This window comes from Ictalurus furcatus, chromosome 16 (genome assembly GCF_023375685.1).
Source record: "Ictalurus furcatus strain D&B chromosome 16, Billie_1.0, whole genome shotgun sequence".
Lineage (NCBI taxonomy): Eukaryota > Metazoa > Chordata > Actinopteri > Siluriformes > Ictaluridae > Ictalurus > Ictalurus furcatus.
This window is the reverse complement of record NC_071270.1, coordinates 3369778-3640000: the sequence shown is the minus strand read 5'-3', so window position 1 is coordinate 3640000 and position 270223 is coordinate 3369778. Positions and strand designations below refer to the sequence as shown.

The following is a 270223-nucleotide window of genomic DNA, read 5'->3' as shown; positions in this document are numbered from 1 at the left end:
GTATTGGCTATGCCCAATGTTTATGTAACTGCTCTGAAAAATTTCTTCCTTTTTTCTCAGTTTCAACAAAATGCCTTGCTTTTCTTCCATGGACAGCTCGCTGATCTTCATGTTGGCTTATCCTTTTTTTTTTTTTTTTTAGCAACAAACGCAGTCTTCACAGCGGAACCTTGGGCTCAAACCAAGAGTAGACATTCAGAGCTATTAATTCTTTAAACAAGCAATCTAACAGGTTTCCAGAAACCTGAAATTCTGATCTGTTGTCTCGTACTCATCTTTTGATCTGAAACCCAAATGTCTTCAATGTATAGTGTAAACAATAGACTTAGCCTTGCTGTTCCAATACTATATATATATATATATATATATATATATATATATATATATATATATATATAATACATTAAAACCACTGACAGGATATCTGGATTATCTTATGTAAAGGGATGGGATGTATTAGGCAAAGCCGAAAGCTATTTTATGGTGTATCGGGTGAATGGTCTATGAATTACCGCACATTTTATATGTGTCCAGATAAACAGAAAAACTTACATCATCATAAATTGTGTTAAACATTTTTTCAAAACTTGGTCGCAAATCCAAGTCTACAAACCCATAGACATCACTAGCCACTGGGTTTCTTCCCTGGTGATGCACTGCCAGGCCTTTAGTGCAGCTGTCTTCACTTCCTGCTTGTTCTTGAGCCATTTTGCCTTCAGTTTTGCCTTCAGCAAGGAAAATGCAGCTCCGTTGGATTCAACTCAGGTGATTGACATGGCCATTGCAAAACATTGAATTTTTTTTGTCTTATAAAAGTCTTGGGTTGCTTTCAAAGTTTGCTTTGGGTCACTGTCCATCTGCACTGTCAACCACCATCTAATGAATTGTGAAGCATTTGGCTGACTGAATGTGAGCACTGTGCAATTCATCCTGCTGCTTTTGTCGGCAGTAACATCATCAATAAATACAAGAGATCCAGGTCCGTTGGCAGCCATAAATGCCTACGCCATAATTTGAGGTGGTATAATTTGGATTCTTCCCTTGTTTCATACTCTTCACTTCCCATCATTCTGGAACAAGTTGATTTTTGAGTCATCTGTCCATTGGATGTTTTTTTTTTGTAGATATTCTTAGAAAATTCTACACTTTTGAACTTTGTTTTTGATTTCGCTGCTTACCAGTGGCTTACTTCTTATGGTAAACCCTCTGTATTTATTTTGGTGAAGTCTTCTCTTGGTTGTTGACTTTGACACAGATACAGTCCATCTGGAAAGTATTCACAGCGCTTCACTTTTTCCACATTTTGTTATGTTACAGCCTTATTCCAAAATGGATTCAATTCATTATTTTCCTCAAAATTCTACAAACAATACCCCATAATGACAACGTGAAAGAAGTTTGTTTGAAATCTTTCCAAGTTTATTAAAAATAAAAAAACAAAAAAGAACATTTACATAAGTATTCACAGCCTTTGCCATAACACTCAAAATTGATCTCAGGTGCATCCTGTGTCCACTGAACTCGATTGGAGTCCACCTGTGGTAAATTCAGTTGATTGGACATGATTTGGAAAGGCGCACACCTGTCTATATAAGGTCCCACAGTTAACAACGCATGTAAGAGCACAAACCAAGCCATGAAGTCCAAGGAATTGTCTGTAGTCCTCCGAGACAGGATTGTATCAAGGCACAGATCTGGGGAAGGGTACAGAAACATTTCTGCAGCATTGATGGTCCCAATGAGCACAGTGGCCTCCATCATCTGTAAATGGAAGAAGTTTGGAACCAGCAGGACTCTTCCTAGAACTGGCCGCCTGGCCAAACTGAGCGATCGAGGAGAAAGGCCTTAGTCAGGGAGGTGATCAAAAACCCGATGGTCACTCTGACAGAGCTCCAGCATGTCTCTGTGGTTGAGAGGAGAACCTTCCAGAAGAACAACCATCTCTGCAGCACTCCACCAATCAGGTCTGAATGGTAGAGTGGCCAGACGGAAGCCACTCCTCAGTAAAAGGCACATGACAGCCCACCTAGAGTTTGCCAAAAGGCACCTGAAGGACTCTCAGACCATGAGAAACAAAATTATCTGGTCTCATGAAACAAAGATTGAACTCTTTGGCCTGAATGGCAAGCGTCATGTCTGGAGGAAACCAGGCACCAGTCATCACCTGGCCAATACCATCCCTACAGTGAAGCATGGTGGTGGCAGCATCATGCTGTGGGGATGTTTTTCAGTGGCAGGAACTGGGAGACTAGTCGGGATCGAGGAAAAGATGAATGCAACAATGTACAGAGACATCCTTGATGAAAACCTGCTCCAGAGCGCTCTGGACCTCAGACTGGGGTGAAGGTTCAACTTCCAACAGGACAACGACCCTAAGCACACAGCCATGATAACAAAGGAGTGGCTACAGGACAACTCTGTGAATGGCCTTGAGTGGCCCAGCCAGAGCCCAGACTTGAACCCGATTGAACATCTCTGGAGAGATCTGAAAATGGCTGTGCACCGACGCTCCCCATCCAACCTGATGGAGCTTGAGAGGTCCTGCAAAGAAGAATGGGAAAAACTGCCCAAAAATAGGTGTGCCAAGCTTGTAGCATCATACTCAAAAAGACTTGAGGCTGTAATTGGCGCCAAAGGTGCTTCAACAAAGTATTGAGCAAAGGCTGTGAATACTTATGTACATGTGCTTTTTTTGTTTTTTATTTTTAATAAATTTGCAAAGATTTCAAACAAAGTTCTTTCACGTTGTCATTATGGGGTTTTGTTTGTAGAATTTTGAGGAAAATAATGAATTGAATCCATTTTGGAATAAGGCTGTAACATAACAAAATGTGGGAAAAGTGAAGCGCTGTGAATACTTTCCGGGTGCACTGAACATCTACCTCCTGGATGGTGTTCTTGATCTGGCCAACTGTTGTGAAGGGGTTTTTCTTCACCAGGGAATGAATTCTTGTCATCCCCCACCAGACATTTTGGTGTTCCTAAGCTCACCAGTGCATTCTTTCTTTTGAAGAATGTAGTTGATTTGGCCAGACCTAATGTTTTTGCTATTTCTCTGAAGGGTTTGTTTTGATTATTTTAGGCCAATGATGACTTGCTTCACTGGCAGTAAGAGCTCTTTAGACTTCATATTGTTGAGTTAACAGCAACAGATTCCAAATGCAAATGCCTCGATTGAAATCAGCTCTAGACCTTTTATCTGCTTAACACACAGCTGGCCATGGAACAGCTGGGCATCCAAATGTCTAAATACTTTTTTTCCCCTCAGAAAAAGGTCTGTAATTCTTACACCATTCATCCAAAATGGAAGTCAATGCCTTCAAATTAACGCTGAAAGTCTGCACTTTGAACGTGTATTAGTTATTTAATTTCGACTCCAGTAGACTGTGGTAGACAGCTGAAAATATAATCACTTTGTCAAAATATGAAATATAACCTAAAAGATAGAAACTATATTTGGACCAGTAACTACGCTTCATCATCTCAGTCCATCGTTGATTATTTTCCTATAACAGCACAACACTGAGTGTTTAGTTCCTCGTACAATTTCAGCCCCTTCAGAGACTGACACCCCTGTGGGCTCACAAAATACAAACACATTCAAAAACATAGAACAATTCATCCTTGACGGCGTTGCGTTGTCGGCGTCGCTGTTTTTTTTAAACAGAATTTGTTGCTGTGTTGTGTCTCGTTGTGATGATCGCATGCAAACTAGATGATTAGGCAATGAGCGGGCTTCCCCAAGATCATTTTCGTAATCAATACAACCCTGAATAGACCAAATTTGGAGGAAATTGCTTGCTGCGTCTCATTAAACTTGTCTGTCTTTTATGGGCGGACCTGGAGTGTAAATGAAGATTTAAGTGTTTGGGGCAAAAAATGGTCTCATAGCCAGTCTTTGTGGTGCACTGCACATGTGGGACCCTATTACTTCTGTCATTATTCTCTGCTCCATCCGTTTTCAGAGAGAGACCCGCGTTTGTTTTCAGGCGTTTAAATCAAAGATGGATGAAAATAGCAGGAAGCCTCTGATTAAGAGACTGACCACACAAAATGATTACTTGTCGTTCAGATTATGTCGGTCGTGATAGATCTTTGGAAATATATTTCAGATTTTGACGTGGACGGGTACGGGGGGTGCATGGTGGCTTAGTGGTTAGCATGTTTGCCTCACACCTCTGGGATTGGGGTTTCAATTCCCATCTTTGCCCTGCCTTGGGGGTTTCCTTCGGGTAGTCCGGTTTCCTCCCCAGTCCCAAAACATGCGTTGATTGGCATTTCCATATTGTCCATATTGTGTGAATGTGACTGTGTGTGACTGTGGCCTGCAATGGGTTGGCGCCCTGTCCAGGCCCCGAGACCCCTGGGATAGACTCCCGGCTCCCTGTGACCCTGTGTAGGACAAACAGTACAGAAAATGGATGGACAGACGGATTTTGTCATGAAGGGCAGAATAAATCAGGCTAAACATGTTGTCATGCACGGGCAGCATTAGCGTACACTGTAAGGATGTTTAGACCCTTACTAATTCAAAATGATTAATGACAAATGAGCAAACTGCACTGGCAGGGTTTCATGTTTACTCCACAGGAAGAGTAAGCAAGAAAGCACTTTGTGTGTGTGTGTGTGTGTGTGTGTGTGTGTCTTCAGTAAATTTGCTTGTTGACACAGTATTAAATCCATTCACACATTGCCTCCTACACAGAAATTATCCAAATCTACTGACTGTCAAAAGTTCCAATCTGCTCTTACAAATGAGCTGTTTTCAGGTGAAGAAAATAAACTAAAACTGCTTAGCATGAGAGGAAAAAAGTAGAAATGTGCTAATGTGTTCATACACTGAAAAAACAAAAAAGAAACCCCCTCCACATAATACATGTTTTCATAACTTATAGCTTGGACTATATCAGCACGTTGCTGGCTGGCTGCCAAGGTAACAAGATTTCAGCTTGTTCAGTAATCAACGTCCTTGCCGGGAAAAAATAGTGTCAGCAAATTATTTCAGGCTTATTCAAGCTACTTTGCTGGTTGTCTGGATCTGTTAACTTCCAGATGAACCATAGAGTTCAGTTTTGTGGTGTTTAAAGCTGTGGATGCTTCTAACCCTGGTCTATCTTGCTGATCTCTTGAAGCAGTATAACCATCTCTGAAGCTGGACTGCAGTTAGCTCAGACAGTTAAGATGTTTTTCTTCTTCTTCTTCTTCTTGGCTGTACGACACTTTCAGTTATATTGTAGCGCCACAGGTGATTTTTACACTTTACAAACACAATATGTTCAAGAGAAGAACGATGATGTCGTTTAGATACACACAGGACATTCCACCGATAATGTTTTTTTTTTTTTTTTTTTTTTTTTTTTTCCCAACCATAAATTTTCAAAGAATACGTGCACGGAATATAAGGAAAAACAACAGCTCTATAAACTGCGGTTGTTCTGTTGCAAAATTCAAATTGTGTTGTACCTTGTTGTCAATCATATTGCATGCGAAATATAATCATAAAATAATTGCGTTTCTTTTTATTTTTCATTGTAGAGTCAAATTATATGTTATACGTGTCATTTAAGGGACAAAACATTCATTTGCGTTATTAACTTGCGTTATTGAAGTAATGACAGTTATATATTTAAGCCATGTCTTGCAATGTATGTGCAACCCTGTTACTGAAACCCATTTACCCATTTTAAATCAAAAGTCACATGATAAACAGGAAGTTTCATCATCGAGACCCTTTTTAACAGCATGGCCGAGAGAAAAGTAAGTTGCCATATTTTTCAAATACTGATCGAAAACAACTCAACTCCGTTACTAATGTTATCGCTACGAGGAATATTCGTCGAAGGTATTTCTTCACAGTGGGGATTGAAAGTTTGTGAACCCTTTAGAATTTTCTACATTTCTGAATAAATACGACCTAAAACAACATCAGATTTTCACACAAGTCCTAAAAGTAGATAAAGACAACCCTGATTAAACAAATGAGACAAAAATATTGTATTTGGTCGTTTATTTATTGAGGAAAATGATTTAATATTGCATATCTCTGAGTGGTAAAAGTATGTGAAGGTTTCAGTTCAGTATCTGCTGTGACCTCCTTGTGCAGCAATAACTGTACCTTAACGTCTGGGGTAACTGTTGATCGGTCCTGCACATCGACTTTTATCCCGTTCCTCAGTACAGAACAGCTTCAACTCTGGGATGTTGGTGAGTTTCCTCACATGAACTGCTTGCTTCAGGTCCTTCCACAACATTTCTATTGGATTAAGGTCAGGACTTTGACTTGGCCATTCCAAAACATTAACTTTAATCTTCTTTATCCATTCTCCGGTAGAACGATTTGTGTGTTTAGGATCGTTGTCTTGCTACATGACCCACTTTCTCTTGAGATTCAGTTCATGGACAGATCTTCTGGTATTTTCCTTTAGAATTCACTGGTGTAATGCAGAATTTATTGGTCCATGAATGATGGTGAGTCGTCCTGACCCAGATGCAGCAAAACCGGCCCAAACCATGATACTACCACCACCATGTTTCAAAGATGGGATAAGGTTCTTATGCTTGAATGCAGTGATTTCCTTTCTTCGCTTCTCTACATGCTTCATAAACCTTCAAGCACCACTGTGTTTATTGTACAAAAAAAACCCTGTTTGTTTACTCTTTTAATAATGGTGAATATTAGCCTGGATCTTCAATCCTGTAAGTAGATTCTTATAAGATATATAATAACACTCTAATGGTGGAATGTCCTACCTTCATAATGGTAAATATTGGACTAAACTAAACTAAATTTCAACTAAACAACCCTATTTGAAAAACAGTTATTTGTGAGGGGAAAAATCCATCCTGTATAAATCACCAGTGGCTAGTACATTTTCTCAAACTGACCTCTAGTAAATTATCTATAAAACTCTAGCATATTGGACACACACTTATTCTTATTAATTATGTATCCCACTTTAAAGATCTCCACCAGCATTTTTGACAAATCTGAATCAGCACAATTTCATTCCCGCACTCTACAAGCAACTCCGGAAGACCATAAAGACAAGTTCTCAAAAGTTCACCAACTGCAGAAGAGATCCAGAGGCTGTGCGCTTGTCAAGCTTCTCCAACACTGAAACATCATTCACCTGTCAGTAGAAACAGCAGCCTTGTCCATGATTCATGTGTATGGATTATGATGTGGTGGTAATTGACGCACTGAAGAGCCGGAGACTCATCCTGCGCAGAAGACTGTTGGGTTTTTCCACATAAAAATGCGTAAAAATTATGCGGAATAATGAAAACGCCATCCCAAACCAATATCCATCCTCTCGTTCCCAATCATCAAGTCACGTCAGCGTGAATACGTCAGCATCTTCAGATGGTTAATGTATTCCTGCATCTCCAGGACTTGTCCACATGCTAACTGGCTGGAAGCGAAACAATGATTACCACCTTAAAAATGGAGCGGAATCCGAGAATGAAGCCGTGGAATCGATCATTTCTTCTCACACCAGGTCTCCAGCTGAGATGATTGAAGACTGAGCGCGAGGTCAGGCCGAGAGCTATGACATCCGTTGTGCGTCGAGTTTTTCTCCGAACGCCACCGAGCCACTGAAGTAGTTTCTCTCGTTTTTGCTCATTACAGACAGCTGGCATTATCGTCTCGAGTCCTACTTCGTCCGGTTGGTCAATAAATAATTCGGTGCAGGACATCTACCGATCTTTTATTTACGCTCCCGAAAGCGATGGTGCACTCGCAGGTTTAAGTGGCACACGAGAACGCCGAAAACAACTCAAATGGATGCTAAAGGGCGAGCATCGAACCAAGAGTGCCGAGCTAAATGGCCCTCTTTAAAACTTCAGAACTCTCCGAGCTCATTTCGATGTCTATAAAGAATGCTCACACCATATTTTAGGCACTTAGGCCTCATTAAAAATTTCCCAGAGTGTTCCTGAGTAGCTGAGAAGTGTGAGATGTGGTTGTCCTTTTTAGATCGTATGTTAGATCACACGTTTCCTCGTGTCTATAAAATCATTTGGTGTTTTTTTTTTTTTTTTTTTGTGTGTGTGTTTGGTTGTTTTTTTTTTTTTCTAAAATGAACGTGCACTTTTACTATAAAAAACAAAACAAAACAAAACTAGCTAACGTTTCCAGTTCAGCCCCTTAAGGATGACAGTGAAAAGGCGCTGTAGTTCTGTAAAGAGCTAAAAATGTTGCAGGAATGTGAAATTAGCAGCACGTCGAAGACTTCCACCCCTGCGCTATGGGTGACTACGTGCATCAGCTGGAAATTGAAGAATCACTCCAATGAGCAGCCGGTTCACTCACTCACCAGTGTGTCATGAGAAGTTACTCCAAGCAGAATTTATAGACCTGCTTTATGGATTTTTTCCAAGCTTGGTCCACCAAGAGAGACGAGCAGTTTTCATTACAGACAGAGATGCCATCATGGTCCCTTTCCTTTAATCCCAGTTTTGAATTCCAATCGTCCCCCCCCCCCCCACTCAGAAGTGTACATCAAGTAGCAACAAGGAAATAAATAAATAAACAACATCAGGTTACCGAGAAACCACAAAGCATAAACTCAACGGAAAAATTCCCCACGTTAACTCTGTGACCCAGCGCTGACACTGGAGACTCCTTCCATCAACGTTTTTGACTTCCAGAAAGTTTTGATTCAGTTGTCCCCGTGAACAAGCTGTCGCTATAGAAACAATACCGTATTAGAAAGAGCGCGTTAATGTTAACCAATTCATGTCAGATGTAGATGGAAAGTCAGCATAATCGTCTTAAAGAACAGAAAACAAAAACAAAAAAACAGACCGTTTTAGCCAGTTCTCTGCTATCACAATGCTGCCAGCTTCCTACACAACAATTCCACCGTGAGATTCACTCCCTCCCTCATGCCTCTAAGGGGGTCACCGAACAAACTTCACTCGAGTTAATAACGTATTAAAACAGCAGTTAAGATACCAACAGGGATTTGAGTGAGCGAGAAATGGTGAAGGAGGTGTTAAAAACCGTGCTGGAAGGCAGCCCGGGTCACTTAATGTTCATGGAGGGATAAAAAAATAAAAATAAAAAAAAACATTTCTTGCAATTTATTTCCAGTTTATTCCAAACGTTCCGGTCATCCTCCAGATAATCAAGACATGGCCGCATCGACTGTCTTCTGGAATATTTCCGTTTTCATGATGCTTTGCTCTATAGAGTTCTTAGGGCAGGAGTAATAGTCCCTTCCCAGCATGCACGTCTTGTTTGCTTCCCAGTTTAATGGGAAACAGTTGAGAATAAAGATTCGTGCAATCCCTTACAAATAGCCTTCGACGACAGGATAAATTCTCACTTGGCCACATAATTGGCTTCTCAGGTGCCTGCTACCGATGTCCATAGCACAACTTCGCCTCGTGCGAGGCGCAGTTTAAAATAGTACGCTCGCGACGTGACGCCGTCACGCTGCTGTTTGACAGGGTGAGGTTAATGAGCCGCCCGTGTCAAACAGACCCAACGGTTTGAGCTGCTAATGAATGCTAGTTCGGCTAATAAACGGCAGGATGCTAGCACAACATGACAGGGAGTGAAGTAATGAACATTTCTTCAGGGTTAAAAACAGACATCGGTGATTTTGTAGTGTTGCCATGCGTTTCTTAACGTCGCTTATTTTTAAATCTTGCTGATGGGTTCGATACTGACGATGCTTTTTTGTTTTGTTTTTTTTTAAAACATCCATTTGCAGAAACAGTCTCTCATTTCACATGACGTTCTGCTTCAAATCTGGACATCAGAACTCCTTTTGAGAGCAATTTATGCTCTGTGGCGTTTATGAATATTCATCAAATATTAATCCTTTTGTGTAAACATGGCCCAGAAATCGCTTCGCAAACAACAAATGATGGTTCTGGTTTTCAGATTTGAAGAATATAAGCCCGATAATGTCACGCAGCCAGTCCTCCAGACTTTAAGCAATATCCAGACGCCCACACAGAGGCAGACATGAAAGGTAAACACTCATTTTCTAACACTCATCGCTGTTAAATGGCTACCTGTCAACACCCACATGGCCAAAGAGCAAGACGAATAAAACACAGCCTGGCAACAAAACCACGGACAGGAAAGCCAAGCACTCTGCAGTCACAAGCGTGTTATTTCCAAAAAAAAATAAAACGTAAAATAGTATATAAAAATAAAACATTCACCATTCTTATTAGCTATTTCTTTTATTCCGCATGTATAAAATGAGACTGTGAAAAGTTGAAGTGCTACAGTACGTCGGTGTTTCGACTTACAACGGATATAAAAAGTCTACACGCCCCTAATAAAATGGCGTTTTTTTATGAAGTAAAAGAATGACACTAAGATAAATCATGTCAGATCTTTTTCTCATCGTTACTGTGCGATTGCAAAGTATACAAATAATGTGAACAAAACAATCAGGAACTTTTATAGGGGGAAAAAAGAACTAAATTGTTGAAACAGCTTTCGGTTTTTTATTACACCACTCGTATCAGTCTTTTTCTGGAAGAGTCTGTCCGAGTGGCACATCTTGACTTGGCGATATTTTATTTTCCCACTCTTTCTTGCAAAACCCCCCCCCCCAAAAAACGTTCCAGATCCATCAAGTTGTAATGGTATCGTCTGTGCACAGCCTGCTTCAGGTCACCCCACAGATTTTTCATTGGGTTCAGGTCTGGATTCTGGCTAGGTCTTTCAAAAACATCGATCTTCTTGTGATTAAGCCGTTCCTTTGATGATTTGGATGAACGCTTTGGGTAACTGTCGTGCTGAAACGTGAAAGTTCTATTCATCTCCAGCTATTCATCTACAAATACAGAATATATTGGTATTTGTAGCTATTCATGATTCCCTCCACCTTGATAAAAGCCCCAGTTCTGGGTAAAGAAAAGCAGTCCTAAAGCATGATGCTGCCACCACCATGCTTCACCGTGGGGATGGTGTTCTTGCGGTGATGTGCGTTATTTTAAACCTTTTGGGATTATGGAATTATTATACATTCTGGAAATGTTCTCATCAGGCCACAACACATTTTACCACATGGTTTGGGGTGATTTAGCTGAGTTTGAATGTTTTTTTGGCTTCCTTCTAGCCACCCTACCTGATAGCCCAGACATGTGAAGAGTATGAAAGATTGTTGTCACAGAGAGTAATCAGTACTTGTCAGATGTTCCTGCAGCTCCTATAATGTTGCCGCTGGTCTCTTGGCAGCCTCCCTGGTAAGTTTTTGTCTTGTCCTTTTGTAAATATTGGCCGGACCGTTCCTGTTCTTGGTGATGTTACCGTGGTGCTCCATTTCCTCCACTTGTTGATGTTGCCCTTCACGGTGCTCCATGGTACATCTAATGTTTTGGAAATTCTTTTATACCCCTGTCCTTATCAATACTTTTTCAACAAGTGAGATACCATCCATGCTGTGTCAGCTTTTTTGCAGACCATGGCTTGAGCAGTCGGATGAAACTCCAGAGGATGTGAAGAAAACCCTACAGAAACAGCTGGTCTGTATTTGGGGTTAATTAATTGGGAATAATTTAATAGATGACAGCTGTATGATAATTACTTTTGAACATTAGATCGAATGTGATTGGTTCATTCTGAACACAGCCACACAGGGGTGTGTAGACTTTTTAAATCTACTGTAATATCTCACTATTTTGACTTAATAACTTGTTGACTTCCTATCCATAAAGTTACATGTCATTATCTCATTATTTCAAGGTATATTTCATTAATTCAACTTAATAACTCATAATTTCAAGATAGCGTGTTATTTTAACTTATTAACTCATCGTTTCGAGTTATCTCTTTTTAAAAATTTTCATATCTTACTTTGACGTAGTGTTTTATCTCGTCATCTTGTTACTTGTGACTTAATATCTCATAATTCCAAGTTATTATCTCATTCTATTGACTGTCAATCTTCTTATATTGACTTATCTCATAACTTTGAGTTATCGTCTTGTTATTTCGACTTATTTTGAATTTATTAAGCATTGACTAACGACTGCAAAAAAAAAAAACGTTGGATTTATTCGACAGGTTGAATGAGCGGTAATTCACTCCAATGTGCTCGGGTATGGTCAGGGTTGTAACTCCTAACACTTAAATTGTCAAATTAAGTAAAAAATAACGAGGTAATATGTTGAAATAATGAGGTAATAACTCATGATGTTGGTATATTAAGTGTAAAAGTATCAATAACGATATAGTATCTTGAAATAATGAGATATTAAGTAGAAATAATGACTCCCGATGCTCTCGGAGCTATCCATGACAATCATAGCGACGCTAGCCAATCGTGGGACGTCTGTGAGCTCGTGTATGTGGAAGAGGGCGGACAGCGCTTTACGCTGAGTAAAGAAGTAAACAAACGGACGAAACAACCTGATACGTCAAAATATTGAGTATTAAGTTCAAATAATAACACATGAGTAATGACACCTTGAAGAAAGGAGGTACTAAGTTACAAATAGCGACAAAAGGTACAGGATATTTTCCTGAAATAACGACATAAGATACTGAAATAACGAGATATGTCGAAATGCTGACGCACTATACAGAACTCAGAGATATTAAAGTTAAGTTAATGACTAAATAGCTGGAAATAATGGAGATATTAAGTTCAAACGACGACCGAGTTCTCAAATAATGACCCAATGTTTTGAAATAGATATGAAAGACGAAATGAAAATTGATGACGTCGCTTCAAGATATTAAGTGTAAATAAATAACTTAGCTACAGTAATAAAGTAGCTGGTTAGCTTCGTCACTCCTCGTCTCTGGCGTTCGTATCCAAAGCCGTCCGTTTTAACGGCACTCCGTGACGCTAACCTGTATTAGCCACGCTCAGGCCTTTCCAAACACTACATTCGGAGGCATAACGTCGCAATTTCATGCGTCGACGTTATTAATCTCTGTCTTTTCTCTCCTCTCACCGGGGGTCGTGATTAAACTGAAGGGTCAGGAGCGTGTCCCTCATCATAATTTCTTATTTGTCTGTATTTCTGGATGTTTATCCGTAACTCCGTCTCTTCTCCGTCTCGTTTCATTCCCTCTTTCTCCACCCACGCACTCGCTCTTTTCTGCTCTTTGCTTCTCTCTAGCAGGTGGTGGTGTGTACGTGTGTGTGTGTGTGTGTGTGTGTGTGTGTGTCTTGACTTTGGTCAGCACTTTTGAAGAGTAATGACTGCAGTATGGGCTCGACTCCGACTGTGGCGAGTCACACACACTGCTGTTTATTGGAACACGCCCCGTTCAGCTCGCACACGCCACACCGTACTGTACATCGACTCCTGGAGAGGCAGAGCGTTAACTCTGCTAGAAAACTGAGTTAATTCATCAAGTGCAGAGAAATGGGGATTTGAAAGACCTCGGGTAACGTTTTCCTTTGAACCTTTGAGTGAGCATCCACCCATTTACAAGGAAAATATATTTACATAGCTGTAATGTAGGACAAGAAGACTGTTTGTGTGTGTGTGTGTGTGTGTGTGTGTGTGTGTGCTCCAGGCCAGATCTTGAAAATGGTCTCTCTCGCACTCTAGAATGTATTTTTTTTTTCCTTCCCTATGATATTGATTTTCTGATATCTTTGCAATATTTTTTCTTACTCGTCCCCCATCCCCCCTTCCTTCGACATATGTAATACACCCCCCCCTCCTTTTTTCTCTTCTTTTTAAATTTTTTTTTAATGAATTCTTTTTTTCTCCCCCTTTCTTAGAAGTGGCTTTAACAGTCCATGAAAATACATTGTAAAAAAAAAAGGATTTGTATACTGTATATCGCTACACAAGTCATAACTGTCCTGAAGAGAAAGCACGATGGCAGGTTTAAAATAAATAAATAAATAAATAAATAAATTGATAAAGAGATAATCAGTGATTAATGTGATCTATGATTTTTTTAAAAAATAAATAAATAAATAAATCTGGTGGTTTGGTGAGGGAATGGTAGTTTATAGCTGCTATATCATAAATGATAGCAAGAACACGTTTTGTACAAATTCAACAACATTAAATGTAGCTATAAACGGATAAAAAAAAAAGGGTCATGCTTTTTTTTTAAATATGTAGCAGGATTTCTGTGGTACAGGAAGGATAAACCCCTGGGGACGTGCTGTTCTAGGAAAAATAATCAACTTCAGAGCGGTAGCATTAACTCTGCTTCATCGCACCATTCCCTCGTTGTTTATTTGACTAGAACTGCATGACGCTGAGTGTTTTATTCCTTGCGTGACATGACATAATTATAAACGTTGTCCACAAGAAGAGATGATCGTATAATTCCGAAGTAGCTGAGCCGATCGACGGGGCCTCGAGGGTTCTTTTGGTAAAGTTTCTCTGTAGAATGAGTCCGAACTACGACGCCTTTTACGAAGATATGAAGATAAGAACGCAGCTCAAGGACTCTTTTGTAGTCAGCATTGCTCTCAAACCTGTACTTGTGGGAACTGGATAAATAAATAAATAAATAAATAAATCACAAAAAAAAAAATGATGAACATCCCTGAGTGTGCTGGAAGGCTGGAAGGCTAAAGTCAGCAGAACCTCGGTGGCTCAAACAAGAAAGGAATTCGATTCAGAACGATTTCATCAGTTTCACTTCAACTCGAAGACAATTGCCATTTGTGCCCACGCTCGTCTGCGTTAACGCACGGCGATGAAAGTTTCGTTCCGTCCGCCTCTGGTAAATCGATACGTTTTCGGGTTCTACGATCAGGCCGGCAGCGCGTTATTGTTTATTTGCTGCTCTGGTGAAGAACAGAAACGGGTATATTTGGCCGATTTATGCTCGCAGAATTAAAGGTGCCTTCACGATGAGTGATATGATTAGGTGTGATGATTGGCTTTGTGTCTGTGTGAGAGAGAGCGAGAGCGAGAGACAGAGAACCTTCAGAAGGAGTCGTGAATGTGATTTGCGGATGCTCGCTGATTCATACCAAATCTGATAATGTGATGAAGTGACTGTCGTGCCTGCAAGACATTCTGCAGTTTAAATCAATTAACGCCGAGCTGTAAATGTGCAGCTCGGAGCTCCTGCGGTCTAGAAGCGGCTGCTCGGTGCCTTTTTAATTAACTGGAGGTGAAGATTACGGCTGATTCCTGCAACGAGCGAGTCACGCTGAGCGTCTACGCCACTCTGAGCTGCAAGACAATGAGCCTCATTCATGGCATGTGTGCGCTGATGAAGAATAGGCTTGACCACAAGCGCGGGACTGCAGGCTAATCTATCCGCCGCCGCCACCACCGACGACTCGGCTTTCCCGTCCGTTTGTATCGACGCTTTGCATCGAGGCGCAATCTATGATTTCTGTGGCAGGCATTTATCATTTAATTACAGGCAACAGTTTCGAGACAGAGAAGTGCTCGGCGTCTCTCCCTCCCTTCTGGATGCCTCGCAGCATTTCTCCGAAGCTCGAGAGCTCCCCCAGAATGTGAGCCTGAAGCCGAATAACGAACAGATTGAGTGATTTAACAAAAGAATAAACATGTTGTCGTTGACACTGTGAAGATTTCTCTTTTATGTAACACATAGGGAAGGAGTCTCCATTGTCAGTTCTTTGTAACAGTCAGAGGTAAAGCTGGAAATGTAGGAGGTAAACAGGAGCTAACTAGTCTCATGAAGGTTCCACATGAGCTGTGAGGTGGCAATACTGCACCACTGGTCCACTCACTGTTATTTTATTTTTGTAAGTCAAACAGAACATTATAAGTGCCACATAATTATAAGCCTTGATTTGCCATCTTGCCTAATTGGTCCACAAGAATACTTACAAGCACTTATCAATGACTTGGTTAACCCGTTTGTACATTTTGTGCAGAAGCACGGTCTATCATTTCTGTGTTAGGCATTTATCATGTAATTGCAGTCAACAGTTTAGAGACAGAGAGAGAAGTGCTTAGCACCTTTGATGGGAAAGAAAAAAAAAAAAACCCCAAAAATCTACACCTCTCCGAAGCTCGAGAGCTCCCCCAGAACGTGAGGCATGGTAGTCCCGTAATCTCTGGGCTCCCTCAGCCATCTAAACTTATTGCAGGAGCAATTGTCTTTTATTGAGCCGATTTCTGAGCCGTAAATTGAACTTTTCATCACCGAAGGTTCGTGCAGAAATAATTCGGGCGGCAATTATCCCCAGGAGCGGAGCGAGCGAGGACACTTGGATGGACAGGCTCTCAGCAGGAGCTAGAGGTGGGGGCTCGTTTCAATCTCACGAGTCACTTCAGACGACGAGGGCAGAACAGGAGGCCTGCACCATCACCGTTTAATAGACACATCATTCAGCCGGAGAGTTTTATTGAAGATGCTGTTGTTGAGCGATGCTGCGTGGTGTTAAAGTGGCGCCCAGCGTGGCCCGGAGGTGTCCCAGCCTCTGATTTGTGTGCTTTCATTGCTTGAATTTTGTCGACGCTAGAGCCTCGATGCGTTGTTAATATACATGAGTTTATTCATCGTGGTGCGATTCGAAGCGATAGCGACTAAGCGACGTGAGCGAGATGTTAGCTGTATGTGACGGATGTAATTTCGCAGACACGGGTCTACGTTCTCCGAAATCTGTCCTCCTGCAATCGAAGACGCGTCCTGCCACTGGTTATTTCTTCTCGTCACTCCACCAGTCCCATACTGTTTAGATCTGGTGAAAGGAAGAAAACCCTATCGATGCATTTTTTGAAATTGTCTGAACCCCTTGCGTGGGCTGGTCTTCTGGAAGGCTGCTCAGAGGCAAGCGCGCCGGGGCTCTGGCCTTTCTTACGATAGCGCATTAGCAGCTCTGAGAGCAATTATGAGCTCCTCGCCCCCCAGCCCTAGTTCATTCATTATACATCCCACAACTGGCCTCTGCTCTCGGCACTCTTTTCACCCTCCCGCTGGGTTCACCAGCTATTATCAGAATTAACTCCTGCCAGGAGCGTCTCCCTGGGAGAACACACTAATTCCATTATCGCAGCTGGACTGATGTGGTGGGGTGCACTTCCTTCTCCTTTTCATCCTCCTCATCTTCATCTTCATCTTCATCCCTTCTTACCTTTGTACCTCTGCTCGGACTTGGTCACCCCACGTACACTGCGCACTCGGTCAGCCCATTTATCACAGCAGAACCCACTTTCTAGTGCTTTCTATAATGAAAATGTTTGCATGTGAAATATTCAACAATCCCTCGCTCCCACAGTTTTTTTTTTTTTTTTGCGCTTCTCTGAAGAATGCACTTTTCATGTTTTCATCTTTTATGCGTCTGTTTCTTTCTGTCCATATCACACACTCCCACTGATTCTGTGATCTGGCCTTCATTATTTATTTATTTATTTTTTAAAAACTAAACTATTTATCATGTTGAACCCACGATATTAAAGCAAAAGTGCGGCCAAAAAAACAAACAAAAAAAAACTACTCAATTTATACAAGTTCCCCTTATTTTTATTTATTTATTTATTTATTTATTTTTGCACTGGAGCAAGGAGCACTGGAGAAAAGATTATAGATCAGCCACGTCCCATGCACACATTACAACTTTGTGACCTTGATTTAGTATCTTGTGGCTTCATTAAGTTGCACACACAAGTAAACATCAGAGCATGATATACAGTCCCCTTCAAAACTATTGGAACGGCAAGACCAATTCATTTATTTGGGCTCTACACCGAAGACGTTTGGGTTTGAGATCAAAAGCTGCAGATGAGACGAGGGTTTAGGATTTCAGCTTTTATTTTCTGGTGTTTACATCTAGACGTGTTAAACAACATTAAATCATAGAGCTTTTTGTATCCGTAAATAACACCTAATAATTATTTGCATGTCTCTTGTTTGGAATAACTGCATCGATCCTGTGACTCACTGACACCAAACTGTCGCTTTCTTTCAGTTGTTGTTTGTTTCGGCAGGTTTCTCCCTTCAGTCTTCTCTTCTGGAGGTGAAATGCTGGTTACACTGGGTTAAAACTCCTGTGTTGAGGTGGAAGTGTGTTTTGGATCGTTGTCTTGCTGAATGATGAAGTTCCTCCTGATTCATTTGGATGCATTTCTCTGTAAATCTGCAGACAAAATGTTCCTGTAAACTTCTGAATTCATTCTGCTGCTACCATCATGAGTTCCATCCTCAATAAAGATTAGTGAGAATGTTCCAGAAGCAGCCATGCAAGCCCCAAGCCATGACACTACCTCCACCATGTTTCACAGATTGGCGTGTATGTTTTGGATCACGAGCAGATCCTTTCTTTCTCCACATTTTTCCATCACTTTAGTAGAGGTTCATCTTGGTTCCAGAACTTTTCAGGCTCATCTCTGTATTTCTTTGCAAATTCCACTCTGGCTTTCCGATTCTTACTGCTGATGAGTGGTTTACATAAACTGCTGAGCTTGTGGTGCGGCCTCTATATTTCTGCTCTCAGAGTCTTCTTTGAACAGCGGATTGAGATACCTTCACCCCTGCCCTGTGGAAGTTGTTTTTGATGTCACTGACATCCAGCAGCCCACTAGCATTTTTCAGACAGTGGTCTGCGTCTGGGCTGCTGGTTTATACTAAATTCTTGCTGGTGAATTTATGAATCGTTCCCCTACACTATCCAAAATAATGTTCTTCTGTGCAACGATGAATCAAAATCAAAACACACAACTATTAATAACCAATGCAAATGTATTAATCATAAACTCTTGGATGCTCCCCTCCGTCACCTCCCGTTATAGAAGGGTTCTTTCTTATAGCTCCTGAAATCTCCGGAGAAATCTCATCAGTTTTTGTTCATCAGTGAAAGATCAGGAACTTTGGATATTTCATTTTCATGTCTACGCGCAAAAACGGGCAATTAATTAATTATTTACTGACTAGACAGCAAAATATTATGGTAATGCGAGAAAGCGTTGGAACAGCATACGTCCGTGTTCCTCATCTCTGCAAATCTTTCTACACACTTTACACAATTTATGATCATGCTGGTTTAGGCAGGTAAATGGCTGGCATTTTTATCACGGATGGCTAAAATAACTCTAAGTGCGTATACTGAGAATGTGTCAAACTGTCTGTCAAAGATAATACATACACAGCAGCAACAGCGACGGCCTGCTTACACGCAAGGAAAATGGAATATACGAGTCAAACGCTGATTTGTCATCTTGCGCGTGATCAAGCAGAATGCCGAATGATTGACGTACGATCCCTCGTGTCAGAAGTTGCACTTGCATGATCATCTTGTCTCCGAGCTTATCGACGAGCCCAGTCCCCATAATTTAATAACGACCATCCTACTCTACATTCATGCGTAATGACATCTAATAAGCTTCATTTTACTGTTTATGATCACGCTTTGCTTAAATTTCCAGCAGGGCATTAATATTTGTTTAATATAAACGCCAACATTCGCATTAACCATAAAATAGGTGTCAACCAATTCAAAAACGAACTGATTCATGCGTTTTTCTGGGTTTAAAATGAAAAATTACCTCAGAAAACACAAGAACTGTGTTCTGACAAGCTGGAATAGCTAGTTAGAGATTTCGCTAGCCAGCTAGACATTATTATGTTTAAACAGCAACATGAAACACCCGTAGTAAAAACAAAGACCTAAAATGTACATAAACTCATTTCAATGAACTAATTACCGTCATTTTGTCATATTTCATTGAAAAATTACCTCAGAAAATTTCCTCTGAAATACCGTCTGTACTTATCCAAAGGCGAGAACCGCTTCAATCCAGAATGGCAGCTCATTAGCTATGCGAAGTCATTAGCTATGCGTTTTCAATTGAACTCGGGGGAAACCACTTGAAGCATTCATTGTGTCGAACTATTTCAGTTGCTTGTGTTTGATTTGTACATCGCAAACCGCTGAAAGTCTGTACATTTTGACAATAAACCTGATTTGCAATGGGGGTCGAATCATTTTTATTATATATAACTGTATATATATATATTTATATATTTCATTCTTAAATACATCGTATTAGATTCAACAGCAAAGAAATACATGCTGCTTTCTTCTTCAATCCACATTTTACAACCCTGCTTCTTTTTTTTTTTTTCAGGTTTAAAGGCAAAGTGTCTGTGAGCTAGACACTGCTGAAAAAAAAACAAACCCCACCGTCTCTGACAACGTCTCTGGGAACCACAGAGGTGTGAACTGCACGACTGAGATTTGCATACCCTCAGTGGGCCACTCAGAAAAACGACTAAAGCATGTGCGTAATCCATCTCTCTTTACGCATAACTTTGCCCGTGTAAATATTCATGCGACTTTTCGGGTTTGAAATCTCTGACTTTGAATACGACCCAGACTCGGGTGGTAGACTCGGGTAGGAGTATGAAGGCTGAGATGTAGATTGGAAGTGATTTAAATGAGGATGTAGTTTCAAGTTGATTTGTTTTATTTGCGATTTTATGCTAAACCAGAGGCGGTAAACTTCCCACGGCTGATCGGCTACGGCGCGTTCGTGTTAGCGGAAAATGGGCTACGTTTCAGTTGAGGTTTTTTTTTTTTCCCCCCCTAATATAGCACATGATTTTGCTGATAGTTCGATACAAACTCTCGCAGTTGAACTTTGATTTATTATCTTCTGAACGTGGAAGGGGTTTTTTTTTTTTTGCTCTCGCTTTTCCTGGTCCATTAGTTCCGGTAATGCTCTCATCAAGCTCTGAAGACGCTCTGAGCATTTCCTCATAGCTCTAATGTGATGTGCGCTGTACGGCCCCGCTGTTTGCAATTAAATTTTTACAGTGGAGGTTTATTACGGATTGTGAATAGGACTCTTATTGCGTTTTTATATAGCCCATTTCATAACGGCTAACGCTGACTAATGTGCAAAAGCGACGGATTGCTGTGCGGATTCCTCGTAGCGTACTCCATGCCACATGGTCCCGTTGATTCCGATCGAATATTACAAGGCAGAATCGACTGTTTTTCATGACAAAGGACTTGTTGAATGCTCAAATCTAGAGAAAGAATTTCACATTTTTGGAAGGAGTCTACAATATCGGTAGCAGTCAAATGAAAAGAAATTCTGTGCACTTTCTCAGATACGTGACGGGTCTGTAAGGGAACGACTGTTTTAGATCTCCTATAACGTGAGGGATAACTGGAACTAACCGCAAATGTTCTACAAAATAAGTGTAGTGTAACTACAAATGGATAAAAAAAAATACACTTCCATACATCCATACGTCTTATTTAGGGAAGATCTTAATTGGCTAATTAAATTATTAAATAATTTTGAATAAATAATAATCAAAGTAAATGATCTGCTTTGATTTTTAATCTTTTTTTATTTTATTTTTATTTTTTTAAACCTTTGGATATTTCGTAAATATTCTGGGCTCTAAAAGACACGCACTACAACCTTCATGTATGGTACCCGCCACTAATATTGGCACCCTTGGTAAATATGAGCAAAGAATGCTGTGAAAATTTGTCTTTATTGTTTAACCTCTTGAGCTTTTGTTCATAAACAATTCACGAAAATACTCTGCTCACCCAGGTGTAATAAAATGAAAATGAAAATATCAGTGGGAATATACTTCAAATATATTTTTCTCATATGGATTCATAGGGGTGCCAATAATTGTTGCACACCTATAGTTAACAAAGATTTTTTTTTAAAAAAAATTTTTTTTAGGATAAACCTGTGTTGTGTTTGTTTGATATCCATAAGAGCAGAGATTTTTAATGAATTTTTTAAACAAAAGATCAAAAGGTTCAACGATAATTTAAAGGTAATTTTCCACAGCCGTCTTTGCTCATATTTACCAAGGGTGCCAATATTAATGAAGGGTACCGTTTTGTTTTTTTGGCTTGAATACAAAACATACATACTTTACGTCTTTGTTTTTTTTTCTTAAATCATTTTATTTGTAAAGATTTGTACATACATTCAATGAATAGCGTTTTATTGCTCGGATTTCTATAGCGTAATTCAGTTAGCATTGTTTATTTATTTATTTATTTATTTATTTATTTATTTTATTGCAGTGCACGTTATGATGAATCTGTATATCGAGTATTCGAGTTCGATAGCTGGCAGAAACGAAAAGCCGAGTTTGTGCTGAATCAGAGGTCGCTCGATGTCACTCGAAGTTCTGAAGAAACTATCGGGGTATTGATAAGTGCACGAGTTTGATGAAAGATGAGTAGCGAGTGGTGAGATATTAATAGTTCCACTTTGCCGCCGAACACCTCCAGGGTCCTTGGTTCGAACCTGAGACTGTGTGTCCCTGTCAGGTTCCTGTAGGTTCTCCGGTTTCATCGAAAAACATGCCAGTAGAGTGGGGTGGGGGCGGGGTGGGGGCGGGGTGGGCGTGAATAATGAGTGTGAAAATATATCTTTTTAAATGTAGCACTCCCTTCGGGATTTCGCGATCGCAGAAACGAACGCAGAATCACCGAAACGCCGCAATATTCGAAGGAGCTCGGGCCGAGACGCGTCACGTGACGCTCAGCCGAAGCGTTCTTCGATTCACGTGCGTCGAACACGAACAGAGCTAAAATTTCTCGTTTACCGACAAACGTCGCTGCGAAAGACAATTTCGTGCCGTTGTGATTTTCGCCAGTTCGAGAAGTTTTCCGCCAAAAAAAAAAGGATGAAAATTGCGAAATTTGAGAAGAAAAAGAAAAGCCGTTTTAAATGACAAAGTTGGAGTTAAATTTTTGTTATATTTAAGTGTATTTGGCTTAAAGAAATTGATTTATCAACTTAAAAATTTTGAGGTAATTAGTTTCCTCAAATTTCGGAGTTAAACGAACTTATTCGGTTTTACAGTGTGGTGTCGAACGGACAAGTCATGCAGGCTCGGAGGCCGTGCTCGGAGGGTGAGAAACAAATATAATATTCAGTTCCTGTTCAGATCGCCAGCCCATGGTGTGTGAGAGTGTGTGAGAGTGTGTGATCGCTCCTCAAGCCGGCTGGCAGTTGAGAAGTCTCAGGAGGACGGAGATGGCAGCTAGCATGCTGCTTATTTAGTCATTAGATGCTCAGTGTAGGGAAGAAAGAAAGAAGAAGAAGAAAAAAATAAAAGTAGGTGAGGGAAGTTTCTCTTTATAGAGACAGACAGAGTGAAAGAGCGTGTTATGAGAAGACATCATCGTTTTTCCTACTGCTGTTTGTTCTCTCTCATTAATTCTGACATCTCGCAGTCATTCAATCAGAGCCAGTCAGAGGAATCAGCTTTGATGCGAGACTCTCTGCTGTGCTGTGAGTGTGTGTGTGTGTGTGTATTTGGGTGGAATAAGAGCGCCAGCAGTTCAGTTCTCAGCCGTGTGTTTGCGTACGTGCTGTTTTCCCCCCTGAGAGCAGACACTCGAACAGATGTCAGAGCGCATGGTCACATCTGGAGTGACGGGGCGAAAATGAGAAACAAGAGAAACAAACGATGGCGTTCCTTGTGATGATACAACGGCTGAACACACACACACTCATACACACACTCACACACACACAGCATCCAGAACCCTGTGGTTTGGGATGATGTGTGTATGTGTGTGTTTGATTTTGTAATGACTTCATCTGTTTGTTTCTACATCTATTTTTTTTTCCTCTCATTTATTTATTTATTTTGTAAAGGAATGCTGTAGTATCCTTCTGTGTGTGTGTGTGTGTGTGTGTGTGTGTGTGTGTCTGTGTGTGCATCTGTTTGTTTCTGTGTCTGTGTGATTTTTTAAATCTATGTGAGTATACTGTAATATCCAACGCCTCATGAGTAAGGAAATACCTGAGTGTGTGTGTGTGTGTGTGTGTGTGTGTGTGTGTTTATCTGCCAGCGTGAGATATCGTCTGATTGATGGTGGAGATTCTCAGGGAACAGGGCACTCGTGTGTGATGTGATGGAGGATTAATGCGTGCATGTTCACTCCGACAGATGAGCGACCGCAGGCTCTGATCCGAGTGATAACTCCTCTGTCATCTCCGGCACGCCGAGGTTTATTTTTCCAGCTCAAATCAGGCTTTGAGGACTGTAACTCGATGATGTTTGCTCGGGCGTACGAGCATTTACACGCTACCGATGCGTCCGGTGTGATGGATCAGAACTATTAACACGTGCGAAATTTAATCCGGTGTGAAATTTGTCACGTGCTGTAATTAAAACCCACCGAGGCAGTAAAATGACACTCGACGTCGGCTTTAGCAAAAATCAACCCGAAGACGTCTGACTTTTTTTTGCCTCGTGCTAAAAAAAAAAAAACCCAGTGTACCTGAATCTGCATCACTTCTACAACTCCGCCCTAAAACATTAAACCACGCCTCCTTCCTGAGACTTAATAACGCACTAAGATACTTGTATGCGGTTATGAGCTGTGAGTTAATGCTTATTATTCTACATTATAGCACTGTTGAATTCTCAATTCTGATTGGTCAGAAGGTGTTGATTAACGCTTGAAGCTGATTGACGAACAATAAAGCTGTAACGTTTACGTTTTCTGAGGACCGAGGAGTTGACACTTTTTATGATTTCTCTGTAACGTGATGTGTTCTTTTGTCTTGTTGATTTCGAGGGTGAAAAAGAAATAAAAAAAAATTCCTAAAGGATTATAGCTGCTATAACGTACGTGACTCGTTTCGCAGACGTTGCACGACATGAAATGTAACTATAAACGGATAAACAGTACGATGTCTCGTTCTTTCATAACTAAAAATTTGTAATCGCTGGCAAATACAATAAAATAAAATGAAATGAAATTTAAAAAAAAAAAAAACACTTCAGGACGTACGGTTAAATAGGAAGATGATCAACTTCTGGGTGCTGGCAGTAACTCCACTTCATCACACTAGCGCGTTGTTGATTATTTTCCCTCTAAAAGCATGCAACAGAGTGTTTGATTTGCTTACGTATCATGAAAATCGTGACTGAAATGACATTTTGGTCCAGATGTTGTTATTAAATGCCTACACACCTTGGGGTGACATCAGGCCAGGTGTAAATAGAAATGCTGCTCTATTAGGAGTTCAAATCAAAACATTTACACCAGGACGATTACGGCCTCCGATCCCGGCACTTTCACGGCAAATCAAAATGAAGTCGAATAAAGTAAACCGTGACTGCGCGCGCTCTTTATCCGGCTAACGGTTCGGTGCGAAAACATCATTCCGGCTCACTAATTCGCGCTCGACTGCCAGATGGCTCTAATGTGTTGCTTTTTGACTCGACCAAATTGCGGCGCACTTTGAGCCGAGCCACTCCATGTTCATAATTACACCGAGGGCCATCAGCAATCTGTCCGTCTCTGGCCGTGAGTCTGTTTTCACACCATCACGGCTTATAGCAAAGGCAAACAGATGTTCTGCACGTACCATTTCATTAATTCATAAATAAATCCTTGGGAAGGATCAACAGTGAGGAACAATAGGCAACAAGTGGGTCATGATTTCCGTGAAGAAGCGAAAGCCGTCGATGGAGGTCAAAATAAACCACAAAGTGCTGTCTGCTTGATTGATTAAGAGATAGATTACCTTGTGTACTACTGTTGCATCCAAACGCCAGATTTAAACGGATGTATTTTGAGTATTTCAAATCAAACAACTCGTTTCAGGCCCCAGCGCTGCCAAGCTGCCACTGTTAGGCCCTTGAGCAAGGCACTTAACCCTCTCTGCTCCAGGGGGAGCTGTATCATGGCTGACCCTGCGCTCTGACCCCAGCTTCCTGACATGCTGGGGTATGCGAAGAAAAGAATTTCACTGTGCTGTAATGTATATGTGATCAATAAAGACTCATTAGAACAGAGATTCACTCCTCTCTGATTCAGTGAGTCAGTTTTTGGATCAGTGAATCGTTTGTTCAGCAGGTCAGTCTTTGAATCAGTAAATCTTTTGGTCACAATTTGCTCCTCTCTCATTTAATGCTTCAGTCTTTGAATCGATTCAGGACCAAGATTCAATCCTCTCTCTTCGGCAATCTTTAAATAAGTGAATATTTTTGGTCAATACCAGAACTCACTCCTCTCTCATTCCGTGCTACAGAATTTGACTCTGTGACTCAGCATCTTTCCATCAAGTCAGAGATTCAGACCTCTCTCATTTGGCAAATCAGTTGTTGAATCAGTGGATCTTCCAGTCATGACCACGTCAGTTTTCGAATCAGCGACTCTTTCGGTCATCACTGCTGAATCCTTTTGGTTATTTCAGTTGCACAACAGTCTTTGAATCAGTGAATCGTTCACTTATGGCCGATATTCACTCCTCTGTCATTCAGCAGGTCTGTTTTGAATCAGTGAATCTTTCTCTCATTACTGATATTCATGCCTTTTTTATTCAGTGGAGTTTTTATTTAGTTAGGAGAATACAGTATAAAGATTTACTCCTATCTTATTCAGTGGGTCAGTTTTTGAATCAGTGATTCTTTCAGTCATAAAAGAGATTCTGTCCTTTCTCATTTAGCCAATCACTCCTCTCCTGTTTTGTGCTTCAGGCTTTGAATCAGGAAATCCTTCAGTAAGGACCAGGATTTGCTTCTCTCTGATTCAACAAATCTACGTTTGAGTCAGTGAATCTCTCAGCCAGGATTGTTGGGGAATAATGCTTGGGAAACAGTGATGAGCAGTGGGTGATCATTTGGAACAGTGGTAATCAATGGTTGGTCTTTGGAATACAGTGGTGATCAGTGGTTGGTTGTTGGAAATAATGCTGATCAGTGACTGGTTGCTGGGAATAATGATCAGTGACTGGTTGTTGGGAATAATGGTGATCAGTGGTTGGTTGTTGGAAATAATGGTGATCAGTGACTGGTTGTTGGGAATAATGATGATCAGTGACTGGTTGTTGGGAATAATGGTGATCAGTGATTGGTTGTTGGGAATAATGATGATCAGTGATTGGTTGTTGGGAATAATGATGATCAGTGATTGGTTGTTGGGAATAATGATTATCAGTGACTGGTTGTTGGGAGTAATGATGATCAGTGGTTCGTTGTTGGGAATAATGATGATCAGTGATTGGTTGTTGGGAATAATGGTGATCAGTGATTGGTCATTGGGAATAATGGTGATCAGTGGTTGGTCATTGGGAATAATGGTCATCAGTGATTGGTTGTTGGGAATAATGGTGATCAATGATTGGTCATTGGGAATAATGATGATCAGTGATTGGTCATTGGGAATAATGGTGATCAGTGGTTGGTCATTGGGAATAATGATGATCAGTGATTGGTCATTGGGAATAATGGTGATCAGTGGTTGGTCGTTGGGAATAATGGTGATCAGTGCTTGGTTGTTGGGAATAATGGTGATCAATGATTGGTCATTGGGAATAATGATGATCAGTGATTGGTTGTTGGGAATAATGGTGATCAGTGGTTGGTCATTGGGAATAATGATGATCAGTGATTGGTCATTGGGAATAATGGTGATCAGTGGTTGGTCATTAGGAATAATGGTGATCAGTGATTGGTTGTTGGGAATAATGGTGATCAATGATTGGTCATTGGGAATAATGATGATCAGTGATTGGTTGTTGGGAATAATGATGATCAGTGATTGGTTGTTGGGAATAATGGTGATCAGTGATTGGTTGTTGGGAATAATGATGATCAGTGATTGGTTGTTGGGAATAATGATGATCAGTGGTTGGTTGTTGGGAATAATGATTATCAGTGACTGGTTGTTGGGAGTAATGATGATCAGTGGTTCGTTGTTGGGAATAATGATGATCAGTGATTGGTTGTTGGGAATAATGGTGATCAGTGATTGGTCATTGGGAATAATGGTGATCAGTGGTTGGTCATTGGGAATAATGGTGATCAGTGATTGGTCGTTGGGAATAATGGTGATCAATGATTGGTCATTGGGAATAATGATGATCAGTGATTGGTCGTTGGGAATAATGATGATCAGTGATTGGTCGTTGGGAATAATGGTGATCAGTGATTGGTTGTTGGGAATAATGGTGATCAATGATTGGTCATTGGGAATAATGATGATCAGTGATTGGTCATTGGGAATAATGGTGATCAGTGGTTGGTCATTGGGAATAATGATGATCAGTGATTGGTCATTGGGAATAATGGTGATCAGTGGTTGGTCGTTGGGAATAATGGTGATCAGTGCTTGGTTGTTGGGAATAATGGTGATCAATGATTGGTCATTGGGAATAATGATGATCAGTGATTGGTCATTGGGAATAATGGTGATCAGTGGTTGGTCGTTGGGAATAATGGTGATCAGTGATTGGTCGTTGGGAATAATGGTGATCAATGATTGGTCATTGGGAATAATGATGATCAGTGATTGGTCGTTGGGAATAATGGTGATCAGTGATTGGTCATTGGGAATAATGGTGATCAGTGGTTGGTCATTGGGAATAATGGTGATCAGTGATTGGTCGTTGGGAATAATGGTGATCAATGATTGGTCATTGGGAATAATGATGATCAGTGATTGGTCGTTGGGAATAATGATGATCAGTGATTGGTCGTTGGGAATAATGGTGATCAGTGATTGGTTGTTGGGAATAATGGTGATCAATGATTGGTCATTGGGAATAATGATGATCAGTGATTGGTCATTGGGAATAATGGTGATCAGTGGTTGGTCATTGGGAATAATGATGATCAGTGATTGGTCATTGGGAATAATGGTGATCAGTGGTTGGTCGTTGGGAATAATGGTGATCAGTGCTTGGTTGTTGGGAATAATGGTGATCAATGATTGGTCATTGGGAATAATGATGATCAGTGATTGGTCATTGGGAATAATGGTGATCAGTGGTTGGTCGTTGGGAATAATGGTGATCAGTGATTGGTCGTTGGGAATAATGGTGATCAATGATTGGTCATTGGGAATAATGATGATCAGTGATTGGTCGTTGGGAATAATGATGATCAGTGATTGGTCGTTGGGAATAATGGTGATCAGTGATTGGTTGTTGGGAATAATGATTATCAGTGACTGGTTGTTGGGAATAATGGTGATCAGTGATTGGTTGTTGGGAATAATGGTGATCAGTGATTGGTTGTTGGGAATAATGGTGATCAATGATTGGTCATTGGGAATAATGATGATCAGTGATTGGTCATTGGGAATAATGGTGATCAGTGGTTGGTCATTGGGAATAATGATGATCAGTGATTGGTCATTGGGAATAATGGTGATCAGTGGTTGGTCGTTGGGAATAATGGTGATCAGTGGTTGGTCGTTGGGAATAATGGTGATCAGTGATTGGTTGTTGGGAATAATGGTGATCAGTGATTGGTCATTGGGAATAATGGTGATCAGTGGTTGGTCATTGGGAATAATGATGATCAGTGATTGGTCATTGGGAATAATGGTGATCAGTGCTTGGTCGTTGGGAATAATGGTGATCAGTGATTGGTTGTTGGGAATAATGGTGATCAGTGATTGGTTGTTGGGAATAATGATGATCAGTGATTGGTTGTTGGGAATAATGATGATCAGTGATTGGTTGTTGGGAATAATGGTGATCAGTGATTGGTCATTGGGAACAGTGGTGATCAGTGATTTAGTCTTTTTATTGAGATTAGTCCTTTGAGAAAGCCTTTTGAACATTCATCACATTTTTTCCTAATTAATGCCCAGTTCTGATTATTTCTGTGATTCTTCCTGTTGTACTCAAAACAAGTATACAACTTTATTAATAGCACTAAAGCTGTGAAGTGTTTATCTCGTGCAACATATACAATAGTCCTGCATTACAGCCTAAAATGATTGTATACTGTCTGAACTGATTACTCGCACGGCTGATTCGAGTGAAATCCAATCTCACCTGGCCTTCGTAGCGCTTTATCATCATTACGTGTCAAGCTGAATTAAATAAAGTGAAGCCTTTGGTGAAAACTTTAGTGCAGACATCAATGCCGAGAATTCTGGCCTTTTTTTTTTTTCTTTCACTCTCTCTCTCTTTCACTCATCCTCGCAATTCAAAGAATTTGATTTCTCTGTGGGGTTTTTAGAAAAGAGGACTTGTTGTTCCCAGCATGTGTTCTGCTCTCGTGAGGGATTTACAAGCTGTTGTACACGCCGAGAAAGTGGAAAGGGCGAGAGCACCAATTCACACAGAGCATGCAGCAGATATTATCAAATTAAATGGAGTGAAGTCAAACATCAGTGAAACAAACTGATTATTCGATGGAAAGGTTGCCGTTTATTTATTTATTTTTTTTGTCTTTGTTCAAAGCAGAGACATTTTTTCCCTGTTTTTTTTTTCTCCCTTTTTTAAACTCTACATTTATTCAGTTTGCAAATACTTTCACTCAAAGCGACGTACGAGTGAGAGAGAATCCAAACCATGCACAGACCTAAGCAATGACATTTCCCTGAACCTTGAAAGATTATTATACATCTCTTTACCATTACCCCATGACTATTAGTGACAGTAGAACTTTTGTGACTGACAACATACTGTCTGTAGCCACACCCCTGAATCACCTTGCGATTAGCATACGGCCCTATCCGGACGGGATTCGTTTAACTCTATGACATCGGTGAGAATATTTTTTCACACGTCTCTTCTGAGCTAAACCTCTCGCACTTGACTGGAATTGTAGAGTTCCTTTTCCTCACACATGGTCATGTGAAATATTAAAAACATATTTATTGGACCGTTACGGGTTATAATTATTTATTTGGGAGCGTCTAATGTTCAATGGTTTTAGAGCTGCTCATTCATTTTATTTCAAGTGAACTAAAGAAATGACGTGATTGTTGTCTAATATGTGGATTTAAAGTGGTTTCACACCTGTAGCTTATTTTCTAATGAACCGTTGAGATTTAGCAGGGATGATAAGAAATTAATTTCTCAACACAAGAAGCAGTGACTGCCTGGAAAATCAGTGACGGTTAAGAAATAGATAAATAAATTCTAAATAAAAAATGTTCTTAGAGGAGGAGCGTCGAGAAAACACTAACATCTGGATGGAAATAAAATCACAGCGCTCCTGCAAATGGTGGAATGAATCTAAATGCGCACGTACAGGAAATGAATCCGGTGTGAATAGCGCCTAAGCCATCATTTTTTTTTTTGTTTATTTGTTTTAAATGACTTTTCAGAGTGCTTCCTCGTTCCTCTAATTCGACGTCACGATTTTTCCGATCGTTCATAGAGCGTAACGTTAGGATCCACAATTCCACGCTCGCTGAAACTCGACCGCGTCCTGTTGAACGATTATGGAGGCGAAATCTCATAAATCTTTATTAATAAGCTGAATCGCGATTTTTCATGCATTTTCGAATCGCCGCCAAATCGGGAAAGCGACCGCAGAAAAGTTAACGCGCGTTTACAAACCCGGAACAGGATATTACAGAGTAACAGATTAATAAATTGGATTTTTTTGAACTTTATTTATTTAATTACCTTTCATGCTTGGTGACTCTACAGTCCTTAATCTGTAATTACCTTTCATTATTCAGTATCTACCTAAAAACACCAAAAAAAAAAAAAAAAACCATTGTACCACCCACAAAAAGAGGAAATTGAAAAGGGAGATTTACATATGAAAAGTAAACAGTACATCAATTACAGCCATGTTTACATTATAGATCAGGATGGGAAGAATGAAGAGGTTGTAGAAATGTTGTTTGCTGTACAGCGTCGAACATTGTGATCGCTCTAAATGAAAGGCGGAATGTCAGTTTTGAATTGTAATTGTGGCTGATTTATTTAACTGTGTGTGTGTGTGAATACTTTAATTCAGCTTGGGAATTTTAATTACTGCAAATGTGCAGCATGTTGAAGGTTACTGAAATATTACTCGGAGAAAAACAAGGCGAAAAAAAAAAGCCTCTTCCGATCCATTTCTTTTTTTTTTTCTTTTTGCGTTTATCGAAACATTGTTTGTCAAGGTTGTTATTGTGACTCTTTTGAAATAAATAAATAAATAAATAAATAAATAAATAAACGAGGAGGTCGAAATCCATTTCCGCGACGTGACAAAATCCGGCTTCCTTCCAAACCGCCGTCGAAGTGAGGAACGCGTCCGTATTCCAGCGCTAACCGAGATGCTCGGGAAAACTCGGAGGTGCGAACGCCCTAAAGTCCTGACATGCAGTATTGAGTGCTATGAGAAGAGGAGCGTTTAACGGTGCGAAAAGGAACATGGGGATGAGCAAATGTTTGTCACGGCAGGAGTGAGAACCGGCAGAGAGCTGGAAAGTCTGTCTTCAGAGTTTCGTCTCTCGCGTGCAAATCTTCTCGCGTGATGCGATGGATTCGAAACACTACGCTGATTTCGATAGATTCGTAAAAAAAAACAAAACAAAACAAAAAAACTTCATTTTACACCTTTAAAAGTTTGTGACGAATACTGTATACGCTGTACGGGCAAAAGTTTGTGGACGCCTGACCATCAAACCCATATACACCACCACTGCCGGTGAAAAGTGTGGAGAATCTCGACTGGAAAAAAAAACAAAAAACGACTCGGAGCGGAATATTCCGGAAAGCATCCGATAAGTGTCCAGCGTAGGTGGGAACTCCTTTGAAGTGCACCTCTTATAGTTTTTCAAATACTCCCTTTCGTGTAGTGTGTTATCGAGCTGTTTGTGAATGTAAAAAGACTGCAAAGTTTCAAAAATCAAAGCGCACGACAAACAGAGTTATCGACTCCCAAAAGAAGGAATCGATTCTGAACAGCTGAAACGACTCGTTAGTGATTCCAGACTCACTTCCTGTACTAACCTTCGTACGTTCGTAACAAAAAGCCCCGCCTCTGGTCTTCATCGGCTGCTCGCTGACAGGTAGTTACGGTAGTGGGTGTTTCCTTTTTTTCGACACACGCTGACAGCGGCAGACCGATCAAAACAGACTGGTACATCTGACCAATCAGAGCAGATTACGCTCTCTGAAAGGAGGAGTTTAGAACGAATCCTTTAGAACGGATCATTGAACGAGTCGTTCGTGACACTGGGGGGAAAACGGTAATGCTGCAGTTTAAATTATGAGCACGTTAAAGTGTTTTTTGAATTCAGATGCATGTAAATCTATCGTATGAGACCTTTAAATCAAACTTAGGCACGTTTGAAACCATAATAGGTCCTCGTTAATACTGTTTAAAAAGCATCTCAGGGAAATTCCTCAAGAAATCGGTTGAGAAAACGCCAAGAATACATTTCTGGAAATTCTAGGCGAAAAGCGTGTCTACGTTGAAGATGCTAAAACACTAAATTATTTTGATTTATTTGGGATTTTATAATTCCCATAGTTCCACTTGTGTTCCACCAGAGTTTTGATGACCACTTGTGTTTTGGGGATCATAGAAAAATACGAGTTCCCGCGTTTTAATCACGACATTTTAGTGGCGTTCAAGTGCACTCGCGCCGTAATTGCGGTTTTTCCGACAGGACCTGAAGGCAGCATTAGCCACTATACGTGAGTGGTTTGTTTGTGAAATTTCATCAAGGTGAATCAAGGTCCCAAAGCGTGGATTTCCTTTTTTTTTTTCTCCTGCGAGTCACGTATTTTATACCGAATGTCAGTATTGGTCGAGTGAGGACTATGATGTAATCCCGTCAGCGTTGTGTTGGTAAAAACACTCGACCGAGAACGTCAAATACTACAGTAGGTTTGTGCGCGAGACGGAAAGAATCTACCGTTTGTCAAGACACCTTCCCGCTGTTGGACGTGAAGTGAATCAGCGAGGACATTTTGTCGACGTTCGCCAAGGACGTATCGGGAACAAAGCCGAGGATTTAACGTCGGCTCGAGTGTTTGGCAGTTTGAATGATTTAGTACTTTTAAGGACGTGTATACAGTAATTCGAAAGTTTCCTTTCACTTTCAGCAGATTTACACGTGAGCTGTACATGCAGGCCACAATCAAGGTCATTTTCAATTCTCTAAAGAAAAAAAAAAAATGTCTAGACGGACATAGTGAAGGTTTTATATATATTGGCATCTTTTATCTGAATTCTGCTTTTAAATTGCTCAGGAACCGCCATGTCCTTCGAATTGAGCTTTTTTTCCTCGCTCTTAAGGATGACCGTCAAACGTTAAACACAATACTTTCGGCTTGGCTCGTCCGTGTATTACGGTCTTAACGATCGATGGACGGCGTTGTCCACGGGTGTATTAATCAAACCCAGGTCTGTTGCTACCCAATAGCCTACAGCGGCTAGTTGTGCAATATCTGATGTGTCAAATTTGTCAAATCAGGGTGCCGTCGTGAGCGCTGTCGCGATCGCGAGTTTGATTTAACGTTTTCATAACTATCCTCCGCGTCTTGCGAGCGGCTCTCGGATGGGAGGAGGCATCAAAAGCCGGTGGTAGCTTTGCTATTCTTCAAATGGATTTCTTTCCCTCTCATCATAAAAATAAAATAAAATAAAATAAAATCCCCCCCCCCTATGCGTTTCGTCTGAGTACATCATCCTTGTGACAGTGGGGGAGGAAAAAAAAATATTTAACTGACTTCATAGCTTATTCTTATTCATTTTTTTTTTCCTGGATCCAGAATGTGTGCCAATTAAAAAGGTTCCGTTTGAAATGGATTGGCTCAAAGTAACATTGACTCTCGACTTCAGGGCCTGTAGTTTCAGCATAATTGCCTTTGCGGAGGGATGCACTTGGAGCAAAAGGAGATTTGATAATGCGACTGAAGCCTAGAGGTTAAAAAAAAAAAAAAGGCACTGACTGAGGGAAATGTAAGACACAAGAAGGTGAAGAAAAAAAAAACCCCACACACACACACACACACACAGGGCTTGAACTGGCTAGACGATTGCTGTCTTTTCTCTCATGCCGGATCTTGGAAAAGCAGTGGCTAATAAGCGACACTGTCGTCATTCGTCCTTTATTAAATCACAGCTGTATCCTAATTGACTATCCAAGCATAAGAAACTTGGCTAGACGGTTTGGGGGTAATTATCGGAGCTTTAGTGGAAAAAATAGTGCTATGATGCTAAGCTTGGTAGTCACGCCATTTTTCCACGGCGCACGCCGCGCTTCTGAGACGTTCGAAAGATTAACTGCGAGAGGCTGTAAGTAGATAACAAGATGTAACATTGTTAAGGCGCAATTCAGCAGCATTACACAGTGTTGCTAGATGTATTCGGGCCTATATTTATTCATTTAGCAAGGGCCCTTCCCCAGAGCACTTTACACAACATGGCTCCAGTCAATCGCACAGTGATGAAGGTGCGCTCCGTTCCGTTCCTGTAAGGCTTCCTAATCATATCATCATATCCAAGCATGATCAGTGCTTTCTAAATAGAGAATACTAATGAAATCAGCAACAGAAGAAATATGAGAGCGGGTTGACCGAACGGAATAAGCATCAGTCATACAATAAGTGCGATTACAGTTTAAATATAGAGCAGGGCTTTTTGTTTATTTGTTATTATTTTCTATCTTTTTATATTACAGGTTTGGTAGTATGCGCTGAGCGGATAGTTGATCAGATCCACCTAATACTGTAGGTAGTCTTGTCTAGACAAATCAGTAGCCCAGGCATCAAGGACCAGCAGGATTCGTGTCTGGATTTGCCTAGCAGACCAGGCAGACCGGTAGGTTCAACAACCAGTAGAACTTTTGCTAAATAAATAAATAATTGGTGTGTATATTTAAACAAATTGCGCTTCATGGTCATGCAATGTTGTAACTATAGCATGCGCTACGTGTTATGAATCCAACCTACACAAATGAGCTTTTAGTAGTCAAGCTAAGTCGTGTACACGGATGAGATACGATCTTTTTAGAATCAGGAACACAATGCTATGTCAAAACACTGACAAATACAACAGCTCATAAACTACGCAACTCGGTCTTGAACAACTTAGGGCAGTGGTGGCTCAACAGTTAAGGCTCTGGGTCACTGATTGGAAGGTCGTGGGATTCAAGCCCCAGTACCGCCAAGCTACCACTGTTGGGCCTTTGAGCAAGGCCATTAACCCTATGTGCTCCAAGGGTGCCGTATCATGGCTGACCCTGCACTCTGTACTGGGATATGCGAAAACTTCTAGAATTTCCCCTACGGGAGATGAAGCAATAGTGAGACTTGAGTATAAATCACAAATTTATACGGTATCCATGTTGGATTCATTGTTTGGTTGAATATCTATCATCTATAGACTGTAGAGCAGTGGTTATCAACCCTCTTCCTTCAGCTCTTCCTTCATTCCAGGTTTGATCTCCAACCAAAATCCAACACACCACTTTTAGCTGATCAAGAACTTCCTATGGCAATGATTAGATGGTCAGATGGGCACCATTATGGTTGGAGCTCAAGTCTTCAGGAAGGTAGATCTCCAGGAACAGGGCTGGTGAACACTGCTGTATAGTCTCTATAGTCTATCGTCAGTATATGTTTATTTGAAAGAGCATATAGAGTAGATTAGAGACTATACTAGAGAATATAGTGTGGTGTAGAGTATAGAGTTGATCGCAGATATTAGTATTTAGTCGAGTAGAGCAGAGTAGAATAGAAGGTGCAGGGAATTAGATCAGAAGAATAAACATCGGAGCACCGCTCAATCCGAACCGAATAACTATATGCGTGAATAAATCCATTCTACAATCTTCGCTGAGAGTAAATGTACTTTGTTCGCGTCTACTCTTTATTATTAATAATAATAATGAGTCTTTATTGATCACATAGACATATACACAGTGAAATTCTTTTCTTTGCATACCCCAGCATGTTAGGAGGTTGGGGTCAGAGTGCAGGGTCAGCTATGATAGAGCGCCCTCGGAGCAGACAGGGTTAAGGGCCTTGCTCAACGGCCCAACAGTGGCAGCTTCAATGGCAGAAGTCACCCTGACAATTCTCACCTCCTATTCAAACTGCTGCTGTTTTCTGATTTGCAATTAGTTACACATTTGCACGCATGAAATGCGAACCTTTTCTGAGCCGTCCGCCACTTTTCAGACCTTCGGACTATTTTCGCCTTCGTTTATCACTCCGTCCCTGTCAAACGGTTCGTTTTCCTTTCAGCCTGCTGATAGACACAACACCAGCCCTCGGCATATCTCGGCGATCTTAACTCCCTTTAACCTGATTATATCTCAACTGCGCTCGTAGTCTTCCTGTGATAATTCCGCTATCCGCCGGCAAACAAAAGGGACGACTGGCTCCCCGTTTGGCATCTTGCTTCCTCTTGAGTTTCCTTCCTAATGATCTCAGGGAATTGTTCCTCACTGCTGTCACCATTAGCTCGCTCGTTAGTGGTCTAGACATGGATTGCTGTAAAGCTGCTTTATGGCAATAACTGTTTTTCTAAGCGCTGTATGAATAAATCGCAATTGACAAAGTAGGCTGTGGAGTAGAGAAAGTAGGCGAGAGCACGGAGTAGATTGCAGGAATGTAGAAGACAAAAATATCATATCGCCATTCTTGAAAGGCGTTTCTATGACACATCAAACGTATCATGATATACTTTATAGTTTGCTCACAAACTACCAGCAGTACAGTAGTGTTGCATTAAAAAAAAAGTTAGTTATGTTTTATAGTAGTGCGAAAGTAGATATTAGTCCTGAGTTACTGTGAGAGTAGCATACTGCATATAAATAAACAGTAGAGTAACGATTACGGTGTATTAGAGGATGTTAGCATGTAGTGTATTGAGGTATACCGAAGGGTTTCGAGGAAATAGTGGAGATAGTTGTTAAAGTATTGCAGAGACCCCTAGTAGGATTTCGACTTGGGATTAAAGTAGTGAATATATTTGAGAGTATAATAAGTCTGCTCAACAGAGCACGATTTTTATTCATGTCCACTTTAATCACATTCAAAGTTTAGTAGAATGTAGTTTGTGGATTTGATTAGCACCAGAGTCGGTTCCAGCTTAGACAACGAGAACGTAGAGTGTAATTGAAATTAGAGTACCCAAATAATAAATGAGAGGTGGCGCTGTGCCAGCACACACTTAGCACTAGAGTTTGGCTCCCATCCCAATATTTAATAACAGCAATAAACTCCAAATCTGGCTCCAAATCCACAGCTGAATCTGGATGCATTGGCGATGTAGGATGTACTCTACAGCAGTGGTGGCTTGACGGTTGAGGCTCTGGGTTACTGATCAGAAGGTCAGGGGTTCAAGCCCCAGCACTGCCAAACTGCCACAGTTGGGCCCTTGAGCAAGGCCCTTAACCCTCTGTGCTCCAGGGGGCGCTGTATCAAGGCTGACCCTGCACTCTGACCCCAACCTCCTAACATGCTGGGGTATGCGCTGTACTGTATGTGATCAATAAAGACTCATTAACATTATATATATATATATATACACATATACGATGTGGTTGGTTGCATTTGGGACATTTTTGGCTCGGATTTCAAACGTAAGGACACGGTATGTAAAAGACAGTGATTCGGTTCAGATTGCGTTGTTTTGACCCGCGAATTCGCAAGCTTTGGTCTTGAAACCAAGAACTGAGATGGTACTTCTTTTTTAAAAAAGCGCTCACACTAGACTTCCACCTCATTCCTTTCTTACTGTTACCGTGATGCACATCTGTAAAATAAATAAACAAATAAATAAATACATTAATTAGTGAATTAATTAGCTGTCTCGGTCCACCAACCAATGCTTAGATTTTTAGATTCTTCTCTCTGGCTGCTCGGATTTTGGTCTTCAGCGATGCTGGCTAAGTAATGTCGGTGAGTAATATATATTACATCATATATTATGCTGTGTATAATAAATAGATCAATAAAAGAAATTCTCCTTTGCTTTGGCATTCATGTATTAGACTATATTTTGCTCCGGGAAAACTCTGAACGGTTCAGTACTCCTGGTGGTTGTAGTACTTTAGTTATTCGTTTAAAGCACTAGATGTATAAGACTTACTGTTCCACAGAACAATGCAGCGGCTGGGGAACTGATCTGTTGCTACTGGCAACAGGGGAGGCGAAGGAATCCATGGCAACAAGCTCCAGCGCTCTCCGTTGCCTTCAGTCGTCCACATCCATTTCGAATCGACCCAAAACTCAGGATGTTCTACAGTAGGTGAGCCTGTGGTTTTAAAAAAAAATCCCAAAACAAATCACCTCTGGGATCTGGGAGATGGCTTATGAGATTAATAAAGTGGATAAGATAAATATTCTTGTGCTTTGAGTTGATTCGAAGACTCCATCTACTATTTTTAAGCGCAATTTTCACATAATACGCAATTACCCATGCGAAAGCAGCGTGTATTCCGAGCGGTGTCACGCTGTAAGTCATTAGTCGCCGAACAAAAAAGAGCCCCGCTTGGGCTTTTTTTTTATTACTTTAGCACCGCAGGACGGCCGTTGAATCACACTTAAAATTTACTAATGCGCTGAATAGCTCTGAATATCTCCTTTCACAGCTTTCGCAGCCCGGGAGGTGGCGGCTCGGCGTTTCCAGCTGAATGGAAGTTTCAGGGGAGAAATTTGAGCGCACGCAATCTCTTTTGAGCACACCGTCGCCCTGCCTGGCCTGTCGATGCGCCCCGATCGATGAAAGAAGGATTAAGCAGAAAGCAGGCAAGCGGAAGGAAACATCAATGATGTTTACCTGTTTACCGGTGATTGGCGAAGAGTTCAGAGTTTTATGGAGAAATCTGTTCAGGGAAGCAGTGAACACCGTTTCAAGGGCACACAAATCTATCCGAGCGACGCTTTAGAGCGACTTCTAATGTGGCTTGGAATGTATTTGAAATAAAGCCGGTTGGGATAATAATTCAGTTGCGTTAGCATAATAGACATAACGGAGAACTTTCCTGGGTTATTTTGGGTTGTTTGCATCTCTACAGGTCTTTCAGTTCACTAAGTAAGGAAGAATCCACTCTGTGGTGTGCTGTTTTAGGAAAATAATCGACGATGAGGTGACGTGACGAAGCAGAATAACTTTGGACACCTCAAAGTCTGTCACAAAGCGTTTATTCCTTTTGTACCGCGGTGACGTCATGCAATTTTATCCATTTATAGTTGCGTTTAAGGTTGTGGAAAGAACTTCGTTCTTGTCAGACTTTAAAGCTAGTGTTAAAGTCAACACACTAACTCTAAACGTGAGCGTATCTATGTTCCCTAGATATATATGGCACATAGTGAACACATGACCGAGCGTCCTATGTCCCTCAGCTCTATATAGTACATAATGGGAACCTGTAAAACATATCCCCAGCGCTATATTTGCTTAATATGACGTGTGATATCGTGGGAAGTCATCCAAAGGGGTTTTCTCTTCCCCAGCACTGCCGTATGGCTCTGAATATAACCGGCCTAGACTTGAGGGAACTAAACAAATAGTTGGAAACACGGAATGACAAAACGTCGGTGAAAACTAACCGAGTATGTTTTTGATCCGATTTTAATTCGGTTCGTTTTTTTTGCCTCCAAATCTGCTAGCGTATTTTAAAAGGTAAGAAAGTTAACATGGGTCCTGGGAAAACGAGTCCGGACTACATAAAACCTTTTTAATAACAGAATGTTGATCTGGGGAACGTAGGACCCTGGGGAGATAGGAATGACCCCACTGTAAACTAGCATTAAGAAGGCTAGCTTGAGAACTAGCCTTGCTAAAACACATTTAACATTAAACAAACTGTTGAGTGAGTCAGCAGTAAACAGGCTATAAATTAGCTTTGATTTATATATGAATCCTAACTAGCATTACAGTGAACAGGCTGACCTGTAAACCAGCACTGAGGTGAAAACGAGCTACGAACTAGCGTTATAGCACGTAAACATAAACGGATTTGATGACGCTAAGCTCGCAGGACAGCTACACGGCGCGCAGGTAGCAGCGACGACGGAATGTCAAGAAAACACGCTAACAGACAGGTGAAATGCCCTTATTACCTCAAGTGCTGCCTGTTTGCGTTCATGCTAGCCCGTTTTCCGCATGAAAACCCCCTCTACGGCTCTGATTAATCACGTAAGCTGCGCGTAATCGTTTTATATAATCCGTAATCACACGGGGAATTCAGAACGTTATACGATCCAGACGAGATTTTATTAGGATTCCGTACAATGATCGAAAAAAGACAAAAAGCGGAAATCTCACACATTTTCTGACATGCTACAATGCAAGAAAGCTAACAACAACAACAACAACAACAACACACCTGGAATTAATGCAGTTACTCATTTTAATATACTTAACTAAAACATCTAAAGTGATTAAAAGCAACGAGAGGAGGGAAAAACATCTGATTCATCGATCATCCTGGACGCTGATACATGAACACGGTCGATTTGTATCGAGTTAGCGCAAAACGAGCTGATTACACACTGAGCTAAATTAGCACCTGGGGTAGGGGAAAGTTTGGCAGGTGTGTGCGAGTCAAAATAAATAAATAAATAAATGAATAAATAAATAAATAAATAAATAAACCAACCGCCAGGCTCCCCGAGCATTCATATGAAATCCGACTTCGCACTCGCTCACGAATATTGCATGAGGTCCGTTTGCAGCATCAGATTTATGCTTAGTTTTATCCCCGTGTGCGTGTGTGTTTTTTTCTTTTTGGTTTGTTTGTTTTTTTTTTTTCCCCTCTTGTTTACGCTTAGGGTCATTTTCACAGCACATGTTCAATATCAGGAGATAGGAGAGCGTATAGACTCTCGGCCAAACCCTGGCCATACACATCTGCATAATGTTTTCTTATGAATAGTTAATAGCGCTAGGCTTTGGGGAGGAAAATACAAAAACTAAACAAAAAAACCCAACAAATTCCTGTAAAGTCCTGCAGGAACAAGTGGCTACAATTATCTGCCTCGCTCATTCCAGGAACATTCGCGGCTCTCTCGTGACTTTTTTTTTTATTATTATTATTATTCTTCTGCTTCTTCTTCTTCTTCTGTGCAGTTACAGGTTGTTATTGATGTGCTGAAATTTAATCAGGGAACGTTCAGTTCCGCGCATGTGTCAGCGTCTGAGGCATCACACATCCTCGTGAATTATTGTCACTTATTCGAGAGTCACATTCTTCTTCGTGACACTTATTTCTGAGGACCGCGACATCCATCATCTCACCGCTGCTGAAATCTCGGCCTGACATGCTTCACCGGGCTGAGACTTTTTTTATTATTGTTATTATTTTTATTTATTTTATTTTATTTTATTTTATTTTGCCAGCGTTAACCTGCCACCCCACTCAAGCTTTTATATAAAAAGCATCATTTATCTGGGAGAATAGTACAGCTAATAATAATAATAATAATACAGTTAGTTGGTTACATTTATATAGTGCTTTTTTAGACACTCGAAGCGTTTTACATTGTATGGGGGGATCTCTTCAACCCCCACTAGTGAGTAGCATCCACCTATCAGTGGAGAGAAGAGAGTGATGTAGCCAATTCAGAGATGGGGATTATTAGGGGGCCATGATAGAGAAGGGCCAATGGGGGGATTTCGCCAGGACACCAGGGTTACACCCCTGCTCTTTACGATAAGTGTCCTGGGATTTTTCACGACCACAGAGAGTCAGGACCTCGGTTTAACGTCTCATCCGAAAGACGGTGCTGTTTTTGTTTTGTTTTTTTTTGTTTTTTTACAGTATAACGTCCCTGTCAGTATACCGGGGCATTAGAACCCACACAGATTGAGCGCCCCCAGGAGGAATTCATGTGCGATTTCCAAATCGCTGCAGATTACGTGTAACAGAGGTGGGCGTGTCCAAAATATCGTCTCAGATCAAATCTACGGGGGCGTGGCATTCTGTGTAATCATGTGACACGTGACTCCCACTGATTGACTGCATGAATCTACAGTCTGGGCTTAGAAAGAAAAGTCCGGACTGTGGGCGGGGGTTACAAACCGTTGCGCTTAGTTATACAAAAACCTCAAATAATCCACCTTTAGGTTTCATTTAACAGCAAATTAATTGATCTCATGCTTTTTTTTTCTTTCTCTCTCAAAAGACAGACCCTGCTAACACACATCCCACCACAAGATGATAATACAATATGATTAAAACAGGTTGGGGGGGCATCGTGTGAATGGAGATTGATTTTCTATAAGTAGTTCTTATCAAAAGGAGAAAATGGTGTAATTTTGTGTTCATTTCCCACTTTAGTAGCTGAATCTGCGCAGTCTTGCTCTCCTGTGCTCCGGTTCCTGGCTAGACGTCTGGTTGCGTTCATGAAGAAAACAGTAAAAGGGGTGGTGGTGGTGAGGTGGGGTGCGGGGATCGATTGCTTTCATGAACACACAGTGAATTCTTCCAGTCAAAAGAGGGAAAGATGTCGATTAGAACAGGATTATTGTTGCTACTGTGAGTGCAGGAAGCACTTATGTGAGCGCATCTTGCTAACACGGCTAACCGCTTTCTCTCAAAATACTGCACTACCAAATATACAAAGTTAGCGCAAAAGCACACTTTAGAGAAGCATTCTGAAATCCCCTAAAGAAACAAAACAAACGTGCTGTAAACTCTCGAGATGAGAGTCTTACGTGAGTATCAGCATCAGTACGCATGTAAATTGATTCCTGCGCTTTTGTGGCTAATGAGAAACAGATGGCCGATTAGCGTACGATACGTAATACACTCCGTCCTGCATTACACACACGCCGCACGTCCGTGAGCCGGCGAACACGCGACTGATCTGACGGTTTGATTTCTGTCGTTATTGTGTGAGGTTTTTTTTTTGTTTGTTTGTTTTTGTTTGTTTGTTTGTTTCGGCAATTATCCGATTTGAGAATCCAACAGCCCTGTGCTTTTAATAACCAAACATCCGAGGTGTTAAATAGCTTTACTGCAAACAAATCCTAGCAAATCTTAAATTTCCAACTTTATGGTAAACAAACTAGAGCACAAGCTAGGAATTTAGCAAACAAAGTCTAACATATGAGCTAGCATTATCGTAAACAGGCTGTAATAAACTGGGAAAATGATAAATAAATAAATAAATAAAAAACACACACACACACTTTCCTGAACTTTCTTTTTTTGCCTGTATCTCAACCAGAAATAAAGTTCTGTAAGGAATAATACGCAATAATGATACAGGAAATAATCCATCCTGGAGAGGAAAAAAATAAAGAAAAAATAATCAAGTGGAATATTTTAATCAAATTCCGACCCCAACGAAGGGCTTAATAATTATACTTGCAATATGTCGCATGAATTAGCTTAGCTACGTAGCTAACTCCTGTGGTTTTTTTTGTATTTATTATGTTTATTATGTTATTTATTATGTTTGTGTTATTTATTATGACAATTATGTTATCGGTCTTTTAGACACAGCTCATTTGCATGCAGTGACGCCCACAAAACTCCATAAAAGGTCAAGTGCACAGGCAGCTGTGAGCATGAAACGAGTGCTCAAGGTAAAAAAAAAAACACAGAAGTGGAAGTTATTTTGACTCAGTACTATGCCAATAAAACGATTGAATAATATATAACATTAATAATAATAATTATAAGCGAGCGCTACGTCTTCTTTCAGATGGCGTAAACGTTTGTTCACGGCTCTGCTCGGACAGACCGACCCGTCCTCCTTTAATACGCATGCCATCTCTTTGATCATAATCAAAGCATCTGTTTCATTCGTCTTCATTTGTAGGTTTGTGTTGGCCGACTTTATTTTACTTGAAATTGTTTTCATATTCTTTAATTAATGCCAAAAATCTCGAACGACCGGTTTCCACTAAACGTTCTCGATGGCGCTCTTACCGTCCCTGACCTGGTGAGCTGGCGTGAGGATGTGTTTTTGACAGAGACTCCAAAGCACGTCTATGAGTCGCTTAAGTATAACTCTAACTACGAGCTTAAACCTAAACAATTTCCTCAAATTTCTGTCCATAATTCCTCACTTCCTGTCAGGCGTTAGATAACTGGGTTTTTTTTTGTGTGTGTGTGTGTGTGTGTGTGTACAATTCTGCAAGCAACAAATCACACAGCGATTGGAAAAGGACGCTCCGAAAACATTTAAAATGCAGACGTTTCAGGTTAAACGCCATGTTTGGTTTTATTTCTTTCTGCTCTTGGCTTCTTATCAGCAGAGTCAGCTATGATGAAAAGAATGTTATTAAGCGTTTTAAAAAAAAAAACAACATTTTTTCAACTAACGATGAGGCGTAGAACGCTGGAGCAGGAATGTAAAAAAAATATATATTACGAACCAAAATGAAAAATAACTGATTTGTACTTCCTGGTGTGCAATGCATGGATTTTTCTTTTCTACATTTAATCATTTTTAAACGTTTTTTTTTTCTGTCAATTAAAAAACATCGCAGCGCCGATGTCCTTTCCTTACACAACCTCAACTGATAGAACTGCTGCAGTTTTAAAGGCAAAGGGTCATCCCAGCACCAGACATTGATTAGGTTTTTACTCCTGGCAGATGTTTACTACTCCTTCTAGTTTGACATTCTTGTTTTTTTTTTTCCTTTCATTATTTTTACATTTGTAGACCATCCTCGCTCGCAGTAATTTCTTTACAAGCGCCTGTGTCTTTTGCACAGTGCTGTGCGTTACTGTTAAATAATAAATCATTTACTATGAGCAATAGGGTTTATATTAAACTACTAAGTGCATCTCTAGAGCTTTATTCTCATAAAGAATGCAAAGATGGATGAACACGCGGACAAAATATCAAACGCAGAAACGAGAAATCGGTGGAAAATTTGTTTGATCTGTTTGTTGTGTCTTATAAAACAGACTCAAAGATACAACACCATGCGACACACACACACACACACACGCACACACTCGGTACCTCGTACTGTAGTGCACAACTGTATGAACCTGTAAGCTAACAAACAAACCCAGACTTGTCATGATTTATTTTTTTTTTTCCTCTTTATCTTCTTACTCCAGTGGCCTTATTTGGATTCGAGAGCGGTTAAGGTCAAATCTGCCATCACCTCCAACATCTCACCTCCAACATCTCACTGAAGTGCTTAAAGAACACAGCAAAAGGTGTTAAACTGCTTTTTCATAAACCACTTTTGAACAAACTGAAGCACTTTGTGAAGCCCAAACCGCCCACTGATGAGCGGATAAAGCACTCTTATGCAATCGATGGTAAATAAGACTCGAGTCAGAGCGGCGAAACTTCCCAGACAGCGGCTATAAACTACACTTTTATAATTAATCTGCACACTCGGAGTGCACGGCCGCGCCAGCCCCTCGAGTAATACTGGTAATATGCATGATAATACATCCGTAAAGGAGCTTTTAGAGACTTGGAACGCAAACAAAAGTGTTTCATAAGACAAAAAGTAACGGATTAGCAGGCCGTGACGTACCCTGGGTAAAGTCATACCGAGACAGCGCTATGTCGCGACCTTTCGCTTGTTGGATAATCGGAACATTATAAAGGTGGTGTTACGCTCAGGATGTAAGGCGGGTCAGTTATCCGTCGGTCCTGTTGGGACGGAAAATGAACAACGCCGAAGGCAATTTCCTCGTGCTGACCCCGAGGTAATTGCGCCTGAGCGACTCGGTGACACGGGCCGTCCTGCCGTTCCCCCGTCAGGAGGAAATAAAACGTTGTTTGCTGACACCGCTGACAGCATGTCTGTTCCGCCATGGCCACGTCTCATTTCTCCACACGTCCTAGGCAGCTCGGCTCATTTGCCTTGCAAAGCAGCCTCGTGATAACGAATACGACTCGTCCTATTAGCTCGCCGAACGAGAATCAAACAAGAGCTGATCAAATATGAGATCCAGACGGCAGAATGAGAACCAAGTCGAACACGCCTGAACACTCTTCTTTTCGTTCCACGTTTTCTTATCAGCGTTCGAGCACGGAATAAAGCACTCCGCATGAGACTATTGTGGGGGGATGGTGGTGGTGGGGGGGGGTTCATCAGCTGGCCCTGGAAACTCCTTCCAAAAATGTCAAACAACGGCGCCCATAGCGAACAAGCCGTTGCTATAGAGACGCTAACGCATCAGAACAAGTCGATTAATATATAAACCTGTGCTTCGGAGCTGCACTACTGTCCACGCTGCTGTTACAGAAAATTAATCAACACCTTCTGACCGATCAAATTACGCCGTGATTGCTATAATATTGCACGCCTCACAGTCACTGTACTAATTACATCCTGATCTCTACCTACGGCGGTCGGTATTTAAAAGCAAACTCTTGTCAGAAGCAAGTCGTTCCACGCACTATAATTTCAGTAGCGGGTAATTATGCGAGGACTACCCTCTATAGTATGAGCTAGAATCATTTCTATTAACACACACACACACACACACACACACTTGAACAGAATAACTGTATCTCCCACACTCATTCACATTCATCTCCTAGCCTCCACGTCTACACTCCATGTCTCAGAGACGTAAGGTATTACTGACCCAGTCAAGAATATATTCTAATTTAAAACAGCAATGGAGAACTGCCTGAGTGGCAAAAGTTCAGAAAGTAACGAAACTCCAGGGAAGTCATGTCACCCATGCTGAAAAACTTTCCAGCAGACCACACGTCGTTTAAGGGAAAAGTCCGCCCTGAACGCCTCGTGTATTCATCGTTAGAATTAACGCCTGCTCTTCAACCACTATACAGTATCTTATAATGAAATTCTGACCTGACGTTGTTTCAGTTCCCTACATCACCCACGATGCCTTTCGACTACGCACCGAGAGTGGTGCGGTGGGATTAATCCCTCGCGTCATCTCTTGCTAAAGAGAGCGATGCAGCAGTGCTTTAATCATTTAGTCAGATTTCAGATTTCTTCACTTCACAACAACGGTGTCAACTAGCCATGTCGCTGCATTGCATGCTGGGATTTTGAGTCTAGCGTTTGGTCTCTACTGATTCTACACTGGATTTCTCATCTCCTAGAATGACAAATCGGTCATGATTTTGGAAAAAAAAAAAAACAAATCAATCAATATTTTTATTTAGGAAGTTCATCAGAGGAAGATCACTGTAATGCGGAATCGAATGGGGAATGTAGGACTTCGGATTTTTTGGGTACGTTTTCAAATGCCAGCTAAATGAATCGTATTAAGAAAAACTAAAAATAGGCAAAATTTCAGAAACCATCAACCTCAACAAAAAAATCTGTGAATTTCAGCATAAGTTCATGGGGGAGCACTTAATTTTGGGAAGTATATGGTGCTGCAGCAAAGACCTCGATATTAAATTGTGTCACATGTCGGATAGTGAGGGGAAAAAATGAGTTCTCATGAACCTTTCTAGGTAAACGTACATGAAACTCAGGATTGATTTTAAAAATAATCATAAAAAAGGTGGCTCCTCGGTGGTTCTTTGCTTCCTGAAGTGGCTTCACTTCTCTAGTAGTGAAGGTTCTCGCTACACAGAACCATTAACAGCTTGCTTAAGAGGGACAAACCAAGGAATCCTAAACCCAAGGAAACCATTTTCTACCCAGAGGTTCTTGGAGGAACCTTTAGATTGTGTGAAAATACAGCAAAAAGAAGTCATCTTGTGTGTGAATCGTTATGAAGCAGCCAGCTGTGCTATCTCTAAGACAGGATTCCTCTTTCCTCCGTCACTAAGCAACACCAACACCCCAGATCCAACAGAGTCACAGCGAGGTGTTCTAGCAGCAGAAAAGTATGCCTCGGGTGCGATTGCAGGTTTGATTTCGTCAAAGCGCTAATGATAACGTTCATGCTCCCAGATGTTTTCGATGACAGGATGCAACTTGTGAGGATTTGGGGTTTTTACGCCCTTTCTGGTTGGAAAAAAAAAAAAAAAAACAGTAAAGTGCTATGCTCTTCCTCACCATCCAGATCTTTTCTAATTTAATGGTTGTGAGGTGCAAAGTATTCAGTAGAAATGCAGAGAGAGAGCGAGAGAGATCTCAAAGCCACGATTTAAACCGCATACTACGTATTACGTGTATTCAGAGTTGAGTTACGCACATGGTGCGGATTTAAATCTCAAAATTGCGACCGTTTTGGACGCGTACGCTCCCGAGATGTAATCTGTGTGACCTCAAAATATTTTTGGGAGCATTTGTGCGAGTGCGAATAATTGTCCTTGTGCGACCTGCGATCATGTGATTAGTGCGGCTCCACCCGCGGAAAAGAAGGCTTGCGGTTTTCGAGAGAGAGTGGCGGAAAGACTTTGAGTGTTTTCAGTGGGTGCTCCTAAATATTCGCCGGTGCTTCTAACTTTTTGAAGTTGGGAGCACCAGTGCTACCAAGGAAATTTCGAGCCCTGCTCTACTGCATGAATTATCACATTTACATAAAAAAAAAAACAATGTTTTTATGGATTTTACTTGAATTAGTTGTTAAAGTTAAAGCCCCATTTTCCAGTTACATAGGAAAATACTACTTTTATATTATCGTGTATCAAAAAATTGGACGTAATTTAATTGTTGCCATATGGCAACGCCATGCTTTAAAGATTTAATACTGAAATCGCTGTTCAGACCTCGGACGTTACTACAGACTTACTCCTACAGTTACGTATGTATCAGTTACGCACAGTCCTGACTTTGCAACGCATGTTTCTTGCGTGATATCGGCTCGATCAAGGAACGGTATTAAGTCCAGTTCCACAGTTCCGCATGTAGCATTAACTAAACCACAAGTTTTGTTTAAGGCAAGAGCGTTACTCTGCTCTGATTACACAACGTGTTGACAAAACAGTATCGCTAGTCATAGTTAGCTAGCTAGCTAGCTAAAACACAGAATGATGACAAAATTCTCACTTTTAGTCGCGTCTAATGTGTGTATTAGTGTATCAGTTAAAGGAACTAGTTAAAGGAACGTTAGATGACCAGCTTGCTATGTGCAGCTCTGTATAAAGCTGACTATTACAGCAGTAAGTAAGCCTAACAGTTCTTCGGCTCGGTAACACGTCTACCCTTTTAAAAAGGCTATACTTGCAACCGAAAGTGACAAGGGACTTTTATTTTTCTTCAAAGAGTGAACTAGATATAAATACGACACTCTAATCGAAGGGGTTAAAGAATTCATAAGAACCGAGCAAAGTCATCTAGCAGGTTGCTCGAAACTTCAGATTGCCCATAGGAAAGAAAGACGATCCCTAGATCTCTGCAGTTTCTCAGAGACAAACTTTCAGCCTTTCAGATTTTCTCCTGAGCCGATCACCCCAGTGTCTCCTCTAGAGTTTCAGTAGGCGTGCCAAGAAAGCTGACAAAAAATTATTACTCTCGTATTTTTTTCTTCTTTTCAAAACTCAGACCTCGGTATGAACCCAGCACTTTCAGCTGGCGTGGACGTGTTCCTCAGCTTCACGATGTGAGTCTCTATCAGAATTGCTCATAACATTTACTCTGTTATACCACAGCATTGTCTGATCTGATTGGTCAGAAGGTGTTGATTCATTTTCTATGAGAGCAGCTCTGACAGCAGTGCAGCTGCAAATCAGGATTATATTCATTATAACTTGTTTGTATAGTAACAGCTCATTCACAGGGACTTGGACCCCGGTGTGGGAGAGTGTAGAGGAAGACTCGAGAGACGAGCGGAATCTTAACTGAGCTCTTGACTCACGTTTATTCAAACTGCGTTTCTTTTTTTCTTTTTTTCAAAGCACAACAGAAACAACAAATCTTGCGGCTTTTGCACCATCAGGTTCAAGTTCATGCTTCTTGGCACGTGTACGTGTGTGTGGGGGCGTGTGTGTCTCGCCCGCTCTGCCATGCGGTCTTGCACTCTGTCTCTCTCTTGCTCACGGGTTACAGCAAAGCACAAACGTGCACAAATAAGTAAACCAGTAATATGACACAGGTGAGAATCATCACGTTACCTGCCGGTTAGGCCCGCCTCCTCTCGGCCAACGGCTGATTCTCGAACACGCCCCTGCCGTCACATACCCTCAGGCCGTAGATTACCTCTCCCCCTGATAGGAGAGGTAATCTGGCACTGCGGCCTGCTCCCCCGGTCTGTAGACCGCCTCAAATATTAATAATCGAAGTCTCCGATGCCAACGAGTGATCCGTGCGTTGGCATCCGTCATGCGGTAGAGCCATTGGAACGGGGTGTGATCGGAACACAGGGTGAAAGGGCGCCCCAGCAAGTACTATCCACTTGATGGCCTGACACTCCTTCTGTACTTGGTCTGCCTCACTGAGATTTTCTGACTGACGTACAACAAGCGGCGCTCCTCTCCCTTCACATCTGGTTTAGAGACGATACCCATATCCACAACCTTCCTTTCTAACCTCATAGACTCTTCTAGACACTTTTTTTTTTAAAATAGACTCAATGTTTAGATGCATACAGAGAGTCTGTTATCTGTAAACCATTTAGAAACCCCTTCAATCTCTCTGCTTCGCTCGGCTTCAACAATTTCTTTCTCATCATGAAAAACAATTACTGCTGCATCGCCTGCATGTAATAAAAGTTCACTGGAACAGGCCATTTTTAAGTTATTAATATACAATAAAAAAGTAATATCCTAAAATACTCCCTTGAGGACCTCTGCGTGAAAAAGGTAAACGCCCAGAGAACACACCGTTTAAGTCATACGTTTAATCGACTTCTATTTACAAGGTAAGACTGGATCCACTCACAAACCCCATTGCTTTAACTTTCGAAAGCGAAAGATCGTGATCAGCTGTGTCGGATGCCTTCTGCAGATCCAGCATCGCCATCCCACAGAAATATTTCTTTATCTATTTCTTTTCTTATACGGTCCGTTAAGTAAATTACAGTTGTCTCAGTGGAGTGGAATCGCCTAAAACCAGACCGTAGCTCATACAGGATGTTCTAATTAGAGACATAGTCTTCAACCTGATCATATATAATCCTTTCTAACACTTTTGATAAAACCCCCAGGATTGAAACTGGCCTATAATTATCACAATCCAACTTACTACCTTTCTTATGAACAGGAATAACTCTTGCAAAAAAAATTTTTTTTAAGTCCTCGGGAACCTTAATTAACCTTAAAGTCCTCGGGAAAGTAATTCATAGATTTATAATATGTGTCACTACGGGAATAATAATTTTAGCTAAGTTCTTAAAATACTTTGCGGGAATATTATGTAATCCTGCTGCTTTATTACTGTTGAGTTCGCTTAACTTCTTCAAGACGCTACTGTCATTCACGTTAGTAAAAGATAAACCACCAGGTCGAGTACCACATTTGGTATAATACACCTTAACTAGTCCTTCGTTAAAAATGGCAACTTGTGCTGGGAGCTCATTTACCAATTTTTCAGCAATAGTAGTAAAAAAAAAAAAAAAAAAAAACTATTAAAATAATCTTCTGATCTGTCATCATTCTTCCTTCAACATTAAGACTTATTCTCGAACGTTTACCCTTTATCTTTTTTCTATGACCTAAATTACCTTTAAAATACTATCAGTCATCCAAGGTGCAGTCCTTTGCTTAATTCGTATTTCTTTATAGGGAGACACGTTATCTAATACTTCTAAAAAAAAAAAAAAAAAACAACAACAAAAAAAAACATTACATTGAACATATCCCAGGCCATGTCCACATTATCCCACTGCATCACCACTGCCCAATCAACCTTACTCAATTCCTCCGTTATTTCCAGTTACTTCTGGGCAATATTTCTTAAGAGATCTAAGTTTTTACCGTATTATGGCGCCTAATAGTATGGTACACTAATACCAGACTCCAAAACACCACTTTTGCATATCATGGTGTAATCCAATACCTGTATAATGTCAATAATAGTTCGGGTTTTAGGAGTAATTCTTGTCGGATCCAGAATAATCTGTTTCCAAGCTTATGAAAAGAACTACAATGTTTATAAATTGTAGAAGCCTTTTTATACATATCCGCATTTAAATCCCTGAGAAGAATCTAGGAGATGACATTCATGGTAGGCTGATCGGCATGTCCAAAGTGTCCGTAGTGTGTAGGTGATTGTGCCCTGCGATGGATAAGCACCCTGTCCAGGGTGTACACTGCCTTGTGGTCCATGCCCCGTGTGATAGTCTGCAGGTTCCCCGCAACCCTGTAGGATAAGCGGTATAGAAAATGCATGACTGGTCCGCTATAGCACTCCACGCCGCAGTGATTTCCAAATGCCAACCATGCTCAAAAGCCGGAACAAAAGTTTCCTACAGCTTTTTGGAACCAACACCTAGGTCATCTCTTCTTTAGTTTGAGTGTCCTGCATCACTTGATATTACCTATTCTAAATAATTGAAAAATATGGGTAGGAGAGCTGGCATATCACAGCAAAGCAGTGACTACATTTCCCATCCTGCACTGCGGCCTACAAACATGGCCGCCATGAACTGCAATTCCCATAATCACTCACATTCGTTCTAATCACGCACACCTGCATCACTCACATCCACATTCATATCACTCACATCCGCAGTATAAAGAGGCTGTTTGAGAACAGTGACTTTGCGAAGTATTGAGTGTTATCACCATACCAAGCGTTTGTACCATGTTCCTCATTTTTTTCATGTTCTTTGATCTTGTTTTTTGTTTCTTGTTCTCGATTCTCGCCTTGCCTAGTTAATGCCTGTTTGCTGATCGCCTGACCCATTGCCTGTTTCTGACCACGCTATTGTCTAATGATTTGGATTTGTATGCCTGCCTCTGTTTATTATAAGCTCTTATCTACACTTGCATCCGTCCTAACGTCCATTACGTTAATAAGGTGATAATAAGGTTAATAAGAGCGCAAAATTAAGCTGAGTTGTCTGGCCATCGATTACTCTCACTTGGCATGTTTCAGGGTTTCATCACTGTGGGCGGCTGTGGATCAGGTGGTAGAGCGGGTTGTTCACTCATCGTAGGGTTGGCGGTTCGGTTCCCAGCCCACATGACTCCACATACCGAAGTATCCTTGGGCAAGACACTGGACCCCAAGTTGCTCCTGATGGCAAGTTAGCGCCTTGCATGGCAGCTCTGCTACCATTGGTGTGTGAGTGTGTGTGTGTGAATGGGTGAATGAGAACCAGTGTAAAGTGCTTTGGATAAAAGCGTTATATAAATGAAGACCATTTACCATTCATCGCACGACTACTCCAAGGGTAAATCCCCAAGGGAAATCTCTACCAACAGTGGAGGGGCATAGCCCTCCCCACCCTCTATGTTCCCCTGACGTGGAGCTGATTTCAATGGTCTCGGCACCGCCTCCCCAGCCAATACTGCGTACATGCCACACCGTGCCTCGCAACTGCAGGACCTATCCACAAACATTTCCTGCACTAATGCCTGAAACCCTGGCCAATTTGTCCCAAGAATTAGTAGACGGGTGTGGTGAGGACTAACCGCCGCCTCCACTTTATGTTTTTGCCCCTGGTATTTAATGATGATGGATCAAGCTTTGATGGACGGTGGTCTAGTTGCACCCTGAGTCCACCAAGGCCTGATGTGTACTCCCTTTGTATACTGACTGACACATGGTATGTTCCTGCTCGATCTAGGCATTTTAGGGATCTGGATCAGTATTCCCGCTTATATAAAGGAACGCTGATCCTGGAAATGCCGCACCTGCAGACCTGCCCAGGCGTTGCTCTGGTCCTGGTGGGAGGGAAGGTTCTACCTGTTCGGAGAGATAGGGATATACAGTATCAGGGATGGGGGAGCAGGGGAGGAACAACAGGGAGGAAAGCGGGTTTGGGGAGCTGGTTTTGAGGCCTCCACAACTTAGTTGAACTCGATGACACTCGACCCTGCCCCCACCACAACACTCTCTTTCTTTCTTTTTTCTTTCTTTCTTTGGAAAGTGAGTGCCTTCTTTCTTTCTTTCTTTCTTTCTTTCTTTCTTTCTTTATTTATTTATTTACTGTCCGGTGTCCTTTCCCCTTCAGTGAATCGGCTTTTCCGCTGTTTGTCATCATCTTTAGGACAGACAACTTCATGATTAGTGGTGTAACATTTTGCGATTTGCTGCTAACAGGGACCTAACTTGTTTGGCGGATATTACACAAGATTACTAATAAAAAGTAGGACTTCTTGTGCTTTAAAAAAAAAGGGGGGAAAGATTGTAATCGTTGGTCAATTGCTGTCGTATAAGAGAAATAAAATCATTCGGGATGTGCTATATGTGTGAAAATATTAACTGGGTTCTGAAATCAGTCAAAGCTCAGTGAATGCCTGGAAGGTCGTGAATTCAAATGGTCCCTTCAGCAAAATGCTTCCAATAAAACTGCCTGTTAGATGAAACAAATCATAGAAATATATTAACGAATAACGAGTCACATGATTATCCTTTTCATTTTCTCAAAATAAAGACACTGCTAAAAAAAAAAAACTACGTTAAAAAAAAAAAAAAATCCCCTCAGATCTCCAAAGAGGTTTTTTTTTTTCTTTTTTTTTTTTTTTAAATAAACTTCAGAAGGGTCTCATTAGATTCTGCAAGCACGAACTCTGCCCTCGCCAACTGTTCGGGAGCAGGAAGAGTCCACGCTCGACATATTTAAGGTACAAAGGTGCACGAGACGACAAGGCTGAGATTCTTAATTGTGTGCAAAAACCCGAACGCTGGGGGAAAAAAAAAAAAAAAAAACCTCTATCTTAAAGTGTAACAGTTACAAAACTCTTCATTTCCCACAATTTCAAGTGCTGGCTACAATCCAGCTACCCCCCCCCCCATTTCTTCATGTTGCCTCTGCAGTGCAATGGCTCAGAGGCATATAAATGGCGCCATGTGTGAGGATGTGCATTTACATCTTAATCAGTGATGCTAAGCTTCATTCGTTTTTTTTTTTTTTTTTCCTCCCCTCCAAGAGTTAAGGCTTCCATTGATGTGTTAATATCTTCGCCACAAGACCTTCATCAATTTCACATTATGGGAGTTGCAATTAAGCGGTGCTGCGTACGCCATGGCGGCTGACTGCAAATCGATATATATATATTTATGCTGTTCGGAGGGTTTTGTTGTTTTTTTTTTTGTATACGGTTGGTATTATGAAACTCATGCACAGATTGCAACAGGTCAACAAGAAGCAGAGATGAACGCGCATGCCAAAAAAAAAAACAAAAAAACAATTTTTAAATCTGTAAAGCCAAGAAAGAATTGGAATATTTACTCAGGTTGTTCTTAATTGCCCGTGTTTAGACTGAGGCGGGTTAGCCGGGGTTGGAAATGTTTACTAGTCGTGTGATTGTCTGGGAACTCGGTACCACCTCCATGTTTAATGAGCAATTATGGTGCCAAATGCCCACAAGGGCTCTAATCTGTCAACAACCTAGCAACCTTTCTAATGCGAGCAGTGTAAACTTTATAATTGCTTTCAGCACAGAATAATGAATCAATTAGTGTGCTGATTTTTCATACGCAAAGCAAATTAATGCAGTGCCATGTACTAGTTTAATTGACTCCTTCCTTTAACGCAGAACTTTGCCAGACATCTCCAAATGAAAAATATGATGAAAATATGATGAGCAGTTAGGCCTGCAGCCTTTTTTTTGTCTCATCGGTGATAAAAATATTGCTTTTAAATCGTACAGTGCAAAGGGACGTCTGTGCAATTCTCAAGCGGCTAACAGGAAGCAGTCATGCGGCTGAGGGGGGGAGGGGGAAGCGGCAGGCCTCCGAGCTGCTTTGCCTGTAAGGTGAGTGTTCCCGCTATAAATGTATTTATAGTTTGCCGTGTTCTTCGTATTTCAGGGCTCCGTTCGTGGAGGACGTTCCTCACGGCATCCAGCACTCTGCTGCTCTCTCGCCTGCTGCTGGGGGACGAGGACGTTCTCAGAGGACACGGACATGGAAATGCAATTAAAACACTTTCCCCCTGAATGAAGAGCAGGAGCTTCTGAGGGAGACGGGGCTGAGGAGCAGCTCCACCCGCTTCAGTCTGAGGCATGTAAAGATCTAGAAAGGAAACAGAACCCTGAAGGCCATGTTCCACACGCGCTGATTTCTCCACTTTCATATCGCTCCACTTTCACTTCTGTTCACGTTCATCTGATTGCTTCTGTCACATGGACTTTTGCATGTAGATCATAGAGCACAACAGGCAGGTGCTTTCTTTCCTTCTTTCTTTCTTTCTTTCTTTCTTTCTTTCGAGAGGGACTGCCTTCTTTCTTTTTTAATTTATTTTGAGAGGGAGTGCTTTCTTTCCTTCTTTCTTTCTTTCTTTCTTTCTTTCTTTCGAGAGGGACTGCCTTCTTTCTTTTTTAATTTATTTTGAGAGGGAGTGCCTTCTTTCTTTCTTTCTTTCTTTCTTTCGAGAGGGACTGCCTTCTTTCTTTCTTAATTTATTTTGAGAGGGAGTGCCTTCTTTCTTTCTTTCTTTCTTTCTTTCGAGAGGGACTGCCTTCTTTCTTTCTTAATTTATTTTGAGAGTGAGGGCCTTCTTTCTTTCCTTCTTTCTTTCTTTCTTTCTTTCTTTCTTTCGAGAGGGACTGCCTTCTTTCTTTTTTAATTTATTTTGAGAGGGAGTGCTTTCTTTCCTTCTTTCTTTCTTTCTTTCTTTCTTTCTTTCGAGAGGGACTGCCTTCTTTCTTTTTTAATTTATTTTGAGAGGGAGTGCCTTCTTTCTTTCTTTCTTTCTTTCTTTCGAGAGGGACTGCCTTCTTTCTTTCTTAATTTATTTTGAGAGGGAGTGCCTTCTTTCTTTCTTTCTTTCTTTCTTTCGAGAGGGACTGCCTTCTTTCTTTCTTAATTTATTTTGAGAGTGAGGGCCTTCTTTCTTTCTTTCTTTCTTTCTTTCTTTCTTTCGAGAGGGACTGCCTTCTTTCTTTCTTAATTTATTTTGAGAGGGAGTGCCTTCTTTCTTTCTTTCTTTCTTTCTTTCTTTCGAGAGGGACTGCCTTCTTTCTTTCTTAATTTATTTTGAGAGTGAGGGCCTTCTTTCTTTCTTTCTTTCTTTCTTTCTTTCGAGAGGGACTGCCTTCTTTCTTTCTTAATTTATTTTGAGAGGGAGTGCCTTCTTTCTTTCTTTCTTTCTTTCTTTCTTTCTTTCGAGAGGGACTGCCTTCTTTCTTTCTTAATTTATTTTGAGAGGGAGTGCCTTCTTTCTTTCTTTATTTCTTTCTTTCTTTCGAGAGGGACTGCCTTCTTTCTTTCTTAATTTATTTTGAGAGGGAGTGCCTTCTTTCTTTCTTTCTTTCTTTCTTTCTTTCGAGAGGGACTGCCTTCTTTCTTTCTTAATTTATTTTGAGAGTGAGGGCCTTCTTTCTTTCTTTCTTTCTTTCTTTCTTTCTTTCGAGAGGGACTGCCTTCTTTCTTTCTTAATTTATTTTGAGAGGGAGTGCCTTCTTTCTTTCTTTCTTTCTTTCTTTCTTTCTTTCTTTCGAGAGGGACTGCCTTCTTTCTTTCTTAATTTATTTTGAGAGTGAGGGCCTTCTTTCTTTCTTTCTTTCTTTCTTTCTTTCTTTCGAGAGGGACTGCCTTCTTTCTTTCTTAATTTATTTTGAGAGGGAGTGCCTTCTTTCTTTCTTTCTTTCTTTCTTTCTTTCTTTCGAGAGGGACTGCCTTCTTTCTTTCTTAATTTATTTTGAGAGGGAGTGCCTCCTTTCTTTCTTTCTTTCTTTTGAGAGGGACTGCCTTCTTTCTTTCTTAATTTATTTTGAGAGGGAGTGCTTTCTTTCTTTCAAGAGAGGGAATACCTTTTTTCTCTCTTTCTTTCTTTCTTTCTTTCAAGAGGGCATACCTTCTTTTTCATTTTTCTGTCTTTCTTTATTTCAAGGGAGTACCATATTTCTTTCATTCTTTCTTTCGAGAGGGAGTGCCTTCTTTCTTTCTTTCGTTATTCATTTTGAAAGCAAGTGCATTCTTTCTTTCAAGAGAGGGAATACCTTCTTTCTTTCGTTTTTCTTTCTTTCTTTATGTCGAGGGAGTGCCTTCTTTCTTTCTTTCTTTCTTTCTTTTGAGAGGGAGTGCCTTCTTTCTTTCTTTTGAGAGAGAGTGCCTTCTTTCTTTCTTTTGAGAGGGAGTGCCTTCTTTCTTTCTTTTGAGAGGGAGTGCCTTCTTTCTTCATTCCCTTCTTTTTCTTTCTCCCGTTTTCTTTCCTTCTTTCTTTCTTTTGAGAGGGAGTGCCTTCTTTCTTTCTTTTGAGAGGGAGTGCCTTCTTTCTTCATTCCCTTCTTTTTCTTTCTCCCTTTTTCTTTCCTTCTTTCTTTCTTTTGAGAGAGAGTGCCTTCTTTCTTTCTTTGGAGAGAGAGTGCCTTCTTTCTTTCTTTTGAGAGGGAAGTGCCTTCTTCCTTTCTTTCAAGAGAGGGAATACCTTCTTTCTTTTTTTCTTTCTTTCAAGGGGGAGTACATTCTTTCTTTCATTTTTCTTTCTTTCTTTATTTTGAGGGAAGGTCTTCTTTCTCCATTCCCTTCTTTTTCTTTCTTTCTTTCTTTCTTTCTTTCTTTCTTCCTTCCCTGTGTCCTTTCCCCTTCAGTGAATGGGCTTTCCCCACTGTTTTCCCCACTGTGATCAGACAAAACTCCCCAAAGTTTTGTCTGATCACTGTTTTGTCTGTCTTTAATGTCATGATGGCAAGAGGTCAAACACAATGACCAAACCACTCATTATAGTCCTGAGACTGTTTTATTATTATTATTATTATTATTATTATTATTATTATTATTATTTAATCATGATCAGACATAGTGTTTTATTTGTCTAGAAGCAAATTTTAAGATCAAAACATATTTAAGATGTACAGATGTATATTTTGCTCCATATTAAGCTATATTAACATGACCCTGTTTACTTCCATTATTGAGACAGATTAGATTGACCTGATCCGATCTGATCTGATCTAGATCTATCTGAAACCTAGTTTGAAACTGAAGCAGCACCATTTTAAAACGGTGATCTGTAGTGGGGTCATGACCTCTAATATGAGAAGCCCTGTGCTGATGACATGCTGCCTGACGCTCTGAGCTCATTACCGCAAGTCAGTGTGGATGTTTTGTGTCACCTTCCTTTAATGTGCTGCGCTTCACACCGCCGGTTAAAGAAACAGCTCACACCAGGCCGCTACACAAGTGTAGTGTTGTTTTTGTTTTTTATGTGGGGTTTTTTTTAGTCGTCCCTGTTGTCTGTGAAATGCAGATGCTCGCTTCCTGACAAAGACATGACAGCTGACAGAAAAAAACACAAATAAATTCAGTGTATATTAGCCTGTAGGGAGCGTCGCGGGGAAAAAGAAGGCAAGCGTACGTGTGTGAGACAGAAGTCTTCACTAACGCCGTCAGGAATCCTTACCACTTTTTCAACACGTTCACTTCCTTCGTCAAACAACACCCTGCATGTTAACTCATACACACACACACACACATAGCCAAAGCAGGTGGCATGTCAGCTCTTTACACACTCCTTCACTGGTAGCACCGCATCCGCTCTTAGCTTTAAATGCATGTGGCTTCTGCAGGAAAAAGAGAAGAAGAAAAAAAAAAAAAACAGGTCACCCTTAGGGTCAATCCCTCTATTCTGTCCATAAATCCAACCTTCGAGCTCTGCACTCATGACTCGACCCCTGGCTCTCCATCACTCTGTTCCACATCCTCTCAATCCTCTCTCTCTGCTCTCTCAACCTCGCAGCACGCCATAAAAGCACCTCTCTATGGTCTGTTCCTGCAACGCCTGAGTCTTCCTACTTGCATTCTCACACATTTTTGCTCAGGAGCGATGTTCTTAAGGCGGTGTGTCACCTGCGTAAAGGTAGACCCTAAAAAACTCTTTTGCCCGAGTGAACTTCACGACAGCTTGTTCAACAGTCTCGCTGTTTTGTTTTCTCCTCGTTATTAAGTGTACTTGACTTCTGTTGTTCCACCGAACGCTCGGGGTCGCTCCTGGTGTCGAGGAACCGGCATGGGTAGACGAGATGGGCGTTCATTTTTCATGCCGAACACCTACACAAGTGCGGCGTGTCAGCATAGCGAGGGGGAAAAAAAAACAAAACCCCGACTCTTTTTCATGTAAATGTGGTTTTAATGAATGCGACTCCTAGTAACTTTTCAAAGTAGCGGCGGTCAAAACCCGTCCTCGTTAATATTCATTCGTGAATAAAACAGACGAGGAGAACGAGGCGACCCGTAGTTTGCTAACCTCTGCAATGGACAGTACACATAATCTGTCAAATCAACCGCAAACAACATATATTTCCAATTTCAGTCAATGTATCTTGTTTTGGTAACTATAAATGGATAAAAAGTATACATCTTTATTGAATGAAAGAATTTTTAAAAAAGAAAAAGAAAAAAAAAAGTGTTGTTAGGAGAATAAAACACTTCAGGATGTGCTGGCGTAAGAAAATAATCAACGATGAGGTGGTGCGATGCAGAGGAGTCACTGTTACCACGGCAACGTTGATTTTTTTTTTCCTTTAACAGCATGTCCCGGGGTGTTTTGTCCGTCTTATACCGCAGCGATTTGGCACCGATTACAGTTGGTGTTTAAAGTAAAGAACGATGATGTTTTTTTTTTTTTATCCATTTAGAAGTACATTTAACGTGAACATCCATGATACAAGTTAGCTTCTGTTCTCGCTCAGAAATAAAAGTCCCGTTTGCTTTTCTCTCTGTTGAAGTTAATAAGACAAAAAATAAAGAAAAAGAAAACGCAGCTTGTCGTGTTACTGCGAAAGCGCAAACCCGGTCCTGAAGACGTACAGCTTTCCCGCTGACACTGGAGACTCCTTCCGTAAACCCGAAGCATCTCCTTCACCGTATCACTGAGAGTTCTGGATTGCTAACTGAACTAAAACATACCGTATGTAGGACAAGAATATTCTAATGAATATTCTGTTTCAAGTGGGGGAAAAAAGTTTGGATTTCTTTCCTTCTTTTTCTTTTTTCTCTGCCGAGGTAGTGTCTCCATTTATTCTTTAAGAGATTGCTTTCTGTCTTTTTTCCCTTCTTTTCTTTCTTTTGAGAGGGAGTGCCAACTTTCTTTCTTTCTTTCTTGGAGCAGGCCTTGTCTTGATTCTTTCTTTCTTTCCTTATTTCTTTCTTTCTGTTTTCTTTTTTTCTTTCTTTCAAGAGACTGCCTAATTTCTTTCTTCCTTTCTTTATTTTCAGAGGGACTACCTTCTTTCTTTCTTTCTTTCTTTTTCTTTTTTCTCTGCCGTGGTAGTGTAATAATTTCTTCTATAAGCGAGTGCTTTCTTTCTTCTTTCCTGCCATTCTTTCTTTTTTCTTCCTTTCAAGAGAGTGCCTATTTATTTCTTCCTTTCTTTGTTTTGAGAGGGAATACCTGCTTTCTTTCTTTCTTTCTTTCTTTCTTGGAGCAGGCATTGTCTTGATTCTTTCTTTCCTTCCTTCTTTCTTTCTTTGTTTTCTTTTTTTTCTTTCTTTCTTTTTTCTTTCTTTCAAGAGACCGCCTATTTTCTTTCTTCCTTTCTTTATTTTTAGAGGGAATTCCTTCTTTCTTTCTTTTTTTTGTTTCTTTCTTTCTTTTGAGAGGGAGTGCCAACTTTCTTTCTTTCTTTCTTTCTTTCTTGGAGCAGGCATTGCCTTGATTCATTCTTTCTTTCTTTCTTTCTTTCTTTGAGAGGGCATGCCTTCTTTCTTTTATTTCTTTCCTTTATTTCTCAGAGCAGGCATTGTCTTGATTCTTTCCTTCTTTTTCTTTCGTTCCAGAGAGTGCCAATTTTCTTTCTTCCTTTCTTTCTTTGGACCTTTTGCACCTTTTTTTCATTCTTTCTGTCTTTTCATTTTCCTTTTCTTTCTTTCTTTCGAGAGGGAGTGCCTGTTTTCTTTCTTTCTTTCTTTCTTTCTTTTGAGAGGGAGTCCCTGTTTTCTTTCTTTCTGTCTTTCCTTTTCCTTTTCTTTCTTTCTTTTGAGAGGGAGTGCCTGTTTTCTTTCTTTCTTTCTTTCTTTCTTTCTTTCTTTCTTTCGAGAGGGAGTCCCTGTTTTCTTTCTTTCTTTCTTTCTTTCTTTCTTTCTTTCTTTCGAGAGGGAGTCCCTGTTTTCTTTCTTTCTGTCTTTCCTTTTCCTTTTCTTTCTTTCTTTTGAGAGGGAGTGCCTGTTTTCTTTCTTTCTGTCTTTCCTTTTCCTTTTCTTTCTTTCTTTTGAGAGGGAGTGCCTGTTTTCTTTCTTTCTTTCTTTCTTTCTTTCTTTCTTTCTTTCGAGAGGGAGTCCCTGTTTTCTTTCTTTCTGTCTTTCCTTTTCCTTTTCTTTCTTTCTTTTGAGAGGGAGTGCCTGTTTTCTTTCTTTCTTTCTTTCTTTCGAGAGGGAGTGCCTGTTTTCTTTCTTTCTGTCTTTCCTTTTCCTTTTCTTTCTTTCTTTCGAGAGGGAGTGCCTGTTTTCTTTCTTTCTGTCTTTCCTTTTCCTTTTCTTTCTTTCTTTCGAGAGGGACTGCCTGTTTTCTTTCTTTCTGTCTTTCCTTTTCCTTTTCTTTCTTTCTTTCGAGAGGGAGTGCCTGTTTTCTTTCTTTCTGTCTTTCCTTTTCCTTTTCTTTCTTTCTTTCGAGAGGGAGTGCCTGTTTTCTTTCTTTCTGTCTTTCTTTTTTTTTGAGAGGGAGTGCCGTCTTTCTTTTTTTCTTTCTTTCTTTCCATCTTTCTTTCTTTCATTCTTCAGAATCTTATGAAAATTCTCAGAGAGTCTGTTTCAAGCGGGAAAACTGCGGCTTTCCTGAAATTCGTAGTAAAATCTTTGAGCCGAGCCGTATAATTAGAATCGGCCATGTAAGACGCGTTGGCCGTTTCGAGCGTCTGATCTCAGCGGTATTTGAATTCTAATACACCAGTCCGCTTGCTTTGCTAATCTGAATGTTAACTCGCAGCATGGCCTCGCAGAGTATTATGGTTTCTCATCATCGCACTTGTACAATTTTGATATCAGATCGCTGTTATTAGGATTTCTACCATTAAAAACCTCTTCGCTTAGCCACCGACTTGCGCTATGGGGAACCATAACCAGGAGCAACAAGATTTCTCTTCGAAATGACTACGACCCCTTCTGTCTCCTGGAAAATTACACCAACCTCTGTGCCGTGTTCTCATTACATCTCATTACTGCAATTCTCACAGGACTGCCTGTGCTAGAACCAAACACAGACGCCAGAATGCGGAGTCTTTTTAGTTCAGGTTCTACACTTTACATCTGTTTATGATCTTGCTCTCTAGAATTCTTGATTCTGATTGGTCAGGATCATTCTAATACGTTATCACTTCTGTCGTTGGAGAATACTCAACACCTGGGCTGGTGTGATCACGTGGCGTTATTGTTACCATGTGGAAGTTGATTATTTTCCTATCACAGCACAACCCGGAGTGTTTTATTCCTGAGATAGTTGTATTTTGTATCTTATTGTTTGTCGAGTTCTATCTAATTCTCTAGGTTTTTATCTCAGAAACCCTTTACTCGCCAGAGACGTTTGTTTTGTAAATAGTCAGGATGGAATGGACATGGAAGATGTCCATGTTTGATTTGCTCTCGGAAACGAACCGTCAAAAAAGACCGAGCGTCGCACTCACTAAGAAAGCTCTGGAAGAGAGCGACACGGTGTTTTTCATGCACTCCTCCCACTCGCTGCTTCTTTTTTAATTCGCGAGTCTTTATATGCGAGTCACCTGTCAGATCCGTCTGAGCGCCGCCGAAGCCCGATCCGGCATATCCAACACCTTCTCGCCACACACTGCTTCTCTAATGCTTCAGAACTTTTTTTTTCTTTTTTTTACTGTTTATCCTTCATTTCTCTTGTCTTGTCTTGTCTTGTTTTAATCCCTTCTTCCTCCACTCCTACCTAAAGTGCTCCGACACTCCAGAAGTAACTTGGCTCTGAAATGGCTGCTGCCTTCTTTGGTGTAATTGCTCAAAATGCTAATTGGACTGTGAAAGCAATCCGCTGGAATGCATTTGGGATTTCCCACAGTCTCGAGTCGAAAATAACAAGCAAAGAAGAAAAAAAAATGGCTGGGAAAAAGAAAAAAAAAAAAAAAAGCTTTTAAATTCCAATTGCCACTAGACATTTGAATGGCCTTGGCCCGAATGCATTTTCATAATTAATACAAAAAAAAAAGTCGAGAGGAAGGTGCCTTTCCGTGATTGAAAGGTTCTTCAGCATTTCCTCGGCTAAATATATGAGGAGTAAACTTGGCATGCAAGGAAGATGACATTTGGGGAAAGGAAAGCATGCAATATTCATTTACATTCAAAGTGTGCCCCTAACCATTTTTCCACAAAACCTCTAGCTGAATGCGAAGGACCGAATGCCCTTTGGAGAGCTCGGGGTTTTCTACCACTTCGGAGTTTTCTCGTTTGTGGAATGCTACAGCCAGCGTGGTGAAAGTGTAGCGTATTGAGGTCGTCACTCGGCACCCCAAACACCCCGAAAGCGCGGCGAATAATTCTCACTAGAACCAAGCCGGTTCTGTGAACGTCGGCCAAGCGGCGTTTAGAAACCTTCCTCACTCGAAAATTCTCACGGGTGAGATCGATGTTGTTGGATTTCATCCAAATGATGTTATCGGAACAGCTACGAGCGCTAAGCCTCGTCTGGACTTTAACCTCTTTTAACATTTTACACGAATTGATTTTTGCGTATTCTTATGTATTTCCAAATAGCTTCACACTTTTTGGCATTCACGCTCATTCGAAATACAAAACAACAAAAATCCGAACACACAGCTGAGCAGGCGAGGGTTAAGGGTCTTGCGCGAGTGGTTTTCTGGCAGACCTGGAATTTGAACTCCATCAGCACCTTAACCTCTGAACTTCCACTAATCCAGCCCGAGCAAAAAGCTTCTCCGAAGCCAACACTCTGAATCTGTTGATCTGTTCATTAGCTACTTAACACACACAATTTGGTGATCACGCCCACACCATTTAGTTGCATCGCTTTTATTTATGGCAGTGTCATGGGGAAAAAAAATGCTGCTATCCCACGAAAGAGGGACAGCTTCTCTTGAAAGTTCTGGCTGGAACCTTCAGTGTGGTGTTCGGTTGGTGTTGACAGGCCATGTAGGAACATCTAGAGATCTACAGTAATTGTTTGTTTGTTTTCATTCTCAAAGTGTCCCGGGTTTCAGGAAAGGTTGAAATCTGAAATTTTGAACGTTCTCAAAGGCACGACCCTTTCGAAAAAAAACAAACAAAAAAAAAACATTACGGCAAAGTTTCATACCGCAGTTCTGTTGGATTCTCAATTCTGATTGGTCAGAAGTTGTTGATTCATTTTCTAGAACTGCAGCTCTGATAAATCGCAGGTTTATATGAATAGCGCTGCGTTTGATGACGGGACGTGTACAGCGGGTGTTCCATCATCGTTCGATCGTGGTCTACGAGAGGAGTCTGCGCTTAGTCATCTGCCACTTTAGTCAAATCGATTCTTTCTGTAATTCTTGGTCACATTTATTGGCAAAAAATGTACCAGACTAGAGTCTGGCTTGCGAAACTAAAGTGGACGGTGGCCTGCTAAACTACTTCTTTGTTCTCAGCTATCTGAGATTGATCCCATGCTGATACAGGCCTTTGGCAGACATCCTTCTTGGCCCAAGAAACAATGTCTGAGTCCACAGTTCCCACTGAGCTGCCTCCACACCCGGGCTGATTAAAGCGTGTATGGGGGAATGAGATCAGACCAGGCGAGACTCACTCCCTCAGCGGGGTGCATGAACTGTAATGAGAGCTAGCAAGGGCAGCTTGCTAGGTCACGATTCTAGTCGGAAATTGCCGGCTTTTTGGTCACGTGGGACACTGACTCTTTCTGCAAGTCGGTCCCAGTTGTTCCAGTGCTGGTTTAAACACGCCCTCGTCGACTTACCTTTGGCATTTACTTCTTGCTTAAATTCTTGTCACTAACTTTAAAGCGCGTTCTATTGCTTTAAGAACTGAAGCGGAATTTGGTCGAAGGGATCGCTGTAGAATTCTGGAGTGGATTTTCGCAGAATTACAGAGATGGCTTTACGAATTTAATGTCATTTATATTGCTATTTATAAGACTAATCGGAAAGAACTCCCTTCGAGTTCTCTTTATATCATTTGTGGGCCTGGTTTTGTCTTCATAGTACAAGCGCAAAATTAAGATACAACCTCCTGATTAGAGGAGCTGCTGCTCACAAACCCATTAAGTTTCATTTCCTTTAAATCTTTAAAAACAAAGTGTCCGCTTTTGGCTCGGTGGAGTTATACCTGAAATGTTTCGAAGCAAAACATCACTAATACATGCTGTTCTGGTTTTGATCCTGCTTGTTTACTTCATCGAGTTTCTACTCTGTTCGCTGGGCTTCGTTTATCAATCATTTAATCAAGTTGTGTGTGAATGTTTTCATCGGCCAAACCCAACCGAAAAAATCCACACCAAACGTTTCACAGATTTTCAGAGACTCGTGCGTGTGTGTGTTTATAACTGTCAGTCAGCCGTAAATTTACATTTAGCCATGCCAACAAAACTCCGTAAAAGAGTCTTTAGCGGGACTTTTTAGCGGGTCAGCTACCACAGACACACACTAACTCTTCCAAATTGAATAGGGCGCCATTACTTTTGTCTCAGCTTACGGATTTGCCTCGGATCGCTTTCTTTCCGATCATCACGATAAACCCACTCAAACATTTTTACGCTCGTATGGACGATTTGAAAGAAAGCGTTCCGAGGCAAATCCATCAATTGAGACGAAAGTAATGGCGCCCTATAAAAATCTGCGTGCAATTGAAATAAATACGATCTAAACTTGGTCCGTATATAAAATCGCAGTAACCGGGGGAAAAAACGAAAAAGTAGCGTACACGATCCGAAGCCGCTCGATCGACGGACACGTTAGCGGGTCTCTTTATATGTAAACTCGCGCAAACGCAGCAGTGAGACGTTTTCTCACGAAGATCACACATCTTGTTTAAACGATCCTACGGACGTTTTACAGATTTGTTCACATCCAGCGCCTGGATCAAATCACGCCCGTTAAATGATCGCTTGAACCTGAGCCTGTTTATGAATTCCTGTCTGCACTTTCGATCTGTCGGCGTTGCCTCTGCATCCAAAATGCCGTCCGTCCCACCGTTTGTTCTGCTTTTAACAAACCAGCTAGCTAAAACGACTCAAAGCTCAAAGAAAATCACGCGTTAAAGCGCAGTCCTAGAGAAGTGTCATCTCCGTGGATGAATGATACACATGATGTACGCTTCTGAGTCATGCAAATGTTGCGAAACCCTAAAGGAACGGACGGTCAGTTCTTTTTGCATAGCTGCTGATTCGACACAAACGTTCCTCAAAGGTTCACTCCCCCTTGACCGGCTCTTAGAAAGAGAATGTCTTTCATTTGCATGCCTATGTTTACCTTCAGGGCGAATACATGTTCTACAATCGTGTATTTGATCCGTAAAGGTTTCATAAATCCGATTCAATCACACAAAGTGTCATTTATAATGTGCTGCCTCATGACCAAGGGCATTGTTGATACATTATTCAGACGAGATCTTCGTGCTGCTTAATGGACGTGCATGCAAATGATTTCCTTTGCCGGGACTCGTTATGGCTTCGCTGCAGAGCGTCTTCTGCTCTTCTTTCACAGAGCGTCACCTCAGCCATACGCGTCCATTAAGCTGTAAATAAAGCAAGTAACGTTAAGTTACGTTCATTCCTTTAAGAAATGAAGAGCACTCGCGATCACTGTAGAGGCTTGTTAACAATTACTGGCTTAAGAACAGCACTCAGCGTCGGGTTTCTCTCTTAGTCATCAGGGACGGAGATAAAAATACCGACACCAATCTATTCGAGCAGAAAGAAATATCAGGTTAAATTTAGTTTCCTGTTGTCTCTCGCAGCCGGCGTGTCGACCCACCGACTCCCAAACGAACGCTCTCTGGTGCGTATAATTTTGGAACATGAATATTTGCCCACCTTATATTTCTTTTTCTTTTTTTTTCCCCCATCCAGATTTTCAGTTCCAATCTGACTCGCCAGAGATTTTCTCTGTACTCGTAACTGAGAATTTTAAAACCTTTCCACCGGTCTGCTTTCTTTTCCAAGAATTTCCATTTCGGCAGAAAACGCCGAGCGTTCAGAGAAACGGTCGTAATGGGTCGATTTCCAAGACATGATTCCACACATAAAAAACAGGAGCGCGGTTTTATGAAACATTAACGTCATCGTAATTTCCTTGGCGGAAAGCTTCGAGTGATAATAACGCGCGTGTTTCTGCGATGCAATGCCGGACCGGCGACATCAAGGCTGCAGGCCATAATTATCCTGTTTGTTCTGGAAGCTGATGCTTTTTTTATTATTTAAATCTCTTTGGGGCAGGGAGAGGAGCGGGGAGATGCGGGGGGGAGGGCGTTGTGTGTGTGTGCGGCTCGGCGCTATTTTCTTGTCATGCCGTGTCCGTCAGCGTTAATGCGCCCTCTCTGTAATTTGTTGCTGTTTTGTCTGCTCTTTTCTCATCCTGAATTAGACGAGGAAAAGCTTTCCCCGCTGCGTGAGACACGTGGGCCTGCGTCGTGATAAAATGGAGCGAAGCGCAACATCTAAGAGCAATCAGGCCTTGAAAACCTGACAATCTCTGTTCTGCAGAGCGGCTTTTTTTCAGGCCTCGAGCGGCAGGGATTTGTAGGAAACCCAGCAGAACGAGGGTTTTTTAAATAAATAAATATGAAAAAAATTCTTTTCCAGTGCATCCCGTCGTATACGGTGTATCTATTCTAAAAACCTCATCTCGGATCGCTTTGTCCGTTTCAGAACTCGGCACCACGGCGACGCTCGCATCCTTTGTCTTTGCATCGACGTCTTCTGATCATTAGGCGTCATGTAGGTCCATTGATCCCTCTCTCGGATATGGCCGACTCGGTTTTAAATTGCCGTCTTTACCTCTGTTTTGGACTTTACTGGTCGCTGAATTTATGGATCGCTCTTTGCATGAGGTGCGCACGAATTCCTGTTGGAGTGGCTCGTGGCTGAGAGACTCTGTTGTATTTGGATTTAGAGAACCAAAGGGAAAGGTGGGGGTTGGGGGGGTGGAGAACAATCCATTCAAATATTTACAGCTATCATGGTTCTGCGATTGTTGCTAGGGAACGATAGTATATAAGATGTATTTGCTAGAAATATGTCAAAGCCATAAATAAATGAAAGTAATATGTTGCTGTTCTTTGTTCCGCACATGCCTGCAGCTTCGCTCACACACTCACACACACACACACACACACACAAATAAAATGTTAGGAGTGTGTAATGAACAGCAGTACGTGTTTAAAACCCCAACAACAACACTGCTGAGAGTGAACCACTGGCTGAATAATGTCTCAGAAGTGCTCCTTTGACAAGTAAATACTACAGCTGGCTATTATTATTATTATTATTATTATTATTATTATTACCTGAATAGCTTGTTAGCATCACTGTCCCCTTCCTCATCCCACATCTGACCAACTGCATGGTAATGATCTCATCGATCGTCTCCTTGAGGTTACGACGTTTGACCTTTGACCTCCGCTCGAATCGAAACCATGACTTGAGCACTAATAACATCACCGGGGCCGAGCTCTTAGGCACATCGATCCGGAACCGTTCCCTGAGCATGTAAGCAGACATTGAGCTGTCGCTATAGAAACGATAACGTTTTAGAAGGAACCTGCAGTTATAGGAAATGAATCGATGCCTTCTGACCAATCGGAGTCGAGAACTCGGTAGTAAATGGTTTTCTGATTCTGGCTCGTAATGTCGAAAGCAAGATTTGTTTGGTGTAAATTGTAAACCACTCTTCAGCCGTAATATGTGGATTTGCTTGCTAATACTTCCTTTTTTTTTTTTCTTTTTTTTTTTTTAATAAATCCTGCCCCCGGCGACTTCCCCTTGTCATTTCCCGTCAGGGGAAACAAGCGTGTTCCGTTACTTTATTAGCTCAAATGAAGCTTGTTCGATGAGATGTCGAAGGCCTCGGGGATGGAGTCGACGCAGCTGTGGATTTAAGGAGCAGAACATACCCAGAAGGCATTTCTATCTGATGCAATCCTCTATTCAAAAGCAGTAAAACTGCTTCAGAGTCGCTTAAACGAGCTCCAAAAATATCGAAAAGATCTAATATCTGAAAACCCGATCACCTCGGTTATTACTGAAATGTGAGCCGTGGCTATGATGAAAGCACATTCTGTCTCATGATTACGAGATGAAACGCATCTGACTGACCGCGTGTCGGGTTCCTGTTCAGAACGGAGACGTGAACGAGCGCATAAAGATGGACACAACCCTTCCCCGAGAGAGCTCGAACGCGACCGGTGTTGCTTTAAGTACGGAGCCGAGTGCAGACGCGGCCGATTTATCGATCGCCGTAATTACACTAAGGAGCTATTGATGAGAGATATTTTACTTTCCTCATAGCTGTGGTACAACACGACTAGCAAAGTGTATATGAAATGAAAAGCAAAATGGATCGACATAATATACACACGTATTGATTTTTTTCTTTCTTTCTCGGTTTTGCTGCGGTTTAATGACGTGAGGTTTTTTCGTTTAGAGTTTAGAAGTTTAGTTCGCGCGTGGATAATATAGTATGCAGTGCCTAGTAGTGCATAATAATAAACCATCCGGAACTCTGCTTACTTACTGCGCTACTTTAGGACACGCCTACCTTGTTGGTCATCTTGTAAGCGTTCAGATCGAGAATCCGAGAACGAAGCTAGTACTCCGGATGAAGCTGAGGATGAGCAGAATCGAACAACCAATTGTCACACCAATTCTTAGTCTGTTGGTTCATTTGTGTTTAAAGCGATATGTCTATTGAAACTTCTAAATAAATAAATAAATAAATAACGAGCAGTGCACGCCCAGAAGCGACTTGTTGCTAGTGTAAAAACGTAGGTTTTTGGTTGTGCACTGAGACTAAGAACAACTTCACACGCACATACAGAAACACACACACCATGTGAGCATCGGTGGTGTACTGAGAGGGAGAAAAACAAAAACACCACCTGTATAATATCAACTCATTGGTGATCCATCCAGTGTGCAAGGGGGCCAATACATTTGTACAGATAATCCATTTCCCCCCCTCCATTATTGATCATTATTTTCCTGCAGATCCACACTGAATATATTGCCATCATCCCTCATGTGTGTATTATGATTTCTGACCCATAACAGTGCAGTAACCTGTGATTTCATGAGGCAGAACGCTCAGGTGTTTATTGGCATCAACATGAAGAATGTGATTTCTCCTGACATGAAGTGGATCCGTGTCAAAGCCGCCTGCTCATACTGCCATCACATGGCAGACAGCGGTACTGCACCTAAATCCTGACTCCTTATAAACGAGCGCTCGTTCTGTCTATTAATCATGCCCACGTTTACGATAAGGTAAAGCTAAAGTAAGTTCGCGCTGAGACCTGGGCCGAGTTGCCAGTTTGCTGCTCTCGGATCATTAAAAGGTCTTGCTTTTCAAAGGGCACGCGCGGACTCCTAATTAGAAGTCGTCACAGGCTCTGTGTTAAGAAAACACTGGCTGCTCCTTGCTTTCGTCTCCATCTGTCAGAGATCAACGCGCGCGCTCTCATTTCCAGCCCAAATATCACAAAGACCCGGCGTTAGGTTTTCCGAAGGCGCGTGCGTGCGTGTGCGTGCGTGCGTGTGTGTGTGTGTGTGTGGTGCCTCCTCGCACGCGAAACGACAGAAATGTCAGGATAGACAGATCGGGGAAGGAGTGGTGAAAGGTCAGCTGCTTTAGGCAGCAGCTGGCACCTGCTATTTGGGGAGAGCGAAATGTTGGCACGTGCCGAGAGCGCGCAGAGGGCAGAGCGCGCTGGACTCATTTCCCATCCAGTCCTCATTACCATACGCACCACACGCCGCCAAATGCGAGACCATGTTTAACAAAGTGTTGCGTGTTTTCCAGAAATGTACCTGGGAACGAATCATCGGGTCACCCCGTTCACCCACCCTAAAATTTAAACTACAGCTGGGGAGGCCACGCCCATCCGGAAATGAAGAAGAATAGTAAGGAGTAAATCACAGTGAAGCTGAGTTACCACGCTTACTAGTTTTCCTGAAACAGCGTTTTTTTATTCCTCGTATACACTTCAACAGCAATTTGGAAATGATTACAATTTGCTTTGTTTATTTATTGTCAGATTATCCATCCATCCATCTCCTATACCACTTATCCTTTTCAGGGTCACGGGGAGCCTATCAGAGGGAGCATCGGGCACAAGGCGGCGTACACCCTGGACAGGGTGCCAATCCAATTCATCGCAGGGCACACTCACATACACACTCACACACTCACCATTCATACACTACGGACACTTTAGACACTCCAGTCAGCCTACCATGCATGTCTTTGGACTGGGGGAGGAAACCGGAGTACCCGGAGGAAACCCCCGCAGCACGGGGAGAACATGCAATCTCCACACACACAGGGCCACGGTGGGAATCGAACCCCTGAGGAGGTGTGAGGCAAACGTGCTAACCACTAAGCCACCATGCGCCCTGTTGTCAGATTATAAGAAATAAAAACAAGACTGGTGTCAGTTAGTAAGCCTGCCCACGGGTGCTGTGATGATTTAGTATGATTATCGTGGTAAATTATTTCACGATACAAAACTGACAGGAAGAAGCTGGTTTGAAACTGTCACAGCTGATTTTGTCTTTAATTAACCTTTAAAATTTTTCTCCTTTTCGGTGTTAAATTATGTAAGATGTGTAACGGATTTTTGTAGACTTTATATAAATGATCTGTTTTTTATTATTATTATTATTATTATTATTATTAACGCAGCACTGCTGTTATCCAGTTATATTCGAATGACGTTGTTTGCTTTTAAAAAACCCATCTCGTCGTGTTCCCCTCGCGTCACGGTTTTGGAATTCGAGTCGTGCCGATGATGCTCGCTGACATTTCGCCACTCGTTTACTCAGCCATCGCGCCATCAGTGGGATGCCTGACCTCTGACCCCTGACCTTCACGACCCGTTTAAATAGCACGGTTATTCCGCCTGCAGTCTCCGTAAGGAAGAAGATGTGTGAGCAAGAAAAAAAGCGCAAACGTTTTCCACTAACTGAGGCGTTATTTAAGGTGAATCACTGCAGGAGAATAGAGAATCCTCTTTTATCCATCAATCTGCACAACGATCGAGCAGAACCGTTCTTTCGACCTGTAGCGTCTCACCGTAAACATTCTGTTCGTTCGTGTAACTCCGTATTTGTTCTTGTTTAATTAATCGAGACACACCATCAGTGTCAAATGGGCTTTTTTTTTCACAGTTGTCTATAATACAAGCTGTCTTTCGTTCGCCGCCTCGTTTAATTTGACGCCAGTCTTCAAAAAAGACTAAATGTTTGATGAAAATATCACATTAGCAATTACATGAGTGAGAAAACAGGTTGCGAACTCTTCACCCTTCTTGTTATTTCCTCTTAAGTGTGACCTGTTAATCTTTCTACAAGAGCCTTCTTCAATAAACAGCACACAAATCGTTTTACTGTGCTGTATTCCAAATGCTTTAAGCGATCAAATGCATGTGTGTGTGTATGTGTGTGTGTATATATATATATATATATATATATATATATATATATATATATACACATATATATATATTCCTGTGTTTTATTCCTCTTATACCACGATTACAATCTTTTAGCTCTTAAAGAAGGACACAAAGAATCATTAATAAACCTGCGATTTTCCACTGCACTACTGTAAAAGCTCCTGTTCTAGAAAATTCATCAACGCCCGATGACCGATCCGAATCCAACGGCGCCGTGGTGTCAAGAAATGAAATCACAAGTTCATTAACACCAAAATGGGCACAGAAAAACTAACCCTAGACCAACACCCCCCGCCACCCCGCATCACTTCAGACCACATTTGAGTATGATATAAACATTCTATAATAACTCGCATGCTTCATGCTTTATCTTTATTCCCAGCTGCAGCCTGTTTCATATTGCCTGAGCGGTGTTTCAACCCTCTCCGTGGTAACATTGCCTCAGCTCCCTGAAGATCTCTCCTAAAATCACAGTTATTATTCTGCCAGATGTTATGCACTGTTCTTGATGTATATTGCACTTGCACACGTTTTCACCCCTCCATAACCCGAAACACCTGATTTAGTTCGAATGTGTCAGAATGTCAGCAGCGGTGGACGCGAGACAAGGCAAACTTTATTAAACAGGCAAACAATTCCAAAGACATATTCAAAATCAAGGTCGTTAAACAGAAAATAGTCGTGAATAGCGAGGCAACAGATGCTTAGCAACTAATCAAGGTCATGTTCCCGTCTGCCTGTTTTCTGCAAATAATATTATCGATCACAAAAAAAAGGAATCAAGGTCAAACTGAAAACAGGTGCCCATAATAGGGGTAACGAGGCGACGGGAGTGGCTGCCGGGAGTCCGAGGCGGCCAATTTGTGAGGGTCACATGGTCTTAATATAAATAGAGCAGCTCCTGGACTTAAACAAACAACATCACGAAGACCAGAGAGCGATCCGAACGTGTGTCGGAGAACGTGCTGGGAAACGATCAGTTGTGGTTTTGGTTATTAGAAATGTTCCCAAACCTCACGCAGAGTGACATTAAATCCGTTATTAAAATATGGAAAGAATATGTAACGACTGCGGTTCTGCCTGGAGGAGACCGTCCACCGTGTACGTGTAGGAAATCAAACATTGCATGCCAAGCTGTTATCGGGAAATATTATTCAACAATGGGGTGGCGTAATGTGGCACTGGGCTTCTGCCGGGTTGCCCTATGTGGATTGGCTACATTTAAACCGTTTTCTTGGTGAATGGTGTGAAGGAATGGAGAAAATTGAGGAAAACGAAACAGGTGATAAGAAGACATGCTGAAATTTTTTATGATGGGCAGATATCTGAAAAGTGTTGAAATGAAGATTGGAAACAGGCGAGGGTCTCTAGCAAGAACAGGACTCGAGGCAAACAAACCGCATGTTGCAGTAAATTTCCTTAATAAATATCGCACGCAAGTATTTTCGAATAATATTAATAACGAGAGAAATCATGCCAGGCTGATTGTCAACAATGAAATTTACAACCGGCTGTGTGCCATGAAAGTTAATCTCAGCAAATCAGACTTTAACGTAACTTACAATTAGCCTTGCTGCAATTTCATCATCATCATCATCATCATCATCACCTTCTTAGTGTTTATTGTGCATCTTTGATTGCCTACAACTGTGCACCTTATCAAGCCTTTTTCCTCGCTGTTAGATTAGCCATATCAGTGCTAATAGGATCCTTAGAGACCTGCAGCTAGAAAGTAGGTAAATATCAACGAACAGACCATTCTGTGTTATTACCTCACAAATGAAAGGCTCCATATATATATATATATATATATATATATATATATATATATATGTGTGTGTGTGTGTGTGTGTGTATGTATATATATGTTATGTGCTCTCAGCTGGATATACATTGCATCATGAAAGGAGTAGAATTTTGTGCTAGTTGTGAATGAATTCATCCATTGTGCTTATCTTCAAACACGTAACATGTGACCTGTGTTCATCACTGCGTTGTGCATTGGTTTTTTTCCACTTATCATCATGTATCCAAAACTCATGCCCATTCATTTTGGTTGTAAAAAAAACAAACAAAAAAAGTCACCATTTGTCACTACTACAGTTGCAATCAAAATGATTGAACCCCCATTGCAAATCATGTTTACTGTCAAAATGTACAGACTTTCAGCTGTTTACGATGAACAAATCAAGCAAAAGCGATCGGAATAGTTCGACACGACGAACGCTTCAAGTGGTTTCCACAAAATCAACTGAAAATGCGACTTCTAATGACTTCTCCAGTTTCAGAATGATTCAACCCCCTGAATAGAATCCCTCATAACAGTACAAATATGCAAAACTGGTGTTGTCTCAAATACGCCTCATGCTAAACTAATCAAAGGCTTCATTAGTTGCAGTAGGTGTGCTTGAGTTGGAGCACATGAAATACCTGAACTGGCTACGGGCAGAAAATAAATAAAATACCTGGACAGGGCAGAAAAAGGACGCTATCAACGGCTGCAAGCAGATTTCTGAGAAGGCAGGTTGTGAAAAACCCTCGAGTGACTGCAAAAGACCTGCAGCAAGACCTGGTTGCAACAGGCACTGAGGTTTCAGTGAGCACAGTAAGGCGTGTACTAAACACAGAAGGTTTCCATGCCAGAACTCCAAGACGTACACCACGACTGACCCAAAAGCACAAGAAAAGTCGCTCAAAATCATATAAATAATCCACAGACATTTTGAGATCCTGTTCTGTGGAGAGATGAAACAAAACTGGAACTTTTCAGCACAATGCGATGGATCAGCGGTATGTCTGGAGGAAGAAGAATGAAGAAAGAACACTCTGTCCACAGTCGAGCATGGTGGTGGCTCGCTGATGCTCTGGGGATGCTTTGCATCCTCTGGCACTGGAAACCTGCAGCGTGTGGAAGGCGAGATGGATTCATTGAAGTATCAGGAAATCCTAGGAGAAAACGTCATGCCGTCTGTGAGGAAGCTGAAGCTTGGGCGTCATTGGACTTTCCAACAGGACAATGATCCCAAGCATGCCTCAAATTCCACCAAGGCTTGGTTGCAGACGTCCTGGAAGATTCTACAGGGCCATCAGAGTCACCTGACTTGAACCCAATAGAAAATCTCTGGTGGGATTTGAAGAAGGCGGTTGCAGCACGCAAACCCAAGAATATTACTGAACTGGAGGCCGTAGCTCATGAGGAATGGGTTAAGATTCCTCAGGAACGCTGCAGAAGCTCTGCATCTCGTTTGCAGCAGGTCATAACAGCAAAAAAGAGCTCTACTAAGTAGTAAAGATGCTCGCCATGAAGGGGGTGAGTAATTCTGAAACTGGAGAAATCATTATAATATCATTATTGAATTTGGTGAAACCACTTGAAGCATTCGTCGTGTCAAACTATTTTAATTGCTTTTGTTTGATTTGTCCATCACAAACAGATGGAAGTCTATACATTTTGACAATAAACCTGATTTGTAAAGGGGGTTGAATAATTTTGACTGCACATGTATATGTCAAATTTTATTCCTCATCCCAAGAATATTTTTTTTTTAAATTTTGGGTTGTTCTTTATTTTTTTTCTCTCACATTTCTTAACCAGCTTTGAGTCAGATTGAAATAATGTACATATGATTTTTTTTTTTTTAATCTTATAACTATCTTAAACATTTAATAGTAATAACTCTTACACTGTAAAACCAGACCATAATTTGTTATTCATGCAAATTAATTACACGATCGTATTCATATTCATTCTCGCAGGAATAAGCCGTAAGCAGTGCCGAATGTATTAAATTAAACGGTTCGATTGCGACGGTTACACTTGTGAGGAATAGTTTTTGAACCCGTTCATCCTTTTAAAACAGAAAACATCGGCCGGATTTCTCTCAACATTTGAAGCTTCAATAAAAAAAATAAAAAAATAAAAAAAAACTCAGGAAATAGGGAACTGTTCTGTTTTCTCTAAATGCACACATGCAACTGTGACGTCTTTTAGTGCGTGTACAATGAGTCATCATCTCCTTGTCCATCTGGGTGGGAAAAATCCCAAAAACTAGCCGGATTCGTTCCACTCTTGTTGCGGATATTTGTGTAAAACTCATTTTCTGCTATGTAGGTTATTAAAAAAAAATAGAAAATGGAATTATTTTTCTGTTCAAAAACTGAACTCTGATCAGCGGTGTACACTTATCACTACATTAACTTCTAGCATAGCTCTCAAAGTAAAAGTTCCACGCCCCTAAAGATGAACTGCAGTAGATTCAGAGCTCGAAAAGACATTATCTCTTTTTTTATTATAATAATTAATATCATAGACTTATGGTTAAATCGTAGTAACCGTATAGCGTATGATCGCATGGGTGATGGTTCTGAATGCGCACCTCCACATGTGTATAATTTACATGCAGTAATATTTTCCGAGCTACCCTCAAAGCTACAGTACATCGCACTGCATAATAAATGTCTGATTCGTTTCGTTCAGTTTTTCAGACAGCGTGACCCCATGTGATTTTACAGCTGTGCCACAGCTGTAACACAGGACTCCTTTTCGTTTCGGTGAAGATGTACAGTACTCGCTGGGGATATCGGTCAACTCGCGGTTGACCGCGGAAACAAACGTATGCATGATGCTATGTGGAAAGATGGCGTCTGATATTTAAAGCGTAATTGAACGCCAACCAGGAATGTTTGGGAACGATTGTCCCAGTTCTTCCCGACACACTGATTAGAACGTTTATGGGCAAATATTTTGTCCGAAACTTTAATTTAATGTCCAGCTTGTCTGCAAAGTCTCACAATGCTGAATTCATGACGACTAAATTATGGATTTTCTTCCACGTTATTCAATGACTTGTATTACATTTATTCATTTGGACGATGCTTTTCATCCACAGTGACTTAACTTACAAACTTACAAAGCCTCGATTGAGTCTCTCTTAGGCCTGGGATTTAAACTCATATCCTTACAAGCAGTAGCACACAACATTACAGTAAGTGCCACAGTCCTATATGTACACTTCATTAGAAAATGTGTGTGTGTATGTATACAGTGTATATATATATATACACATAGTGCGTTTTGTGTTTAAATAGGACTATGATTATTTATTATAAAAAATATCTTTTGCATATTCAGGACAGGAATATATGCGTATGGCAATGTGTGATTAGCTGTAAATTAATCACTTTTGGCATGCTTGTGGACTCGCGTGGGCTTAACGTGTATATATACATGGCAAATAAATATTCATTCTTTCATTCATTAGTCTTAACACATTCTGTGTGCCCATGGACTGATCGCTTGTAAATATTTGAAATATCACATGATTATAAATATATTTTAATGCTTATTAATATATTTTATATTTGATAGTTGTTTTACATTATAGAGGTTGATGGTAATGGAATATAATATGGTGTGTGTGTGTGTGTGCTTGTGTGGATTACATGGACTTGACAAATATGGAAGTAAAACAAATGATTACTAATCCCATTACTTTCATATATTTATAATAATTTCATATTATTCTATTTATTTATTTGTAAGCCCTGTTGCACATGAATCGTCCATTTCAGTGGTAACGCAGTACGTTCCTAATCCTAACACACAGCGATTTCATATAAGAACAATTAGCGATTTTACAATTTCTGTCAGAAAGAAAAAAAAAATCAGCCAATAAGAGCACAATAGCATGTTGTTATTCTATGAGGAGGAAAAGCCGTGGGATGGATATTTACTTCATCCGATTTATAAACAGCACTTTTTTTTTTTTTTTTCATTTGTCTGACAGAAAGAAGAAAAAAAAAGCAGAAGCTTGTCAGAAAGACATCTTGGGTGGATTCGATAGCAGCCCGTAACAGCATATTAAAACAAGCAATTCTAATTAAAAATGATCAGATTGAAGTCTCATATGTATTTTAATCAGATGGATATAATCTTCCTTCATTATCCTGAGAACATTTTTGTAATTCTATCAGGGGGAAAAAAAAACAACAATTTTTCAACAGCAACTCTATTAGAAGGAAAAAAAAAAAAAAAACAAGTTGGATGGATATTGACTTTGTTCATCATTTTAAACAATAACATAATTTTGATCATTGTTTCAGAAATGTATCGGTTCAATAACAGCACAGCTGTTGTTAGTCTGTCAGGGAAAATAAAACAGAATGAGGTCTTGGATGGATATTGACTTCATTCAGTAGCAATTAATAACCGTTATCATCCTAACAGATGAAATATCCGCCAATAAGAACACAATTTTTATAATTATATCAGAGGGAGAAAAAAATCTGTTAACTCGGGTGATATTTTCTACTTGTACCTCAGACGTTGTGGCGACATTATGTCATCAGAAAGGCTCTGGAAACAGATTAAACTTGGAAGAAGAAGCCTGGAATATTCTACATGTCACAATGAACTTAACAGATGCTCTAAACCAGGGGTAAAATATGGCGTAAATCAGGGGGTTTACAGAGGAGTTAATGTATATTAGCCAGTTGAGCACAATCCACACCAGTGACATGGACGACAGGCTTTGAACATACATGGAATTCAAATAATAAGGTATCCAGCAAGAAAGATACACAAAAATAACAATGCCTAAGGTTTTTACAGCTTTGTTTTTTACACTTTTGACCCCACGCCCATGTGCATTGTCACACTCCAAAGCATTGATAGATCTGACCTGATATCTCGCCACTTTAAAAATCCTCAGGTACAAAAACAGCATGGCGAAACAAGGGCCGATGAAGGAAACGAACAGGTCAATCATCGAGGCGGCGTGAGTTTGAACCACCACACACTCTCCGACACATTTGTTGATCATGTCTGGATGAAGCAGGTGGCCGTTGAAAAGATAAAATAAAATGTTATACAGAATAGCACAAGACCAGGTCAGACTTATGAAGAAGGAGGTTTTACAAATTGTCATTCGGGTGGAATAAAACAAAGGGTTGGAGACGGCGATGTACCGATCGACCGCGATGAACACCAGGCTTCCGGCCGAAGCCGACACGGAAATATAATTAAGCACAGGATAAAGTGCGCACATGGTTTTCCCGAGATACCAGCAGCTGTCTATTAGGTTCAGAATATTCACAGGCATCACTATGAGTCCAACAAGGAGGTCGGCCACCGCCAGAGACATGATGAGCAGATTGGTTGGCGTGTGCAACTGTTTAAAGTGGGAAATAGAGATGATCACCAGCAGGTTCAGGAGCACGGTGGACACCGAGATGCATGAGAGGAAGAAGAAGAGGAAGACGTGGCCGCTGCCGCGTTGAAACTTCTTTGTGCATGAGTTGTTGTTGTCAGGATAGCAAAATTCGTCTGTGAGGTTTTGCTGGAACTTGGTGGTGCTCATCTGCAGACTGGAGGATGATCAAGCAGTGATGTTGAGTTGATCAGCAGTTCAGCAACTGGTGGATTTGCCCTTTTGTGACTTGTGTCTTTATACCTAAAAATAAATCCTCCCACCCATGTCTGACTGGCTAATTTGTTCCTCCTCATCTGATATTCAAAAGCATTACGTTTAATGTTTTTAAACAATCTCTATGGCTACTAGATGATGCAATTAGACTTTCTGGAATACTTCATAGATGGACCTTTTTTTTAAACTAACAAAGCATTGGCACCGGTTTGGGTGCTGGTGGCCAATTTTATACCATTCAAAGGGTTTGCATTGCAAAATAACTGGTTCTTGTTGGTTAAAATTGGTTGCTTGTCTCAAAACCAAGTACCAGTACCTAACAGCCAGAGGGGTTTCATTTTGATCCTGAGGTCCAGTTATGGCATATGTAGAGTTTGCAGGTCTTCTTTGTGTCCATCTGGGTTTCTTTTGGGTTCTCTTGGTTCCATCTACTTCCAGAATACATGCCAAATAGGCATCCCATCCAAGGCCTTGCATCTAGCTGATGCCCAATTTTATGCCCTTGCTTGTATTTCCATAGCAAAATCTGGATTTTGTTTGTCAAATTGGTTGCTAGTCTAGAAACCAAATATCGGTACCAGTACCACACAGCTCTGGGGTCTGGAGTTTGATTCTGAGCTCCAGTCATGGCCTATGCAGAGTTTTGCATGTCATCCCTGTGTTTCTGTGGGTTTCTTTTGAGTATTCCGAGTTCCTCCGACTTCCCAAAAACATGCCAAATAGGTGTCCTATCCAGGGTATATTGCTGCCTTCCTCCAAGCTGGTGCCCAAAATTTTTTCGCCAGTCGATGCATTTCCATTACAACCCTAATTCTAAAAAGAGTTGGGACGCTGTGTAAAATGTAAATCAAAACAGAATGCAATGATTTGCAAATCTCATAAACCCATATGTTATTCATAATAGAACATAGAAAACATATCAAACGTTTAAACTCAGGAAATTTACCATTTGAAGGAAAAATAAGGTTATTGTGAATTTGATGGCCGCAACACGTCTCAAAAAAGTTGGGACGGGGGCAACAAAAGGCTGGGAAAGTAAGTGTTACTAAAAAGAAAGAGCAGGAGAAACATTTTGCAACTAATTAGGTTAATTGGCGACAGGTCAGTAACATGATCGGGTATAAAAAGAGTATCTTAGGGAGGCAGAGTCTCTCATGTAAAGATGGGATGTAATCTGGATGGAAACAGATGTTGCTCTAAAACCTGTATACACCTTTCAGCATTGATGGTGCCTTTCCAGATGTGCAAGCTGCCCATTCCATAGGCACTAATGCACCCCCATACCATCAGCGATGTAGGCTTTTGAACTGAGCGCTGATAAAAAGCCGGATGGTCCCTCTCCTCTTTAGTCCTCTTTAGTTTAGAGGACGTGGCGTCCATGGCTTCCAAAAAGAATTTAAAATTTCAATTCGTCAGACCACAGAATAGTTTTCCTCTTTGCCTCAGTGCATTTCAAATGAGCTTTGGCCCAGATGAGATGGCGGTGTTTCTGAATCATGTCCACATATGTCTTCTTCTTTGCATGATAGAGCTTTACCCAGCGTTTGTGGATGGCACGGCGAACTGTGTTCACAGACAATGAGTTCTGGAGGTGTTTCTGAGCCCATGCAGTGATTTCCATTACAGAATCGTTCCTGTTTTTAATGCAGTGCCGGCCGAGGGCCCGAAGATCACAGGCATGCAATATTGATTTTCACTCTTGCTCCTTGTGCACAGAGATTTCTCCAGATTCGTAGAATTTTTTGATGATCTTATGTACTGTAGATGATGAGATATTCATAGTCTTCGCAATTTTACATTGAGGAACATTATTCTGAAATTGTTCCACAACTTGTAGACGCAGTTTTTCGCAGATTGCTGAAGCTCTGCCCATCTTTACTTCTGAAAGACTCTGCCTCTCTAAGATCCTCTTTTTATACCCAATCATGTTACTGACCTGTTGCCAATGAACTTCCAGCTGTTTCTTTTTAGGAACACTTACTTTTCCAGCCTTTTGTTGCCCCCGTCCCAACTTTTCTGAGACATGTTGTGGCCATCAAATTCAAAATGACCTTTTTTTTTTAAAAAAAATGGTACATTTCCTCAGTTTAAACATTTGATATGTTCTATTGTGAATAACATATGGGTCTGTGAGATTTGCAAATCAATGTATTCTGTTCTTATTTACATTTTACACAGCGTCCCAACTTTTTTGATATTGGGGTTGAAGGCCTAGAGCCGGTTCTGGATTGTCAAATTGGTTTCTAGTCTGGAAAATAAATATTAGTAACAGTACCGAACAGCACCATCATCTGGTGTTTGATCCAGACCTCCAGTTATGGCCTATGCAGAGTCTTGCATATTCTCCTTACAGTCCCCTCTAATCAAATTTTATTCTGGATATTTCTTTTTTTTTTTTTTTTGCCTTAAAACAAATAAGCATCCCTTCCATGGTGTATTCCTGCCTTGCACCTAGCTGGTGTCCAACATAACATACCATGACATGCATTTCCATTGCTGATTCCTGGTCGTTAAAACTGGTTGGTCTGGAAACCAAGTACGAGTACCATCACCTCACAGATCACACTATGGAGTTTGATCCTGAGCTCCAATTATGGAGAGTGTTTTTCCTTATATTTGGTGTGGGTTTCTTCTGGTTAATCATTTTTGTTACCACCTAATAAGTTGTTCCATCCGGGGTGTATTCCTGCCTTGGCTCCAGATCAATCTACTGTGACCCTGGCCAGGATAAAGTGGTTCAGAAAGCTATTAAGAAAAAAAAAAAAAAACAGCTGGCAGTTCATTAAGAGGTTAATGGCTCGGTGGTTAAGTCTTTAGGCAACTGATCAAGAGGTTAAGAATTCAAATCAAAACATAGAAGCTGCCAGAAGATGAGTTGATATTTACATTACGAGGGCACACTCTAACCATCTCATGACCACAATTTGTAATTAATGATTAATCATTATGACAAATTGTGTAATTTGAACCCAAAACTTAATATTTTATGGAACCTCATGTTTAATGTCACCTCCAGGTAATTAGTTGGTCGGTGAAAATGTCTATCTACTTACGAATAAAATACACGCCAAAGAATACAGTTAAGTATACACTAAAGGTTAATGGTATTCACAGTGCAATGCTAATGACACCGGTATGACTTCATCATGCATCATTCCAAAATGTCTCCATATTTTGATTCTTGTGGCCACAATGTTTTAATTCAATTGATTTCTCTGTCTAAATACAACAGCTGCCACAGGTTCTTTGTGACCTTGAAGCGTAACATGGGGCAATGAGAAGCTTAAGTTGTGGCCACAGGATATAAATTTGTGGCCCCACATTATTAAAAAGCCATGATTAACAATTCTATCATGTTTGGCAGGAAGAAGTGTAAAAAGATCACCACGGTAGTCAAGATGTGGGATTATAACAGCATGGATTAGTTCATAAGCATCCTTAAACTTGAACATAGTCTGTAGTTTTGCGTTATTGCACTGAGAATTTATGGTAAGCAACAAATATGAGTGACAAACCGGAGATGAAATGAGTAGATATTAATTATTGAAAGATATTAGATATGTATATATAATAGAACTCATATCTCTATCAACTATATGTAGATCCAGTACTACTACTTAACTTCTAATACAGAACGTGATTTTAAGACCGTTATCTTCATTACATCAAAAATTAAGTCCATGACTTAGGATAACATGGCCAAGGGCTAGCATGTGGACTGAAAAGCAGTGGACCGAGTACTGGCTCTTGAGGTACACCTTGAGTAACTGGAGCATAAAAGGTTTGTTGATGATAATTGCAAGCATGAATCATTAATCTGAAGATGAAATCACCACTGTACTGGAAATTCAACAAACTAAACGAAAGCATTGTTAAATATTAATGCTAAAATCTTTTTCGAAGATAGCTACGAAGAATTAATAGAATGAGCTGAAATCATAAAAGTCATATACTCAATATTTATTGTTAGTATTATTTCAGTCAATAATAAAACTTTTTATATATATATATATTTCTTGACTAAACAATGAGTCATTTTTAAAAAATACTTTTAACAGCTAATGCATGGGTGATAATCACGTGAGAGTCACTTTACGATGTTAATTTACATTTTATTTGGCATAGAGACTTAAATTACATCGAAGTCACAGAGAGTGGTTAATCAACTGTCGATGAGATTTTTTTATTTTAAAATCGTCTCAAAGAAGCAATGTTTGATTTTCACGTTGAAAGTTTATGTCGTAAATACCAGGACTTCTTTTTCTTTAACTTTTTTTTTTTTTTTTGTAATGATCGGTTTAGATTTTCATTCAATCCCTAGACCCATTTAAAACTACAAAAATCGAATCACTATAAAAAATGATTTAAAACATCACATTTATTTGAAATAGGGGCATTTTTACTGGTTGTTTGACCAAAGTTGCTATTTTCAAAAAAAAAAGTTGTACACAATTAAATAATAAGAAAATAAAGAATTTGATTGAGGCCCAGCACATAAATGTCTAACATGTAAAAAAAAAAAAAAACATGTATCAATCATCAATTTATTTTATTCAAGGTTATATTTTTATTTGATTAATTAAGTTAAATTTATTGTGCAGCACTTTAGTCAACACTTCTTTTTTTTTTTTTTTTTTAATGTGCTACATAAAATAATGGTGACAAAAAAATGTCTTGTCTAAGCACAGCAGACTGTAACTTTTAACTTGGCCTTGGTCCTGTGCACAATTCCCTCTACTCCCCATTGCATCATCGTTTCGCTGTTTATTTAACACCTTTAATACAGCTGTGCACCTTGTTAAGTCATTATCACTGTTAGGCCTGTCGTGTAAGTGCTAATGGGGTCTAAGGAGACCTGCAGATAGAAAACAAGTAAATATTTTTGGAACGGGCCATCTCGTGTCACTAATGACCTCGCAAATGATGGGCTCCAAATGCTCTCATGCTGGATACGCAATGCGTTGAGCACAACCTGCGCTAATTGTAAACAACTATTAGCGCTATGAGAGAATTTGTAATGAGCCGCTTGTGTGTTTAGTTTGTAGACATGCGGTGTGTTTTAATTTTACTAGTTTGTTGTTGTTCTTCTTCTTGAGGGATTTGTGTGTGATTTTCGACTGCAGATTGTTTTAATGGACATATCATATAGGCCACGAGTACATTGAGGTGGATAACACACGCGCACACGGAATCCTGCTGCCACTCGCTGAGGCTCGGCCAGTTGCCTCAGATTAACAGCGGCGTGTTGCAAAGCGCTGAACGAGCATAGCTGCAAATGTAGCAGACTAGCAAAACGCTGAACTAGCATAGTTGCGAGAGCCGCATACTAGCATGTCTTGTCTCCGACACCTTCCCCATTTCATGTTTATTACATTCCATATTTCAAATGTCCTTTTCGGGGCCTTTAATTACGTGAACGAATCCGCAGTAGCTCGGTGAATGACGTTCTGTGCTAGCCTCCGTATTCCACATCTGATGTGTTATGGGAAAAACTCATGTAGAGGTTGGATTTTATACTAATACTAATAAGATATAAGGAAAGCGTTGAAACGTTATCCTCACCCCTACTCTTTTCATTTAAATGCGGTCGTTTTGCGAACGGGCGTTAGACCGCATCAGATCCTTCCACAAGCTCCCTGATACTTATCTGCTTGTATTGTGTCTCTTACTTTGGATAAAAGCATCTCACAAATGAATAAATGTACCAATTATCGGACAATAATAACCTGTACAATTTGGGATACCTGTACTGCATAATTCAGAACTCTTCTGTGTCCTCTCGGTATTATATTTTGCAGTCACCTCAGCGGCATTATATAAGAGCAGAGCTTCCTGCTTGATGCTACATTATATATATAATATATAAGACTGAAAATCAGCCAGTGGCAACCTACACGCCGCGTTTATTCATTACTGCTTTCTGCGTTCGGCGAAGTCAGCATCCGAGCCTATAAGCAGGGCCTATTTATCATTTGGATCCTATTTGAAAAGCAAAAAAATAAATAAATAACTCGCCTGCGAAAAGAACGTTCTACAGGTTTAGAGACGCACGAACAAATCGAATCGAACATGGCATCTGGGATGTGTGCACCCAGCAACCAGCGAAACAGACTCGGCATTAATGATGAAGATGTCGCGCTTTGTGTCGAGACAGCACGTTGATAGCGCGTGGTGAAGTGAGCTCAGCGTCGTCAATTGGAGCCGGTTAGAAATTATAAATGCGACGGCGAACGAAAGCGAGAAAACGCCCAGCGCTTTCGGTTTCTGGCTCCGAGTCGGCGCGGGGAGGCTCCATTCGTCACGCCGCTGACAGCCTCGGCTTCACTTCTTGCCACAGTAAATCTAATTGAATACAAGATCAATAGAAGTGAGCAAGGGGCCGGGAATAAAACCACCAGGTCAGCAATCATACAGGGGATATTTTATGAACTGTACACGCTGGTGTATATCAGGTCGAATGAGACAGTCATTAAAGTGCAAAGAGATGATAGCATGCGGTAAAGGAAAAAGCTTTTAAACAAAGCGTGTGTTCATCACAAACGTCTGTAGACGATTCCAGATGTTTAAAGGGTTTGAGTGTTTCGAATTCAGCAGGTCAAAGTTCTAACAAGGACTTGGCGTGAGTCATCATACGCAGTGAGCAACTACAACACAATTCGTTTCCATTTGTTTTGACCGTATTGATATCTCTTGTTTATGTGCTGTTTTTTTTTTAAAAAGTTCAGAAATGACATTTTCTATTTATATTTAGACTGGGAAAATATATCAAATATAAAGTTCCTCGTATTCAGAGTCCGTTTGCGCACTTGTTTTAAATGATTACATGAGCTCCCCAACGGTAGCTTATAGAATAGCACTTGATCCAGCACAACCTGTTATTGTGCTCTGACAATTCATTGTAATGGAGCTACAGTATGAGATACTAAATCGAGATCATAATATGAAGGCATAAAGTGTGTGCATGATATAATCTGTTTTATGACACTGTAAATTCCCTATTTTGATTATATTACGATATGGATTTATTACGTAACAGAGCACAAACACTTTGATACCAGACTTAAGCCTGGTTTTTTTTAAGTAGCTGTGCTTTTACTTTTACTTCCTACGTTTCAATATTAAAACGTTTTCTCCTCATTTCTCTAAAATCATATATGTAAAATCATAAGGCGACGTATTTAATCATCGGACGGCTTCACATCATAATTCCTAGCCAATCTGAGCCTCAACAGGTATGACAGCAAGAACTAGCTCTAGGACACTCTCTGTAATCTATCTGCTGCTGCTATGCACACTGTATTTATCACAGCAGTTTGTATTGTATGGTGAGTTAGCTACTATCATGCAGCTAGTTTGTATCATGCTAGCTAACGCTTGAGGGATGAGGAATAAAGCTGTTGTACCACCTCACATGTTTAATTCGATTCAATTTTACTTTCATAGCGCTTTTAACACCGGACACCGTCACAAAGCGGCTTTGCGGAAACCTGGATGCGGATTTTGATCTATAATGAACACAGCTGTGAGGAAAATCTCCTTGAGACGACGTGAGGAAGAAACCTTCAGAGGAACCAGACTCGAAAGGGAAACCATCTTCATCAGAGTGACACCAGATTGTAAATCTTCACAGCCTGTATGATTACAGCAGCAGCACTTGGGTAGAAATCTACAGAATCTTGGCGAAAGATGATCTGAGATAAAATGCGTTTTTATAAAAGCAAAATCTCATCTTTTAGGTCCTGAGTCAAGGCTTGAACTGTTTATCTTTACACAGAAAGAAACACTCACCCACACGTCTCTGTACCTGGCCACGAAGCCACCAGAGCACGTATGCGATGATTCACACTTCACTTCAAACCCTGACATGCGTGAACTGAAGGGCGTAGTGAGTAATTATTCAGGAGAACACCTTAAAAGAAGCGATGGTTTCTGTACTGTGCTGTGGCCTTGTGGGAAAGTGCTTGGGTTCTGTTAGTGAGGTTGCAGGTTCAAATCCAGCATCATTCATTTATTACATGTTTGCAGACAGGGTGAATGATAAATACGCCAACTGAAATAACAGTTTCAGTTAGTAGTGTTGGCTCAGTTGGTGAATCAGAGGGTGGCTGTGGTGTGTCAGGGTTTGGAGCCCAGGCTGGTTCGAAGTAAAAGCAGGTGATATATACAATTTGGAGCAAAGTTCAAATTTTGCAATGAAGTAAGTAAAGAAAGTAAGTAAATAATTTAGTAAAGATAGTATGTAAAGTAAGTATATAAGATAGTAAGTAAGTAAATAAAGTAAGTAAATAAGATAGTAAGTAAGTAAATCATTTAGTAAAGATAGTAAGTAAGCAAATAAGATAGTAAGTAAATAAGATAGTAAGTAAGTAAATAAGATAGTAAGTAAAGTAAGTAAATAAGTTAGTAAAGATAGTAAGTAAAGTAAGTAAAGTAAGTAAATAAGTTAGTAAAGATAGTCAGTAAGTAAATAAGATAGTAAGTAAAGTAAGTAAATAAGTTAGTAAAGAGAGTAAGTAAATAAGATAATAAGTAAATAAGATAGTAAAGATAGTAAGCTAGTAAGTAAAGAAACTAAGTAAATAAGTTATTATGTAAATAATTTAGTAAAGAAAGTAAATAAGTTTGTTAAGGTAGTAAGTAAAGAAAGTAAGTAAAGATAGTAAATAAATAAGTTAGTAACGATTGTAAGATAGTAAGTAAAGAAAGTAAGTAAATAATTTAGTAAAGATAGTATGTAAAGTAAGTAAATAATTTAGTAAAGATAGTAAATAAAATAAGTAAATAAGATAGTAAGTAAGTAAATAAGATAGTAAGTAAGTAAATCATTTAGTAAAGATAGTAAGTAAAGTAAGTAAATAAGATAGTAAGTAAGTAAATCATTTAGTAAAGATAGTAAGTAAGCAAATAAGATAGTAAGTAAATAAGATAGTAAGTAAGTAAATAATTTAGTAAAGATAGTAAGTAAGCAAATAAGATAGTAAGTAAAGTAAGTAAATAAGTTAGTAAAGATAGTAAGTAAAGTAAGTAAAGTAAGTAAATAAGTTAGTAAAGATAGTCAGTAAGTAAATAAGATAGTAAGTAAAGTAAGTAAATAAGTTAGTAAAGAGAGTAAGTAAATAAGATAATAAGTAAATAAGATAGTAAAGATAGTAAGCTAGTAAGTAAAGAAACTAAGTAAATAAGTTATTATGTAAATAATTTAGTAAAGAAAGTAAATAAGTTTGTTAAGGTAGTAAGTAAAGAAAGTAAGTAACGATAGTAAATAAATAAGTTAGTAACGATTGTAAGATAGTAAGTAAAGAAAGTAAGTAAATAAGGTAGTAAAGATAGTAAGTAAATAATTTAGTAAAGATAGTAAGTAAGTAAATAAGATAGTAAGTAAATAAGTTAGTAAAGATAGCAAGATAGTAAGTAATATATCAAATATAACAAAATATAAAATATAGTAATATATAGCAATATGTAAAATAAATAATATATAAAATATGTAGCAATATATATATACACAAAATATAATAAATAATATATAAATATATATAAAAAATTATAATATAATATATATATAGGAGAGGTTATGCTGCTCTGGGCTCTCTCTTCTCATATATATTTGAGAAGAGAGCGCCCAGAGCAGCATAACCCCTCCTGTCACCTCTCCAGGAGCGATATACCGGCTTTCACTCTCTTTGCCAGATTTAGTGCCCCACCGGATCCAGCACCTTTAACTCGCCTCAATCCTGTGCAGTATTAACTGCAGCGGGCCACACCCTTAGACATCTGAGCTGCCAGTACCTTCAAACAACTCTCTCTTTTTTGGGGGGGGGGAGGGTGGTTATCTTTTAGTTTCCATCACTTACACTCTACAAAGTGTTCTTATAAAAGAAAACGCACCTGCACTGAGACTTGAACCCTGATCCTCATGGTACCTACCCACTGAGCCATCAGTTCTTTCAAACAACCTGCTACAACATGTTCTAATAAAGGAAAACTTACCTGCTCCAAGACTTGAACCCTGATCAGCTTATAAGAGGCCTATTCCCTTACCTATTGAGCCACCTGTGCAGATTCCTGTATAGATTCCATCACAGCTATGCTAGAAAGTGTTCTTATAAAGGAAAACTTAAACGCACCAAGTCTTGAACCCTGCTCACCATGGTGAATCTGTGGTTCACCTGCCCATTGAGCCACCATCTCCTTCCAACAACATTTTTACGACTGAGCTCTTAATCTACATCACTTACACACTACAACGCATGCTTATAATGGAAAACTCAACAGAATGAAGCGTCATCATGGTGGGAATCCAGATTACTTGCCCACTGGGCCGCCAAGGCCTTCAAACATTTTTTTTTGGAGATTTATCTTTTAATATCAGTGAACCACAGCTGAGCTCCTCCTTCCTGGGACTACTCATTATTCCACTTCACAGTGTGTCAGGCCTGAAGCTGATCTTCTGCAGATCCTGAGAAAGATGAACAGGAAACGTGTCTCGTATCTCTTTTCTGCATGAGTCGTCATTGTCAGGAAAGCAGCACTGATCTCCGAAGCTCTTCGACATCAGTATCTTCATGCCTTTAGCGAGATAAATAAACTCCACTGCATTGCACGGCAATTTTAATTGAAGAATCAAGTAGACAACAAGTCTACTTGAAAAATCATAACATTACCAGCTGCAAAAGGAATAAACACTATATGTCGTGTGTTCTAGGAAAATAATCAGCATCAGGGTGGTGTGATGAAGCAGAGTTATAAATCAGTACGTTTTCTATATGAAATATTTCTCATAACATGAAACGAACTCGCCTATGAACGCGCCTACGTTTCTTTGTTAGAAAAATATATTTTTTTTTCCTGAAAGTTTCGCTCACGGTCTGTAGATCCTAACACTTGATTTGATTAATGAATTGTGTGCGTAGTGCTCTCACTGCTTCAGTAAGCACAGCAAAAACCTAATCAGATTAGCATCAGAAACCCATTAAAGTGTCCACTGGATATACATAAATATGTATAGAAATACATATACATAAATACCAAGGAGTCTCTACTTCTACTGAAGAGCCCGACTCTGTATATAACAAAAACCGTCAACTTCGGAGTGTCTCACAAGAACGCCGTCGAATATTTTCCTAGAACAGCACGAAACGGAGTGTTTTATTCTTCGCAGTAATATAGAGAAATAAAAAGATATTCTGTACATCATATATTACTACACAGAAGCTCATCGTAGGTATTTTTCAATGACGTACAGCTGGGACTTCTTATCAACGATCGCCTTAAGGCCGTTCCGCCAGGCGGTGTAGAAGGAGCGAAACCACCTACCTACGTTCACCCCGAGTGACATCAGCACATTCTGCCAACATAAAAATAAAAAATAAAATAATAATAATAAAAAAAGTCTTTTCAGAGATGCAGCGAGCAGGAGCAGAGCCTGGCAGAGAATTCCATGAGACAATAATGCAGCTCGAGGAAAAGATGTTCCAGACTATTAAACAAGGTGAATAAAAACGCGGTTGAGAATCAGCATCTGGAATGAAATAAATAAATAAGTAAGTAAGTAAGTAAGTAAATAAATAAATAAATAAATAAATAAAAAGAGTGTGCTGTGCATGCTCTGTGCATCTGAAAAGCTCGATTAAAAACGAATGACTGAACACGTGGAACATAACTAACGCAGGAAGGATGAAACGAACCGAAACTTTTTTTTACAGAGCCGATCTCAGCGAGTTGCTCAAAAAGACCCGCTGATCAAATCTTCGTACAAACGTATTTCCATATTGCACTGAACTAATAATAAAAAAAGAAAAAGCCAATCACGAGTTATAGTAGGCAGTGAACAAGTTTTACTGGGTTTCTGTGATAGAAACCGCATCAAAAAAAAAAAAAAAAAAAAAATATATATATATATATATATATATATATATATATATATATATATATATATATATATATATATATATAATTGAAGAGGTTTGGTGTACATAAACGACGTAAAAATATGTGCCTTGGGCCCAATTGCCCATTTTAATGGGGGGCAAAAAATTCGACAAAAGAATATACACTTTATTTATTCGCAATGAATTCAAAACAAAACGAACCTACAAATCAAAACAAAAAGATTCGTTTGTTTAAAACTTGTTAAGTTTATTCATTCATCATTTTTTGATTTACAGTTGTAAAATGTAAAAAAAAAAAAAAAAACAACAAAAAAAACGTTAGTACATTTTAAAATGTATATTGCATGTTAAACAACTTATAAGAAATAAACAAGACAAGAAAAATAAACGTTTTCTGTTTTAGTTTTCTTGACCCCACCCTCAAACCCGCCCCTACCCCTGCACCACCACGCCCCCACGACTCTTAACTCCACTTCTCACAGTAAACCCACTCGACAATTCGACCTTTTCTTGCTTTAAAGTGCACCCATTATGGTTTTTAAATTATTCCCTTTCATGTAATGTGTTATAGAGCGGTTTGTGAATGTAAAAAGCCTGCAAGGTTTCAAAAATCACACTGCACGACCGCCTCTGAACAGCTGAAACGAGTCGTTTGTGATTCCAGAATTACTTCCTGTTCGAACCTACGTAGGTTTGTAATGAAAAGCCCCGGATCTGGTCTTCGTCGGCTGCTCGCGGACAGCTTTGACACGCCCAGTTGTAGTTGCCCTGAAAGAGTTAGATTACGGGTGTCGCCAGGACCCATTTTATTTGGACCAACTTTCGCCTCTAACCTGTAAGTATGAATGATTATTTATGTATATATTTTCTACTGAGTGTTCTGAATGTGTGGTTTTGTGTTGTACAGCCAGTGCACAGCTGTTAGCCTGTTAGCTGCTAGCCTCTGCTAACCGACTAACTCACGTTATTGTCAAACTACATACCACTGAGAAACGTCCTGTTCTCGTTATGCTTGCGATGGTGGTTCGGGTCGATGTTTTGATGTATCGCTATCGGTCTGGGACTCAAATTGATATTGTTGTGTACGTGCACGCTGTTAGCATGTTAGCTGTAGGCCTCTGCTAACCGGCTAACTCACGTTATTGAAATACCTCTCCTAATCAGCCGTGGGCCCGATATTACCTAAAGTTTTGTCTGTAGGCCAGGGACACACTAGATGATTTATTTATTTTTTTTTATCCTAACCGATTATAAAACTGTGGGAGAATACAGACATAAGGACCGTTTCAACCGATTTTTAACATCATAATCCTAGACGATTCAGCCAGACTGCGAGACCATACACCTGTCCATAGTGATATATTTAAACTACTTAAATATATTTCCGTGAAACTGTCCCCGGTTCTGAGCGGCCTGCTGGGAGAAGCGGGAGCAGAGGTGGCCGTGTTGCATCAGTCGGAGCGTTTGTGTGTTCTTTCACACCTTTAATGAATGCTGTCCATTAGAGACTCACTTCTGTGCCTGAACAGGAGACGGGAGACTGGGAGAGATAAAGTCAGGATCGTTATTCATCCCCTGTCTCCTACAAGCCTATATTACACAGAACATTACGTACAGTACAGTAGATCTACTAATTAATCGCAATAATAATGATAGGAACAGAGGAATCTGAGGTTCAGATTAGCAAACTTCCTTTAGGTTTAACACTTTTGTCGCTTTCTGTCCTGAACATAATTACTTTTTATTTTTATATATTTTTTTTAACAATAATATGTTGATATTTATTGAAAAACATAAGCATAGCACGTAAAGTGTCATGTTAGAAAAGTCGAGCTGGCACGATGCTGCGGATATCCGATACCGATATTAATAATGAAACTTTGTGTATCAGCCAATATCAGACCTTTCAGATAGGCGGTGTTTTTCAAGCTTTAAAATTTTAAAAACAACTTCACACAAAAAGCATTTATAATAAGTATAATAAAGTATAAATATTACAAATTCAACCCCCCCTCCAAAACAAACAAACAAACAAACAAACAAACAAAAACAACCCATGTCCGCCGCCCTTCCAGTCGTTTCCATTTGTTGGAGAAATTCAGTCAAATTCTTCAATTCGAATTCTTTGTTTTTTTATCTTATCTTTCTAGAAGATACTGTATAACCTTTACATGCTTACTAGGTAAGCATCTAGGTAACTCTGGAAAAATTGGAATTACTGTAATCTTCTACAGTTTGCGTTATTTTTGACTATATGATCCTTTCCACCACTGCACACTGTTGCCATATGGCAACAACTGACCAGCTACGGTGAATTTGCGCTTGTGTTGTAACGACACAAATAATACATAACATCCGTAGTGTATAAAACATAAATAATAATGCTTGATAGCAAAATCGTGTCCAAACTCATTTTAGTGACGGTGGCTGCGACACCTTTACTGAATAGTACGACGAATCCCGAAGACAAATGGGTCATGAATCAAAACTTCTGATTGAGAATAATACGAATAAGAACGCGAGATAATATCTTGTACACATGCAAAAAAAAAATGCGTCGTTTTCACAAGATTTTTTTTTTGTCTCGTGAAGAAAACGAGAAAATAAGTGGCGTGCAAGAGAAAATAAATGACACCACGTCCTTTTCTTTTTTTTTTTTTCTTTTGCATGTGCACAAGACAATTTTGCAATTTCATGAGGTTTTTTTTTGTTGCTGTTTTTTTTTTTTTTTTGTAAAGCTCTGTAAAATTATGATCGTGCCCAGTTTAAATAAACAAACCTTTTCAAATGTACCGTTTGTAAAGAGAAAGTCTGCAGTCCTGTAACCGGAGTAAACAGGATATTAGTAGCAGAGGCGGCTTGCGGCGTTTTCTTTCAAAAGGTTAAAAGAAAAAAAAAAACGATTTCAAAATAAAGTTCATTTTCTGGTAAATCCACATGATTATATTTGCATTTTTTTTTTTAAATTTAGAATTTATTGTTAAACTGAATGCAACAGCAGAGTGAATAGGTCTAAAGTGAATATGTGGAAATCATTGGAAAGCTAAGACGTGCTGCTTTGTTTGCAGGTCGATGCTGTGAGCAGCCATGTTGATTTCAATTCGATTCGATGTTATCTGTGTAGCGCTTTTAACAACGCACATTGTCTCAAAGCAGCTTTACAGAAACGTACAAACACATGATATTGAGCCTAGTGAGCAAGCTGGTGGCGAGGAAAAACTCCCTAAGACGATATGAGGACGAAACCTCGAGATTTCACGTCACTTGCTGAACTCGGGGTTGAGAAGACCGTCCCCGATTTCCCCGGTAGGAATTCCTAAACGATGGGGGTTTTCTTTGCTCTTTGTTTTTTTCCTGTATGGAGGACAGAAATTGAGTTACGACCTTCTAGTCGAACGCGGCATCCTATCGCATCCTATCAGTACCAGCAGCCACCACGTTCAAAAACAAACTAACGCTGCATTTTAAAACAATTGTAATATTTACCATTGATTTTCCACGATACTGCCATGACAACAGATGTTTTTTTTTTTGTGTGTTTTTTTTTTTGTATATGAACATTTCAAAACCTACATTAAAAAAAAAAAAACAATCATGTGTATATATAAATCATATAAATTAAGTTTCCAACTCCGTGTTTAAATCAAACGACCAGCTGACGACAAAGCAACTGCTCTTAAATACCTTTATTCATTCCGCCCATTTGTTGATCACACAAATCTATGAGATTTTTTACTCTGGAAAGTATCTTTTTCGGGACTGCCAGCTTTCGGCCAGCGACACGCTGGAGCCCTTTTTCCATATACACGGTAACTATACATATACAACATGTACATCCATTATAATATTAGTATAAATATTTCAGCCCGATATATGTCGATTTAAAATAATAATAATAATAAAAAAAACATTAAAGATTTTATGCACATACATTTGCAATTGAAATACAATGCCATAATACTTGTTTTGTCGTTACGTCTCAATACTTTCGTACTCTGGGATGAATGATTGGAAGAATGGAGGAGCAAAACAAAAACAAACAGGATTTGTTCTGGATTCGGGTTTAGCGTTGAACCCAGAGTATGAGGGTTCTGATAATATTTGGCATCCATGAGCAGCTCTCCTTTTGATAAACTGACCGATTCGCTTTTATTTATACTTTTTTTTTTTGTTTTTTGTCGATTTTGCGCAGAGGCGTGTTGCGAGATATTAAATTGTAATCCTCTATCAATAACTGGACCATAACAGTCACGGCCATGACTATTCAAAGACCTGATAAAGTACCGCAAACACGCACCCTCGATGAGTTCACTATGGTTGGATCCTTATTGAGCTGCTCCAATTATTTACCAGGGATTGACGGAGGAGTTAAAGAGCAGCACTTCACGAGGATCTGTAGATATAAAACAGTAAAAAGATGGCTCTAGGGTGCGAGGTTGAACGCCGAAGCTGTACTTCCAATTATTTCTTGTGGAAACTTTGCATGATTTAAAGAAATCAACTAAATAAATAAATGTAGTCCCCAAACTTTTCCATGATAAACATGCCACTCCAGTTCTAAAAGACATGGACATCACAGTAGCATTAATGAAGCTCTGCATTGTCTCTCCACCAAAAAAAAAAAAAAAAGAACTAAAGAAACTCGACTCCCGTTCGTACTCTGGTTATTATTAATTAAACGGCTCGCCCGTTCGCTCCGACAAGCTGCGTGTTAGAAATGAGATTTGTCCGTATTGGTCAGACCGGATCTGAGGATCTGGAGATATCTTCACAGCTTGTATAAAAAGGCTCAGGTTCAAGTTGTCATCAAGAGGTTGTAGGTTCAAATCCCTGCGCTGCCAGAAAGCGACGCTTTTACCGCTACACGGCTCAGCTGTAGGGCTTTGGATAAAAGGAATCGTTCGATAAATAAATAAATAAGTAAATAAAAACGCCAGGCGCGGCTTGAACAGACGGCTTGGCCGTGACTTTCTGCTCTCCGGAACGTTCACTCTCCGGTTCTACCTAGCATATAGTCATTGTTCTTGTTTTTTTTGTTGTTGTTGTTGTTGTTGTTGTTTTTTTTTCTCCCCCACAGTTTACTCCTTTTACTTCCCCGGCTCTAGCAGGCAGTATGGAAACGAAACGATCTCGGTCGTTGCTCTGCGCCATTAATGTGCCGATACTCCGTTTATCAACGTCTACGAATGATAACCATTTCCTGTTTCGTTTTAGCAGCCTCTTATTTTTTTTTCTTCTTCTTCTTCTTGGATTGAATGGAGGAAAAAAAAAGAAAAAAAAAAAGCAGCTCGTCATGTGACCGAGAAACCCCAAAAACGTAAACTCCTCGGTCCTGAAGACGTCCGAAAACGTAACGTTACGGCTTTACACTTAGAAGTTTTTGAACACTGGAGACTCCTTCCGTAAAATGTCGCATATTGTAAACGTGTCCTCGCGGAATAGTTCGCCATCCGAGACGACTGATCGCACGTGGGTTTATTTTCATCCCTGACCGTCCCTTTGAACGAGCTGTTACTATGGAAACGATAACGCGTTACGAACTCTCCTAGCTGCTGGTATAGAAAATGAATCGCCTTCTGATCGATCAGATTCGAGAAGTATTTCCAGTCGGAAATCGCTGGCGTAAGTCCTGAATATTCGCTCCCCGGTTGTATTTTCCGCACGACGGTATACTCTGATCAATGGATTAGGTAACGGAGTTCGGGATTAGTCATGGTTACGCGTACGGCGGTAACCTAGCAACATGGCGACGTTTCGCTGCCTTCCGAGGATGTTTTAAAAGCGTTTTCTTATCGTTACCTTCAGAGATATCAAAGCGCTGCCTAGAAGTGAACCGTGAGGCAGATAGCTAGCTGCTTTCGTGGTAAATAAAATACCGTTCGATTTATTTATTTATTTATTTATTTATTTATTTATTTATTTATTTTCCTAAGCTACGATAAAACGCAAGAAATATCTCCACACAAACAGCTTAAAAACAACATTTTCAGGAACGACCGATCCTGTGACGCAAAAACGTGGAATGAACGTTGAGTGTAAATAAAGTTGGCAACAGTCCGGTGTTAAAAAAAAAAAAAAAGAACAGCAATAGATGACAAATGATGCAGTTTTGGCTTTGTGCAAAATGAAATACAGTAACGGCGCCTGAGGAAAATGATCGCGCTTCCTGTTTTCCGCTAACGACGATACGATTGGCCTTTCACTTTTACAGGCAACACAATGTTCCGAGAAGAGAAACGAGCTACGCTACACACAGACAGAACTTTAAAAAAATAAATAAATAATAATCTGGAACTGTAACATGGACATTTCTGCATAATTAGCACCATGGCACAAGCTCTCCGGGGTCCAGCCCCGATTTAAGTTTTTTTCCCCCCATCATGGAAGCCTCGGTAAAAAGGTAGCTCTGGCAACAAATATAGCTCTACTTATAAATTAGAAATCTGTGTGTGTTCGTAATATGCGCTCTACATTCTCCTATCTGTGCACATTCGCAAGTAACGCTTAGAGATAATAGGTCAAAGGTTAACCTGGTCCCGGACTCCTAAACGTTTTTTTTGTTTTTTTTTAATTAAAAACGACACGAAACTAAACAGAAAAAAAAAAGACAAGGAAAGAAAACGAGAGTTGTGGTGGTGGTGCAGCTGAGATGTGGCTGCGTGTGCGTTTAACCCTCAAACGAGTCCTTGAATGAATGAATGAATGAACGAACGAACGAACGAACGAACGACTCGGGAGTCATTTTTGGCCCTGGAGATCAGGATGATCGGGGTCAAACGGTTCATTTTTGCAAACGAGCTGCGCTGGACAGGAGAGGAGAGAAGAGGAGAGGAGCGAGACGGCTTCTGAAGTTCCTCCGCGCCGTTCTTATTGCACCGCGTGTCCGGTCGGCCCGAGGTCCGTCAGTGGTATCGAATCCGTTTGTCCTGGGCCGCGGAGTCGTCGTCTCTCACGCGGATTCCCTTCTGCAGGTTCAGTAAAGATCTTCTCATCTGTCACGAGATAAATTCATACGCAAGAGTTACACGATATAGAGTGTATTACCGTACACGTCACTGTGCACTCGTACCGTATCCCGCAGCGCTGTTGAATTCTGGACTCTGATTGGTCAGAAGGTGTCGATACGGTTTATATAGCAGCAGCTCGGACCGTAGAATTAATATCGACGCGCTCGTTCTAATACGTTACCGTTTTCCATAGCATTCGCTTGCACGTGTATTAAATCGCTGCTCCCTAACTGACTTTCAGGCTTAGAAAATTGGAAACGAATCGATTTTGCAAGGAATCCGCCCCTTATTTTGCACCTCTACGTACAAATACGCCAAATTACTGTACACATTTATGCTCAAAACAGATGCGACATGCCGCACATGTAAAAGACACAATGTTCTCTAGACCCATGTTTTAATTAATTAATCTATTTGTTTATTGTGATGTCCGGTTTGCCCATATTTCTGCTCGCAACGTGCCCCTTTATTCAACAGAGGGCCCTAGACTAGACCGTTGTACCCTATTGCGGGTCATGGATAAAGCGTTCTGAAGGACCACGGTAAACACGAGATGTTTTAATTAGACAGAGGTGAAAAACAATGTTGCGTAACGACGTCTGTTTATTTATCTGCGCTCTTTGCGGTGCCATCTGCCGGCATCTGATTTAATCTCGACGGATTTACCTCGTCTAACAAAACCACAGACGACTTGATTATCTCCTGCCACTTCTCCAGCTCGTCGTCATGGTAACGCTGCTGCGACTCCAGAAGCTGGGCCCACTCCATCTGCGTTTGGGGAAGTTTACTGCAAAACAAACACACACACCGTCTTCTGTTCATTACTTAGCAATGGATTACTCTTGAACCATTTCTTTAGCAGTGTATGTGTGTGTGTGTGTGTGTGTGTGTGTATAATATACATGCGCACACACTACCCCGATTGTGGTATGCCCATTTATTAGGGGTTTTATGGTAAACGCTCTAATGCAGCACAGTGAGGTAGTTTGCTATGCTTAGTGTAGAAATAATTCGTTAAACTTCTGCTTTAAAACTGAATGAGAAATGAAACTGATGTAGAAACGACGTCTTGCTGCCGATTTGACGAAGGGCGTGGTGCGTACGTGTTCGAACGCTTCTACTTTTAGCGATACGTGATTCAGAAATGATTTCAGTTTGAGTCAGTTCAACAGTACTCTTAAATAAACACTAATTGTAACATAAATATGCTTCCTATATTACGTAACCAATAAAACACTTCGGGGCTACAATTTTATAACGTACGGCACAGCGTGCTTCTTTTTTTTTTTTTTTTTTTTAATTAAAAAATAAATACATTTTATAGCTGCAATTAATGTTTTGGAACATCTCTGAAACCGATCACTTGCATTTTAGAGGCTATAAACGCTCGTTCCCTCACCAACCTCTTGTCATTTTACCCAGAAACTCCGAAAACTGAGTTACAGCTTCGCCTGGGACTGTTCCGAAATGCGCCGACACCGGAGACTCCTTCCCGTAAACATTAAATAAACTTCTCCTTACACAGTATCGACGGTTACATGTTGTTTAATTTTTCCATCCGTTTTTGCGGCGAGTCCGCCGTACGAGTCCCTGTGACCGAGCTGCTGCTATAGAAACGGTAATGTATTACGATGAGCGCGTTCATATAAACCGGCTGCTGTAACGCGAAATGAATCGGCACCTTCCGACCAATCAGAATAGAGAACTGAGAATTTCACAGTGCTGTGGGGTAACACATTGGACACTACGGTGTGTGTATGTGTGTGTGTATATATACATATATAAATAATGTATGTGTATGTATGTGTGTGTGTGTGTGTGTAATATATATATATATATATATATATATATATATATATATATATATATATATATAAAATTAAAAAAATGTTGCTCTACAATTTTCTTAGCAAAACTACATTTTGTGATGCGTTTTTTTTATAGCCAGAATTTCAGGTGTTGAATCGGTGACTTAAAGGTACACCTGAAAGACATATTGTTGTTGATATAATAATATAAGATTTAGTTGAAAATGCATCATGTCTTTATCTCAGCATTTATATTACAGAAAATCTCGGTGGGATTGATGCTGGTGTCAGAAATCCTCCGTTTCCTTCCGTGCGTGTAATAGGAACGATCCGTACCTGTCGCGAGCTCGGAGGCCCTGCAGCGACGCTAAGCTCTGCGTGGTCTGCTCCAGCGTCCACAGCTTATAGAACAGTATCATGTTGAGGAAAACCAGCAGCACCAGACTGAGGACGAGAAACGCAGCCATGTGTTCAGGTTTTTTTTTCTCCACACTTTCACACAGAGCTCTGTTTTCACACCGGCTAACGAGCACACACTGACCCCTAGTGTTGGCACGGTAGAGTTTCTCCAGCTACATTAAAAACACTTTATACCTCACACCGATCCTACAGGACAAGATGAAGCCAAGAGGCAGTTTTATTCCTGACTCAAATCTGTTCCGGTTCCTACGGAAACCAACGAATCATCCGAATGAAAAAGGACTAGAAGGCATGAAAGCATTTATATATATATATATATATTTTATGTCTTGTAATATGTAAACTCACACGACGCTGAAGATGAGCAGGAGTTTGGAGACGCTGTACAGCGCCAGGCCTCCGGCCGCCGGGTCGGGGAAGTGCCGCGTCTGTGTGGATCCTGCGCACAGAAGGATTATGGTAGAGTGGGGGTGGGGGTGGGGGAGGGGGGGGGGGGCACGGACAAGAAGACGGTCAAAAAGACGTCCAGATGTGATGACTGCTTAGCGCTTAATGCTGAATGCACAAATTTGCATCCTTCATGTCAGGGGTGTCCAATCATATCCGCAACAGGCCGCAGGGTGTGGGTGCAGGTTTTCATTCCAACCAATCAGGAGCCACACCTGATTCCACCTGTTTAATCAGTTGATCTTGGCTTTTGATAGACTCAGGTGTGGCTTCTGCTTGGTTGGAATGAAAACCTGCACACACACCGGCACTTTCCGGATAAGATGGCAAAACCATCTGGATAAAGTGGTTCGTAAAGATGCTTTGCCCTGGCTCTCTCGAAAATCCAGTGTTCAGTAGCTTTGGTTGCTAAGCAACATCGCAGACAAAGATTATGGTATTTTCTGGACAGAATAATGCCTGAAATGTAACAGATTTATTACTTTATTACTTTATAACAGCATACGGTTACTGTGAGCCGGTCAAAGATGTGCGTGTGTGTGTCAGATTTTAAACGATTTAATCGATTTAAATGATTTATTTTTTTTTCCTTCCATGTCCAACCCTGATTAAAAATGTTCACTGAGACTGAGCCAAGCACATCGAGATTCATATTTCAATGTTCCACGTTTGGAATCGGGTCATTTTAACCCGAGCGAACGAACCGAGGCGTTAAATCACACGGTCCGATGTCACCGCAGATACAGAACACGTGTCCTGGACGATTTCTGTGCTGGTGTAAGAGTTCGAACCTGGCACGTGTTTAATGCGTTGGATGACCTCGTTGTCGTCGGCCGTGGTGACGGCGCTCAGCTCCTCGTCCGGGTGCTGCGGCCTCAGGTGAGCCGTCGCCCGTTTCCGGTGTCGCCTCACTGTGGACGAGCGTGTCGCTTTGGCTTTGGGAGAAGGTCTGTGGGGTTCGTTTAGCGTGACCTCCGCTTTACTCAGCTCCAGCTCTACACACACACACACACGTGCATATTTGTCTTACTATTCTTGTGAGGACCTCCCATTATTGACATCATCAATGCAGATAATTAACACTATGCTACACCTAAATCTAACACTAATCTTCCCCTCAGTAACCAAGTGGAGACATTTCAGCTCTTTTAGTTAAAAAAAAACTACAGTAACTACAGGAACTAACTTGTTTCACTGACGTTCCATGACGTTAGATGTGACTATAATACATAACACATTGTTCGAGTTTAGTATTACGTGGCAAACACGGCGAAGTGCTGAGGTAGAAGAGGAATAAAACACTTCAGGACGTGCTGTGATGGAAAAAATGATCGACCTGGCCTGGTAAGACAACTCTGCTTCGCGCTTCTTGGTTATTTTTCCCAATAACAGCATGCTCCGTCCTGTGTTATATGCTTTGCCGAGGCTGTATTTATTTTTCATTACTAATAAAATAATAACTAGTTCATAGTAGTGGACTCGGACTTCTGGACTCTACTCACCTAAATGTCTAAAATATTCATCAAGGCCACTCCAGAAGTTTCTCTCTATAAAGCCCTTGACAAGACCCCAAGGCTGTTTTCTGTAGCGCAGCTCGGTGGAAACCCTGCACCAACACAACATAACACATTTATTTACATATAGGACCCAGGTTTAGACTTTGGAGGTCTGAGATTTAGGGTTGTGGTTTAAATGTGAGGTTTTATTACTGAATAAAGATTGACATATTTAGGAGTAAGTCACGATTAAGAAATTAAGAGTGGGGTTCGGATTTAAGAGTGAGGTTCGGATTTAAACAGTGAGGTTTAGATTTAAGGAGTGAGGTGTAGATTTTTAGGAGTGAGGTGTAGATTTTTAGGAGTGAGGTTTAGATGATTTAAGGAGTGAGGCTTAGATTTAAACAGTGAGGTTTAGATTTAAGGAGTGAGGTGTAGATTTTTAGGAGTGAGGTGTAGATTTTTAGGAGTGAGGTTTAGATGATTTAAGGAGTGAGGCTTAGATTTAAACAGTGAGGTTTAGATTTAAGGAGTGAGGTGTAGATTTTTAGGAGTGAGGTTTAGATTTTCAGGAGTGAGGTTTAGATGATTTAAGGAGTGAGGCTTAGATTTAAACAGTGAGGTTTAGATTTAAGGAGTGAGGTGTAGATTTTTAGGAGTGAGGTGTAGATTTTTAGGAGTGAGGTTTAGATGATTTAAGGAGTGAGGCTTAGATTTAAACAGTGAGGTTTGGATTTATGAGTGAGGTTTAGATTTTCAGGAGTGAGGTTTAGATGATTTAAGGAGTGAGGCTTAGATTTAAACAGTGAGGTTTAGATTTAAGGAGTGAGGTGTAGATTTTTAGGAGTGAGGTGTAGATTTTTAGGAGTGAGGTTTAGATGATTTAAGGAGTGAGGCTTAGATTTAAACAGTGAGGTTTAGATTTAAGGAGTGAGGTGTAGATTTTTAGGAGTGAGGTGTAGATTTTTAGGAGTGAGGTTTAGATGATTTAAGGAGTGAGGCTTAGATTTAAACAATGAGGTTTAGATTTAAACAGTGAGGTTTGGATTTATGAGTGAGGTTTGGATTTATGAGTGAGGTTGAGATTTTCAGGAGTGAGGTTTAGATTTAAACAGTGAGGTTTGGATTTATGAGTGAGGTTGAGATTTTCAGGAGTGAGGTTTAGATTTAAACTGTGAGGTTTGGATTTATGAGTGAGGTTGAGATTTTCAGGAGTGAGGTTTAGATTTAAACAGTGAGGTTTGGATTTATGAGTGAGGTTGAGATTTTCAGGAGTGAGGTTTAGATTTAAACAGTGAGGTTTGGATTTATGAGTGAGGTTGAGATTTTCAGGAGTGAGGTTTAGATTTAAACAGTGAGGTTGAGATTTTCAGGAGTGAGGTTTAGATTTAAACAGTGAGGTTTGGATTTATGAGTGAGGCTGAGATTTTCAGGAGTGAGGTTTAGATTTAAACTGTGAGGTTTAGATTTAGGAGTGAGGATTAGATTTAAACAGTGAGGTTCTGATTTAAACGGTGAGGTTTGGATTTATGAGTGAGGATTCATTTGGCTAATGTTGTACATTTATAAGTGAGGTTTATATTTAAGGAGTGAGGTTTAGATTTAAATGCTGAGGTTTAGATTTAAACAGTGAGGTTCTGATTTAAACGGTGAGGTTTGGATTTAGGAGTGAGGATTCATTTGGCGAATGTTGTATATTTATAAGCGAGGTTTATATTTTGGACTGAAGGTTAAATTTAGGAATAAACCTGAGGTTACGTATTAAGAGTGGTGCTTAGATCAAAGAATAAATGAAAGATTAAAGATTGAGGTTTATATTCAGGATTGAGGTTTTGATTTGGGATCGAGGTTACGATTTAGGAGTTTAGTTTTTGGTGTGAGGCTCTGATTTAAAAATGACGTTCAGCAGTTCATGTATGAAATTGTGGCACTTGAGTTTTAAAATACAGAGGGTTGGATTGTAATGCCTCATTATGACCACTGGAGGGCAATCTGGCATGAAAAGAGGGATGACTGGGTATCCCTGCAATGACATCATGACTAATCATTACAGCGAGAGGAGATGACCTGCAAATATTTCACTTCTTGGGCGCTATTCTATTCTCTCTGGTGTCTGTTCTCATGGCTCACCTCAGTCTGCACTTGTTCTTAGCCACCCTGGTCAGCATGTAGCGGTTGAGCGTGTAGAAGTAGTCGTGATAAGGAACATCATGAGTGATCACTTCAGCATCAACAATGTAACACTCGCTCTCCTGGCTGGCTTTGTACAGAGTCTGGAGGAAGAGAAAAAACGTAGGACGAAAGAAAGAAGTTCTAATCTAAGTTCAAGTCATTAAGACACGATACAAATTAATATCCTGAACATCCTAGACATATTTCATGCCACAGTTTCTCTTTAAACAACAAAATCATTCAAAATTCACACAACTTGAGTTGATGAAATCTTTTCCCCTAGTGCTATCTAGTCTTCTAGGCCCCGCCTCCCACAGCTTGAAAACTCAATTGTCCCATAAATCGATTAAAAATGATTCATTTAAATAATAAATAACAGAGTTCTTGAGTGAGATAGACTTGTGACCCGAGTATGCCCTTGAGGTTACCTGAGTCTCAGTGACTGTAGCGGTTTTTGGAGCCAGGGGGTTGGTGATGGAGATGGTGTACATGATCTCTCTGCTCTGGTCTCCCATCTCTTCCTTCTTCCATGGATGATACACCACGCCTATGGAGGAAGTCCGAGAGCAATCACAAACGAGACATGAAGAACGGACCTCGGGTTCGGTGTTCTCATACACGTCGACGTTGCTGAATAAATCAAAATGCGCTCACCAGAGAAGCGGCGGAGCTGCAGGAAGTCCCTCATGAACTGTGACTCGGTGAAGAGGAGGTCGTACAGCTTGTCCACGCCGAACTTGTACACCTCGTTGATGTACTGCTTCCCGTTTAGATCGTCGTAGAAGGCCTGGACTTCTCCTGAGGGAAGAGATGGGGCGAGTGATGGGATACCCGAATCCAGCTTTTTTAACAAGTGATGTTTGTTTACTTGCAACTGCTTACTAGTTTTCATTTATTCCTTCATCTTCAGCAGCGGCTTTGTCCTGGTTAGGCTATGGCGGACACGTTCCCGGAACGCTATCGGATCATCGGCATGCACTTACCATCGTCGTGAGTATCCGATGAGTCGCTGAGCTCAGTCGGAAGATCAGTTGGAAGATCATTATCGTTGAAGTCAAGCGACGGTGAGGGTGCAGGACCACTGGGCATGGGCAGCTTGCTATCTGGTAAAGGCAGATTTAGGAGATCTTCAGGAAGACAGCCAGAAAACTCTTCCTCTGGTGGAACATCATACTAGATGGAGAAATCAAACAGTAGGTGTTGTTATTTATTATTTACTGACAAGTTCACTGCCGAGACCGGCTGTCATCTCTTGTTTTGTTTATTTTAGTTTACATTGTTGCTTCAAAAGTTCTTGGTGATAAACTCAGACGGTCGGATTGTACATGATTTGCTTGGTTCTCACATGGCAAGGTGTTTCACCGCTGCCCGTTGAAGGGAGATTATTGCTGGTGAAGGATTTCTTGGGCAACTGCGGACTCGTGTCCATTTTGACCTCTGGGGTTTTGGTGCATGTGTCCTGGGCCTCGTTCTCCTCGGGTGGAATCTCCTCACAGTACCTGCACCAGGGAGGGGGGCAACAGCTGGAGGTCAAGATTATCAGCTCGAGGAGGCAGAGCGACACTCTCAGGCATATAACAGTGGGCTTTGATGAGCGGTGGAGGAATATGGATGTTATGACCCTGGGTAGACGAGGTCAGTAAGAACGCATCAAGCTTGGAAACTTGAAGAACGACTGAAGAAGGCATTTGTGTTGGGTTTTAAACTTTACCTTAATGGATGGATACATGGACGAATGGATAAACAGAATGCGCCAATTATGCACTCAAAACACAATGGATGGATGGATGGATGGATAAATACTGCTTTCTTGAACGGATGGATGCTGGAGGGATGAAGATGGAATGCTTGATGCATGGATGAATTAAAAGATAAATGGATGGAGGGATAAATATGTTTTGTTCATGGCTTGTATATGACTTGAATGGGTGGATAGCGCTTCATGGATGGATGGATGTATAAACCTTGTTTGAATGCTTTGGGGTTTTTTATTTTTATTTAAATGGGCGGATAGATGGATGAAAGGCTGGACAAACGTAATGTAAATAAACCTAGTGCCAAATGATCATATAAAGTGCACAAAGTGTGCATTTTATTTAGTTGATTTGATTAACAAAAATCCTTGGAATGGGTGAACTGATGAATGTATGGATAAAAGTACTTTGGATGGGTGGATTGTTTGATGGATGGATGGATAGATTTAACTTTAGTGCTAAATCAACCTCAACCTACATCTCTAATACATCATGAACAAGGTGGACAGCTCAGGCTTTCATCCTAGAGGGAAGGATGGATGACGAGTGCAATGCAAAATAAACCAGTCCCAAACAATCCTATGGGTGGATTTTATGGACGATCCATATAAAGCTGTGATATAAGTGAGCTGTAGTGAAAGCTGTCCATAGTGGCTGTGTATATACCATGCATCACATTTTAACAGATGTGAGAGGAGGCAAAACTCACCCCATGGTGTTAAAGTCATCATCCGGGGGCACGTAATCCTCGTCATCACTCGTCAAGCCCAGCTCGTTCCCGTAGCACTGATGGACAAAGTGCCACAGCTCTTTGGGACACAACGGCTACTCGGCAAAGAGAGAGGAAAGAATTCACAGATGAAGCAAAAAATTCTCTGGTGATTTACCAATCTCTAGTTCATGCTGGATGCGGCTAACCTTGTCCAGGAGAGCGTTCTGCCAGAGACGGAACATCATCATGTAAGTCCGGTCCCGTGCACCAAATGAGGTAAAAAAGTGCTGTAAAAAAAACACGACGTTTCAGAAAAGAGCGGTATGGAGAACGAAAGTGGTGTTCAGTTTGGTCAGAACTTGAGATCACCTTCTCGTTGTCGGTACAGAGCTGGATGGCATTGGGGATGAGACGTGCCGTCTTCTCTTTAGTCATGGAACAGATGTCCTTCAGGCGCACCATTAGCTACGCCAACACAGAGTTTAAGTTTCATCGTGAGATAATCATGCAAGAATACAGAGCAGTGTGCAAGAGAAAACCAAGAAGAAGAAGAAGAAGAAGAAGTTAGAATATCAAACAGAGAAATGAGCACCAGTGTTTCCCAGCGGAAGATGTTGCTGTAGAAGCAAATCCAGTTTTCAGAGAGGTAGAGGCGACCCTGTAGGAGGATGTCTCTCTGCAGGGCACATGAGTAGTCTGGCAGGACAAAGGTCAGAGGACAGAGGTTGATGTAGAGGGGTCAGCCAGGTTAAAATATCATCTGTAAAAGTTCATGTTTGAATTCAATCTGAATCTGTATCTTCTACCAAAACCTACCAACTTCACGACATCTTTATCATCATTATATCACCCAGCCCTAGTCATTTCATGTTGCACTTGAAGAATGTGGATCTCTGGTCAGTTCCTGCACACTTTATGACCACGGTTGGTTAAGCGTTCTAGCTATAGACATGGAGGCTTTCTTAGAAATACCTTAGAACGTTTAAATGGTACTGTAGTGGTACAAACCAAAGAAGCTGTTAAGGTCCTTTCTAAAAGTTTCAAATCATTTTCACAATTGGAGTATGCATTCATTGTTTGTTTGTTTTTTTTCTTTTTTCATTCACTCATGTTCAGTAAGCACTTTATACTGCTTACCCTGTGGTGGAATCCGGAATCTATCCCAGGAACACTGGGCACGATGGGGGTATACCATGCATGTGACCAATGCAGGGCACCATGCAGACACACACATACACCTAGGGGCAATTTAGCGTCACCGATCCACCTACCAGCGTGTTTTTGGAGGCGGGAGTAGAACAGAGAACCTTGAGGAAACTCGTACAGATGCAGGGAGAACATGCTAAACTCTGCACAAACGGTAACTTGAGATCAGGATCAACCTGAGATCCTGGACCTGTGAGGCAACAATGCTACCTGATCAGTGCTAATCAGTACTACTCCCATTTTCAGAACTCATTACCTTGAACAAACATACAGATCCTACATTGCTGTTGCTCCTGACGCTAATCTGCTCTTCCACTCACCCACAATGAGGCGTTCGGTGTCAGGTAGCTGCTTGAAGAGTTTCCTGAAGTCCTCATTGCGTTGCTTATACGTGGGGCTTAACACCTGAGAGATGGAAGAGAGACACAGCTCAGGGACAAGCTTGCAAGAATATGACAGGAAGTTGAACCACTAGATAATTATGATCTATTGGCCTGTGCTGATCATCAATACATAGTGACGCATTGTGATCTTCAATATGACCATGATTATGATTACCTGCCTGTCAGGTATCTAAGAATCTTTTTGTTGGTTAGGTTTTTAGGTTGTTTTGGTGTTTCTCATGGTTAAATTTTGCTAGGACATATGGGGACTAAGGTTCCTTTCGGGTTAAACTAAAAAAAAAAACACACAATTACGTAAATGACAATTCATTTCATTAAATTAAAAGTTAATTTGAAGACATCTACGGTCAGTATGTCTGCCTAAGATCTATGTACTTGGTCTTGAATATTTTAAGTCACAAGAGGAGTGAAAAGCTCATTTCTTTTAGCGGTAGCTTCCTTACTTATATTTTCCGCCCCCTCTGATGGAAGTAACAACCAGAAGTCAAGTGTTACACTACTGTGCAAAGCTAAAATGCTGTGCAAATGTTTTGTACAGAAGATCAGTGGAGGCAGTTGGAATTTGCTGGTTCTAAGTAAATGCTTGGATCAACTCGGACTACTAGGAAATATCAGAAATTTTAGAACTTGCTGGGGAAAAAAAACCCCCAATCACTTAAACGAGTGTGGTTCACCAAATGTACAGCTTTACGAACATTGAATTTCTACGTTAAGCCAAAGGGGAAACATTGCTCAAATTCAGTTTGCATTCATGAGCGTTAGCACTTTTACGAGCTACTGTAAAAGACCACAACTCCACCTTTTTGTTTTTTCGCTGATCACTTACTGCTGGAACTCTCTCAAACTCCCATTCCCACTGAGTCCAACAATACTGAGGTCCTTCAGGGTGCTGAACCGTCTCCCAGTCACAAAACGAGTCCATCTCACTCTCCATGCTGACCATTTTCTGTCAGTTCAAATAAAGAAAGTTCACACGAGTCGTCCACCACAGCTGTTAACCCAGTTGATTTGATGGCAGCTTCTTTAGAGAGGCCAAAGATTTATCTTCCTGGAGGACAGTTTTTCCTAGTTGGTTTGTTGAGACTAAGCCCAAGCTCTGGAGTACAGCGTAGCTCCGAGTAACCTCCTCAGCCTTCTGGTTACATGCCTTCCGTCATCACCCAGCCTGCACATCAAGTTCAGGAGTAGCAGTTCTCTAGCCTGCCTCAGGAAACCGCAACACAACCCAGGAAGGTTGAAATCCTATAGATAAATCCACACTGAACTTTCACCAGAACTTCTTTTAAAGTGACAAGACTTATCGTTTCAAAGCCTTTACAACATATCAACATATCAAAAATACTTCTCACCTCTTCACCTTTCCCCAAATTAAGAGGTAAGATTTCTGCAGGCAACAAGAAAGGTCAGAAGCAGTATGCAAAAAGCCTGAAGAAGCAGAACTGATCACATTTCATTGGCGCATCCAGAAGATCCTACTCTCCACATGGGAATGTTTCCTTCACTTGCCGTTTCCTTGATTTGCGGCATCTTGGCCCATCAAATTTCAAAAAGAATACCCGCTGGCTTCCCACTTATCAACGATCCTTTGCAATCCTCTACGAATAAACTTACAGTAGGAATGTCCTGCACAGTTTTACAAAGTGATGGCTTCAACCATGTGTCAAAGGAGGGAAAAAAAACTTCTTGGGAGTAGATAATAAATCCCTCTTCAAAAATGTTCTGAACTCAAAGTACGATTCCTTGAAAAGAGGCAAGGCCAAGCGGTATTTCTGCAGGTTGAGAAACAGGACTGGAGTTCTGCACTCAAATGAACCAAGAAAAGCAGCCAAAACAACAGCTTTGCTTAGAAATCTTGCAGGTTTCCTTGAAAACAACAGTGCAGGATGGGAGGAGACACTCGGAGAATGTTTGTGTGCTGAAGAAAAGGGGGGAGTCTACAAGGCTAGACTTGAACCAATCAGAAAAGCAGGAAAGTCAAGAGGAGGGGGAGAGATGTAGAAGTGTGGTCTCTGCTGCAGGACGGTCACACCTCCCTCCCTCCTGAAGTGGCATTTAGATTTACGATGACGCCCCTCGTGGGTGCCCCCTTTCCGAATACGAGCAGTTTTTTCCTGGAATTCCTTTTCCTTCTCCAGCTTTTCGGAACATCTCCTCTACTCGCAAAGACTGTGGTTGAAAATGATCCTGTTGTTGTACCGTCCCCGTGCTCCTTCACCAACCCACCACCAAGATGCTTACAGTTTCTTCCCAGTAATACCATACCAGACACATTCATGTTAAGAAAGTGTCCAAAGAACAACAACCTCGAATGTCTGGACTTGTGCAACTGCTCACAAACAGGTTCTTATGTGAAATAGTTTGTAGTCCTCTTAGTCAGACTGTACGCTCAGCGAGGGAAAACATTACAGTCTCTCTCGCACATCCACACCAAGGTGAATGAACTCTAGTGAACCCTTCTCCAAGAAGAAAGGGTCTGGGGGAGGTTCATGCCAAAGAGTTGCATATCTCTCTCTCTCTCTCTCTCTCTCACTCACTCTCTCTCTCTCTCTCTCTCACACACACAAGGGTGAATGAACTCTAGTGAGCCTTTCTTCAAGAGTAAAGGTTCTGGGGGAGGTTCATTCAAAAGAGGGTCACTCCACTCTCTCGCTTTCTTTCTTCTTCTTCCATCCCTTGTTCAACTTGCTCAAAGTCACGTACAAGACTTGCGTTTCATCCTTCATTAGTACTACTGAGAACTGATCTAATTTTAAGAAATAATGAGGTGTAAAAAATGCATTATATTCCTAAATGACACAAGAAATCTGTTGTTCATCTGGTGACCCTTTCTCAACGGGGCTTTTTTTTCCTAATTACGGGTTTAATAACGGGCTTTAAAGGACTTCTGCCTTCGAGTCAATAAATCTGTCTTGAACTCCACTAAATCTGATCCACATCTGGATGGCTGACCTACTCTAAAGGCTTTATTGTCTAGATTCTATGAGGTCAAAAAGATCAGGATGTCTTAATCCTCTCTCTGAAACACAAATGGTGTTAATGCGCAGATGCCTTGGGCAGCTTTGAACAGGAAAGCCTTGTGTCAACACAGCATTACACACCCATGGAAAGAATTTGATCCTAAACCTTTCTCTTCAGATAAACGTGAGTTAAAACCCGAATTACCTCGTAGTCTCTAGATGCCGAAGAAGCGCAATGCAATTGCCTATGTTTGTTTGACGAGTTGCCGAGCTGTTATGCTCTAGAGAGCAAAACCACCTGGTGCAGAAAAAAAATTTTCCCCAAGGATTTATTAGTCAGAGGTTCTACTTGGAACTTTTTTGTGAGAGTAAAACCCTCTGTTATAGAGTTCTGCATAAACCGAACAACCCATTGGAGTATTAGATGAAACTTCAATTTTTTAATAATGAAGATTTTTCCTAACCAAGCATCAAAATAAAGAAAGTGTATGTAACCTGGAAAATAGCACTTTATGCTACTGATGAGTAAATAATGCTATGTAGTAAAAAAAATAAATAAAGCATAATGCAAGGCTTCCAAGTGCTTATTTGTAGTGTTTTTTATATATATATATATATATATATATATATATATATATATATATATATATATATATATATATATAAATATATAAAAATTATATATATATAAAATGTATGAACCCAGGTTGACTTTGACTAATCATATCCTGTTCATACCCTGTTTCCTGCTGATCTGCATTAACAGGATATACACTGACAGTTCAGCTACTAATGTTTCAAATAATAGAAAATAAATAAATAAATAATTTTGGGGGAGAAAAAAAAAAAATTACAATGATAATTAATGTGAAAAATATCACATATTTTTGGGCAAATATTACAAAAAATGTCATTTAATTTACATGCATGTACGTACGGTAAAAAAGTATTTATTTTTAATAATATTTTATAATACTTTTACATTTACATTGAGATTTGAATTTTTATTTTTTTTTAAATGAAGGATACAGTAGATAACCTTAGGAATGGTACAGACTGGCCATCAAAACATTTTGAACGTTTAGAACATCCTTTATTCATTCATTCATTCATATATATATATTTTTTTTACATGTACAACCCAAATTCTGAAAAGTTGGGACAGTACGGAACATGCAAAAAAAGCAACAACCAAAAAGAGTCATTTGAAAATTCAATTCATGCTGTACTGTACTGAAAACACATTATTAACACATTATTTGATGTTTTACTTTGTGAATTTAATTTCTTTTTGAAAATATACACTCATTTCAAATCTGATGACTGCAATACACTCCAAAAAAAGTTGGGACAGTCGACTGTTTACCGCTGTGTAACGTCACCTTTTCTTTTAATAATACGTATTAAGCGTTTGGACGCTGAGTGAAAACACCAGATGGTTCAATTTAGCAAGCGGAATTTTATTTATTTTTTGGCCAAAAATCTATTTGAAATGTCGACTCGTCGGACCACAAAACACGATTCCATTGTGCTCCTGTCCATCTCAGATGAGACCGAGCCCAGAGAAGTCCATGGCGCTTCTGGACAGTGTTGATGTACGGCTTCTGCTTTGCATAGTAAAGCTTTAACTTGCATCTGTGGATGCAGCGGCGAATGGTGTCGACTGACGAAGGTTTACCAAAATATTCCCGAGCCCATGTCAGGATATCCGTTACAGACTCACGACGGTTTTTAAGACGGTGACGTCCGAGGGATCGGAGATCACACGCATTCAGAAGTGGTTTTCGGCCTCGCCCTTTACGCACAGACATTTGACCGGATTCCTTGAATCTTTTAATTATATTGTGCACTGTAGAAGGTGAAATGCTCAAAATCCTACTGATTTGTTTTTGGGGGATGTTGTTCTCAAAGTGTTGGATTATTCGCTGGCACACCTGTTGTCAGATTGGCGAGCCTCGACCCGTCCTCGCTCTTGAAGGACTAGGCCTTTTTTTGGAAGCTCCTTATATACTATGATTAGACGATTGCCTCACCTGTTTCACATCACCTCCTTATTTCAACTCGTCACATCGCCATTAGTCCTAAATCGCTCCTGTCCCGACTTTTTTGGGACGTGTTGCATGCATCAATTTCAAAATACACGTTTGCAGTTGATTAGGTAAAACAACAAATATCTTGTCTTTATACATTTTGTGTTAAAATACAAGTCAAAGGACATTTACAAATCACTCCTCTTTGTTTTTATTAGCATTTTCCATACCATCCCAACTTTTTTCATAATGGGGTAGTAGATTAGTCTTACAGTTGATTGTTTTAGTATCAACTGTGACACAAATACATGATATATACATGATCAGCCATAACATTAAAACCACCCGTCTAATATTGTACAGGTCCCCGTTGTGCCAGCAAAACAGCTCTGACCCGTCGAGGCATGGACTCCACAAGACCTCTGAAGGTGTGCTGTGGTATCTGGCACCAATGCTTTAGCAGCAGATCCTTTAAGTCATATAAGTTGTTAGGTGGGACCTCAATGGATCGGGCTTGTGCGCTCCATCAATGAGCCTTGTGCGCTCATGACCCTGTTGCCAGTTCAGCGGTTGTCCTTCCTTGTACCACTTTTTGTAGGTACTAACCACTGCATACTAGGAACACCCCACACGACCTGCCGTTTTTGGACATGCTCTGACCCGGTCGTCTAGCCATCACAATTTGGCTCTTGTGAAAGTCCTTACACTTGCCCGCTTTCCCTGCTTCCAACACAACATACTGTTCACTTGCTGCCTAATATATCCCACCCCTTGACAGGTGCCACAATGGTGCTTTTAAACTTATGACCGATCAGTGTGAAAACGTAACATATTTGTTGTTCTACAAGCGACTCCTTAGTGTGATCCACATTGGGCTTTTCCAACCGCCAATAAACTAACCAAAACCGCGAGTAATTCTCAGTTCTTACTTAAACAGTTTTGCTTGTAGTTTTTAACCAGGTTAATGTTAACACATGGTGTTCAAAATGGTTTTGATTGAAAAGGTATAATAATTGACAAAGTAGCAAAGGAATAGAGAGAGAGAAGCGACGTACGGGCTGTGTACGTCGCTGAAACGGCAGAAAATAAATAAATAAACCAGACGAGACTCTGTTATTGCTGGACGAGAGCTCGAGAGTCTTTCTGAAACAATCACGTGCATGTAAACGCTAAGAGTCCGATCACGGCCAACATGAACCCGAGTGCAGCGACTCTCAACAATGCTCGCCTTGTCTCTGCATTCTCTACAGCTCGTTACGCCTGACAGTCAAAACGACACTACGGCCTTCCGGCGTACCGGTTCTCGAAGCGCTCGCATCCCATCTGGCTTTGATAGGAAACACTCCTGAAATGATTATACACCGAGCGTGACCGAATCCATCGCTTAGAGTTTTAGACGCAGATGGTTGGTCATATTTAACTTGAAATATTACACAAGACGCACATTTTCAAAGTCGATCGTCATCATCACACCAGAATTTTGACCAAAAAAAAATGGTGTAAAGGTGGCAATATTGTTTTTCATACAAAATATGAACAGCAGAAAATGTATACAGAAACAAGGTAATAACTGTTTTAAATACTATTAGATCGAGCGATACAGAGAGAGAGAGCGAGAGTTTTACAGTTAATGTTCTTTTATTTTATTAAAACAATATATTTCGTGAATTTTAGGGATTTTTCTAGTATCCGCAGGTTCGTTTTTACATTTTCATTTACTTAAAAAAATATATATATTTACTTTGTACATTTTACACACAGGTTGTGCAGGCATACACAGTTCAAAGTTCACAATTTAAAACTAACATTTTTGGCAAATATATGTGTATTGTACATAAATACTCCCACATTTATTTAAATATATAATAGTTTTTGTAAATTACACTGGCAAACAGAGTTCATTTTTGGCTCCCACCATTTATTCTAAAATTAATTATATATATATATATATATATATATATATATATATATATATATATATATATATATATATATATATATATATATAATAAAAAATTGTACAGATTGTACTGGCATCCACAGTTCATTTCATTTATTTAGTTTTGTTTCTCCAGCTTACAATTTATATTTATTTATCAGTGTATTATTTAAGAGAAACTGCCACAATTTTGTCTTCGAAATAGCCGAAATTCTACAATAAAACTGAAACTGTACAAATTCGCTAACAGGAAAAAGGCCACTGCGGCTTCCAAAATAGAAACAAATATAAATTTCTCATCTACAGAGTAAATCCTAACAGTGTAAACTAAACAGTAGCTCAGGGGAAGGAGAAATAGTCTGTGACTTACGTTGTACCAGCTTTGACTTTTCTGCTCGTTGGTTGTCAGAGTGAAAAATGAGGGGGAAAAAAAGAGAAAAACAACATGGCGGTTAGACACAAATCCAGAAGTCAGCATGTGGTGTGTTCAACAGCGTGATAACGACAGGGAGATGCTTCAGACCTGCACGTATACCTGTGAGGATGGCTAAGAGGAGCATGTGTAACAGCCCCAGATCTGTCTAAAGCACAGGTATAGATGCAGCTGTGCGCAGGTTCAACCAAAAGAGGGCAGTGTTGCAAAATGATAGAGCGGGACGGTTCAACGGCTTCAGGTGGAAATAACAATGTCGTTTCTAAACCATTTACAATCAGCGATATATTCGCTAGATTTACACACAGGCAATGTAATTATTACTAAATAAATGTATAATATAAAGTACAATAATGAGTATCAGACAAAAAAAAAAATCATAAACGTGATCATAAACAATATATATTTTTCATAGAAAAGACATTAATTATTCAAAAATAATCACATTTGCCACTGTATATTAATAATTTAAGTTCTGTCAGCTTTTATGATTTCATAATTGGTCTGTTAGCACATAATGACGATTTAAGAAATATTTCAGTGGGTAAAAATATTTCATTCTCAAACTATTCGCCAATTCAACAATTAGGCTATTAACGAATTCATTAATTCATTCATTTATAACACGCCGTCATGACTGTGAAATATGATCTGTAATAATCATTCTAATATAATAATAATAATAATAATAATAATAATAATAATAATACAAAATAGCTAGCAGCAATCATTAACACTCATTCATTAGCTATTAATTCACTGTGATTTTAGAACTTTCATTATTTATATCAAATTATATATTATATATTCTAAATGATTAACAAAAATATCTTTTTTTTTAATTAAATGTCCCTATTAATTAATAACCGAGCTGCTATACTAACAGTTAGAACCGTTAGAATATAATAATAATAATAATAATAATAATAATAATAATAATAATAAATTATAATTACTTCTCAAAGTAAACGATGCTAACCCAATTGTTTACGACTGATAATTATTTCCAATCGTGAATGATTTTAGGTGTTGGTTATTAAATGTTCCGCTCGTACGGGGCTGAGATTTGCCGCTAACACTGTAAACACAATGCAGTAATGCTTTTAAAAGCGCTCGCTAACCCTTAGTGGCCTTCAGATCGGGGATTTGGGACGTTTTCCTCCACTGTTGGAAGAAATGTTTGCGTATATCGTTTATATGATTTTAGCGAGCGTAGTGGTGTAAATACACCGTTGTTTATTTCATCGGATTTGATTTGTTCTTTGCGACAGCTTTTTCTCGGTTGAAGAGCCGCTAATGCTAGCTAATATTTTTAGTGTTAGCGAGTATTTATTTATTATTTTTTTTTCTCCAGCCTCCTGCTGCTTTCAATTTAACAACAAACATATTTATTCGTCCTAAAGGAGTCGGATACAGGTTTATTTATAACTTCTGCGACGTGACCTCGGGATGTGGACCTGATCGACCTTTTTAACGAACACTTCCGGGTCACTGAGAAGCGGACTGACCCTCGGAAAAAAATTCCGGAAATGTAATTTTTCCGTAAAAATCAGATGTTCACGGGACAGAAAGGAAGGTCATTTAGGATGTGCTGAAGCCCAGTGTTTTTTTTGTTTTGTTTTTTTTTAAACCAATGCCTAGCATGTGGAAACATTACAATGTAGATGTTATTATATAGATTTCACAACTTTTTTTTTTTTTTTTTTTAAAGTGCTTATTTTTTCATGTTTAAATTGAACTCATGAGGAAGCGGTTTGGAAACACGTTATGTCTTTCAGGAGAGGGAAGGGTGAACATACAGGAGACGAGCAGCGCGGTGTAGACGGGGCGAGGATGCAGGAGACAAACATCAAACACACGTCACGTAACTCATCCCACAACACACCCTGCGCACACACACAGACAGACAGACACAGACACAGACAGAGCGAAGAAAAAAGCAGAAAAATGTGATGCTTACTCTGGACAGTCTCTTGTGCGACTAGCATGCATGAGGAAAAGGAAAAAAAAAAGAACATTGAGGAAATGGAAAAAAAGAAAATGTTGTACACTGTGCAGACTGAAAATGACGGCGGTCCGTAAGTGCGTTAATTCCTTATTGACCGTCACACGCTCATTGCTGATTGGCCGAGAGATGGTGACGCAGCGTACAGCTGGACGATGTGTACAGTAAGACGATATACAAGCTGAAATGAATCTACTGATGCTGTTTTTTTTTAGATACGAAGTGCGGCGTTAATACGAGCGTGCGAAAGCTGAAATGCCGCCCGAAGAAAGCCGAGTTACCGCAGAACCAAAAGTCCAGGGGGTGGAGCCGGATCTGATCCGACTCCTCCTATCGCACAGATCACTGCACAACACATTAAACACGCGTATCCAGCCTGAAACACACTCCACCACCGGAACATCTGCCTCGACTCCGCCCAGCTCCATCCAGGTAGGAGGAGCTGGGTCAGGACTGACTCCACCCCATGGACGCTTTGTTCTTCGCACCTCCTTGCTGTAATGAGACGAGTAAATTCGCATTAGATTAATATGTTTTCGCTAGGCTAACTAGAAAACAGGTTGATTTTTCTAAGAGACACACACCGCGTCCAATCAGTAACGAGGACATGATGTTCGATAAGGACCGCCCCTTTCCTTTTGGAGTTGTTTTGTTTTTGTTGTTTGTTTACAGTTGGACATATTTGACTGTTGCAGTTTTGGTTTCTTGAAGTGTTTTGCATTTACGGGCTGCCGTAGAAAATAACCGATGAAGTGTGTGTGTGTGTGTCAGAGAGAGAGAGAGAGAGAGAGATTAATAAATTGAAAGAAAGACTGAGCAAGGTAGAGAGGAGAGGAAAAGAATAGAGAGAGACAGAGATTAATAAAGTGAAAGAGCGGAAGACTGAGCAAGGTAGAGAGGAAAAGAAAAGAGAGAGAGATACTAAAAGTGAGAGAAATACTGAGCATGTAGAGAGGAGAGGAAAAGAGATTAGTATAGTGAAAGAGAAATACTGAGCAAGGGAGAGAGGAAAGAAGAGGAAAAGAAGAGAGCGAGACAGAGATTAATAAAGTGAAAGGCCGGAAGACTGAGCAAGGTAGAGAGGAGAGGAAAAGAGAGAGAGAGAGAGAGAGAGAGAGGAAAAGCGATATTAATAAAGTGAAAGCGAGGAATACTGAGCAAGACAGAGAAGAAAGGAGAGGAGAAGAAAAAAGAGAGAGCGAACATGTCATGATGTGTGCATGAGATGATGATGATGATGATGATGATGATGATGCTGAGCCTCAATTAGACAGAGATTGAAGCTTTGAGTTGATAACAAATTAACCTCTAATTAGAACTGTGCACATTTGCATAAAATAGCTACGATAAACAAAACATAGTCATCTACTTTTATTTGTTTTTATACAAATATTTTGGGATCTTTAACTGTACGCACAATAATTCGATTTTAAAGCAGCTGAAGTCTAGAATGAAAAGAAACAGGTGTGATTGAAAGAGTGCGTGCGAGGGTGCGTGCGAGGGTGCGTGCGAAGGTGCGTGTGAGGGTGCGTGTGCTAGTGCGTGTGAGGGTGCGTGCGTGTGTGAGAGTGCGTGTGCATGCGAGAGAGGGTGCTCACCTTGGAGTTCTTGTTCCCGGTGCGTGTGCTGTGCACCGATTGGCTGTAAGGCCGCTGGACCGTCTGTTCGGGGGTGGAGGGTGATTTGTCAGACGAGTGGTCGGAGCTCTTCTCAACCATGTTCTCTCCGTCTGCACTCGGAGGAAGCGGAGAGCGAGAGCGCTTACGGAGGACGGGCGAACAAGTCGGAGTGCTCCGGGTCGAGTTACTCGCAGTGCTGTGGCAGGAAGAGAAAAAGACAACAAAAAAATAGTTTAAAAAAAAAATAAATCAATCAATAAAATTCATAAAAATGAAAACTGTTATGATATGCATTGCGCATCACGACAATTTAAATAAATAAAGTGCAGCGCCGTTACATTCCTGCCATATTGCCTCGTTATGCGTTATCCCAGGGGTTTATATCGGTCCGTCGCAAAAACACGTTACAGTCACTGTATAAAGGCAGAGGCTCTCGCGGAGGTGGACGTGTCTCGTTACGCATCACCTTCACAGTGACCTTCAGCACACGGCCCTGTTCCCTGACTCGGCAGAAAAATACGCCCGCTTCTCACAGCCTGAGCTCCGAGTATGTGGTTAACCAGCAAGGTTGCCAGATGTGCATACATTTTTTAAAAAAATATATAAAATGTGCAGGAAATTTTCTACTTAACATGAATGTGTGCCTGAAAAAAAAAACCCCCAAAAAACAATCATGCTGACGAACGTTTAGCTAGCTAGACTGGAAGATGTGTGAAAAACGACTAGCTAGCTAGGTCCATCGCCATTTTGTCATCTCGAGCTCTCGGTGAGCTTTTCCTTTTATGGAGTTTTGTGGGTGTGGCTAAATTGATCAACGGCTCATTTATCAACATGTGACTACGAAGAAAAACCCGGTAATCTAATCCTCTGCATCCTCGCTCACTCCGACCATCTTCTAGAAAGAGCATCTTCAGTCTTAATTATTAATGTACACAGTCTGTACACAGACTGCGCAGCGGCAGTCTGGAAAAGCAAACAGAACGGGACAAAAAAAACAAAACAAAAACATGCATCTGCCCTACATTCTCTCTCTCTGTCTGTCTCTCTCACACACACACATATGATCACCACTCACATGAGCGCTGACCTTTCCTCCACCTTTCGGCGTCCGCGCCAAAGGTCCCAATCTGGAAGGTTCCGTCGGTTCATTTATTACATAAAGCGCCTCATGGTGTTGTAACGTTCGCGAGGCCAGGGTGACGGTAAGACCCTGCGCACTTTGATTAAACTCCATTAGGGTAATGCGAGTTTCCTGTAACGTTAGACCAGAGGATCACTTTCGGAGCGGCTCAGCACCGAGCGGGACGGCGGAAACGATGAGGCGGCGAAGTCAAAACGAGCGCAAAGACAATTTGAGAGAATTTCTGCAAGAGAATAAGAGTCTTGATAATCCAGTGCTTACGTTTTTTCGGGTGCTCATGACCCTGTCGCCGGTTCACCGGTTATCCTTCCTCGGACCACGTTTAGTAGGTACTAACCACTGCATATCCCACAACACCCTGCTATTGTGGAGATGCTCTGACCCGGTCATCTAACCATCACAACTTGGCCCTTATCAAAGTCACTCAGATACTTACGCTTGCCCATTTTTCCTGCATCCAACACGTCAACTTTGAGAACTGACCGTTCACTTGCTGCTTAATATTTCTCTCCCACCCCTCCACAGGTGCCATTGTAACGAGATCATCAACATTCTTCACTTCACCTGTCAGTGCTTTTAACGTTATGCCTTATCAGTATATCTGAATACTTATTCCCACTCGCTGTACTGCCAGTCAGTCCATCTGGTGACAGGAGGAGTGTGTGTTTCATCACTCCGAGTGGGATGTGGTAGTGAGTGTGTGCATGCGTAATGTGCGTGTTTTATACACACGCCATATGGTTTATGAAGCACTATATTGTATAAGTCGACAATGGTATGACGCTGAATTGAAATAACTGTAACAAAAGGTGGCAACATCTACACTTTAGCAACAGCATGTCCAATTGTTGGCCCATTCCTACAGAAATAAAAGGAGATAAAGGAGATAAAACGGTGGGAATAAAATCCCCCCCAGCAGAAAAGGCGAGTCACTGAAGGGGAAAGAACGCAGGGGTGTAAAGTTTTGTTTAAATGATTTAACTTTGTCCTGTGGATTTGCAAACCATGGTCTCGTGAACTGACAGAAATCAAAAGGCTTCTTTTTGTGGTAAATTATTATTATTATTATTATTATTATTATTATTATTATTATTAATATTTGCTAGGAATTTCTTGTCAGCAGTGTTACAAGCGCATTATGAGCAAAAACGAGCAACAGGCATGCATCAGGTTTGATTTTTTTTTTTTTTTTTTTAATGGAAATGAATGAATTAAGCATTAAAGCCTGTTTGGATTTAATCTTTGGATAACTTTTCTTTTAAAAAAAAATAAATAAATAAAAAAGCGCACGATATTTGCAGGCTTAAAACTCACCTGTAACATACTGAATCCACTGCTATAGGCTGTGAAAAATGAAAAAATCCCCCCTAAAAAAATAAATGAAACAAAAATCTATATAAAAAGTCAGTTTGCTGTGTAAGTCGGAGTAATGTTCCAGCTACGTAAGCCGAATTTTCGCTAACACCGCTGTAGGATTTTTGATGTCACTCGATAAGGTAACGATAGTAACAAATTAGCGTAAATGCCAGAACAGCATGCCTACCTTGAAACCGCAAGCAAAGTGGCATATTAACGCATCATTACAGCAATGTAAATATTCTAAGACAATACCAACAGCAATAATAACAAATATATGCTAATCACACCACGAGCACCGATATGCTCTTTTAGCCTCCTGAGCCAAATATGGACTCTGGGGAGATACTGCAACACTGACACTAGTGAAGAAAGACAAAAAAAAAAAACCCTAATGCTAATGCAGATGCAAGAAACGCTGAGATTAAGAGAGATGGAGAGATGCGGACAAACCTGGAAGCCATGAAGGATTGAGCAGAAATTCTCCCTGCTTCATTCATCCAGCGAGAGGAGGATGGGGTGATGGGAGGAGAAGGAGGAGGAGGAGGAGGAGGAGCTGCTGTGCTGTCTCCCACAAGCTTGCTTATTACTTCTGCTTCATGGCTTCATGGTTCACCGTTTTCCACCTCTACCCTCATACATTTCGTCCAATTAGACAGATTTTTAAAATCTCTCTCTCTCTCGTTCTGTATCATGGCTGCTTCTCGCTGCACTCATTATTGATGCTTTTCATGAATGAAGCCACTGACGTCAGCACTAGCAGCCACCCCTCCTCCCAGACACCATCATCTCCTCCATCTCCTCCTGCTTCATCTCTATCTCATGAAGTGTCTATTGTCAGAATGGTTCTTCACTTAAAGTGCAGTTTTCCAGATCTAGGTCCTGGACTGGAGAATCCCTTGTCCCGTATACATTACATCAGAATGTGCAGGACAGTGCAGTGGGTTCTCCAGGACCAGGGTTGGGAACCCTGGGAGGCTTAAATTATTCTTAATATTGCTACACAGGAAATTCAAGTTGAAAGTTGAAGTATTTGAGTTACGGAAGATTGGAATTCGTTCCTTCGTCCGCATCCTGCTCGGGTGGATCCAGAGCCTATCCCCGGAAGTGCAGGTGTGAGGTGGAAATACACCCTGAATGCGCTGGCAAATACTAATTCACACATAAGGGGCAAATCACTGCAACCGGTCTACCTAATGGAACGTTTTCGGGAGGTTGGAGGAAACTGGAGAGCATGATGGAAACCCACACGGACGCAGAGTTTTCCGAGACAGGAACGTCTTGACGCTTTGCGGTTTCTTGGTAGCATAACAAGCTGTGGGGGTTTCGGTTGCTGCTTTTATCTTATGAACTTCCAAAGAGAGAAAAAAAGAGAGGGTGGTAAAGGGGAACGACTTTGTTTATAGGAGCTATAATGGAAGTGAGAGCAGAAACTTGACCTTCCACATCATGAAATGTAATCCTAGAAAAAATGAACGGTATCGGTAATTCCGCTTCCTCACACCACCCTGTTGTTGATTTATTTCCTATACCTGCAAGACATGTTGCCTTAGTCCTTACACACACACACACACTCACACACCACAATGAATTTCTTATGAGGCAACTAGCCAGCATCTTTTATTAATTCCTGCGTCCCGAGTTCTTTGGGTGAACGCCGTACCTCGGAAAAGTCCGGTAAAATTATTCATTTGGGGATTCTGCAAATAACATATACAAACCCAAGGTCTGGGGTGGTTTACTTTACGTCATGCGCTCATCTCGCTTCCTAAAATCCTCGGTGTGGAAGAGGGAAGTGAAAACCCAAAGTGGAAGTACAGAGAAAAGAGGAAATAAATATGGCATATAAATAAAGCACTCATTCCCACAGGGTCAGGGTACTGATTTCACCCCAGGTTAGATGGCACGGCGTCGAGCAGGAAAACCTGCAAAGGAGAAGCCGATTTCATCCACAGTACCGCTGAAGCCAGTCCTAGACCAGTTCTCTGGACTGTCCCCAGGCTCCCGAACAGCTTTGACACTTTACCAAATGCACTAAACTCTTGGGGAAAACGTATGGAGGGGATAATAATCTAAGGATGCTGTAAATGCATCACGCAGCAACTTTTTCTTTTTCCCAGTCGGAAAAGCGTTATCGTGCTACATCCCGTCGGATCCCAGTCCCAATGCGAGCCTCTAGTCGCTTCCCAGAAACCTTTTCGGCAAAACAAACAAACAAACAAACAAACAGAGTGCCTCCTATTCGGATCTGTATTTATACCTGTTCTGAACACATTCGAGCTCTTATTTGGTTTAGCATGAGGTAATCTCATTAAATAACACGATATGATAATATCGTAGTCCAGGATAAAGAGTTACGCGACGTCAGGATCTTACACAATAATATACACATGATCCTGAAGCGATGAAAGTAAGTGGTACTATGATCTTCCAGAACTCTGCATAACAAGCACTAGAGGTCCAAACATAAATCGGCTAAATAATCCTGATAATGATAATCCCTAATCATAATCCATAGGCAAGTGGGTGAGGGCAACATACAGCATGCCAGAATTGAAAAAAACGGATAATAATCTATGCAACGCTTAGAACCTTTAATTACCATTTAATATTTAATTTATTACTCGGTGTATACTCTTAAATCAGACTTCTTCAAAGGTACTTTAATGATTTGTTGGATAAGGATAATTAAAGTTCCAAGACTTGGTAGAAAAATGAAGGAACCTACAACTTCCAGCAAGATTCCAAGCAGAACTTTTAGAAAGCTCTCATTATAATTCACCCAAAGAATCCTTGAGGAACCCTCAAACGGTTTGTAAAGGTCTCCTGTGAGATTTCACGGCGCATTTGGCGCAGAACCGAGTGCTTATTCAAACCCGGAGGTTCTATCTGGCCTTAAGGCAAGTGTAAACATCAAGGGAAATGACGACGCGGGATCGAGTTCTCCTGAAAGGGTCTCGCATATCGAAGGAGCGGAAATTTCCGAGAGTGGCATCTGGAATTAGCGCTAATTGCCGAGGAGATGTCGCTGGGGCAGTGTTGCCCGTTGTGTGAAATCGAATCGAATAAAACAGCGATAAGCCAGTGTAGCAAACATGACCGTGACGCCATCGATTTCTTTTCAGGATGTGATCGGAGAACAACAGCGGCAGCTCGATCCGGGAAGCCGCGCATCACCCACCCACACACACGGATTTACCGCATACTGTATGTGCTGATAATGCAGAGTTTCACCCTCACTAGACTCTTCTGTTAGGACAGAACCCTTATACAACACCCTACAACAAAATGGTTTCCTGTCAGAAAGGGGTCCAATTTGACCCATTCTGGAAGCTAAGAACCCTTAAGGAACCTCTGAAGTGTATTAACTGGGTTTATTGCTTTGTTATATCAGGGTATGTCAGGCTAAGACAAGCTATGCTAGGTTCTAACAGGTTATGATGGGTTAGGTCAGAGGTTATGGCAAGGTATGGCAGATTATCCTGACCTTGTTATGTCAGGTTATGCCAATTCAGGATATGTTTCTATTTTGTGCACTTATTCCAGTTTGTGCTGGGGTATAACAAGTTATGATAGGTTTTGGTGAACTATCACAGGTTATGCTAGGTTATGCCAAAGTACCAGTACTTCTGGTCTGTCAGGCACTTTGCTAATGTATATTAGCCTATACCAGGATAGGTTGTCCTACATTGTTGCATGTTACGCAAGATTATGACAGATTAGGACAGGTTAGGAAAGGTTTTATGACATAGCATGCTGGGTTATGACAGATTATGACAGGTTAGGAAAGGTTTTATGACATAGCATGCTAGGTTATGACAGATTATGACAGGTTAGGAAAGGGTTTAAGACAGTATGCTGGGTTACGACAGATTATGACAGGTTAGGAAAGGTTTTATGACATAGCATGCTAGGTTATGACAGATTATGACAGGTTAGGAAAGGTTTTAAGACAGTATGCTGGGTTATGACAGATTATGACAGGTTAGGAAAGGTTTTATGACAGTATGCTGGGTTACGACAGATTATGACAAGTTAGGAAAGGTTTTAAAACAGTATGCTGGGTTATGACAGATTATGACAGGTTAGGAAAGGGTTTAAGACAGTATGCTGGGTTACGACAGATTATGACAGGTTAGGAAAGGTTTTATGACATAGCATGCTGGGTTACGACAGATTATGATAGGTTAGGAAAGGTTTTATGACAGTATGCTGGGTTATGACAGATTATGACAAATTAGGAAAGGTTTTAAAACAGTATGTTGGGTTATGACAGATTATGACAAGTTAGGAAAGGTTTTATGGCAGTATGCTGGGTTACGACAGATTATGACAAGTTAGGAAACGTTTTAAAACAGTATGCTGGGTTATGACAGATTATGACCGGTTAGGAAAGGTTTTAAGACAGTATGCTGGGTTACGACAGATTATGACAGGTTAGGAAAGGTTTTATGACAGTATGCTGGGTTATGACAGATTAGGACAGGTTAGGAAAGGTTTTATGACAGTATGCTGGGTTATGACAGATTATGACAGGTTAGGAAAGGTTTTATGGCAGTATGCTTGGCTACGACAGATTATGACAGGTTAGGAAAGGTTTTAAGACAGTATGCTCGGTTACGACAGATTATGACAGGTTAGGAAAGGTTTTAAGACAGTATGATGGGTTATGACAGATTATGACAGGTTAGGACAGGTTTTATGACCGTATGCTGGGTTATGACAGATTATGTCAGATTATGACAGGTTAGGGCAGGTTTTATGACAGCATGCTGGGTTATGACAGATTATGACAAATTAGGAAAGGTTTTAAAACAGTATGTTGGGTTATGACAGATTATGACAAGTTAGGAAAGGTTTTATGGCAGTATGCTGGGTTATGACAGATTATGACAGGTTAGGAAAGGTTTTAAGACAGTATGTTGGGTTATGACAGATTATGACAAGTTAGGAAAGGTTTTAAAACAGTATGTTGGGTTATGACAGATTATGACAAGTTAGGAAAGGTTTTATGACAGTATGCTGGGTTATGACAGATTATGACAGGTTAGGAAAGGTTTTAAGACAGTATGCTGGGTTACGACAGATTATGACAGGTTAGGAAAGGTTTTATGACAGTATGCTGGGTTATGACAGATTAGGACAGGTTAGGAAAGTTTTTATGACAGTATGCTGGGTTATGACAGATTATGACAGGTTAGGAAAGGTTTTATGACAGTATGCTGGGTTACGACAGATTATGACAAGTTAGGAAACGTTTTAAAACAGTATGCTGGGTTATGACAGATTATGACAGGTTAGGAAAGGTTTTAAGACAGTATGCTGGGTTACGACAGATTATGACAGGTTAGGAAAGGTTTTATGACAGTATGCTGGGTTATGACAAGTTAGGAAAGGTTTTATGGCAGTATGCTTGGCTACGACAGATTATGACAGGTTAGGAAAGGTTTTAAGACAGTATGCTCGGTTACGACAGATTATGACAGGTTAGGACAGGTTTTATGACCGTATGCTGGGTTATGACAGATTATGTCAGATTATGACAGGTTAGGGCAGGTTTTATGACAGCATGCTGGGTTATGACAGATTATGACAGGTTAGGAAAGGTTTTATGACAGTATGCTGGGTTATGACAGATTATGACAGGTTAGGAAAGGTTTTATGACAGTATGCTGGGTTACGACAGATTATGACAGGTTAGGAAAGGTTTTATGACAGTATGCTGGGTTATGACAGATTAGGACAGGTTAGGAAAGGTTTTATGACAGTATGCTGGGTTATGACAGATTATGACAGGTTAGGAAAGGTTTTATGGCAGTATGCTTGGCTACGACAGATTATGACAGGTTAGGAAAGGTTTTAAGACAGTATGCTCGGTTACGACAGATTATGACAGGTTAGGAAAGGTTTTAAGACAGTATGATGGGTTATGACAGATTATGACAGGTTAGGACAGGTTTTATGACCGTATGCTGGGTTATGACAGATTATGTCAGATTATGACAGGTTAGGGCAGGTTTTATGACAGCATGCTGGGTTATGACAGATTATGACAAATTAGGAAAGGTTTTAAAACAGTATGTTGGGTTATGACAGATTATGACAAGTTAGGAAAGGTTTTATGGCAGTATGCTGGGTTATGACAGATTATGACAGGTTAGGAAAGGTTTTAAGACAGTATGCTGGGTTACGACAGATTATGACAGGTTAGGAAAGGTTTTATGACAGTATGCTGGGTTATGACAGATTAGGACAGGTTAGGAAAGTTTTTATGACAGTATGCTGGGTTATGACAGATTATGACAGGTTAGGAAAGGTTTTATGACAGTATGCTGGGTTACGACAGATTATGACAAGTTAGGAAACGTTTTAAAACAGTATGCTGGGTTATGACAGATTATGACAGGTTAGGAAAGGTTTTAAGACAGTATGCTGGGTTACGACAGATTATGACAGGTTAGGAAAGGTTTTATGACAGTATGCTGGGTTATGACAAGTTAGGAAAGGTTTTATGGCAGTATGCTTGGCTACGACAGATTATGACAGGTTAGGAAAGGTTTTAAGACAGTATGCTCGGTTACGACAGATTATGACAGGTTAGGACAGGTTTTATGACCGTATGCTGGGTTATGACAGATTATGTCAGATTATGACAGGTTAGGGCAGGTTTTATGACAGCATGCTGGGTTACGACAGATTATGACAGGTTAGGAAAGGTTTTATGACAGTATGCTGGGTTATGACAGATTATGACAGGTTAGGAAAGGTTTTATGACAGTATGCTGGGTTACGACAGATTATGACAGGTTAGGAAAGGCTTTAGGACAGTTTGCTGGGTTATGACATATTTAGACAGGTTAGGACAGGTTTTATGACTGTATGCTGGGTTATGACAGATTACGACAGATTATGACAGGTTAGGACAGGTTTTATGACAGCATGCTAGGTTATGACATGTTACGCAAGGTTTTAGTATGCCAAGTCATAACAAGTTAGGCAGGGTTTACGATGTCATTTTATCCTCAGTTATGACAGTTTAGGCAAGGTTCAATGACATAGTATGTTGGTTATGAAGCATTATGACATGTTAGATGATGTTTATGACATTGTACAGTATGCCAGGTTATTCTAGATTAGGCAAGGTTTATGACATAGTATGACTGTTTAGACAAGGTACAATACATAGATTATGATAAATTGATAATGATTTATGCCCGTTTCCTTCTAGTTTATTTCAGTCATGACACATTAGCATTCAGTTGCTAGTCCACACAGGAATCTGCCACAACTGACTTAACCTTTTGCTTCCCGAAATCACGAGTCCTGCTCTTTGAATACAGATCAGTACGTCAACTCGAATCACAAAATCAGAATCAAAGAATCAGACAAAAGCAACCCATGGAACCCACTTGAACTCAACGCTACGGTGTTTTCTAACAGCAAGACCGAGATTTGAATTCAGGATGAACAAAAACTGCATCATCACTCTCCTCTCACCCCGTGATCAACATTCGAAACATGAAAAAGGATCCGAGTCGCTCTAATCTCCGTCCGCGCCAGAAATAAAGCCGACAAAAATGCAAACAGAGACTCGTTCTGCGATCTAAATTGAGCATTATATAACCACAGAGCTAAACGCTAGCCATGCTAGTCAAGCACACTCGCTAGGCTGCGTTAAAGCATGTGCACTGTAAACAAATCCTCTGCTCAGGGAGTGATGAAGAATGAACCAGTTTGCAGAACGACAAACTGAATGGATGGATAGATGGATAAAAGGAACACAGGTAGGAAGGAAGGAAGGAAGGGCAGGAGGTCACCGGCTGCTTCCTACACTGCTAACGATGCTGCTCTCCTCCTGTGGCATGGCAAAGCTAAGCACTAAAAATATCCACCAGCCAGCAGGAGGAAGCGCACACACCACACTCACACACACACACACACACACACACACACACACACACACACACACACTACACAAACAGTAGCAGTGATACTGCAGTGCTAGCATAGATAAAAAAGAAAGGAAAGAACAGCAGAGCAGAGGAAGAAAAGAGGATAAGATTTGAGGGATGTGGAGAACTTTCAGTGTTAGAGGTTATGCTAGGTCATGCTAGCCTTTACCAGGTAATGCTACGCTATGCTATATCAACCAAGCCTGTGATAGATTATGACATGTTATGCTAGGTTTGGGAATTTATGATAGCTTATACCACACTACTCTATGCCAGGAAACACATTATACAGGTAATGCTAGTTGAGGTAAATTCAGTTGAGACAGATTATGCTAGGTTCTACCAGGTTATAACAGATTAAACTGGGTTACTGCATATAGCAAAGTACGCTAGGATAGTCAAAGTTTTATTATAGAGTACAGATTATTCTAGATTATACTCGGCTATACTAAAGTATGCTAGGTTTAAAAAAAAAAAAGTTGATGATGTTAGTTATGCTAGCTTATAACACGTTATGACGCGTTATGCTATGCTATAAGACACAATATGACAGATTACGCTCTGTTAAATTGTGCCAAGTTATAACAGGTTATGTCAGGGTAGACTACATTTTATGACAAGATATTCCAAATGATGTCATGTTATGTTAGGTTATGCCAAGTTATGCTAGGTTATAACAGGTTATAATGGGTTAGGCTATATTTTATGACAAGATATGCCAGGTTATGCTGTTTAAATTATCATATGTCATAACAAGTTATGACAGATGATGAGGTTTTATGACAAAATATGCTAGATCATATTAGGTTACGTAATGCCAAATTACGCTAGGTTATAACAAGATTTCAGGACAAGATACGCCTTTATGATGGTGTTAGTCAAGGTTATATGATAGATTACAGGTTTACTGAGTTATGCCAAATTATTGTTATAACTGGCTAATTATTGTTATAATTGGTTATAATAGATCGGAATACGTTTTATGATAGGTTTTGTTATAACAAGTTACGATAAATTACAACAGGTTTCACAACATATGCCTGATTATGTTATTAATGTATGGCAAATGAGGCTAGATTTTATGACAGGTCATGCTAGGTTATACCAAGTTATAACAGGTTATAACAGGTTAAGCTAGGTTTGATAGCAAAATTTGCTAGGGTTAGTCAAGGTTTTATTACAGAGTACAGATTATGATATGTTAGTTATGATAGCTTATAACAGGTTATGCTAGGCTTTGTGACAAACTAAGACAGATTATGCTGTGTTAAATTATGCCGAGTTATTACAGGTTATAACAGGTTATGTCACGGTAGGCTGGGTTTTATGACAAAATATGCCAGACTATGTTGTGTTAGGTTATGCCAGAGGTTATACTAGATTATAACCGGTTATGACGAGTTAGGCTATAATATAGGACACGATATGCCAGATTATGATAGGGTGTGTTATAACGAGTTATGACGTATTATAACAGTCTGATTATGTTGTTAATTTATGGCAAATTAGGCTAGATTTTATTTTGTTTTAGGTCATGCTAGCTTATACCAAGCTATTGCGGTTTGTGTAAGAGTATGTCAGGTTACGCCAGGTTATGATAGGGGATGTCAGGTTATGCTGAGCTATCTCAGGTTATGACATTACGCTAGGGTATGTCAGGTTATGACAGGTCATGCCAAAGACTATACTAGATTGGTCCGTGTTTTTCCAGGTTCTACTACTTCTGCCAGGCTATGAACAATAATGCTAATTTATTACGGCCAGGTCATGCTAGGTTATGACAGGCTATGACAGGTAATGACACAGGACATGCCACAGGCTCAGCAAGTTTCTTTTTGTACTGCTAGCATTGCCAGGTCACGGTTAGTAATTCCCGGCCATGCCAGGTGATGAAAGCTCATGCTAGGTAATGGCAGGTTATTATGACAGGTTATGTCCACTCGTCGAAGGTGTATGCATCTTACCAGGCGAGTTTGAAGCCTTTCATTAGTGCAGTAAGCTACGTCCTACAGCCGTGGCATCGTCTCTCCACTCGGCTCGCTCGTCCTCGCTCCGGAGCGAGGGAGCCTGGGATAAACGCGCCCCCCCACTAGCGCATCACTCGTGCCTGATGACCTCCACGAGTGTGTGTTCGGACCAGAGAGCGTACACACACACACATACACACACACACACACGCACATACACACACACACACACACGCACGCACGCGCGCACACACGTGCCAAAACGCAGCAGCCTCCTGCTCACACTCTGTCCTACTGCAGATAAAAGCCTGAGCCGCTCTCGCCGGGCTCTGGTGGTGACTGAGCATGCTCGGTCTCACAGAAGCCCCTCCCCCTTCTGTTCTGCACAGTCTGCTGCCTAGCCAATCACACGAATCAGATTCTTCAGAGTCTCTCTCTTTATCTTTCTGTGTGTGTGTGTGTGTGTGTGTGTCTCCAGTGCAGCAGTGCCTCGGAGCCCATTCGGGATCATTGAGAAAATTGCCACTGCCATAGGAGCGGTGTGTGTGTGTGTGTGTGTGTGTGTGTGTGTGTGTGTGTGTGTCTCGTGGCAGGCTCAATCAGACCAACAGCTGGCCCTCTAATCCTTTAAAGCAGGATAAACTGCGCACTCTGGGAAACCTGTCTATGCTCCCGTGTGTGTGTGTGTGTGTGTGTGTGTGTGTGTGTATTTGTGTGTGTGTGTGTGTGTGTGTGTGTGTGTGTCCTCACGTTCTTGCCCAAATGGCCACCGACATACAGTGCATGTGCTGAGTCACTGTCCCTGCTGCACGCGACACACACTCCCCCACACAATGCAACATGCAAACACACACACACACACACACACACACACACACACACACTCCTGAACAGCGAGAACCTCACAGCGAGCATCAACGATGAAGCAGTACTGCAGACCGGGGAAGGCGTGTCCCTTGAAACAAACAAACAATCTAATAATGAATTCATCTGTCAAATACAGAAATAAAAAAAAAAATTCTGTAAACAAACAATATAAATAAATAAATAAATAAATAAGTAAAACAATAAATAAATAGTTATAAATGCATACATTCTGAACTCATTTGCATTTCGCAACCTTGTACAACGTAGTGACATCATAATGTCAGACATTTCACAATAACAAAAAACGTTTTGTCACACACACACACACACACACACACACACACACACGTTTTGCAATAACAGTCCACTGTGGTGCTGTATGGACAGCTCCATCACTGATTCTCTCTCTCTCTCTCACGTCATACTTTTTATCCATTTATAGTTACATGTAATGTTGTGGAACGTCTGTTCTCGCTTGCGTTATAGCAGCTGTAAACAGTCGTTCCCTCGCCATCGCTTATTTCTCTCCCTCACAAGTTAGAACTTGCAGTTACAGCGTACGGCCATTACAAAGCTCTGACACTGGAGACTCCTTCCATAAAATGTTTCCAGAAACACGTTTCTCCTTACAGAAAACCTACACCAGTTCAGGGTCTTGTGGCGCATCCTTGATGTGGTGCTGTGATATGAACGGCAGCTGGCACCGCTGTGAGCTGCTGTTATAGAAAATTAAATTCCACGCCTTCCGTCCGATCAGGATCGAGAATTCAACAGCGCAGTGGAAATTTCCTGAAGCTCCTCGTCTTCCACTCTGATCTTTTTAGAAGAAGAAAAAAAGTTCAATCTGGAACGCCAGCTTCTTTGGTCTGGCAATATACAGCAATCGCTGGCGGTTCTATATACAACTCTACAACGATGTTCCCTATTGAGGAACTTTTTAAAGAACTGTTTGAAGAACCCTTGAGGAAAGTCCCCCCCCCCCCCCCCCGAATGAACAGCCAGCGAGCTAATTATCTGTGAGTAATTATAGAACGTGACAGACAGCATAACATGAAAATTAGTAAGGGTTTGTGGCCTAGTTTCAGACACACACACACACACACACCTGCAGGGTTAGAGGTCACTTACTGAGGCTTCATGACGGAGGAGAGAGTTAAAACAGATGTGTATGAGATCTAGGGTGGGTCGGAGTGTGTGTGTGTGTGTGTGTGTGTGTGTGAGAGAGAGATGGTGCAGGATCTGATAGAGCTATTAGATAACGTCAGTCTGCAGCTTTCCAGTGAATCATCTGCCATGTAACAGGACACTGCTGCGGCTTTTATACACACACACACACACACACACACACACACACAATCTTCCTTTCTCTTTCACTCTCGTACGGGATGCGCTCTCTCTCTCTCTCTCATTGTATATGTCTCTCGCCCTCACACTCTTTTCGTCCTGCTGGTCACGCAGTGAGCGTGCTTTTTATCCATTTATACTGTTACTTCGGTATAAATGTAACTCCGCTTTGCACTGGAACTTCCAGCAGGACAACGATCCAAAACATGCATCAGAATCAACACAAAAACGGTTTACTGACCACAAAATCAAGATCCCGCCATGCCCATCCCAGCCCCCTGACCTGAACCCCATAGAAAACCTGTGTGGTGAACTGAAGAGGAGAGTCCACCAGCGTGGACCTCGAAATGTGAAGGATCTGGAGAGGTTCTGTACGGAGGAACGCTCTCAGATCCCTCGCCATGTATTCTCCAACCTCATCAGGCATTATAGGAGAAGACTCAGAGCTGTTATCTTGGCAAAGGGAGCTAGCACAAAGTATCGACTAAAAGGGTGCCAATAATTGCTTCACACCTATATTTAACAAACATGTTTTTTTTTGTTTGTTTGTTTTTTTTTAATAAACCTTTGTTGTGTTTGATATCCATGACCAAGCAGAGTATTTTTGTGAATTTTTTTTTAACAAAAGATCAAATGGTTCAACAATAAAGACAGTATTGTTGGAGGGCGCTGTAGCAACATGTCATCAATATTAACATGGATAAAAAAATATCCGTTAAAAAAAAAGAAAGAAAAATGGAGGATGAAGTGTTGGTGAAAAAAAAAAAATGGTGGATGAACTCTTCTGTAAGACTTGTTTGTTTACACCGAGACAACACAGAGACGTGTAGCCTGGAGATTAGAGTATTCATCATTTAAATCGTAGAGTTTAGGATGCGTGTGTGTGTGTGTGAGAGAGAGAGCGAGAGAGAGAAACTCATTAATCATTCGTTAGTCATGTAGAAGTTCAGGTGAACTATAACAGTGCAGTGTGAGCAGTTTTTACGCAGCACGTGGTGAAGACTGGACTAAATCTGATGACTAGAAAGATCTTCCTACATCTGCAGTTTTTTTACACACACACACACACACGCAAACATATTCCTTTCAACCTAGAATCATGTTTGTCTTGTTTTCCTGCCACGTCTGACAAAAAAAAAAAAAAAAAAAACAGGCTCACGTTAATTAAAGCACGGAATTTTTTTTTCTTATTTTAGATAGGATTCGAAGCATGGCGGCGCCTGGTGGTCAAACCAGGAACTACATTTGTTTGCTGGAAGTCTTTCCGTTGCCATTCGGTCACTTTGCACTCCAAAACGTCTTGACAAATGTTTTGCAACGAGGACCAGGAATATTCAAGCTGTTTTTAAATGATTTCCAAAAAAAAAAAAAAACCCTGCAAAAAAAACAGCGTACACTCTACGTGTCTGTTACACGTCGATGTCTTATCGTACGCATACGGACGTTTCTCCAGCCAATCCATGTCCATCGTGTATTCCCGAGTATTACCGAACGTGCATTCAAATGGGGTCGTGTAGAGATTTGTACAGCTTGCGCAGAATGAAACCGTCAACACTTAACGCGGATGCGCGAGTAAATCTTCTAGAATCTTCCGTTTTTCAATTCAAATCCTTCTTTATTTTTCACGCCAGAATTTGAAGCCAAAATATCGACGTGCTCCTGGAACGCCGTATAAAGTCGCCCGGCTCCTGCATGACTTATTCATCACGGATCTCAGCGCTGGTGTCGAATTCTCCTCCTGCGTCTCCGATACACACCTCCGAGTGCACTACGGGGTCGGGTCGGTTCTCTAAAAATGCACAGGTTTCTTAACGCTGGCGCTGAGGAAGTCAGTTACACCGGCGTAAATAGAACGATAAAAAAAAAAAAAAAAACACGTCACTGTTACGTTGATTCTTTTTCCATATCAGAACACGCTAGAGTGTTTGATTTTATTTGGGTCCACCCTTACCTTACCCTTACAGCTTTACCCCTGACCGTTACACAGCACTGACACTGGAGACTCCTTCTACAAACTCTAAAGTAAGAATAAAACTTTTTTAAAAAAAAATAAATAAAAGAATAAAAAAATGCATTTTTTAAAGAAAGAAATTTTCACCATATTAACGATTACACACACGTTAAAATCCGAGTCCCCATGAGTGAGCTGTTACTATAGAAACGATCAAGCATGAGCTGCAAGAGCTGCTTCTATAGAAGCCGGATCAACACCGTCTGGCCAATCAGAACCAAGAATTGAACAGCCGAACCCAACCGAGCGTGTTTACATCCGTTGCGCCGCTGTGAAATTCCAAGCGTTTGGCTTCGGACCCGGCCGAATTTGCTCGGCGTATATTCCGTCCCTGTTCGGAGGACTCGGGAGGTGGAACGATGGAGGTGTGAGACGAGTGTGAGACGAGAGTGAGACGTGTTTACTCACGTCTCCTTGCGGAAGTGCAGTCTCCTCCTGAGTGTAGAGACTCGCGGGTGACAGCGCAGCCTGACAGGAGAGACGCACAAGAGAGCGCCCAGAGCCCGGCTCTGCACCATGATGATCAACTCAACACGCGAAACACCCAGAGCTCCTCAACACCCAACACTTATCTCTCTCTATCTCTGTCTCTCTCTCTCTCTCTCTTCCTCATTTGATCTCGCTCTCTGACCCAGTTCCTCTAGCAGTAGCGAGCTCATCTCTCCACCTGCACTCAGGCTGCTGTCAGCTGTAACGAGCCACATGTACAGAGGGCTGCAGGAACAGGAAGTGGAGAAAGCATGATGAATGAGCGAGTGAGCACGGACAGACGAGTGGAGAGCGAAAGACAAAAGGACTAAATAGTGAGAGTGAGGCAGGACACACGGACACAGGGACTGAACGAGCACGAGAGAACTAACACACAGTCTCAGACAGAGAGACAGACAGACAGGTAGAAGGGAAGATTGGTACATAGACAGACAGACAGACAGACAAGTACACAGGGAGGAAGACAGAAACATAGACAGTGGGACAAAGAAGCAGACAGCTAAACAGATGGATAGAAAGAGTGATCGAGAGGAAGTGAGACAGACTAAGGGAATGGTAGACAGACACGAAACAGACAGGTAGAAAGATGGATATAAAAACAGACAGGTAGGCGGAGAGACAGACAGAGGCAGACAGTGAGACAGACAGACAGAGGAAGAGAGAGAGAGAGAGAGAGACACAATACCTCTGTAATACACAATAACACACTGCAGCGCTGTAATACACAATAACACACTGTACCACTGTAATACACAATAACACACTGTACCACTGTAATACACAATAACACACTGTACCGCTGTAACACACAATAACACACTGTACCGCTGTAACACACAATAACACACTGTACCGCTGTAATACACAATAACACACTGTACCGCTGTAACACACAATAACACACTGTACCGCTGTAACACACAATAACACACTGTACCGCTGTAATACACAATAACACACTGTACCACTGTAATACACAATAACACACTGTACCACTGTAATACACAATAACACACTGTACCACTGTAATACACAATAACACACTGTACTGCTGTAACACACAATAACACACTGTACCACTGTAATACACAATAACACACTGTACCACTGTAACACACAATAACACACTGTACCGCTGTAACACACAATAACACACTGTACCGCTGTAATACACAATAACACACTGTACCACTGTAACACACAATAACACACTGTACCACTGTAATACACAATAACACACTGTACCACTGTAACACACAATAACACACAGCAGCGCTGTAACACACAATAACACACTGTACCACTGTAATACACAATAACACACTATACCACTGTAATACACAATAACACACTATACCGCTGTAACACACAATAACACACTGTACTGCTGTAACACACAATAACACACTGCAGCGCTGTAACACACAATAACACACTGTACCGCTGTAACACACAATAACACACTGCAGCGCTGTAACACACAATAACACACTGTACCACTGTAACACACAATAACACACTGTACCACTGTAACACACAATAACACACTGTACCACTGTAATACACAATAACACACTGTACCACTGTAATACACAATAACACACTGTACCACTGTAACACACAATAACACACTGTACCACTGTAATACACAATAACACACTGTACCACTGTAACACACAATAACACACAGCAGCGCTGTAACACACAATAACACACTGCAGCGCTGTAACACACAATAACACACTGTACCACTGTAATACACAATAACACACTGTACCACTGTAATACACAATAACACACTGTACCACTGTAATACACAATAACACACTGTACCACTGTAACACACAATAACACACTGCAGCGCTGTAACACACAATAACACACTGTACCGCTGTAACACACAATAACACACTGTACCACTGTAATACACAATAACACACTGTACCACTGTAACACACAATAACACACTGCAGCGCTGTAACACACAATAACACACTGTACCGCTGTAACACACAATAACACACTGTACCACTGTAATACACAATAACACACTATACCACTGTAATACACAATAACACACTGTACCACTGTAATACACAATAACACACTGTACCGCTGTAACACACAATAACACACTGTACTGCTGTAACACACTGCAGCGCTGTAACACACAATAACACACTGTACCACTGTAATACACAATAACACACTGTACCACTGTAACACACAATAACACACTGCAGCGCTGTAACACACAATAACACACTGCAGCGCTGTAACACACAATAACACACTGTACCACTGTAATACACAATAACACACTGTACCACTGTAATACACAATAACACACTGTACCACTGTAACACACAATAACACACTGCAGCGCTGTAACACACAATAACACACTGCAGCGCTGTAACACACAATAACACACTGCAGCGCTGTAACACACAATAACACACTGCAGTGCTGTAACACACAATAACACAGTGTACCACTGTAACACACAATAACACACTATACCACTGTAACACACAATAACACACTGTACCACTGTAACACACAATAACACACTGTACCGCTGTAACACACAATAACACACAGCAGTGCTGTAACACACAATAACACACTGCAGTGCTGTAACACACAATAACACACTGCAGCGCTGTAACACACAATAACACACTGCAGTGCTGTAACACACAATAACACACAGCAGTGCTGTAACACACAATAACACACTGTACCACTGTAACACACAATAACACACAGCAGTGCTGTAACACACAATAACACACAGCAGTGCTGTAACACACAATAACAGTGTAAAATCCTGTACCTCTGTAACACACACTGTAATACACTGTACCTTTGTAGCACACTGTAACACACATCAGTAACACACTGCACCACTGTAGCACACTGTAACGATGTAACACATTGTAACACACTGTTCCGATGCAGCATACTGTGCCCATGTACCTCTGCAGCACACTGTACCCATGTACCTCTGTAACACGCTGTACCGATGTAACACACAGCTGTAAGCCTGCATGTCTCAGGGAAAAGATTAACCTGAGAACAATCACAGAGTGTGATGTTCTACAGGAACTCAACACAGCTAAAAATACGTGGTGAATTCTGGTATGCGAGGATTTGCTGAGGTAAACATCTGCAGCAGCTGCCTTCACTCTCCCATGAGGCTATAAAGAGGAGTGTGCAGGGGAGTGTGTAGGAGTGTGTAGGAGTGTGTACTAGTGTGTAGATGTGTGTAGGAGTGTGTATTAGTGTGTAGTAGTGTGTAGGAGTGTGTAGGGGAGTGTGTAGGGGTGTAGAGGAGTGTGTAGAGGAGTGTGTAAGGGAGTGTGTAGGAGTGTGTAGGAGTGTGTAGGAGTGTAGAGGAGTGTGTAGGGGAGTCTGTAGGAGTGTGTAGGAGTGTAGGGGAGTGTGTAGGAGTGCATAGGGGAGTGTGTAGTAGTGTGTAGGAGTGTGTAGGAGTGTGTAGGAGTGTAGAGGAGTGTGTAGGGGAGTCTGTAGGAGTGTGTAGGAGTGTAGGGGAGTGTGTAGGAGTGCATAGGGGAGTGTGTAGTAGTGTGTAGGAGTGTGTAGGAGTGTGTAGGAGTGTAGAGGAGTGTGTAGGGGAGTCTGTAGGAGTGTGTAGGAGTGTAGGGGAGTGTGTAGGGGAGTGTGTAGGAGTGCGTAGGGGAGTGTGTAGTAGTGTGTAGGAGTGTGTAGGGGAGTGTGTAGGAGTGTGTAGGACTGTAGAGGAGTGTGTAGGGGAGTGTGTAAGGGAATGTGTAGGGGGGTGTGTAGTAGTGTATAGGGGTGTGTAGGGGAGTGTGTAGGAGTGTGTAGGACTGTAGAGGAGTGTGTAGGGGAGTGTGAAGGGGAATGTGTAGGGGAGTGTGTAGGAGTGTGTAGGACTGTAGAGGAGTGTGTAGGGGAGTGTGAAGGGGAATGTGTAGGGGAGTGTGTAGGAGTGTGTTGGAGTGTGTAGGAGTGTAGAGGAGTGTGTAGGGAAGTGTGTAGGAGTGTGTAGGAGTGTGTAGGGGACTGTGTAGGATTGTGTAGGGGAGTGTGTAGGATTGTGTAGAGGAGTGTGTAGAGGAGTGTGTAGGATTGTGTAGGGGAGTGTGTAGGATTGTGTAGGGGAGTGTGTAGAGAAGTGTGTAGAGGAGTGTGTAAGAGTGTGTAGGGGATTGTGTAGGAGTGTGTAGAGGAGTGTGTAGGATTCTGCAGGGGAGTGTGTAGAGGAGTGTGTAGGAGTGTGTAGGGGAGTGTAGGGGAGTGTGTAGAGGAGTGTGTAGGATTGTGTAGGGGAGTGTGTGGGATTGTCTAGGGGAGTGTGTAGAGGAGTGAGTAGAGGATTGTGTAGAGGAGTGTGTAGGATTGTGTAGAGGAGTGAGTAGAGGATTGTGTAGAGGAGTGTGTAGGATTGTGAAGGGGAGTGTATAGAGGAGTGTTAATCCCTTAATTTATTCATCTACAGTGTGTACTGCAGTGTGCAGTACGTGGTAAATTCTGGTATGCGAGGATTTGCTGAGGTAAACATCTGCAGCAGCTGCCTTCACTCTCCCATGAGGCTATAAAGAGGAGTGTGCAGGGGAGTGTGTAGGAGTGTGTACTAGTGTGTAGATATGTGTAGGGGAGTGTGTGGGAGTGTGTATTAGTGTGTAGTAGTGTGTAGGGGAGTGTGTAGGAGTGTAGAGGAGTGTGTAGAGGAGTGTGTAGGAGTGTGTAGGGGAATGTGTAGGGGAGTGTGTAGGAGTGTAGAGAAGTGTGTAGGAGTGTGTAGGAGTGTAGCGGAGTGTGTAGTAGTGTGTAGGAGTGTGTAGGGGAGTGTGTAGGAGTGTGTAGGACTGTAGAGGAGTGTGTAGGGGAGTGTGTAAGGGAATGTGTAGGGGAGTGTGTAGGAGTGTAGAGGAGTGTGCAGGAGTGTGTAGGGGAATGTGTAGGGGAGTGTGTAGGAGTGTAGAGGAGTGTGTAGAGGAGTGTGTAGGGGAGTGTGTAAAAGTGTAGAGGAGTGTTTAGGGGAGTGTGTAGGAGTGTAGTGGAGTGTGTGTAGGGGAGTGTGTAGGAGTGTAGCAGAGTGTGTAGGGGAGTGTGTAAAGCAGTATGTAGGAGTGTAAGGGAGTGTGTAGGAGTGTGTAGGATTGTGTAGGGGAGTGTGTAAAGGAGTGTATAGGATTGTGTAGGAGTGTGTAGAGGAGTGTGTAAGAGTGTGTAGGGGATTGTGTAGGAGTGTGTAGAGGAGTGTGTAGGATTCTGCAGGGGAGTGAGTAGAGGAGTGTGTAGAGGAGTGTGTAGGAGTGTGTAGAGGAGTGTGTAAGAGTGTGTAGGGGATTGTGTAGGAGTGTGTAGAAGAGTGTGTAGGATTCTGCAGGGGAGTGAGTAGAGGAGTGTGTAGGATTGTGTAGGGGAGTGTGTAGAGGAGTGTGTAGGATTGTGCAGGGGAGTATGTAGAGGAGTGTGTAAGAGTGTGTAGGGGAGTGTGTAGGATTTTGTAGGGGAGTGTGTAGAGGAGTGTGTAGGATTGTGAAGGGGAGTGTGTAGAGGAGTGTGTAGAGGAGTGTGTAGGATTGTGTAGAGGAGTGTGTAGAGGAGTGTGTAGAGGAGTGTGTAGGATTGTGTAGAGGAGTGTGTAGAGGAGTGTGTAGAGGAGTGTGTAGGATTGTGAAGGGAAGTGTATAGAGGAGTGTTAATCCCTTAATTTATTCATCTACAGTGTGTACTGCAGTGTGCAGGAGAGTTTGATATTACTGCCATCTAATGGACAGATCAAACAACTACGGCACTTTTAATGGGAACAACACACACCTTTACTACTTCACCATCATCTATGGGTTAGATGTCAAATGTAAACAACAACAACAACGATAAAAATAATAATCATCATCTATCATTATTATTATTATTATTGTTGTTGTTGTTGTTGTTATTAATTGACTGACTGATTATTTTTTTATTAGTAATGAAAGCACCCTGTCTGTTGCATGCTATGATTTCTGCTGTAAAATTCCTGTTTTTTCTCTCCGACGGCTACGATTTTCTTGTTAGTGATGTTATTGGTACCTCTGCACACACACACACACACACACACACTCTGCAAATCTCTCTGCAAATCTCCTCCAAAACACACTTCATAATAACCATCCAAAGCAAAGCGTAATCACATGTTATTAAAAGCACATCAGTACGTACCTCTCCTCCCGGGCGTTAGGGCTCAGGTAGCGTGTCGACTCGTCCTCATGGCTGCTCTGTAAGCTGCTCTGCTGGCTGCTGTAACACAAACGTAACCACAACACTTCAGCACTGAAGCCTCTTTCACTTCAACTAATATGTGTGATGCGTGTGACGTGTGCGACACGTGTGTGCGCGTGTATATCCAGGTCTCAGATGTTCACCCGCTATTTCCATCGAACACTCGATGACAAGTGAAATGGAGAAGTGAAGCATTAGTTCACTTCCACTTTAACATATCTGGCATTAATTGTAGATGCTTTACTTACACGCACCGCTGAAAACCAGTCTCAACTTGGAAACGTGTCGACTTCGCCACGTGAGGATAACGTTAACGTGCTCGTGTTGAAGATTTATTTGCTTTATCTATATTCATCAAGCTAGCAAAAAAATCCTCATATCAAACCTTACGCCCCTACACTACGAGTTCTTCAACACGGTGACGGCGATTCATGGTGATGTCACGAGGAAACGATGAGTCCAGAAAATAGATCAACAAATAAACGCAAATAATTCCCCACAATCCCCTAGCATGACACAACAGAAAACAAACAGTCCATCAACAGAAAGCAGAATTTCCCTAAATTATATGAAAATCCCATTAAAGGGAAGTTGACATCAATATTAAAGCACAGGTTCCTCCACCGAGAAATGAGAAATAATAAAAGATGATTTAGGGCCACCGGTACACCACCGCAATCTCCGCACGACGATCCGATTCATTTACTCCCCCCCGAGCCGGCTAAACCTGAAACGTACCGCCTGGCAGACGTCCGTACCTGCACCATCAACGTAAATCATCTGCACCTGACGTTACAGCTATCAGCATAAAGACTTGCCATGACATGAAGTCACGAGGGCCCGAGCACTTCCAAGGCTTCATGGTTTATTTTTAAAGGGGAATGTGACATGAGGATGAATATTTCATGATGTTCCAGATGCAGAACTCGCACTGTGCTATGAATGTCACCACAAAGCAAACAACAAAGGCGGAAGGGGGGGGTTGTAAGAAGAACCCGACCCGTAATTATCCGACAAACCCCTTAAAGAATCCCACAAGTACCGAGACAATTTAGTCACATTTTTAACAGGTTCTGACAGGTTCTTCAAGGGTTCTTTAAGGGTTCGTTGGATAGTTAAGAGGTTTTTAGTTTCCAAATAAAAGTTCTACTTGGAGCCCTTTCTGAGAAGAAGCCCAGGTGCAGTTCAGGAAACTGAAAATGGTGGTCTTGGGTAAGCCCTGTTAGGCTCTATGTAAAACCTTATATCAGAGCGTTTCCCCTAAGTGTCATAACGGGTTCCGTCTAAGAACCCTTTACTATCCTGTGTGTAGTTCAGGAAACTGCCACTGGATTCCATGGTGTACTCTGGTTGTCCTGCTGGGAAAACTCTTAAATGTTCTATGTAGAACCCGACAACAGGAACAGTTCCGGGTATAATCTAACCATCTATCAATCCCTTAAGGAATGTGTCGAGTACCCCAGAGAGTTTAGCCAATGCCTGGCTGAAACTGTAGTTTTGGACATTGCTCTTGTCTTGAAGTCATTCACACTATGTGGACGTAATGTGGTTTTCTGTATTGAGTGCTGTATCCACATACACTGTATAGACAGGAAGAGTGGACTCAACTTGGGCAGCAGGGAAGGATGGAGGAATGAGGTGTAGTTGTCTTAATCATACAGACCTGCTCTCACTGCTTTGCTCTTTCTTGTCGCCTCCTCGGAGCCATTTCCTCAGGAGGGAGCGTCTGCGGCACGGCGAGGCGCTCGGCGTGGACGAGCCCGAGCCGACTGCATCTTCATCGCTCGATGGTGTAATCTCGATGGACGGGAGCTGCAGGTACTCTTTAGACCCCTCTAAAGTCGGCTCCCTTTCGCTCTGCACATGCCTCATTCGGCGCATCTTAAACCGTTTGCGCCGCAGGGACGGACTGGGGGAGGTGGGTTTTTCTCCGCTGGCAGATCCATCCTGATTCACTTCGCAAGGAGCCTGCACTTGCAATGCCGGGAGTTGCAGAGTTTCACTCATGCTTGTGCTTTTTTTCTCAAGTGTGCATTACCCCAGAGTCAAAGGCAATGAGTTCAATCGTTGGTATTCTTAATAGGTATAAATGGAAGCTCTGGGATTGGCCGTAAAGTGCTATGCAACTTTAGAAGGATCTGGAGGAATGTTTAGGGTAGAGTATTCCAGCACGAGCTCTTGGAACATCGGTCTTAATGCTCCATGAGATAGAAGAATCGGTCAGCACATCCTCGCTATCACTGTGGAAGCAGAAAACTAATTCTTCCTAGAGTACTTGCCAACGTGCCTCGGAAGACAAGGTTCAGAATTCGTGTAGCATCTTGATAGAGCGCCATTTCGACCTTGAATTAGAAGATTCTTGACTCACTTGTAGCTTAGGGTTAGCTTTTAGATGTGGCTTGTTCCGACTTGCTTGACTTTTGCGGTCTCTGAAAGAATTCCATAGACACCCTAAAGATCAGGGAGGGAGGGAGGGAGGGAGGTCAAAGGGTGGTGCGAAGTATGACATGCCTTCAAGCTTATACACATTTGAGACATGCTGTCTCACAGACAACACACGGGTAAGACATGTAACCGACAAAAGTTTCAAGGTTTGAAGCAACCTTTAGCTGAAAACTGTACTGTACTTGCTCTGCTACTGCTCATTATCCAGTGCTTTGGAGTCAAGGAACGGTCAGTGTGTGTGTATATATGTACACATATGGTCATCTCTGTTGCCATTGCAAGCCCAGAAAAGGTACTTGATTCCACTGAGTGGCGCAAATAAGTTAAACTGTGTAACAGGTTTAGACTATGTGTAATTGCCTGGAATGCAACTCAAAGAAATTTTGACTGGGCATAAAGGCTGCCAAAAAGTTGGTCTCAAATAAGGTTTTTAGTCACCATTATTTACAATGTAATAGACTACTTGTTTTCTAAGGAACTTGTAAGAGGTATATACAACTCAAATGACAGTTTCAAATGACAACTCAAACCAAATCAAATCGACTAAAATCAACTCAAATCAAATCAAATAAACTCAAATCAAATCGACTCAAATCAAATCAACTCAAGTCAAATCAAATCGACTCAAATCAAATCGACTCAAATCAAATCAACTCAAGTCAAATCAAATAGACTCAAATCAAATAAACTCAAATCAAATCAAATCAACTCAAATCAAATCAGCTAAGCCTTGGCCAACTCACACCAATCCCTAACCAAGACAGCATAAAAAACTCAAATGGCAAAAAAAGCAACCATCTAAATCAAATCAACTTAAACAAACCCAACTCAAATCCCAGTATCTCCAGGATTTCGCGATCGCAGAAATGAGCGCAAAATCAAGCAAACTGCGCAATATTCTGAGGACCTTGCCATTTTTCAGAATTACCACAGATTTTCAGCAGGTTTGGGCCGAGATACGTCACGTGACGTTGTCACAACGCGCATTCAGCCAAAGCCCTCTTTGATTCACGTTTGCTGAACGTGAGTACAAAAAACTCGCAAACTGCATCGCAAATTTAGAAGAAAAAAAAAAAATCTGCAGCGAAATCGAGCATTTTTAGCCGCAACAACCGCAAAGAAATCTCCATGGAATCCTGTACGGACTGAAATCCGCTTGGAATACGCACCCACTCACAGCGATCCTATCGCTAAAAAAAGCACTGGATATAAACTCAAATTATAGAAAAACATTCAAACCGATTCAATTCGAATCAACTCGACTCAGCTTCGCCTTAATTCTGCCCAGTCACAAGCACCCTATCTAGGAAATTCTGATTAGAACTAGAGTAGAAATACTGCAGAACATTGAGTGGAAGTGTGTGTAGAAGCCAATGCGAGATCAATGGTGTAACAAATTACAGTAACTGATACCCCACCAACACGGTCTCAAATCCCTTCTCTCAGCATGCGACGTGATTCCTAGCTCGGCAAGTGCTCCTTGGTCTTGTTATTTCTCCTGCATGCTTTTGTTTTGGCGTCGGTCCCGACAAATCCGTTTCTAGCCCTTAATTCGTTTTTCTACATATACCCCAGTGTGTCTATTACAGTGCGCGTTGTCACGAAGTCTAAATGAATGTTATTGTGTGTTTCTAATCCGTGTTTCCCGCGTTGTCGACTGTCGCCCATTTCCCTCAGTTCTGCCAATCAACTCCTTGTGTTCTGAGCCACGCTATGGACTATGATGATGATTCTTGGATTGGCCATGAAAATAAAAATAAAAATCCTGAGACTGCATTTAATAATATTCCATAATAAATATAATCATCTGTCAGGTGAACAAATGAAAATGAATGCGTTGGCTGTAAAACAAGCGCGCACGCAGGCACATATGGCCTGAGCAACATGCCTCAGCTAATATCACACACTCCACTGGTTCCCCCCTGCAGGAACTCTGGACCAACCGTAAATGGATCACAAGATCCACCCTGATCCGCAGCACAGGAGATGGATATGTGCGGTAAAGCCTTTACCATTTTATTCTGCGACCTCTGGGCTGTGTCCTGTTGTATTCCAGCACTACTCCATCCCAATCTGACCTTTATAAACCAAGCATTTATTGTATAAAAAAAAAAACCCTCAATAACAAGAAGGCAATATTCTGGCTCTAGATAGAACTCTAAAACACACGATGTTTTGTGAGGACATTTAGACATTTTTGGTCCTCACAAATCTAAATATGTGTCTGAAACAAAAATGAAGCAAGACTTCCTATGCAAATATGTGTACGATGACAAGGACGAAAGAGGTCACACCACTGTGTATCACACACTCTCTCTCACACACACACACACGCATATTCAAGTACAAACTTTAACCACTGTTCACTATTTAACATCAAACTGCAAACAAACTCCCAATATACACTACAACTAACAATCCACCATCAGTGTATATGTGATGATCAATATAATGTTTTATGTAATATACAGTATCTAGAGCCTTCCAGACAATCAACTCAAAATTATTGGCACTCGTTATGAAAATGCGCTTTGTTGGGTTTTTTGTTGTTTTTTTTTTATTTTATTTTTTTTTTTAATTTTTTTATTTTTTAAATGATGCTTATTATGTTTCCTTTGTGTTTCAAACCATCTATGTATTGTTTTATAACAGTAATAATCCTCAGTCCATTTTGCATTGAAAGCTCTTCATGGGGGTTTTTCTCATGGCGGATGCATAACAAAGGGATTTTACATGTGTACCATGTCATATTTACTGTACACTTCAGGGAAACGGGAAATAGCCCATGGAAACAACCTGTAAGGACCGGCGGCATTTTATCAAGTTTTTTTTCAAGGGTAACAAACGATTCACTTTTTTTGTTGTTGTTTGTTTGTTTGTTTTTTACACATATACACACACATACATACATACATACACGAAAACATATATACATACATATGCACATACATACATATACATATATACACACACATATATATATACACGCAAGTTATTTGCTTTAGTGGAAAATTTTAACTATTGTATGTTAGTTTTAGACAATCTTTGTTCCTCTACTTTTGCCAATAATTCACTGTCGCTTGTACAAATTATTTACATGCAATATAACTACCATATACAGTGTACCTGCCTTAGAAGGTACTATAAACCTACATCAGAGCTTCTCATATGCAAATGAACTGCAATAAAGTCTGTAATAGAGTGTAATAAAGGCTGCAAAACACAAAATAATTGAAACTGAGCATGCAATAAAGTCTCTTAAAGACCTAGTAACTGAAATGCAATGTGCACTATGCAGTAAACTTTGCAATATATAATATAACTGCAATATCCTGTGATTTAATTATAGTTTAATTGCAAAAAGTAATAAACAATTTCTCTAGAACCTTTATGCACTTCATTTAAACTGTTACGGGTAAGTTCATGCATTCAAGTTTATGTTCAAATAACAGTTATTTGGTCATAAAACTCACCAGAAGTAAATAAAGTGCTGTAAATAAAGTTTCATCTGACAGCAGCTCTGTGACGTTATGAGCCCAAGCCGACACCGCTGTTTATTAATTACCGGCCCGGTCACTTTCTGTTCCTCTTCCCTTTCCTCGGACGAGTCCACTGCGCATCGAATGCGGGGGGGAGTCGTGGAGAGCGGTGTTTACCAAAATATGTCGTTTTTTAAAAAAATAAATAAATTGAGACTTAAACTCAATATCGAAATTGATTCATATCTGATTTTATATTAGCATCCGATTCATTAACATTTATCACTGTAATAGTTCGTAAATTATTTGCACGCAAATTCAGACTGACCCCCCCTCTCGCTGTGACTCACTTACGAAGCGCCGCTGAGCTCCACGTTGAGATGTAATCACTACTTCACTAAAGTTGTTATGCTGAAATATGAATATTCATCAAAAGATATTAATATTAATCTTAATAAATGCTTACGTATCTTTTTATTCTATAAGGGATGTACTGATGCCATAAATGCCCCCCCCCCCCATATAAACTATAACGTTTCATATGACAATAATTCATAATTAATATAATGATATGCAGTATGAGAAGTTCATTATGAAGAATCTGTTTAGCCAATAATATCTGCATATTTATTCACTACATAGTAAAGGCTTACCTGAAATTGTGTATGTTTTTACAATTTTACAAATAAATAAAAGTGTTATAAGTACCATCCATCCATCTTCTACCGCTTACTCCTTCTTCAGGGTCGTGGGGGAGCCTGGAGCCTATCCCAGGGAGCATCGGGCACAATCACATACAAACTCACACACCCATTCATACACGCCAATCAGCCTACCATGCTGGGTAGGGGGGAAGCATTTATGGCGTCTAAAGTGTCTAAAGCCAATCAGCCTACCATGCATGTCTTTGGACTAGGGGAGGAAACCGGAGTACTCAGAGGAAACCCCCCGCAGTACGGGGAGAACATGCAAACTCCACACACACTCCCGCACCCGGCGGGAATCAAACCCCGGACTGGGGTTTGGAAGTGTGGGCGAACGTGCTAACCACTAAGCCGCCGTGCACCCGTGTTATAAGTTTAAAAAATAAATAAATAAATGGACATAATTCCTAATTATGAGCATCGGTTACTTTACTTCCAGTGACTCTCGATGACATCTTAAATGTCAGTATAGTTTAGAATGAACAAATATATATATATATATATATATATATATTTAATATTTATTACTGGTTTATTAATGGTAAATATTAAATGTAGTTTAACGATGGTGCTGATGGACGCTTATGTCACATGTTTAAATCATCATTAATGAATTAATGATCATATTTCATTATTAAGGTATTAAATGCTAACCAAACATTGTTAAATTCTAAATAACTGGACGTGCTTTACAGGAAGTACAGTACTTTCACAGAGAATTTACTATACTGGGTGGGGTCGTACACACAACCATATTATTTGCTAGTCTATGCTTTATAATTTCCTGACATTTCCAATTTATTTCTGCTGCGCCAGCGGTTCTATCTCCTTTCTCTTTCTCTCTCTCACACACACACACACACACACACACACACTATACTCCACTTCCCCTGCAAGGCGCCAGTGCTGCTTTGTTTTCAGCCTTTTTTTTATTCTGACTGCTTATATAACAGCCTTACATAAACCCATACACACTCTCGTTGGATCAGCATGTGGGTGGAACTCGTTTGTTACCCTGCATTGTAAAAAATAATTTTAATAAACGACAGTAAAAGTTCAGTAGATTTGGATTTGTATAATGACGCTTTAAAGAAGCGGCATGACAGTGGAAGCTAGCAAAAAAATTATTAAAAATATTAAATTGCATGCCAGGTAACAAATTTAATGGGGGGAAAAAACAGTGGGCTTAAAACAGAGCCTTGAGGAACACCAAGCCATGTTCAGTTCAGTACAGAACCAGAGTGACTTCTCTATCTGAAAGAATTCCAATTAGACCTCCTTTTTGGGAGATAAGAACCCTTAAATATCCAATGACCACTTAAAAAACCTTTAAGGGTTCCCTAGATGGACAAGCAAAGAACCCTCTAGGATTCTTCTAATACACTCTTAGAAAGGGATAAATATGGGTTCTCATCTTCCTAAAAGGGTTGTATATAAAACCCTTGAAGAACCTTTTAACCATTAAGGATTCTTCTAATACACTCAAAATAAAAGAGTTCTTCAAAGGATCTTTGAGGGTTCTTTGGATAGTTATGGGTTTTTAGCTTCCTAAAAGGGGTTGTACATGGAACCCTTTATAATAGGAAAGCTATTTAGTATTTTATAGGGTTCTACATAAAACTTAAAAGGTTTCCTTCGAGGGCAACCAATGAACCATTAAGGATTTTTCTAATGCATGCTTAGAAAAATGGTTCTTCAAAAGTTATGTGTTTGTTTGTTTGTTTGTTTGTTTTTAATTAAGGGTTTTTAGCTTCCCAAAATTAGAACCATTTCTAACAGTCTGCTTTAGAGTTCTTCACAAAACCTGCATTATATGGGTTCCCTAGATGGACAATCAATGAACCCTTAAGGATTCTCCTAATAGACTCCTATAAAAGGTGTCCTTCGAATGTTCCTTTAAATTCAATTTAATTTAATTTTAAATTTTATTTTATTTGTATAGCGCTTTTTACAATAGACATTGTCTCAAAGCAGCTTTACAGAAATATCAACATGGTATACAGATATTAAAGGTGCGAATTTATCCCAACTGAGCAAGCCACTTTAGTGTTCTTTTGGTAGTTAAGGGTTCATAGTCTATCATCCCCAAAGGGTTGAACAGATCCCTGTTCTGATAGGCCAACACTTTCTGCAGGGTTCTATACAAAACCTTTAAGGATTTCCTCAAAGAACCCTTTAAGATTCTTCAAACACATTCTTAGAAAGGGGTTCTTTTTTTTTTTTTTTTTTAAATCTTCCTAAAATGGTTGTACGCAGGGAACCTTGGTTGTCAGAGTGTTACCCTTTAAGAAAGCTAAAACCCCTAACTCTCTAAAGAACCCTTGAAGTACCTTTTTTTTTTTTCTAAGAGTGTATGAGAAGAATCCCTATGGGTTCATCAAAGGTTCTTCAAACGTTCTTTACATCGTTGCAGACGCTTATCCTCCTAAAAGGCTTAGGTTAATACTCGTTAAAGATAGCGAAGACTCTTTTGTAGTTTCTCCATAAAACATTTAAGGGATAGACTGATAAAACCCTTAAGGGTTCAAAAAGTAGCCTTTTTTTCTAAGTGTATTATTTAACAGCTTATTGTTCTTTTTGGTGAATATTTTTTCAATTAGGAATGAAATAAGGTCTGAAGTTTAAACCCATAGACGTTAAAGTGAATTATTTCATACCTAATACAGTTATTCACTGAATTGAAAAAGTTCCTCCATCACCTCTGAGCCGTGAATGGTTTCCACCTCACTTTGGATGATAATGTCTGGCACGTGGAACTGTAAAGCTCTCACAGGGACAGGGTGAATCTGCCCATAGAGGAGGATTTATAGCACAGACTTATATTATTTATAGCACAGTTGGACAAAGATACTAATTCAGCATTTCATTTCATGGTGTGTGACGACGAAGGCCATCTGTTGGAGTGTGAACTGTAATCTGGTCAGTGTGAGGGCTTCAGGGTGATTCACAGCAACACCACAACCATCTGTGATACACAGCAATACTGGACACTACATCTAGCGCGAGTCCAAATGACCCACTGGCTTAATTTCTCCAAGGAACATGGAAAAAATTGATCTAATCATCACACACGCTATTACAGGGACGCTACCAACGCGGAGTCAATGATCTTTCCAATAACGCCACATCCCGTGTGTTTTATTCCTTTAATTCCACAGCAATGTGACAGCAGTTACAACTTTTTTTTTTTATTATTTTTTTTTTTTAAAGAATGACAGCTGGAGTTTTCAATAAATTTATAGTTACATTTAATGTTGTGTGGGACTTCCATAAAAAAAGTGACTTCCTGTTCTTACTTTCGTTATACAGTACCAGCTATAAACAGAATCATCTATTTTTTTCTTTTTTTTTCTCCGTGTTGAAGTTAATAAGACAAAAAACAACAAAAACTAAACACAACTGGTCGTGTTACCGAAAAAAAAATAAAACAGATGTTTCGGAAAACTTCCAAAAAGAAGCTCTGATAATGGAGGCTCCTTCCATAAATGTTACACAAACATGTCTTCGCAGGAAGGAAAAACAACAACAACAACAACAACAGATTTCACCTTAACAGTTTCATACACCCACTGTCCACTTTATTAGGAACACCCGTACACCTATGTTTCAGAAACTGCTGATCTCTTGGGATTTTCACACTCCAGTGGCGTGAAAAACCGCTCTGATGTTCGATGGGAACATTACCTGAAGCCCATGACCCTGCATCTGTATGATTTTGTGCATTGCACTGCTGTTACATGATTGGCTGATTAGATAGACTGCATGAACGTGCAAGTGTACAGGTGTTCCTAATAAAGTGGATAGCGCATCTACTGTACGGTTTTCTTTGTTAAATAACGCCATGATTTTTTTTTTTCCAATGTGATAAACCTGTGATTTGCAGCTGCACTACTCTCAGAGCTGCTTTTGTATAAAAATGAATCAACACCTTCTGTGCAGAGGTGCATTTGTAATCAGTACACGCCTGTATGTTGAGCGTCCGTAACGTCGGCCTCGCGACAAGATCGCGAGAGCTGAATCGTTTTTCTACGACGAATGGCGGAGCACTTCTGGGACTTTGAGTCCCGTGTAGCAGCAGGCATCGGAGTAAGGATCTTTTTTAATGCAGCGTTAAAAGTAACGGAGTCCGCAGAGCCCTTAAGTGAGTGAAGCGATTCATAATGAAGCACTGAGAGGACTTTTAACCAAAAAACATCTCAGGAGAAAATGTCTAATCGCATTATGCAAGCGAATCATCACCGCCGCGACAAATCTTCAGTAGAAAAATTCAATTAATATTCATTTATATGAACACGCTCGCTCTGATACGTTATCACAGGGACTGGATTAGGTCTACTTTAAACCGAATGATTTTTGGAAGGAGTCTCCAGTGTCAGTCCGTCGTAACACTCAGAGGTCATTTGAAGTTTTCAGGACAGAGGAATCGACTCTTTGCGGTTTCTTGTCTTATTAACCTCACAAGAGAGACGGTCGATAGCTGCTAATAAAAACGATCTAAAAAAAAACGTCATTCTTGAACAAATAAAAAATGATTAGCTTTGGTCAATTGCTAGGGTATAAGAGGAATAAACTTTTTTTGTGTAGTAACAGTAACTCTGCACCAACCCGATCACTCATTCATTTCCAATAATAGCATGACCCCATGTGTTATATTCTTTACAGTAGCTCCAGTCTGAAAGGAAAGAAGCTAATTGACTCGTCCAATGGAGTGAAGTTACGCTATGAGACATCACATGACATCACACGGCCGTGAATTATTCATATCCCTCCGGCCATGACCTGAATCGTTCGGTGAGTCGAGAGCGTTCAGTCCCTCACCCAAGCGCAATCCAGCATTGTTTTTTTGCTCAGTGAACTCCCTTCACGTGCTGCGAAATTACCATCTGGCACCAGGCTCTCCTGTGACTGCTTCACTGAAATCATCCCAGAGAATCAAATCACGTCAAATCAAATTCAATTACTAGAACCCCGAATCGAGTTCGTTCGTTCCGGCCCTCCACGCCGCCGTTCCTCGCTCCTTAAGGTCACCCATGCACCGTCGCTGGGAAAATAACTCCTGCTCTTACTGCTACGAGTTAATTCCCCAAACCTAATTTTAGCTTTATTTACCAGCATGGCCTTTGCCTCTTGCTGCATATAACATGCGCTGTAAATAGAAGTACTGAATAAATCATTAAACCAGACTGAAAAAAAAATAAAATAAATATGTTGAATAACATCCAGAGAACAAGGTCTATAGGTTCGCACATTGGAATGACGAAGCATCCAAACCAGTGGATGCTGAAGATGCTTCTTCATGGGTTTGGAGATGAATAAACAACTCAAACACGTTCCATATCCGACGACGCCCGACAGCCTACAATGTACAATGTGCAGCGTTCTGGAAATCCCCGTCAGCCCACGTTATGTCAGCGACGAGGAAAGATTTCTTTCAATTACGGTCTTTTTCAGCGTTTTTTAAATTGTGCATTCACAATAGCAGTGACACGATGTGACAAAACAGTCAGACGTTATTCATTTTCAATGACAGTGATTATAACTGTTGAGCAAAGAATGCCCCAGATGCCCCGCCCACAGTCCAATCTCATTCAGTGTTTTTTTTTTTTAAGTTATTAGTGGCAAATAAACAATTGTTAGCTGTCAGACTACAGTTTTACTCAAACACCATGTTCCAAAGTTTTTAAATTCCACTTATAATACAAAACCGAGATTTGCCAACGATGATAATTTCCGAATTACTAAACAACGGCATGTCATTCTTATACGTTTTATCGTTGAACGTTGAATGCAGTGTTTTGTTGGCTACTTGTAGTACAGAGTAAAGCCTTCCGGGTGCCTTTGGCTCTACAATCATGCAACCTTTCAGTATTTGTTCCTCTTTAAATCCTTTCAATTCTGCACAATTTCACGTTTGTACTTCCTGTCCGTGAGCTTTCGCTGACTTACATTGAGATTAGGTGTCGAATCGAAGCAGCACTTCTGTAAAGAACATGTAACTTGATCTATTTAACCCAAAAGAAGATTCTAGAGCAATAATGAGGTCTCTCTAAAGAAGGATAGTAAGACAGAAAAAGGAGATTGATTGAAAACTGGGTCAGAGAAACGGATCGAGATAATAAAACGATCACGAGGGGAAATTTCCTGTATGCCGCTTTGTAACTTATTATGTTTTAATCACCCTTTTTTTTTTTATCATCATCCTAATATTGTCCCAGTAGCAAATCCGTCATGAGTTGAGAAACAGTGATCAACGTGGACAGGAATGTGAGAACACGGACTCATAAAGGCAATTACACACACTGAAAATCGCTCCCTGCGTGAGACCAATTAATGTGTGAGGTAAAGAGGGGAACGACATCAGCCTCGCATCGCATCGCCTCGCATCGCATCGTACAGCAGATGGAGAACCGTCGTTAAAGCGCTTTCGGGAATTTAAATGCAGCTAGAGAGTCTTCCGGCGGTTGTTTTCATTATAGGATAAATGAAACATGAAAGCCATAACGATATCATGCATCGCAAATACATTAACAAAACCTCACAGTGTAATTTATACCACAGTGATGCTGAAGTCTCGAATCTGATTGGTCGGAAGCTTTGCTATTAATATTGGCTTGAACATTTTTACAAACGTGACATTTTCTGTAAACTGAATATTTATGGAAGGAGTCTCCAGTGTCAGTCTATATTGTCAGTGCACAGAAATACATCCATCCATCTTCTATACCGCTTACTCCTTTTCAGGGTCACAGGGGAACCTGGAGCCTATCCCAGGGAGCATCGGGCAGAAGGCAGGGTACACCCCAATCCATCGCAGGGCACAATCACACACACACCCATTCATACACTACAGACACTTTGGACACGCCAATCAGCCTACCACGCATGTCTCTGAACCCGGAGGAAACCCCCGCAGCACAGGGAGAACATGCAAACTCCACACACACAGGGCCACGGTGGGAATCGAACCCCGACCCTGGAGGTGTGAGGCGACCGTGCTAACCACTAAGCCACCGTGCCTCCAAACGTTTCACAACACTAACGCGATGTGTTGAAAGCAAATGGTGTATAAGTTGTGGTTCGAGCCGTCAAAACGGTGTCAAACTGCACATACAATTAACTATATTTTAGCTACTACCATCAATTAAAGATCCTGGACAGGCCACACCCACAAGCAACAGTGGTAACCCTTGCTAATGCCAGTACCACCTTTAAAAAAAAAGCGATTTGACACTAGTTAGTGTGAACACAGGTTAAGTACTCTTAGTACCCTTACTAGTGGTAACTTTCTGTTCCCTTTGTGATGACACGCCACGCTTACTGCCCTTGTTTTGTCTTGCTTGAGTTGGAACTTGCTTTGTAAAATTGGTGAATACTATTCTGTACCTTCGACCATTTCCATGCTTAGCCCTTTGGGATGTGTTTGTTTTGATAGGCTCTGTTAATACCTGGCCAGAGTTGTGGTGGATCCAAAGCCTATCCTGAGAACACTGGGAACAAAGTGTGAGAATGCACCCTGGATGGGATGCTAGACCCATCGCGTACATACATTCACGTGCTCATTCGCACCTAGGGACAGTTTTGCATAGATAATCCACCTACCTGCGTTGTTTTGAAAGGTGGGGTGAAACCGGAGATCCTGGAGGAAGCCGACGCAAGCACTGGGAGAACGTGTAGAACAACAGTAACCTGAGCTCAGGATCAAACCAGGGACCTTACAAACGGTAAGACAGTGAAGTCTTGGGAAAGTGGGAATAAAATTTTAGTGTACCCCTTTCCATCCATTTTATATTGTAATAAATAAGTTATAGACTCATGTTCATGGGGAATTCTGGGTTTGTTTATCATTATGGTGCCAAGGTGAGGACATGGTAGTGCAGCAGATATCACTGCAGCTTCACCGCCACAGGTTCAACTCTCAGCTCAGGATACTGCCTGGTCAGACTTTCGCATGGTCTCCCAGTGTCTCTGTGGGCTTCCGTCAGGTTCTCTGGTTTCCTTCAAATAAAACAATCAAGAGATGAATTGGATTCTCTAAATTGCCCCCGAATGAGCACTTGAACGTATGTGTGGTGTCCTGTGATGGATGGCCTGACATCCCGGTCAAGGTGTAGAGAGTCCCTGAGTTTCCCACCTCATCCCCATGCTCCCGGGATAGACGTGTGTCTTGACCCCTACCGTAACACACTTGCAATACACACCATCTACATCTAAAACAGGCAAATGTGTCTTAGTCTAATTGTTTGTACTCCAAAGCAATGGATGAGCTATTGCGTTAAGTTTAAAATCTGCTTGGGCCCAAAAAATGAAATCTACTCCTTTACCCCAGATGTAGCTGATTAGCCAAAACATGTGTATTGTCTAGAATCTAAAGCTATTGTAGCTAACAAGTAAGAGAAGTGTACATCCTCTAATTTAGCATGGTGTACTGAATGAAAGTGTTGCGTCTCCACCTTTGTGGAGTTCTACAGTGTCTCAAATAGACGTGCTGATTGTGTTTGTCTGTAAACAAGGACAAAAGGATGTAAAGTTCTAGCACAAATGCACTTCCTTTGACACGTTCTTTGGGGTCACTGTGCACCAGCATCAGATTCAGGGGGATTAGGGGTCGTGGCCTGAAGTATAAAGAGTTTTATTTTTGGAAGAGATTCGTTTAATGCGTGTTTTTAAATATTTATGATTATGTTTATGTACAAATGTTTCGAGGTGAGCGTGATGATAATCATTTTTAGGTACTTGTTAGCAACATTAGCTTTGCAGCTCCAGTACACAACTAAACAATCCAAAGTGCATTTGGTGTAAGTAACTGGTGTACATTCCATTTCTGGCTGAATGATTACATTTAATATTGATTTTAAAAGTCACACACACACACACACACACACACACACACACACACACACACACACATACACACACATACGCACACACACAACATCAACTTTACCAACATTGTCCTTGGTGTGTGAATCAGCATCCGCACCAACGTCTGTTCCTGCTCTAATCCCAACAAACACCATCGTCTCGTCCGTTACCTCGTCCGTGTCCTGAGACCCGCTCTCTCTGTTCAGTCATGTGGACTCTCTCTCTCTCTCTCTCTCTCTCTCTGTCTGTTTCTCTGTCCCGCTTTATCTCTCTGTCCGTCCCACTGTCTCTCTGCCCTCAGAATAATCAGTGACGGTGAGAGCTGTGCTCACTCAGGATGAGAGGACACCTACAGCATCGGATCTGCATCATGTCCTTCTTTCCCTCTCCTACACAGTTCTCTTTAGTCTCTCTTTCTTCCTCTGCTGCCTCTTCTCTCGCTTACACACACATCTCTCTCTCCCTCTCTCTCTCTCTGTCTTGTAGTCCCTCACCATATACCCCTCCCTCGTGTACAGTCTCTCTCTCTCTTTCTCTCTCTCCCGCACTCACCATTTGCCTCAAGTCTACTTACTCTCTCTCTCTCTCTCTCTCTCTCTCTCTCTCTCTCTCTCTGTCTCAGCCTCTCTTGTAGTCCCACACCATATACCCCTCCCTCCTTTACAGTCTCTCTCTTTCTCTCTCTCTCTCTTTCTTTCTCTCTCTCCCGCACTCACCATTTGCCTCAAGTCTACTTACTCTCTCTCTCTCTCTCTCTCTGTCTCAGCCTCTTTTGTAGTCCCACACCATATACCCCTCCCTCTTTTACAGTCTCTCTCTCTCCCTCTCTCTTTTTCTCTCTCTCTCACTCACCATTTGCCTCAAGTCTACTTACTCTCTCTCTCTCTCTCTCTCTCTCTCTCTCCCTCACTCACACTTTGCCTTAAGTCTACTTACCCTCCTCTCTCTCTCTGCCGTTCTTGCTTTGTCTTACAATTTACCCTTCCTCATCATTCACAGTCTCTCTATCTCTCTCTGTCTCTAATCCACACTTACAATTTACCTCGTCAACTTACCTCTCTCTCTCTCTCTCTCTCACTCTCTCTCTCATAATTTCTCAACCTACAGTATCTTCCACTCATGCCATCATACTCCCATTTTCTCTACCTCTCTTCCCTTATTCAGTCCCTCTCCCTCTCCCTCTCTCTTTCTCCTCTTGTTTTCCTGACTGCATCTGTCTCTCAGCACCAAACCACGACACGGTGGCTGAGCTTTAAAAAGAAGCTCGAACTTGTCTTTCTTACATCATTACACCAATGTGGAGCCAAATATATCTCCGTGCCATGCTCGCTCGAAACCGGCTGACGAGTGCCTCCAAAGCTGTGTGCTTTGAATCGGACATATTCTGCAGTTTAAATCAGACGAATGCTGGTGTTCAGATGGATGCGATTCAAGCTGTCAGGTTGTTTGGGATATCTTGGCTGCTCGGGTTGCAGCGGGAACGATTTGGCATGGATGGAGACAAATATTGCATCATGTATGGATTTTCCTGAGGATTTTTCGGAGCCCTGAGCTTTTCAGATTGTTGAGCAGAATAAAAATTGACGGCTGTTGTACCTGACACACACATACTTACACATACACACACACAAAAAGCACAGTCCACCACCAAATGAATATTTGCAGACAGACAGTCCATTCCCATTGACAGTTGGGGTAGAGGGGTGCCAATACATTTTCCAGAGCAACAGATGGGCTAAAATCAGTAATTCTACTCCTACAATGTGTGCAAAGGTTTGTACACTCTTAGGGCAAAATAAGGAGAATGCTCAAATTGTGTATGTGTGGATAGTAAATAGTGAAAATATAAGAATATTATAGAGAAAAAATCTCTCTTCGTGCATATATGATATTTATATTCTGTAATAAATCATATATCCATCATTTGCTGTTAGGACGATTTGCTTTCAACCTCTTTTTATCCTCTGAGCAGTGGGGGGGGGGGCAAAACTTTTGATCTACATGATCTCCATTCTTTTCAAACCATTCTTCTGATTGCAGGATAGACACAGCGTGTACTTGTACTTGTACACGGTTGCGCAATTTCCTTTTCTTAACACCTGCGAGCAGTGGGGGACGCAAACTTTTGCACTCAACTGTATATAGTACATCGGTCAGTCATAAATTCCAATGCCCGATGCTCCCTGGGATAGGCTCCATGTTTCCCCGTGACCCTGCTAAGCAGTATAGAAGATGGATGGATGGATGGATGGATAATCGTTATTATGTGTGTGGTGCTGTAGTGCTGTAACGTTAGCGTTAGCGTTAACTCTAAAGAGATTTGCTCAGAGTGTTATTAATAAAGCACGTTCACGTGTCGGGGGATCTCTCTGTGTTCGAGTTTTATATTCCTGTATCTTATCCCTCAAGCATGAAAAAATCTACGAGACTGAAGATGTGGGACTGGAGACACAACAGTGACTTTTTTTTCTTTTTTTTTTTTTTGACATTGTAAAGGGTATAACGTTCCACGAACAATCTTCCTCAAAAAAAAAAAAAAAAAAAAATCCATCTGAGATAGTAATACTTTGCTTCACAATTTGAATGCTGCTCTCACAATGTTACTTAACATTCCTATAGCAAAAAAAATAAATAAATAAATATCGCAGCAATAGAAACGAATGCAGACAAAAGGCGCTGGTTAAAGAAGTAAATTCCCATTTGAACTACACAGGAAATAATTTACACTGCAAGGACAGCTGATTATGACAGATTTCATTGAAATAAATGTCATTTTATAACATTTTGCTGCACACCCCATCCCCCCCCCCCCCCCAGGATAAGTTGAATTAGTCTTAATGATATATGATTACATATATATATATATTTTTTTTTTTTCTATGATATTGTGCTCTAGGTGCTCTTTGGAGAGTCACAAGCTCGTTCCCAAGTCCACCATGTAGGAACAGATGCCACCCATTGCCCTCATAACAAGGGCAAAGCAATCCTCATCTGCATGCTAAACATGTACAATGTAAAGAGCAAAGTCATACCATGTGCTCAACTCAAAAACTATATGATTTGAGAGGAATCGAGCAATCTTCAACCAATCCTTAAGCTGTGTAGACACATTAAACTGTTTAAACAAAAACAGATGCATGAACCTAGCCTATACAGTACATACATTACATTAGCTTTCTGTCTACACTTGGGGTTTTGCATAGTCTAATGAGGTCTACGAAGCAAAGCCAGGGAGTCTAGGATTACAGTGGTGGAAAAGCACCATTATGAATGTTATTAAATCAATTATCGAGGCTTTATACTTAACGGCTTGTTTGATAGGTCACTTGAATCGAATTGGTTTAATCACCTTCATCGAATTCGCTTTAATCGACTGTAAGCATTCAATTGATATCACCTTGTATAGTGTGTAGACATCGACTTCTAGAGAATTCCTCCTGCCGTCATTTCTGTCAGAGCCGCGGGTTGCGCATCATTATCCACTCGGTCTCAGCTGGTTTCAGCTTCAGATCATGGCTCAAAGACACCGAGCGAGAATCCTTTTTTGGATTCTACTGAACTGGATTCTACCGATTCTGACTGACTGACTGAGTCATTATCAGCCTGGAAAAGAAAAAAAAAAACCCACCCAGACGCTGTTGTAGACATCACAGGATGGAGGCTCCTGGCACATTTGCACAGTTGTCGCGTTTAATTCTTTTTGTCATGTAGCTGGATATATATTAGTCGTGTATGAATTTTGTTTGCATGAAAGTGCAGTTTGACGCAATCTTTGCTGTTGATCAGCATTTAACTCCACGAACAATCCATCCTTCCATCTTCTATGTCGCTTTAAATTTTACTTATTTATTTATTAAAAGCATTTTTACATATTTTGGGAACTGACACTCCTCATTTTTCCTAAACGATGTGTAAGAGCGGCGATTTGATCCGTTTCCCCCCTGCAGCAGCTAAACGTGTTTGTGATTCGGTTCACCCCGTTTTCACTGTCAGGCCCTCAGAAGCCGACTGAGCTAAATTTAGCAGCATAACTGCTGTTATGGGTAATACACACACACACACGCACACGCACACACACACACACAAACACACACTGAAAAATCAGAAGAGAAGCAACACTTTAAAGCGTCCCCTGTTCACTCAGCCAAGCGAGACTCCTGTCAAATTCTTCTACGGGGATTGCACATCAGGTCACACTAACTGCTGCTTTATCGACTAATTAGTGGGAAAACGCCTCTAATTGGCCGTCAGTTTCCTCCGAGGCTGAACGGCAGCTCGGGAAGTTTAGATGATGAAAACATCAGCTGCTTTTCATTACTGCGAATATGACAGCACCGGCATCGAAGGACGTCCGTTCACGAGGTAAACTTCAACACACTGACTACGTTTACACGGACAGCGGTAATCTAATTATTGACCTTATTCTAAATAAGACAATATTCCGATTAAGGTGTTTACATGAGTCGCTTTTAAGATATTCCTTTCATGTTCCTGTTTTACGATATTCATAGACATGGCGCCAGCTCCAAACGAGTGGTACAGCTCCAAATGGGTGGGGCTAGTTAAAATGGGTGGGGCTAGCTCCAAATGGGCTAACATAACATGTTAGTTGTAACATGTGCTAGCACATCTCCGTAGTGGATGATTCTATGTGCTACCTTCCTTAATCCTAAGCCTAACCAACCCCTTACAGAGATAGCACCGCCCATTTGGAGCTAGTAACACGGATTTTAATATGGCCACGCCCATTTGGAGCTAACCACGCCCGTCTGGAGCTGGCTCTGGGATTCATATTTCTGTCTGAAAATATTGGCAGATTAATTAATAATTAAAAAAAAGGATCAATTACCTCGTACCCCAAGTTCTTAAGGCTTTACGTTATTAATAATGGTTCCAGAGAGAACCGTGCACGATCAGAGTGACTCCAGGTCACAGTGTAGGAGTGTTACACAACCCTACACGAAGCAGACTAATAATAGCCTAATAATAAGGGGACAATTTGTTCATTTCGACATTACTGAAACATCATTATGTTTGTGTGAGCTCATCTTTTTGTTAACGGTCACTTCCTGTCTCTGAGTCACGCTTCTGAAATACAAATCTCCTCAAGCAAAATGCTGTGATGCAGCCGGCTCTCTTATTCCCATCCTCACACACACACACACAGGAATCACGATTATTACTCATACCGTATGATCAAATCTTTTGTCTTTTCATCCTCCTGCTCTGTGAGTCAGTAAAGGTGGGATGTTATATGAAATAAAAGGTATTTTGATGGAATATATGAGGGGGGAATGGATCAGTGGCTGTATTACTGTATATCAGGATACTATTGTGAACGATCGAGAGGAATTGCAGTGCATTGCTTCTTTAACCAGAGATTCGCACGTTCTGTACGATGATATACGGGATAAGGAAAACGAAGATAGGTATATCGTTAATACCATCCAGTACTGCCATTCAATACCGTCTAGTAACAATAATTGGCTAAAAATAAAATGTACAACCGGAATTGCGGCATCGATTGTAAACGAAACTGGGCAGCTGATCATGTCTGAGCCTTATGTCGGTAGAAAACGAGGAAAGTTTACATCTCTGAGTTCAGAAATCTACGTAAAAAAAAAAAAAGGATGGAAAATGAAAGAAAATGGAATTTCTATTTGATCTTTATTTATTTATTTATTTATTTATAGATAAACTACTGAATAATTCACCTTGCAGTGTCTTGATCTAAGACCCAGTGCATTGTTCTAAACTACCTGACTCTCTTTGTGTGTGTGTGTGTGTGTGTGTGTGTGTGTGTGTGCGTGTGTGTGTGTGTGTGTGTGTGTGTGTGTGTGTGTGTGTGTGTGTGTGTGTGTGAAGTCTGCCCTCATGTGGCAGAGCTACAGAAAGGAAAATGTTCCTACTACAAGCAATTCCGATGTAGTGTGTAGTGTGGAGAGGGTTAGGGTACAGCTGCACACATCTGTAATACGTTTAGGGGGCTGCTGACCGCTCTCTCTCTCTCTCTCTCTCTCTCTCTCTCTCTCTCTCTCAGAGAAGTCTATAAAAGGGTGAATGTGAACACCGGTTGTGCTCAGGCGTTTATAAACCGTCACTAAAATAGATCGATCGAGAGAAAACTAGCTAGGACACAAACCATATAAAGGCTTTATGTATTATCAGTATAACAGGTCATGTGACAGGAAGCTGTATAGAACAGGGAATAGGACAGGAAGTCGTTCACGTATTGCCAGTTCTGGCCATGGTGAGTATATTGTGGGAGAAAAATGGTTCAGCTGAATGAAGCTATATACAAGTTTCCAACAGAATTTGGGCTAAAAATGACCCGAATGCAACAAACAGCAGAAGTCATCCATCGTCTGTATTCTTGGACTCAGATTTGGAGGAGTTCATCACCATAGCTCTACGGTAACGTGTGCTGAGTTTGGGTCGTTACTCATCATTTACTAGAGCAGGAGTAGAACAGGAAACCCCAGTGGAAATGAAAAATGGACTTTTTTTTATGAAAAGGGAAAAGGTAACAGGAGGTCTGTCATACTTGTGAAAGAGGGAATATAACTGGACGTCTTGTAAAATAGGAAATATAAGAGGACGTTTTGTGAAAGAGGAAGTAGAACAGGAAGTTTTGTGAAAGAGGAAGTAGAACAGGAAGTTTTGTGAAAGAGGAAATCTGACAGGAATGTTTTGTGAAAGAGGAAATCTGACAGGAAGTTTTGTGAAAGAGGAAATATAACAGGAAGTTTTGTGAAAGAGGAAGTAGAACAGGAAGTTTTGTGAAAGAGGAAATCTGACAGGAATGTTTTGTGAAAGAGGAAATCTGACAGGAAGTTTTGTGAAAGAGGAAATATAACAGGAAGTTTTGTGAAAGAGGAAGTAGAACAGGAAGTTTTGTGAAAGAGGAAATCTGACAGGAATGTTTTGTGAAAGAGGAAATCTGACAGGAAGTTTTGTGAAAGAGGAAATATAACAGGAAGTTTTGTGAAAGAGGAAGTAGAACAGGAAGTTTTGTGAAAGAGGAAATCTGACAGGAATGTTTTGTGAAAGAGGAAATCTGACAGGACGTTTTGTGAAAGAGGAAATCTGACAGGAAGTTTTGTGAAAGAGGAAATCTGACAGGAAGTTTTGTGAAAGAGGAAGTAGAACAGGAAGTTTTGTGAAAGAGGAAATCTGACAGGACGTTTTGTGAAAGAGGAAATCTGACAGGAAGTTTTGTGAAAGAGGAAATCTGACAGGAAGTTTTGTCGGAAAGGAAATATAACAGGAAGGGAAAAGACAACTAGTCTTTCCTGCATTACTTCCCTTGTGAAAGAGGAAGTAGAACAGGAAGTTTTGTGAAAGAGGAAATAGAACAGAACGGTTTACAGAGCACAAAATCTAAGAGGAAGTTTGTCAAGCAGGAAATATGACAGGAAGGGGGGAAAGATAAGTAGTCTTTCATGTATTACTTCCTTGTGAAAGAGGAAATATAACAGGAAGTTTTGTGAAAGAGGAAGTAGAACAGGAAGTTTTGTGAAAGAGGAAATCTGACAGGAAGTTTTGTGAAAGAGGAAGTAGAACAGGACATTTTGTGAAAGAGGAAATATGACAGGAAGGGGGGAAAGATAAGTAGTCTTTCATGTATTACTTCCTTGTGAAAGAGGAAATATAACAGGAAGTTTTGTGAAAGAGGAAGTAGAACAGGAAGTTTTGTGAAAGAGGAAATCTGACAGGAAGTTTTGTGAAAGAGGAAGTAGAACAGGACATTTTGTGAAAGAGGAAATATAACAGGAAGTTTTGTGAAAGAGGAAATAGAACAGGAAGTTTTGTGAAAGAGGAAATCTGACAGGAATTTTTGTGAAAGAGGAAATCTGACAGGAAGTTTTGTGAAAGAGGAAGTAGAACAGGACATTTTGTGAAAGAGGAAATATAACAGGAAGTTTTGTGAAAGAGGAAATAGAACAGGAAGTTTTGTGAAAGAGGAAACCTGACAGGAAGTTTTGTGAAAGAGGAAATCTGACAGGAATTTTTGTGAAAGAGGAAATCTGACAGGAAGTTTTGTGAAAGAGGAAGTAGAACAGGACATTTTGTGAAAGAGGAAATATAACAGGAAGTTTTGTGAAAGAGGAAATAGAACAGGAAGTTTTGTGAAAGAGGAAATCTGACAGGAAGTTTTGTGAAAGAGGAAATCTGACAGGAATTTTTGTGAAAGAGGAAATCTGACAGGAAGTTTTGTGAAAGAGGAAGTAGAACAGGACATTTTGTGAAAGAGGAAATATAACAGGAAGTTTTGTGAAAGAGGAAAACTGACAGGAAGTTTTCTCGGAAAGGAAATATAACAGGAAGGGAAAAGACAACTAGTCTTTCCTGCATTACTTCCCTTGTGAAAGAGGAAATAGAACAGGAAGTTTTGTGAAAGAGGAAATAGAACAGAATCTAAGAGGAAGTTTGTCAAGCAGGAAATATGACAGGAAGGGGGGAAAGATAAGTAGTCTTTCATGTATTACTTCCTTGTGAAAGAGGAAATAGAACAGGAAGTTTCCCAGCACATGCTACTGTATATAAGAGGAAACTGTAGAAATGAAAACGTTAAAGACATCATTGTTAGGAACATTAGGAACTCATAATCCCGTGTAAAGGGAAAGATCCAAGAAGGCCTTCTCTTCTTCATCACGAAATTAATAAAAGTAATTCAGCGGCAGAAATACTTTCCTGTGGAACAAAACTTCCGCGAGTGTGATGTGATGGCAGGCTGAATGTCAATTTAGCTCCGATACACTCGATAATATCTGATAGGGTAACGTGCTGCAGTGTGTGTGTGTGTGTGTGTGTGTGTGTGTGTGTGTTTTTCAATAAAGCACGGTGCTCTGTGTTTTTTTCTCCCTCAGACAGGATCTCCACAGCAGTTTTATTGAACTTATGAGAGTTTTGAAGAGAGATATAAGAGAGATTTTGGTTTTATCAGTAAAGCAGAGGGTTGTTTAAATGTTTCGTGGCTTCACTGCGATTATATTAAAAATGCATCGCTGATTCCACAAAGCTCCCGTCTCTACGTCTTTACCCTCGCTGCACTAACGCCAAGTTTATTACTGCAGCTCAATGGGATCTGTGCTTCAGCCTGAGCACCGGCTACGAATTTCATTGAACTGCAAATAACAACATATCAGGAGTAGACGTTATTATTACAAGGCTAATGTTCCGTATCTCTCCGGATCCGACTGCTTCTGCTGAACATATTGCAAGAAAAAGGCAAAATCCTGAGCTTTAGAGCTGCAGTGGTTTGTGAGAATTCACATTAAATCTCATGAAAGGATTCTTCAAAGAGAGAATGATTTCAACATTTAAAAAAAAAAAAAAAATGGTTGACTGTATATTCTTACACACTATATGGCTAAAAGTATGTCCACCCCTGACTATCACATCCATTTGTACATGTTGAACATCCCGTTCATGATTTATTCCCCCTTTGCTGCGAGCTCCACTCTTCTGGGAAGGCTTTCCACTAGATTTTGGGGTGTGGCTGTGGGGATTTGTGTTCGTTCAACTACAAAAGTGTTAGTGAGGTTGAGGTCAGGCGCTGATGATGGGCTCCGGGTCCAGTTCGTCCCAAAGGTGTTCGGTGGGGTTGAGCTTTGTGGCAACAGTTTGGGGAAGAACCATATATACAGGTGTGATGGTCAGGGGTTCAGATACTGTACTTCCAGCCATAGAGTGTGTATCGAATACATGTAGTATAATAATAATAATAATAATAATAATAATAATAATAATAATAATAATAATAAATGGCGGATTTCAAGTTTTTAAAAAGAAAAAAAGACCAAAAGAAAAGGAAAAGGAAAAAAAAACATTTATTAATCTCTCATTGGGAAATTAAAACTTTACAACAGAATAGTAGTATGAATAGTAAAGAAGAAAAAAGGAAAGGAAAGGAGAAAAGAAAAGAATGAAAAAAGGAAAAAGAAAAGAAAACAGAGAAAAGGGATAAACATTTAGTAATCTCGCTTGGGGAAATTTATGTGCTACCGTGGAAGGATAGTAAGAATAGTAAGGAAGAAAAAGTAAAGAAAAGAAAATAAACAATAGTAAGAATAGTAGAGACAAAAAGAAAAAATGGACAAGACTGAAAAGTAGAAAAAAAAAAACATTAAAAAGAAAAAAGAGAAAAATAAACATGAAACCCTTGTAGGGAAGTAAAGTTGTTCAAAGCAGAATGATAGCAGAAAAGAAAAGGAAAAAGATAGGACACAAAGAGAAAAGAATAGCAAGGAAATGAAAATAAAAGAAAAAAAAGGAAAAGAAAAGAAAAAGATAGGAACAGAAAAGAAAAGATTGGAAACATCTGAAAAGAAAAGAAAAATTAAAAGAAAAAAAAGAAACATTTATGTACCCTCATAGGGAAATGTAGGAAACAAAAATAAAATAAAATAAAATAAGATAAAATAAAATAAAATAAAATAAGAAAGACCGGAAAAGAAAAGAAAAAAGATTGGAAAAGAAAAGGATAGGAAACAAAAAGAAAATAAAAAAAAAAGAAAAGAAAAGAAAAAAGTAAAGAAAATGATCAGAAACAAAAAGAAAAGAAAACAATAGGAAACAAAAAGTAAAAAAAAAGCGGAAGAGAACAGTAAAGAAAAAAAAATTAAAAAAAAGAGAAAAGAAATGAAAAGATAAAAGAAAAGAAAATGATAGGAAACAAAAAGAAAAGAAAAACATAGGAAACGAAAAGAAAAGAAAAAGATCAGAAAAGAACAGAAAAGAAAAAAAAGAAAAGAAAAGAAAAAAAAGAAACATTTATGTACCCTCATAGGGAAATTTTTAAAAAAAATTACAGTAGAATGATAGCAGAAAAGAAAAGAAAAATGTAGGAAGCAAAAATAAAATAAAATAAGATAAAATAAAATAAAATAAAACAAAAAAGACCGGAAAAGAAAAGAAAAAAAAATTGGAAAAGAAAAGGATAGGAAACAAAAAGAAAAGAAAAAAATCAGAAAAGAAAAGAAAAAAGTAAAGAAAATGATCAGAAACAAAAAGAAAAGAAAACAATAGGGAACAAAAAGTAAAAAAAAGATCAGAAGAGAACAGTAAAGAAAAGAAAAAAATGAACAGAAAAAAGAAAAGAAATGAAAAGATAAAAGAAAAGAAAATGATAGGAAACAAAAAGAAAAGAAAAGAAAAAGATAGGAAACGAAAAGAAAAGAAAAAGATCGGAAAAGAACAGAACAGAAAAGAAAAAAATTAAAAGAAAAGAAAAAAATGAAAAGAAAAAAGAAAAGAAAAGAAAAAAGAAAAGAAAAGAAAAAAGAAATGAAAAGAAAAAAGAAAATAAAATTATAGGAAACAAAAAGAAAAGAAAAGAAAAAAAGAAAAGAAAATGATAGGAAATGAAAAGAAAAGAAAAGAAAAAGATAGGAAACGAAAAGAAAAGAAAAAGATCGGAAAAGAACAGAACAGAAAAGAAAAAAATTAAAAGAAAAGAAAAAAATGAAAAGAAAAAAGAAAAGAAAAAAGAAAAGAAAAGAAAAAAGAAAAGAAAAGAAAAAAGAAATGAAAAGAAAAAAGAAAAGAAAATTATAGGAAACAAAAAGAAAAGAAAAGAAAATGATGGTAAACGAAAAGAAAAGAAAAAGATAGGAAATGAAAAGAAAAGAAAAAGATCGGAAAAGAACAGAAAAGAAAAGAAAAAAATGAAAAGAAAAAAGGAATGAAAAGAAAAAAGAAATGAAAAGAAAAACGATCGGAAACAAAAAGAAAAGAAAAAAATAGGAAACGAAAAGAAAAGAAAAAGATCGGAAAAGAACAGAAAAGACAAGAAAAAAATGAAAAGAAAAAAGAACAGAAAAGAAAATGTCAGATATATAATCTGTACCTTCTCGGGCACTTCACTGATTTGGACTCCACCCTGCTGCAGTGCATTGTGGGAGTTGATGAGTACACTAAATCTTCCCCACTCCAGGTTATAATGCACTACATAGTGAATAGTGAATAGTGGGCGGAGTCTGGGACAGTCATGTGGACTGGAGCTTTATACACTGTAGGGAATAAAACCCTCGGCATTGTGCTGTCATGGGAAAATAATCAGTGACGGGGTGCCGTGATGAAGCCAAGTGTTCTCCTACAACAGCATGCGCCCAAGTATTTTTACTCCTCTTCTACCACAGCAGCGTATTTATCCATTTACAGTTACCTAATGAATATAAACCGGTCAGCTTGTTTACTGTTTTTAAATTATTATCACACTATCACTTTCTTTCCAGGAAAACTCCTGGAGGAAGTCTAATCCCCAGAGTCCCGCCGGGACGTGAGTGAGCTGTTGGACGTCCTTCGCCGTTCCTCGTCAGGGTCGAAGGAACCTGATAAGCGATAAGCTAACGGCTGTTCGGCAGCTACACTTGTTCGCTTCGTTTAGGGTCGTCTCGGACAAGGTCATTCGGAGTGACGCTAATTCATTACACCGACAACATAGGTGACAAAACAACAACCATGACATGACCTATAGGGGACATACACACACACAGGTTCTCAAGACAATATCATATTCCACCTAGAGAGCATGTTGAGACACTTTGAAGGTCATCACACACACACACACACACACACACACCACAGCTCTCAGAGCAGGAAAATACACATACTACTGATCTCTTATCTCTAGCTACAAGACTAAGCTGACCTTCAACTAGCAGGATTCTCCACCTCCCTCCCGCCCACACACACACACACACACATCCTACAGTCCTTCCCATTACCTCACTTTCTTTCCTTCTTTATTTCACACACTCTCGCATATTCCATACACTCTCTCACACACGAATGGATTGACACTTTATATCCGGTGTAAGCGTAAAAAAAATAGTAAGACGCTTCAGTACTCCATAAACGTATGCTGAAATCCGTTTAAGTCACGTGAAAAACAGACGATTTGCTGTGCCACTGAAGCAGAAGCTCTTCTTTAAAAAGTTTCTGATCTTTTTTTTTTTTTTTTTTTAAAGACAATACCTTTTTAATTCATTTGAACTCTAATCTGTTGTCATATATAAAGTATTACAAATATACTTTTGATGATACCGTACACTACAACTGCTACACAATACAGCTGAGCTCGTAACGTGATTCAGTCCTGCCCTGAATGAGCGATTTCACATAACACATTATAATCCACAAGACACGATAACAACCCGTTCAAAAGTTTACACACGCTCGATTCTTAATCCCGCATGTCGTTACCTGGACGATCGACGGCCGTGTTTATGTTTTGTGAGAGTTCTTGTGTTCACGAGTCCCTTGTTTGTCCTGAGCAGTTAAACTGCCCACTGTTCTTCAAACAAACAAATCCTCCGCGTCCGGCACGTTCTTTACTTTTCCAGCATCTCCTGCATGTTCGAGCCGTTTCCAGTAGCGGCTGTATGATTTTATAATAGCACACGAGTATTACAAAAGGTGCAAACATTCACCGATGCTCAAGAAGGCAACACGATAGATTAAGAGCCCCGGGGAGGGGGTGTAAACTTTTGAGCAGGATCATCGGTGTAAATTGTTATTATTATGTTTAAAGATGATTCTTTTTTCATTTAGTACCGCCCTTCAGAAGCTACATGAGATATTTTTGTGTTTCACAGACGACAAAATAATAACAATTTACACAGAGGATCCTGTTCAAAAGTCTACACCCCCCTGGCTCTTAATGCATCACGTTGCCTTTTTGAGCATTTTTAGGATTCCTCTTTTTTTTATTATTATTTTTTTTTTTTTTTTTTTTTACTATTATTAACATTTTGCTCATTCTGCAAGGTGTATGTGTATGTGTGTGTGTGTGTGTGTGTATATATATATACACATAAAACAAATAATAATAATACTAATCCAGTTATTGTAATGGCTTTATTTCTTACCTTTTATTTTGTTCTTTAAAAACTTTTTTCCTTTTAAAGGTGAATATTTTTCCTGTATTTTTCCTGTTTCACAAAAGTGCAGACTTTTTTTTTTTGCCTGAACAATATTTATTTATTTCTTTTTCCTATAGAAATTCTACAGACCTGCTAGGATGGATGGATTGGACAGAATCCTACCTGTAATGTCTCCTGGGAGTGCTCGCGCCCGTCGTGAAGCTCCGGTTCCGGAAGAATGAGGATGATGAGGATGAAGAGGATGATGATGAGCTGGTCTTCGGCGCGTTTCCTTCCCCCTCCTCCTCCTCCTGCTGCACGTGCAGCAGAGGGATAATCCGTCCGTGTCCGGTGTAGGACATGTTGTCAGTGATGTTAGTGAAGGAATCAGGAGCGTGGAGCTCGAGCTGAGATCACAGCGTAAAGTTGAGCTCGGGACATGAGCGCGCGCGCACTGGCTAGAGACACTTGCGGAAAGTGAACGGCGACCTAGCGCTCGTGCCGGTGCGCGTCAAGGCGCAGTGGAACGCCAAAAGGGTCAAAAACGATGAAAATATCCAGCAGCTAGATCAAAATTAGATGATGATGATGATGACGAAAGTACAACATAAACATTTTATGCTAAACATAAAATATTGTTTAAAAAAAATAAGTTCAAACTTAGCGCTGTTTACAGAAGGAGTCTCCAGTGTCAGGGCTTTATAACAGTCTTCAGGACAGAGTAGACAGAGGAGTTTACAGTGCAGTTTTTTTTTAATAACATGTCCAAGTTGTGTGTTTTTATTTTATTAACATCATGTCGCAGATTCTGCAAGGCATGTACACTTATGACCTCAACTGTATTTCTTATATAATTAACCCATTTCTCAGTGTTCATGATCCTGAAATGTGTAATAGACAATAGGATTAGGATGAAGCAGATATCCGGTGTCTTGAACCGTGAGAGCCAAAAAAACAACACAAAACAAACAAACAACAACAACAACAACAACAACAAAGGTCTTTTTGGGTGTCATTGAAGTCATGTACTGTAATGTGACAGACTGAGAGGATTCTGGAAAGCCATCGTGCACCAAAGTGTTTCAGGTTATTGAAGTTACTGTTCTAAAAGCCTTCAGCGTATGTTTCCATCTCCACCCTGATTTCATTTCAGCATCGCGTTTCATTTGCTTAATGGATCTGCTCAATTACAGGAATGGGCTCTTAGCTGATTCAATTCAAATGCATCCCAAACGATTCGTCTGCCAGCAGTGATTTTTATTTCTTGCATGAATCCCATCTTGGCATGCCATCGGTAATGTGCATTATCTCTTCACCTTCTTCAGATTCAGACGCTTTCGCAACGCGACAGCTCATTGATCTGTAATGTGTTTGCTCTTTCCTGAGTTATAATCGAATAAGAACTCGAGTACCGTCTCCATGACGCTGAACTGTCCGTAGGTTTGCCAAACAGCAAGTGTAAGTTGTGTCGTAATTCGATTGGAGCGAAACACGTCATCCGTTACAGCGGCGATATGAAAATTCAGTCATTCTTCTTAATTATTTTATTAACTATTTCCAAAAATGTCATAGTTTTATGCAATGTTTTAAAGGCCTTCCTAATACAGGAAGTCAAATAGTTGCTGATAAACTGACCGGAGATGTAAAGGTGAACGATAGCTTGTGTGATTAGTCAGCAGGGGATTCGTGTAAAAGATGAGTAGGAGTATGTCGAGAAAACATTTTCCTTCTGTTTGGAATAACTCGTTTATTGAGCAAGGCAATTACTCGTTTAATCAAGTAAAAAAATTCTCAAGAGACTAATTATTAGATTTAAAAAAAACAACATTTTGGGGTCAACGTACCGTATTCATCTGATCATTTAGCAATGCTTTAATTAAGTGGGATTTCAGATCTGGGATAAATGGGATCTCAGTCTCAGGATGGATGGATGGATAGATGTTTAGAAGGATGGATTGATAGTTACTTGGAAGTATGAAAGGATGGAATTATGGATGGATGGATGGACAGAAGGATGATGGAAGGATAGATAAAACCTTAGATGGATGGATGGATGGATGGATGGATGAATAGATGGACAGATGGATTAATAGGTACTTGGAAATATGAAAGGATGGGTGGATGGATGGATGGACAAGTGTGTGGACAGAAGGATAGCTGGCTGGGCAGTTACTTGGAAAGATAGATGGATTGATGGATGGACGGATAGTTACTTGGTCATATGTATGGATAGTTATTTGGAAATATGGAATATATATATGGAACGAATGGATGTATGGACAGAAGGATAGATAGTTACTTCGATGGCTGGATGGATGAATAGATCGAAAGATGGACTGATAGGTACTCGGAAGGATGAAAGGATGGTTGGACAGAAGGATGGATGGATGGACAGATGCTAATTTTTATTTAGAATAGTTACTTGGGAAAATGGATGGATGAATGGATAGTTACTTGAGCATATAGATGAATGGATAGATGAATAAATGGATGGACGGATGCATGGATGGTCTACCAGAAATGTTCTCTTTAAAAGCCCTTTATAGTTCTTGAGCTCCTTTGTCCAGTAGAGGGCATGATCACTCAACATTTTAATGTCCCAGAGCGCTGGAGAGAGACAGAACCAGAAACAGAGAAAGAAAGATTGAGAGAGACAGAGAGATGATCCTGTATCATTCTTTTTCAGAATAATGCTATAACCCCTGAGGAGCAGACTCTCCGTATTTGTTAGATTAATATGTTAAAAAGCAGCGTTGCACTTCTCTCCACTCTTCTCAGCACGCTGAACTTCTTACTCCCTCCATTAATCTGCCATGATACTGAAAGGTGAACCGAAGCCTCTGGCTCTGTGCTATTGATCAGCGTGTGCAGAGGGAGACGTTAACGACAGCAGCACTGGCTAAAAGCGAGAACAATGACCTCACTATCGCAGGATTAAGGAATGCGTAATGAGGATTCTTTCTTTGTCTCGGCCCACGGGAGATCATCGAGCTCGTTTTAGCAGAAAACGTTCATCCGGATGGATGAGTGTTTCTGCACAGATAGGGGTGAGGTTTTTGTGTGTGTGTGTGTGTAGCTATAAATCCATGTTGGATTTGGTACAAGGAAGAGTTTAATGAACAAAAGGAACTTTTACACTCACTCATTTCAGTTCCGTTCAAAGTCTGGATCAAAGTCGATTATGAAAAAATCGGAATTTTTTTTTTCTTCATGCTAAGCGTATAAATAAATCCCTGGTCTTTACACTTTTAGGAACACACACACAAACACACACACACACAAAGAAAATTCTGAAGATTAAATTCCTTTCACGGAACTGGCTTCTTTGCCAAATGTCAGAAATTTAGCTATATATATATATATATATATATATATATATATATAAGCAGAAATTGTTTTCTGATATCATCATAGCAATCAAATCATAAATGCTAGGCTAAATTGTAGATGATAGCTCTATTCTGTTGGTGTTAGCTTCCAACGGTGACATCTATCACAGTGAATATTTGCACGTCGAGCTCCCTGATAAAACGTCTCCATAAATGAATAAAAGATGGATGAGGGGTTTTGTCTTCTTCTTCTTCTTCTAGACATTAGCATCACACGATCAGATAACGAAGACTACCCTTCCGCATCGAGAGTGTTAATGGATTTATTTCTTTCCAGATTGTTTTGGATGATCTTGGTCATGTTTTCCAATGCAAGAGAGTAGCTCTGTTGTTGTTGTTGTTGTTGTTTTTTTTTAAAAACTCGGAGTAATCAAGCAATCAACGTATGTCCATCAGAACCACTCAAATAAACACCATCACCGTCTTCGTTCCCTTCGCCTTCGAATGCTTTATTACAAACCGAAGAGCAAATTCAGATATTGTACAAATATACATTTTCACAGAGTGATTATATACATGTTGTGACTTTTAACTAACCGAACGAAGCACATCCGAGACTTTTAAGCCCTCTCACACGTTCTCAAATTTCATTCGCCGTCCTTCAAAACGAAACGGAAGAAAAAAGTCAAATATAAAACTCTTATTCACAGTAATAGCAATCAAGTTATTAAAAAAAAAAAAAAAAAAATGCATTTAACATCAATTATTGATATACGGTATACTTATATTAGCACTGGGGCAAAAAACAAACCCTTGCGAGATCTGAAACATGCATTCCCGTTGCTTTTCGATGCATTAGTGCACACGCTGGACGCAAACGCACGATAATTAACACTCCTTCTTCGGCTTACGAGCGATATAAAACGTCTTTATGCTGTTAGGATACAATTACGAGTCCGTTTCACTTGGATCGGATCGTTTTATTTCGTCGCAGAGATCTTTTTCTATTGTATCATCACTTTTCTTGCTCTCTCACACACACACAATGTGGATCTTGAGAGCAAACATGCAGAGATAAGAAAAAAATAAATAAATACTATCGATAAGGTGTTTCAGCTGATCGATTAGAGACAAATGAATGTTTGTGAATTCAAATCTTTACAGAGGTTTTTTTTTTTTTTTAACGTCACTGCTTTGCTGTACCATGGAAAAGGCCATTGAGCAGGTTGTGTAAATGTATAAAGGTGAAGGAAATACTTCAGACGTGAATGCCGAACCGTTATGAAGCAGGCAGATCGGATCAAATAAACGCAATGGAGACAGTTTAATATCGTTTCACGCAAGATCGCAAGCTAGTAGCGTCCACCGGACTCCTTCGTTTCATCTTCGGTGGTCAGGGTCACGGTGGATCCGGAGTCGATCCGAGGGACACTTGGCGTGAGTTGGGAATACACTCTGGGTCAGTCAATTGGGTATACAGAAATTTAGCGCAGCCAATCCACCTATGTTTTCACATAGCGGGAATACACCAAATTGGACATGGCGAGAAGGTCGAAACTCTACAAACAAACAGTAACAGTAATGAAATCAGGACTGAACCTGCGATAATGCTACCAAACTGTTTAACAGTGCTACGGGAAATAACAGTATATTTAGCATGTAGTTCTCTTCCAGACCACCAGGGGGGAGACCAAAAGATGCTCTCACCCGAGTTCAGCCTATGCAATAGCATTGAGTGAGAGTGTATGCATGAGCAGGAGCCCAAACTTTGTGTCAATGCTGTCGATATGCCGCATCAGCAAGAACATTATGGTTCAGAAAGATCAATATGCTTTTCTTTCTGTTATGGTTGGATACAAGTTCCCGAGCTTTCAGTGGATTCAAACGGACTTTAAGGGGAACATATCCACACCTGTGGATCAGGTGGTAGAGCGGGTTGTCCACTAATCGTAAGGTTGGTGGTTCGATTCCTGGTCCACATGACTCCACATGCCGAAGTGTTCTTGGGCAAGACACTGAATCCTAAGTTGCTCCCGATGGCAAGTTAGCACCTTGCATAGCAGCTCTGCTGCCGTTGGTGTGTGTGTGTGTGTATGGGTGAATGAGACATGGTGTAAAGCGCTTTGGATAAAAGCACTATATAAGTGCGCCATTTGCCATTTTCACCCTGTTTCCTCTGAAGTAGCCAGCATGCTCCAAAAATGGACTATACAACCGTCCATGTCCTCTGGGGCTGCTCCGGTTGTGTTAGTACACGAAAAGGATGGGAGTGTTTGTTTCTGCGTGAACTACCAGGCACTGAATGCGAAAACTCCTTTGGATGGGAAAGCCATCTACTAAACTCCACCCAGATACCACCATTCAAAGTTGTGCTACAGAATTCTGACAGAAAGCTGGATATTAATATAGTTCCTGTCTGAACTTTGGTAGATATGGATCCTGGCTGCTACTTAAATAAATATATAAATATATATATAAATATATTTCAGGTAGATATATGAAGATTCAGGCATGTATTTATGTAAGACGAAAAAAAATCAAACTGGACTAGTACTTTACTTTTTGTTGTTTACTTAGTTATCTAAAAGATATTCTTAAACCCCGGACTATATACCTAGCATAAAGATGATTTTGATGGTGATTATGAAACATTTATGTAGATCATACTGGATAAAGGTGTCTGCTAAATGCTGTAAACGTACATGGAAGTACATTAGGTCCAGGGAATAACAACAGTAAGAATTCCTCGGCTGATCCGATCACATCATTTAGCGTAAAGGAGTCACATGATGAATTGGATTTTTTTTTTTCCCCACTTGAACATTTTTATTTTTCAAAATGCCATTGGAAACTCAAACCCTTTTTTTTTTTTTTTCATTTTGCGATGAGAAGATCCTGCTTGCATAAAAATCCCTCCAGCTGAAATGGTGTTCTCCATCTCATATAATCTCCAAAGCTCTGAGAACATCTTCAAAGCAAAAAGATAAAGAAGTACAGGTCCAGACTCTTCTGCTTTATTTCCAGCCAATCCATTTCACTGCTTTGCATCTTGTGTCGATCTCAAATGACTGACCCACTTAAGAACCGATATCGTCTATGTTTGATATTGCGTCACGTCTGAAAGAGATGGCTTTCCCGTTCCGCACGGAGTCTCGGTTCCTTTCAAAGCGTCTCCAAAAAAGTTTTCGACTAGGATAACTTATTGGAATCGAGACCCACATTTCTGTAAAGCCGCTTTGTGACGATCGTCGTTAAAAAAAACAAAAAGCTCTGTATAAATAATTTGGAATTGAAATTCGATAGGAAAAAAAAAAAAGAAAAAAAAAGAAAAGAAAAAGGAACAGTTCATTTCAGCAGATACGATGGGAAATGAATCATACTGGCTGTGAGGATGTTCTCCATCTCAGATCATTCCAAAAGCTTTGATATGTGAGGAAGTGCAAAGTCGTCAAAATCTTTGCACTTTGAAAAGGATCAAAGAAATGACAAAGCAGACGAGAGCTTCATTTACAATTCATTCGTTTGGCAGACAATTTTATTCACAATGAGCCCAGAGCTTGTGAGTTAAAGAGCCTGGATCAAGAGCCCTGCATTGACTCTTTGGAAATCCAGGGATTTCAACTGATATCCTTTTTCTGGACACCCAGTCGAACCTGCGCTACTAAAATTGGGTCCCTTGAAAGGTTAATACACTGGGTGAAAGGGAAATCATGCTTTATTAACCCATTTTATACCACAGCGCTATTGAATTCTGGATTCTGATTGGTCAGAAGGTACCGATGAGAGGTCTGCTGAGAGAACGACTGTTTACAGCTGCTATAGTATAAGTCCGAAGAGTTTTATAGATGATCCACAAGTATAAATTGAAAAAAACTTCAGGGTAGTAAGAGTAACTCCACTTCACCTCACCACTCTTGTTTGGTCCTTACTTATAATGTCAACTGTCAGTATTATATCATATCCAGTTAATCAGTTGAGACGAATGCTGCCTATATTCCAAAAAGTCTACACTGAGGTGATGTTTGAGGACGCTGTGCTACCCCTGAGGGACGTTCACGAATACTCACTCGCAATCACTCTTATCCCAGACCTATTTTATCCAACAAAAATACAAGAGCAGAGCAGGAAATAACTAAACTGTCTCTGGAGGAAGGGAGAATATTACACCGAGCGTTCGGTTTTATTAAATCGTGGCATCGCAGAGCGGGTCGGCTTTAACCGGGTTTATCATACGAGGAAAATAAAAATAATTGAAAAAAAAACAAAAAAAAAAAAACAGACCAAGCTGCAAAAATGTGGAACATCCGAAAATATAGCGACCCGAGCAGAAAGCGTGACATAGTTTTCACAACGAGCTGGTCTGGGATAAAATTACAACCTATTTAGGTCAAGTCTGTATGAAATTAATTCATTTTAAGCAGAGACAGAAGAATACGTTAAGGGTACTTGCTCATGGGCCCTAGAATGTTTTTTTTTTTTTTTTCTAGTACTGAGATTTGAATTCACAAACTTCTCGTTGACTACAAAAAAAAAAAAAAAAAAAAAAATTGTAAATAATTTTAAAACAAGGTCATAATTCTTATAGCTAACAGAACTTGCAGTACAGAAACCTTTATGTTATTGCCGTTTAGGTGTATTAAATGTTGTACTGAACAGGTAAAATATATCAAAAGTAAGCGAGTGTAAATATAAAAATGCATCATGTACCATGAAAACATTCATAACTGGTTCAATCATATCATATTCCTTATTGGTTATAGTGGATAATGGACAGTTAGTGAAGTAAGCTATTAAAATGGTTCAGAAAAGCGAATCCAGGAAGTGAAATGACCGTAGAAAGCCATATTTTATTATTCAGGACATAAATTAATGAGGGTGTAAAAAGTGAAAGCCCTAACCCTAGCGATCAGTAGCAAATTATCAATTGAAAAACGTCATTTTCAAAAACGATTGAAAACAACAGGCCAGAGTTATCGCGTGATCGAGTATAAAACCCAATCAGGTTCCAGTATGCAAATCCAGGACATGCGATAATGTTTTCTCGACGCGATCTCATGATTCATACAAATTCATACAAATTCAGAAATGCGAGAACGTCGTGTTTGGATTTTGTCTGCGTTCGTATAAATGACGTGGTAAGAAAGGTTATGGACACTAACGCCGCCCTAATTCGAACCTTAACGTCTCACAATGCTGACTTACTAGAGGAGGAGGCGGGGCATATTAACAGATTATGTAATTTTATCAATCTTAACCGCCTTATCAATCTGTTTAATGTTGTGTCTTTATACCAGGTTTTGGTCAAATGGAACAGTTACAGCTTGATAGTATTGCCTCTGCAGTTTTTAAGCCACAAAGACGAGCTGTTTTGACTTTTTAGGACCTCATTGTACGTGTTTTTAATGACATTTTTAATATATATAGAGATTTACAAATCAGCCATGTGGATGATTCAGTTTCACTTCCTGGTTTAGAGCCAATCATATTACCATGACTGGAAAGGAAAACAGTAGCAGGTGTTTGGAACAAGTCCTTTCCTCTCTTCTACCTGTAAAAGCTGTCCGCTCGACGCCAACACCTCGAGCGTACAAGCAGAGCTGCTTAGCTGGTTATGAGTTTGAGCAGAGAAAGAGAAACGTCTCTTTTCGCTGGATGGAGTGTGGCATTCCTTCACGACGGCTACTTCCTTGTTAAAAATAAATCAACCGTTCCGCCTGGCCATGCGGAATCCCCGGCGCTGCCATCAAGGCGAAAAACAAATAGCGTGTGTTAAGGTGAAACACCACTTTCTTTTATTGTCCACATCAAGAGGGCAATCGCTTCTTATTTCCCATATGTGGTGTTTTATTGACGCAGCGATTAGGGACGCTTCAAGTGACTTCAGCCTTTATTTCCCTTTTTATTTCTTTGCTTGCTTTATTTCTCTTGATGGATTGAGTCTGATTGGGCTCGCAGGCTCAGAATTTGTGTGTGTGTGTGTGTGTGTGTGTGTGTGTGTGGATTTGGGTTCGGCTTTCAGAAGACCGGGATGCATCGTCGCTGCCGTAGTGCTCATGCGTGTAAAAAGTAAATCAGTATACAGGTATATGTGTGGATATGTGTGTGTGTGTGATGTTGATGTCTGTGTATCTCTAGACAGTCTGGAATGCCTTGGTTTGGGCCGGGATCATCACCGGCATGGCGCCCATCCGTGCCAGGTTGCCCGGGCTTAGTTTGGGGCTGCTGTGGGGCTCGGGGAGTTTCGGGGCGACCTGCGTGTACGCCGGGGGCATGGCTGGCAACGTCGAAGGCTGGACGCTGTCTTTCCGAGGCCCCGCCGAGGGAGGGGGTGGGTGAAGCTTGTGGCCACGTGGGGCGCCGCTGGGAACCATGGACTGGGTGGAGGAGGTGCCTGATCGAGAGCTTCCCGACCGGGAGGAGGAGAGAGAGTTGGGTTTCATCAGCTTGGCCTTGGGAGCTTCAGCGTCCTCTCTGATGAGAGAAAGAATCATGCGTTCAATAAAGAATTGAATTGCCCATTAATATTATTAACAATATCAACAATTCTTCTACCTCGCAACGTAATCTGTTAACAGTGGTTGCTAAGCAAAATAACAGACAGACGTTAGAGTATTCTGAATATCGACGATTTTATGACATCTTCGAACGTTGCGACGATCGGATTTTCGAACGATCCGTTTTATAATTACAGACGATGACAAGATCAGTCGACTAAAAGTCCATTGACGCAGGCGACGTGTCCTGATTTTGAGCAGAATTGGAAAACCGGTCTCGTTTTCCAACTCCGACGTTGGAGATACAGTTTATTGATATCCAACTATGAAAGGAAGAGAGATTAAATAGTTAGCGCAGCTGTTATGAGTCTTTAATCAGTTACACGCTCATTTTTATAGCCTTAATCATCTCGTGATCGTGTGAGAGCATTCGAGAGCGAGAGCGTTAGAGAGAGAGGGAGACAAAATCTTCTTAGGACTTTTTATTCATTTCAAAGAATCATATCTCAAATCCAGACTGAACTGTATCTAAGCACATGTACGTTTTTCATTTTGTTATTTTGCTCCGGGTGAAAGAGAGAGTGGGAGAAAGAGTGAGTGAGACAGCGAGAGCGAGAGGGAGAGAGAGAGAGAGAGAGAGAGCAGGGAGTCCGACACCGCAGTGTCAGCATTTCATTATATATCACTATAAATCATCCAATATCTTTAAAACCCTGAGGACAAGGGGCCAAACGGACTCATGGCATGCTGTTCCTTCACCAACGCTATAGCCTCGAGAATGTTCCATCATCAGCACGACAATAAAGTCAAGTACGTAAACAGGGTGAGGTGGAGCGCCACTTCGCTGACGTCTCTAGTCTCTCGACGCGTCCATTTTTGATGCACGGGAGTCTCCCGCCCTGCATTATTCATCCTCACGCTCGCAAATATATCCGGACGTGTACGGATTTCTTTTAGCCACTCTTAATACTTAACTGTCTCGAAAGGGATAATAACGCACCATAAAAATCTCGACTGTCGGGAATTGTATCAATATTTCTCATTTACGCCACAGCGCCGTCCAATTCTCAAATCGGATTGGTCAGAAGCTGTCGATTCGTTGTTGCATTCGTGCGCTCGTTACGTTAGCATACGTTAGCATTAACGGAGGCTTGTATGGAGGAGGACACCACGTAAACGTTAAAAAAAAAACAACAACGACGACTGTTTTTATTTAAGTTTGCTGTAAGGAGACGTTTATGTAACATGCATGGAAGGAGTCTCCAGTGTCAGTCAGTCTTTGTAACTCACTCGGAGGGTTTTAGGACCGTTTATAGGTGATGTGATGTGATAGCAGGAAAGAAGCTGTTTCCTGGACGTCCGCGAACTCGAAATAAAACGGAAAATTGTCATCGTTGACGGATTGCTGTCGTATAAGACGAATGAACCACTTCAGGATGTGCTGTTGTTGGAAATCAAGCGCCACTGGCGCTTACCTGATCTCATTGGGCGTCTCCTCCTCTTCGTACTTCTTCTTGTCCTTCTTGCGGAACACCAGCCACACGATGAGAACGAGGAGTAGCACGCCCAAGGACACGCCCACCGCAGCGCCGGCCATCACTCCCATACCTCGAACGTCTGGACAGGACAAACGTAACAAATCTGTCACGTGACCAGTCACGCCTCAGTCTTATGACCTGACTCGTATGTAGAGCGTACAAACTTTTTACCAAAATGTTAGGAGGTAGGTTTTTTTTAAAATAGTAAATTCTAAAATGTTCAGTTTTCCAAAGAAACCACTAGTACTCAAGTGGATCCCGTCTGAGCTTCCCACTTAGCATTTAGATACAGAAGATATCAACCGCTTGACTGACACACACTTGCCCACCAATTTGAGTTTAAACCCATCCTGGGAGTGACACCGATTAGCGATTTCGGCTAACCCTCCGAACAAGCCCCCCCGTCCACCGCACTGCAGATAGAGTATCTAAAGCAATCCGTCAAACAGTGCCAAGAGAACACACAGCACACGCAACACGCCGTTAATCAAGCAACCGGAGCCACGGTTCTCCTTCTTCTACACATGATTCATGAGTATCTAACGCCAATCAACGTTTCCTCACTAATTTCCCAGCAGCCTTTTCCGATTCTTCCATTCAAATGTAAAGTATGCTGATGAGACTCTCTCTCTCACAAACACACACACACACACACACACATATGCGCACTCCCTAAAGGCTGAGGATATCACGGACATGCTAGCCTTGTGCTGCGGCACCGTAACGAGGAGGTATGTTACAGCAAAAATACAACTTTTTTGTTTTATGGCGTGGGATCAACGGCATCTTATAAAATCCTTAACCCTTAGGCATTCGTGATGTACAGAATACACTTGTGTGTGTGTGTGTGTGTGTGTGTTGGTGAAAATCACAGGGTTGTAATGAGGCACACAGACACTTACAGTGAATTTTGACCTCCACGGTGCAGCTCTCCTCTCCCACATCGTTGCTGGCGGTGCACTTGTAGACGCCCGCACTCTCTCGGCTCAAGTTTCTCAGAGTCACGATCTCCGGGTTCTTCAGGTCTAAACGTACGGTATTTTTAGAAAAAAAAACCCAAAACAAAACTATTCCTGAGTGTTTGTTGTATAAGTTGCAATAATATCATCATACGCTTTCTAATCACTTCCCATCTGTACCATCTTTTTGCTGCTACGTTTATTCTAATTGATTTTGCGAGATTGTGCTAATTGCTAAAATAGCAGGTCTAGGTGAGCTACTGTAACTGCATGTTAGCATTTATTTTCAAACAATTCTGCACTGATTGACAAACACTCTGTCCATTCGTCGACCGGTGAAGGAGTGGAGCTTGGAAGATCATACCCAGGAGAGCGAGAGGTGGTAGTTTCCCCACATATCTACCCTTGTCCAGCACTCTCTCCCATTTGTAACGGATGGGGTCGGAGCCGTCTGCGGATTTACAGCTCATCTTCACGTCGCTGCCCTCCAACAGCCGTCCCTCCATCCAGCAGCGAGGCTTCGACGGCTTAACTGCGCAAAAGACACGATGCTGACATTCAACAGGCATGCTCTTGTGATGCTGGGAATTCAACGTACTTCAAATGAATTCCATTTGTGAGAAGAAACTTCCAGGAAAACCACCCAGGAGCAAGGCAGATGTTTTCGGGTCGCTTATTTTGGACAAATTTGACTTAAAAAATAAAAGGATATGTTCCGGAGCTAACTGTTTATCTTATGTGTACAAATTCGGTAAAAGATTTCAACTCCGCTGAACAATGAACAATGCTAGCTAGAATTAGTTACCAAGCTAGCATATGTTTGTCAGATTGTCACTTTGATACAAGAGCTAACTCCTGGCTGAACGGGAATGAGATCCAGAGGTGCAAACATCTACATCATCTTCCACTGATTTGGTAAGAATTGGATTATTCACTCAGCTGGTTGCTTAGGAACCCAAACGTTTCTCAATAACGCTCTTAAATATCAGTTCAACCGGCATAAATCCAGGTTTTTGTGGTAAAATTCTGTTTTTTTCCCACTCTACTTGTTTTTTTTTTGTTAGCATATTGGCACCACTGGAGAACAAAAGCCTTAGGCATAGTATTGCCAGGACGATATTAATCCTGAATGAATTTCTGCTGAGGTTCCTTTTCTGCAAGGAAAATGCCCAGGGAGAACAGGTACAGCTAAACCTGTAGGAATCTTCTAGTAGAGTATTGTGATTATGATTAAACATTAAGCAATTATAGGGTTTCTGAATACTTGCTCGGATGTACACGTATTCCCCCGCAAGTACCATTTAGGGGCTGCTCGGTTCCGCAGAGGACATTTAATAGGTAAGTGCAAAGGAGCCCCAGCTCACCATTAGCTCCGACCGCATCACCAATCACCGACTCACTCACCCCACCCTACTCCATAAACCCGCAAGTAAGTCGCCGCTCGTACTGTAGGCTCGGGCTGGTTTGTGCTGAGTCTGGAGAACAGAAACGCCTGCTCTCAGGCTCTCGCTGCAGGATGCAATTAACGGAGTGGAGCCGGGCAGGCAGTGGCCCGTCCATCTTCTCCTATGTCAGGATCACTTACACAGAGGAGGAGGAGGAGCAGGAGGACGAGGAGGCACTCGGGCCTGCGCCAGAGCCATTATCCTCGTGTCGAACAAGACAAACGCTAATGCCCGTCCCGCCGAATCGAAAGTGTCGTCGCGAAGCCGGCGGCAATTTGTACAGACGCACGCGTAAATTTGCCAGCGCGCCCTTTACAACATCTTCATCGAGAGCGAAGAGTCAGCAACCCGAAGCGCTCGGAACACGCATTCCTCCTGGGTGGTATTACGCCTCGCACGAGACGACGTAGTGACACTTTTCGCACTAGAGAACCTGATACTCGGATATAGTGATGCGCATGCAACGTACAGAATTCTGAGCGCACCGTTCGAAGGGTGGAAAATGTTTCATGTCAATAACAAACACATACAATAACCGCACAGGTTGATAGATGGGTACAACGGAAAGCTAATATCGCTTTCAGCGTTAAGTCGTTAATACCATGTAGTACGGATATGACGTGTTTGCGTTTGGATTAAAGAACGCCCCGCCATCAGCGTTTGAGAAAATGGCGCAAACTGGGTTTGTTTTTTGTTTTGATTCCTTAGATTTCATATAGGGATTCTTCAAAGTGTTTTAAAACTAGGACGTGATCAGTATGGATTAAAGCAACAACAATGAGTAACAAGCTAGCAACTTTTCCTATAACAGCAGGTTCTACAGTGTGCTGTTCATCTTATACTACAGCAACCTGCCAGTACTAACCATTTGTATTCATTCAAGAATTTTTTATTTTTTTATCCATTTATACTTACATGTAATGTTTTACATTTATTTATTAACATGTCAAATAAATCCAGCTCCCTGTAATGGACCATTGTGACCACTGTGTCATATCATAAGTAATGTTTAAATACGTTTTTCATAATCAAAGCGACATTCCACTGCAATGGCAAGCGCAACTGTGTCACGATGCCATGGGGCAAGAGTGCTATTTTCGGCTTGCCAACTGACTGACACGAGGCTGTCACTTCCTGGCCTCGTCTTCTACTAGGGGTCAAAATGGCCTATTTAGATATATATATATATATATAAAATACATCTAAATAGGCCACTCTGACCCCTAGAAGAAGACGAGGCCAGGAAGTGTTATATATATAAACACTGGAGATAATGGTGATCTTTAGAGCAACACCCAAGCACGGGGGTTACAGGACGGTTGACGGTTAATCAGCAGTAGGTAAGGACTCACCGAGGACGATGAGGTTGACCGTATTCCAGTAGTACTTCCCTCCGTTCTTCACCTTGCAGCTGTACTCGCCAGAGTCTGTGAGCGAAAGGTCGCTGATCATCAGTGATGCATCGCCCTTCAGATAATCGCCCGAGAGCGTCAACTTGCCTGCCTCGCCCTCGCTCGGGTCGTAGATCCGTCCTGCAAAGTAGGTGATCACCTATCAGGAACAAAAAAAAAAACAAAAAACAAAACAAAACAAACGAATTTGTTTCTTCAGTGTTTCTATTCCAAACGCAAAGCAGTGTTTTTTTTAATTTTTTATCTTATTTTACAGGTTTAACAAAGTCTAAAGGTCTGAGTTTACTACCAAGCACAGCTTTTACTGCATAAAACCTGATACTAACGATTTCTATGATCTCTCCGCATCATTTCTTACCTAAATAGGTCTAAAACAGTGCAGGGTATATAACGTAATGGAAAGGGACGCATTTTAATGGACCATTTTAAAGTCTTTAATAGACCATTACTGTGTATTATCTGGGTGTATTACTGGTGTGTGAATGAAATATACTGTATGTAAACACAACAGTTAATTGCTAGTAAATGTACACATTTGGGGCTGAGTTTCAGAGTCGATGACTTGAGACCAAACGTGACGTTAATATTTCCTCAGGGAAGGTGTGTGTGTGTGTGTGTGTGTGTGTGTGTGTGAGAAAGACCAAGGAACTCCATGCTTTGGTAGGGTGTGATGACTTTCTAATAAAATTAACCTTGGCCACAGTCTTCAAGAAATTTTTTTAAAAAGTCTGAATTACTCCCCTTTTTGGTATAAAGTGGGTGGGGCTAATCTTGGGCAATAAATGTATGTATCCGCTTCATCCTCATCATCAATCATAAAGTTGATCAATCATCTAAACTATCCATCTGAGCAACGTTTAAAGCAAAAGTTAATGAAGCAAGTGAGATCTATCCAAGAGAGTGACGATTATTTAGCGTAGCATACTGTGCTAAGTGTATAATTTGGCTGGCTGGTACTTGGACGATGAACAATCCTGATTCTTGAGTGCTGGGAATTCAGGCTATGCTCATTATAATATTAGGCCACGCCCATTAGGACTTTTCTTGTCTGAGAAATGTCTTGAGCATTTGATCACATCGCTATATTGTTTTTAACCGTTCAAACTTCGGACACGTGTCTACAAATGTCTAGCCTTATTGAGCGCGCAGTGCGATTCCGTTTGTGTTGTGTCCTTTTGTTTTGTTTTTAATTGTCTGCTTGCTCTCACCAGCTTTACTGACGCACCATGGATAATCAATAGCAGACTGTTTGACATGCAGAGCCAGGCATAGAAGGAGCATTCCTTCACTTTAGCTCAAAGTGAGTGTGTTAGATAACCAAAGGCCAAACTGGAGTGGAAAATGTAAACGCCTGCCAATTCTGAATCATCCTTTCATAAAAGTAATTGAAGAGGAAAAGCCAGCATCGGCCAGAAAAAACGAGCGAGGTTTCTAATTGTAGGGTGGCTTAAATTTTCCGAAGCTCATGATGTGGACCGTCACGAAACGGACAGACGGACACGGTCGTAATTTCCATGAAGTGGTGATTGCCATTTTTTCCCCGATTTTGGCAGTGCGTTGTTCTGTGTGCTCTCACCGCTTTCTGCTTGGCGTTGGGTTTCACCAGCAGCCACTCGATGTCCAGCAGCGACGTGTCCGCATGCCAAAGCTGATGGTGACATGGCAGCGTGGCGTTATCGCCCACCACTCGCTTCATCTCCGTCTGCCCGCGCGCTTGCAACACACCCAACACTACCGAGAGAGAAAGACAGACCTGATGAACCACAATGTCTCCTCTATTGTCCATAATGCATGACATGTTTTATTTATTATGTGTAATCATCTTTATCAACTTCTATTCCTTCCGTTGTTCTATCGTTACAAGCCACAGTACGTACATATTGATAAAGCAGTTACGCTTCGATCACAACTCACTCTTTGAACTGGTCTGGCAAAATTACATATCGACAATCGTGCTAATAGAGAATAATACATGGATGAGAAAGAAAGACAGCCAGAGACGAAAAAGCTCAAAGCAACCAAATCAAATTTCCCACGTTTCCAGAAAACAGCAACGTAAAAAAATCGCAGCAATCATAGCTAATTACTTTTATTATTACAGTTAAAACGAATGAGAGATAGCAAGTAACGACACAACACTCTGTTTCTTAACGCTCAGAATATGGCCCGCATTTCGTTGTGCTGGATGGGGAATTCGTTTTTGTTTGTTTGTTTGTTTGTTTCTTTTATATTAAAAGCACATTAAATTCACTTTCCCTGGAAAAAGTTGATATAAATAATATACACATCAGATTTATTCTGATTTTTGTATTTAATTAATGCGATATTAGTTTGATTGTCGTTACTGTTTTATTCGTAGAATTGTTCGAACACTTGAACTGCTTTTGAACCGCTGCATTTGAAAGCAGTCATGCCAATCAAGTGAAATAAACTGAATAAAAGGAAGAGACAGACAGGGAAATGATGGAAGGGTAGGAGGGACAGAAACGCTGAAGCTCTTAGGCTGGTTGTAATTCAGATGCCAGGGATATTTACCCAACTGCCTGTATTTGAGGGACGGATCTGAGGATTCTGAGGTTTTGGCTGTAGCTTCAGTCTCAATGGAGATCTGATTCTGGATCAGAGCATCAGATTAATGCTCTGATCATCTACAACTGGAAGCAGATGATTGTGGGGTTGAGAGACACGACAATCTATCATTTCCCCTGCCATATGCCAGCACTAATCCACAGGACTTTTTTTTTTCCCCAATTGGTTTTGATCTCTCGCCAATGACCAATAAATCACGCCAGTAGCACGGTACACGGTATTACATTATGTACTGCCCCTAAAAAAACACAAACTTTAAGGGTTTTTTTTCACTTGTATCTTTGGAGGCACCTTTAAAAGTCCTCTGTAGAATCCTGCAACGATGTGTTTTCCTAGTTCTTTCTGAGCAGAACGGTTTTCGGACGCTAAGAACCATTTATTCCTTGGATAACGAACCCTTAAAGAACCTCTGAAGAGTGCATGTATTAACTGGGTACGTGAGCAGTACAAACTCCAAACATTCTTAGCTTCCCAAAAAGGTCTACTTGGAATACTTTCTGAGAGGAGAAACACTCTGTGGTACTTGGTGCAATGGGGGTTCTTTAAGAGTTCTTTAAGGATACATTGGATAATTAATGGTTCTTAACTTCCTAAACGGGTTCTACTTTAAACCCTTTCTGACAGCGAAACTCTGTTTTAGAGTTCTACAAGGAGCCTTAAAAGAGTTCCTCTGAGGCACAACCCAAGAACACTTATAACACTTATAGCTCTACCTTCCTGAAGATTTTAGCTCCAAGCATAATGGTGCCCACCTGACCATCTAATCATTGCCTTAAGAAGTTCTGATTGGAGATGAAACCTGCAGGAAGGTAGATCTCAAGGAAGAGAGCTGGTGACCACTGCTCTATACACTATCCAAATAATAATAATAATAAACCCTAGATAAAAAAAAATACTTTCATTGACTTTTCATTGATACTTCCATTTGTTTTGTCTTATTGTTCGAGAATATTTATTTAACACAGGTCCAATAAAAGTCAACGATCACATGGTGCCATGGCATCATTATTAGCAAGCCTGGAAATATACTTTCCGTGTCAGTAACTGAAGTAGATTCATACCGGCGTGCCCCACATAGCTGGGTATCAAATGCATATTAAGTTTCTAAGTGGGTTAAATGTAGGCTGGCTAATCTGAAATGAGATCAGGCCCATCCAGGTAGAGTCTGTGTGGGGTAGTGATAATTTAGGACACATTTAGGGGCAATTAACGTGAATGGGCGTGCTTGAAGACGTAAAGATAAGATCTGTGTTCGTTTGCGTCGCCTGATGGGAGAGATCAGATGGATGTGAGAGAGAGAGAGAGAGTAATGGTGGAATAGAGAGAGAGAGAGAGAAGAGTAGTGCGGTAGAAATGCAGGAGGAGTGGGATGGGGGTAGATAATGAAAGAATGAGAGCTGTCTAAAGAAGGTTGGATAAAAGAAAGATTGAGAATAAAGTATTTAGGGTGCGTAAGGAAGAAAGACACTGTAGAGAGATGTATGTGTGTGAGAGAGAGAACTAGCGTGGTTGAAACTTGAGATTTAGTGTTCTCTTTTCCACCATCCCTCTATCACGTTCTCTCTCTAGTCCCATTGCAGCATAGCATAACCCTTTTTAGTGAGTTTCTCTCACACTATTTCTTTTCGTCCCTTTGTGCCACACAATATTTATAACTTTTTCTGAAAGTAGCCATGTTCATATTATTTCAAAGTCCAACGGACGCTCCTAGAACACAGTGTTAAAGGAATACTCCAATATGCTGATTTTCCAACCTATTCTCTATTCACTGCATGCACATGATAGCAAAAGATGAGGATTTTGGCTTGCAATAGGGGGAAAAAACCCAAACATGTTTAACTTCTAAGGGCAGTATTTGAATTCAGTGGGGTAGATAGATTAGGCTGAAAAATCAGAATGAAGGAGCAAACGACTAATGACTTAACACCTGATTGTGTTTCCATCAGTAAGTTGTGAAATCATCCATGTTTTCAGTCATTAAGACGCAAATTTTCTGGGCTTCGTAGAATATAATATTTAAGGATATTCCAGAGTCCACAGTTCAATTACTGGGACCGACAGTCATAAAGGCCACGCCTCCTAATGATGGAATATTCATTTGTGGCAACTGACGAGACAGAAGCAGTTCATGTTAGTGCCCCCAGACCTACTTTATGCACTCTTTGTGTGCTTTGGCCTAATGGATCGTATTCACTATGCTATAATAAGATGCAAGTGTGTGTAGGGAGGAATTTAATAGAGCACAACATGCTCCAGGGCTTGGCTATTGAAATATCCGCTCCTCCACCAGTCTTCGGCTCAACTCAGCCAAAACACTGGCTTCCTATTGTTAATTAGTGCACACAAAGACCAACACAGCCTTGTTTTGTCTACAAAGTGCACACTAGGAATCAAGACCATGTGGCTCTGTGATTCCGGATCTCTGACAACCGGAATCACAATGCACACCGAAGAGGAAGAAGAAGCCTTTATTTGTCACATATGCATTACAGCACAGTGAAATTCTTTTCTTTGCATATTGCAGCTTGTTAGGAAGTTGGGGTCAGAGCGAAGGGTCAGCCATGATGCAGTGCCCCTGAAGTAGAGAGGGATAAAGGCCTTGCCCAACAGTGGCAGCTTGGCAGTGCTGGATCTTCTGATCAGTAACCCAAAGCCTTAACCTTTGAGCCACCATTGGGACAACTGGAGTCATAGTGCACACTGGGTCAACCAGAATCCCAGTGCACACTGGGACAGTCAGAATCACATTCAGCACTGGGACATCTGGAATCCAGATGAACACCGGGGCAACTGGAATCACACTGTACGTAGGTACAACCAGAATCACAGTACACACTGGGAAACATGGAATCACAGTGCAAACTGTGGCAACTGGGATCAAGGTGCACACTGGGGCAATTGGGATCACAGTGCATGCCAGACTCACAGTGCACATAGGTACAACTGGAATCACAGTGTACACTGGGACAACCGTACACGATGTGGATCTTATGTCGTTATCAACGATCCGTTATATGAAAAATGAAGATAGTGGAAGCATAGTGCATACTGGGACAACCGGAATCACAGTCAACACTGGGGCAACTGGAATCAAAGTCAACCCTGGGGAAACTGGAATCATAATGCACACTGGGACAACTGGAATCATAATGCACACTGGGGCAACTGGAACATCTGGAACCACAGTCAACACTGGGGCAACTGGAACCACAGCCAACACTGGGGCAACTGGAACCACAGTCAACATTGGAACATCTGGAACCACAGTCAACACTGGGGCAACTGGAACCACAGTCAACATTGGAACATCTGGAACCACAGCCAACACTGGGGCAACTGGAACCACAGTCAACATTGGAACATCTGGAACCACAGTCAACACTGGGGCAACTGGAACCACAGTCAACATTGGAACATCTGGAACCACAGTCAACACTGGGGCAACTGGAACCACAGTCAACATTGGAACATCTGGAACCACAATCAACACTGGGGCAACTGGAACCACAGCCAACACTGGGGCAACTGGAACCACAGTCAACATTGGAACATCTGGAACCACAGTCAACACTGGGGCAACTGGAACCACAGTCAACATTGGAACATCTGGAACCACAGCCAACACTGGGGCAACTGGAACCACAGTCAACATTGGAACATCTGGAACCACAGTCAACACTGGGGCAACTGGAACCACAGTCAACATTGGAACATCTGGAACCACAGTCAACACTGGGGCAACTGGAACCACAGTCAACATTGGAACATCTGGAACCACAGCCAACACTGGGGCAACTGGAACCACAGTCAACAATGGGGCAACTGGAACCACAGTCAACACTGGGGCAACTGGAACCGCAGTCAACATTGGGGCAACTGGAACCGCAGTCAACATTGGGGCAACTGGAAACGCAGTCAACACTGGGGCAACTGGAACCGCAGTCAACACTGGGGCAACTGGAACCACAGTCAACATTCGAAAAACTGGATCCACAGTCAACACTGGGGCAATCGGACATGATGACATCTTGATTACTGATCTTGCATCATTACCAAAGACCTGTTGTATGAAAGATACATATGAAAGCAGGCAAAATTTAGAAACATTTTTTTTTTTTTTTTTTAGAAGTTTCATGTAGAACATTTCAACACTGCATTGTGAGGAGTGGGACTTCACACCACCTTCACTGAGAAGTCTTTACACAACTGCAGATGTTTTCTATAGAAATAACGTGACAGAACCAGAAAAAAGAGGCGAACAGTGAAATTAAGCTTGCATAATAAAGAGCTAAACAGCCACTGGGCTTATTTATTATTACAAACAAATCATAAAACCAGCCACTCTTCCTTTCTTTAATAACCATTTCCTTTACTTTTCTCATTCTTTTTTCCCCCTTATCATTTTACAACTGCAGTCCCTTCGGCGATGTGAACTTGCTTTTGAACTGTTCTAGCCGTGGCCTGCATTTTGCTCATTATTTATGATATATACACCGCTTGTAGAGGAGGGAGGACCAACAAGCTTACATAAAGGAGCACCGGTCTGCATCGAGACGCAGAGAAGGGGATTACGAGGAAGCGTAACTCACAGAGGAACCGGCATGCACACCTCCAAAAGTTATATTTACTATGCACCATGCAAATACGCAGTGCAGAACAACATTTATCGGTTGCACATGAAGCATTGGGGGCTGGGATGAGATGGAACTAGAGCAAACCAGAAATAGTTTCAGGGTCATTGGCTAGAAGGGGCTGTTACTGACCAGTTTCAAATCTGTACCAAAAATTGACATGACACGAGATAGGGAAAATGCCGCCGGAAAGAAAAAGAAGGTACGCGTCGTGCTACACAAAATTTTGCATAATATGCAAAATACAAATATTACGATTCTCAAGTACAGAAATATTTCATTGCAGCCAGTCTTTGGCTGTTTGTTCCTCTTTTTTGTTTCTCTTTAGTTCATTTGGTCACTCTAGTGATGCTAGTGTCCTTTTTCCACATCACACGCAAATATGTCAACCTCTAGGACACGTCTAGGACACCATGTTATCATCAATCAAATATTCCTCTGCCTGTTTGCCTGCAGTTATAAATACTTCCTCTATAGGGTCATCTATATCACGGGTTCTTACATTTTTTTTTCCAGCCAGAGATCTCTTCCAGAGTAAAAGTATTTCCAAGAACCCCCTTATGATCACAGCATAGACTTAACTTAACTCTGGTTTCCTCTTGCAGTCCAAAGACACATGTTGTAGGCTGATTTCATTTCCATTTCCAAATTGTCACTAGTGTGTAAATGTGTGTGTGATCGTGCCCTGTGCTGGGTTGGCACCCCGTCCAGGATGTCACCCGCCTTGTGCCCTGAGTTCCCTGGTATAGGCTCCAGGCTCCCCATGACCCTGCGGTATAGAAAATGGTTGAATGGACCTGAAGGGGGAACCCAGAAAATGTATGTAAGCAGGTGCTTAACCTGACTCTGAATACGCCTAACTTTCCCCATGTAAATACCGATGTAACTTTTGGACTCTCAAATCCCATCTGGATGGTTTGTCTTCAAAAAAAAAGAAAAAAAAAAGAAAAACATCAATAGCTCTCTCTGAGAGAATGCTTGTAGTGAATGCTAAGGGCCAAAGAAGAATGAGAACAATATGATTCATAATATCACTGATGGGGAACATTGGCAATCTGAATATTGACAGATGAATATAGACTCTTAATGGTGGCTAATCTAATGGTGCACTTCCTGATTGTTGGCCTTTTAAACCTTAACAATGTGCCCTACTGACCATGCCTTTAGACTTAGTTTTTTAAATGTTATCATTATAAAATGATCAGTTTTGATGGAATAGAGCACCGAATGATGTCATTCTTTGGGATCCTTTAAATTTTTTTATTATTATTTTACAATGATTGTTACAGACTGAGCTTTACATTAGGGATATTACACTAAACTTATAGGAAAAAAAATGATAAAGTGGGTCATTCTGACCCAAAAAGAACAGACGGCTTAGTCGTGAGCTTTGTTTGAACAATGCCAGCTGAGCGTCTTGGCTGTGTGTGTGCCAGGCCACATGCCAAGTGTCTTTCCCACAGGCCTGTTGGTTTTGGTCCCAGCTTTCACCCAGGAGCGAGCACTAAGCCTGCGACACACACATACACACACACACACACACACACACACACACACTGGGCTCCATGCCAATCCAGCGGCCGCTGAGTGGTGCAACACTGACACAAAGCGTACAATATTTTGTCTTATTCCTGGTTGACTCTAGACACCTTGACAGATTAAGTGCATATTTTGATACGTGATCAGAGATCTGTGGTATTTCTACCTGTTTCACTAGAATCCATAAAGAGTAAATAGTTTCACATTAATCTGTCAGGAGTGAGAGGGCCACACCTCCTTTAGTGGGGCTGACAAACACAGAGGTCACGAGTCATTCAATGCTACTGAGTCACAGAAGCCACACCCCCTTCAGTGAGATTGGGTCGCAGAGGCCACACCTCCTTCAGTGAGATTGGGTCGCAGAGGCCACACCTCCTCCAGTGAGACTGAATCGCAGAGGCCACACCTCCTTCAGTGACAATGAGTCGCAGAGGCCACGCCTCCTTCAGTGAGAGTGAGTCGCAGAGGCCATACCTCCTTCACTAAGACTAAGACACAGAGGCCACTCCTCCTTCAGTGCCACTGAGGCACAGAGGCCACACCTCCTTCACTAAGACTGAGACACAGGCGCCACGCCTCCTTCAGCGAGACCGAGGTACAACTGAGGTATCAGATCGCAAATACTGACACTCATGTACTGATTCAACTGGCACCCTGTCCAGGGTGTACCCCGTCTTGTGCCCGATGCTCCCTGGGATAGGCTCCAGGTTCCCCGTGACCCTGAAAAGGAGTAAGCGGTAGAAGATGGATGGATAGATGTAGTGATTCAGTGAATTTTTTACCCTCCTGTAAGTCACCTGGAGCTTTTGCATAATTTTAGTGAGGAATAAAAGTGAAAGAAGGACCACAGAAGGTGTGTATTATTGGCATTTCCTTTAAGGTTGCAGATCACAGGCAATGAACGTTCTCTTGCGTCAAACAGTACTCAAGCCATCTAAAAGCCTAGAATTCTATAATAAGCCAGACAATCAATAGAATTGTTTCAGCTGCACTCCGAAATCAATAGAAATGCTCTTTTCCCTCTGCAGGAGTCAATGGAAAAATATTTCTGTCCACATTAACACGGCAGCTAAGTGGGAAGCAAATCCATGCAGCTCTGCACCGTGTCTCGGCCGGCACTCCTTCTGTTTCACGACTCCAGCTTTCAGGCCCGAGGTTCAGCATTGACCCGTGCAAATCGATACCCAGTCCGCGCCTGCTCAGGCCAAGTCCATTCTGCTGCAATTTGCAACTTTTATGCCCGTTAGGTAGAAAATGTAGCTGACTAGCTCACGGAACGAAATGCATCTTTGTCTTCCGGAATCAGATGCTGACTTGATCTACGATGCAGCAAAATTTTTTACCTCGTCGCTATGTTCAGATTCTTTTCATTTAAAAAAAAAAAAAAAAAGAACAGAAAATGATGAAATAAACAGCCAGAAGGTTAGACAAGATGCTTTGGAGAGAGAGAAGGAAAAAAAAAAAACCCCAAACAAACAACTAAATGCCAAAACACACTGGCGCATAAAACGTGACTCATTTGCAAGAGAAGCAAGAGAAGCCATAACGTCTACACTGGCGTTAGCCGTAAACTCTAATGGTACATGCTGTTAAAACGGCGGTTTGGATTCTGCAGCAGGAGCAGAGCGCGAACCCGCAATGCGAAAGATGATGGGACTGTGGAGCAGCTGTAGCCAAGCTCACCACTTCAAGGACACAAACAATTTGTCGTGTGCTTTTTCACTAGCAAGCTTGGAAGCTTGGGGTTTTCAGGGGGAAGTGTGTGTGTGTGTAATAGTCTGGAGGGGGAAAAAAAAACCTCCACCACTGTTTAAACTAATGATCGACATTCCACAGGTTAATTAAAAGCAGACTTGGAGGAAAAACCTGGAGGAAAAATGCTGCTTTTGGAAAACTAGTGGAGTCACAAAGTGAGGAATCATACAATACGCAGTATGAATCATATCACATGCTGTTATATGAATCAGATTTTATATTCTTTACATCCTCGCTTCATGTCTATGTTTAGCTCTCTCATCTGTACACTCTGCTCAAACACATCAGCTTCCCAAGCTTCACCTTTCACCCTAACACCGCAGCTGCACCATGTACCTTGGGGCAGTGGTGGATTGGCAGTTAAGGCTCTGGGGATCAAGCCCCAGTACTGCCAATCTGCCACTATTGGGCCCTTGAGCAAGGCTCTTAACCCTCTCTGCTCCAGGGGGCGCTGTATCATGCGCTCTCACCCCAACTTCCTAACATGCTGGGGTATGCGAAGAAAAGAATTTCACAGTACTGTAAAGTATACGTGATCAATAAAGACTCATTATCATGATCATAACCTGCATTGCATTCTGGGACTTTGAGGCCAAAGTTTGCACCGACGTTTCCGCTACTTCAGTGCTGGATTTCGCTTGGATTTTTCAGCGAAACCTGACCGTTAACACGTATGTTTGAGAACCCGCTCCTCTCTCAGCACGAGCCTCTGTTTTGATTTCTCTTGAACTTGTTACAAAGTGCTGACACTGGAGACTCCTTCCATAAAATGTAAAAAAAAAAAAAAAAAAAAGAAATCTGTAAAAACGTATGTCATACAAGCGCCTAGAAATGATAACGCATTCAAACGAGCGCATTAATATGAACCTGAGAGGGGAAAATACAGTTCTGAATAAAGGTCCGAGTGGACGAGCGAGAGAGGAGACGGGATGTTGAGAAGCTGATAAGAAAAAGCCTGTCGTACTTTCAAGCCCTCCTTGGCCTGCACCTCAGCTCCTGCTGCTAGATGAAAACAGTACGTGGAGAAACTGGGCCAAGGACTCGACTTCCATCACCAGAGCACACAATAAAGACCAAGGAGTGCTCCAAGGTGTAGCTTTTTTCTTTTTTTTTTTTACCACCAACTCAGAGGAATCATGCTGAGAACATCACCATGCTCATCTAATACCTTACAGAAACCAGACACCCTGACTGCTCAGTAAACTAAAACACATTTCACTAACGCTGTTAGGCTACTTTTGGCCTGCGCATATGTATATATATATATATATATATATATATATATATATATATATATATATATATAATGAGGATTATGGATGCATCAGTCATAACAACTGGAGAGTAATTATTATTATTATTATTATTATTATTATTATTATTATTATTATTATTTTAGATGACCCTAACACCATTACCTTCCCCTGTCCAATACTACAACAGTACAACTCATCTCGCTTCGGCTTTCATCTAACGTCGGCTTCGGAGTCACAGTCGAGCACTCGAGGCATTACGGCGCTTCAGATGTAATCAATGTGCATCCCCCTTTTTAGCGCACTCAGTCCCTGAGTCCAAAATAAATGGATTTCCTGTTTGTGCCAGGGTGTAAAATCTTATTTGTGCCCTGCCTTGTTGAGTGCTTTGTCCACAGTCCATTTCTATTAACTAAAAGGAGAAGCGTGTGCAGAAAATGAAGACGGTGTGGTGATGCACCCGAAAGGAACAGATATGTTCGGAGCGAGGTGCGTATCTGTATCTCGCTGTGGGACCGAAAACTGTTGGGTGACAAATAAAACCAAAAATAAAAATAAAAACGTGGTCGAAATGTCTGGAAAAAATGCCATGTCAAAAAAAAAAAAACCATATATATATATATATATATATATATATATATATATATATATATATATATATATATATATATGAAATAAATAATAACAAATAGAAAATAAAATATAAAAAAAAAGATGTATTTTAAATATGTATACCTGAAAGATGTTGTATGACAAACAAAAAATTAATAAAATAAAATAAAATAAAATATAACAAGAATGATAGAAATGTGATGTATCTGGAAAATATTATTTGACAAATAAAACAAATTAAAAATAAAAATGTGATAGAAATGCACCGGCTTAAACGCACAATGTAATTAAAAATAAAACTACGTCATGTGACTGATCCTTTCAGATTTCTTGCCTTTCAGAAATCTGACTCCCAAACATTTATTCCTCAAATTTCATTTCAGCAAGTGTGTCTACAAGCTTTCTGCACTGAAACCGTTTCGATCAGCCATGAAACGTGATCAGGGACGTAACGCTACAGACTCAGATAAACAGAGCTGCTCGAATCGCAGGCTTTTTTTTTTTTTTTCTTTCTCCCTTCATAATTATATTTTAGGAAATGTAATTCGTTGCTTAAAATAAATTCAGTAGAACTAAAGTATACTCTGCTTCGTTGCTCCAGGGCCTGGGGGGGACGGGGGGGGGGGGTTTCGATCCCGAGCTCCGGTTACTCGCTGTTTGGAATTCCGCGTGTGGGCTGCCTCTGGGGTTTTCAGTTTTCAGGGGAAGAAAAAATAATAATAATAATAAAAAAAATAAAAAAATAAATATATTTTGGGTGTTTTTCTTTTCTATTTTTACAGCTTACAAAAGAAAATGCAACACACTGGTTCGTGATATCGAGTTTTCATTAAAGCCTGCTCACTGCTAAATATTTGAACAAAAACGTTTGAATCACACACACACACACACACACCCACACACTGGTGTGTTTATGCACACATTATGTCAAGCAGGCCAGGATTATTGCCTTATTGTGTATTAAAGCCTCAGGGATATACAGTAAATGACGACTTGGGATTTCTTGCTCAATCATTTTAGTGAGAAATCAGGCATAATGAAAACTGGGCTCGGCTGACCTTTAGCGTGAAGTTAATGATGCTGTGCTGATTCGTTTTCTCATGAGCCCAGACACGTGATATTAATTGCACTGAATTAAACAGTGTGTGAGTGGAAACACTGCAGTGGTGAAAAATCAGTATGGCTACAAATATTACATGTATATATATATATATAGAGAGAGAGAGAGAGAGAGAGAGAGAGACCGACCAGAAGCTGTTTTTTCTATATCGCTAAGCAAATGTATATCCTTCGTCCACACCTCACTGAGTTCCAGAAGAGATAAAATCAGCATTCCGTCTGTTTTCGCACCACGTTCAGAGTTCATTAGACTTCTCAATGACGCTTCCACTAATAGTTTCGCTGAAACGACAATCTAAGGAACGGTCGCACATGATGACGCAAATGTTAGCGCTCAGTCACGGAAACTCTAAGAGAACTCGCATGATGTAAGAGTTTCTTGCAAGGTCGGCCTAATTCCAGCGCCATGACTGCATTTCTTCCTCGATTCAATTACCACAAATGGCAAGCATGCACGCCGATCAGAAGGAAAAGCGGCAGGATGTTCGTGCTGACGCTCGCGAGTAAATTAAGGCCTCCGGCTCCTGCATTCCAGCAGCTCTGCTGCGATTTATCCTCTCCTCTATCCACAAGTGAAGTCTAAAAAAAATCCAAGTCAGATAGGTCTGCTGGAAGAAATGCAGAAACCTTTGATCATTTTTCCCTCGTCCTTCGGTTCTGCTCCTAAACTCGTCATCTATGGAGAAATATTTTGTAAGGAGACGTTTAGTTTTCATTTTTATGGAAGGAGTCTCCAGTATCAGCGCTTTGTAACAGGTAAAGCCGTAAGTTTAAATAGTTAGCACGTTTGCCTCGCACCTCCGGGGTTGGGGCTTCGATTCCCGCCCTGTATACGAGGAGCTTGCACGTTCTCCCTGTGCTTCGGGGGTTTCCTCCAGGTACTCCAGTTTCCTCCCCCAGTAAAACGACCTGCACTGTAAGCTGATTGGTATTTCCAAATAATCCGTAGTGTGTGAGTGTGTGATTGTGCCCTGCAATGGGTTGGCACCCCGTCCAGGGTGTCCTCCGCCTTGTGCTCCGAGTCCCCTAGGATAGGCTCCAGGATCCCCGTGACTTAGCGTAGGATAAGCGCTACAGAAAATGGATGGATGGACGGATGGATGGACTTGTCATACTTTAATAAACGGACAACTGCAACAGTTGGCACTTTGCTGTCGTATACGAGGATCTCTTAACGACTAACCTTTAACGCCTTGATTTTAATTAGTGCGATCCTGGAGTTTTTATTAATAGCAAAGTCATACATGTAATGAGAAATTGCTAATTATACATATTTTTAAAAAAAAAACACCGCTTCATACGCAGCCATCACCTTGACGACGTTTTTTGCATATAATTCATTTTTAATCTCTGAGCTTGAATGTCACTAAGCTGTAAGTAAACAGCAGGGTTAATTGGGACTGACAGCAACACTGCTTGCTAAGGTGGAACACTCTTCCTAAATTTTTCACATCTTCTTAGATGGTTCTTGACAACTTTGCTCAACAGCTCACTCGAGTTGTACAATTTTCCTCCTCACGGTTCACCAACAGGGCTGCCATGATGATGATGTGTTGTTTTCTGACAGCAAACAGCAGCTGAGTTGCAGCCAGTGGCTTGTCTGACAAATTAGGTAGCTTAAAAACACACACCCACCCACACACACACACACACACACACACACACACACACAGACTTTCCACAAAACAAGTTTATCACTGATGGAGATGCTAACCTAACAAAAAGGCATATTGCTTACAAAGATCCAGATTGATTAGTCCACTAAACACATGGATCCACATTCGTGCCACCTTCCGTCAGTTCACGATACACTGCAGCACCTGATGCAGAAAAGGATTTATTTATTATTTATTATTCCGTCCAGCTCCTTTATTAAAGATGCCAGGTAAAGTTTCCTTTAGACATGTAAATCCATTACCCTTCCAGAAGAACCTCTGAGGAACCCTTCGTTTTCTACGACTGCATGTACGCCTTTTCATGTGCAGTGCGTGTACTACATGAGAACACATCCAAATTCCCCGATGTCTTAAATTTTTGCCCCGACAGAACAGTAAGCATTCCAGCGGACTGTTTGTGTTCGCTGAAGAGGGTCGTAACCTTATGAGACATCTCTGAGTGGTGCAGCGTCGACAAGGCCAGCAGACGGCTTCACGTGCTGGCCTTATACAGGCATTAGTGAGAAATCCTCCTTTAATGGCATTAGAACAGACAGTCGTTTCTGGATGACAGCAAGTTTAGTTAGAACAGACACTCCGTTTAAAGAAAAAGTGTAGGAAGGAAAGATTTTGGTCATAGATTGGAGAAAAAGGTTGTATATGTGATCTTTGCTGTGTTTTTGTTGAAGCAGTTGATACTTGCTAATTGTGATTTGCATCGTAATAGGCTAATGCACAGGGACATGATAACCAGACTACTGATGCTAAAACTTTTTGCTACAGGCCAGGATCTACACATCCTCCACTCGTCCTCCATTTGGCTGAATTATTAGGTAATGGATCACTGACTTTCCAAGCCTCAGCTATTCAGCCCACCGAGCTGCCCTGTGTTTATTACACATGGCCTCTGTAAATTTGTTCAACCGTGTCCAACCCCCACATCCCCACCAATGTTTGATTCGTACCGTGAGCAAAGGTCAGCTTATTTATTCTCGATAATTCAATACCTAGGTTCGCTGAAGGCTGTGTCAAAGCAGTTGAGGGAAAAGAAAAAAATGGGGGGGGGGGGTGCTCGGTGACGCTTGGCACTGTAAACAGGGCATGTTTTTCTTCTTCAATAGAACAAACTCATCTTATTAAAACCAGTAAACTGGAGGAATTTAACTTAACAGGTTGGGCTCGAAATGTAGCATTAAGGGTACATTTAAAGCCCATACATTGTTACTGGTATCTTCACAAGGATATTGTATAACTTGTTGCTGTTATGAAATAAATTCGAACTGTGTGTGCACTACACAAACTGGAAAACCGGAACTGCCGGAATACGACTCATTATGATTGCTAATGGCAATAATTGTCTCAAGTGCTGGCCTCTTCTTCACACCAAGAAGTCACGCCATACTGCTTCGCCTCTTAATTCGGCCGTTTTCCAGAGGTTCTAAGTGAGAGTTTCCATAAACGTAGTAAATTTACTTAGATTGAGAGTCACCACTCGTCACACGGGCGCACGGTGGCTTAGTGGTTAGCATGTTGGCCTCACACCTCCAGGGTCGGGGGTTCGATTCCTGCAGCTGCCTGTGTGTGTGGAGTTTGCATGTTCTCCCGGTGTTTCGGGAGATTTCTCTGGGTTCTCTGGTTTCCTCCCCCAGTCCAAAGACATGCATGGTAGGCTGAGTGGCATGTCCAAAGTGTCCGTAGTGTATGAATGGGTGTGTGAATGTGTATGTGATTGTGCCCTGTATCTGATTGGCACCCTGTCCAGGGTGTACCCCGCCTTGTGCCCCATGCTCCCTGGGATAGGCTCCAGGTTCCCCGCGACCCTGTAGGATAAGCGGTATAGGAAATAGGCGGATGGATGGACTCGGACTTGTCACGTTACAGCCGATCGTCCGTGAAAGCCTGAGGAATTTCCCTTTTTGAATAAAGGATGGCACAGCAAGTGTGTGTTCCAATCTTCAAATTCTTGACAGACTGTTAGGAAAGAAGGTACTCTACATGTACATTTCTGTTCCCAAATGTACTCCGAACGGTATAAATAGTGGCCCTTCAGATCCAATAATGTACTTTATGACTTTCCCGGGTGAAAGACGGACCCTTGAGGGTTCCACCCCACTCCAGAGTTTTTTAGGCGATCCAAAAAGTGTGTTCCCAACCCTGGTCCTGGAGAACCTTGTGTCCTGCAGGTTTGAGTGATTTCCCTGCTCCTATTACATTTGATTCAGCAAATCATCTAATTATCAACCCTTCCTGCATTGAAGAATGTCTGTTAGAGCAAGATAAACACTAGAATGTTCAGGGGGTTCTCTAGGACCAGGACAGAGAACCTGTAGTGTAGGGGATCCAAAAGTAACACACTTCTGCACATAAATCAGTGTGCTGGATCATGACCATGGAATATAAAAATCATGTTTGCCAGAGAATTTTTGTACAGTGTGTTAGTTTTACATTTCCAGCCAAGTGGTTAGCTGAATTATTGGCCCCCAAGTCATCAAAAGGAAATACAAATCAACACGGGTTTCCAGAAATTACTATTATTTGAATTATTATCCCATCCATCTATCCATCCATGTACAATGTGATGAAATATCAAGTCTTAGTATGCATTTTTTTCTTTTTCAGGGTTCTGGTGGCTCCTAGCAACACTACAGAATACAGCCTGGATGGAATGCCAGTCCATCGGTGGCTTAGTGATTAGCATGTTTGCTTCGCACCTCCGGGGTAGGGGGTTTGATTCTTGCCTCTCTGCCCTGTGTGCACGGAACCTGCATGTTCTCCCCATGCTCTGGGGGTTTCCTCCGGGTACTCTGGTTTCCTCTCCCAGTCCAAACACCTGCGTTGTAGGCTGATTGTCCACAGTGTGTGAGTGTGTGTGATTGTGTGCTGTGATGGGTTGGCACCCCATCCAGGGTGTCCTCCACCTTGTGCTCCGAGTCTCCTGGGATAGGCTCCAGGCTGCCCCATGACCCTGTGTAGGATAAGCAGTAAAGAATATGGATGGGTGCATGAATGGATGGATGGATTTCCAGGTAACAGCTTCATATTAAAGGTAAAATAAGAACTGCCCCAGGAACAAAAGAAAGGCACCCCGTTATTTCTGAGAGTGCAGTGGTCCTTGCATTTAAAGGTGCAACATGCGGATTGAATAAAAAGTATTTAAGGTCTGAGAGAGTGAGGCATTTCCTCCTGTTTGTCTTGGAAAGTTAGAAGAGCAGACCAGACTCTGTTCTCTGAGTCAAAGACGAGGACTGCAGTGGAGAAAACAGCCCGAGAAAGTGCATCAGCACTCAGCGACGAGGGAGGAAAAGAGAAGGATTGTTTCGATGGAAAAGTTCCCTAATGTAATCAGTGTCTGGACTCGACATGCTCTTCTCTGCAACTGTTTCGGATGAAAGAACTGCCATGTGGCCAAAAGAAGCAGCTGGGGCTGTGTGCCAAAAATCACTCCCTTCCTCCTTCCCTCCCTCCCTCCCTCCCTAAACAGCAGGGTGCTCCGTGAGGCCCCTTCATTAAAATGAGCTCTTCTGATTATTTAATAAACCACACGTCTCCTCATGCTGGAAACACTCCACCAGGGATTACCGCACAGGCGGATGATAAATCCGCTCTGTCGATGTCAAAAACTATTAGACGAATACAAACTGTTTAGGGAAACTGTGCTTGAAGCTGATTGGATGATCGCAAGCAAACCATCGTTGCCTTGACTTATTTGCAAACAGTAAAATAATACAGTATATAATTAAATGTCTGGTTAGCTTGTGAGTTTTTCCTCTCTCAGCTCGGGAAACGTCAAGTCGCTGAAGGTCTTTGTATAGCCACAGAACCAGGTTCTATAAACCGTTTAGTCTTATTCCGAGTCATCTCCATGTCCCGTTTATACAGTGATTAACTACACAAGCTCGTTAAAGTGTTACGACACGTGAAAAATGGCGCAGTATTAACTTATGAATAACAATTCATAAGTTTAAAGTCAAAGTGTCCCTCTGAGCTCTGTGGCAGCAAATCTGTAAAACGATACTGCTGTTTAAAAATGCTTACGGGAGCTGTGCTTCAACATGATGAGCTCATCTAGCGGGGAAAGTAATTAACTCAGACCTAAACTAGCCTCACCATGCTCAGTGTGAGCCACAGTGTAGGCTGCAGTACATGATGGAGTTTAGCATGATCTTTCGCGTGTCGACGTGCGGTGTAGTAGTCTTCATGGTAAAAATGATAACCCGTCCCTATTATTTCTGGTTTGTTGATCTCAGCGAGAATATCTGATGATTACTGCAGTTTTAGTTGCTTTGCGCTTCATAATTACCCACCGTGTGTTGGAGATCAACGTTCCTTCGGCGTAGATGATGCTTCAGCATCGGCGGAGCCTCCAGATGAAGCGTCAGCATTTAAATAGACAGGCGGAGCTCACACGATAGCATATGTTGCTTCACATGGACGGGCGATTGGAGAGTTGAAAGCTTCTCACTAGGCAGAAAGAACAGCAAACAAAACTCCAAATCTATGGCGCCAAATGGGATTTTGGAGAAGGGTAAAGCATGCCTGGTCTGCCAGCATGTGCTGTCAGTTTAAAGTTCCATGCCATGAGCTCCATTTCCACGATCACTGGAAAGCAGCGAGCACTCGGACTGACAGTGTTCCGTGGAGAGGCCGAACAGACTGGGAGGAAGATCTTCTCCACTGCCAATGGCACCAGCAGCATTTCACAGACTTGCTGGAGACATCCTGCTACCCGCTGATAACAGCTCGACCCACCACTAATCCATCCGCCCAGGCTTACGGCCTGTGTGCTGAGTAATGGCAAGGCCAATTGGATGGTAATGCTCCATATGGAAGCTTCACCAAACACTGATGATCTCCAGTACAGGCTGCACAAAGCAACTAAAGCTGCAGAGGTCCGACCAAACCGAAAGTGTCATTGCAAATTTGTACAATGTGCGTCAGATTGTCGGCATCTCTTCATAGAGAGCGATGAGTCATAACACCTGTCGAATTCTCGATTCTGATTGGTCAGAAGGTCTTGATTCATTCTCTACCTACGTGTTTTTGTGTCTCTAATCTCTGGCTTTTTCCGAGACAGAGAGCCGCTTCTAAAAACGCCAACCTGAAACCTCTCAAAACCGATCCACACGCATCATTTCATGCACGTCCTTCTCTTCCCTCCTGCCTTCTTCTTCTTAATGAGCTCCCGAATTAATTGGCACTCACACCTTTCCACCGCTCACTGAAAAGTGAAGCAAAATAAATCACACTAATAGCTTGACGGAATTTCAAAGAAACACCATCAGCCACCGGGGACGAAGACGACACGTCGTGCTGTGTCCTAATAAGAAGAACCAACTGTGCCACCTACAGCAATATCACACTACCGCTAAATATGTCCCGGGTTTAAAACAGCGTCGTCACAGCCGGGAGTTAAACTGGCAGTTATACGGAGACAGGATAGAGGAATGGCCGCCATTGTATTTGCCATTTTTACATTTTCTTGTCGTGTGAATTCGATCATATCAGATTAAGAAAGTAGGGCGATTTTTAATCTGTAGACGCTAAATGTTTAGATGGGTTTCACAACAGTGTGCAATACTAAAGCAAGATATAACCTAAAAGTAAGTTCCCCTTCATAGACTTGCATGGATTTCCACTAGAGTTTTAGGATATGGAACATAATAAAAGAAAGAGCAATGCGTATATCCGGACCTGCTTTCTGGACCTGCCCGATCCATCTCGATACCCTACTTCTGGTTGGAGTTCCCTTCAGTTGGAAGCACAGTTCGTCTCACAGTTGAGTCTGGTTCCTCTTAAGGTTTTTTCCTCATATCGTCACCGTCTGGTTGAGTCTGGTTCCTCTGAAGGTTTCTTCCTCATATCATCACCGTCTAGTTGAGTCTGGTTCCTCTCAAGGTTTCTTCCTCATCTCATCACCATCTAGTTGAGTCTGGTTCCTCTCAAGGTTTCTTCCTCATCTCATCACCATCTAGTTGAGTCTGGTTCCTCTCAAGGTTTCTTCCTCATCTCATCACCATCTAGTTGAGTCTGGTTCCTCTCAAGGTTTCTTCCTCATCTCATCACCATCTAGTTGAGTCTGGTTCCTCTCAAGGTTTCTTCCTCATCTCATCACCATCTAGTTGAGTCTGGTTCCTCTCAAGGTTTCTTCCTCATCTCATCACCATCTAGTTGAGTCTGGTTCCTCTCAAGGTTTCTTCCTCATCTCATCACCATCTAGTTGAGTCTGGTTCCTCACAAGGTTTCTTCCTCATCTCATCACCATCTAGTTGAGTCTGGCTCCTCTCAAGGTTTCTTCCTCATCTCATCACCATCTAGTTGAGTCTGGTTCCTCTCAAGGTTTCTTCCTCATCTCATCACCATCTACTTGAGTCTGGTTCCTCTCAAGGTTTCTTCCTCATCTCATCACCATCTACTTGAGTCTGGTTCCTCTCAAGGTTTCTTCCTCATCTCATCACCATCTACTTGAGTCTGGTTCCTCTCAAGGTTTCTTCCTCACATCCTCTCAGGGACTTTTTCCTCACCACCATCACCTCACCTCAGGCTTGCTCATTAGGGATAAATTCATAAATTTAAATTCTATATTCTGAGTTTATATTTTTTTTGTAAATCTGCTTTGGGACAATAAAAACTCTATACAAATAAAACTGAGTTGAAAATGGAATATATATATATATATATATATATATATATATATATATATATATATATATATATATATATATACAGATTCGCAACTGATACTAGACAACATGAATGAGTTAGCATTATTTACATGTGAAATTAGCGCTGTCAGTTATCTAGCAATCGGGACATAAACCCAATAGGAATGCTTGTGCCTAGTATAATGAGCACTCATCTTGGTCCTCTTCAGAAAATGTTGATAGACGTACAAGCTCTACATGACATTTCAGCAAATTAGTGACGTTTAAGATTTGGGTGAAAACTGGCGTCTAGTGCAGAATATAACCGAGAATTCAATCGGGGTGCAACACGTAAGCGACATGGACGTGTTCTGTTTAATATTCTTACATCCTGTACAGCAATGTCAATAGGACGTACCGTGTGATGGCTGTGGAGAGAAGAGTTGAAGGCGGAGCGGCTCAATTAAAAACATATTCCGATCAAAATGGAGAACAGAACGCACCTCGTTTAGAACGTGAGAGGGGGTTTTACTAGAAATAGTGCACGGGCGTGAGTCAAGTGCTTCTACAATCTGGTGATGGAAACGATTTAAACGGTGTGTTCGGATTAAAATATCTGAGTATGGAAGTGACGGACATCTACAAAAGAAAAAGCCTTTCAGTATTGAGAATTGGCCTGGAAATTTCCGAACTTGCTGAAATGACTCCACCAGGACGTATTTGGCAACCCAGACAATGCGTCTCAATAGCTGCAGTGCGTTTGTGAGGAAATAACTGAAACAATCCGGCAGTCTGGCATCGACGCAGTAAGGCCGCTTAAACAATCAATGGAGCGCGGAGGAGGAAGAGAGCGAGTGATTAAAAAGCTGCTGACTTAAGGAGGAGAGATGGATGGCATTCCAGGAGGCGGAGTAGCCTCGGTGTCATTTCGCTCATGGGGATTTTACAGTAGCCACATGATGCAACGAATGCTGCGGCGTGTGCTCGTGGGTGTGTGTGTGTGTGTGTGTGTGGCTTATTATAAGAGACGGATCCACTCACATAAACGTCAGAGATGGAGGACAGCATTATGCGGCAATGATGGGGGTCTTAGAACAGCAAGAGGGTATCACAGTGAGAGAGAGAGAGAGAGAGAGAGAGAGAGAGAGAGGGGTTTGACGGCAGTGCAGCAGTAGTGCTAGAACAGGTTGAACTATGAGAGAGACGTGCCAACACTGCAGAGATGGAGGGAGAGAACGACATAGGGAGGTAGAGGTAAAGAAGGTGAGATAAAGGCAGAGATGGAGGATTAAATAAAAACGTAGAGATGGAGGCAAAGACGAAGAAAAAGAATAAAAAAAGAAAGAGAGGGAGTTACAGAAAGAGAGAGGAGTTAAAGAAAGGGAGACGGAGGTAAAGATAGAAAGAGGGGAGAGATTGGAGATAAAGAATGAGAAGCAGGGATGGAGGTAAAGAAGATGAGAGGCTGGTGGTGGTGGAGGAAAAAGAGAAAACTGATGCAGAGATGGACGTAGAGAAAATGGAGGAAAAGGAGGTAGAATGGGTGGAAAGAGAAGGAGAGAAGAAGGAGAAAGAGGCAGAAATGGTTGGAAAGAAGCAGAGATGGAAAGAAAGATGGAGAACAGAAAAGATGGAGGTAAAGATGGAAAAAGGCAGGACATAGACGTAAATAAAAAGGCTGACACAAAGATGGAGAAAGTAAAGAAGGGGAGATAATGTAAAGAAAGAGAGATTGTGGTAAAGAAGGAGAGATGGATTTAAAGAAGGAGATATGGAGGTAAAGAAGGAGAGATGGATGTAAAGAAGAAGAGATGGATGTAAAAAGGAGAGATGGAGGTAAAGAAGGAGAGACTGATGTAAAGACGGAGAGATGGGGTAAAAAGGAGTGATAGGTGTAAAGAAGGAGAGGTGGAGGTGAAAATAAAGGAGGTATGGAGGTAAAGAAGGTGAGGTGGAGGTGAAAATAAAGGTGAGATGGAGGTAAAGAAGGAGAAATGGACATAAAGGAAGAGAGATGGATATAAATAAGGAGAGATGGTGGTATAGAAGGAGAGATGGATGTAAAGAAGCAGAGATGGAGGTAAAGAAAGAGAGATGTCTGTAAAGAAGGAGCGATGGAGGTAAAGAAAGAGAGATGGATGTAAAGAAGCAGAGATGGATGTAAAGATAGAGAGATGGATGTAAAGAAGCAGAGATGGATGTAAAGAAGGAGCGATGGAGGTAAAGATAGAGAGATGGATGTAAAGAAGGAGAGGCAGGGGAAGAAACAGAGGCAGAGACAGAAAAAAGAAGGAGAGCTTGAGAGATGGCTTTGACAGAAAAGGACACCTATCCATCATTTCATTTTTCTCTCAGCACTTCATGTGCTTTTTCTCTCTCTCTCTCACTCACTCACTCTCTCTCTCTCTCTCACTCACTCACTCTCTCTCTCTCTCTCACTCACTCACTCTCTCTCTCTCTCTCTCTCTCTCTCACTCTCTGCCACGTCAGCATTCTGCGGGACATGAGAAGCTTGATCACAGCACGTAAGCTGAGTCATGCCTCTCATTAGCACAGAGGTGCCTTATTCATCAAAATGCACACACACACACATGCTCACACACGCACACACACACACACGCACACACACACACACACACACACACACACACAGAGTAGAGCAGTGTGTACAGTAAGGTGATGGGAAGGTTATATTACTGGCAGTGTGCAGTACAGGCAGTGTTCGATACCAGAGAATCTAATATACCAGAGATCATACAGCAGAGAGAGAGAGAGAGTGAGAGCGAGAGAGAGAGAGAGAGCAAGAGCAAGACAGTGAGAGTGAGAGAGAGAGAGAGCAAGAGTGAGAGCGAGAGAGAGAGAGAGTGAGAGCGAGAGAGAGAGAGAGAGAGTGAGAGTGAGAGAGAGAGTGAGAGAGAGAGCAAGAGCGAGAGTGAGAGAGAGAGCAAGAGCAAGAGTGAGAGCGAGAGAGAGAGAGAGAGAGAGAGAGAGAGCAAGAGCGAGAGAGAGAGAGAGAGAGCAAGAGCGAGAGAGTGAGAGCAAGAGAGAGAGAGAGAGTGAGAGAGAGCAAGAGCGAGAGAGTGAGAGCGAGAGAGAGAGAGAGAGAGCAAGAGCGAGAGAGTGAGAGCGAGAGAGTGAGAGCAAGAGAGAGAGTGAGAACAAGAGTGACAGCGAGAGAGTGAGAGCGAGAGAGAGAGAGAGAGTGAGAGAGAGAGAGAGAGCAAGAGCGAGAGAGTGAGAGCGAGAGAGAGAGAGTGAGAGAACGAGAAATGAAGGTGTAGATCGAGTGAGGGATCGTCTCGACACCTTGAATAAACAGAATTTTCTTCATTTATCTTGCCTTCACGTGTATCCCAGAATTGTCCGGAACACCCTTTCATTACGTACACCACAGCGCCGTCGAGTTCTCCACTCTGATTGGTCCGAGGTGTCGATTCATTTCCTATAACAGCGGCTCTGACAGTGGTGCAGCTGCACATCTCAGCTTTACTGTATATTAACGCCCTCGTTTCTATAGCAACGGCCCGTTCACAGGGACTCCTACAGCAGACGCTCCGCATAAATGAGTTGTGTGTGATCGCTGACACGGTGAAGGCTTTCTGTGAGGACATGTTTATTTAAGGTTTATGGAAGGAGTCTCCAGTGTCAGGGCACACACAGCATAAATAAACACACACACACACACCATAAACACACACACACACACACACACACCATAAACACACACACACACACACCATAAACACACACACACACACAGACATCATAAACACACACACACATACCATAAACACACATACACACCATAAACACACACCATAAACACACACACACACACACACACACACACACACACACCGTAAACACACGCACACACACACATACACACACCATAAACACACACACACACACACACACACACATACACACCATAAACACACACAGACACACACACACACACACCATAAACACACACACACACACACACACACAAGATGAAAGAAGTAAAGTGAGTTATTATGGATAGGAGCAGATGTAAATGAAATATCACTCTGTGTGTGTGTGTGTTTATGGTTTGTGTGTGTGTGTGTGTGTATGTCTGTATGCTCAGGTAGGTGTCTTGTTTCTCAGCGGGGGAGGGGGAGGGGGAGGGTGGACAGAAGGCGGCCTGTAATGATGACCTGGATAACAGCACAGAGGGAGCGAAGTGACAGAGCAACACAGCATTCGCACATTTCCAGGATGCTGCGCTGGCTTTTCTCTTGTTAGCGCCCACGTAAACCAGGCTTACGCCATCCAGGCTAGCTGTCATGTCACAGGAAATGGCTGGTCTTGTTAGCTAAGAGATAACGTAGTGCTTTTCTAGACAACGGGGGCGACTCTCTATACATTGTGATCTCGCACACAAAACTTTCTAGCCAGCAAGGGAAAATGTTTTTCTACAAAAATACTCTACAAAACGCTAAATCCCTTAAGACAAACCGCGTAGCATAGCTAGCTGCCGTAGTCACCCAGAAGCTAAAAACAGCAAAGCTAAGCTAAATAGGTAAACGCAGCACGGCGCTAACATTCGCGAGTGCCTAGCGATTAGTTCTACAGTGCACTGCTAGTCATTTTAAGTTTGCTTAGGTTATTACGTCCAGCGATAACGTTAGCATTAGCTAAGCAGCAAAATCTGAGCGATGGAGAACAGGAAGACCTGTGAAGACATTTTTATAACTGGACGAAAGCTGTGTAGTCGAACAGAACATCATAGCTAATGCTAATACTGATCCAGAGGGATGAAGGACTTCTCGTGTCGCGTTCCAAATCCACATTAGCCAGCGAGCGGCTCAGCGCAAAGCATCTAAAACACATTATCATCCTGGCGAGGAACGATCCCTCATGCTGTGTTACTTCACAAAACAGCTTAACACGGCTCACGCCCGAGCCGATGAGAAGAGTAAGCGGCTTAAGCGTTAAAGAAGCTGCGCTTTTTCTTCTTCTTGTTGTTGTTGTGAGAATCAGCAGCCGAGTCAGCGCTTCGCTTTACCCCGTTCTCCCCCCTCCAGCCTCCAGGATTTAATTGGCTGGTTAATATGGAACAGAGACGTCCTACGCTTCAAATTAGCGCCGTGTCAGGAGCGCAGAGGTTAACAGAGGGCGAAGCAGATGGTTATATACGCTAACGGGGAGGGTTAACGAGATGTCCGCTCACCCGATTAGAACTTCCCCATCGAAAATCCTTCAGCGAAATGAGAACGTCGTGAGGCCGTGAGTTTATAAAGCAGCCCGGGTTCGATTATCGCCTGCGTTACAAATCACTTCGGATATAAACAAACAAACAAACAAAAAAAAAAAAACGTAAAGTTGTGGAATTGAACGGAGTGAAAGGAATAAAACGTGCTGTTGTGGGAAAATAATCAACAGCAGGGTGGTGTGATGAAGCTGAGTTAGCGCTACCACTCCACAGTGGATTAGTTTCCAATAAGAGCATGTCATGAAGGGGTTTGTATCTCTTATACCGCAGGAAATGCTAACACTGACCCTTTTTTAAAATGATTATTACTAGCAAACAGGACGTCGTACTTTTTATCTGTTTATAGTTACGTGTCATTTTGTCGAACATCCGTGAAACAGACGGGATTTTGCGATTTTTTTCCCCACGATCGTAGAAGCGAACGCGAAATCGAGCAAACTCCGCGATATTCCGCAGAGCTTGCATGTTTTCTTTCTTTCTTTTTTTTTTTTTTCTTCAAAATGCCCGCAAGATTTTCCGCAGGTTCGGGCCGAGACGCGTCGCGACACGACACGTTCAACCGAAGCCCTCTTCGAAATTCACGCGCTGTCCAAGGCGAGTACAGCTAAAAGGTCTCGTTTACCGACAGACATCGCTGAAACGTCGCCCGCGCTAAACAATCCCGCGCCGTCGCGATCTCGCCGATTCGAGTAGTTTTCTGCCAAAAAAAAAAAAAAACACAACATAAAATTCATTTCGCAAAATTTGGAAAACGGCTGCGGCAAAAATCGAGCAGTTTTCACATCATCCTTTCTTTTTTTTTCTATCTTGAAAGTAATTAAACCAAAAAACAAACAAACAAACAAACAAACAAACAAAAAACACAGCCTGTCATGTGACTAAGAAACGACAAGAAAACTCCTCCGTTACTGACACTGGAGACTCCTTCCATAAATGTTAAATAAGCATGTGTAACTAAGCAGAACCGAAACGTAAACAAATTTGTCCAACAAATGACATTTATTATTATTATTATTATTACTATTACTATTATTATTATTAGTCTTTACATGCAGCGTACGCCGTACAAGTCCCCGTCAACCATCTGTTACTATAGAAACGGTAACAAGCGCATATATAAACAAATAGAAACCAGAGCTTTACCTTGCAGTCTTATTTTAAACCTCGGTTCTGAACACAAATGTCACCTGCGTGTCCTGTACTCTAAATGGCACATTGTTTTCTAAATGTCACATGTGGACACACACCGAGCCGGAGCACTCGCGCGCGCCGAGACCTCCGGCTTTTGCCATTTCCCGGCACTGCAGTTACGCTGTCAAACAGCATGAGCGGGAAGGTAAAGGAGCCCGGAATAAACACGGGAGATACGACGGCTTAACACGGAGAGGTGGTGGAAACACGACGGCACCTGCATTAACCGCCGGCTTTGACATAATACCAGACTGCACGCTCAAATAAAGGCTTTCAGAGCCACGCAAGCTATTCTGAGAAGACGGCGTGTGTAGGAAGCGTGTTTGTGTGTGTGTGTGTGTGTGTGTGCTGCTGAACGCTAGGCCACCCGAGGCAGTTTTAAAAAATAAATAAATCAATGACAACGTTTAAATTGAATGAAGAAATAACATTCACGGACCGCAGTCCTATTTAGCACCACTTCTTGTGTAAAAAATAAATAAATTAATTACATTTTTATTCCATCCTTTTTTAAATTACTGAATCAAAGAATCTGAATCTGTTTGTTTGTTTGTTCGTTCATTTGTTTGTTTGTTTTAGCTTAGCATTGGCAGAAACTCCACACACAAATCGTGCGTGTCTAGCGTCCGTGCTAATTTCGATTTTCAAACTAATAATCGATTCTCGATCGAAAAAAAATCTGAAAAAAGTGTTAATGAAAGCGCTTTTCATCTTCTCGTGATCTTTAGGAAACTCCTGCTGGAACACGTGCGTGACCTGCGGAATGTTCTTTATATTCCATGCGTTCGGTTAAAAAAATAAATAAATAAAATAAGTGTTAGCTTTACGGCGTGAAAAGCCACGCCTCCTTTCCAATACAAAAGGAAGCCATGTGCGACCTGCATTCTTCCTGCAAGTTCCTCGTTTCAGCTCTGGAGCGCATCCATGACAGATTCTCGCTGCCCACAAAACCCAAAAAGTGCGTGCGTGCGAGATGGGCGCCGAAATTGCTCCCAGACCGACGAGGAGAAAACAGGAAGCGCTGATTTGCTTCACCCTCCTCAAATGGTTTCTTCTCTCTTTTTGTTTCGTTTTACATAAATCAAACCACCTGTGTGCGTCCACTTGGCGTGCTAGTTGTAGGAACAAAAGCAACGGTGCATCCTAAAAGCTAGCACTGATAGCGAAGATAAAAATAGTCCAAAAAAAAAAACGAATAACCGTGATAAACTATAACATCGAGGTATCGTAGCTAGAGGCTAACGAGAAAATAACAACTGACGCAGTCAAAAAAAAAAAAAAAAAGTTCCACCCTCACCCAAGCTAATGTTTAGTTTTTATTAGCTCTCGCTACGCTTAGCTGAAATCTAGCGCTGGCGAATCCTGACCGGAGTTGCGGTAGAATTTCTGGAATCCGTTAGCACACAAGCTAGCGCTTTACATAAATCAAGACTAAATTCTGAAAGAGTGAACGGTAAGATAGTTTCCTAGCTCTACTTTCTTAGTACAGATTATTTGTAAACAAACTGCTCACGGTGCATTACGATTAATACTTCAACTACGCAAGCGACACCGTACCACTCGAGGATTTTGTCAGGACAGATTAAAATGTAAACAAAAGTACAGAAGTTAAGAAAACACAACGGAACGTCGTTTCTGACGTCGTCGCTTTGAAGTACTTTATTTGTTTATTTCACGGCTAGCTGATATTTCGCTAGCTAGCAGGCTATGTATGAGGCGATACAAGAAGATAAGAGATGAAGCAGAGACGGCTTTGCTTCAGAAACCTTCGGGAATGTTGATCTTAGCGTCATGTTAGCAATACTCTTGCTACAAGAAGTACAGTTATGCTAACGTAATGCTACTGAAGAAGCGCACCTTGCGGCTTGCGTCGTCGGTTATTATTTTTTATTCTCGCTTAGCAACAAGCTAATCTTAAACCACTGTTTGTGCTCGTCGTCGTGGCTACGTTGTCGGCTTTCGGGACCGGTGTTCTTAGTACATTTAGCGGTTATCGTTCATGCTAGCCATTTAAGGAAAGCAAGATATCGAGCTGAATTTAGCTCAATAGAGTGCTATAACCTCTGGCTTTATTTTAGAATTTGTTGACATTGCTCACAGTGCATTATGGGTAATACTTTCAGACTGTAAACTACTGATATGACTGTATAAATGAACTATCGTTGCTTTAGCATAAGGAACGTATTTAACATGGCTGATGATCTAAAGAAAGGTGCGGACTGTGGCATTTGCGAAAGTTTCTGAAACTATTTTTCCTCAGATTTATGAGTTAGCTTGGCAGGTCTGCTTCACGGCGGGGGAAGGGGGAAGGGGGAGTGTTAGCTCCAGGCTACTTGAGGAGAATGTTTATAAAGAAAACACACAGCTTTATTAAAAGCATGTGCTTCTTTTCGGCCACCCTGAACTCAGATGTTGTGTTTGTGGAGAAAGAGCAGAGTGTGTGGCCACGTACGTTCACTACGTTCATCTCCAAGATCAAGAACGATCGCCTACGCAGACGATTAGCATTACGCTCATTTATCTGAGAGATAAATTGCCGAAAGCTTTTATGCCACAAAACACTGATTGATTAGTGTGTGCGTGTGTGTGTGTGGGTTGTAGCTGTTTATTACATTTTGCATTTAACTTGAAACTAAACTGCAGAGAGCTAATGTTAGCACTTTCCTTCCTCTCTCTCTCTCTCTCTCTCTCTCTCGTTGCTCTTAGCCGGGACTGAACAGATGGTGCCACTATTTCGGTTTATTTCCGGGTCGTTAAACAGCACTCCTTAATGAAATTGAGCTTTCCGACTGTATCGCACATGTGTTGAATTTTTTTTTAGTCAGCTAAAAAAAACAACGATTATTTCATTACTGCATTTTTTTTTTGTTTTTTTTTTAGAAAATATCTATTAAGCAAAGTTGTGAGGAACATTATTATGATTACTCATAGTTCCAGTGAATCAGATCACAGGTCACAGTGAAGGAGGTGTGGCCACTGTGCATCTCAGTCCCAAAAAAGGGGGCGGGGCCACTCTGGATGGAGTGATGGAGGCATGGTCTTTCTGTTAGGTAGAGTTAGAGGTGTGGCTAATGTTTCTGTCAGTAACTTGTGAAGGAGGTGTGGCTGTTTTTTGGTCTCAAAAAGGGGGCGTGGCTTATGTGCCTGTCAGTCACAATGAGTCACAGGGGGCGTGGCCTCTGTGCCTGTCAGTCAGGCTTCTGTGTCTGTCAGTAACTAGTGAAGGAGGTGTGGCCGTTGTACATTTCGGTCTCAAAAAGGGGTCATGGCCTCTGTGCCTGTCAGTCACACTGAAGGAGGCGTGGCCTCTGTGTTGGTATATCTAGTAAAGGTTTTATTTCACCCGTTTATAATCAATCGTTTGTACAATACTGAATCACATGTTTATTGTTGTATGTGTCGCATTCATTCGTTGTATCGTGTTCTGAAGAGACACACACCCCTAAAATCCAAGAGTCATTCTCGGCGCATTCTTCTCTTTGATCAAATATTTGTTTCTGAAGCAAATCCATGTTTATTAAAGTGGACAAAATCTGTAATCTAACATCACACACTGAGCAAAGCCATAATCTGCCCCCAAGATGTTCTACACGAGGACGCTCTTCTGAATGTTCCCCATGGGCAAGATGAACTTCGAGAAGATCAAACGTTAAGCTAAGAGTGATGAGATTGTGTGTTTGTGTGTGTGTGTGTGTGTGTGTGTGTGTGTCGCGTACTTTTATGAAAGTTCTCTGAACTTCACCCTTGGGAGTCGTAGTAGCTCTAGTAGCACATCCCTCCTGTGGAGCATGCTTTCTAATAAAAGCGGCCGCTGACGGTTATTTCTGAACTCTCTGTGTTAAGTCCGTGTGTAAGGTTGTGTGTGTGTGTGTGTGTGTGTATGTGTGTGTGTGAGAGAGAGAGAGAGAGAGAGAGTCCCCAGAGGGATGTACTGCTGTCTTTAATTAGCAGAGCACATCTCAGCAGGGGGACGCCGCTCACCGAGAGCCGTGTCAGAGCACTCGGCCAAATCAGAGTGGCATCCACGTCCTCCCACCAGACACACATGCGCCCACACACACACACACACACACACACGTGCTTCCTCATGCCAGAGACTCTGAAACATGGCATCATCACACACATCCTCTGATGTGTATGACAGACTGTGCTCCATTGCCAAAACCACACACACACACACATACACACACACACACTGCATGTCACTATCCTACACCCTGTTCCACCTGCATGACATTGTGCCATAATTGTTTCACGGCTGTTTTGATAAGTGAAAGGCCACGCCTCCTTCACTGGGACTAACAGACATAACCACCCTGCCTTCTTTTTTTTCAGCCGTGATGTACAGAGACCACACCTCCTCTTCTGGGACTGACAGACACAAAGGCCACGCCTCCTCCTCTGGGACTGACAGACACAAAGGCCACGCCTCCTTCACTGGGACTGACAGACACAAAGGCCACACCTCCAAATCACATTCTGGTCTGGATCTTATTTATATAAATATGCAATATATTAGTTTATTATGATTGCAATTTATTTTATTTTTTTGCTTTTGTTACAATCTGTTACGTTTAGACACAGGGTTAGCCTCAGCAGCAGCTAGAAGCTAGCATTACCAACAAGAAAGCATTACATTACTCCAGTACAAGGAGCCAAGCCAAGCTTTTATGCATGGCTCATGCATAAAAATAAAAAAAACTCTGAATGACTAAGTAATGAAGGGTCAGATGCCAAGCTGTTCGGAATTACAAGTACTTCATGGAACCTGCCACTAATGCTAATCACCTCGAGAGGTCATGGCACGAACACGCAGGGTCAAACAGGCCAAGATGATACATACACTTAACTACCCGACTGTTGTTATTCCAGCTGTTTGGATGAGGAGCTCAGAGTGCAGGCGAGAGAAAGGAGAGAGCAGAGAATAGAGAGTAGAGAGCAGGGTCAGTGTGCAGCGAGTTGTCACTTCCTAACCTCCGGTTGTGTCCACGTTGCATCTGACAGACACTTCGGCTACCCCCGGAGATTCAGCTCTAAATATAGACCTTTAACTCATCTTTAACTTGTTCTTTAAACTGATTCACTGTTTAATGTGCAGGACTGCAGTAACAAAATAAATCAATACGTGGGCAGGATGAAAAACAATTCAGGTTCCTGAGGCATGTGCTGGACATAATGTGAGATATTATGTAGCTGAGTTACCGACTTAGTGTGGGTGGTGTGGGGAGGTGTGGGTTGGTGTGGGTGGTGAAGGGCAGTGTGGGTTGGTGACGGTGGTGTGTGATGGTGTGTGTCAGTGTGGGTGGTGTGGGGTGGTGTGTGTCGGTGTGGGTGGTGTGTGTGGTGTGTGTGGTGTGGTTGGTGTGGGTTGGTGTGGGGCAGTGTGGGTTGGTGTCGGTGGTGTGTGATGGTGTGTGTCGGTGTGGGTGGTGTGGGGTGATGTGTGTCGGTGTGGGTGGTGTGGGGTGGTGTGGGTGGTGTGTGTGGTGTGGTTGGTGTAGGGCAGTGTGGGTTGGTGTGAGTTGGTGTGGGGTAGTGTGGGTGGTGTGGGTTGGTGTTGGTGGTGTGGGTTGGTGTGGGGTGGTGTGGGTGGTGTAAGGCAGTGTGGGGTGGTGTAGGGCGGTGTGGGTTGGTGTGGGTTGGTGTAGATTGGTGTGAGGCAGTGTGGGTTGGTGTGTATCGATGTGGGTGGTGTAGGGCAGTGTGGGTGTTGTGGGTGGTGTTGGGCAGTGTGGGTTGGTGTGGGTGGCGTAGGGCAGTGTGGGTTGGTGTGTATCGATGTGGGTGGTGTTGGGCAGTGTGGGTTGGTGTGGGTGGTGTAGGGCAGTGTGGGTTGGTGTGGGTGGTGTTAGGCAGTGTGGGTTGGTGTGGGTGGTGTAGGGCAGTGTGGGTTGGTGTGGTCTGGTGTAGGGCAGTGTGGGTGGTGTGGATTGGTGTGGGGTGGTGTGGGGCAGTGTGTGTGGTGTGGATTGGTGTGGGGCAGTGTGTGTGATGTTGGTTGGTGTGGGGCAGTGTGGGTGGTGTAGGGCAGTGTGGGGCAGTGTGTGTGGTGTGGATTGGTGTGGGGCAGTGTGTGTGGTGTGGGTTGGTGTGGGGTGGTGTAGGGCAGTGTGGGTTGGTATGGGTGGTGTGGGGATATATAGAAAAATCTTGCCAGCTGGAATGATTTCAAACACTGTACACTCAGAAATATTCGAAGGCCATGTGTTTGAACGTCTAAGTTTGAGTGTATACGGATAACCCGACATCTCGGATCAGGCGTACGAGTGTAAGCACTCAAATTCCCCAATGTTGCTCGGTCACAGACATAAAGGACCACAGCTGATGGATTTCTGCAGACCTGCTACTGCAGAACCTGAAGTGTGTGTTCTCAGCTCTGCCACGGCAGACTGCGAGTCCGTCTGTAAAAACGTCTCAGGCACTCCTAATGGACAGCCGCGTCCCCTGCTCAAATTCCCGACGGGATGAAGCCAGGCTCCCGAGTCAGCTCATGATTCAACAACGGAGTCTCGTTATGTCTGCAAGTCTGCACCATGAGGCAGAGCGCTAAATCACAGAACCACACACACACACCATCCGTCTTCAACTTCTTACGGTGACTCACACGTCTGATTAATACAACAACAGCTCAAAACCAATCAAAAGTAAATCATAGCTGGTCATGAGCAACACCTACACACTGATTCCCTGATTCCCTGATTCACTGATTCCCTGAAGCAAAACCTCAAACAGTACCAGTGCCTAAATGTAAAATAATATTTAAAAAAAAAACAGTAAAAAAAAATGTATATTATAATAAATAGTTGCAAACGCTTATAAAAATGTGTCATAACAATAAACGTTTAAAATCAATAAAGCAGATAAATCATTATGTATACAGTTTGAAGGTATGTATCTAATGCATTAATGCAATAGGTAAATAAAATAATAATAAGTTGTTTTTTTTTTTAAGAAGGATTTTATAGGGAGTCAGTAAAGTGGAAAAGATTTGAAACACTGCAGTAAGTAAATAAATAAATAATTGGTAAAAAAATAAATAATAAAATAAAATAATAATAATAATCAAAATAAACTCAAAATATTTTGGTCAGTGGATTCATGTGCATAAACGCACGTGCCATAATACGGAATTAAGGAGAATGAATAAATTAATCTATTAAATAATTCAATTATAAATAAGTAGTAAAAAGTAGTGCATGCCACTACAAACCAAATGCATAAATAATCCAATCAAGTATTTAAAAAAGCAACACGCGAAATGAATGGTTAACAAACAAACAAACAAATAAATAGGGTAAATAAATAAAGCTTCTCATACAAACGCTGAAACTCACCCAGAAGAAGCAGCAGGGACCCGAAGGTAGCGGACATCGCGAGAGTCCCGTAGAAGACCTGATGTGATCGCGCGCACAGGACGAGCCCGGTTCATCAATGTATATTTAAAGGAAAAAAAAAAAAAAAAACAAAAAAAAAAACCAGCCGTATCAGAGCTCAGTTTGTGCAAGCGCGAGACTTCGGGAAACACCGCAGTGTCTTCTGAGCATCCTTCTCCGTCAGAAAGAACCGAAACGATGTAAAAGCGTGAAAGTTCCGCTGCGCTTCTCTCCTCTCCGAAGAGGATGCGCCGCTCCGTCCTGCCTCGCGTGCGTTCCCGTTAAAACACACACACACACACACACACACACATATACACACCCGAGCGCGCGCAGTGCGAGAGCCGTGAAGGTGTGTGAGTGTGTGAGGAGAAGTGGGGACCTCTACAGTCTGAAACCGCACACGCTCTCTTTCGAGGTACCTGCAATATTCGTCCGGGTTTTTTTTTTTTTTTTTACTACATTTAATCTGCATACTATTATCTACATGTCAAATCGAGTATTAAGTCTTCGAATTGAAATGATTCGACCCCCGTTGCATATCAGGTTTGTTGTCAAAATGTACAGACTTTCAGCTGTTTGCGATGAACAAATCAAACAAAAGCGATCGAAATAGTTCGACACGACGAACGCTTCGCATTCAACTGAAAATGCGACTTATAATGATTTCTCCAGTTTCAGAATGATTCAACCCCCTGAATAGAATCCCTCATAACAGTACAAATATGCAAAACAGGTGTTGTCTCAAGCACACCTCATGCAACTAATCAAAGGCTTCGTTAGTTGCAGTAGGTGTGCTTGAGTTGGAGCACATGAAATACCTGAACTGGCTAGGGGTAGAAAATTTATGAAATACCTGGACGGGGCAGAGAAAGGAAGCTATCTACGGCTGCAAGCAGATTTCTGAGAAGGCAGGTTGTGAAAAACCCTCGAGTGACTGCAAAAGACCTGCAGCAAGACTTAGTGGCAACAGGCACTGAGGTTTCAGTGAGCACAGTAAGGCACGTACTAAACGCAGAAGGTTTTCATGCCAGAACTCCAAGACGTACACCACGACTGACCCAAAAGCACAAGAAAAGTCGCTCAAAATCATATAAATAAGCCACAGAAGTTTTGTGATTCTGTTCTGTGGAGCGATGAAACAAAACTGGAACTTTTCAGCACGATGGATCAGCGGTATGTCTGGAGGAAGAAGAATGACTGTCCACAGTCAAGCGTGGTGGTGGCTCGGTGATGCTCTGGGGCTGCTTTGCATCCTCTGGCACTGGAAACCTGCAGCATGTGGAAGGCAAGTTGGGTTCACTGAAGTATCAGGAAATCCTAGGAGAAAAAAGGAAGCTGAAGCTTGGGCGTCATTGGACTTTCCAACACAACAACGATCTCAAGCATACCTCAAATTCCACCAAGGCTTGGTTTCATAAGAAATCCTGGAAGATTCCACAGGGCCATCACAGTCATCTGACTTGAACGCCATAGAAAATCTCTGGTGGGATTTGAAGAAGGCGATTGCAGCACGCAAACCCAAGAATATTACTGAACTGGAGGCCATTGCTCATGAGGAATGGGCTAAGATTCTTCAGGAGCTCTGCCAGAAGCTCTGCATCTCGTTTGCAGCAGGTCATAACAGCAAAAGGACGCTCTACTCAGTACTGACGATGCTTGCCATGAAGGGGTTGAATAATTTTGAGACTGGAGAAGTCATTATAAGTCACATTTTCAGTTGAATTTGGGGAAAACACTTGAAGCATTCGTTGTGTTGAACTATTTCAGTTGCTTTTGTTTGATTTGTTCATTGGAAGCAGCTGAAAGTCTTTTTGACTTTGTCTGAAAGAAATTTTGAGAGTAAACCTGATCTGCAATGGCGGTTGCATAATTTTAATTGCAACTGTAAGCCTGGATTACATACACTTGCTATTGACTATGTATACGCCTATGCAAGATGGCTTCCACACGTAACTTGCGGTCGTTTGGAGCATCTCTTGTGCAATTTACACTACTCGCCCCATGTGGTGCAACACCAATCTAAACACTAGAGGCGCTGTGATATGATGGACATACTGTCCATTAATGACTTTCTACGCTGGTGGAAGTTGTCACCGTTTCTGCCGTCTTTGCAAGATAAACAATAACATAGCCTCCTCCGCTGACTCCATGTTCACTGGTGACATGCAAAATCAGAAGTAGTAGGCAAGAGTTCTGGCCAGGGATGTTTCTCCCCTACACTGACCCCTAGTGGACACAGATTCTAATCTTCTGTATACACATTCTGTAAGGTATACAGATGACTATCTTGTTGCTTGCATAGCAACACGTATATTCGTCAAGAAATTTGCAGCTTTATACATTTTCATTACCATCATTACCATTTTGTAAATAATGAAATTCCATTAAAAATAAAAATGTGTGACGCAAAAAATACCCAACATTTTCACATACAGCTTGTTCACTACCTAGAAAGATATCAGCACTAGGCCATTTTATTTAATCATCTGCTCATTCTTCATTCCTTCAGCTAGGAAACACACATCTCACTACCAACTATTCCAAGCTTGACATTCCATTGCACACAATGTGCCAACTTGAAGTCTACCTTGCATTTCACCAAAGACACTGTAGTACGGATGCTGTCGCTTTGCGTCCTCCTGCACCAAGAACCTCCTACCACATGAAAGACATCATCGCTCTGCTTCTTCCCACACTGAGGGCAACATCCTGCTGGTATCTGAGTTCCCAGACCTTCCAGACAGCTTAACTAACTCTCTGATGTCCAGGTTCCCAGACCCTCAGATGCATTACCTGACCTGCTGGCAACCGAGGTACCTCCATCCATCCATCCATCTTCTACCGCTTTATCCTTTTCAGGGTCATGGCCAAACCTGGAGCCTATCCCAGAAAGCATCAGGCACAAGGCAGGATACACCCTGGACAGGGTAACTGAGGTACCTTATCGTACAAACGGCTTTGCAGACATGTTGCCACTTGCCCCTCAAGCTGGCTTTGATGAACTGTAGACATTCGGGTTCCCTGATCCTCCTTTCACCTTTAGTCATTGATCATTGATCTGCTGCTCAGCATCCCACACTGTCACATGTAGCAATCACTGCACCTCCCCTGGAATACCAGCCTTCAGTCCTCCTGGTGACCAACCAGGGGCCTGGGACACTCTGTCTGCAGTTGTTGTCAAACAGTTAAAGTGGGGTTCTGTCGTGGCTTCCCTCCCTGATCACAATGCCGTTCCCATGGAAACGAGCACTTGATATTGAAGTTTCTCTGAATTATGTTCACCAATTCCTTGAGTCCTGTGTTCCTTATTCCTAGTTTTGACCCATTCCTTGCTTCCGGGTTTTGACCATAATTTCTTTGCCTGTAGTTATCTGTATTTAACACTGTCTGCCGGCGTCTTGACCCTTGCTATGGATAAAGGTTGTGATTTCTGGATTTGCCCCAATAAAACAGCTGATGAATTTATGCACTTGTGTCCAGCCTTAACCCACTGTTAAAATTTAGAATGCTTATATGCCCGAAGAACGTGTTAGGAATGCTCAAACAAGAGGCAGCAAGACCAAAACCCAAGCACAGACCCCGGGGGATGTAGGATTGCGAGAATAAACACTGCTACTGGAAAAGCTCAGCACAGAGGATGAAGAGTAAACAGTGTACTGTGGTGAAGGGGAACTTAAATAACTTCAGAACAGACTGTCTTTATGAGAGCAAAAGAATGAGATCAGAAAAAAATATGTGGTGAACGCAGATTTCCAGCAGGTACAATACATTCAAACGGAAAAGCACAAACAGCAACATGGAACATGAGAGGTCAACAGAAGTGGGGAACAAACAAAGAAAAATCGCTAGCTTGCTAATACCAGCCAGATGATTGAGTTCCTGCTCTCAGACGCAATAGACAACATTTGCCGCTTTTCTTGTATGCCATCTCATCACTGTAATAAAGTTTCAGACTACGTCTAAAAGCTTTATTTCTGTGTTTAATCTACATTTGTATATGAAATACACTGATTGCCAAAAGTTTGTGCACCCTCTGCTCATGAATTTAAACTGTTTAGAATAATAATGGTGAAGCAACCCACAAGTAGGTAGGGTTTTTAAGGACAATCCAAGATTTGTAACCAAAATCCACTGTTGGGGTAAACACACCTGCAGACAGGTGTCAATCAAGGGTAATCCATGATCATAGAAGAAAATACAGTACTAGGATACCAGGAGATAGACCGCAGGCGCAAGCACACAATAAGACTCTGCATGGAATAAAGAGACAACAGGGTATAAATAGCCAGACTAATCAGGAGCTAATACAAAGCAGATGAACACAATGGAGAGCAGTCAAATGAGAAAATGAGGGGTGGAGTCAGGACCAAAACAGAAACCAAAACAAAACTTGGGAATGGAGAAACCGTAACAAATAAGTAAGACAGTACGACGATCCAAACTATGTTATATTTTTAATTCTTAACAGTGGTCCTGATGAAGTTTTGTATACTCTTGGCATCTTCTCAACAAGGGAGAATGAGGGAACATGACCCAGAAGGCCTTAATTTTCAAACTCGCTTCACACACTTTTTCCAGACCCGAGGCCATTTGCCCCAAGAGATCAGTTCATTTAGTGAAGTGTGAAAGCTCTTTTTGAGCCTGGGAGCTGTCCAGAGAACCAATCCCTGGTCCACTTGAAAATGATGGTCTGATGCTTGTTTTGACCAATCTGAGTAATGTAACTGGTGCAACTTGTCATGTTACTTCCTGTTTCAAGTTTCGTGATGGCCGGGAAATGGTTATGGTCTGCAGAGGAGACAGGATGCTATATTGATATATAAAACCAGACTTTTATGGGACTGGAGGACTGTAATTAGTTCACCTAATGTCATCAGGTCAGCTAATGCATCTGGAGAGTGTGAGTGCTTGGACCGATTGTGAAAAATGCATGCCTCGTGCCTAGGTGCACAGCTAAGAATAGTGTTATATGAGAATGTCTCTTCTTTGCAGGAATTCCTTCATGGTGCCAAAGGAAAAGAATAAAAAATGAAGAAGAAACCTTTATTTGTCACATATCATTTTTATTTTTTTGCATATCCCAGCTTAGGGTCTGAGAACAGGGTCAGCCATGATATGGTGCACATGGAGCAAAGAGGGTTAAAGGCCCATCAGTGGCACCTTGGTGGTGCTGGGGCTTGAACACCCAACCTTTTGTTCAATAACCCAGAGCCTTAACCATTGAACCACTGGCCTTAACAAAAAAAAAAAACAACAACCCAGCAACCTGCGAACCTAGTGCCTGTGCGCTGTGTGTACAAACGTGACACATGGAATTGCGCAAACAGGCCACGTTTGGAAGGATTTCTTCTATCTGAAGGCAAATCTCTGTTCTGACTAGTGGCACATTCATACACATTTATATTTATGCGATGTAAAGCCGCAGAGACGGTTGCAGTAACTCATTATATTATATTATTCTTCCTATTGCCCAGTGTGATTCATTTTGGGTCGCAGCACGAGAAACTTCAAAAGCTTACGTTGGCCTGTTTTTTTTTTTTTTTTTATTCTCCTCCCTTCCAATTATTCATGAAGGTCTCAAGAAGAAACACATGAGGCATATAATTAGCATAAGCCGGATATGACAAGTAGCAGAAATTCAAGAAGAATACATCATAACAGTAGGAAAAAAATAGGTTGTGGCTTAAAGAAAAAAACAAAACAAAAACAAATCAAAAAAACAGTGCCGAATGGGATCATATAATTGTGCATTATCTATTCCGCTGTGTGGAGAGTGAATCTTCGCTCCGGGGTTCACGCTCTTTCTAAGATTTGAGGAAGTGCTTCAAGTGCAATTTCCCTTCCTTGCACTCCAATTAGTTGCCTATTCTAGACACCAGCTATACAGGACAGCGTTCTCTCTGCATGATGTGATTAATTCAACGTAGCCTCAGAAAACAGGCATTTAAGTTTAGCGTCCCAATTTGGGCCAGACAACAGAGCGAGACGTTCACGAGTAACCCGAACGGCTGCACGACTCAACTCTAGCGCGGACATTTTAATGGATAAACTTTGACGCCGTGTCGATATCATATCAATCAAAGGCCTTGAAGATGAAGACACCAGTGTTTAAACGACATGCAAACAACATGCCAAAAACAAATTAGGAGCTAAGCTTGAGGTGTAGATGTAAATAGAGGCATGGTGTAAGATTGACTTTAAAGCCTTAGACCAATATAACTGCTGGTGGGATTGTGGAGGAATGAAGGGATTAAACCAAAGCCCACTTCATCTCTGCTCAACACACACACACAGCCACCATTCTTGTTTACAGCAAGCTGTGTGAGGAATGAAAGATGTGAGATCCATGTCATCGTAAATCTGCCGCTGCTCGGCTTGAAGCCGCCGAGTGGGACCCACAACTCTCCGGCAAGTGATCATCAATCAATCAGTTCGATTAATAATCGTCCCGGGGTGAAGATTCGATGATAAATTATCCGACTCCGTCTCGCTCCTGGTGGGATAAAAGACCGAAGACAAATCTAATATATTTCTTTTTTATTTTGCAATGGCCTGCTCCTTCATTCAACTCCGTTCTCTTCTCTGGCCCCTTTTTTGTTGTTTTTTTTCGTGCTAGAATTCCTACACATAAAAGACACATCTCTCCGCCTCTGGTACTACTTTGGTTTTCTCCTAATGCGTTCTGAAAGGCCAGTCAGGAAACAGTCTGAGAAAAGGAGTCACGGAAGTCCTAAAAGAGCGCTCGAGGACGACACGGCCCCGATAGGTTTCTGACTCATTTCTGAAACGAATGAATCACCGAAGAACTGAAAGGGCTGACGGGAAAATCTGCGTAGAAATCAGAGACGTCGTCTGTTTTCTTTGTCCGCAAAGGCCACGTTCGAGGCTTGGCTGTCAGAGGGAAGCGCTGCGGCAGATAATTTGCTTGACAGAGGGCCCGTGGAAGAGAAATGAGTGTGCACATGAAGCTGGGATGAGTGATGCTCCTAACACAGCGATGCATCATCGTCAGGGACCGAGAAGACGACGACGGCTGTCTCGGAGACACACGAACGCGGTTTATCCGCACCACGGGATCACGTCGTTCCAAACGCATTACTGCGGGACCTATTTAAACACAAGCTTTAGTTTGTTTCCTTTAGCCACCGTTTCAATTAGCGAGATTGCTCTCGGTGGGAAAAAAAGGAAAAGTTCACATTGGAATGGAAGCGCGTTAAATCAGAACGGCTTCCTGAAGCCAATCAGCGGAAGTGTGTCGGAAAGCTTGCAAAGCTTTCGACACGAGAGCCGGCGTTAAGGATTTCAATCAATCATTTCATTCCGAGTGTTGCAAGCTTGAAGACGTCCCACAGGAAACACAGCACAGACAAGAAGAAGGATGGAAAGATCCAGAAGATGGGATCAAGAGTTTGATTATTTACAGAACATTCAGCGATCAAATAATGTAACGTAAACGATTATACGTAAATCAATCATCACGTTTAACCATCAGCAGATAGAGCGGTGGGTTAAGAGAGCTTCACTGAGGATCTGTCAAAATTGCTATGATTGGCAATTTGATATGGTATAAAAGAAATCAAACCCATCACGGCACCCCGTCACTGATTTTATTCCAATAACAGCATGGCCTCAAAGTGATTTAAGCCTTATCTGGATATCTTTTGTTCATCTTAAGACACATAACATACTCTATGTATAGTGTCATGACACTGTAGAAACCGGTTAACGTGATAAATCTGAAAAGTCGACGTGTCTAAACAGAGACGTTCCTGAAAGAGTAACGTGGATTAAAGCTCTATTTGCATTGTTCATCCAATCAGCGGGTATAAACAGTGTAATCAAGCTCCCAGTAGGAGCATTTCTCCCAGCATTAAAGCATGTGGAAGGGATTATATTCAAGACAAAAGAATTGATTTATGCTGATTTGTGCTAAGGGGCGTGTATGATTACAGAGCTTTGAAGTGCTGAGCGGGTTTTTTTTCTACAGTTTAACAGTTCAAGTCAATCATTGTCCGTCCATCCATGTGCATGTTTACTATATAAACTACACAGTAAAGAAAATGTTAACAGTCCGGTGTACCATGCACGACACGTACAGAGAATTTATACATACACACATTAATAGTTTGACATTTTTATTCATTTAACTGACACTTTTATCGAACGTACAAACGAGACAGGACACAATATAAAAGAGTCGTGCTAAAAGACTTGCACTGGAAGTGCGTTGGTGCTGGGATTTAATATAAGGAATAGAGTAAAGGCCCTTTCACACTGAGCGTGATACGATAAAGCGGAGCGAACCGAACGCGAAACGATTGATTGCCTTCGGCTGATTTATGCCTGCACGAAAGGCGGCGCTGACCGAGAATGCATTTTACGCCTGCACACAAGCCACTGTTCACTGCGTCATAGTAAAGATGTTAACTCACAAACTAGCATCATAGAAAAGATGTTAACTCACAAACTAGCATTATAGTAATTACGTTAAAATATATAAACTAGCATCATAGTAAAGATGTTAACTCACAAACTAGCATCATAGTAAAGATGTTAACTTACAAACTAGCATCATAGTAAAGATGTTAACTTACAAACTAGCATTATAGTAATTACATTAAAATATATAAACTAGCATCATAGTAAAGATGTTAACTTACAAACTAGCATCATAGTAAAGATGTTAACTTACAAACTAGCATCATAGTAAAGATGTTAACTCACAAACTAGCATCATAGTAAAGATGCTAACTTAGAAACTAGCATCATAGTAATTACTTTAAATATATAAACTAGCATCATAGTAAAGATGTTAACTTACAAACTAGCATCATAGTAAAGATGTTAACTTACAAACTAGCATTATAGTAATTACATTAAAATATATAAACTAGCATCATAGTAAAGATGTTAACTCACAAACTAGCATCATAGTAAAGATGTTAACTTACAAACTAGCATCATAGTAAAGATGTTAACTCACAAACTAGCATCATAGTAAAGATGCTAACTTAGAAACTAGCATCATAGTAATTACTTTAAATATATAAACTAGCATCATAGTAAAGATGTTAACTTACAAACTAGCATCATAGTAAAGATGTTAACTTACAAACTAGCATCATAGTAAAGATGTTAACTTACAAACTAGCATCATAGTAAAGATGTTAACTCAAACTAGCATCATAGTAAAGATGTTAACTTACAAACTAGCATCATAGAAAATATTTTAACTTACAAACTAGCATCATAGTAAAGATGTTAACTCACAAACTAGCATCATAGTAAAGATGCTAACTTAGAAACGCATTATAGTAAAGATTTTAGCTTAAAAACTAGCATCATAATAATTACGTTAAAATATATAAACTAGCATTAAAGTAAAGATGTTAACTCAAACTAGCATCATAGTGGGCAGATTAAACCAGAAATTAGTGTTATAGTGAAGTGTTTAATCTACAAACTATCATTATGATAAAGTGATTGAACTAAAACCTAGCATTACAGTAAAGATGCTATTTCACACATCAGCATGTTGAAGAGGTTAACTCACAAACTAGCAGGATAATAAACAGGCCAACACATGAACTTCAGACTCTAGTAAACATGCAAACCCATGTAGGATTGTAAGCCATATAGTAAGTTGTTACGGAGTTAATTAATTAATTTAAAGATAAACTAATAAAAAATAAAAAAGCCTAATAAAAAGGCTAAATTTGGATCTAATCGAAGAAAATATATGACATACAATTAGAAGCAATATTTTGAATGTATGGTGGTATTCATTTTTGGTTTGTAATAAAGAAATAAAATGAAGTGAATATAACTAAAGAACGAAAGAAACACTGACTGTCGTAGATAACTCGACCTCAATAAGCAAAACAGTGTGGATCATTTCCTGTCAGAAGAAGCTTTGCACTAATTAACCTTGAGCGCCCGGGCTACAGGTTACTGGCTGGTTAATAGAGCGCTCTGTGTGCGTGTCAGGCCTTCAGTTTGTGTAAATGTTAAATGGGATGAGAAACGAAGCACTTAAGCCTTCCCTCTCCCTCCTCGTCGGCGACCTGCGATCCTCGGACGACGTGCATATCGGTGCTGCAGGTGCATCAATCTTTCAGCACACGTGTTAGCACTTTAAGTGGGTCATTAAAATTCATTACGTGGCTCTCGTCCAAAGGGCTGCTGGGATCATTAGATTTGCAAATGATGTTTCTGTAAAAGTATCTAGTACCGGCATAGTTTACATGACAGTATATTCGGGATGAAAGGTAACATCCCAATTCTCTGACTAAATAACACACACACAAACATTTTTAATCGTTATTACGCTGAGCAGCCATGTTGTTTGATGTCACTTGCTGAACTCGGGGTTCAGGAAACCATCCCGAGAAGGAAATCTGACTCGAGGGGGCATTACTTTCTTTCATTTTCTTTTTTCTAATCAGAACGACAAGTTACGACCTACCCAAAGAGAGCGATGCAGCGGCGCTTTAGTCCTTTAGTCTGTCCAGCACTTTCACCTCCTCGTCTGTACGCTCCGCTCAAACAGATATCGTAGCTCGCTAACTAGCCGATCCAACTTGGATACCTGCAATGCACTGTGGGACTTTGAGTCCAACGTTTGCACCAATGTCTTCAGTACTTCTAGTCTGGGTTTCTAGGACAGTGGTGGCTTGGCGGTTAAGGCTCTGGGTTACTGATCAGAAGTTTGGGAGTGGGTTCAAGCCCCAGCATTGCCAAGCTGCCACTGTTGGGCCCTTGAGCAAGGCCCTTAACCCTCTCTGCTCCAGGGGCGCTGTATCTTGGCTGACTCCAGCTTCCTGGGGTATGTGAAGAAAAGAATTTCACTGTGCTGTAATGTATATCTGATCAATAAAGACTCATTATCATTAAATATGATGTCTCTGGAAAAATGATGAATGAGTAAGATGTTTTGTATTTAGGAGCTAAAAGCGAAACCTTTTTTATCCCATTGTAACGCCATTGTATCTTATACCATATACAGTATAATGTGTTTCAGGGTGGCGTTTTCTTCCAATCACCAGATGGTTGCGAGTTCAAATCCCAAGATCGACCCAATGAATATAGAGTGTATAAGGTTTGAGAAATATTTCCGTAATGTTTATAGTATAATACTATGAGTACAATGCATACACACCAAAGAGATGTTTGGGAAGTCCAGCAGGAGACATGGCAGGGTGTGTTATGAACATTTTGAGAATACAAGTGATATATATGTTCATTATAATTATTTGTCCTCATGGATGGACCACAATGGAAAAGCCACCTGGGAAAATCTCAGTATTTAACATCTGTTTAAAGAAAAAAATCCAACTTGAGTGTTGTAACTAAACGGCACGATCCTGCTGAAGTTCCCTCATGAGGCACGACAAATCTCCTACAATAGCAGTGAAACCTCCCTCCCTCTCTCTCGCTTCCTCTCTCTCGCGCTCTCTCTCTCTCTCTCTCTCTCGTTCTCTCGCTCCAGTGCAGCTGATGAAGCGTTTACGCTGCTGTAGGTTCAGGACGGCTCAGCCTTTTTTACCACCTCGTCCATGAGAGAGCAAGAATTTATCTCTTTTTCACAACTGGAACCATTTTTTTTTTTAGTTTTTTTTTCTTTTGTAAAAAAAATTAGGCTCATCTCTCATCTCTCAAACATAGTTTAGATTTGAATTAGATTTTTCACTTAGCTTAGATTTTTCATCTTATTTTTATTCATTCATTAATTTATCTAGAATAAGTTTTAAAATTAATGAAAAAAAAATGTTGTTCGTAAAATTTAATTCCCGTTTTATTTCCTTTTTTTATTTTTATTTTTTTTACTTAGTTTAGATTTAAATACAAATTGTTGCGTTCTTTTAATTTAGTGACTTTTATTGAAGGATAAAATATAAACCAGTTTAGAGTTTGAAATATTTCTGCGATTTTTTAAATTTATTTATTTATTTTACATTTCGATGTTTTCGCTTACATTTTTATTTCAATCTTTACTGTGAAACACTTGACTATTTTCGTTGTTTATGATTACTTAGGAGAGGCACGTCATCAAAATGCTTTTTAAAATGTATCCATTCATTCGTTCTATTCGAGGAGCATCAAAACCCTTGTGATGCTGCTGGTCAAATTGCCTAAGCGCTATCTTTTTTTTTTTCATTCCACTCTTGGTCAAACACATCCATCTCCTTGACACGCTGGGTCTCGGTTGGACGTAGCCAAGGGTCACCTTTCTCCAAAAACCACAACATGGGGAACAAACAAAAATGTAGACCTAAATCATTTATCTCCTTCTGAGAGTAGAGATCATGTGATCAGCTGCTCTCATTATGTATAATTTTATGTTTATAATATTACACGTTATGCATGATGAAGTGACGTGATGCTCAGGTCAGCGGAAATGCATGAATATTTATATGACCCTGAGGCCCACATTCTGTTATTGGGTTGCATTTATGGAATATTTAGGGTTGCATTTGAGAAAATAAAGGGGTACAGTAGACACACACACACTGCAGTGAGGGGAGAGTCGTTGGCAGGCTTGCATCTGTACCCGAAGGACACACTGTAAAACAGATGGTCAGCAAAAAACAACTCGATTCTGTCACACACACACACACACACACACACACACACACACACACACACACACACACATGGTGTGAGTCAATGCAGCACATGCTGACCACTCACAGCTGGACCGGAGAGAGAGAGAGAGAGAGAGAGAGAGAGAGAGAGCTGTATCTGACTTCATTAACAATGCTAGTAGATCATCAATACCCATAATTCCTCATTTCTGCAGAATATCGAGCAGAAGTGGACTGATCAGAGTTTTCTGTAGCTCTAGGACCTCGTTCCACCCACGGAGGCTGGAGCAGTGTCGCCTGCCCGCCAGCCTCGGCTCCACCGGTGCCAACGACGCACCAGCTTCTATAAATAACTCACCTTTCATTCATTCAGGGGTGAAAACGAAAGTTGGAGGCTCAGCAAAGGCCACATGCAGAAGCGACTCACAGTAGACCGACCCTGAGGAAACATTGCCAGCACATAAACATGAAGGTGGAGTGGAGGAAATCTGAGTTCTAAAAACACACCGGATCGAGGGTTGAACCCGTTCGTGGCATTTCTGAAATGATTCAATTTTCTACATGAATGAATAATGGAAAAAAGTTCACGAATTGGTGTCAAATTACTGCAGCGTCCCAGGAATAAAACACTGCAGGACATGCTGTTATAGGAAAATAATCCACTTCGGGATGGTAGCAGTAACTCCGCTCCATCGCTTCACTCTGTCGCTGATTATTTTCCTATAAAAGCATGAAACAGAGTGTTTTAATCCTTACTTGTTGACTCCGAGCCGTTCATATCTCCTGACGTTATGCCTGTGTGAAGATAACAGAAGAATCGGAACAATAAATCAGGAGTGGCCGAGGTAGAAAGCTGAGCGTTTGTTCTTTCAGAGCTGGGTTTTTTGCTTAGATGGCACGAGGTGTCAAAGTTCGAAACATACTTTATAGAAGTGACCGTTCCTTGCACCTGCGCCGAGGACAGCACAGACCACTCTGTCTCTTCACGTTCCATCACAAAGAGAGAGAGAGAGAGAGAGAGAGAGAGAGAAAATGCGGCGTGACAACCGAGTGACAATCCTCCATTATTTACAACTTCACTATCTCCTCTCAGGACTGCTGCTGTCACAAACCTGTCTTCTGTACGGCGATCGTTTCTGTGCACTACGCTAAAAAAAAGAACCCGAAAACAATGTGCTCCTAGTAGATCTGTAACACGTTTACGAGGCTTACAACCCTAAAACAAATCGTTTCCGAGTAGAACACTAAGCCATTTAGGAGACCACAAACCTGGAAATAAAGAGTTCCTCTAACAGAAACAGATTCCAAGTAGAACCCCGACCCTTTAAGGAGGCAAAAAACCCTAAAACAAAGTGTTTTCCTATCAGAAATGGTTCTAAGTGGAACCCCGACCCTTTAAGGAGGCAAAAAACCCTAAAACAAAGTGTTTTCCTATCAGAAATGGTTCTAAGTAGAACCCCGACCATTTAAGGAGGCCAATAACCCTAAAACAAAGTGTATTCCTATCAGAAATGGTTCCCAGTAGAACCCCGACCCTTTAAGGAGGCCAAGAAACCTAAAACAAAGTGTTTTCCTATCAGAAATGGTTCTAAGTAGAACCACGACCCTTTAAGGAGGCCAAGAACCCTAAAACAAAGTGTTTTCCTATCAGAAATGGTTCCAAGTAGAACCACGACCCTTTAAGGAGGCCAAGAACCCTAAAACAAAGTGTTTTCCTATCAGAAATGGTTCCAAGTAGAACCCCAACCCTTTAAGGAGGCCAAGAACCCTAAAACAAAGTGTCTTCCTATCAGAAATGGTTCTAAGTAGAACCACGACCCTTTAAGGAGGCCAAGAAACCTAAAACAAAGTGTTTTCCTATCAGAAATGGTTCTAAGTAGAACCACGACCCTTTAAGGAGGCCAAGAACCCTAAAACAAAGTGTTTTCCTATCAGAAATGGTTCTAAGTAGAACCACGACCCTTTAAGGAGGCCAAGAACCCTAAACGTCTTTTCCCCAGGTGTTTTCCTATCAGAAATGGTTCCAAGTAGAATCAAAACTTTTTTAGGAGGCTCAGAACCCTAAAACGAAATATTTTCTGATCAGTTCTGAGTAGAATTCGAACCCATTTAGGAACCTCAGAAGCCCAATACAAAGTATATTTCTATCAGAACTGTTTCCATGTAGAACCCTAACGCTTTCACCAGGCTAAAAACCTCAAAACAAAGTAGTTTCCTGTCCAAAATATTTCCAAGAAGAACCATAACTCTTTTGGTAGGCTAAGACAACTAACTATTTTTGGAGGCTAAGAACCTTAAGTGTTTTCCTATCAGAAATGGTTTCCAAGTTGAACCTTTAATTATCCAATGAACCATTACAGAACCCTTTTTTTTTAAAAAAAAAAAAATCTAAGATTGTATGTATAAATGGTACAAATGTGTGGTACCTAATTATTGGGCATTATTTTTCTTTTTCAATAACCAGAACCTTGGCACTTTAGTGTTTTTATTTTTTTACAGGTTCATCATATAAGTAAGCGTTCTTAAGGAGGCAGAAGGGTTCTACTTGGAACTATTTCGAATAGGGAAACACTCTATGGTACTTGGTTTACTCTTCAGGGGTGCGTTAAGTGTTTGTTGGATAATTAAGGCTTCTTTCTTTTGTTGTAGCCTTTTACATAGAACCTTTGGAAGAGTGGACCGAGTGTACCAAGCGCCAAGACAGTTTAGCTAAACAACTAGGTACACGCTTCCAAAAATGGGTTCTATTTGGAACCTGCTCTGATAGGAAAACACTCTGTTATAGGTTTACTTCATGTCTGTTTGCTTGTGCTTGGACTTTAGATCTTTAGATGATGGACATTCCCGTCTTAACCCTGCCTGCCGATGCTCTGACTGCTGCTATACACTCCGACACTGCTTTCTGGAAAAGCCTCCGTGAAAAGACTTTTCCGTCGAGTCCTGTCGCCTCAGGTTCCCACATGATAAATGCACCAACACGACAGTGCTTCCTTCCATGCCCCGTCTCCTCAGCCGAAGCCTACAACACGACTCCCTGAATGCCAACGTGAGCGAAGGTGCACCATTTGAATTCCATCGCCCTCGCTGGCCGAGAGCGCACGTCAATATTCAATCCATAACATCGGTTACAGGATGAGACAATCCCATAAAATGGAAAAATGGGCATCAGCACTTTCCCCCCCCCCCCCACCAGCTCCTGGCATGGTGGTGGTGGTGCACAGCCCGCTGAGCGACGCCACCCATTATTCAACCTGAACCTCGCTCGGCAAGAGCTCAGAGAAGCGCAAAATCAATGGGATGTAATTTCTTCTGATGTTCCACGGAAAGAAAGAGAAAGCGAGGGAGGGATGTGCCACCTACACCTCCCAGGAGAATTCCCGGCCGCCAGTGTAGCGGAATCCCAGATACAGAGTTAAGCTGAAGTTTGAGTCCGAGAGTGTTTATTCGAATCTGAATAATAAAAAAAAGAGGCAGCTCTCAAAGGAAAAACGTCGCTGAAAGATAATCCTGTGCGTCCACATTTAAACACAAAGACAGAAGAAAGTGGGATAGAAAGTTGAAAAGTGAAAGTACTTGGGGGGTGTGCTTGCCTCACACCTCCAGGATTGAGGGTTCAATTCCTACCGTGGCCCTGTGTGTGGGGGTTTCCTCCGGGTAGTCCGGTTTCCTCCCCCAGTAGACTGATTGCCATGTCTAACAAGCGTCCGTAGTGTATGAATGGGTGTGTGTATGTGTACAGCGATGGATTGGCACCCCGTCCATCTTGCCTTGCGCTCCCTGCCCCCTGGGATACTCACCAGGTTCCCCGCAACCCAGTAAGGATAAGTGGTACAGAAAATGGATGGATAGATGGATGATATACCTTAGGCAGATGTACTACAACAGCAGAAGACCACATCGGGTTCCACTCCAACCAGACTTACAAACAACTTTGTTCCAGAAAGTTGGGGCGGGGGAAGGGGGTACGGGGAAGGGGGTACGGGGGGGGGGGGACTAGACAATCTGTCCAGATTCCTTTTCATGACTGTGGCGTCGAACCTGATGTGGTCTTCTGCTGTTGTACCCCATCCGCCTCAAGGTTTGATGTGTTGTGAGATGCTTTTCTGCTCCGAAGAGTCAAATATAGAACACTGTCGTCAGCCAGCACCGTAGCGCCCCAGAGTCATGGATGACCTCAAACAGGTGAGTGACATGTGACGCTTTTTGCCCTCTCCAGCCATCGCTGCTGATGAAATCTCTTCGGCTTCATCACACACTGACCTGCGCTAAACTCCGTGCAGCAGATTTACAGCAATGTGTCTTATCAGATTTGTGCGTCAGAATGAATGGCGAAGCACATGACGTTGACTGATCCGGTCCAAAAATACCTTCCCTTTTGAACCAGGGGCCTTATGGGATATGAAAGGAATTCAGACCAGTGGCACAGTGTGTATGTAAAGAACAACATAACAGGTGTCTTCCTGTTCATGGAACATCATGGAAAGCAATAAATGCTAAACATACAGCATTCTCCCATCATAACCTATATTAATAGACTAGCCGCTATGTCGCCAGTCTATAATTCACTCAGATCTAATCGACTGGATCCAGTATAATTAACGAGGGTTCTGTAAAATGTCACATGGTACGACGGCTCCGACTAGCATCCAAATGCCAGTTAGAGCTCCAAGTAGACACTCAGCAATTTGAAGACCTCTTTTTCATACTTCGAACGGAGTCGATTAGCCAGCTGTCTTCAGGTTCGGACCAGACGAATACAGCTAACACGTAGCTAAGCAACATCATTTGCACCCACATAAACACATTTATTTATCATAATGTAAAGAAAGCGATTCGGCTGAAACGTAGAGCGATGACTGTTTTTAGCCTTGCGACGTCGTTTTGTCCATTTTTAATCATAACGGTCGGTCAAACAGCGTCCGAAACCACACCAGCAGGTCTGTGACCTCCGCTAAACCGCTCGAGGTGACTTAGGAATGGAGTTGTTGTTAGCACTTGCACTTAGCATAATGCGTAGCTTCTTTGTTCGCCAGAGGTGCTAACATTTACAGTTTATCCTTAGCAGGATTTTGGAGACTCAGTGGTTAAATGCTCTGGGTTACTGATCAGAAGGTCAGGAGTTCAAGCTACCACTGTTGGGCCCTTGGGCAAGGCCCTTAACCCTCAATTGCTCAGTTGTATAAATGAGATAAGTCGATCTGGAGAAATGCCCTAAATATCATGTAAATGTAAATGAGATTCTGAAAACGATTCCAGATTTGCCGTTGTTAGAAGCTATTTTTAACTTAGCGTGGACTTTATGTAAATGAGATTAGGACAGCTCTCGTCATGAGTGTTGTTTTGTTTTGTTTTTTTTGCACTGCTGTTTACTTATTGTTGCTTGGTGCAGATTTGGGCGGGAAAAACGGTTCCCTGACGATTTTCTAGTCAGCACTGTTAAGCTATGTGTTAGGTAAATTAGCCTTGTAACTCGAGTGCAAAATGAAAGAAGCGCACTTCCTCTCTGAGCTAACTGAAGTGAACTGTATACATTCTTTTCATTTCTGACTGAGGTTTTTTTTTTTTTTTTAATAAAATCTTCCACTAAATGAAATTAACAGACGATCCCTGGCTTCCGTAGCATATAAATAATCGCTGAAGATAACGTGACAGCTGTCTAGTTCGGCACAGATTAACACACTGCTGTCTAACAGATGCGGTTTATTTAAATATGACTTCATGTCTCTGCTGCCCATCGCGTCTATATTTCAAAAGTTCAGTAATTAAGAGTAAATGTCAGCGGTTTGTCAACGCTGCGGTTTAAATTACACCGTGATGGGGGAGATTGGTCCGTCGTGATCCGAGTGGCTGTTTGTTGAGTTGGTCGATTTATGATGGATCAGTTTAACACGTCTGTTTCTCAATAAAGAGCGTTAAGAGTGATTGTTATTATTATTAGCTTCAAACACGAAAAAGGATCCGATCTAGAATAGGATCAGGTCGTAGAAGTAGGATCTTACTCTACAAGTCAATATGCTGGTAAATTACGTCAGAGCACACTTTACTGAAAGAATATTCACAGATATCGTCAGTACCTTAACACTGATTTGATTCGATGTTAATACTTACTCATTAAAATACTGCTGAGACCCCATCGGGTGCCAATACTTTTTTGCGAACACAAATATTGCGCCATATTGTGTTTTGTGAAAATCTACAATGGTACAGGTCATTTTGCAGGTGCATCGTTACTCACTGTACCCTATTCTGTTGCTTTGCACAATGTATTGGCACCCCTGTTATATCAGTTTTAGTATGGATTTGTTAAAAAAAAAAAAAACAAGGTCTTATGATTAAACCTACACGAACCGATTCCCGGACTCGCTGAAACGAGCCGGGAGGCCCTTTACTGTTTGGAACGGCAGTTGTGTTTCTATACTGCCACCTGCTGTACAACTCTGAGCATCGTCCACAATCACACTGTTACTGTTCGAAACAACCAAGTACATGCAGGGATTTATTTAAAAAGAAAAAAAAAGGAAAGTAAGACAACAATGAAGCGAGAAAGATCAGCGTTCACGTTATGTATTTGTGCATCGGCAAACAGCAACGTCACAGAAAGATGAAAGAAAAACTCAAAAGAAATTCTGCTCCTAACGTTTGTAGTAATAAGGTGAGAACTAAAAGAATACGTGGAAGCGGTTGCGTACCAGGTGATAAAATAAGGAACATGGAACTGCTCACTCACTCACTCACTCTAACATGCACCTGCGCGCACACACACACACACACACACACACACACACACACACACCCCCCAAGCCACAGCAGGTGATTTGGTGTGTTTTAGGCTGCGTGTTTGCTCTCTCCGTTTTCAACAATCTTCCTCTTCTTCTCTTCTCCTCCGGTTTTGAAGACGTTCGCTCTGTAAAACTTGAGCTCTTTGATGCTCTCTTGAATGTCATCCAGCGCTCTGCAAAGAACGAAAGAGCAGCAGTTATGAAACACACAAAAATAACGGCCGACCACGACAAGCGGAAAAGTTGAAAGCAGCAATTTTAGGTTGTAAAACGGGCGTGGCCTTTGTGTCTCAGTCCTAGTAAAGGGGATGTGATGTTTGTGTCTCAGTCGCTATGAAGGAGGCGTGGCTTTAGTGTCTCAGTCGCTATGAAGGAGGCGTGGCTTTAGTGTCTCAGTCGCTATGAAGGAGGCGTGGCTTTAGTGTCTCAGTCGCTATGAAGGAGGCGTGGCTTTAGTGTCTCAGTCGCTATGAAGGAAGCGTGGCTTTAGTGTCTCAGTCACTATGAAGGAAGCGTGGCTTTTGTGTCTCAGTCGCTATGAAGGAGGCGTGGCTTTTGTGTCTCAATCGCTATGAAGGAGGCGTGGCTTTTGTGTCTCAGTCGCTATGAAGGAGGCGTGGCTTTAATGTCTCAGTCGCTATGAAGGAGGCGTGGCTTTAGTGTCTCAGTCGCTATGAAGGAGGCGTGGCTTTAGTGTCTCAGTCGCTATGAAGGAGGCGTGGCTTTAGTGTCTCAGTCGCTATGAAGGAGGCGTGGCTTTAGTGTCTCAGTCGCTATGAAGGAGGCGTGGCTTTAGTGTCTCAGTCGCTATGAAGGAGGCGTGGCTTTTGTGTCTCAATCGCTATGAAGGAGGTGTGGCCTTTGTGTCAATTGCTAAGAAGTTGGCGTAGGTTTTGTGTCTCAGTCACCATGAAGGAGGCGTGGCCTTTGTGTCTCAGTCACTATGAAAGAGGCGTGGCCTTTGTGTCTCAGTCACTATGAAGGAGGCGTGGCTTTTTGTCTCAATCACTACAAAGGAGGTGTGGCCTTTGTGCTTCAGTCACTAAGAAGGAGGCGTGGCCTTTGTGTCGTCCTTTTAAACACTAACCTGTGTGAAGCTTTCTTCTGAGGCGTATGTTTGTACTCATCTGGAAACCAGCGTCTGAAGGGAAAAAGAAGAAGAAACGCAACATGCTTTGACTTTAGAGGTTTTTTACAAATATGCAATATTCAACCGAAACACAGAGACACACACACACACACACACACACACACACACACCTGCAGAGCTCCTTGACCGTGCTAACGTCGATGATGCGATAGTGAAGATGACGCATGAACTGGGGCATGTACTTGTCCAGAAACCTCTTATCAGCATGCACTGAGTTTCCTGGGAACGACCACACACACACACACACACACACACACACACACACACACTAAATGACTGATTAAACAGTTACAAACTCCTAAAAATAAACAATGTCAAAAACTTTCCTTTTTTCATCAAATGGTTGTCGGATGATGAACATGAAGACTGTGATTGTGTGTGTGTGTGTGTGTGTGTGTGTGTGTGTTACCTGCGAGAGGACACTGGCCCGGAGGTGTGTGCTGTCTGATAAAGGACAGGAACTCGTACTCGGCCTGCTGGAGTGAGATCTTACTGTCCCGCACCGCCTGCGTCAACCCTGACTGAACATACCATACAGCAGCGTATTGTCACACACACACACACACACACGTCTGATCACGTGCGAGTAACCACAAACTCGTCACGTACCTTCCCATGGTGCTCCTTGCACCAATCCGACATGCTGTCGAGCAGCTCGTCCGGCTGGTTGATGATCAGATTCGGACCCTGAAACCATAAATCCAGGACACATCACCACGCGTTATCAGACGTTACAGCGCGCTGACAGAAGCATCGCCGGTGTACCGCCGAGTGGCTGATTTCCGTCACGGTTCTTGGTTCTTACCTCAGCGACGGCGTTGAGATCCGAGTCTGTGATGATGCACGCCATTTCAATAATCTGGTCCTTTTCTACATCCAAGCCAGTCATCTGAAATAAATGAGAACGGGTTCCAGGTTCCATTTGCGAATGAATCGTTATAAAGACTCGAAGACCCGCTGAAACGTCACACACACGCAGACGAGATCATTTTCTGACTGACGCTACGCTCGTGCAGGTTGTGGCACGCTTTATAAATGATGGAATTGCTCGTGTTAACTCTTACAGTAAGCAGTTTTAAGGAACCGTCATAAAAGTACGTGGGTTCGCCAGTTACAGGTCAAATCGGGACAATAAATCGGAACGCAAATGCAATGAATCTCTACGTAAGAGCGCGATATCGTGTGCACCTCGCTAGCCCGTGTTCTTCGGCATTCCATGTGCTTCGCTACTCAGCGCGTTTTTTGTGTTCCCTGCACTTCTCTATACTGTGCTCTTCTTTGCTATTCCCTGCACTTCAATATTCCATGTTCTTTGGCATTCCATGCACTTCCTGCACTTTTCCATGCTTCTCTGTGTTCCCTGCATTTAACTATGTTCAGCACTTCAACATTCCCTGCTCTTCAATTTTCCGTGTTCTTTGGTGTTCCGTGCACTTTGTTATTTCCTGTACTATTCCATGCTCAACGGTGCTCCCGACACGTCATAATCTGTTCTCTTCGACATTCCCTGCACTTCATATTCCGTTCTCTTCAGCATTCCCTGCACTTCCTGTTCAGTTCTCTTCAGCATTCCCTGCACTTCATATTCTGTTCTCTTCGGCATTCCCTGCACTTCCTGTTCAGTTCTCTTCGGCATTCCCTGCACTTCATATTCCGTTCTCTTCGGCATTCCCTGCACTTCCTGTTCAGTTCTCTTCAGCATTCCCTGCACTTCATATTCCGTTCTCTTCGGCATTCCCTGTACTTCCTGTTCAGTTCTCTTCGGCATTCCCTGCACTTCATATTCCGTTCTCTTCGGCATTCCCTGTACTTCCTGTTCAGTTCTCTTCGGCATTCCCTGCACTTCATATTCCGTTCTCTTCGGCATTCCCTGCACTTCCTGTTCAGTTCTCTTCAGCATTCCCTGCACTTCATATTCCGTTCTCTTCGGCATTCCCTGCACTTCATATCCGTTCTCATCGGCATTCCCTGCACTTCCTGTTCCGTTCTCTTCGGCATCCCTGCACTTCCTGTTCAGTTCTCTTCGGCATGCCCTGCAGTTCCTGTTCCGCTCTCTTCAGCAGTCCCTGCGCTTCCTGTTCCATTCTCTTCAGTATTCCCTACACCTCATATTCCGTTCTCTTCGGCATTCCCTGTACTTCATATTCCATTCTCTACGGCATTCACCACACTTGTGTGATCTTCGGCATTCCATGCACTTCATATTCCATGCTCTTCCGTGTTCCCTGCAGCTTGCTATTCCGTGATCTTTGGTGTTCCATGCATTTGACTATTTTCTACTATTTGACTATTATTGCCAGTCGTGTATTGAACATGACCCTGTGACGTTCTCTGAAATGTCAGCAAACAGTGCCAGAAGCCCTCAATGGCCAGAAAACAGGGTGGGAAGCATTTTGGCCAGGATACGATTACACATTCATGTCGGTAAAAATGTTCACTCCTGCAGTAAGTTCAAAAAAGGACATGAATGTTATGAAACAGAATGAGTTCCACCCAGAAAACACAACACACACTGTATATTACATATGAAACAAAAAGAGAACACATAACGGTCCAAACCGAAATACTGAGAATAAAAAGTGCACTTGGCTACCTTTAAATCCTACTGAATCATATTCAACATTTCTGAGGGAGTAAAATGTGAATTATTTATTATAAAAGTGATTTATTTACCTCTAAATCCACCCACACCATCCTCTGGCTCATAGCTTCAGCAGATGATGATGATGATGAGGAGGATGATGATGATGATGTGAATAAATGAGCTGACATTTCCGCTGGGTTTTGCAGCAGCAGGAGTTTAGAGAATAAACCTCTGTCTGTGTGGTGATGAATTAATGAGTGAGGAGTTAATTCTGGCTGGAGGAGTTTAATCCGGAAAGATAAAGCAGCAGCCCGGCGTGTACACGACACAATCCTCATCAGCGCCGCCATTCGGGCCAACGTTCGATCTGAAGTGTCGTAAAGTGTCGTAAAAAAAAACAAGCCGACGATTTACGGTATGCCTTTTGGGATTAGTAGTTCAGCGGTACTTTTGTAGTTCAATTGGATCTTTCCTGTTCTTTTCCCTGCCCCCTTTCGTTAAAAAAATCGCGTCTTGATGTATCTGCTTTAGTTCGACGTTATGAACTGTATTTATGCTTATGGTAAATGTGTGGGAAATACGGTCACTTCCAAAATTATTAGCCCCCTTCGTGAAAACGAGGTACACCAATAAACAATATAAAGCAAATTATAGAGCGAGGGATATTTTCACCTGGATTATATACGGTGTCGTTTTATTTTAACAAAATATTTTTAAAAATAAAATAAATAAAGCTTTACGTAGACTTTTAATTATCTATCTATTTATCTATCTATCTATCCACTGTTTACTGAGAAAATATGGTTATTTAGTAATACGAATAGTTTTAATAATAATAATAATAATAATAATAATATGAAGAGGAAGCAGACTACTTAAAAAAGAAGCAGACTACTATTACTACTAGTAATAATAGTAATATTAAGAAGAAGAATACTAATAATAAAAAGACTACCACTACTACTACTACTACTACTACTACTAATAGTAATAATATAATAACAATAATAATAATAATAATAATAATAAGAAGAAGAAGACTACTATTACTACTACTAATAATAGTAATAATAATATAATAATAATAATAAGACTACTACTACTAATAATAATAATAATATTAAGAAGAAGAATACTAATGATAAAAGGACTACTACTACTACTACTACTAATAATAATAATAATAGTAATAATATAATAATAATAATAAAACTACTACTACTACTACTACTACTACTACTAATAATAATAATAATAATAAGACAACTAATAATAAAAAGACTACCACCACCACTACTACTACTACTACTACTACTACTACTACTACTAATAATAATAATAATAGTAATAACAAGACTACTAATAATAAAAAGACTACTACCACCACCACCACTACTACTACTACTACTACTACTACTACTAATAGTAAGAAGAAGAAGAAGAAGAAGAATACTGTGTGTGTGTAATGTGATGGTTATTTTTGCCCATTCCCTTGAAAGGTGCCAATACTTATTTCATGCTGCATACTCATTATACTGCCGTGAATACTTTAAATCTATCAACTTTAAGATTGCTATGGTCCTGCATCAGTGATAACAGCATGTGCTTTTCTTTACGGCCACAAGATGTCACTAGAGCATCACTAATCATCATCATCATCATCATCATCATCATCACCATCACCATTCACTCAGCACCTATTATACCTCCCTCACATCCTCAACATGCAAAATACCAGACAAGAGGTCACCTTTAATCCAAATATTATCCAAGATTTATTATTTACATGATAATGAAAATGCTTTCAAAACTAGAACATTGAGTTGTAAAATAAATAAATAAATAAATAAAAGAACGTTCTCTTTGCCTCAATGCTCTCTCTCTCTCTCTCTCTCTCTCTCTCTCTCTCTCAGTAGTGTGTCATGTTCAGCTCACTGATTAACATATCTTTAGTCCTGAAAATGAACTGGTTCACACACAATGAAGACTTTCAGTCTGGCTCAGAAGCAAATCCAGCAAGTCCATTAGGGGACAACAGCTGGATGAGGGGTTTATTGGACAGCTGTATTGCAGAGACAACAAATTAGTCTCAGTCTATTGGACAAAACGAACAGCACTAATTACGTGCGAATGAATAGAATGGATTGATCTAGATAACACTGATCAGATAACATTAACCTCAACATTATGAGTCTAGGAGAGATTCTCTGTGAGTGTGTGTGTGTGTGTGTGTTTGAAGTTGAATGTATTTATTACATATCTGACATCTCAGTAAAGCAAAAATGACTGAAAAGCACATATGATCATACTTTGATCTTAACCAGCTTAAAAAAAAAAAACGGATTTCTCTGCAGAGTTAGCACGAACATTCATCAGATCAAAGTTTTTAGAAATAAAACAGTATCTGAGTTCTGAAAAGCAAGATGGTGGCGCGCATGGATGCAGTGGCTCCGTGATTCTTTAACCTTGCTCGCTGGACCGTCCGAACTTTACCGCCACGTATTTGCGAAAAAAAAGAAATAAAAACATATTCATTTCAATTGGTGTTATGATTGCTCGAGTCCTGTTCTTGTCGTAATATTAGCAAGAGCGGCCAACCAAATCGATCTCAGCTGTTCGATTGTGATTGTTCGCGACTCGCTCTTTGCTTTTAGAGGCAGTCCTTCTAGTCAGCTTTATCTCCAGACACTCGCACGGTCCACAACTACACGGCGAGTGTTTATCAGATCTGCCGTGGCCTCCGAGGTCGCCGCGGAAATAATGTCTGGATTTTAGCGCTTCTGTCTGAATTGGACTTCGAACGTCATATTTCAGATAAGAAGCGAATGAATTCCAGGCTTGAAGTAATCGCAGCGATACAGCCGTAGTCCCTTTTTCTTACGGTCAAACATGGCGGCAGGAAATGAACAGCAGTCGAGTGAAAACGTGGATGAGTCGATTACGATTCATACAGTTTAGTTGAACAGGACTGACTTGCTCTTGAAACAAGATCACTTTTATGAACTTCCTTTCTGCTGAAAGGTTTCTCTTTGACATCTCAGGAGATTTAATAACGATTCCCGCTTGCGTTTTTAGCTTTGTTATATAGGACCAGCTCTCGGTTGTGTACACCCTCACAGAATTGCTGCCTTGAAGCTTCTGGAGGGATGGCGATGGCATCTTCAGGGCTAGCGATTGATCACACTTCTTCTTCAATGTTTCGCTGATGAGTCCACAACATTTCCAGAGCGTTAAACAGTGAGAAATGGTGTTTTGATGCCTGGGGCCTTTTTTTTTTATGTCCAGAGCCACTGTCTGCTCTTCTCAGCAGCCTCAGGGAGACGGGTTTTACGGCTTTACAATGAGCCTGGCCTCATACTCCTGACTCTTTTAAGTCATTTTGGAGTTGGGAGTGTTCCAAAGAACTGATCCCTCATCCCTGGTCCTCTTGAAAATCTGGTATGCGCCCAAATCCAAACTGTAGCGCGGTCCGCATCTGGCTTTGATGGTTTGACGATGGGCCTGGCCTTGTACATCTTACTCATGTAGGTCATTTTCACCCTTGGGTGTTTGGCGTGAAGGTTTGGTACTTTTGGTGAAGTGAAGTTAAAGCTGTTTTCCATCTGGGGAGAGTTCTCAAGAAAGGATGGTCCTCTTGAAAATCTGGTATTTGCACAAAACCAAACTGTAGCATCAGGCATTTGGTGGCTGGATGATGGGCTTGACCTTGTACTTCTTACTCATGTATGTAGAGTTGAGTTTGGTATGTTTGGTGAAGTGACGTCTAGGAGCCTAGGAGAAGTCCAGGCAACCAATCCCTGCTTCTCTTGAAAATCTGGCATTTGCAAAAACCAAACATGGCCCAGTCTGCATCCGGTGTGAAAGCTACCCACTCTCAACTCCAGGTTGTTGGGTGTCCACCGCAAACTCAGCAAGCCTCTTGCCTTGTCCACAGCGTCCTCCAGGGTAAACTCTAAGGTGGACTACAGTACAAGGTCTGGCCTGAGGTTTGTTCAGGCGATCTCAGCTGTAAAACAGAGCTTAAGGGCCCATGCCGTCAAACAACTTCTAGTTCCGGACCTTGTCTGTCATCGCTCGGAGCTTGGAATGACTCTAGCCATCCCTGAGGTGGGTTTCAGGACACAGCAGGAGGTAATGCCTTGTTGTTCATCAAAAGGAAACTTTTCTGAAATGAAACGAGTGAAAAGTGAGAATAGAGGCTATGCTCAGCAAGATTCAAACATACAGCGTGATGATCACAAGGCAAACACTTTACGACTGTACCACCTGTGAAGTTGTTAATTGGTGTGAAAAAAACATAACATTTTTAGCTTATTGAATCAAGTTATTTTACCAAAAAATCTGTAACAGTATTGGATTTCTTTTCCCCCCCTTGTAGGTTGGGTTTATAAACTTTTAATTATGAAGGACATGATCATGTCGTGCAGGCCAGTCTCCAGGGCACGAGCGGTGGGAAGCCGCACGCCGAAGAATTGCCCTGTAAAGGAACCGCAGCTGAAACTCCTCCAACTGTGCCTGATAACAAGGCGATTAATGAGGCAGCAGATCCCGCTGTGGAGCTGCCGTGGGCTGGAGGGTCCACACGAACAAGTGGGGGTGGGGTGGAAACTGATGAAAGCAGTGCATATGAGAAACTTGATATCGGATCCAAACAGAGTCCGTGGTTCTGAGGTTCGGCCCCCTTGGAGAAGAACGGACGATCGGAACAGCGTGAATCCCAGAGCTCAGTGGATTTAAGTGCTGCAGGAGGTAGAGCTCGAAAATTTAAACACAGAAACCATTTCATTGATGTTACAACACAAAGGCGAGTGTAAAGCTAAGGTTGAAGAATTTTATCCTGATTTACCTTTGCCATGGAGCTCGAATTCTCGAATCGGAGTTCATCACAAATCACAGGTTTATATGAATATATGAATGTTTACAGTATATTATCGTTATGTTTCTTTCATTATCATTATGTTTATGTCTGACTCTTCACGTTATCCTTGGGTAATCACTGGGAAATTGCTGTGGTGTAAGAAGAATAAATGGGAGTATAATCAACTTTGGGGTTGTAATAGAAACTTGTTTACTTTCCTAAAAGAGCAAATCATTTGGGGACTTTATTATTATTATTATTATTATCAATAATAAGAAGAAGAAGAAGAAGGAGAAGAAGCAGCAGCAGAAGAAGAAGAAAAATGATGAGAAGAATAAGAATCACAAAAAGTCTCCCATTGACATTACTAAATTCCAAGTCGAGATGTTCTCTCACAAACATGCTACATAGAAAACTCTCTAAAGGAAGAGATGAAGAAAATGGAAGAAGAGATTATAAATACGAGTACTTTCAGGAATGAGAGTGATGGAGCAAAAGCTGCCGTGAAAAACCTGTTAAAAGCGCGAGGCCATAGCGGCGCTGGTCTGGGCACGGCTCTTCGGTTCAACGACATGGATTCCTGCTCGGCATCCGTTTTTTTTTTTTTTTTTTAGATTAGACGGAACAGCTGGAGAGAAGAAATTTCCCAGACGGAGGAGAGACCTCACACAGGCAGGAAATTGTGTCACATGGATTGTGTCGCGCCGCAAAACCTTTACTCAGTGGAGCACACTGACCAAGCAGTAGGACTCCACATGAAGAGAGCACTGAACTGGAGAGGGTTCTGGTCATTTGAACAGGAGAGGTCCGGTGGTAAATCGGCAAGACTGGACAGACTTCTGTTGGACTTCAATTGGTGTAGCCAGGAATTCATTTCAGATGGGAGCTGAGGAAGTGTATTAAATAAATCCACAGTAGTAGTAGTAATAGCAGGAATTTCGTATTTAATCATAATCCCTCATCAACCAGAGTCTCCATGCATCCATTTTCTGTACCTCTTATCCTACACAGGGTCACAGGGAGCCTGGAATCTATCCCAGGGAACTCGTGGGACAAGGCGGGGGACACCCTGGACGAGGTGCCAACCCATCGCAGTGGACAATCGCACACTACGGACAATCAACACGGGGGCAGTGGTGGCTTAGCGGTTAAGGGTTACTGATCGGAAGGTCGGGGGTTCAAGCTTGGCGCTGCCACTGTTGGGCCCTTGAGCAATGCCCTTAACCCTCTCTGCTCCAGGGGGCGCTGTTTCATGGCTGACCCTGCGCTCTGACCCCAACTTCCTAACACGTCTTTTGGCGAGACCAATTATGAACCGAAGTGATGTAGCTGAGGTTGAGGAACCGTCCGATCTGTTTCCCATCCCATTCTCTCTTCCTCGGATTCTCTCAGCTCCATTCTTTACCTTTATTTTCTTCTTCTCAGATCTTCTCCTTCTACTTCTCCAATCCTCTCACTTTCAGATTCTCTTTCTCAGGTATTCTCTCTCCGTGTGTGTATTTTCTGTCTTTCGGATCCTGTCTCTGTCTCTGATCCACACACACACACATGTATAAAACATTTTGAGGATGACTCAAGAACACCGGTCATTCTCTCTTTTCGCTCGGCCTTTAGTGCTCAGACACGCTTTTCCTCCTACACGCAAACACATACACAATTCATAATGACTATAATAAAAGAAAAAAAGTGATGAAACAAAGAGAAACTGCAGCCTCGCTTCCCACGGGATATTCAAATTTCTTCTTCTCATTTTTTTTTTTATCTCCGTCTTTAAAATGTTCACACACACACACACACACACACACACACTTGTGCATCATGTCAAACATCTCCCACTAATGCTTCTGATATAATTAATGGTCTTAAAAATAAATAAAGCCAAGTGGCTCTGTGTGAACATTTCACATGCACCACGGATATTTCCGTGATTTCCCATTCTCTTTCTTATTCAAGAAAGGGAATGAGAAATAACGGAAATATCCATGGCGTGGAATTATTCTCTTTCTTATTCTCATCTGAACAACTGATCCGTTTTTATTTTTATTTGAATTATTCATCAGTTGAGACTCGGGCCTTCACGAGCGCTATGATTGGTTGAATTGGTCTTTTCAAACAAGCAAGCAAACAAACACAGATCAAGCTGTTTCGATGTAAACAGGAGTTATGTGTGAAAGATGTCATTTTAAAAAAATAATAAATGATGACATCACTCAGCTGTCAGACCAACATAAAAGAAGCACAAGAGCAAAGACCAGAGAGAGAACTGAGAGAGATTGAATATCTTACAACTCGTACAAAATCCAACCCCACTGTCCTCGTACAATCAGACCGACTTACTGGATTACTGCCTGTGTGGAGTTTCTCCACGTATCTCTTCGGGTTCCTCTGGGTTCTCCGGTTTCCTCCCACCTCATCAAAACATGCTGGGTAATCTAAATTTCCCCTAAGGGTTTTTTTTTGCGCCCGTGTTCAGCATTGATTTTACTTGTGAGGTCACATCCACAGAAGTGGTTAACGCCACGTATGAAAGTAGACGCTCAGGGCTTTTGCAGTTTTTCATAAGTATGTATTTATTGTTTTACCTAGCCTACTAGGTTTAAATGTTATAATTGGATCGTGGCGGTTGTATACGGTGTTTGAACGTCAAAAACGCTTTAGTTCTGTAGTCTGTTTTATCTCTGTAACAACGTTATTGTAGACGCGTGCGAATTGTTTGGCCAGCAGGGGGTGCACACAACTCCGTTTTCCCATCGCTCTGCTCACCATTAGCTAAACACAGAGTCACGATACTCTACGCACAGAAACCCAACAGCATCCTGATTAACCTTATAACAGGCCTGCGGCGATAAAACGATTGAAAATGTCCGAATAAGTCGATTTCAATTCCTCCGACGGAATGGATGGAACGCCAGTGTACTGCGAGATACGATTCAATTCGACTCTAGTTTGCCGTCGACGTCGGTTCCGGACCGGTGATGTTAAAAGTGATGTCGGAAGAAGGAGTCGATAAAGAAGCGATAAAGCCAGTATCAAAATGCAGGGATTATTCTCGTCTCGATGGACCTTTGGGTTTCCTGAGCGAGCAAGCAAGCAAGTGTCTGACAATCCGATGAAATATTAAGGATTACAGAGCTAAAGATCCGGAAAAAAAAAAAAAGAAAAAGAAAAAGAAAACAGCTTGGATTTAATGTCTTAAAGGCTATTAGGGCATCAATCCTACACTTGGACAAAATGGATGAGACAAAAGAGACAGGGTGATCTAGGGATACTCCCTGATCAGATCAGAGTGCTCGGTGTAGCACTCCAAGAGGATGATCCTGAATAACTCCGACGCAGGAACCACAAATCTGTTACCCAGCTGTTTTTATGTGATAACTGGAAGCTATTTATGGTACGAGGCAATTACAGGCATGTCCAAGCTGATAAGTGGATGTGATTACAAACCCAGGGAAGGGAAGGGAACTGGGAAAGGCAGCTTAGGAGTGCGAGTAGCAATAATAACTAACGACTCAATCAATACCTACATGTCAATTATTCGACAGATCCATCAAACGAGACGGTGGTCGTCTCGTTTTAAACCATGCGCTCGGTTCAGCCAAAAAAGTTGCCTTCGTAAATTTAGCTCAAAAATTGCCTTCCACCTCGAAACAACACTAGGTGGAAGGTCGGCGGGAGCACACAAGCCGCTGTGGAGCGCAATAAAAAAGCAATTATTTTCAAACATTCTGCACACGGTCATTATCCCAACACCCACACGTCCCGCTCTAATTGCACCGTGTGTGTGTGTGTGTGTGTGTGTGGTCAATCGCTCGTCCAGGGAGACTAAGAGCTTTTTGCTGTAGACCAGAAGATGGAGTCATGCAGTGGGCGTTGTGGGTCCACTATAATTTTTTTAGCGCTAGGTTCGGTCTTACGGCTCTAATAGCGCCGAACATAATTGCAGGCCTCATTAAAGGTCTTTAAAAGCCGTCCGATTCGTCCCCGCTTGTTATGTTTGCGCACTTAGTGACCAAAATAAGCCTGGATGTTAATCTTCATCACCAGTGCGTGTTGAGGCATTAGCATGACGGTGTTTTGTAACGTTTGTGCTTCGGCAGGTTAGTCACATCCTCTACGATTGAACGTGTTCTATTTGTTTGTGTTTTCTACTCTTTTGTTTATTTATTTTGTGGGGGTCTTCAAAGCTTGGGTTCCGTTTCAGGGCCTTGCTCAAGGGCCCAACAGTGGCGGATCGGCAGCACTAGGGCTTGAACCGCCAACCTTCCGATCGGTACCCCAGAGCCTTAACCGCCAAGCCACCACTTTCCCATCTCCCTTTCCCACAGTGTTGTTGCTAAACGAGATCTCTTAGCTGAACACGTGAATCGAAGATCTGCGGTAATTCTGAAACAAAAATCTCAACATTGCGGCGTTTGCTCGATCGCGTGTTAATCTCCGCGCTCGCGAAATCCTGGAGGGACTGAATAACAAACCGACAGCTACCTCGAAGTCTTGTTATAGAACGTCTGAAAGGTTTCAAACACTCAGCCACTGAAAAACACATCCGGTGATTCCGTCTAAGGTGAAAGCAGAAAGAAGAAACGATCGTGTCTACCCCGAGCCGAAATGCCGAAAGGGAGTAAAGTTTTTACGATACGAGACTCATAAATAGCAGCGTGGCGACTGCTTCCCTATTCAGGCCGAGGGGAATTCTCTCGAGTGTGGCACGGGCGAGTGTTTTAAAGACGGACGTGTTATTTTGCTTGGCGGAGGATGCGACTGTGAGATCAAACACCTCGCTGGCTTTCTGATAGCGCCAAGACAACGCATGAAGGTTAAATCAAGCCGAACGGCCAATCACTCGTCTACCTACAGCGTGAGGGAGTGAGTGTGTGTGTGTGTGTGTGTGTGTGTGTGTGTGTGTTGGATGTGAAATGAGCGCTGGGCATTGGGGTGGGAATTTGCAAATTACAAAAACACCAGAGTAGAATTATTCATTTTGTTTTGCTGAGTGCTACAACGTGGATGGAAATGAGTGCTGACATGCGCACACACACACACACACACACACACACACACACAGAGAGAGTACCAAATATACTAGTAGTTAAATTGTCTACTCTAAAGGGCGCTTTCAGACTTATTATTCCGTTTGCTGAGTCTGAATCAGAGCAAAATTGATTCTTTTGGTTCTTTTGCTATTCGACTCGGTTTGAAACTCAAGGATTCAAGGATCTTTATTGTCATTCCAAAACATGGGCTACATGAAAGGAAACTACTGTGAAGTACTGAGGTCCTGGTAACAACAGCAAAGAATTAAAAACACTAAATATAAACAATATGAGCCGTTCGATTAGCGGAGCAAGAAATAGGTACTATAAATAAACAATAAAACAATATAACGTACACTACGGCAATAGAATCTTTCTGACGAGTGCTATTGCACATGAAAGCGTCTCTGGTGTAGAGGGTTATTGCACATTAGAAAAGTTTTTGAGTCGAACAGTTTCTGGGAAGAAGCCGTTTCTGAGCCTGGTTGTTCTGGCCCTAATGCTGTGCAGGCTTCTGCCTGAGAGAAGAGGGATAAACAGTCCATGAGCAGGGTGGAAAGAGTCTTTCATGATACGGACAGCCCTGTTCCTGCATCTGCTGGTGTAAATGTTCTCGATTCTTGGCAGCTAGTGATCCTCTGTGCAGACTTAACTACACGGAGAAGTTTCCGTACCACACGGTGACACATGATGCAAGGATGCTCTGCATTACTCCATTATCTGTAGAAGGATGTGAGGACTGTGGTACCTAGGCCAGCCCACTCGAGCCGCCTCAGGAAGTACAGTCGTTGATGGGCCGCCTTTGTTAAGCTGACGGAGTTGGTGTGCCAGGTGAGGTCGTAATCGACGTGTATCCCCAGGTATTTGAAGCTCTTGACGACCTCGACAGCTGTTACTCCGATGTACCCTTAAAAGAGGGGCAGGAAGGCTCCTGGTGACTTTCCTGAAACCCACAATCATTTTCTTGCAGAGGTTGTTGGCTCTGCGCCAAGCCTCCAGTTGTTCCACCTCTAGCCTGTACGCTGTCATCATTGCTGGAAACTAGTCCTATCACTGCTCTATCATCCGCAAACGTGACAATGCGGATGCTCGGGAATGTACCTGAGCAGTCATAGGTCAGCAGAGAGTACAACAGGGGGCTCAGGACACATCCCTGAGGAGATTGAATCATTTAACTAAAGTGACTCAAATGACTCGGTTCAATGAAACGACTCAACGATTTCACCCCTGATCTGTTGTGATGCATACTCGGAGCAGGTGTCTGGATCTAGCCAAGAATCAATTGTTTTTCAAACCCTTTGAAGGTTTTTATGTATATGTATGTTTTAAAGAGTAGATTCTTCTCTTGAAGTCTACAGTGAAGCTGAGTCGATTTATCGATTCATCTAATGAACGAGTTCACTCGTGCTAATAAAGCACTGGGAAAAGTCCTTAAAATGGATTTCCTCGAGGAGCAATGCCGAGGCCATGAGTGCGCGCCGAGACAAATATCGAAACACTCACTGTCTCTCTCCTCTCACTTTTGTTTTGGAACAGATTAGTTACTTTGAAAGCAGAATGCACCATTTATTCCTTTTTTATTACACGCTGCTGGTTTCAGATGTGTCCGAATCCGAGATTTGTGCGAGTGGAATTCCTTTCAAAGCTATGCAGAGCCGAGCTTTGACAAGATGGCGGCGAGATTCTAATGGATCTGCTGAGGTATATGATGACACCGTCGTGACGGTTTTGAGTTGTTGACATGCGTGATGCCCGTGCAGCTCGTTATAAAGCATTACGTCTCATTAAAACAGCATGGAGAATGCAGGCCATCCAGAGCGGGCTGTTTATAATAGCTGCTTTTATTTTTGGCGCTCTAATTATGAATTTATGCACATACAAATCTCTGTGACTTAATTAAAGGATCAATGCAGCATCATAATTAATTATGTTTAGACTCAGTAGGAAACTGTTTGGAGAGTTGGAAAAGGGCAATGGGATAAAATATCATAGCAGTTGTAGAATTACCGGAGAACCACGGTTGGGCTATTGAGCAAGAACCGTACAGGTATCTACTGTACAATTACATGTAGTCTATTTCGAGCCTGATTCACGGTCCTTGAATGAGTGATTCACTCCTCTCTCATTCAGCCGGTCAGTGTTTGAATCAGTGAGTCATTTCAGTCACCACTTATATTCGCTCCACTTTCATTCAACAGATCGGTTGTTCCGATCAATGAATCATTTCGGCCATGACTGAGATTCCCTCCTCTCTCATTCAACAGGTTAGTGTTTGAATCAGTGAATCATTTTGGTCATGGCTGAGATTCGTTCTGCTCTCATTCAGTAGGTCACTGTTTGAATCAGTGAATTATTTCATCCACGACAGCGATTCACAACTCTCTCATGTAACAGATCATTGATTGAATCAGTGAATCAGTTGAGTCATGACTGAGATTTTCTCCTCTTTCATTTAGCTGGTCAGTGATTGAATCAGTGAGTCATTTTGGCCATGACTGAGATTCACTTCTCTGTCATTCAACAGGTCAGTGTTTGATTTACTGAATCAGTTTAGTCATGACTGAGACTCACTCATCTCTCATGCAGCAGATCAGTGATTGAATCAGTGAATCATTTCAGTCATGAGTGAGATTTTCTCCTCTCTCATTTAGCTGGTCAGTGTTTGAATCAGTGAGTCATTTTGGCCATGACTGAGATTCACTCCTGTCTCATTCAACAGGTCAGTGATTGAATTAATGAATCATTCACTCATGTCGTGAGTGAGATTTGTTCTGTTTGCATTCAGCAGGTCAGTGTTTGAATCAGTGAAACGTTCTGCCATCTTCTTCCTGTAATCATGGAAATTAGCATCACTTTAATGGCGCCCCCTGCAGTACTGGAGCACATGACTACAACCCTTGTAGATATTGTCTCTGCATTAATTATCCTGAGGCATTTTACGAACAAGCGTGAAGCTAACGGTGATAATAACTCCGTCTGTGCCTGGATTGCACTCTGCATTACTTGTAAATCCATCTGAATAAGAGAATCCGCCTGATGAATGCAAATGATGCTTGAGGGACATGTAAATGGAAAAGTGATTGTGGATCTGTGAAAGCTCAAAGGTGTTTCAGTAAAATACGGGCCTCCACGGATATAAACTGCACAATATATGCGATAAACATTTACACAATGTACAATATTGAAATGTGTTGCTTCTGAGAGCAGGTTCCTTGAGTAGGCAGCATTTCATTTAAATATTAAATAAATAAATAAACATATAAAGCGTCAAGACTCAATAGGTCTGCAAAAATGTACATCAGTTAAGTAAATGTAAATTAATGGGCTAGTATTATTACGATTTTTTGATAGATGGAGCCGTCAGTTTTTTTATTTTTTATTATTTATTTATTTATTATTATTATTATTATTATTATTTTTATCAGTAATGTTTTCCAGATCTTTGGTGCATAAAAAATAAAGGTCTGCTCTAATTTTGTTTATAAGATGATATCTAAAAAAAAAAAAAACCCTTATTGAAGCTAAAGAGCAAAGGTTTGCTAATATAGTCATTTAAAAAGAAAAAAAAAAAACCTAAACATGATAAAAGGTTATGCAATTATGATGATATGTAAATTTATTACAACAACATGACTAGGACGAACGTGTCATCTGGCTCGCTGCATGTAGGCCATTTTCCAAATGCCAATAAGCACACAGTAAATTATCTTTGGCTCCTGTTGTGAGGTCTGTGTCGATACTAGCCACTGATTAATTATGTGGTTTGGCACTCACTCCATCGCCTATAATTTATATGGAATGCAGCCATGACCTCAAAGGTATTCCGAGTGCAAGCTGCAAATATAATTAAGGAGAAGAAAAAAGAAAAAGAAAAAAAAAAAACACCCCCACTGGATCTTGTTTATAGATTTGTTTCCCCTCCCTCTCGTATTCCAGCGCCTAATTTCTGATTTCAGATTCGCGCAGGCCTCGGATTCATTCGGTCATGACATATACAGAGCGAGGAGGCGTCCCATCAGCGCGGTATAAACATGAATGATGAATGAAGTCAGGTGTTTCTATGCATCCCGCCTCAAGCCGTTGATAAAAGTCAACCTAATTAGGCCATGATGGTGCTGCCATTAACGCGTGTGTGTGATGTAAATGACAAATCATGTAGAAAGTCGCAACCGGTGCTGTTTACTTTAGCGTTTCGTTTTGGAGGAATCCAGTCACCATCTTGAAATATTTTCCCATCATTCTGCTCTTTTTACTCTACTCCGTTTGGTCTCTTTTCTTAGCGTGAATATGCTAGGCGCCATTTTGATGCAGGTTTTGTTCTGCTAGCTAGTTAACAAGGCAATGAGACTATATTTTCTGATTGTTTTTTGCTTTATTGCCCAACTTTGAGATTTTAGTTCCGTCCAGATGCTGCCTCGTGTGTTAGCATAAAAGTGTTTTGTCTGTACTACTAACTGTGTTTAGACTCCTAGCATGCACATTCTTATTGAAATTCATATCATATTAACATCATATAGGTATGTACGATTTCTAGTAAAGAATGAATGAGCGGTAGTATTGATGCAAGCTCCTTAATCATGTAACATTAGATATTTAAATAAATGCAATCATAAATGCAGTAATGGTCACTATATTTAAACCCAGAACAACACAACTACATATGACCATGTGTAATGCGAACATCCAGGTATAAAGGGTTAGAGTTAACCCTAACCCCTAATCCTAACTTAACCCTAACCTCTAACGCTTAACCCCTTCATCCTAACCCTAACCCCTAATCCTAACCCTTAACCATAACCATTTACCCTTATCCCAACCCTAATCCTAACCCTTAACCCTAACCCCTAATCCTAACCCTAACCCCTAATCCTAAACCATAACCACTAACCCTTACCTCAACCCCAGCCATTAACCCTAACCCCTAATCCTAAACCATAACCACTAACCCTTACCGCAACAATAATCCTAATCCTTAACCCTAACACCTAATCTTAACCCTAACCCTAACCCCTAATCCTAAACCATAACCATTATCCCTTACCCCAACCCTAATTCTAACCCTTAACCCTAATCCTAAACCATAACCACTAACTCTTACCCCAATCCTAACCATTAACCCTAACCCCTAATCCTAACCCCTAATCCTAAACCATAACCACTAACCCTTACCCCAACCCTAATCCTAACCCTTAACCCTAACCGCTAACACTTAACCCCTTAATCCTAACCCTAACCATTAACCATAACCTCTAAACCTTACCCCATCCCTTAACCCTAATCCTAATCCTTAACCCTAACCCCTAATCTTAACCCTAACCCTAACCCCTAATCCTAACCCTTAAACCCTAACCCTTAACCATAACCATTTACCCTTATCCCAACCCTAATCCTAACCCTTAACCCTAACCCCTAATCCTAAACCATAACCACTAACTCTTACCCCAACCCTAATCCTAACCCTTAACCCTAATCCTAAACCATAACCACTAACTCTTACCCCAACCCTAACCATTAACCCTAACCCCTAATCCTAACCCCTAATCCTAAACCATAACCACTAACCCTTACCCCAACCCTAATCCTAACCCTTAACCCTAACCGCTAACGCTTAACCCCTTAATCCTAATCCTAACCCAAAATCCTAACCTTTAAACCCTAACCCTAACCCTTAACCCTAATCCTTAACCCTAACCCCTAATCTTAACCCTAACCCTAACCCCTAATCCTAAACCATAACCACTAACCCTTACCCCAACCCTAATCCTAACCCTTAACCCTAATCCTAAACCATAACCACTAACTCTTACCCCAACCCTAACCATTAACCCTAACCCCTAATCCTAACCCCTAATCCTAAACCATAACCACTAACCCTTACCCCAACCCTAATCCTAACCGTTAACCCTAACCACTAACGCTTAACCCCTTAATCCTAATCCTAACCCAAAATCCTAACCTTTAAACCCTAACCCTAACCCTTAACCCTAACCCCTAATCCTAATCTTAACCATAATCCCTAACCATAACTTCTAATCCTAACCCTTAACCATAACCGCTAACCCTAACACATGGAAACTAGCTTGCCATACATTAATTGCTGTCTGGATGTAAAAAATTTGTATTATAGAAGTTATTCGGGGAAACTAATCCTGTCTGAATAGGGCTTTTTTTGCCTAGAAAAATCCAGGTAAGTTGACTGAAAACAAAAAGAAGTTTAAAGTAGTACGTGTATTAATTACTACTGAAATCAAATTCCCTTTGCTGCTCATGTGACTCAGCATTCAGGTCCTCCAAGCATGACTTCAGAGCTGTTCTTTTTTTATCAGAAGCCCGAAAAACACAGATCTAACCCCTGCATACGATTTCATGGCTTTGCAGGACGAGTCATAAATTCCGTGCTTTTCTTCTCGAACCCTGATTCATTGCAGGGTCATGACCACGAGAGATGGATTGCGTTCCTACATTTCTCATGATTACTGTTATATATTATTTGCCCAGGACATGAGAACAAGCTGGTTGTTGTGAGGAGAGCAATGATAAACTCACCTATAATCCTGGCCTACTTCATGCCAATGCTGTTAATCACAAATCACATTCATCACACTGGAGGTTTTAGAGAAAACAGACACTCTCTGGATCTGAATCAGACTCCAGACAATCCAAAACTATAGCTGTACATGCTCTAAATCGAGACAGACAAAACGACACCCAAGAACTATCACTATAGATCCTGACGCACGTATAGAATATACGACTTGCTAGTTTTGAAGCAGGCTTTAAAAAAAAAAAACTAGATGGATATAAAAAGTGGCCAATTTCCTTAGGTCATGTTTATGATATTGGAATGGCGGCCATTTTGAATTTTACTGACAAATGCAGTTTACTTATTTGAAATAATCCGAGGCTAATCCTACATTCATTTATTCGCAATAGCAAGTGACAAAGTGACGAGCAAGCCTTCCTTTTCTAAATATACACGTGGCTCGAATGACGCATCCTCGGACCAATCCTATGCCGCGTTTCTTCAGTCCCCGGCCTCACTTGCAATGATCTCCTTACTCTACGTGACAGAAAACCTTACCTAACTGTGGTTTCATCTTCTCGTCATTAAATGTGTATAGAAACATCAGACATTTACAACTTAAAGCTTGGAAGGAAGTAGCAGAGATCGTTCGTGTCTCTGGCGAGTGTACGCAGCTACCAAATTTAGCTTGCTTCGCTCGTTTGTTAGCGACGCTAGCAAGAAGCCGAGCACGTGATGCAAATCAAAGAACCGATTTCACGCACAGATTTAATTTGCGTTGATCTAATTAGCTTTGGAAGCTATCTACAGCTACTACGGTTTCTTATCCGAGCTAAAAACCTATCCAGTGATTACTTCCAAACAGGAAATGAGCCTGTATCTTAGCAATGCTTTGTTATATTGACACCTATTTTGGTCGATGGATTTAAAAACACCTCAAATACTAGCAAGACCTCTAACAAAAATGAAAATGTTTTAGCACGGAATGTTTTATCCAATCCATGATGTAGTGCTTGGACCCCTTAATCGCTGCGTGTGTACTATTTTCTAGTTTATTGCAGGAAAATAAAGGTGCCGTAGACTTCACCGTAGCCGTCCAAATATATCCAGATAGCTCTTGATTGAGCAGTTGTTTTCCCACCTTAAAAAATGATTAGGCTCGACTTCGGTCCAAAATAAGCCTATGTCCATGAAAGTCTTGCCTCGAGGCGAAGAACGCTCGTGAAAATCGTCCGAGTGTACTGTAGACAAGACGAGCTTTCCGACATCTTCTTCTTTTTTTTTTTTTAGGTAACCCAACGTACAGTACCACACCTTCCCTAACATTAAATAAATGATTACAGGGCAGCAGGATGCTTTGATGCATCTCCGATGAAGAAGCTTTGTGAAGGATGGCCTCCTGGCTTGACAGATCTCGGCGTTGGTGGACGACAGGCATGGTCGATACTCGTTAGCCACAGCTTGTCGAGCGAACAAATTAAATAACGATTGTTCCAAAAAAAATAAATAAATAAAAAACTGTGTGTACATCATTATAATTCCACGAGGACAACGTGTTTAACGATTCCTTATTGATAACACGGATAATATGAAGTGACAGCGTCCAGGGGAGACACTGTAATGTCTTAGACAGCCGTGATTAGTCATTACGAGTGCACTCTTCCCATCCTTTTTTTTTTTTTTTTTTTTTTTTAAAAACGTCAATCATTTTAAACATCTTTATTTATTTCCGTCTCTCGTTTGCATAGCACCCGAGTCATTAATATTGTATTTTGTATATTTTCTCTCGTGTCATTACTCTCTTCCGCCGAGGTTTCGGCTATTTTAGCTCCGCCGTTCAGATAACGACCATCAGATACACTAATTCGGCTCGGCTATCGCGTAGCGTAGTAGAACGGATCGACATCCATGGTGCGCTACGCTATTAAAGTTCGGTATGTTCTGTCTAGGACCTAGACTTCAAACTCCAGTGTCATTTCATACTGCGCTATTAAATCTACAAGAAAAGACGCCGACCACGCTTTGTACCCATTATAATATACACACTGCTGAATCCGAGTCAGCCAGCTGTGAAACAAAGTTCATTTTCTCTCCTTCTCTCTTTTTTTTTTTTTTTTACTTTCCTTTTCTCATTAGCTCTTTTTTTTTTAAAATTTTTTTTTAGGTGCACAGCAGGAACCGCGAAAACAAGGAAGAGAAGACGTTTGTAATTGAGTGATGGTGTATCGTTCGAGCAGAACCGTTCGTAAATAGCACATTTACGTCCGTATGGTAATAAGTTCATTATACTGTACATGATAGGGAAAAACAAAAGCGGAGGCCGAGATAATAAGGACGCTAAATATATTTGTTGTGTACTTCATTTCGATGTGAATTTGGAACGCTGTTTAGTTCTGGAAAGAAAACGACAACAACAACAACAAGAAGAACGACGACGACGACGACGCAACTTGTCATTTGTGCCAAAAAATAATTAAAGGCGAGACTTGTCACCTCAGTGCAGCACCACGACCTTCATCCAATTTACGGGTTAGTGTTTTTTTTTTACTTTTCTTTACTTTTATTTTTTTTCCCTATTTAAGGATCCATCCCTCCATCTATCTTCTATACCGCTTATCCTTTTCAGGGTCACGGGGAAACCTGGAGCCTTTCCCAGGGAGCATCGGGCACAAGGCGGTGTACACCCTGGACAGGGCGCCAATCCTCTATTTAAGGATTCTGAATGCTTTTCCTTTTCAGTACGAACACACTGCGTTATACGGAACGCGTTGTGTATCAGGAACCGAATCTGAAGCACGGCAGAAGTTGGTTGGCTCGGAGCTGTTTCGATGTTAATCAGCATGTTCCTGTGTTTTACGGTGCGCTTCGGATCCCGATCGCGCTCACAAACCAAACAGCCGCCCGACCGAAAAGACGTCCTCCAGCTTCTAGAGTCTCGTGTGTTTCGTGACCTTCGACTTAGAGGCTCATCCCAACACTCTACATCATTAATACAGACCGTGCAGTAGGGGGATCAACACCAATAACGATTGGTCAGAAAGTTAAAAAACTAAAAAGGGTAAAAGGTTCTTTACTTGTCTGTCCGGTGGAACCGTTAAAAGGTTCAACGTAGAAATCCACACCAGAATGTTTCTCTATCAGAAAGACGTACGAGTGAGTATCCTTGATCATCTAATGAACTCTTAAAGAACCCACGAAGGACCTTCTAACGATTGTTTGCTTGTTTGTTTTGATAACGCATGAGATGAGCCCATTCACACATATCTAACTGTTCCCAACAATAGCCTTGAACAACTTTTAATTGCTATGATTTGCATCATCATTATTATTATTATTATTATTATTATTTTATACATCTGTACGTTTCATCAAAATGATAACCCTCATGATTCTGAAGCTTGTGGCCAGAAAAGTGTACAAAAGATATCAGAGTCATCTTGTTGCGGGGCGGAGCATCTGAAACAGAGACGAGATATCGGAGTTGTATTGAAAATAGAAATAGAAATAAATAAATAAATAAATAAATAAATAAATAAAACAGGGAGGGATAGCTTCTATAACATAAGCGATAACAGGAACTTGTTTCGTGAACGTTCCAGAACATTACACGGGCTGGCTGCGGGTCAGGTGGTAGAGCGGGTTGTCCACTAATCGTAGGGTTGGCGGTTTGATTCCAGGCCCGAGATGCTCCTGCAGGCAAGCCAGCGCCTCTGTGTGTGTGTGTGTGTGTGTGTGTGTGTGTGAAGGAGTGAATGAGAACCAGTGTAAAGCGCTTTGTAGAACCGCTAAGGTTTAAAAAAGATAAATAAATGCGCTATATAAGTGCAGACCATTTAACATGTAAGTAATGTAGATTAAAAAGTATGAGATGTCATTCTTTAAAAAAAAAAAAAAGAATTGGTGATCGTTGGTGAATTGCTGTGTTACATGAGGAAGGAAACACTTTGTTTATTTTCCTGTAACAGCACGACCGTGTTTTGCGTTTTATTCCTTCCTCGTCGAGCTAGGCTCGGTAGGTTCTGACGTTTGGAATTTGTCACTGGACTCACGTACTGCGTATTAGTACGGGATGATGAAATTGAAGTTGAACCGACGAAACCGAATTCGCTCTTGAGAAAGGATTGCGACTTTTTCGGTCGGAAATATTAGCCCGACGCGGTCCGGTCTAAGGGCCGGAATATTTGAATCTCAAGCGTCGGGTTAAACGGTCTCGGAAATCCTGAGGACTGGAGCGAATGAAATCGTTTACTTTGCAGCGCTAGTGCTCTTTTGCGAAATCAATAGAAAGCCAGGTTTGGCGAGTGGCTGCAGTCGTCGTTTGCTGCTCACGACACAGCCCGCAGCACATCCTTAGAAGCTTCCCGAGAGCGGAGGCGAAAGCAAAGAATGTGCTGATTAAGAGTTTCCCCCGACAGCGACGTGCGTGACCCGACTTTCAATTAAGCCGGCAGAGCAAGAAGAGCTGCCCTTTTAAAGAGCCGCAGCGGCTACGCAAATACAACGGCGCTCTTCCCATCCAGACAATGCATCATCTTCTGCAATCCATTTAGTTTCGTGATGGATCCAGTACGCTCGAGCCAACCTTTAAAAGCCAAGATGATGGATTAAAACCACGCCGTGATAACTAATTCATGCGAGGATGTTATGAAGGTTTATGAAATCTCTCTAATGCCTTCATGGAGGTTTAATATATGGAAACCGAGAGACGTAAAAGCCTGAACAAAAGGGATTGATTGAAAGCGGGAGTCTGTCCAGGTTGACATCTTAATGAAATAATGTCTTCAAGCATGAATATTCAGAACTGAGACGATATACATATACACGAATCGAGACGGGTGTGCATTAAGTATTTTTATGATGTATTAGAACAGAGTCCATGAAGTATTCATGGCAAGGCATCAATAAGACATGAGGAGAGCGGGCGGATTTGCCCTTTGACCTCCGTACACACAGTTCGGGTGTCTATTTACAGAAAGAAAAAAAAAAAAAAAAAGATTGACATGGCTTTAACGATTTTGTAACATTTTCCCCCATACACGTTTTTTTGTTTGTTTGTTTGTTTGTTTTATTGATCACTCAATTTTCACCCATGATTCATTTGAATATTTTTTTTTTTCCCGTACAAACATCAGCTGCCAAAAGGGGGCGCTCGACACGCCGACCGAATGGCGAAATGGTGTAACGCGGCGGGCTCGCTTAAAACAGCGGCCTCGAACATACATCCGTCTCGCATCCCGTGTAGATATAAAAAAAAATAATATAATAATAATAATAAAATGAAGAAGAAGAAGAAGAAGAAGGAAAAAAAAATCCCATCAATCCATCAAGCTGACAACGTTACAGTAGACTCGCACGGAAAGGCGGGATTTACAAGCTCGAGTGTAAACAACACACCGT

General features: G+C 41.3%; 4 protein-coding genes across 9 annotated transcripts; all 4 read right to left on the bottom strand.

The window, feature by feature from the left end:
• Positions 1-79369: 79369 nt before the first annotated feature.
• On the bottom strand, positions 79370-81545 carry LOC128620579 (trace amine-associated receptor 13c-like). The gene has a single exon (XM_053645740.1). It carries the CDS (start codon positions 81427-81429, stop codon positions 80416-80418), a length of 1014 nt encoding a protein of 337 aa, XP_053501715.1. The 5' UTR covers positions 81430-81545; the 3' UTR covers positions 79370-80415.
• A 15512-nt stretch (positions 81546-97057) lies between these two features.
• Positions 97058-175011, bottom strand: gramd1ba (GRAM domain containing 1Ba). 6 transcript variants are annotated; one of them, XM_053644693.1, is made up of 21 exons: positions 151102-151162; positions 146847-147634; positions 145124-145201; positions 121775-121991; positions 118109-118129; positions 110729-110813; positions 109795-109898; positions 109572-109667; positions 109409-109489; positions 109200-109315; positions 108082-108259; positions 107720-107909; positions 107391-107534; positions 107165-107283; positions 106695-106837; positions 104571-104674; positions 103860-104063; positions 102970-103060; positions 102538-102645; positions 101060-101180; positions 97058-100378 (listed from the first exon to the last, which is right to left on the bottom strand). In XM_053644693.1, exons 2-21 carry the CDS (start codon positions 147188-147190, stop codon positions 100289-100291), a joined length of 2634 nt encoding a protein of 877 aa, XP_053500668.1. In that variant the 5' UTR covers positions 147191-147634; positions 151102-151162; the 3' UTR covers positions 97058-100288. The 6 variants fall into 6 exon arrangements, with proteins under 6 accessions (XP_053500668.1, XP_053500669.1, XP_053500670.1 ...); XM_053644694.1 differs by having other exon boundaries at positions 108082-108235; XM_053644695.1 differs by lacking the exons at positions 146847-147634; positions 151102-151162 and adding an exon at positions 174725-175011.
• Positions 175012-180716: 5705 nt separating this feature from the next.
• Positions 180717-226562, bottom strand: LOC128620368 (CXADR-like membrane protein). The gene is made up of 7 exons (XM_053645301.1): positions 225277-226562; positions 191295-191449; positions 189659-189857; positions 187226-187393; positions 186805-186927; positions 185840-185981; positions 180717-184341 (listed from the first exon to the last, which is right to left on the bottom strand). Exons 1-7 carry the CDS (start codon positions 225311-225313, stop codon positions 184002-184004), a joined length of 1164 nt encoding a protein of 387 aa, XP_053501276.1. The 5' UTR covers positions 225314-226562; the 3' UTR covers positions 180717-184001.
• A 17646-nt stretch (positions 226563-244208) lies between these two features.
• On the bottom strand, positions 244209-248764 carry smfn (small fragment nuclease). The gene is made up of 7 exons (XM_053646224.1): positions 248505-248764; positions 246637-246720; positions 246441-246518; positions 246241-246352; positions 245942-246050; positions 245769-245822; positions 244209-244854 (listed from the first exon to the last, which is right to left on the bottom strand). The coding sequence occupies exons 1-7, from the start codon at positions 248751-248753 to the stop codon at positions 244728-244730; spliced, it is 813 nt and encodes a 270-aa protein (XP_053502199.1). The 5' UTR covers positions 248754-248764; the 3' UTR covers positions 244209-244727.
• Positions 248765-270223: the final 21459 nt, after the last annotated feature.

What these genes read in the sequence shown, in the direction of transcription:
- LOC128620579 (XM_053645740.1), bottom strand. Translation starts at nt 81,429, where the DNA reads ATGAGCACCACCAAGTTCCAGCAAAACCTCACAGACGAATTTTGCTAT.
- gramd1ba (XM_053644693.1), bottom strand. Translation starts at nt 147,190, where the DNA reads ATGAGTGAAACTCTGCAACTCCCGGCATTGCAAGTGCAGGCTCCTTGC. An exon ending in AGAACGCTCTCCTGGACAAG is followed by an intron (nt 109,316 to 109,408) that starts GTTAGCCGCATC and finishes TTTGCCGAGTAG; the next exon opens with CCGTTGTGTCCCAAAGAGCT. An exon ending in CTGTGGTTTTGTTAGACGAG is followed by an intron (nt 100,379 to 101,059) that starts GTAAATCCGTCG and finishes ATCTCGTGACAG; the next exon opens with ATGAGAAGATCTTTACTGAA.
- LOC128620368 (XM_053645301.1), bottom strand. Translation starts at nt 225,313, where the DNA reads ATGTCCGCTACCTTCGGGTCCCTGCTGCTTCTTCTGG. An exon ending in GGTCAACCTCATCGTCCTCG is followed by an intron (nt 187,394 to 189,658) that starts GTGAGTCCTTAC and finishes TCTTTTGCGCAG; the next exon opens with TTAAGCCGTCGAAGCCTCGC. An exon ending in CGTGGAGGTCAAAATTCACT is followed by an intron (nt 185,982 to 186,804) that starts GTAAGTGTCTGT and finishes TGTCCTGTCCAG; the next exon opens with ACGTTCGAGGTATGGGAGTG.
- smfn (XM_053646224.1), bottom strand. Translation starts at nt 248,753, where the DNA reads ATGAGGATTGTGTCGTGTACACGCCGGGCTGCTGCTTTATCTTTCCGG. An exon ending in TGGTGTGGGTGGATTTAGAG is followed by an intron (nt 246,721 to 248,504) that starts GTAAATAAATCA and finishes CATTTATTTCAG; the next exon opens with ATGACTGGCTTGGATGTAGA. An exon ending in GGGCCAGTGTCCTCTCGCAG is followed by an intron (nt 246,051 to 246,240) that starts GTAACACACACA and finishes GGTCGTTCCCAG; the next exon opens with GAAACTCAGTGCATGCTGAT.